Source organism: Amblyraja radiata, chromosome 13 (genome assembly GCF_010909765.2).
Source record: "Amblyraja radiata isolate CabotCenter1 chromosome 13, sAmbRad1.1.pri, whole genome shotgun sequence".
NCBI classification, from domain to species: domain Eukaryota; kingdom Metazoa; phylum Chordata; class Chondrichthyes; order Rajiformes; family Rajidae; genus Amblyraja; species Amblyraja radiata.
Window position 1 is genome coordinate 35,049,589 of NC_045968.1, and position 275,295 is coordinate 35,324,883.

Genomic DNA, 275,295 nt, shown 5'->3' on the forward strand with positions numbered 1-275,295 from the left:
GGCAGCAACTCTACAGCTGCGTCACCGTGCCGCACTGCTGCCTCCCGTATCCGTACTGCCCGCCTTCTTTACAAGTGCAGGTGGACTCTGGTTCTTCACAACACCCAGTGTGGGGCGCAGAGAGGAAGATGTCCCGATATATATCCCGGACAGAATGCGAAAGTGGCCAATTGGGGAAATCTCCGACATTGTAGACATAAGGAATTGCAGATGCTGGTTTACAAAAAAAAGCGAGCCAAAGTGCTGGAGTAACTCAGCGGCTCAGGCAGCATCCCCAGAGTACATAGACAGGTGATGTTTCGGGTCTGAAGAAGGCTCCTGACCCAAAACGTCATCTATCCATGTTCACCAGAGATGCTGCTGAGTTACTCCACCACTTTGTGTCCTTCAGTGATGACATTTTTATTATTTCTCTCCCTATTCCCCCCCCCCCTCTCTCTCTCTCTCTCTCTCTCTCTCGCCCTCTTACTCTTTCTCGCGATCATCTTTGTCTTTCTGTTTCCTGCTCTCTCACGCTCATTCTAAAGGCCCTGTCCCACTTACGTGTTTTTGGAACGCAAATTACGCGACCTCGTCGTCGCGTTGAGGGGCACGGGCATCGTGTGGCCGCTGGGGGCCGGTCCCACTGAGAAGCGCGGAGGGGTATGGAGTTGTGCGCTGTATCACGCGCCGCTCCGAAATTTTGTAGCGAACTAAACCTTTGCACGCCAAGGACACGTAAGTGGGACAGGGGCTTAAGCCATTTCCTGCTGCGTCCCTCCTGCTCTCCCATTTCCTGGTTGCATTGCTCCCCGCTGTGTTTGCTCACTGTGTTCCTGTCAACATCACACCATCCTCTGACGGTTGTCAAATGGTGAGGGGACTTTCCAAAACGATGCGGAGGTTCCAAGGCACAGGCGGTTTCCTTGTCAACCTCCCGCTTCATCCATCTCAATAACTCCACCGCCTGCTCATCCTCTCTCTTCCTCTGCAGCTCCCTTTGTCTGCCCCTCTCTATCCCTCCCTCCATCTCCACATCACAGTTTATCTGTCTCTCTCTATCTCTCTCTCGCTCACTCTCTCTCTATATACATACCTGCCGACCTCTCCTTTTCTATCCACACATCTCCACTTGCCAGACGGTCCTTCTCTTTCCTTCCCCACATATTCACCCATTTCTCTATCTTCAATTGTGAGACACACTCTCAGTAGATAGGGGGGGGAGACTATGCCCGGAGCGCGCCGAGAGCGCCGGCGCGCGCAGCGCGGCGCCGCGCGCGCGCGAGCCTCGCGGCTACGTCTCTAATCGCGAGCTCTACGTCTACTCTCTGCTCCGCCTCTCTATCACTCACACACTATATATATATATATATTTATATAAACCTTTGTCTCTTTATCACTTTCCCTCTCTAGAAATCTCTCTCTCCATCTCTCGCCCTCCCTCTCTTTCTTAATGTCTTTTTCTCTTTTTTTCTCTCTCACTCCCCCTCCCGCTCACTCACTCTATTTATATACCCCTCCCCTCCCTCCCTCAAAATCTTCCCTCTCTTTCTCTGTCTCTCTCTCTCTCTCTCTCTCTCTCTCTCTCTCTCTCTCTCTCTCTCTCTCTCTCTCTCTCTCTCTCTCTCTCTCTCCCTCTCTCTCCCTGTCTCTCTTATTTTTCTATTTCCATCAACCTGGTTATTTCCTCACCAGATAGGCACCAGGGGGGGGTGGGAGGGTGAGGGCAATGTATATTTTATATCCAGCCCCCGCCTCCATTCTCAATGTGAATCTCCCAAATCACGTCTCTCAGGTCAGGGCGGGGACATGGGAAACCCTCAGAGCCCAAAACGTACTATTTTGACAAGAAAAATCTGCTCATGGTGCTACAGGAATGTCACCGCTGTCCCCACTGGGATGTATTCCCAGGCCGAGAGAGAAGGGGAAAGGGGGAGGGTGAAGAGAGAGAGAAAGGAGATGGAAGGGGTGGGGAGAGAGAGGAAGGGGAAGGGGGGGTGGGGAGAGAGAGGAAGGGGAAGAGTGGGGAGAGAGAAACAGGAAGAGAGAGCGATAGATTGAGTGGATGAGAGAGAAAGAGAGAAAGAAAGAGCGGGGATGAGAGAGAGATGGAGAGAACAAGAGAGAGAGAAAGGGGAGAGAGGGTGAAACAAATAAAAAGAAAGGGATGGATAGAGAGACAGAGAGTGAAAGAGAGAGAGAAAGGGAGAGAGGGAGAGAATGAAACAGAGAGAGAAATGCAAGTGACAGAAACAGAGAAAGAACGAGATGTGTGGAGAGAGAGAGAGAAAGAGAGAGGAAGGGGTGTAAGAGAGAGAAGCAGAGAGAGAGAGAGCAGGGGGAAGGCAGGAAAGAGAGAGAGAGAGATAGAGAAAGTGAGAGGGAGAAAGATAGAGAGAGAGAGAAAATGCAAAATCAAAAGCTCTCTGAGTGTCAGAATCGGGTCTGTATGAGGCAGAGAGGGAATGGAGAGAGAAAGGGGACAAGCCAAAGAACAAAGTCCCAACAAAGGAACGAAGCAAGTGTCACAAGTCACACAATCACACTATGGAAACAGGCCATTCAGCCCACTAATTCTGTACTAGCCGTTAGCTGCCCACCAACTTTACTCTAATCCCAGTATTGTAGAAACTCCATATGCCCCGCCACCATTCTACCGCTTGCCTACGGACTCGGGCGATTGATGCACCCCCCCCCCCCCCACCCCACCCCCGCACATCCTCAGGATGTGGGAGGAAACTGGAGCACTCGGGAGAAACCTGACTTCCAAGTGGGATAACATCCAGTGGAAACCAGAAGTAGCAAGCGTGGAGGAGGGAGACTTGCGGAGGAGTGCAAGGGAAGGAATGAAATAGAGAGACAGAGCCAGAGAGGGAGAGGGATTAACAACGAGTTGGAAACTAGTCTCAGACCAGTAACACAGGCACAAGAATGATCAGAAAGATAGTCAGAGACAGGTGGAGACAGGTGGAGAAAGACTTATTTGCCAAACGCCAAACATAATGTAAACAACCCCGTGCATAGATCAGAGAGTAAGAAAAATAAAATACAATAATCAAGAAGGTAACAAAATAATTGTAAAAAGTAGTCATTGGTCAACAGCTAAACTTGTTAACAGTAATAATTAGACATTGACAATATCAGCTCAGTAATGAAGCAACAAATTCTCTGATGTTAGAACAGAGAGTATTCTCAGAGAACAAAATAAGTATTACCTTCCATCCAGGTGTTAACTGTGGCTTTGAGGTGGTTGGTCCAGTTTATAGGTTTTACTGAGAATGAACGTGATCCCATTCACATCCCAAACATAGTTGGCTCTTTGTGTGAGGTTGTCCCACGACTTGTGTCAGTGTGTGTGCGAGGGGCAGGCCCAGGGAAGTCAGTGCAGTCTGCACTGCGATCAGTCCCCTATGCTGTTGCACTGTGAGTGTCCACTGCTACTGTGTGTGTGGGAACAGAGCTCTCCCCCACTCGTACATGCTCTGCTTCAGTCTCACTGCGTCAGAGAGAGAGACAGAGAGGGGGGAGGGAGGGAGAGACAGAGAGAGAGACAGAGAGAGGGGGAGGGAGAGAGAGGGAGCGATGGAAAGAGAGGGGGGAGCAAGAGAGGGAAAGAAAGAAAGGGAGGGAGAGGGAAGGATAGAGGGGGAGGAAGAGAAGGAGGGTGAGAGATTGAGGGGAGGAATAGTGGAGTCAAGGAGGAAGAGACAGAGAGGGAGGGAGGGAGATGGAGGGCGGGAGAGAGGGAGGGCGGAAAGGATAGATGGATATGGGGCAGAGAGAGAAGAGAGGGAGGGAGAGAGACAAAAAGAGGAAAGCAGTGTGTGATGGAAGTGTACTGTAGGTACCTCCTGATGATAAACCTTGTGGTGACCAAGTCAGATGATGTGGAGGAAATTCCATTGTTAAATAGATAGAAATATCTCCAATGGAACAGGGGTGGGGGGTGATTTTATTCCCAGGACGCAGCTTTTATTTCAGATTTCCAGCAGGATATTTCAGACTTACAGTCACACATCTTAAAGACAGACTTCAGACTTTCCTTTGGACTTTAGAGATTCAGCGCAGAAACAGGCCCTTCGGCCCACCGTGTCCATGTTGACCAGCGATCACTCCGTACACTAGAACCATCCTACACACACTAGGGACAATTTACAATTTACCAAAACGAATCAACCTACAAACCTCTGCGTCTTTGGAGTGTGGGGAGGAAACCGGAGCACCCGGAGAAAACCCACACGGTCACAGGGAGAAGGTACACACTCTGTACGGACAGCACCCGTAGTCGGGATCAAACCCGGGTCTCTGGCGCTGTGAGGCAGCAACTCCACCGCTGTGCCAAGTGCCGCCCTTATCTTAGCCAAATACATGAGAAAAATATGTAGGGTGAATACAGAGTTTTTTTACCCAGTCTTTTAGCCAGGTTTGGGGTATCAGGAACCAGAAGACCTGGGTTTAAGGTGAGAGGGGAAAGATTGAATAAGAATCTGAGGGACAACTTTTTCACACAGTGGGTATCTCATGGAGCAAGCTGCCAGAGGAGGTAGTTGAAGCAGGTACTATAACAACATTGAAAATACATTTGGACAGGGTACATGGATAAGAAAGGTTTTGGAGGGATATGGGCCAAACGGGGCCAGGGAGGACAGTGTAGATGGGACATGTAGGTCAGTGTGGGCAAGTTGGGCAGAAGGGTTTCCACGCTCTATGTGACTCAGCAGTCACAGGCTCAGTCTCATACACATGGACAGCTACAGTTAGGGCAAGTAGCAGCAAATAGACCGAATGGCCTTCCTCTGTTCCGTGAACATCTATGATTCCATGACGTTGTGCGTGTGGCCACACACACACACAAATATGCACACACACATATGCACGTACATACCGCATACACATACATACACACAACACACACATGTGTACACACATGTACATACACACAATCATGCACACACACATACCGCACACACATACATATACACACAAACACAGACACACATGTGTACACACATGTACATACACACATACATGCACACACACATGCATACACACACAAACACAGACACACATGTGTACACACATGTACATACACACATACATGCATACACACATACCACACACACATACATACACATGCATCCACAGACACATATACAAACACACACACTGCACATCCATGTGCTGATCTATAAGGGTTTGCAACAACACAGAAACAATATCTCGTATTGTTTTAACAACCTCAGAACCTATTAAACCACTTGACAGGCAGCAGCGCTTTAGTAGTTATTGTGGTACCGGCCTCTCCGCTAACGGCAGAAGTTCTGAGGGAGACTGATTTGACTGGAGAGCATGCAAAACATGTGTTTCTCACTGTATCTCAGTCCGTGACAATAATAAACCGATACCGAGAACTGGCAAATGAACTAAACAAGAGTTCGAGGGCATGGGTGAGGGAGAATAAATGTCAAAGCTCCAGGCAGGGTTTCTACGGTCAGAATCTTTTTTCCCAGGATGGAGAAATCAAAGCTTTAAGATGAGAGGGGTAAAGTTTAAAGGAGATGTGTAGGACAAGTTTTTTGACACAGTGGGTAGTGTGTGCCTGGAACGTGCTGGTTCGTGGAGGCGGATGCAATCGTAGCGATCATGTCCAAGGGGTTTATCAGAATGGTACCTGGATTAGGCGGCATTAGCTACAGGGAGAGATGGGACAGACTTTAGAAAACCGACGTGTAAACAGGCTCGTTGGCCAAGAGTCCACACTGTTCAGCGATCCCCCGTACACTAGCACTATCCTACACACGAGGGACAAATTACAATTTTACCAAAGCCAATTAACCTACGAACCTGTACGTCTTTGGAATGTGAGAGGAAGCCCGTATGGTGACAGGGAGAACGGGGATCATGACGGAAGCCCCCTCGTGGCGATCCCCGGAAACAACGACACGATGCACTCTGTGATGCGACGGGCGACCAATCCTGTCAACATGTTGGACGATCACGGAAGCCAACAGCGAGCTGTGCGGCGTCTGACACACGAGCGAACAAACAGGGAGGACGTGCAAACTCTGCACAGACAGCACCCAAGGTCTGAAGAAGGGTTCCAACCCTGTGCTGACCATCAATCTTTCATTTACACTGATTCCACATTACTCCAAGTGTTTTATTCTCCCTTCATTCCCATGAACTCCCCCTTCCTGCCCCCTCCCCCCCCCCAATTCTACCCCACGTCCACAGGCGAGGAACAATTTACAGAAGCCAATTAACCTACAAACCCACTCGTCTTTGGATGTGGGAGGAAACCGAAGCACCCAAAACGCACGTGGTCACAGGGAGTACATGCAAACTCAACGCAGACAGCACCCGAGCTCTGAAGAAGGGTTCCAACCCAAAATGTCACCTATCGTTTTACTCCAGAGATATGCGGCCTGACCCTTTGACTTAGTCCTCGTAGGCAAAGCGGGGAAGCCACTCCTGGTTCAATATTACCCCTTGTCTTTCTGCACAGCCACCAGTGTCAACATCTCACCACCCAGGTTCACACACAGTCCACATACCTGACTCTCCAGGGACACTACTCCTCACGATAACCAGTTGCAGGGGGAGACGAGATGAGAAAATAAATCCAGGGAGACATTGGGCCCGCAGATGCCGGAGACTGGAGAAAATCCACGTCCTGGTGCAGGATCCCGACCCAAAACGCCCAACAAATCCTTTCCCTCCACAGAGTTCTTCCAGCAGTTTGTTTTTTGCTTTTAATCCAAAAAGAGGCTTGCTCACAGTAAAATCACAGCCCAGTATGTAACAACTTATAATGTTTACTCCGACCTTAAATCAATCTTCTTTAGGCGAGTATTTTTAGTCCCATTAAATTTCAGATGCAAATCTCAGATTCAAAACTGAACAGTGGTTCTCACTTCAAAACAGCTTTAGGGAATTTCACCAGTGGACTGAGGATTTGTGAGTTTGCACTGCCACTTGCTGGCTGCTGAGTAACACAACCTGTACGGTCACCAAAACACAAAGTGCTGGAGGAACTCGGTAGGTCTTCCATCCGTGAAGTGAAATGGACAGAAGGCGTTCAGGTCGAGAGCCTTCATCTGATCAGTCTGACCCGAAACATCATCTATCCATGTTCTCCAGAGATGTTGCCTGACTCACTGAGTTACTCCAGCACTTTGTGTCTTGTTTCTACTCATCTGAAGAAGGGTCCCGGCCGGAAATGTCACTTTTTCACCCAGAGAGTTGTGAATTTGTGGAATTCCCTGCCACGGAGGGCAGTGGAGGCCAAATCACTGGATGGATTTAAGAGAGAGTTCGATAGAGCTCTAGGGGCAAGTGGAATCAAGGGATATGGGGAGAAGGCAGGCACGGGTTATTGATTGGGGACGATCACAATGAATGGCGGTGCTGGCTCAAAGGGCCAAATGGCCTCCTCCTGCACCTATTTTCTATGTTTCAATGTCACCTATCCATCCCCTCCACAGATGCTGCCTGACCCGCTGAGTTCCTCCAGCACTTTGTGTTTTGCTCACAATTCCAGCATCTGCAGTTCCTTCTGTCTCCATTGTTGCTGCACAGTTTGAAACTTGCTGTGGTGAATATTCTACCCACTGTCTTTGAATAGTTCTTCATATTGTGACATCGAGGGAGGCTATTCAGCCCATCAAACATCTGCTAGCTCTCGGGGCAATCCCACCAGCCTTATATATTATTTATTGACATTTATTGACTCCCACCAAGCCTAAAACTCCAAGAAGGGTCCTGACCTGAAACATCGCCTGTTCATTCACTCCACAAATGCATTTCATTATCGTACTGATGTCCTTTTCCTCGCTGGTTTTTTTTAATGCCTTCTCAGCGGTTTGATAAATATATAAACTCATAGAGTAATATAGCATGAAAGCAGGCCCTTCAGCCCAACTTCCCCATGTCCACCAAGGTGCTAGTCCCACTACACCACACTAGTCCCACCTGCCTATGTTTGACACATATCCCTCCAAGCCTTTCCTATCCACGTACTTGTCCAACTGATTCTTAAATATGGTGATAGTACCTGCCTCAACTACCTCCTCTGGCAGCTCGTTCCATGTACACACCACCTTCTGTGTGAAAAAGTGGCTTCTCAGGTACCTATTAAATCTTTCCCCTCTCACCTTAAACCGATATCCTCTGGTTCTCGATTCCCCTACTTTGGGTAAAAGACTGTGCATTCATGCTATCAATTCCCCTCATGATTTTATACATCTCTATAAGATCACTCCTCATCCTCCTGCACTCCAATAATTTTTTTTTAAATTGATAAATTAAAACCATAGTATTAATCTATATGTTACTAATAACATAGTATAAACCACTATGTAGCCACAATAATGCACAGACCAAGGTCTGTGGTGCAACCAAGCACTTGGTCCATAGACGTTCACAGTTGCTGAGGTTGATGTTGTGCGGTGTACAAAACCCTGATGGTTTTTGGGAAGAAGCTGTTCCTGAACTTGGAGCTCATGGTTTTCAGGCTCCTGTACCTTCTTCCCAATGACAGGAGTAAGATAACTGCAGAGCCGGGGGGGGGGGTCTCTGATGATGCTGGCTGCCTTTTTGTGGCAACAACTCCTGTAGATCACTTAGACGGTGGGGAGATCAGTACCCAGGATGGACTGGGCAGTGTTCACCACTCTCTGTAATCTCCTTCCTTCCATTTCCCTCCACAGATGCTGCCTGACCCACTGAGTTCATTGAGTCATGCAGTACGGAAACAGGCCCTTCAGCCCAACTTGCCCACGCCGACCAAGATGCCCCATCTGCGCTAGTCTGACCTGCCCACGTTTAGCCCATATCTCTCTAAACATTTGCTATCCATGTACCTGTCCAGTTGTCTGTTAACCACATTCCTCCAGTAGTTTTGTGTTTTGATCCAGATCCCAACATCTGTAGTCACTTGTGGCCTCATGATGAAACAGCTGGTAATTCCCAGCAGACCACATCTGGAGTATTGTGTGCAGTTTTGGTCTCCAAATTTGAGAAAGGACATTCTTGCTATTGAGGGAGTGCAGCGTAAGTTCACGAGGTTAATTCCCGGGATGGCGTAACTGTCATATGTTGATAGAATGGAGCAGCTGGGCTTGTACACTCTGGAATTTAGAAGGATGAGAGGGTATCTTATTGAACCATATAAGATTATTAAGGGTTTGGACACGCTAGAGGCAGGAAACATGTTCCCAATGTTGGGGAGACCAGAACCAGGGGCCACAGTTCAAGAATTAAGGGTAAGCCATTTAGAACGGAGATGAGGAAAAACATTTTCACACAGAGGAATTCTCTGCCTCAGAATGCAGTGGAGACCAATATTCTGGATGCTTTCAAGAGAAAGTTAGATAGAGCTCTTAAAGATAGCAGAGTCAGGCGAGAAGGCAGGAACGGGGTACTGATTGTGGTTGATCAGCCATGATCACTGTGAATGGCGGTGCTGGCTCGAAGGGCCGAATGGCCTACTCCTGCACCTATTGTCTATAATATTGATTAATTAGTTCTAATATCTCTTGAATGTTTGATTGATTGAAAGATCTAGCATGGAGACAGGCCCTTCTGTCCATCGAGTCCATGCTGACCATCAATCACCCATTCACACTACCTCCACTGTATGTTATCCAACTTTCTCATCCACTCCGTAAACACTGGGGGCAATTGACAGAGACCAATTAACCTATAAACCTGCACATCTTTGGGACGTGGGAGGAAACTGGAGCACCCGGAGGAAACCCACGTGGTCACAGGGACAACGTACAAACTCCGCACAGACAGCACTCAATGTCAGGATTGAATCCGGGTCTAAGGCAGCAGCTTGGGCCCACTGAGTCCACGCAGCCCAACAATCACCCGTACACTAGCACTATCCTACACACGAGGACCAATTTATCATTTTACCAGAGCCAATTAACCTACCAACTCACTCGTCTGTGGGATGTGAGAGGAAAACCGGAGCACCTGGAGAAAAGTCACAGGGAGAATGTGCAAACTCCACACAGACAGCACCCGAGGTCAGGATCAAACCCGGGTCTCTGACAGTGAGGCAGCAGCTCTACCGCGGTGCCACTGTGCCGCGCAAATGCTCAGGAGAGATGTGCAATTATGATGGATAGGCAATGAAACATTGGGCACTGAGCTGAGGTGTTAATGAGGAGGAGGGAGAGGGATGGGTAGGGATGAGGAGGGGACGAGATTTAAGCACACTAGCGTAACAAATCTAATTCAAACACCAGTAATAATTCATAGAATCTTTTAATAACAAAAAGGCAATTATATCAATAATTATTAAAAAAACGTAATTTTGGTGACTCTGAACGGAAATGTCTTGTGGATGAAAAATTTGAGTGTTTATATATCTTTTGTCACTTTTGTTTCTTTGACGTCACCAGCGTTGCTGTCATGATCCATTACAATTAGCATGACCATGAGTTTTTCTTTCCTTGTTTGTTCGCACTTAATCAAGTATGTCATTGTTTAAATCAACAGAGGTTAACCAAATTTGTCTTTCAAATTTGCGACGGCTTTATGCAAATCCCCAGGATTACTGGTAATAATCATACAGCCGTTAAACCCCCTCTGTGGGAAATATACATGAAGCTGGGAAAAGCGCTGAGAAGATTTACCAGGATGTTGCCAGGACTTGAGGGCCTGAGCTACAGGGAGAGGTTGGACAGGCTAGGACTTTATTCCTTGGAGGCTGAGGGGTGATCTTTGAGGTGTATAAAATCATGAGGGGGAATAGATAGGATGAATGCACACAGTCTTTTACCCAGGATAGGGGAATCAAGAACCGGAACACATAGGTTTAAGTTGGGAGGGGAAAGATTTAATAGGAACTTGAGGGGAAACTTTTTCACACATGTCTGGAACGAGCTGCCAGAAGAGGCAGGTGCTATAGCAATATTTAAAAGACTTGGACAGGTACATTGGCAGCTGGCAAGATGGTGGAAGGTCACTAGCCCACCCCACCCCACCCTAAAGCAAGAAGTCAACATCTCCCCAATGTAGGGACTTCAAGATGGAACGACGTGGCTCGACGCAGGTCAATGGGCAAATGTTGCCTAATTCTTCAGCACCCTCCTCATCTCACCTCATTCTGTTTCAGAGGCTCTGAGACAAGCACAAGGATACGCAGGGATGTGGATCACATGCAGGCGGAGGAGATTCGTTTAACTTGGACAGACACAAAAAGCTGGAGTAACTCAGCGGGTCGGGCAGCATCTCTGGGGAAAAGGAATAGATGACATTTCGGGTCGAGACCTGCCTTCAGAATGGGGAAGTCTTGGCATCGTGGCATTAGTTAACATTGTGGGCCTGTTTCAGTGCTGTATTGTTTTACATTCTCAGCCAGGGATTACGGAATTCAAAGCAACAAACACGGAGAGAGGCCCTTCGGCCCACCGAGTCTGCGCTGATCATCGAGCACTCACACTATTGCCATTTTATTCGCCCCACATCCCTGCCAATTCCTGTCCCCGATTCTGCCACTTGCCCGCACACTAGAGGGGCAATTCACAGAGGGCGACAAGCCCGCAAGTATTTTATGATGTGGGAGAAAATCGGAGCACCCGCAGGAATCACCTACCTCTGCCAATTCAGAGGCTGCGGCAGAAGAAACATCTGCCCAGATGCAAATGCAAAGCATAGTCCATGCAATAAAAAAATATGTTATCCTATACGTATATATACAGAGTGCTACATCTGAAGGCTCAGTGCATGTGGCTATAGACAGGCAGGGGAAGAAGGGTATGGATCGCGTACAGGCAGAAGAGGATGGTTCAAGTTGGCAGCATGTTTGACACGGATAATGTAGGCCTGTTCTAACCCAGCACAGAGAGTCTATTTATCCCACTGTGTCTGTTCAACTCTTCATTTAGCCCCAATTCCTTGCTCTCCCATACGAGGCACCATATTCCTCTTGATTCCCCAAAAACAAATGGTGGGGAAACAATTAAAATTGAATTGACGAAAAGAAACACTTCAAGGGGCTGTGGGCCGAAGGGCCTGTCCCCGTGCTGTACTGTTCGATGTTATTCAGGGGCAATCATCGATGCACAGTGACAGGGTTTACCTCACTCCATATACCCACCCCCCACTGCCCTGGCGAGAGGACGCACACACCAACAATCAATATTGTCCATCTGGTAGAAACAACGTCCACCAGGGTAACCACCCTGTTGTGTGGAGAAGCCTGTGTGTGCCTTAGATCCTGGGCGCTAAAGCGTGGGGGGCTGGTCTCCTGTCAAGGGGTCATCTGTGGCGGGCAGGCTGGGGTGGGGTGGGGTGAGTGACGTGGTAAGCCCCTCACAAAGTGTGGCCAAGGAGAAGACCTCCATGGAAAGAGGGAGGCGGAGGTGGTGGTGGAGGGGGACAATTTACAATGGGGACAACTCGCATGAATTTGAACATGGGAAGAAACAGGAGCGCCCGGAGGTCTCGGGAGGACGTGCAGATTCCACACACACAGACAGATCCCCAGGTCGGGACGGAGCCCGGGTCTCTGGCGCCGTGAGGCAGCGGCTCTACCTGCTGCGTTGCCCTATGTTGGTGGGGTGGCTTTTGGTTGCGACTGATTTAGATTGAGGTAAACCAGCGGTTTCTCACTGTGTTTTGGTACACGTGACACTAATATACCGATATCAAACTGGTTCAGTCCCTCCGTTCCCAAGTGACCTTCCTCCACCAAGATCACGTGCAATTGGCACCGGGGCTCATGGAGCACCCTCATGTTCATCTCCAGCCGACTAGCTGACCAGAAAGGCCCCGAAGAAGCTGGAGCCGCCAGCCACGTCGATGAGGCTGACATTACTGACGGCCACAAATAGCCGGTCGCTGTATCTGAGGTGGAAAAGGCCGCCCTGGTAGATGGAGTGCAGGCCGTACTCAGCGTTCTTGGCCCAGCAGGTGGTGCGTGTGTGCTTCATGAGGAGGATGGGCTCGGGGTAGGCGCTGCTCTTGTAGATGTACTGGATCATCTGCTTGTTGTCGGTATCGGACGGCCCCTCCCCCCGACTGCGGCCCTCATTGGCCCCCAGGTCGCGGTGACGGAAGTAGGTCTGGCCGTAGACGTAGTAGAGGCCGGTTTGCGACACGATCAGCTCCCCGTTCTGGTACTCCACGTTGTGCAGGAACGCCTGGCCTTTGATGGGTTCCCAAGCTTGGATCTTCTGCCCTTGAAGCTTCTTGGCTGTGGACCCTGCACCAGAAACATGGAGATAATAATGCATTTCATTTATGGGCCCCTTTCAGGACACTCAAGGACACCTTACAGTTAAAACAAGTTTACAGACAAATTACAAGCTTACAACAAATGACAGAATTCGGAGAGAGAGCAGCGGCAGCTAGTCGATCCAGCGTTCACTCTCACTTCCGGCAGCCATTTTCTCATTTGCAGCCCACCAATAAAAATAAGACACAACACCAAAGAACAATTTAACGCCATGGTCAACAACGCAATGTAGTCCACCAAACCTAGAGCATCACGGATAGACACAAAGTGCTGGTGTAACTCAGCGAGTCAGGCAGCATCTCTGGAGAAAAAGGATGGGTCAGGACCCCTCTTCAGACCCGACCCAAAATGTCACCATCCTTTTTCTTTGAGCACTTTGTGCCTATTTCCGGTATAAACCAGCATCTGCAGTTACTTTCTCCACAATACATCATCATGGCACAGGAGAAAGGAGCTTAGAAACAAGGAACCGCAGATGCTGGTTAATACACCATGGATGCAAAGTGCTGGAGTAACTCCATGGGTCAGGCAGCATCTCTGGAGAATAAATGCAATAAAAGTGAACTGACGATGCTGTTTCGTACCATAGATAGAATGAATACCAAGGATAATCTAAAGAAGGATCCTGACCCAAAACGTCACCTATCCATGTTCTCCAGAGATGCTGCCTGACCCACTGAGTTACTCCAGCACTTTGTGTCTATCTTTGCCTCTTGGTCTGGTGGCCATATGGGTTCATGAGTGCGATGGAGAGTTCTACAAGGTAACGCACTGGTGCTGCGAGATTGGAGACGTCCTCACGGACATTAGTTCTACCATTGGACAACTCCCACTGGCGTTACTGTGGCTTATCAGCGTGAACCAACATATCAGTTGCAACTGGTCCATATTACAGTCGTACAAGACATTGGTGAGGCCACATTTAGGGTGTTGTGTTCAGTTTTGGTCACCCTGTTTTAGGAGAAATGTTGTCAAGCTGGAAAGGGTGCTGATAAGACTAAAACTAAACACAACATAAGGTGAGAGGGGAGAGATTTAAGAGTGACCTCAGGGGTAAGTTTTCCAGAAGATTTATGAGGGATTGACCTTATAGAGGCTTATAAAATCATGAGGGAAGTAGATTGGGTGAAGGCACAGAGTGTTTTACCCAGAGTAGGGGAATGGGAACCAGAGGACATAGGTTTAAGGCGAGAGGGGGAAGAGGAACCTGAGGGGTAACTTTTTCACATAAAGTGTGGTGGGTGTATGGGACAAGCTGCTAGAGGAGGTATTTGAGGCAGGTATTATCACAATTTTAAAATAACATTTAGACAGGTTCATGGATAGGACAGGTTTAGAAGGATATGGGCCAAATGCGGGCAGGTGGGACTAGTGTAGATGGGGCGGGTTGGTCTGTGCGGGCAAGTTGGGCCAAGGACCTGTTTCCATGCTGTATGACTCTATGACTGTGGAGGCCTGAGCTCACCTTTCAGAGAGGCTGCCTTTGTCCTTTGTGTCCCAACGAGATGTGCGGCGACTTTCTGCGCAGGCGGCTGCGACCCAAATCCCGACTGCCTCAGGTATGGGAGGAACCGAGAGAGCTCACCTGCACAGATCAGACACACGTCACATGTTAGCTCAGAGCCAAGACACACCATAAAGATCTCCTATTTTTCCTTCCCTTGACCCTTCCATAAGGCATAGGTGCAGAATTAGGCCATTCGGCCCATCAAGTCTGTTCCGCCATCCGATTGCAACTGGTCTATTTTTCTCTCTCAACCCCATTCTTCTGCCTTCATCCTGGCCTCTGCAAATGACCCCTAGTGTGTAGGAACATAGAAACATAGAAAATAGGTGCAGGAGTAGGCCATTCGGCCCTTCGAGCCTGCACCGCCATTCAATATGATCATGGCTGATCATCTAACTCAGTATCCTGTACCTGCCTTCTCTCCATACCCCCTGACCCCTTTAGCCACAAGGGCCACATCTAACTCCCTCTTAAATATAGCCAATGAACTGGCCTCAACTACCTTCTGTGGCAGAGAATTCCAGAGATTCACCACTCTCTGTGTGAAAAATGTTTTCCTCATCTCGGACCTAAAAGATTTCCCCCTTATCCTTAAACTGTGACCCCTTGTTCTGGACTTCCCCAACATCGGGAACAATAGATGAGAAAGTGGATGAGAAAGAGGGATAACATAGAACTAGCGTGTGAACGGGCGATCGATGGTTGGCAGGGAATCAGTGGGCCGAAGGGCCTTTTTCCATGCTGTATCTTTCAATTCAATTCATCTCAACCCTTGCACCAATAAGGAATAGCATGTCATTCGAGTAAACCATTCTTGAATCCATAACCAACAGCAACAGCAAAAACATTTTTTTTTAGCAAAATGTGCTTACCTTTCACAATGAGTGACATGTCCTCTTCATATTGTTTGGATATCGTCTGTAATTGATTTTGAAAACAAGGGTAAGCTTTAAAAATACATTCCTACACTTCGTCATCGCTGCAGAAACCTCACTTCCTCTCTCTCCTTTAAGAAACTCCTTACAACCCATCACAACATGGTTTGGGAACAGCTCCATCCAAGACCGCAGGAAATTGCAGAGTTGTGGACTCAGCCCAGACCATCACACAAACCAACCTCCATTCCATTGACTCCATCTACCCCACGCTGCTTCGGCAAGGCCACCAGCATAATCAAGGATGAGTCTCACACCGGTCACTCCCTCTTCTCCCCTCTCCCATCAGGCAAGAGGTACAGAAGTGTGAAAACACACACACCTCCAGATTTAGGGACAGTTTCTCCACAGCTGTTATCAGGCAACTGAACCATCCTCTCATCACTAGAGAGCGGTCCTGACCTCCCATCTACCTCATTGGTGACTTTCCAATCTATCTTTAATCTTTAAACGGACTTTACCTTGTACTAAACGTTTTTCCCTTTATCCTGTATCTGTATATTGTGGCTAGCTTGATTGTAATCATATTCTTTTCGCTGAATGGATAGACAATAGACAATAGACAATAGGTGCAGGAGGAGGCCATTCGGCCCTTCGAGCCAGCACTGCCATTCAATGTGATCATGGCTGATCTTCCCCAATCAGTACCCTGTTCCTGTCTTCTCCCCATATCCCCTGATTCCTCTATCTTCAAGAGCCCTATCTAGCTCACTCTTGAAAATATCCAGAGATCTGACCTCCAGCGCCCTCTGAGGCAGAGAATTTCACAGATTCACAACCCTCTGTGTGAAAAAGTTTTTCCTCATCTCCATTCGAAATGGCTTACCCCTTAGTCTTCAACTGTGGCCTCTGGTTCTGGACTCCCCCAACTCCGGGAACATGTTTCCTGCCTCTAGCGTGTCCAAACCCTTAATAATCTTATATGGTTTCAATAAGATCCTCTCTCATCCTTCTAAACTCCAGAGTATACAAGCCCAGCCGCTCCATTCTATCAACATATGACAGTCCCGTTGTTCCGGGAATTAACCTCGTGAACCTACGCTGCACTCCCTCAATAGCAAGAATGTCCTTACAATTACGACTTTCAAAAGACATTTGGGCCAATGTATGGATAGGAAGCATGCACCCTCATATCTCTCTGTTCACCAACACTCTCCAGGGCAACATCGTAGTCATAGGGTCATTAGGCACGGAAACAGGCTCTTCGGCCCAACTTGCCCACACTGACCAACATGTCCCATCTACACTAGTTCTACACTACACTGCCCATGCTTGGCCCATATCCCTCTAAACCAATCCTATCCATGCACCTGAACAAATGTTTCTTAAACATTGTGATAGCACCTGCCTCAAACACCTCCTCCAGCAGCTCGTTCCATACATCCACCACCCTCTGTGTAAAAAAGATATCCCTGGGGTTCCTATTGAATCTTTCCCCCTCACCTTAAACCTCTGGTTCTCGATTCCCCTACCCTGCGTAAAAGAATGTGTGCATTTACCCAATCTATTCCTCTCATGACTTTGTACACCTCCATAAGATCACCCCTCATCCTCCTGTGTGCCAAAGTCCTAGCCTGCCAAACCTCACTGTATTAGCGCAGGCCCTCCAGTCCTGGCAGCATCCCCGCAAATCTTCTCTACACCCTTCCTAGCTTGACAACATAGGGTTATCTGACAGGGCCATTTACTGTGTAAGGCCACCCCTGGTTTGACACACCACTTCAAGTGTGGTGGGGCTGATATCTATAATAATGAGCAGCACAGAGTCAGTGAGCGGGGCGAGGAGTGACTTACATCTTGCACCAGCTGTTGGATTTGCCCTCGGAATCTCCAGCATTCATCTTCACCCCTTCCCTCCAGCTCGCTACTCTGGCCGTCGTTCAGATCTTCATCCTCCGCGGAGCCGGCGAGAGGGTTGAGAATGTCTTCTGTCAGGCACCTCATACTGTTCTTGGTGAAGGTCTCCTCCATCTGGAAGCAAGAGTGGAAGGCGCAGGAATTCAGTGGCGTTTACAGGGGAGAACTCGTTGCATGTCGTGCACAAGCCACCACAGAGCAGGGGACCGCTCCTGTCACCCACAACACGGGCAGCATAGTTTGTGGCTACTCCGTGATGAACATGCAGAGGAGGTTGGAAAATGGAGAAACAAGGGACAGCAGCTGCTGGTGTACACTAAAGGACACAGTGTGCTGGGGGTCGGCACGGCAGTAAAGTTGCTGCCTTACAACGTCAGGGGCTTGGTTTCGATTGTGACTACAGGTGCTGGCTGGAGGTGCTTGCACGCTGTCCCTGTGACTGTGTGGGTTTCCTCCCACATCCCACTTTTTCACCCAGAGAGTTGTGAGTCCGTGGAATTCTCTGCCACAGGAGACAGTGGAGGCCAATTCACTGGATGTTTTCAAGACTAGTATATGGCTAATCGCTGGTCGGTGCAGACATAGTGGGCCGATGGGCCCGTTTCCACGCCGTAACTCGAAACTAAACTAAACTCAGTGAGTCAGGCAACATCTCTGGAGAACATGGATAGGTGATGTTTCAGGTGGGTGGGTGCCTGGAACATGTTGCCAGTGGTTTGTGGTGTAGGCAGATATGATAGTGGGGATTAATAGGGTTTTAGATGGCTGCATGGATATGCAGGGACTGGAGGGATATGGCTTGCCTGAAGGCAGAGAAGCTTAATATAACTGGGCATCAGTCTAAAGACCCATCAGAAGTAGGGCCTCAACCCGAAACATCACCTATCCGTGTCCTCCAGAGATGCTGCCTGACCCACTGAGTTACTCCAGCACTTTGCTTCTTTAAATATACAGCACAGAAGCAGGCCCTTCGGCCCACCATGTCCACCCAACCAGTGATCACCCCCATACACTACTACTATCCTGCATATTAGGGACAATTTGCGGAGACCAATTAACCTACAAACCTGTACGTCTTTGGGATGTGGGAGAAAACCGGAGCGCCCGGAGAAAACCCACGCGGTCACAGGGAGAAGGTACAGTACAAACTTCAGACAGCACCTTCAGTCAGGGTCGAACCTGCGTCTATGTCGCTGTGAGGCAGCAACTCTACTTCTGCGCCATTGTGCCGCCTGTTTCCTTTTGTGTCTACTGCTTTAATTAGAACTGTGACTCACACAGGCTTCACGCTTGTCCTGGTAAATAAGACTAACACAATGACCTCCCCTGTGTTTTGGGTCATTGTCGTGCTATTTAAACAAAGGCGTACACAACCAGGTTTCAGGCCTTTGACAATGGTGTTAACCTCACAGATATCCCCTGTGCCGATCATTGTTCATGTATTCCCAATTACAAAGCTTGCATGGGTGAGATCACTAATAGGCTGCTCACTGAAGCATCTTTATTGATATATAAACTGAACATTAGGGTTTCCCCTTCCTTTGATCGCCCCAGTTAAAATCACCAGTTCCTAATTTCTTTAACGAAGTGCAAATGATTGCATTAGGAAGTGAGATCAGGTTAAATTACTAAAGATTGTTTAAGAAAGAACTGCAGATGCTGGAAAAATCGAAGGTACACAAAAATGCTGGAGGAACTCAGCGGGTGAGGCAGCATCAATGGAGAGAAGGAATAGGCGACGTTTCGGGTCGAGACCCTTCTTCAGACTGATGCCAAATGAGACCCTTCTTCAGACTGAAGAATGGTCTTGACCCGAAACGTCGCCTATTCCTTCTCTCCATAGATGCTGCCTCACCTGCTGAGTTCCTCCCGCATTTTTGTGTCCCTCAGATAAAATTACAATTTACAACTTTTTCTGACATCAACGTTTTTTACAGACAGTGGAATTTGTTTTCAGTTTTTGATATGTAGATTGGGTAGACAGTCAGAACCTCTTGTGTGAATATACATAAGTATATCAGGTCAAGTACACCCCTGGACTGCACTATGCTAGTCTAAGGGTTTACACATCACTATTTCTTTCACTCTCTCTTTTTCGTTCTATTTTTCTCGTGTTAAATTAAAAATAGAAGATGTACATTAAATGTATTTTGTCATATGCCGCGGTCTATACTACTGTACAATGCTTCTAATAAAAATACAAATAAAAAAATAAATAAATGAAAGAATATACATAAGTATGTTCATGTGTCATTTGAGCAGAAATATGCCATTTGGTCCATTGAGTCTACTCCGCCATTGATTCATGGCTGATCTGTCTTTCTTTCTCAATCCCATTCTCCTGCCTTCTCCCCAATAGCCTTTGCCACCCTTAAGGGCCTGTCCCACTTGGGCGACATTTTCGGCGACAGCCTGAAAAGAGGTTGTCGCGGCGTGGTCGGGGCGTGACGCGGGGTGACGCATGTAGTGACGTGCGGTGTCACCCTGTTGTCCCTGGATTTTGGGATGTTCAAAATCTTCAAGCGACATCTGGGTGTCTTATCATGTGGTGCGCCCAGTCACACGCTGACGTACGCTGTCCTGCGGGTGACGGCCGGTGACGCGGGTATATAAAACGCCGACTTTCACAACTCTTTAGATTATTTGGCTGAAGATAGCCAGGGGCAAAGTGCCCATAAAGAATAAAAAGTACAAAAGTACATAAATGTAGAAATTACATTATTAAGAACATCTGAAATAATGTTCTTTCTAATGTGGTGAAAAAATAAACATCTTTTTGTCTTGTTGAAGTTCTTTGGAGTTTGTTGTAAATTGTAATGTTATTGTCAGATCTGACTATTATGTTAAATATAATTTGTGCTTAAGTATGACGTTCTTTGAAATATGCCGTTAAATATATACACTTACTTTTGTTGGTTAAACCTTTCTTGTTAAACAAATTATTGTTTTCAATATGATGTTATTTTTAAGCTGACGTTAAATAAACAATTAAAAAAGTTATTGGTCCTTAGATTCATTGTAGATAAGTTCATTTCCAATGTGATTATTATACTTCGGTGTAACCTTCTTGTGTTGTGAAGGCGGGTGACGCGGCTTGTCGTAGCTTGACGTGACGGGTGACGCGGAGTGTCGTACAACTTGACGGTTTTTAGGGCGACTACGGGCGTCAGTCACTGACGTTCGCAGTCGCCGAAAAAATTGCAAAGTGGGACAGCCCCTTTACTAATCAAGTATTTGTTAGTCTCCGCTTTACATGTCAAATGTGTTGCAATCTAAAAGACCTGAGGGCGTAGCTTTGAAGTGAGAGGGGGAAAGTTTAACAAAGATGTGCGTGGCAAGTTTTTTTGCACAGACGGTGGCGGGTACTTGGAAGACGTGTGGTGTAGGCAGGTACGATAGTGGTGCTTTTAGATAGGCACCTCGATATGGAGGGAATGGATGGATATGGATGTTCAAGAAGGAACTGCAGATGCTGGAAAATCGAAGGTTGACAAAAGTTCTGGAGAAACTCAGCGGGTAAGGCAGCATCTATGGAGCGAAGGAAATAGGCAACGTTTCGGGCCGAAACCCTTCTTCAGACTGATGCAAGATGGGGGGCGGGAAGAAGAAAGGAAGAGGAGGCGTAGAGTTGGAGGGAAGGGGGAATCACAGAGGGGGGGCAGTCAGAGAGAAGGTTGTAAAACTGTCTTCGGAGGGAGGAGGAGAACTTCTTCAAAGCAAGCATACCTTGAGGAGATATCGCAGTGGAGTAGATAGTCTGAAGAAGGGTTTCGGCCCGAAACGTCGCCTATTTCCTTCGCTCCATAGATGCTGCTGCACTCGCTGAGTTTCCCCAGCAATTTTGTGTACCTTCGATATTCCAGCATCTGCAGTTCCCTTTTGAACATTTTATCTACTCCACTGCGATATCTCCTCAAGGTATGCCTACTTTGAAGAAGTTCTCCTCCTCCGAAGACAGTTTCACAACCTTCTCTCTGACTGCCCCCCTCTGTGATTCCCCCTTCCCTCCAACTCTACGCCTCCTCCCCCCCCACCCCCCCCCCCCCCCCCTCCACCCTGCATCAGTCTGAATGAGGGGTTCGGACGGATATGGATCATGTGCTGGCAGAGGAGATTAGTTCAACTTGGCGTCATGTTCAGCATGGGCATTGTGGACCAATAGGTGTGTTATTGTACAATAATGCCTCCTGTGTTTTGGCAGATACAGGGATGTGAAAGGTTTGAAGGGATAAGGGCCAAATGTGGGCAAATGGGGCAATAATGTTTGAAGTGTGAACCACAATGAGGAGGCCAAGGTCAGACCAAGAGCAGCAGGGTTAAACCCAGCTGCACAGAGCTTTGTTGTGGTGGTTCAATCAACAACAAAGCATTGCCCAGATCTGGAAACCCACCAAAACGCTCTCAGGTGAGCTCAAAACCAGCCTCACTCACCAACAGCATTGGAACAGCAGAGGCCATTCGGCTATCGAGTCCATCCTGTCACTTCTATCCCACCCTGTAACAGAATATTTTTCCAAAAAGGACATAATTGAACCGGAAGGGGTTTGTACAGTAACCTGCTGGATTCACAATCACAATAACAGCTGCTAGTTCTTTAATCACGAGGTCATAAGTGATAGGAGCAGAATTAGGCCATTCGGCCCATCAAGTTTGGTCCGCTATTCAATCATGACTGATCTATCTTTCCCTCCTAACCCCATTCTCCTGCCTTCTCCCCCTGACACCAGATTTATTTACTTATCAAGCAGAATTGTACAGCGCACAAGGGTGTAGCTGGTCGAGCCGCTGCCCCACAGCACCAGAGACCCGGGTTCAATCCCAACCACAGGTGCTGTCTGTACAGAGTTTGCACGTTGTCCCTGTGACCACGTGGGTTTCCTATGGATGCTCCGGTTTCCTCCCACATCCCAAAGCCGTGCAGGTTTGAAGGTTAATTCGACCCTCTGTAAATTGTCCCTAGTGTGTAGGGAGTGGATGGGAAAGTGGGATAACATAGAACCAGTGTGAACGGGTGATTGATGGTCAGCATGGACTTGGTGGGTGGAAGGGCCTGTATCCATGTTATATCTTTCAAACAATCCATCAATCTACATGCCAATACCCGCAGCTCCACTCTTACTCCCCCTCCCCTATTCGTAACAAGGGCAGAGTCCCCCTTGTCCTCATCTTCCACCCCATCATCCGTCGCTTACAGCATATAATCCTCCAACATTTTCGCAAAGGGATCCCACTACTGGCCACATCTGTCCATCTCCACCCCTTTCTGCTTTCCGCAGAGACCGTTCCCTCCGCAACTCCCTGGTCACCTCGTCCATTCCCACCCAAACCACCCCCTCCCCAGGTACTTTGCCCTGCAACCGCAGGAGATGCAACACCTGTCCCTTTATGCCCCTGTCCCACTTAGGGAACCTGGACGGAAACCTCAGGAGACTTTGCGCCCCACCCAAGGTTTCCGTGCGGTTCCCGGAGGTTGCAGGTGTTTGCCGGAGGTTGCAGATAGTGGCAGCAGGTAGGGAGACTGACAAAAACCTCCGGGAACCTCACGGAAACCTTGGGTGGGGCACAAAGTCTTCAGAGGTTTCCGTTCAGGTTTCCTAAGTGGGACAGGGGTATTACCCCCCTCCCCTCGACTCAATCCAAGGACCCCGACAGTCTTTCCAGGTGAGGCAGAGGTTCACTTGCACCTCCTCCAACCTCATCTACTGTATCCGCTGTTCCAGGTGTCAACTCCTGTACATCGGCGAGAACAAGCACAGGCTGGGCGATCGTTTCGCTGAATACCTCTGCTCAGTCTGCCTTAACCAACCTGATCACCCGGTTGCTCAGCATTTTAACTCCCCTCCCATTCCCAATCTGACCTTTCTATCCTGGGCCTCCTCCATTGTCAGAGTGAGGCCTGGTGCAAATTGGAGGAACAGCACCTCATATTTTGCTTGGGTAGTTTACACCCCAGCGGCAGGAACATGACTTCTCTCACTTCAGATAGCCCTGGCTTTCCCTCTCTCTCCATCCCCTCCCCCTTTCCAGTTCTCCCACCAGTCTCACTGTCTCCGACAACATTCTACCTCTGTCCCACCCACACCCCTGACATCAGTCTGAAGAAGGGTCTCGACCAGAAACGTCACCCATTTCTTCTCTACAGAGATAATAATAATAATAATGGATGGGATTTATATAGCGCCTTTCTAATACTCAAGGCGCTTTACATTGCATTATTCATTCACTCCTCAGTCACACTCGGTGGTGGTAAGCTACTTCTGTAGCCACAGCTGCCCTGGGGCACACTGATGGAAGCGTGGCTGCCAATCTGCACCTACGGCCCCTCCGACCACCACCAATCACTCACACACATTCACACACAGGCAAAGGTGGGTGAAGTGTCTTGCCCAGGGACACAACGACAGTATGCACTCCAAGCGGGATTCGAACCGGCTACCTTCCGGTTGCCAGCCGAACACTTAGCCCATTGTGCCATCTGTCGTCCAGAGATGCTGCCTGTCCCGCTGAGTTACTCCAGCATTTTGTGTCTACCTTAAACTATTGAGCTCAGATCACAATCCAACCCTCCAGATACCAGCTTATTTTAAATTTATTCTTCTATCCTTATCTCAGACCTTTTGTCTTTTTATCCCTAGCCTCTGTCCACCCATCTGCCTGACAAACTGTAAACACCTCTCACTTGCTAGGCTTTGTCCCACCCTCACCTCCCTTTTCCAGTTTTCTTCCCTCCCCCCACCCACTATAATCAGTCTGAAGAAGGGTTCCGATTTGAAACATCACCTGTCCATGTTTAGACTCTAGACTTTGGAAACAGGCCCTTCGGCCCACTAGCACTATCCTACACACTAGGGACAATTTACCATTAACAGAAGCCAATTAACCTACAACCTGCTGGTCTTTGGAGTGTGGGAGGAAATCGGAGCACCTGGGGGAATCCCCACTCGGTCAAGGGGAGAACGTACAAACTCCATACAGACAGCACCCGTAGTCAGGATTGGACCCGGGTCTGTGATGCTGTAAAGCAGCAACTCTACTGCTGCGCCACTGTGCTGCCCCTCACACCTTTTGTCTTTTCATCTCTGGCCTTTGTCCAACCATTTGCCATTCAAACCCCCCCTCCCCCCCGCTCACCTGTATCCACCTATCACTTGTCAGGGTTTGTTCTCTCTCTATTCCAGCTTTCTCCCCCCCCCAATACAATCATTCCGAAGAAGGGTCTCGGACTGAAACGTCGCCTGTCCATGTTCTCCCCACAGACAGCTCTGGAGGTCAGCTTTGAACCCGGGGTCGGTGCAGCTGTGAAAAACATCTCCCTATTTCTCTCTCTATTTATCATTTCAACTTTGGAAACAACAGGATGTGCAGCAGCTTCCAGTAAGTGATCCGGGGTGATAGAATTCCCTGCTATGTGTCTGTCAATGAGCACAACAATAGACCCATTCAACAGCCCACTTATTGAATTCAATCCCCAGAATATTTCAAGTCTCCACGGAGATGCATCTCAGGTTTCATCCCACAACAGTTAAACCGACTCACCGAGGGAAATAGAATTGGCCGTGGCCACAGCTCCGAACACCCCTCGCGCAAATCAAATGGAAATGAAGAAACAAAGAACTGCGCTAACTGGTTAATGCACGGAAGGACACAAAGTGTTGCGGACTGATTTCTTGATTTCTTCAAGACTGAAGTAATGACCCTTGCAATTGGTGAGAAGAGGTCCGACTATGATTCTCAACTACGACCTTCAATGAGAAATAAGGAACTGCAGATGCGGGTTTATCACGGAAAGACACAAAGTGCGGAAGTAACTCAGCAGGATCAGGCAGCATCTCTGGAGAACATGGATAGATGACGTTTCTGGTCGGGACCTTTCTTCAGACTGCAAACTTCTATGAACCATCTTAGGTTGCATGAAGGAATTTTTTTGTGCTAGCGGTCATCAATTTATTGAATTTCTGTTTATTACATAAATGAACATACCATTTACAGGCCTACATGACAAAAACATATATCTTTGACTTCTTGCAGCACAGAAACAGGTCAATCCATTTGTGAGTCTATGCCAGATGACTCAATCCCACAGTTTTAATTAACTATGCACTCAGAACAAGCGGGACCGCATTGAAACTTACTGAATAGTGAAAGGCCTGGACAAGAGTGGACGTTGAGAGGATGTTTCCACTGGTGGGAGATTCTAGAACCAGAGGGCACAGCCTCAAAATATGAGGACGTAGAAAGGAGATGAGGAGGTATTTCTTTCACGTCAGGGGATGATGAATCTGTGGAATTCTTTAGCACAGATGGTATTGCAGGCCAAGTCATCGGATAATTTTAAGGAGGAGATTGAGTGAGGGGCTGCCGAGAACAAAGAGGGAGCCGACAGGGAGGCCGCAGGTGTGACGCAGGCCTGGTTCACCGCTGCGAGAAGATAAGACTGTTCTAAGAACTTTTGAAACTTTGTCAGCCTGAGAAACGTGGCGACTCTTTGTGTACTGCCTAGACGAGGTCTGCTGCAGGGTTTTACCGGAGATTGTGCAAAAACACTGACTTTCACTGTACCTAGGTACAAGTGACAATAAAGTATAATTGAATCATTGGCTTGACTTGACTTGATGAGCCCGAGGCATTGTTGGGGGAGAAGAAACCAGAACGTTGAGTGTGTCACAAGAGCCTCTGCCACCTCCACCCCTCAGGCAGTGTATTCCAGATTCCCACCACCCTCTATGTTAAACTAAAAGTCTTCCTGAGATCTCACCTTAAACCTGTATAAATGTTTCGTTCTTGCATTGACTCCATGCTCTCTGGTTTCAGATATTTTAGCCAAGGGGAAAGGTTTCCTACCTACTCTATCGGTATCTCTCATAATTCTGTATGCCTTTATATCAGACTAAAACGCAATCCCATGGCCTGGATAGAGTGGATGCGGAGAAGATATTTCCACTTGTGGAGAGTTTAGAAACAGCCACAGCCTCAGAATAAAAGGAGGAACCTAATGAATGGACATGAGGAGGAATTTATTTTGCCAGAGGGTGGTGAATCTGTGGAATTCATTGCCACAAACGGCAGAGGCCAAGTCATTGGATACTTTTAAAGCAGAGATTGATAGGTTCTTGATTAGCAAGGGCATCAAAGGGTACAGGGAGAAGGCAGGAGAATGGGGTTGAGAGGGAAAGATAGATCAGCCGTGATCGAATGGTGGAGTAGACTTGATGGGCCGAATGGCCTAACTATGTGCAGGCACTATCACAACATTTAGCAGGTACTATCATAACATTTCAGAAATATTTAGACAGGAACATGGATAGGATAGATTTAGAGGAATAGGGGAGAAACGCAGGCAGGTGGGACTAGTGTAGATGGGGCATGTTGGTTGGTGTGGGTAAGTTGGGCCGAAGGGCCTGTTTCCACATTGTATGACTCTATGTCTTATGATATGCTACTGTCAGCTATTCCAGAAAAGACCAACCATCGCGCTGTAAGGGGGCAACTGGCATGGACAATACACACGTGCCAGAGTTGCCAGCTATGAGGGATTAATGGGTCAGGCAGTCATGCAGCGCAGAATCAGGCCCTTCGGCCCACCATGTCTGTGCTAACCATCATTAATCCCATTTACCAGTACAAGGTCCACAGCCTACTATGCCTTGGTGATTCAACCACTCATCCAGATTGTTGTTAAATTTTGTGACAATCTCGGCCTCCACAATCTCTCAGGCACCCTGGTCCTTCGTTGGAGCAAACAAAATTCTTCCTCGGGTTCCCTCTAAATCCTTTATTCCTCACCTTAATCTGTGTACTCTGGATTTAGATACATCTGGCATTTAATTCGTTATTATTGAGTTCAGGAGGTCTGATGGCGTACATGCCCCAGTCAGCATCTATGGTGCCGAAGTGGAGATGGTTCAGAGCATGAAATTCTTAGATGTAAATAATACCAATAATTTGTCCTGGACCATTATCATTGATCATATGACCAAGAAAGCACACCAACGCCTCTACTCCTCAGCAGATTCGGGAAGTTTGGCATATCTTCAACAACTCTTTCTAGCTTCTACAAATGCACCAAGAATCAGAGGACATTGGTTTAAGGTGAGAGGGGAAAGACAGGTAGTGCAAAGAGAAAAATACCAGAGTGCAGAATATAGAATTAATGAATGAATTTCCTTTATTGTCATTCAGACCTTTCAGTCTGAACGAAATTTCGTGCCTGCAGTCATACATACAATAATAGACAACAGAACAGACAGTAAACACAAATTAACATCCACCACAGTGAGTCCACCAAGCACCTCCTCACTGTGATGGAGGCAAAAATCTTAGGGCTGCAGTCTCTTCCCTCCTCTTCTCCCTCTGCGCTGAGGCGATACCCCACCTGGCGATGGTAAATCAGTCCCGCGGCTCACCGAACCCCGCAAACGGGCCGGTTCAAACACCGCGGCCCGGGGCGGTCGAAGCTGCCGCCCTCCAGTCCAGCGGACGCAGCTGTTGACGACGTCGTCCACTGGCCCGCGGCCGAACCCGGGATTCAGGCCGCCGCCGCCAGAACGCCGTCTCAGCCACCGGAGCACCGTTCCAGCCCCGAGCCGGGTCGCCCTCACGTGAGTGTCTCAGCCCCGCACCAGGCCGCCCTCACGGGAGCGCCTTTACCCTCGAGCTGGGCCGCCCCAACGGGAGCGCCGTTCCACCCTCGAGCTGGGCCGCCCTCACGGGAGCACCGTTTCCCTCGGGCTGGGCCGCCCTGACGGGAGCGCCGCTCCACCCTCGAGCTGGGCCGCCCTCACGGGAGCACTGTTTCCCTCGGGCTGGGCCGCCCTCACGGGAGCGCCGTTCCACCCTCGGGGGGGGGGGGCACCCCGATGGGAGCGCCGTTACCCTCGAGCTGGGCCGCCCCCACGGGAGCGCCATTTCCCTCGGGCTGGGCCACCCCGACGGGAGCGCCGTTACCCTCGGGCTGGGCCGCCCACACGGGAGCGCCGTTACCCTCGGGCTGGGCCGCCCACACGGGAGCGTCACAGCCCCTCACGGGAGCGCCGTTCCAACCTCGGGGGGGCCACCCCGACGGGAGCGCCGTTACCCTCGGGCTGGGCCGCCCACACGGGAGCGTCACAGCCCCTCACGGGAGCGCCGTTCCAGCCCCGAGCTGGGCCGCCCTCACGGGAGCTGACAGGCTGCCTCCGAAGCCTCGAGACCGCCAGCTCCGCCATTAGGCCTCAGCGCAGACGGAGGCAGAGAAGGGGGATACGACAAAAAAGTCGCATTCCCCCAAAGGGAGAGACAGCAAGCCCTGTTTCAATCCCCCCCATAAACACAACCTAAACCAAAAACTTAGCTAGACAAAACGAAAAAAACAACATAAAAAAGTAAAAACAAACGGACTGCAGGCGAGCCGCAGCCGTTCACCAGCGCCGCCACTGGTGAACGGCTTATAGTGTTACAACATTATAGTGTTCCAGTTACAGCGAAAAGATACAAGGTCCACAATGAGGTAGGTCAGAAGATCAGGACATCTCAATTTATGGATGACCGTTCAGTAGGCTGAAAACAGAGGGGAAGAAGCTGTTCTAAGTCTGGTGGTGCGCGCTTTCAAGATGCTGTATCTTCTGCCGAATGGGAGAGGGGAGAAGAAGGAATGACCAGGGTGTGAGTGGTCCTTGATTATCTTAGCTGCTTTCCCGAGGCAGCGTGAAGTATAGATGGGGTCGACGGTGGGGAGTCTGGTCAGTGTGATGGACTGAGCCACATCCACAACTCTCTGCAATTTTTAGCAGATATGCGCACAGCTGATCCCAAACCAAACTATGATCCAATATGATGTGTTCTATGGTATCATCAAGTGATAGAGTCATACCGCGTGGAGACAGGCCCTTCGGCCCAACTTTCCCATGTCGACCAAAATGCCCCATCTACATTAGTCCCACCTGCCTGTGTTTTGCCCATGCCCTTCTAAACCTTTCGTCTCCATGGACCTGCCTCAACTACCACCTCCGGCAGCTCGTTCCATGTACCCACCACCCTCTGTGTACAAACGTTGCCCCTCAGGTAGGTGGTTGTAGTATCACACTCTTTAGACTTCAGATTTTAGAGATACAGCGTGGAAATAGGCTCTGCAGCCCACCACTGATCAGCGATATCCCATACACTAGCACTATCCTACACAATCGGGACAATTTACAATTTTACACAAGCCAAGTAACCTACAAACCTGCATGGTTTTGGAGCGTGGGAAGAAACCAGAGCACCCGGAGAAAAGCCACGTAGTCACAGGGAAAACGTACACACTCCACACAGACAGCACCCATAGTCAGGATCGAACCTGGGTCTCTGGCGCCGTAAGGCAGCAGTTCCACCACTGTGCCCACTCCATTGACAGAGTTCTACTCCTGCCACTCAAGAATTGAAGAGCCAGTCTCTCTGCCCCAACGAACACAGAAGTTCTGGGAAGTTTCCAGATTCCAACATCTGCAATCTCTGTCTCTTTGGAATGTTCCTGGAGTTTTGAGAGTTTTGAGCAATTACTGGACGGGCTGGATTGGTTTTAATTGCATTGGAGAAGGTTGATACAGGAGCTGTCAAAATTGTACTGGCATTGATAGGGTTAATAGTTAGAAAGTAGACAAACGTGCTGGAGAAACTCAGCGGGTGCGGCAGCATCTATGGAGCGAAGGAAATAGGCAACGTTTCGGGCCGAAACCGAAGGGTTTCGGCCCGAAACGTTGCCTATTTCCTTCGCTCCATAGATGCTGCCGTACCCGCTGAGTTTCTCCAGCACTTTTGTCTACCCCGATGGTATTGGTGTTGGTTCATTATTTTCACGTGCACCGAGATTATAGTGACCAAAATTGTTTGTATGCTATCCTGTCTGCCAATGCCATACATGCGTACAATCCAGCCACTCACAACACACAAGGTACACAAAAACTTGAAATCAAAAGTGAAAACAAAAAGAAAAAGACAAGCAACTGTTAGTTGGCTGCCGTGTGCCCAGCGCCTTCACCGGAACAAATGAACAAACAAACAAACAAACAAACACAGACTTATCCCCTGGGCAGAGGATTCTTAGGTAGAGTGCCCCCACACCGGGTCCCCCATTGTTCTCCCACCGTCCCTCACGGCAGTCCCCCCACGTCGGCACCCCGTTGTCTTCCCCTCCCCCCCTCACGCTCATCGACCGCGAGGCCCCACCACCACTGAGGTTCCCGCTGCGGTCGCCGAGGCTCCCACTGCCACCATCACCGCCACCGCTGAGGCTCCTTCAGCCCAGACATGGCCTCGCTGCCCGGCTTCACTGCAATCCCCTGGAAGGCCTGCCTGAGGGGCGAGCCGGTTTAATGAGGCTCGTTCCGGCCTTCGGTTGTCGTTCTGGTAATCGGCGCCGCGGTTGTTTGGCGGGTGGATCGGGCCCGCGCGGGTCCCCCCGGGACACGCTACCTCTGCACCACCATGGGGTCCACTGTTCACGCAGATTTGATGGCTGAAAATTGCTTTTGGGAGACGAAAAAAATCCTCTCAGAGACGTCTGTGGAAACGGCAGAAGAGTTTCCCTGCCCTGCCCCTCGTTTCCCCAAGGCTTCCTTTGGACAGGAGTCAAGTTTCACTTCTCAATTCCTGAAAGACTTCCTCAAAGTACAACAAGGGAATGAAAAGTGAACGGTACAACGTCCAACAACGGACTCTCCACTTCCCCACTCTTCACCCCGACTCCCTCTGGCATCTTCCTTCCTCCCTCCCTCCCTCCCATCCACAGAGGAACCACGACCTGTCAATGATAACCTACGCCTGGGGTGTTAATAACGCATAGGAGCAGAATTAGTTCAGTTCAATTCAGTTTAGATAAGTTGAATTGAGTTCAGTTCAGTTCAGGCACGGAAATCGCTTTCAAAACATGGGGGGGACCGAGGAGACACAATTTCTTGGCGGCCGCACACACACGCGCGAGGCTTCAGCCGTGGGCCCTGTGGACGGTAATTACGGGAACGATAGCCCAGGCTTACGGCCAGCGCGGAGAAGCAGCGCTAAACCCAGCTCAACTCGCCTGCCTGTCTCGCCGGTTAACCTACAGCCCTGCCTGGACTGACAGGATACCAGTCCGGCAGAGCCGTGGAGCTAGTGCTGCTTCTCCGTGCTGGCCGTAAGCCTGGGCCGTCGTTCCCGTAAGTCCAGGCAGGGCTGTAGGTTAGCCTGGCGGGACAGGCAGAGTTGAGCTGGATTTAGCGCTGCTTCTCTGCGCTGGCTGTGGGCTTGGGGGCACCGCGCCCGTCTGACTCCCGACGTCTCTGGCCACCCCCGGGCGTGGGGTGGGGGGCACTCAGGTGGGGACAGGGATGGTCCAGTGGCGGTTCAGCAGCTATTGCAGCGCCGGAGACCCGAGATCAATCCTGGCCGTTGATGAGACGCAGGTCTGTGTCCAGGGCTGCCGAGAGTGATATTCGCATGTGACCCTATTGCTCCATAATCTTTGCTCCATGGACGTCTCCCTCCTCCAATCACCGCGCTCTATCCTCAGTCCCACACCCCCCCCCCCCCCTACTTCCGCAGCGGGGCGCAGCGGTTAAATAGTTGAGCCTGCAGATGGAAAGTAGAGGAAAAGCAGTGTCGCTGAGGTTCTGTGGGAGTCGGGAGAAAGGGAAGGGCAAAGTCCCGCAGAGAGAGGGAAACAATGCAGAATATTTTGGAAACAGGCATCACCGAAGCAGATGTCAATGTGGGTCAGAGTGCTCAGCGGGAACTGGGGCACGAGTTGAAACATGTACAAAAACAGAGACTTAAGGTCTACAGACGCTGGAATCTTGAGTAAAACATAAAGGGCTGGAATAACTCAGCGGGTCAGGCAGTATCTGTGGAGGACATGGATAAGTGGGGACACTACTTCAGACAGATTTAGACTTTAGTCTTTAGAGATACGGTGTGAAAACAGGCTCTTCAGTCCATGCCCACCTGCGATCGCACCGTACACCAGCACTATTTTACTGATGCCAATTAACCCACAGACATGTACGTCTTTGGAATGTGGGAGGAAACCGGAGCACCCAGAGAAAACCCATGGTAACAGGGAGAAGGTACAAACACTGTATAGACAGCACCCGTAGTCAGGATTGAACCCGGGTCTCTAGTGCTGTGAGGCAGAAACTCCACTACTGTGCCACTGCAGATGTAGATGGGGTGAGGAAGCTGGAAAATAGAGGTGGGGGCTGGGCAACGCCTGGCAAGTGTGGAAGTGTGGAAACAAAGAACTGCAGATGCTGGTTTACACCAAAGACACAAATCTATGGAGAAAAGGGATGGGTAAAGTTTCAGGACAGGACGCTTTCTTCAGACCCCGATCGGCACCCACCCTTTTTCTCCAGAGAAGCTGCCTGGCCCAATTTGTTACTCCAGCACTTTGTGTCTATAAGTGATATACATGTGACGTTTGGGGTTTGATTGGCAGTTGGGAGGAGTCGGTGACAAAGGCAAGAGGGGAAAAGGGGACTTCAGATTTAAGGAAAGAAATACAAAGATCAGGTCATGTAGGTGAAAGGGGACGTGCCTGTTATTTATACCCGTGTCTATGCATTTTTTAATTGCACGCGATTTGGGATAGTGTTTATGTGTTTTGTTAGCAGCTTCATGGCACCAATGCAAGAGGCAGCCCAGAAACACACAGAGTGAGTGCAGCAATTAAAAACTGATTCCTTCCCTGCCCCGAATCGCACGGTCGGATTTTTTTTTTATCTGTGACGGTTTTGCAAATGGATGTTTAAAGTTGCATTGAAAAACAAGTCCTATTTTTCATGCATCAATCGCATATGTCATCGCTTTCTGCATTAAAAGTGCGAGACTCTGCAGTTGTCCCGAGCCGACCGGTATAGGCGATATTTCAGGAAACGAAGCAGTGGAAAGAAGGAGCTGCAGATGCTGGTTTATACAAGAAAAATCAAACGAGTTGAATTGTGCAATTTTCGGGAGATGCCAGCAGAGATATGGATCAAGCGAGGCAAGAGATACTGGAATCTTGAGCAATACACAAAGTGCTGGTCCAAACTCAGCTGGCCAGGCAGCATCTGCGGAGGGAATGGACGGTGGGGCGACCCTTCTTCAGACACACAGGGGACTGCAAATGCTTGTTTGCAAAGACCCTTCTTCATCCTTGAGTTGCTCCAGCTGTTTGCATTGGTTTATTTTTTATTTTTGCATAAGCAAAAAGTTTATGGAGTAGTTAGTTTATTTCCTACCTGTTTCAACTTGCTGTTAAAGTGCAGATAAGTGACGGTGAGACACACGCCCTGGACCATCAGAAGGGTACAGAGCAACCACCCGAGTCTTGGGCCAGTGATGGGGCTGTTGTTGATGTTGTTGCTTCCCATCCTGCGTTAGCTCCGTGCTCACTCTCGACTCCACCACCCCGGAGTGACTTGCGCTGAGGTGGGAGTGTTCCTTTGAGAAGCAAAAGCGGGAGGAGTCACCAAACAATCTGCCAACAATACTAAAAACAATCCCCAGCTACCTCCAAGCCAGCGTTGCTTCGGTTTCTATTTCAACTGCAATCAAAAACTCTTTCTGTTTCACACAATGTAGAAACAAAGAACTACAGATGCTGGTTTATACCGACGATAGACAAAAAGCTGGAGTAACTCTGGGGGTCATAGAATCATAGTCATAGAGAGATATGGAGTCATACAGGTCCTTCAGAGGGAATGGACTTCTTCAGACACAGGGAACAGGCCCATCGGCCCAACTTGCCCACACTGACCAGCATGCCTCATCTACACTAGCTGCACCTAACTGCATTTGGTCCATATCCCTCTAAATCTGTCCTATCCATTAACCTGTCTCAATGTTTTTTAAGTAGTGCGATAGTGCCTGCTACCTCCTATGGCAGCTCATTCCAAATCCCCACCGCACTTTGTGTGAAAAAGTTACCCCTCGTGTTACTATTACTATCACCTTAAACTTATGTCCTCTGGTTCTTGATCCCCCTGCTATGGGCAAGAGGCTCTGTGCATCTACCCAACCTATTCAGGGTCAGGCAGCATCCTCTGGAGAGAAAGGGCGGGTGATGTTTTGGATCAGGACCCTTTTTCATAAGAAGATGTACAGGTTTGTTGGCCACCCATTCTTCTTAAGAAAGGTTTTGACCCAAAAAATCCATACCATCCCTTTTCTCCAAAGATGCTGCCTGACCCGCTGAGTACACTTTGTGTCGATATTCTGTTTTACACACTTCTGAGCTTTATCCGGGTTAATTGTTTAATTTCTGTCACAGGGCGTCCCGGGGGCAAGGGTCAGCATCCATGAGTCAGATATCTGAGGAGGGTCATGGTTTAGAGAAGTGGAATGTTTTATTCCCCCAGCATGGAAATATCAAGGACTAAAGAGCTTTATGCCCCTGTCCCACTTAGGAAACCTGAACGGAAACCTCTGGAGACTTTGCGCCCCACCCAAGGTTTCCATGCGGTTCCCAGAAGTTCCTGGAGGTTTTTGTCAGTCTCCCTACCTGCTTCCATTACCTGCAACCTTCGGCAACCACCTGCAACCTCCGGGAACCACACGGAAACCTTGGGTGGGGCGCAAAGTCTCCAGAGGTTTCCGTTCAGGTTTCCTAAGTGGGACAGGGGCATAAAGCCTTTTAGTCCTTGATATTTCCATGCTGGGGGAATAAAACATTCCACTTCTCTAAACCATGACCCTCCTCAGATATCTGACTCATGGACGCAGTGGGACACAGTGGTAGAGTTGCTGCCTTACAGCGCCAGAGACCCGGATTCGATCCTGACTGTGGGTGCGTCAGGAACAGGCCCAGGCGGTCACGGGGAGAACGTACAAACTCCGTACAGACAGCACCCGTAGTCAGGATTGAACCCGGGTCTCTGCAGCTCTACCACTGCACCACCGTTTCTTATCTAGAAACAATGAACTGCAGATGCTGGATTACAAAAAAAAAAGACACAAAGTGTTGGAGTAACTCAGTGGGTCAGGCAGCATCTCTGGAGAATATGGTCGGGACCTTCTTCGGACTTCTCTCACTCTTTTTCTTACCTCTTCCTGCTGGGTTTTAGAGGCGCTGTGGACTTGCCAGTTTTAACCTGCCACAGGCATTCCACCGGCCCGCGAAACCCCTCCCGCTGTCGGGAATGAACCTGCTTTCTCACATTTCCAGTTCTGACTAAGAGCCGTTGACCTGAAACGTCGACCCATTTAACTCCTTCCCTGAAGCTGCTTGACTTGCAAATCCAGAATTATTTTGTTGTTGTTTTGCATTTCAAGCACGTGTAGTATGTTGTATGTTGTTGCCGAAGAATTAGTGAGAATAGGGGCAGCACAGTGGCACAGTGGGTAGAGTTGCTGCCTCACAGCGCCAGAAACCTGGGACAATCCTGACTACGGGAGTTTGTACGTTCGCCCCGTGACCGTGTGGGTTTTCTCCGGGTGCTCCTGTTTCCTCCCACATCCCAAAGACGTGCGGGTTTGTAGGTTAATTGGCCCTCTGCAAATCCCTAGCGTGAAGGGAGTGGATACTAAAGTGGGAAAATATAGAATGGGTGATCGATGGTCAGCGTGGACTTAGTGGGCAGAAGGGCCTGTTTCCATGCTGTATTGCTAAACAAATACAAAATGCACCACACGGACTTCCCCAGCAATACAACTGTGATTCCAGCAGTTTGTGCCTTTTTGCTCAATCTAGAAAATCGTTGCATTTGGTGGTATGAAGGCAGATAAGATAGTGGCATTTAAGAAGCTTTTGGATAGGAGCATAAATATGCAGAGAATGGAGGGATATGAATTATGTGCGGGCAGATAAGAATAGTTCTTGGCATCACGTTCTGCACAGATATTGGCTCACTGTCAGGTTCAGTGAACTAGTTCCCTGAAGATGGCGGATGTGCGGGAGTGGGCGCCGTCTGTGTATGGCAGCCTGCCCGCAGTCCGCCTCTACACCTTTCTTTATTTTATTTTATGTTAGTGGAGGTCTTCTATGTGGGGGGTGGGGGTGGGGAAGGGGGAAACTTTATTCTTAGTCCCTTACCTGGTCGGAGAGGCAGCATCCCTCCGTGCTGTTTCTTCGCCCCGTCCTCGCGGCCTACCACCGAAAGGGGAGCGGCGTTTTCCTGTCGGGACCGGCTGGGACTACAGCTTCGGCGGCGGTGGCGCAGCGCTGGGATACCAACAAGGAGCGGGCGATGCCTACCGGGTCGCCGTGCGGTAAGCTCCGGAGCGCTTTGGTCGCCGACTTCCAACATCGCGGAGCTGTGGCTGCGGGCGTTCGGCCGCGGGCGGCGCTGGATTTGGATTTGGAGCGCCGCAGAGCCAGAGATCGAGTTCGCCGGGGTCGGAGCTCCAGCCGGCGCGGCCGGAGGACTACGAGTGCCGCGGTCTCCGGTCTCCGGGGAGGGGACAGCCGCTCCAGACTTTTCCAAGCCGCTGAGGAATGTTTCACCCGACGCCGATGTTTCATCTTTACGGCAAGAGGGCCCTGAAAATCATCGGACTGGCTGCACGGCCACAGATGGGCCCTGACCTCGGGATGTTTCACAGAGGAAGAGGACTTAACTTTCTGGTGCCTTTCCCCCGCAGTGGAAATGTTTTGATTCTGCTGTGGGGGGATGTTTGTGTTGAACTCTTTAATATGTTGTGTCCATTTTTATTCATTTTTTTTAAAAACCTTTTTCTATGGAACTTATTATTATTTAAATTATGTGAAGCGCTTTGGGGTCAATGCAAATTGTCTTAAAATGCGCTATATAAATAAAGTTTACTTACTTACTTACTTACTTACATTCACATGTATACACAGGGAGATGCTGGCTGTTCACTAAATGACTGCTGGTGCAAGCAGCTCCATAGAAGTATGTAAAATTATGAGAGGCATAGATAGGGGCAGCAGTACTAGAGGGCATAGTATTAAGGTGAGAGTGGGAACGTTTAAGGATGTGTGAGGCAAGTTAGTTTTTTGTTACGCAGAGGGTGGTGGGTGCCTGGAATGTGCTGCTGGGGATGGTGGTCAGATACAAGAGTGGCGTTTAAGAGACTTTTGAATAGGCACGTGGATAGGCAGGAATGGAGGGCAATGGTTCATGTGCAGGTAGATAGGAACATAGAACAGTACAGCACCACAACAAGCTCTTTGGTGCAATATGTCTGTGCCAAGACCAACTCCTATCTACCTGCACCTATATTCCCCATGTATAGGAAGAAACCGCAGATGCTGGTTTATACTGAAGATAGACACAATGTGCTGGAGTAACTCAGTGAGTAACTGAATGTGCTGGAGTAACTCAGGCAGCATCTCTGGAGAATTGGAATATGTGATGAACCGGGCTGAAGGAATGTCCTGACCCGAATCATCACCTATTCTGTTTCTCCAAGGATGCTGTCGGACCCCGCTGAGTTACTCCAGAACTTCTCACAGATTCTGCAAGTTCCATTGTTCAAATTGCAGTGCCTGTTGTTTAAAGTTTGCTTCCTCTTCAAGAAGCTCTGATTTCCTTGTTTACATCCCAAGGCCTGAAGTCTGTGGACAGTAGCCAACAAAGATTTACATCTGTCACTGTTCCTTGACCCAATGAACCTCCTCCTCAACCTTTGGAATTTCCAAGCAGCTTTGGGCTTCTAAACGTTTGATTCTGTTCAGCTGCCTGAAAACTGTAACGTCCAGGTTCAGGAACAGCTGCTTCCCTTCAGCCATCCAGCTATTAAACACTACAACCTCAAATAAGCTCTGAACTACATCGACAATTATTACTATTATTGCACTATTGTTTGTTTTTTGTGTGTACATATGTGTGCGTAATATATATACTCACACACACGCACACATATATACACACACGCACACATATATATACACACACATGCACATATCTATTTGGGACATATGACAATAAAACACTCTTGGCTCTTGACATCCAGCTTGAAACCCTGATGAATTCCTGAGCAGGTCCATAATGAGTAGTTGCAATTAGATTACGTGTTACACCCTGAGCTTTGTACACAATGCCTGGCCTGACTGCATCCCCACCCTGCTTTGTTGACCTATTTCACTTTCAGATGCAATTGACAAACTAGCAGGGGAACATTGAGTTGCTCTTTATCGGTCATGGTTTCAAACTTCATGTTTACTTTACGATTACTTTCTGTTCCCGTAATGTTCGTCTTATCGATTTGGACCCTAACCTTTGTCTTTATGGTCAATTTTTCTTTCCTTTCAGTTATTTTTTCTTTCACTTTTTATTTCCTTGAATCCGTGCTGGGTTACATAACAGGAGGATGAGGGTAACAGGAGCTGAAGTAGGCCATTCGGCCCCTCAGGCCTGTTATGTCATTCAATTAGGTTATGGCTAGTCTTTCACCTCACCAACATTGCTATAACCTGTTCCCATTCCCTTTCGGTCTGAAGAAGGGTCTCGACCCAAAACGTCACCTATTCCTTTTCTCCGGAGATGCAGCCTGACCCGCTGACTTATTCCAGCACTTTGTGTCGATTTCCCATCCCCTTTGGGTTTGCTGTCCATGGACCTCTGATTTGGGAGCAAACACTGACCCGACCCAAAATGTCACATTCCTTTTCTCCACAGGGGGGATGGAAAGGAGGTGGGACAGTGGGAAATTGGGTGAGCACCAGTATCACCCAAAATGGCATGGCGGCATGGTGGCACAGTGGGAGAATTGCTGCCTCACAGCACCAGAGACTTGGGTTCGACCCTGACCTCGGGTGCTGTCTGTGTAGAATATGTACATTCATTCTGTGACCTCGTGGGTTTTCTCCGTGTGCTCCGGTTTCCTCCCACAACCCAGAGATGTGCAGGTTATAGGTTAATTGCCTTCTGTAAATTGTCCCTGGTGTGTAGGGTCGTGCTAGTGTATGGGTGATCGCTGGTCGGAGCAGACTCACTGGGCAGAAGGGCCCGTTTCCATGCAGCAACTCTAAACTAAACTAAACAAGAATCAGGGAAGAGGAGGTGGGGGGGGGGGGGGGGGGGGGGGGGGGGTGCAGCCCAAGCAAGTGCAGCCCTGTGCTGTAAAATCCTTCCTACCCCAACACCCACACCCCAAAGAGCTCCGATCCCACCATGACGTTGAGCTCCTCTTCTGTCGCCTCTGCCTTTGTGCATTTGTCTCTGGTAAACTGTCCCAACCACTTTGTCCAACCATTTGCCCCTCCTCATCTTATCAACCTTTAACCTGCCAGTGTTTGTCCTCACCCCCCCCCACCCCCCTTCAAGCTTTTCTTCCTCCCCACGACAATCAGTCTGAAGAAGGGTCCCGACCCGAAACATCCCCTATCCACGTTCTCCAGAGGTGATGCCTGACCCACTGAGTCACTCCAGCACTTTGTGCCTTTTTTGTAAACCAGCATCTGCTGTTACTTGTTTCTCTAATTTCAAAACATTGCTTAAATGTAGAAACAACGAACTGAAGATGCTGGCTTACAAAATTAGACATGAAGTGTTGGAGTAATTTCAGTCTGAAGAAGGGTCCCGACCCAAAAGGTCCCGTCCAGTTTCTCCAGAGATGTTGCCTGACTCGCTGAGTTACTCCAGCACTTTGTGTCTTTTTTTACGTAAACCAGCATACACAATTCCTTCTTTCTACATTCTTGCAATTTTTGAAGTTAGAGGCACAAGGAACTGCAGGTGCTGGTTTACGATAGACACAAAGTGCGGGAGTAACTTCAGTCTGAAGAAGGGTCCAACCCAAAAGGTCACCTCTCGATGATCTCCAGAGATGCTGTGTGACCCGCTGAGTTACTCCAGCACTTTGTGTCTTCCTTCCTAAAGTCTTTGATTGGTTTCTCTTGACCCGAGCTGTATCACACATGGTGCAACGTTACAGGTGTATAAGGTCATGAGGAAGATGGATAGGGTGAACGCACAGAATCTTTTGCCCGAGATGGGGGATTCGAGCACCAGAGGATATAGGTTTAAGGTGAAGGGGGAAAGATTTAATGAGAAATACTTTTTTACATAAAGGATGGTGGGTGTATGGAACGAGGTAGTTGAGGCGGGTATTATCACTAGTAAGTGTTTAAGAAACATTTAGACAGGTACATGGACAGATGGCTTTAGAGGGATATGGGGCAAACACAGGCAGGTGGGACTATAGATGGGGCATTTTGGTCAGTGTGGGCACGTTGGGCCGAAGGGCCTGTTTCCACGTTGAATGTCTCTATGACTCCATGACATTTCTCTCCATTCACAAGAGTGACAACCAAGAGCAGGGCCAGTCCACCTGCATTTCCCACCTGCCATGTGTCACATGATCTTACCTTCGCTTGACCGACTCTGGATTTCAAATCTCAATCGCTCAATATATTCCGAGATGGTCTCTGAGAGAGAGAACCCAAAAATGTACAAGCCTCAGTGACGAACTTTCTCCTCATCTCTTTCCAGGGTGGACAAGCCCATATCCAGTTTGAGATATTACAGCCACGGGAATCAGATTCTACACTGGCACGGTGGCGCAGCGGTAGAGTTGCTGCCTCACAGCACCAGAGACTCGGGTTCGATCCTGACTACGGGTGCTGTTTGTACAGAAGATGTACATTCTCCCCGTGACTTGTGTGGGTTTTCTCCGGGTGCTCTGGTTTCCTCCTGCACTTCAAAGACGTGTGGGTTTGTACTTTAATTGACTTTGATGAAGATTGAAAGGCATCCCCAGTGTGTAGGATAGAGTTAGTGTGCGGGAATCGTGGTCTCGGTGGGCTGAGACCACTAGAGGATTACATGTTGTCATAAGGATACCTCTTCAACTTTCTGGAGAGTTTTGGAGTCTAGAAGCATAGAGTCATACAGCATGAAAACAGGCTCTTCAGCCCAACTCATCCAACCTCACCAAGGTGACTAATTGGAAGTAAGCCAAACAAGTGGCACAGTGGTACAGTGAGAAGAACTGTGGCCTCACAGGGCCAGAGACCCGGGTTAAATCCCAACCTCTGGTGCTGTCTGTACAGAGTTTGCACGTTCTCCCTGCGACTTCCTCCAGGTGCTCCGGTTTCCTCCCACACTCCAAAGACGTATGGGTTTGTAGGTTTATTGGCCCTCTGTAAATTGCCCCTAGTGGGTAGGGAGTGGATGAGAGAGTGGGATAACTAGTGTAAACAGAACTGGTGTACCAAGGCACAGTGAAGTATCAAGAACACACAGAACTAGTTTGAACGGGTGATCGATGATCTGTGTGGGCTCGGTGGGTCCATGTGTCCAGTGTGTACTGGACTTTATCTTGCACTGAACATTATTCCCTTTATCCTGTATCTGTACACATACAGCGAAACTCGAAACTGAAAATTTGTACCAAACCGAGTCAAAATGTTCCTATGAACAGAAATCATGTTTGACCTTTATTCTATTGTGGTTGTACCAAACAGGATGGGTAAAGGGAAACATGTTGATGCAGCGCAGTTTTAAGTTCAGAAATCATTCAATAAAGAGGCCATGTGAAAAGTTACTGCCCAAGATAACAGTTTACATATTAACACAGATAGGGAACTGGCTAACCACCAGAAAATAGAGTTAATCTCATACTCAGATTGGTAATCATTTACTACAGGAGTCACTGCCTCAAAAAGGCAGCCACCACCATCAGGGACCCAGCCCACCCTGGCCACACTTTCATTTCGCTCCTGCCATAGTAAGAAAGGACAGGAGCCTGATAACCGTGACCTCCAGGTTCAGGGACAGCTACTTCCCGACAACCATCCGGCTTTTGAATACTGCACAACAGCAACTGATCTATGAACTATGAACTGTCTTAGTTGCAATTGGGACTTTGGGCTTTTTTGGTTTTGCACTAATATTGTTTTTTTTTAATTTATTGAACATTTTTGTTTGTTTGTTTGTTAAGTTATCTGTGAGGTACTTGTTTACAGACCTGTTATGCTGCAAGTAAGAATTTCATTGTTCCATTTTGGTACAAATGACAATGAAACACTCTTGGCTCTTAACACTCTGGAGTCACTTGAGTGGTGGAGTGCTGTAGGGTTTCATCCATTTACTATCTACAATAGTTGCAGGTGAAAGGATCTCCAAAGAAAATTCATCCAACCTCATCTGGAATGTTGTGTTCAATTTGGGTCACTATCTTGAGTGGAGGATATTCCACTGACTCCATCTACACTTTACGCTGCCTCGGCAAGGACCGGTCTCATCCCTGTCATTCCCTCTCCTCCCCTCTCCCATCAGGCAAGAGCTGTAGAAGTGTGAAAATGCACACCTCCAGATTCAGGGACAGCTTCTTGAGGAGGGGTCTCGACCCGAAATGTAGCCCGTTCCTTCTCTCCAGAGAAGCATCTGTCCCGTTGAGTTGCTCCAGCTTTATGTGTCTATCTTCGGTTTAAACCAGCATCTGCAGTTCCTTCCTACACAGTTTCTCTCCAGTTGTGATCAGACAACTGAACCGTCCTCTCACCAACTAGAGAGTGGTCCTGACATAGAAACATAGAAACATAGAAATTAGGTGCAGGAGTAGGCCATTCGGCCCTTCGAGCCTGCACCGCCATTCAATATGATCATGGCTGATCATCCAACTCAGTATCCCGTACCTGCCTTCTCTCCATACCCTCTGATCCCCTTAGCCACCAGGGCCACATCTAACTCCCTCTTAAATATAGCCAATGAACTGGCCTCGACTACCCTCTGTGGCAGGGAGTTCCAGAGATTCACCACTCTCTGTGTGAAAAAAGTTCTTCTCATCTCGGTTTTAAAGGATTTCCCCCTTATCCTTAAGCTGTGACCCCTTGTCCTGGACTTCCCCAACATCGGGAGCAATCTTCCTGCATCTAGCCTGTCCAACCCCTTAAGAATTTTGTAAGTTTCTATAAGATCCCCTCTCAATCTCCTAAATTCTAGAGAGTATAAACCAAGTCTATCCAGTCTTTCTTCATAAGACAGTCCTGACATCCCAGGAATCAGTCTGGTGAACCTTCTCTGCACTCCCTCTATGGCAATAATGTCCTTCCTCAGATTTGGAGACCAAAACTGTACGCAATACTCCAGGTGTGGTCTCACCAAGACCCTGTACAACTGCAGTAGAACCTCCCTGCTCCTATACTCAAATCCTTTTGCTATGAAAGCTAACATACCATTCGCTTTCTTCACTGCCTGCTGCACCTGCATGCCCACTTTCAATGACTGGTGTACCATGACACCCAGGTCTCGCTGCATCTCCCCTTTTCCTAGTCGGCCACCATTTAGATAATAGTCTGCTTTCCTGTTTTTTGCCACCAAAATGGATAACCTCACATTTATCCACATTATACTGCATCTGCCAAACATTTGCCCACTCACCCAGCCTATCCAAGTCACCTTGCAGTCTCCTAGCATCCTCCTCACAGCTAACACTGCCCCCCAGCTTAGTGTCATCCGCAAACTTGGAGATGTTGCCTTCAATTCCCTCATCCAGATCATTAATATATATTGTAAATAGCTGGGGTCCCAGCACTGAGCCTTGCGGTACCCCACTAGTCACTGCCTGCCATTGTGAAAAGGACCCGTTTACTCCTACTCTTTGCTTCCTGTTTGCCAGCCAGTTCTCTATCCACATCAATACTGAACCCTCAATGCCGTGTGCTTTAAGTTTGTAAACTAATCTCTTATGTGGGACCTTGTCGAAAGCCTTCTGGAAGTCCAGATACACCACATCCACTGGTTCTCCCCTATCCACGCTACTAGTTACATCCTCGAAAAATTCTATAAGATTCGTCAGACATGATTTACCTTTTGTAAATCCATGCTGACTTTGTCCAATGATTTCACCACTTTCCAAATGTGCTGCTATCCCATCTTTAATAACTGACTCTAGCAGTTTCCCCACTACCGATGTTAGACTAACTGGTCTGTAATTCCCCGTTTTCTCTCTCCCTCCCTTCTTAAAAAGTGGGGTTACGTTTGCTACCCGCCAATCCTCAGGAACTACTCCAGAATCTAAAGAGTTTTGAAAGATTATTACTAATGCATCCACTATTTCTGGAGCTACTTCCTTAAGTACTCTGGGATGCAGCCTATCTGGCCCTGGGGATTTATCGGCTTTTAATCCATTCAATTTACCCAACACCACTTCCCGGCTAACCTGGATTTCACTCAATTCCTCCAACTCCTTTGACCCGCGGTCCCCTGCTATTTCCGGCAGATTATTTATGTCTTCCTTAGTGAAGACGGAACCAAAGTAGTTATTCAATTGGTCCGCCATATCCTTGTTCCCCATGATCAACTCACCCGTTTCTGACTGCAAGGGACCTACATTTGTTTTAACTAATCTCTTTCTTTTCACATATCTATAAAAACTTTTGCAGTCAGTTTTTATGTTCCCTGCCAGTTTTCTTTCATAATCTATTTTTCCTTTCCTAATTAAGCCCTTTGTCCTCCTCTGCTGGTCTCTGAATTTCTCCCAGTCCTCCGGTATGCTGCTTTTTCTGGCTAATTTGTACGCATCATCCTTCGCTTTGATACTATCCCTGATTTCCCTTGTTATCCACGGATGCACCACCTTCCCTGATTTATTCTCATTGAAGACCCTCGGACTATCTTTAATCGGACTTTCCTGGACTTTATCTTGCACTAAACATTATTCCCGTTATCCTGTATCTGTACACTGTGGACAGCTCGATTCATTTATTTTAGTTTAGCTTAGAGATACAGCGCGGAAACAGGCCCTTCGGCCCACCGAGTCCGCGCTGACCAGCGATCACCACACTTTAACACTATCCTACATACACTAGGGACAATTTACACATAGACCAAGCCAATTAACCTACATACCTGTACTTCTTTGGAGTGTGGGAGGAAACCGAAGATCTCGGATAAATCCCACGCCGGTCACGGGGATAACGTACAAACTCCGTACAGACAGCACCCGTAGTCGGGATTGAACCCGGGTCTCTGGCTGCATTCGCTGTAAGGCAGGAACTCTACCGCTGCGCCAATGTGCCGTTGTATGGTTGTATAGCAAATCATGTATAGTCTTTCCACTGACTGGTTAGCACGCAACAAAAAAGCTGTTCACTGTTCCTTCTACACACGTGACAATAAACTAAACTAAACTAAACTAAACTAAACTAAACTAAATTAGCTAAGCTAAACTAAACTAAATGAATCTAAACTGAACTAAATGAAACTGAACTAAATGACATCTGATTTGCTTTACCCACTGCCTCAGGATAAGTTTCGATTCATGGTAATCCTTTCAATTTCCTTGTATTACTGTATCCTGGTTATGATGGAAGCCGCCAACATTAGCTCCACCTTTAGCTTGATTCAGACTGTTCAGGAAGCAGCACTTCTGGGATTCTGTCTGTTTGCTGGGATGTTGGCAACAGCTCTGCCCAAAACCGCAAGAAACTGCAGAGAGTTGTGGATGTAGCCCAGCAAATCACACAGACCAGACTCCCCACCCTCGACTCCATCTACACCTCACGCTGCCTCGAAAAAGCAGTCAGCTTAATCAAAGGCTTGTCCCAGCCTGGTCATTCCTTCATCTCCCTGTTCCCATCGGGCGTACGGTACAGACGTTTGAAAGTGCGCACCACCAGACTCAGAAGCAGCTTAGTTTAGTTTATTTTAGATTTACAGTGTTGAAACAGGCCGTTCGGCCCACTGAATCCATAGCGACCAGCAGACTACATGTGAACATTAATTCTATCCCACACACTAGGGACAATTTACAGAAGTCAATTAATCTACAAACCAGCACGCCTTTGAAATGTGGGAGGAAACCGGAGCACCCGGAGAAAATCCACGCAGTCACGGGGAGAAGGTACAAACTCTGTACAGAGACAGCACCCGTGGTCAGGATCGAACCAGGGTCTCTGGTGCTGTCTCTGTACTCTACCACTGAGCCGCCCTGTTTCCCCTCTGTGATCAGGTTTCTGAACAGTCCATAAGCTAGGGTACTGTCCGATTCACCTCTACCCCATTGCGGACATGGGACTTTGTCTCTGGAACTGATGCGCAATGATGCTGAGAAGTATATTCTGCACTCTGTATCTTCCCCTTTGCTCCAACTATTATACTTCAGTTTGACAACGGTATTCATGTACAGTATTATCTGATCTGATTGAATAGCATGCAAAACAAAGCCTTTCACTGTACCTCAGTACAAGTAACAGTAATAAACCTGAACCTAAACCTTTATACAGGGACAGTAAAGAGTCGGGGCATCATTGTGAAGTGAGCAGAGGAATAGATGAACATAAAGATTGTCTATTTTTGGTTGGATAGATGTCAAGTTGAGATTTGGCAGAAATCAGCCCTGACTCAATGGAATGCAGAATAGTTGTAATAGGAACTGCAGATGCTGGTTTAAAAAAGACACAAAGTGCTGGAGAAACTCAGCGGGGCCAAGCAGCATCTCTGTAGAACATACATAGGCAATGCAGCGGGTCGGGACACTTCCTCAGCCAGAGATGCAGCCTGAATAACCTGTGTTATTCCAACACTTTGCATGATAGTTTTAACAGGCCTCTCCCTGTTCCAAAGAGAAGTCACCGCTTGCCAAATTCAAATGCTCAAACAGTTCAACAGACTTCTGCAAACATACAGTATACTCTCTCTGAGAGAGGGCCCCAAACTGGAACGTCACCTATCCACGTCCTCCAGAGATGCTGTCTGACCCACTGAGTTACTCCAGTACTTTGAGTTTTTTGCCTACATCTGCAGTTCCTGCTGCCTGCTCTGAAAGACTTTGTTGTTGTTGTTCTGCAGAGCACAGAAGGGCTGGAGGGTGAAACTATTTAAAGTATTAAAAGCATCTAGACTAATTCTGACGACAGAAAAACTGGGTCAAATGTCACAGCGAAGTGAGAGTCTGTACCAGTAGGCCAACTTCAATGTTTTAGTTTAGTTCATCTGGCTCGAGTCCAGTTTACCTGGTGGCCACGCAACTTGCCCAGTAGCCCAAGCGTAGATGTCCGGCTCATTCCCAATGCCTCCCGTCCCACTCCCCCCAACCCCCAATTGCCACCACTTCCCCTCTGCCGTCTCTTTCTGGTCATCCCTTAACAGGAAGAATTTGGAGCCTTTGTAGAGGGTCCAGAATGCTGCACGAATTAGAGGATATTAACTACAAGGAGAGGTTAGACAAACTTGGATTATTTTCTCTTGAGCATCTCAAGTTGAGGGGAGACCAGATAGAATTATATAAAATGATGAGAAACATAGATAGGGTAGACAGTCAGAACTGTTTTCCCAGATTGAAAGTGTCAAAGACTAGAGCGGATAGCTTTAAGCCTATGCCTTGTGGTCTTATGGCAATGTGGTGAGAATTGGTGGAGGAAGGAGGGTCCCAACCCGAAGCGTCATCTGTCCATTCCCTCCACAGGTGTTGCCTGACCACTTTGTGCTTTGTGGGGGAATGGGATGTGTGAGCTGGCATGGACTTGAATGGGCCAAATGGCCTCCCCCTCTGTCTTCAGGAAGTATGCACATAACTAACAGCTGAGCATGGGGAGATCTGTGATCAGCATTGACATTAGCAGTTGCACACTTGCACCTCTTCCAAAATATACATACATCAGTCCCAGAGGGAGGATGTAACTTGAGCACGGCGCACTTACAATAAGTTCAGTTTAGAGACTACATGGTGGAAACAGTCCCTTCGGCCCACCAAGTCTGTGCCGTCCAGCGATCCTCCCTACAGTAGTTCAATCCTACACACTAGGGACAATTTACAGAAGCCAATTAACCTGCAAGCCTGCATGTCTTTGGACTGTAGGAGGAAACCAGAGCACCCGGAGAAAACCCACGCGGTCACAGGGATAACGTTCAAACACCGTACAGAGAGCATCCGTAGTGAGGATCGAAGCCGGGTCTCTGGCACTGTGAGGCAGCAAACTCTACTGCTGCCTGCGCCACTGTGCCACAAATAAATAAAGACACTGTTCAGACTGAATTCTTGTGGACAGGCAAGGCTGGGTTCGTTTATTATTGAAGCCATATGCACAGAGAAACAGTGAAAAAGTTGTGTTGCATGCTATCCCGATAGAACATCTAGATGTGAGCACAATCCAACCATGCAGGATACGGTGTTCCAGCTACAGAGAAAGTGCAGATGAAAGAAAAAGTGCAAGGGCCACAACAAGGTGGGTTGGAGGATCGAGAATTCACTCTTAGCTTGTGAGAAGACCATTCAAGAATACATACATTCTTGAATATATATACCAGTGTTGCCACTTTTGTGGAACTATGTACCTGCACTTATACCTGAGTATATATACTGTTGAAAAACAAACAAACAAACAATGATAGTGCAAAGACAAAACCAATGCCCCTAAGTCTATGTAGTTTGGAGCCTATTTGCAGGTTGTAACGTTCAATAGCCTGATGGTTGTAGGGAAGGAGCTGCTCCTGAACCTGGATCTTATGGTTTTCAGACTCCTGTACCTTCTTCCTAATGGCAGGAGTGAGATGAGTTTTGGTCTCCTAATCTCAGTTTTGGTCTCCTAATCTGAGGAAAGACATTCTTGCCATAGAGGGAGCACAGAGAAGGTTCACCAGACTGATTCCTGGGATGGCAGGACTTTCATATGAAGAAAGACTGGATAGACTCGGCTTGTACTCGCTAGAATTTAGAAGATTGAGGGGGGATCTTATAGAAACTTACAAAATTCTTAAGGGGTTGGAGAGGCTAGATGCAGGAAGATTATTCCCGATGTTGGGGAAGTCTAGAACTAGGGGTCACAGTTTAAGGATAAGAGGGAAGTCTTTTAGGACCGAGATGAGAAAATCTTTTTTTACACAGAGAGTGGTGAATCTGTGGAATTCTCTGCCACAGAAGGTAGTTGAGGCCAGTGCATTGGCTATATTTAAGAGGGAGTTAGATGTGGCCCTTGTGGCGAAAGAGATCAGGGGATATGGAGAGAAGGCAGGGATGGGATACTGAGTTGGATGATCAGCCATGATCATATCGAATGGCGGTGCAGGCTCGAAGGGCCGAATGGCCTACTCCTGCACCTATTTTCTATGTTTCTATGTTTCTATGAGAGCGTGGCCAGGGTGGTGTGGGTCTCTGATGATGCTGGCTGCAAAACAAATGGTGTCTTTCTGCAAGCAGCTCACCAGCAAAGAAACAGAGGGGCCAGAGGGAAAGGGAAATGCTGCTTTTTTTAAATCTGAAAACTGAAGTCTCTGTGGGAAGTGGAGTAGCCAATAGTCTAAAGGTTAACTATTCCTGGTAGTGAAGCTTGACAGAGGTCACATTCTGGAGTTCAGTGCTCACTAACTCTGACCTCGCGTCGGAAAGCTCCCTGCACAAATCCATTTACCCCGGACACTCACAGCGCTGGTCTTAACCGCGCCAGGGATCCCGAGACTGCCAAGAAGATGGATGTAGCTCACCCCGAGGAAGTGACCAGGTAACTGATTCCAGGACATCGAGACACCGTTTCACAGCTCTGAGCCTGTTCTCACTGGAGTTTAGAAGGATGAGGTGTCCCCTCATTGAAATTTACTGAATTGTGAAAGGTCTGGATAGAGTGCATGTGAGGAGAATGGTTCCACTAGTCTAGGACCAGAGGGCACAGCCTCAGAATAAAAGGACGTACCTTTAGAAAGAAGATAATGAGGAATTTCTTCAGCCCGAGGATGGTGAATCTGTGCCATTCATTGCGGAGACCAAGTCAATGGAAATGTTTAAGGCAGAGATTGACAGATTCTTGATTAGTAAGGGTACCAGGGGTTATGGGGAGAAGGCAGGAGAATGGGGTTTGAGCGAAAGATAGATCAGCCACGATTGAATGGCAGAGTAGACCTGATGGGCTTAATGGCCTAATTCTGCTGCTATGTCTTATGAATTTATGAAAACCACAAGATCATTGGCCGCTTGGAGTTGTGGAACTGGGATTGTTATCAATCTTTTTTTGTGTCTGCTGAAAAAACCCTCAAATGATTCAGTTCTAGAAATAAACTTACGGCCACGTGGGGCAATTTGCGTGCAGCAAGATCTCACACACAGCAATAGGAGAGCGAGCAGGTAATTGTTGACTGGGGAGTGGATGTGGTCAGTGGAGACACAAGGGGCCGCAGATGCTGGAATCTTCAGTGAAACACAAAGTTCTGGAGGAACTCGGTGGGTCAGATGTGGCCCTTGTGGCTAAAGGGATCAGGGGGTATGGAGAGAAGGCAGGTACAGGATATTGAGTTGGATGATCAGCCATGATCATATTGAATGGCGGTGCAGGCTTGAAGGGCCGAATGGCCTACTCCTGCACCTATTTTCTATGTTTCTATGTTTCTATGACAGCATCTGTGGAGGGATTGGACAAAGTGACTTTTTAGGTCAGACCCTTCTTCCAGACAGCCAACTGTGATGACCTGGTCTATCGACCGTCTCACTTCCTAGACAGAGGCATCACATTTGTTGATTTCCGATAATTGGAGACTGTCCCAGTTTGTAGATAACACTAAAATCAGTGGTTTGGTGGACTGCAGTAACTCTGTGGGTCAGGCAGCACCTCTGGAGAAAAAGGGTGGGTGGCGTTTCAGGGTCAGAACCCTTCTTCAGACTCCATCTGCAATGATGGTTGTCAATGATTACAATGAGGTCTTAATCAACTGGGCTGAGGAATGGCAGATGGAACAAGTCATCAGGACAGACAACGTCTCTGGAGAGGAGGAATGGCAATCGTTTCGGGTCGAGACCCTTCTTAAGACTGAGAGTCAGAGGAGAGAGAGTCTCGAACCGAAACGTCACCCATTCCTTTTCTCCAGAGCTGCTGCCCATCTAGCTGAGTTACTCCAGCATTTTGTGTCTATCTTCGGTGTAAACCAGCATCTGCAGTTCCTTCCTACACAATGGTAGATGGGGTTTAGTGCAGATAAATGAAAGATGTTACATTTTGTTAGGGGGAAGTAAAGGGAGAAATGATTACACTAAATGATCAGGCCCTGGGAAGTGATGCGGAGGAGAGACGGACCTAAGGTGAAATGATTCAATGATACTTCATTGCCTTGTTTTTGCATCCAACCCGGTAAAATCACACAGTAGACCTCACCTAGACAGTACACAAAGAGTCACCACGTTTCTGCCGCTGATAAAGTTACAACCAGTTCATTGACCAGTCTTATCTTCTCATTGCCGCTGTACGTGGTCACAGGGGCCCCCTCGCTGGGACCCCCTTCATTCTCATCGGGCCCCGTAGTAAATAGATACACATAAGGTACATAGTTCCATGAAATGGCAACACTGGCAGACAAGGATGGTGAAGAGCGAGCTTTCCTCATTAGTCAGATACATTATATTACACTTGTACAGGTTTAGTTTAATTTAGTTACTGTCATGTGTGCCGAGGTACAGTGAAAAGTTTTGTTTCCCTGCTATCCAGTCAAAGGAAAGACTATACGTGAACACAATCAAGCCGTCCACAGGTAAAGGAAAAATAGTACAACATTTAGTGCAAAGATATAACATTGAAATCTAATGAAGTGCGATTAAAGATGGTTCAAAGATCTTCAATGAGGTGTAGGAACAAACTGCAGATGCTGTTTACACCAAAAATAGATACAAAGTGTAACTCAGCGGGTCAGGCAGCATCTCTGGAGAAAAGAATTAGGTGACGTTTCAGGTTGACTTCAGACTCCAAAGTCCCGAATCGTCACCTATTTCTTTTCTCCAGAGATGCTGCCTGACCCGCTGAGTTACTCCAGCATTTTGTGTCTGTCTTCAATGAGGTGGATGGAAGGTCAGGCCTGCACTCTAGCTGTTGAGAGAACCGTTCAGTTGCCAATAACAACCGGGAAGAAACTGTCCCTGAATCTGGAGCTGTGTGTTTTCACATCTCTTGCCTGACGTGAGAGGGGAGAAGAGGGCGTGTGAGACTGGTCCTGCATTATGCTGGTGGGGATGGAGTCAATGGAAGGATGGTTGTTTTGTGTGTTGGTCTGGGCTGCTTCCACCACCCTCTGCAATGTTATGCAGCAAGGCTGCATTCGGTGCACTGTGCACAGTTCTGTTACCCTGCTAGAGAATGGCATTATACTGAAAAAAGTGCAAGAAAGGTTTACGAGGATATTAACGGGTCTGGAATGTTTGAGACTGGATAGGCCCTGTCTTTTATCTTTGTCTCTGATAGGCTATGTCTCTTATCCCTGGTGTGTAGGATCATAAGTGATTGGAGTAGAACACGGCTATTCGGCCCTTCAAGTCTACTCCGCCATCCAATCATGTCTGATCTATCTCTCCCTCCAAACCACATTCTCCTGCCTTCTCCCCATTACCTCTGACACCTGTACTAATCTAAGAGGCTGAGAAGTCATCTTACAGAGCTTTATTAAATCATGAGTGGCATAAATAAGGTTAGGAGTCACAGTTCTTGGCATAGATAAATTCAACATTAGAAAGCATTTGTTTAAGGTGAGAAGGGAAAGGTTTAAAGGAACCCGAGGGGCAACTTTTCCACACGGGACGCGATGGGTATATAGAACGAGCTGCCAGAGGAAGTGTAGTGGCAGGTATAATTACAATGCTTAAAATACATCCAGAGAGGTACATGGAAAGGAGTGGTTTGGAAGGATATGGGCCAGGTGTAGGCAAGTGTGAGGAGCTTGGTTATACAATTTGGTTGGCATGGACAACTTGGGCCGAAGGGCCTGTATCCATAGAGTCATACAACATGAAAACAGGCCCTTCGGCCCACACTGACCTACATGCCCCATCGACAGAAGATAGACACAAATGCTGGAGTAACTCAGCGGGAGAGGCAGCATCTCTGGAGAGAAGGAATGGGTGGCGATTTGCGTCGCGATCCTTCTTCAGTCTGAAGAAGGTCACCACTCTTCTCTTCTTTTCAACCCATGGGTGAAGGTCACGGGGATATGGTGAAATGTCTGCACTTGGTGTTTGACAATCGATATCGCTACAAGTTGGTGATTCCTATTTAAACTTACCCATCACCTTGCAACATTTGCTACACTGATGTAAAATGCTGATTTAAATGACCTCTATTTCCTTGTTCCTTGTTACGCTGACTCAACAGGAGGTCCTGACTTTGTAATTGCTATGTGTACCGATATACAGTGATAAGCTTTGTTTGAGTGCAGTCCAGTCAAATCATACCAAACATAACAAAGCCATACTCAAGTTCAACAGGTAGTGCAAAGAGAAAAATACCAGAGGGCAGCGTATAGAGTTACAGCTTTATAGTGTAACAGAGAAAGTGCAGTTTTTAAAAAAGGGCACAGTCTGCAATGGTTTGAAGATCGGGCCTGCACCCTGGCTTATGGGAGGTCCATTCTGTAGTCTAATAACAGTGGGGAAGAAGCTGTCCCTGAATCTGATGATACTTGCTTTTAAGCTTTTGTACCTTCTCATTGGGGTGAGGGGAGAGCAGGGAATGAGAAGAGAGAGGGTGTGTGTGGTCCTTGATTATGCTGGCTGCTTTCTCAAGGCAGTGGGTTGAAAGGGAAAGGTCGATCAGACTCGATGGGCCAAATAGCCAAATTCTGCCCCTGCTGCTTATGAACATATGTGAAGCGTAGATGGAGTCAATGGTGGGGAGGCTGGGCTGTGTGTCTTATCCCTGTCCTTGCATATCTGTACATTCTTGTTTATTTTTAAACTTACATTTTATCCTGATAATGCACTCTTCCCGCTTATTAACCCCCGGTTGCCTGAAAATTCCCAGTCTTGGGGTCGTACAGCACAGAAACAAACCTTTCAACCCAACTGATCCATGCTGTCCAAGATGTCCATCTAAGCTCGTCCCATTTGCTGGTGTTAGACCCATATCCCTCTGTTCCTCTCCTACCCAGTTCCCTGATCTACCACCAGCCCTTGCTACCGTGTGTGCTCCAGTCATGACTAACCCCACCATGGGGGCCTTGAGACTACCCCCACCCACGGGTGGTTCAAGACCATTCCCACCCACACTGTCCCCACCCATGTCCTCGTACCCCTGCCATCATCCACCCCTACCTGGTTGAGCACCCATCACCGTACTCCACTCTGACACCACACAGAATCTCCCTCCATTAACCACATACTCCATCTACTACTGGGGCAGCACGGTGGCTCAGCCTTAGAGTCGCTGCCTCACAGCGCCAGAGATTCACGTTCAATCCTGAACACGGGTGCTGCCTGCATGGAGCTTGTATATTCTCCATGTGACCACGTGAGCTTTGTCCGGGGTTCTCCCACGCTCCAAAGACGTGCAGGTTTGTAGGTCAATTGGCTTCTGTAAATTGATCCCCATGCATAGGTTAGAACTAATGAACGGGTGATCACTGGTCGGCATGGATGCGGTGGGCCGAAGGGCCTATTTCCTCATTGTATCTCTAAACTAAACTAAACTAAATTAATTAAACTAAACTACTCAACTTCTCTGCAAAATCATTAAATCAATTCATTTAGTTATCGTCATAAAAAAACTGCAGATACTGGTTTACAAAAACAAACAGCGGGTCAGGCAGCATCTGTGGAGGACATGGATAGGGGAGGTTTCGGGTCGGGACACCACCTTTGCTGTGAATACATGAATCTCATTCCAAAGACTTTGTGAGTTTTGTTAAAGATGTGCATATGTCTTCTCTCACGGGGGGGGGAGGAGCGGAGGGCAGTGAGGGAGGGGGGGTGGGGTGGGGGGGGGGGGGAGGGGGGGTGGTGGGGGGGGGGGGGTGCGCCCATATGGTCTCTCACTCATTCACCCACAACTCTCCCCACAGCCGAGGCATCACAGGGAACAGGTTCCCCAAGTCACGATGGTGAGGGAGAGATATATCAACAAGCTTCTCTCACCATAGCTTATACCAAAACAGAAGAGCTCACCCTTTTTCCACTGTCAAGGTCATGCCAGTTAATTTGTGTACGGTAGAGAGCATCCTGACTGGTTGCATCACGGCCTGGTTCGGCAACTCGAACGTCCAGGAACGAAGGAGATTACAGTTATCTGGGGTGGACTCTGCCCCGTCCGTCTGGAGCTATTCCTGCCCCAGCCTCACAGTGCCAGAGACCAGGGTTCAATGCCGACCTCGGGTGCTGTCGCTGGGTGATGGAGTTTGCATGCGACCGTGTGGGCTTCCTCCAGGTGCTCCGGTTTCCTCCCACATCCCAAAGACGTGCAGGTTTGTAGGTTCATTGCCTTCCTGTAAATTGCCGGGAGTGGATGAGAAAGCAGGATAATGTAGAACTAGTGTGAACGGGTGATCGCTGGTCGGCATAGACTCCGTGGGCCGAAGGGTCTGTTTCCATGGTGTGTCTCCAAACTAAACTAAACCATCAATGGGGATTGGAAGTTGGTAACCAACCCATGGAGGACCTTACCATGGATCCACATCATGATCTGATGAAGGGTCTCGACCTGAAACGTCACCCATTCCTTCTCTCCAGAGATGTTGCCTGTCCCGCTGAGTTACTCCAGCTGATTGTGTCCATCATGATCTGAAGTTTGTGTCTCTTCTTTCATTTGAAGGTTTTCTCCAGATATCTTGGAGTTGATGGAAAAGTTCAACGTTTCTGAGGCGTGCTTCCTGCCCCCTCCGATATCCATCCAACTCATACTGCGTAAGTCCAGGTTACGTCACGTTGATAGTACAAGTCATACAGCAGAGAAACAGGCCATGCCCATGCCCACCTTTCTTGCTATCTACACCAATCTCGCCTTCCCTAATTATGGCCTTATCCGTCTACACTTTGCATGTCTGAATTCCTCTTAAACTGGTCTGATTCCAAGTTTAAAGGTACACAAAATTGCTGGGGAAACTCAGCGGGTGCAGCAGCATCTATGGAGCGAAGGAAATAGGCGACGTTTCGGGCCGAAACCCTTCTTCAGACTGCTTAGTTTAGTTTTGATATACAGCTCGGAAACAGGCCCTTCGGCCCACTGAGTCCATGTCGACCTGTGATCCCCATACACTAGCACTACCTTACACACTAGGGACAATTTACAATCTTTACCAAAGCCTATTAACCTACAAACCTGAATGTCTTTGGTATGTGGGAGGAAACCAGAGCACCCAGAGAAAACCCACGTGGTCACATGGAGAACACACAAACTCTGTACCAACAATACCCATCATGAGGATTGAATCTGGGTCTCTGGCGCTGTGAGGCAGCAACTCTACCGCTGCCCCACTGTGCCGCCAAGCTCCTTGTCCATAATATCACCAATGATCTGTCATAGACCAGCCACATTAAAGTGACATCAGGAAGCCACACCAACGCCTCGACTTCCTCAGGAGACTGAGGACATTCAGCATGCCTCTCGTGACTCTTACAGGTTTCTATGGATGCACCAGAGAAGGCATTCTGTCCTGTTGCTTCACTGCTTGGTTTGGGTACAACTCTGCCCAAGGCCCAAGAGTTGTGGATGTAACCTAGTCCATTACACAGACCAGACTCCCCACCATCGACTCCACCTGCACCACACTGCGTCAGGACAGCAGCCAACATAATCAAAGACGTGCCACCCTGGTCATTCCTTCTTCTCCCTGCTCCTGTCTGGCAGGAAGTATGGAAGCTTGAAAGCGCGCACCACCAGACTCAGGAACAGCTTCTTCTCCTCTGTTATCAGGCTTCTGAACGGTCCTTCCATAATCTAGGGCACTGTCCTATTCACCTCTAATGCCCCTGTCCCACTTAGGAAACCTGAACGGAAACCTCTGGAGACTTAGCGCCCCACCCATGGTTTCCGTGCGGTTCCCGGAGGTTGCAGGTGGTTGCCGGAGGTTGCAGGTAGTGGAAGCAGGTAGGAAGACTGACAAAAACCTCCGGGAACCTCCGGGAACCGCACGGAAACCTTGGGTGGGGCGCAAAGTCTCCAGAGGCTTCCGTTCAGGTTTCCTAAGTGGGACAGTGGCATTAACCCATTGCGGACATTGGACTTTGTCGCTGGCACTGATGTGCCACAATGCTGAGAACTTAATTCTGCACTCTGCAACTTCCCCTTTGCTCTACCTATTGTACTTGAGTTTGACTTGATTTATTTATGTATAGTGTTAGCTGATATAATTGGATAGCATACAAAAGAAAGTCTTACGCTGTATAATGGTACACGTGACAATAATAAACCTGAACGTAAATCACCTCCTCTGGTAACGTGTGTGTCAGATATCTACCATTCTTTTTGTGCAAAAACCTATCTCTTGCGATCTCCTTTACAACTCCTTAGACATGCTGCTCCCTCTTGTCTTTGATACCCCTACCATGGCAGAGAGATATTGACCTTGCACCCTATCCATGCCTCTTGTAACCATGTGGCCATTCCTCAGCCTCCGACGCTCCATGGAAAACAAGGCAGCCTATCCAATCTCTCTCTGTAACCAAAGTTCTCCCATCCAGAATGGGGAAACAAACAACTGCAGATGCTGGTTTGTACCAAAGATAGACACAAAGTGCTGGGGTAACTCAGCAGGTCAGGCAGCATCTCTGGAGAAAAAGGATGGGCAATGTTTTGGGCTGGGACACTTCTTCAGACTGGATTTAGTGTCTTTCATCAAAATGCTAGAGTAACTCAATGGCTAAGGTAGCATCTCTGGAGAACATGGATAGATGACACTTCAGTCTGAAGACGGTTCTCGACCCGAAACGCCACCCATCCTTTTTCTCCAGAGATGCTGCCTGACCCGCTGAGTTACTCCAGCACTTTGTGTCTGTCCTCCAATCCAGAAGTCCTCATCCCCACCCCGTGGCCGGTCTCTGCTCTGTCCACCGGTTGGACCTCAGTTTGGGCAGATCTGCTCTGTACCTCTCCACCTCAGGCCTGGCCATGCCACGCCATGTTTCCACAGTGACTCTCTCTACCACCCCTGTCCTTGTGCAGAGCTGACGTGGTTGGACATTGGTGTCTTCGCCGCATTGACCGCGATGACTGTGCTCACCATCGCCATTTACCTGGAGATCACCTGCTACCTGATGGACAAGGTGAAGTGTCCCATCAAGAGAAAGACTTTGATGTGGAACAGTGCAGCTCCAACCGTGAGTTCCTCCGTCCTTCCCAATCCCACCCCCTCAACTCCATCCCCTTGATCCCACCAGGTCAACACCTTTCCCTCAATACAATCATGAGTTTCCTCCTTCCTCCCAATCCCACCGTGGGTCAACTCCTGCATCTCAATTGCACCTCAAAGTCATCTTCATCTCAAAGTCAATTCCATCTACCTCCATCCTCCCAATCCCACATGGCCAAATACACCCTCCCAATCCCACCGTGAGTTACTCCATCCTCTCCGTCCCACACGTGTCCACTCCTTCTCCTCAATCCAATCACCAGTTACCTCCTTCCTCCCAATCCAACCCCGAGTCAATTCCGTCCTCTTCGTATCACCGATTTGAAAGGGAATATTGGTGGCGTGGGGAGTAGATTTGCGGAAGACACTGAGATTGGCGGGGAGGTGAACGAGGGAAGAAAATCATCTATGATGACAATGGGATCTTGATCCGTTGGACCAATGGGCAAAGGAATGGCAGACAGAGTTTAATTCCAATCCATGGGAGATGTTGTGTTTGGCGACGCCAAGCCAGGACAGGATTAAGAGTAAATGGTAGGGCCCTGGAGAAGAGAGAGAACAAGGGGTGCAGGTAGATAGTCCCATGACAGTGGTGACACGGGTGGGCGTTTGGTGTTCTTGCCTTCATTGGTCAGGGTATTGAGTACAGGAGATGGACACAAAGTGCAGGAGCAACTCAGCGGGTCAGAAAAAAAGGTCTGCAGGGGTCATTCTCTGTTCACAGGGTCACGGCCCGGCCTCGCTGACCCTCTGCTTTCTCCCGCAGGTCATCGCCATCACTTCCTGCCTTGGTCTCTGGGTCCCACGAGCCATCATGTTCGTGGACATGGCGGCTGCCATGTGAGTGGGACCGTACAGTAGGACAAACTAACGCACACGCCTGGCCCTGTAACACACGCCTGACCCTATGACACAGGCCTGACCCCATAACACAGGTGCAACCCAAAACCACAGACCTGGCCCTAGAACACACCTTGACCCTAAAGCACAGGCCTGACCCTGTAACACAGGTAGGGTTGCCACCACTCTCACTCCCAAATAAGGGACAAAAAGTCAAAATAAGGGACAAATTCCTGACGGCAATTCGTCGCCCGACTCGGCCGTGGCTGGGTGAGCGATGAGTTGTCCCGGGTGCTGGACTGCACACAAAGCCCAGCCGACATTGTGCGGTCCGGGCCGAAACTCCTCAGCTGGCCCGCCGGCTGGGCTTTGTGTTCTGCTGCGCGCAAAGTCCGGCACCCCATCCAACTCATGAACCGATGATCGGCCATGAGAAGGAGGGGTGGTGGTGTCGGCGGTAAGCGAAGGTCCGAAGGTCGGACAGCTGGCCGGGCTGCCGAACGACAGAGCCACGGGCGAGGCGCTGCTGCTGCTGCTGCACTCCATGGGCTGCACTACGTCGGGACGGGTGAGGCGGGGCCGGACGTGGCGCTCCGACCCGATAATCCCCTCGACCCGAGTAATAGCAGTAAAATACGGGACAAGGGCTGTTTAGACCAATTTAGCCCAATATACGGGATGTCCCGGCTAAGACGGGACAGTTGGCAACCCTAAACCATAGGCCTGGCCCTACAATACAGCCTGGACCTGTAACCCAGGCCTGGCCCTGTATCCCGGGCCTGGCCCTGTATCCCGGGCCTGTCCTTGTAACCCAGGCCTGGCCCTGTATCCCAGGCCTGTCCTTGTAACCCAGGCCTGTCCTTGTAACCCAGGCCTGGCCCTGTAACCCAGGCCTGGCCCGGGACTACAGTCTGCCACTAAGATACTCCACTGACTGGTTCCCACAGACCCGACATTATGACATTCGACACCAGCCATTAACCCTGGCTCTGACCCTTGCCTGACCCATCGACTCTACCCTTTGACCTTGACCCCAGAGAGATGCATGACCCCAGGGTGGTAGTCTGAGTCTTGGGGCCGAGGGGCTGAAGCTGCGGGATCTGACTGTGCCTTCCCCACAGGTACTTTGGTGTTGGCTTCTACCTGATGCTGCTGATCATCGTACAGGGGTACGGTGGAGAGGAGGACATGCTCCAACACCTGGCCACACACACCATCCGTATCAGCACCGGGCCCTGCTGCTGCTGCTGCCCCTGTCTACCCCAAATACACCTCACACGGTGAGAGGCTGCAGCCAGCACGCACCGCACACGGGGAGAGAGGCTACGTGCAGGGCAACGGGAGAGAGGGAGAGAGAGAGAGAGAGAGGGGGGCCAAGAGGAGAGAGAGCGAGGGGGGGATAGAAAGAGATAGACAGAGAGAGAGTAGATAGAGGGAGATAATGAAATAGAGAGAGAGAGACAGAGGGGGAGACAGAGAGAGGGGGGGGGGAGGAGAGAGAGAGAGAGAGAAAGGGAAAAAGGGAAAGCTAGAGAGAGACAGGGAATGAGAGACAGAGAGAGAAAGAGAGAGAAAGAGAGAGAGAGAGAGAGAGAGAGAGAGAGAGAGAGAGAGAGAGACAGAGGGGGGGAGAGAGGGAGAGAGGGGGAGAGAGGGGGAGGGGGGGGGGGGGGGGGGGGAGAGAGAGAGGGAGAGGGGGGGGGGGAGAGGGGGAGAGAGAGGGAGAGAGGGGAGGAGAGAGGGGGAACAAAAGAGAGAAAGAGATTTAGGTTAAATTATTGTCACAAGTACTCAGATATTATTTTGCATACAGCTTTGTTTTGCATGCTATCCAAACAGGTCAGATAATAGCGTACACAAATACAATCAAATCACACTCAAGTACAATAGATAGAGCAAAGGGGAAGATACAGCACTTAGTGCCTTTTTTTTACATTAAAAAAAATCATTGCATTTATTGGTGGTTGAGGCAGAAACAATAGTTGCATTTAAGAGACTTTTGGATAGACCATAGGACATAGGAGTAGAATTAGGCCATTCGGCCCATCCTGTCTACTCTGCCATTCAATCAAGGCTGACCTATCTTTTCTTCTCAAAGTCATTCTCCTGGCTTCAGAAGTGTGAAAACGCACACCTCCAGATTCAGGGACAGTTTCTTCCCAGCTGTTATCAGGTAACTGAACCATCCTATTACTAACCAGAGAGCAGCCCTGACCTCCCATCTAACTTAATAGAGACCCTTGGACTGTCTTTAATCGGAATCTACTAGACTTTATCTTATACTAAACATTATTTCCATTATCCTGTATCTGTAACTATGGATGGCTCGATTCTAATCATATGTTGTCTTTCCGCTGACTGGATAGCAAGCATCTAAAGCTTTCCCCTGTACCTTGGTACACATGACAATAAACTAAACTCACCTTGACATCCTTAGCCATCACAAATCTATCAATCTCCGCTATAAAAATACCCAGTGACGTGGCCTCCTGTGTTATTTAATGATAGGTGTATAGATGTGCAAGGAATTGATAAGAGTTAGTTCAGCATAGACATGGTGGGCCGAAGAGCCTGTTCTTGTGCTGTACTCATCTATGTTTCATATTTCAAACTTCAGTGCCGCTTGATTAAAATCTATCTAAAGGCACATTAGAAATTAAATAGAGATTTCGGAGAGGTGAAGTGGGGAGGGAGCCAGATGGTCTTGTGCATGAAGCATTCGCATTTTGTGTTTGGTTTTGTGACCAGCATCTGCATTTCCTTGTGCTAAGTTCTTTGGCTTGGGGTTGGACTTGGCTGCCAGGGTGGGACAGCAGCACCACCGAGTGGGGAGCCGCAGTACTGCAGAGGCGCGCCGGAGAGTTTTGGCTCCTCTATAATCTTTGGTTTTGGCCCCGAACCTGTCCACGCTGGCAGGTCAGGACTGCGCTCGGTAGCACCGCCAACTGGGAGCAGCTGGGACTGCAGGTGGAATGCTCAGCGGAAATCTAATCCAATTCAAGGTCTGGTTTATTAACCTTTTAAAGGACAGAGTACAGTGGCAGATGTAGAAACAAGCAACTGCAGATGCTGGTCTACAAAAGGACACAAAGTGCTAGAGTAACTCAGCGTTTAAGAAGGAACTGCAGATGCTGGAAAATCAAAGGTAGACAAAAGGCATCTCCGGAGAACATGGATAGGGGATGTGTTGGGTCAGGACCTTTCTTCTGACTGACAGCACCCTTTTTCTGACTGAGTCTAAAGAAGGGTCCCAATCCAAAAAAGTGTCTGTGCACATTCACATTCTCGTGCGATGCTGCCCGACCCACCGAGCTACTCCAGCATTGGATGTTGTCAATCTGGACAGGGTGCAGAGAAGATTTACGAGGATGTTGTCAAGACCTGAGGGTCTGATCTATAGGGAGAGGTTTGGCAGTATAGGACTTCATTCCTTGGAGCGCAGGAGGATGTGGCGTGATCTTAAAGAGGTGTGACTCTACGACTCCAGGGAACAAATTACTGGAAATGCCGCCTTGGTTTGACTCCAAGAGTCATAGTCACACAGCACAAACACAGGCTCCCTGACCCAACACGTCCATGCCAACAGACCCTTCGGCCCACCGGGTACACGCCAACCAGCAATCACCCGTTCACACTAGTTCTCCATTATCCGACTTTCTCATACACTCACTACACACTGGGAGCCATATCCCTCCAAACCTATCCAGTCCATGTACCTGTTCAAGTGTTTTTTAAATGATCTTATATTACAACATAATGTAGGAACAGGCCCTTCGGCCCACTATGTCCGTGCCGAACACAAGGCCAAGACCAACTCTTTTCTGCCTGCACCTGATCCATATCCCTCCATTCCCCGCACATCCGTGCCTATCCAACCTTGGAATGTGTATTCCCCCAACCCCATCATAACACTCCTTCTTTAAGGCATTGCCTCTGACCTTTACTCACCCGCCCCAATGTCTCCTGGCGTGGTGCGGTGAGCCTTTCATTTTGCAACCCCCCTACTCCTATAGGTGCTACATAAATGGAAAACCAGCATGTCCTCTAGTCTTCTCCCCGCGACGTTCTGCTGACCTTTGAGGACTTTAATTCCTCTTTTGATCTCTGCAGGCAGAAGTACAAGATCTTTGTGCTGGGAGCTTTCCAAGTGGCTTTCCTCCGGCCTGCCCTCTTCTTGCTGGGCGTGGTCTTGTGGACAAACGGCCTCTATGACCCAGATGATGTGAGTTATCAAAACCCTCAATACCTCTGCCCATTGGTATCGGCATTGGTTTACTATCGTCACGTCTACCGCGATATTGGGCCGCCCGATGGCGCAGCTGGTAGTGCCACTGCCGCACTGCACCAGAGACCTGGGTTTGATCCTCACCTCCGGTGCTGTCTGTGTGGAGTTTGCACGTTCTCCCAGTGATCGCATGGGTTTCTACCTGTTCTTGAGTTTGAGATGCGTGTTGGATTTCATTTTGTGTTCAGTTCCCATCCCTGGTCTCCCAGACACACAACTCGCCATAACCACCATTATATCGTATCCATTTAGTTTTTGAGATGCAGCGCGGAAACAGGCCCTTCGGCCCACCGAGTCCGCGCTGACTAGTGATCCCCATTACACCACCACACACTACACAGTGGGGACAATTTACAATTTTTACCAAAGCCAATTAACCTACAAACCTGTACATCTTTGGAATGTGGGAGGAAACCGGAGCACCCGCGTGGTCACAGGGAAAATGTACAAACTCCATACAGACAGCACCCGTAGTCAAGACTGAACCAGGCATCTGGCTCATTGGGTGGTTAAAGTATCTCACCTGATCTTGACTACTCTGCAAGTTCATCATATGACCATCACATCAATCAATCAATCTATCAATCAATCAATCAATCAACCCATTTTATTCGTCACTTGTACATAAAGTGCAAGTGAAATGAATTTGCCAGCAGAAAAAATGAACACACAATGAAAAAAGAACACACAAAAACACAATAAAAATTTACATAAACATCCACCACAGCATTCATCAGTGTGTGGAAGGCACAACATTTGGCCAGTCTTCCTCCATTGGCCAGTCCTCCTCCACATAGAAACATAGAAACATAGAAAATAGGTGCAGGAGTAGGCCATTCGGCCCTTCGAGCCTGCACCGCCATTCGATATGATCATGGCTGATCATCCAACAGTATCCCATCCCTGCCTTCTCTCCATACCCCCTGATCCCTTTAGTCACAAGGGCCACATCTAACTCCCTCTTAAATATAGCCAATGAACTGGCCTCAACTACCTTCTGTGGCAGAGAATTCCACAGATTCACCACTCTCTGTGTAAAAAATGATTTTCTCATCTCGGTCCTAAAAGACTTCCCTCTTATCCTTAAACTGTGACCCCTAGTTCTGGACTTCCCCAACATCGGGAATAATCTTCCTGCATCTAGCCTGTCCAACCCCTTAAGGAGCAGAATTAGGCCATTCGGCCCATCAAGTCTACTCCACCATTCAATAATGGCTGATCTATCTTTCCCTCTCAACCCCATTCTCCTGCCTTCCCCCCATAACCCCTGACACCCGTACTAATCAAGAACCTATCAATCACTGCTTTAAAAATACCCAATGACTTGGCCTCCACCGCCATCTGTGGCAATGAATTCCACAGATTCACCACCCTCTGGCTAAAGAAATACGTCCTCATCTCCATTCTAAAGGTTCTGAGGCTGTGCCCTCTCCCACTAATGGAAACATAACTTGCAACGTACAACTGTGACACAATTTGCCTGGTAATGTTTAAGAGGCTTTTAGACAGGCTTGTGGGTATGCAGGGGTAAAGCTGATGAGATTAGATTATCGTGGCATTATGTCTGACACGGAAATTGCTTCAGTGTTCTATCTTCTGTGCTCTCCAGGATGCTGACTCTGGAGACTGAAGTACAATCAGTTCTCCATCCCAACATTTCCCCAACACCATTTCCCGACCAATACTGATCTCATTTCTCTCTCTCACTGGGACCCTGTGTCCCAACATTTCCGGCAGTTGATTTGTGACCTACTTTGTGAAGTGTCAGGGGAGTCGAGAGCGTTTAATTGTCTGATTCACAGTAACTCAGCGGGTCAGTGTGAAGAAGGGTTCTGACTTGAAACGTCATCTATCCATGTTCTCCAGAGGTGCTGCCCGACCCGTTGAGTCACTCCAGCATTTTGTGTCTATCTGCGGTGCAAACTAGCATCTGCAGTTCCTTCCTGCATGTTAATTGTCAGATGTACGGACACCAGAACAATGAAGTTCTTCCCTGCTGCAGTCTAACAGGCCGGTAAACACTAAGCACACAGATAATATATAACAAACTAAAATTCAATAAATTGATCGCCCAAAGTTTGATGCTTTGACCACATCAAAGTATATCCTCAATTTCTTTGCTTCCCATTCCACGTTCTACTCACACTGAACCCACATCAAGACTCTCAAATCTAACGGTCTCTTCCTCACCGTTTTATTGATTTCCTCTTTAACTGACAACACCATGACACCTCCTTCCTCTTCCTGAGTTTGACTTGAGCATCGGGTTCCCCTTTGACTTCACTTCCCATCCCTGGTCAGTCCACACCCATCTCTCCCGAACCTGTTTAGTTTGGTCTATTTTACCCCCAGGGTCAGACACGGAGGAAGCTCCCTCCGCACAGTCTCATCACATACTCCTGGGGTTAGACACAGAGGAAGCTCCCTCCACACTCCCAGGAAGGACACAGATTAGACACATGGTGAAGCTCTCGCTACACAATCCATCGTACGTGTGATATTTCCCCCATTCCCCCCCCCCCCCCCCCCCCCGCTCCTTCACTAGATGAACCGCCCCCTCCCTCGCACCAGTGCAGTTTAGTCTGCATGCAAGCTGGAGCAACTCAGCGGGTCAGGCAGCTTCTCTGGAGAGAAGGAATGGGTGACGTTTCGGGTCGAGACCCTTCTTCAGACTGATGTCAGGGGAGGGGGCGGGACAGAGATAGAATGTAGTCGGAGACAGTGAGACTAGTTGGAGAACTGGGAAGGGGGAGGGGATGGAGGGAGAAAGCAAGGGCTATCTGAAGTTAGAGAAGTCAATGGTCATACCGTTGGGTGTAAATTACCCAAGTGAAATATGAGGTGCTGTTCCTCTAATTTGTGCTGAGCCTCACTCAGGTAGGTTAAGACGGACTGAGTGGAGGTGTTCAGTGAAACGATCGCCGAGCCTGCGCTTGGTCTCGCCGATGTAGAGAAGTTGACACCTGGAACAGCGGATGCAGTAGATGAAGTTGCAAGTGAACCTCTGCCTCACCTGGAAAGACTGTTTGGGTTGGATGGAGTCGGGGGGGGGAGGTAAAGGGACAGGTGTTGCATCTCCTGTGGTTGCATGGGGAACGTTTCTGGGGAGGGGGTGGTTTGGGTGGGAAGGGACGAGTTGACCAGGGAGTTTCGGAGGGAACGGTCTCTGCAGAAAGCAGAAGGGGTGTTTACCTTATCTTTTACCTTGATCTGCATGCATTTGCGCTTGGCCCTGCACTCACTCTGACGCATCTCCTGCATTGCTCCCCGCTGCATGACTCAGTGGTCCTCCACCAGCATCTTCCTCTGGCTGAACCTGTTCCTGGGTGTTTCCACCATCCTGGGGCTGTGGCCGGTCAACGTCCTCTACCGACACTCCAAGGTGCTCATGGCCGACCAGAAGCTGACCTGCAAGTTTGCTCTGTTCCAGGTGAGTGAGCCACTGCTGCCTTTAAACTCTGGGATAGAGAGGGCCACGCCGCTGGCTGACAGCATCACAGAGAGAACAGGGGGAAGAAAAGACAATACGCAGTGGCGCAGCTAGTAGAGTCACCCCTTCACAGCACCAGAGACACACAGGTTCGATCCTAACCTTGGGTGCTGTCTGTGCGTGTGTGAGGTTTGCGTGTTCCCTGTGACCGCATGGGTTGCCTCCCACATCCCAACGATGTGCGGGTTTATAGGTTTGCTTAGTCTAGTTTAGTTCATGTGGTGCATGACAAGCTTTAGTTTAGGTTCATTGGCCCTCTGTAAATTGCCTCCTGTGTGTTGGGAGCGGTTGACAAAAGTGGGATAACATAGAACTAGTGTGAATGGGTGACCAACGGTTAGCATGGATGCGATTACACATTACATAATGAAATTCATTTTGCACATAAAGTGACAACAGACATCAACTCTGTAGGGGAGTGGGTAGAACAGATGATGCCCTGGTTGGTTTGCTCCTGGGCCTGGCCAAGCTGGCCATTCGTGGGTCACGGTGCCAGGCAGACGAGGGCTCTGCCCAAGCTGACTGCCTGGCCTATTATGTCCGTGCCAGGGTGTCCCTGGAAAAGGAACATGCGGTGTCCAAGGGCAGCGTGGAAGTTTTCAGAAATTCAGAGTTCATAAATTCTAGGAGCAGAATTACACCATTTGGTCCATCATGTCGACTCCGCTATTCAATCATGGCTGATCTATCTTTCTCTCTCAAACCCATATCCATTGACTTGGCTTCCACAGCTGTCTGTGGGAATGAATTTCACCGATTCACCACCCTCTCACTAAAGAAATTCCACCTCATCTCCTTTCTAATAGTATGCCCTTTTATTCTGAGGCCGTTGCCCTCTGGTCCTAGGCTCTCCCAGTGGTGGAAACATCCTCTCCACATCCACTCTATCCAGGCCTTTCACTGGTAAATTTCAATGAGGTTTCCACTCATCCTTCTAAACTCCAGCAAGTGCAGGCCCAGTGCCGTCCAGCTCTCATCATATGTTAACCCAATTATCCCCGGGATCATTCTCGTAAATAATCCCTGTCATCTACCCATGTAATCCCAGGGACCATTGGGCAACTGGATCCTGGTTCAGGGTTGCAAGAGTCATTTGATATTTAGTAATAAGAATATTTGTATTTTTTTGTATCATGGAGGTGGGTGCAATGTTATTGTTTATTTTATAAATATTATTATTGTAAATAAATGAATATATTTCGTTTTGATTAGAAAAAATACCAACTCTGTTCTCACATTCCAAAGGCTATCCTGATCCTGTCCTCGCTACAGAATTCCATCATTGGAACACTGGCGGGAGCGGGGCACATTGGCTGTGCTCCTCCCTATTCTGCAAGGACCAGAGGACAGCGTAAGTAAGCCCAACCTGAGAAAGACCCTCCCATTCAATCTCCCCCTCCGCCTCACCCATTTCTTCCCTCCCCCCCTCCTTTGGACATTAAGTCTTCAGACTTTAGAGAGACAGTGCAGAAACAGGTCCTTCGGCCCACCAAGTCCACACTGATCACCCATACACTAGTTCTATCCTACACACCAGGGATAATTTACAGAAGCCAATTAACCTACAAACCCGCGCATCTGGGGCTTGGGAGGAAACCGGAGCATCCGGAGAAAATCCACACGGTCTCAGAGAGAACGTACAAACATTGTACGGACAGCATCCGTAGTCAGAATCTAACCCAGGTATATGGCGCTGTAAGGCATTAACTCTACCGCTGCACCACTGTGTCCCCTTATACCTACAGTCCTTCCTCTAGCTTCACAATTCACAATTCTTCGATACTTTTCGTCTTACACTTTCTGTCTTTTCATCCCTGGCCTTTATACAACCATCTGCCTATACTATCAAAAAAAAAACTCACCTGTATCCACCTATCACTCGCCAGGCTTTGTCCTGCCTCACTTCTCTTCCAGCTATCGGTCCCCCCCCCCCACTTACAATCAGTCTGAAGAAGGGTCCAGACCCTAAATGTCACCATGTTCTCTAGAGATGCTACCTGACCTGCTGAGCTACTCCAGCACTTTGTGTCTTGTTTTGTCAACCAGTATCTGCAGTTCCTTGTTTCTACGCTCCGCAGAAATGAACAACCAGCTGTTGATTATCGAGATGTTCTTCGTTGGTATCCTGACGCGGATTTCCTACAGGAAGAGGGATGACCGACCGGGACACCGACATGCCGGTGAGGTCCAGCAGATCGACAGAGAATGTGAACAACCAGCCATCGCCGACCAACAGGCTGATCACTCCAGCGTCTCCCACATATAAACACAGATCAACAACATAACTACTTGGATTAAAATGTGAGATTTTGCATGGAGAGGCTTAAAAATGTGTCGACTTTGTCCCCAGTGGCAGCATTCTGATACAGTTGGAATATCACGGGGTCCAAAGCCATGTTAAACAGCCCCGAGGTTCGAGCATAAATTTTACTTACTCCAGATCAAAGATATTCCTAAGTGACCGGTTCTTTTGTCCCAGTGGTGTAGCGGTAGAGTTGGTGCCTTACAGCACCAGACACGCAGGTTCAATCCTGACTACGGTCGTTGTCTATACGGAGTTTGTTCTCCCTGTGACCACATAGGTTTCCACTGGTATCCTCCCACGTCCCAAAGACGTGCAGGTCTGCAGGTTAATTGGCCCTCTGTAAATTGCCTCCAGTGTGTAGGGAGGGGATTGTCACAATGTCGTGGTGGAGAAGCATGTGTGGTCCTGAGATCCTGAGAGCGATGCCGTCTGGAGCTATGCTCCTGGTAGGGCCACCCATGGCGGTAAGGTCGAGGGGGAGGTCTCTGACAAAGAGCAATCCAACCAAGACAAGCTGGAACAGGCGGAGGACGATGGCTGACCTTAGTGGAGCATCATGGCTGGGAAGGCGGATGAAGGCTGCAGCAGAAAAGGGTCTCCAGTCGTCTTGTACTCCATGCCACTGGATCCTGACCCAGGCCTGTCAAGGACCGTGGGGTGGCTGTCTGTGCACCAGTCTCCCCACGTTAAACAAAGTCACGCACAGGCGTCCTCCATGTAGGGAATAGCACCCTGGAGACACCCATGGTCAGCCATGACTGAAGGGGGCCTAAGAAGTAGGGAGTGGCTGAGAAAGTGGGATGACACAGAAGCAGTGTGAATGGATGGTCGGCATGGACTCTCTTCACCTCCCTTCACCACCTCCAGTTTAAATTCCATTTGGAATATTTTGGAGGACCAAGAAACCAAGAACCAAGACTCGGTGGGCCAAAAGCCCTGTTTCCACGCTGTATCTCTCAACTAAACTTAACGTCCTGTTTCTGTGCCTCTTTATCTCTAGCACAGTACTCCGCTGTATCTCTAAAACTAAATCTAAAACTAAAGATAGACAAAAAAAGCTGGAGTAACTCAGTGGGACAGACAGCATCTCTGGAGAGAAGGAATGGGTGAGGTTTTGGCTCGAGATCCTTCTTTAGACCCAAACCGTCTCCACCCAAAATGTCACCCATTCCTTCTCTCCAGAGCAGCTGCCTGTCCCGCTGAGCTACTCCAGCTTTTTGTATCTATCTTCGGTTCAAACCAGCATCTGCAGTTCCTTGCCACACATTAAATCTAAAACTACCCTGTTCAGCACACAGAAATCTGTTTCCACTTTCCTCCATTTTAGTCTCAATTAAACGGTGCCTATTTTCCTCAACAGCTCATTAGGAAAGCTAATGGTACATCAGCCTTAGTAAAGTCATACAGCACAGAAACAGGCCCTTCGGCCCACCACGTCTCTTGAATTAATTGCTGACTTTAGGAGACCATGTGCCACATTTTTAATTGGTGGGTCGATGGTGGAGAGTTAGGAGCTTCAAATTCCTGGGCGTTAACATTTCGGACATCATAAGTCAGGGAGATCAGGGACAGTTGCTTCCCAGCTGTTATCAGGCACCTGAACCATTCTAACACCAACTAGAGAGCAGTTCTGACCTAAATTCTACCTCATTTGAGACCCTTGGGCTATCTTTAATCAGGCTTTACCTTGCAGTGAGCGTTATTCCCTTTATCCTGTATCTGTACACGGCTTGACTGTAATTATGTATAGTCTTTCCGTTGATTGGATAAGACGCAACAAAAAAGCTGTTCACTGCACCTCAGTACACGTGACAATAATAAACTAAACTAAACGAGATCACCATTCTCCACGAATGACAAACTCATTGGAAGAGCAGGGGAGACAATTCACACACTGGCTTGATGCAAGAGAAAGCAGGCGAGAGGCAGAACATTATAACACTTGTGGTTTAATCAGACAATTTCCCACTGTTTAACAGCCGTGTTGATTAAAAGATCAGCATAGAATCCACTTATCGACAACATGCAACTTTTAAAAATACCTCAAACCCACAATCTTTGCATTTCAATCTTTTGTTGTTTTTTTTGAAGTTAAACTCTTCCCCTCGCTAAATTAGATAACAAACTTTGATGAGAAGTCTTAACAATAGTAAAAAGACGTACGTTTTTTTTTAATGTGGTTTCCCTTGAAGCGATCCACAAGGCTGGCCCTAGAAACAGAGGTTGGCCATTGCATAAACTAAACTTTACACTGCGGCACTGACTCTCCTCCCCCTCACTTGGTGCTGAGGAGGTGGATTGTAGTTTGGGACTGATTTCACTGTCTACAGTAAGACCACCAACTCCTTCTCCCCCCCCCCCCCCCCCCCCCCCCCCCATCGTACACCCCAACCTTCCTTACTTCCTTCCCCCTCCCCCTCCACCCCCCCCCCCCCCCCCCCCTCAGAGAGTCCATGAGGTGGGACAGATAGCACTGGGCTTCCCCATTGGTGAATAGGCTGCCCATTGGTTGTGATGAGACAGCTTCCCAGTTAGCAAGCATTCCACAGGGAAGTCCGAGTCCCATCAGCGATTCCAGCCTCCCTGCAGCCGGGGATTTGGTGCAATTACCAAGCAACTTGTCACTGGGACCAAACCAGCCCCAAGAGAGACTTGGACCGCTGGTGGCTGGGACCAACTCTTGGCAGCCTGCGCCAAGTTTGTTGACTAGCCCCGATGGGTAGGTAGGTGCGAGCGGGTAGCAGTGTAGGGGAATGTACCTGGGGACGGGATACACAGGGGACAGAGGAACTCGCCGCCTGCAACATGACTACACTCCGCTTGCCAAGAGCACAACAGCGACAGTGCTCCAAAAGTACACACAGTGCAGGAGTAACGCAGCGGGTCAGGCAGCATCTCTGGAGAACATGGATCAATGACGTTTCAGGTCGGGACCATTCTTCAGATGCTGCCTGACCCGCTGAGTTTCTCCAGCCCACTGTGCTCTTTATGTAGAAACAAGGAAACACAAGAGGCAATACTCCACAGGTTGCAAAACGTTTTGTAGTGTCCCCTGGCTGTGAGGGCACGACACTTGATTTGCAGCACCATTAGATGCCTCGGATGTGGGCAGGAATGAGCAACTGCAGACCACACATACACCATTGTTACTGGGCAAGACTGAATAACACCGTGATAATGCAGCTTTGCTTTCACCCACTTACAGTACAGATTTGTTTAAAAACTCTCGTTTACATTTTTTTAAAAAATGCAGTTTGGGACTTCGACAAAATCTTGAGCAGTCAAAAATAATCAGGAGTGCAGGGTAACAGCATCAGCTCGTGAGGGGACAGCCCAACATACAGCCCAGCGGTGACGTGTGGGGGCATGAGGAACTGCAGATGCTGGAATCGTCAACAAAACACAGAGTGCTGGAGGAACTCAGTGGGTCAGGCAGCATGTGTGGAGGGACATGGAGAGGCGACGTTTCGGGTCGGGACCCTTCTCCAGACTGATGGAATAGATGAGGGGGAGAAAGCTGGAAAAGAGATGTGGGGGTGGGGAAAAGCCTGGCAAGTGATAGGTGGATACAGGTGATTGGAAGATGAGTGGAGGAAGTGACAAAGGCAGGAGGTGAAATTGTTCACCTATCACTTGCCAGGCCTTGCCCCACCCCCACCTCTCTTTTCCTGCTTTCTCCCTCATACTCCATCAGTCTGAAGGGTCCCAACCCAAAACGTCATTAGTCCATTCCCTCCACAGATGCCGCCTGACCTGCTGAGTTCCTCCAGCACTTTATGTTTAGCTCAGTGTCTTCTTAGGACTGGCGATTTCTACACTGAGATGGTTAACTCTCAGACATTTGTCCATTTGAGGTTGATCACCCATTCCTCATTAAAACATTAGGGCAAAACTTGTTGGAGATTTAAAGATTTGCTCGCAAGAAGGAAACACAAGTTTGCAACTTGTTTGCAAGAGATTAGTTTCAGTTGCCACCTGTCAGTCACACTGAAACACCAGAGGCACAGAGGGAGCAGGTGTACACATACAAAATGTTCTGATTCTGTGTCTCCTTCCACTTTCTTTATAACGCTGCAAACTCACGTTGTGGGAGATGGAAGGGGTTTCTGTTAATTATCAGCCTGCCAACACCGGTCTCACCTGCAAACACAGGCAACAAAGGGAGGCGCAAGGAACCGCCGATGGTGGAATGTTGAGCGAAACACAAAGTGCTGGGTGAACTCAGCGGGTCAGGCAGCATCTCTGGAGGGAAATGAGTCTGTGAAGGGTCGCGGCCCGAAACATCGCTTATCCATTTTCCTCTACAGATGCTGCCTGAGCCGCCGGGTTCCCCCAGCGCTTTGTGTTTTGCTCAAATTTCCAGCATCTGCAGTTCCTTGATCCTCCATTTGTTGCTGGTGCCTTGCCCAGCTACAAACAAGGTGTATAACCTGTAAACAAAAGGTTACAAAGTGCTGGGGTAACTCTGCGGGTCACGCAGCACCTGGGAAAAAGGATGGATGACATTTCGGGTCCAGACATTCTTCAGACATTTCAGCCGTCGAGAAGGACCCAAAACTTCACATATCCATGTTCTCCTGAGAAGCTGCCTGACCTGCTGAGTTACTCCAGCACTTTGTGTCCTTTTGTGTATTAATCAGCATCTGCAGTTACTTGTTTCTATGACTTTTAAGCCAAAATACTCTCATCCTCTTTTAAGTATCTTCTGCATCAACTTGCAATGTCCGGGATAGTTAAACTGCAAGTTTCCAGGGGGCGTTTTGATGCAGCATTATTCACAGGATCACAGGTTTCCTTAAACATTCAAGAGGCACCCATTGAAAAAATGTTACCCAAATTACACCTGTGTTTTCCAAGTGTAAACCAGCTTGATTTTCACACTCATGTGCCAGAGTTTAATGCAGAGAGCATAAAGTAGCTGAATCACACAAACCGGTGGGCTGATATCACAGAGATGGACCCCGGCTCTTGTGCGCTGGACCCACAAAGCACTAACTCCGTGGGTCAGCTCTGGCCCTGTATACCATTGACGAGCCTGCCCTAGGGAACTGCCATTGAACGATGACTCGTCAGGGAAGGAGTCACGACTGGCATGCAGGTGAGTTTCGGGGAAAACCTCCCACAGTTCTTAACTCAGTCGTGCATATTGAGATTCCCCAGATCTCCCCCGCCCCCCGCTTCTGAGCCATCTCGCCCATCGCCGAAATGCTGCACCCCCCCGCTTACGTCTTGCCACTCCCACCCCCACCCCCCCCCCCCACCCTTAGTCTTTAGCCAGTAAGTTCCCCTTGCACCCCTCCTCTCTCAGCTTTAATCTTTTCCCAACCTTGTCAGCACAGGCTCCTGCATGGGACATGGTCATCTGAGGAGGCTCAGGAGGAGGGGATAATTTACTTTAGAGAAACAGGCCCTTCGGCCCACCGAGTCCATGCCATCCAGCGACCATCCCTTACACTAGCACTATCCTACACACTAGGGACAGTTTCACAATTTTATAGAAGCCAATTAACCTACAAACCTGCAGGGCATGTCTTTGGAGTGAAAGAGGAAGCCTATACAGTCACAGGGAGAATGACTCCGTACAGGCAGCACCCGTGGTCAGGATCGAACCTGGGTGTCTGGTGCTGGGGGGCAGCATCTCTACCCCTGCGCCACCTTTTTATGAAATAGCGGAATCTGAAATGTTTTGAAATCTGAGGAGCAGGCTATAGGCATGGATCAAGCCTTCCATTAGAGGGCAACAGGGCACACTGTCTAAACTTTGTCTAAACTTTCCACCTGCATTGGGTTGAAAGGAAGGGGTCCCACCCTCTCCTCGTAAGACACACACAAGCCCTGGTCTGCTGAGCTTTGTGGCACAAGGCTAAAGTATCAGAAAAAGCTGTTTTACCTGGCGATCATTTCGAGTTTTCTTTTTAATGGTTTGACATGCAAAAATGGAAAAAAAAAAGTTTGCATAGTTTGTTTTTTGGAGCAGTTTCCATGCGAGAAATGGTTGATTTTCTTTTTTAAACGTTCTAATTCCCGAGTGTAGCTTGTCCTCGTTTGTTCTGCCCTTCGCCCTGGGCGTGAGGCAACGCTTGCCCCACCTGTTGCCATCGACAGACGGAGCCGAGGGCAGGGGGGGGGGGCTCGGGGGAGGGTGGAGGTGGCCGCCAAGACTCTGGGGAGGAAGGAGGAGAGACAGAGACGGAGAGAGAGTGCAGCACCTTCACTCGGTGTCGTCATCGCTGGTGTCGAAGCCGGTCGCGTCCAAGTCCAGTTTGGGCGAGCTGGGCGGGGAGGTCTTGGAGAAGGGCCAGCGGAAGGAGGGCGAAGGAGAACGCTCCCGGGTCGGACTGCTGCTCGGGCTCTGCTTCGGAGTAATGGCCTGCAGCACGCGGCCTTTCCCCTCTTTCAGTATGTGCTTCTACAGGTTTGAGAGAAGAGGGGAACAGGGAATTACATTTTTAAAATAACCACACGGTGTGTGAATCATCCACGGCGGCACAAGATAAGTTGTCATAGAACTTAGAGCAGCGCAGACACACAGTGCTAGAGTAACTCAGCATCTCCAGAAAACATGGATAGGTGACGTTTCAGGTCAGGACCCTGCTTCAGACTGATTCCGAAGATTCTTATAGGGTTTGACATGGTAGATGTGGAGATGGTTTTCCTGTCTGTAGTATCAGGGGCAAGGGGTTGGTCATAAATTAGGAAGTTGACCATGTAGGATAGGAATTAGATGATGTTTTTTCCCCTTCCAGAATGGGTGAAATCAATGTGTTGGAATGTGAAAGGAATTCACTAACCAAGGGGGTTCCTTCGATGAGAACGCCCAAAGCAGCAACAGATAGAATTGAGGAATGAAAACCTCAAAACCTAGAGTGGATGTGGATGTTTCCACTCGTGCAAGAGTCATAGCCTCAGAACAAAAGGACGCTCCTTTAGAAAGGAGGTGAGGATTGTACTCGCTAGAATTTAGAAGATTGAGGGGGGATCCTATAGAAACGTACAAAATTCTTCAGGGGTTGGATAGGCTAGATGCAGAAAGATTGTTCCCGATGTTGGGGAAGTCCAGGACAAGGGGTCACAGTTTAAGGATAAAGGGGAAATCCTTTAGGACCGAGATGAGAAAAACATTTTTCACACAGAGAGTGGTAAATCTCTGGAACTCTCTGCCACAGAAGGTAGTTGAGGCCAGTTCATTGGCTATATTTAAGAGGGAGTTAGATGTGGCCCTTGTGGCTAAAGGGATCAGGGAGTATGGAGAGAAGGCAGGTACAGGATACTGAGTTGGATGATCAGCCATGAACATATTGAATGGAGGTGCAGGCTCGAAGGGCCGAATGGCCTACTCCTGCACCTATTTTCTATGTTTCTATGTTTCTAGGGTGAATTTCTTCAGCCGGAAGGAGGTGAATCTGTGGAATCCCTTGCCACAGACGCCCGTAGAGGCCGTCATTGGGTATTTTTAAAGCAGAGATTGACAGGTTCTTGATGACCAAACGCGACAAAGGTTACGGGGAGAAGGGGAAAAGTAGATCAACGTGATTGAATTGTGGAGCAAAGTCAATGGGCCAAGTGGGCAAATTCTGCTGCTGTTCTGCCTTTAATGAGGGGACTTGAGGGAGGTGGGGTTAGTGCAGGGACGTGGTGCTGAAGGAAAGCATCAATGTGATGGACGGCATGGCCCCCCCCTGCTTCCCTTTACATTCTCTCCTGTTGACCGCGGGCGTGCGTGCTCACCAAGGCTCCCTCGGGGCCAAACATCTCCAAGAAGTTGCCGATGAATTCCCTCGACTTCTCCTCCCATTTCTGAATCAGGTCGATGCTCTTCTCCTCAACTTTCTGCACAAACTCCTTTGATTTTTCCTCCACGTCCTTGACTTTCTGTTTGACCTTGTCGACCCGCTCCTGCAGGTTGTACTTTTTTTCCTGGGAGAGGGTGTAAACGGGGTGAACAGTGAGCGTGCAAATGGTAGCGAACAACGAGTGTGCAAAGTGTAGTGCACGGTGAGTGCACAAAAGATACTGTGCACCAAGTGAGCGTATGAAAGGCGGTGTACAGCAAGTGTGCAAAAGAAAGGAAACTGTGATAGTGCAAAAGGTAGTACACAATGGAAAGCAAAATCTAGCGAACAACTAGCGTGCAAAAGGTAGGCAACAGCGAGTGGGAAAATAGTAGTGAATGGGAAGTGTGCAAAACATAGTGTACTGTGGGTGTACAAAGGGAAATAGCAACTGAGCAAATGATTGTGAACAATGGCTGTTCAAAGGATAGTGGGCAGTGAGTGTGCAATAGGTAGGGAACAGCAAGTGTGTGAATGGTTATGATCAGTGAGTGTGCACAGCTTTGTCCAGCCAGCCTAGCTCTTCCCCTCATGATTTTATACACCGCTATAAGACCTCCTGTGGCAGTTTGTTGTGTGTACCCTCTACCCTCTGTGTGGAAAAGTGGCATCTACTGTATAAACTAAACAAATAGTGATTTCTAATCAATCCTTCGCATTATTATATGTAATTTGCGGTTTGTAAAGACACGTTGCAGCAGATCATTGCCGACACTTACGTTTATAAAGCTGACGTTCAGTTCTTTGGCGGTGTAGCCACGCTGCAGGTTCCGCCGCACATACAGGTCATAATCCCGCACAATCCTCGTAATGATGTCCGACGTCGAGATCCCTTCTGTTCTTTGTGTTGGAGCAAACATGCCTGTCGGTCACACACAGTGCAGATGCAGTTACACCATCACTGATCATACAGGTCACACACAGTGCAGATGCAGTTACACCTTCAATGATCTTACAGGTCACACACAGTGCAGGCAGTTACACCATCAATGATCTTACAGGTCACACACAGTGCAGGCAGTTACACCATCAATGATCTTACAGGTCACACACAGTGCAGATGCAGTTACACCTTCAATAATCATACAGGTCACACACAGTGCAGATGCAGTTACACCTTCAATGATCTTACAGGTCACACACAGTGCAGATGCAGTTACACCTTCAATGATCTTACAGGTCACACACAGTGCAGATGCAGTTACACCTTCACTGATTATACAGGTCACACACAGTGCAGGCAGTTGCATCATCACTGATCATACAGGTCACACACAGTGCAGGCAGTTACACCATCACTGAGCCTTAAAACAGTCCCTGTAATTATCAGAATGAAAAAGCTTCCATTTAAAGCTTCTAATAATAATAGTAATAAACCACTGATGTGGCACAGTGGTAGTTGTTGCCTTCCAGCACCCTGGGTTTGATCCTGACTATCCTGATCCGTCTGTACGGAGTTTGTACGTTCTCCCTGTGACCGCGTGGGTTTTCTCCGGGTGCTCCAGTTTCCTCCCACGCTGTAAAGAAGTTAGTGGGTTAATTGGCTTTGGTATAATTATAAATTGTCTCTAGTGTGTGTGATAGTTCTAGTGTAGGGGGTGATCGCTGGTCAGCGTTGACTCGGAGGGCCCATGGGCCTGTTTCTATGCTGTATCTCTAAAGACTAAATGAAAAAGCTTCCATTTAAAGCTTCTAATAATAATAATACCCCAACAAGCCAATTTTACCGTTAGCTACCAGCTAAACACTCAGGTGGTTGTCTGTGTGGTAAGGGGAGGGAGTGACTTGCCGTAATGGTCTGATTTTTTGACACAGCCTGATAGACTGAGAAAGGATGGAGTGGTGAAAGGCTGCCGATCCACCTACCAGCATCTTTGATGTGCTTGTAAACATCATCGCTCCCTGCAGAGGAATAGGGGATATCATCGTGAGCTACAAAGTCAATCTGAAACAGAAAGAAATCTAGATATTAAAACAACAATGATACGTTGACGCACTTCTTGGAGATCTGGACCATCTACACTCACACGGCTCTCAGGCCATGTGCCTCACAGCGTCAGAGATCCAGGTTCGATCCTGACTACGGGTGCCGTCTGTACGGAGTTTGTACATTTTCCCTGTGACCGCGTGGGTTCTCTCTGGGTGCTCTGGTTTAATCTCTCATTCCAAAGACGTGCAGGTTTGTAGGTTAGTTGGCTTCGCTAAGTATTGGAAATTGTCCCTAGTGTGTAGGATAGAACTAGTGTACGGGTGATCGCTGGTCGGCGCGGACTCGGTGGTCAGAAGGGCCTGTTTCTGTGCTGTACCTCAGATCCCAGCAACAATTTACGTTTGTGAAAGTACTCCCAATTGCTCTCACTTTCTTTTTTTTTTGTTTTTTTTTGTTTTTGTTTATTTTATTAGAAGTTAATACAATACAAAACAATACAGTGGCACCTAATTTTAGGTGCCAACTATGTCATACCGTAATCCATTCTATGTACAACCTCTAGTTTTATGTTATGAGTAAGCAAGACAAGAAAAAGAAAACAATAGAAAGGGGAAAGAGTGGAAAAATAGATGGTAGAAAGTAGAAAAATGTGAAGTGTGGATATAAAAAATAAAAATAAAAAATTAAAATAAAAAAGAAAAGGTGGAAAGTAGAAATAGAAGAAAAGGCCCCTTAAAAGAGAATTTTTCAAATCTATATTCGGAGATGTAGATCTATCCACGTCATGAACTGAAATCAGCAATCCTTATGGTACCGCTGCATCACATGATTCCAAAAAGTCGATGAAAGGAGACCAACTCCTTAAGAATTGGTCATATTTATCTATTAGTCGGAGTCTCATTTCTTCAAGGCGTGCTATGTCCATCATATTCCTAATCCACATTTTAACAGTTGGTATGGTTGTATTTTTCCAAAATTTAAGTATCAATTTCTTTCCAATTATTAACCCATAATTAAAAAAAACATTTTGGTCTTTATTTAAATTGGTATCTTCTCCTATTATTCCAAATATAATCCATTCCATTTTGGGTTCTATTCTTGACTTGAAGAGCTTTGTAAATGTATCAAATACATCACTCCAAAATTTATTCAACTTTGTACATCCTACAAATGAATGTGTTAAATTAGCATTTTGAAACAAACATTTATCGCATCTGGGAGAGACGTTTGGATAAAATTTATTCAACCTCGTCTTTGAATAATATAGTCTATGTAATAATTTGAATTGAATTAAATTATGTCTTGTATTAATAGAACAGTTATGTGTATTCATCAAATACTTTTCCCATCTATCCTTCGAGATCTTTATCATTAGCTCATGTTCCCAATCTTCCCTTAGTGCTTCTGTTGAGGGTGATTCTCTATATAATATATTATTATAAAAGTATGATATTAATTTTTGTGAATCAGCCTTAATATTCATTGCTTCTTCTAAAGGGTCTAAAAATATAGTTTGAAATCTATGTATATATTTCTTCATAAAGTCACATACCTGTATATATTTAAAATATTGATTATCCTTCAATTTAAATTTAAATTTTAATTGTTGAAATGATAACAGTTTACCCAATTCATACATATCCCCTACTTTCCTAATCCCCAGTCTATCCCATTGTTGATATGTGTTGTCGATGAGAGAAGGTTTGAATGCGGGGTTGTTCAATAGTGGGGTTAGTACTGATAAATTATTTAATTTCAAGGATACTTTTATTTGTTTCCAAATTCTTATTATATTGTGAATAATTGGGTTCTTCTTATATATTATACTATTCAATTTTATCGGTGAGAGCAGGATCGTTCCTATATCGTGCGGATAGCACTCCTCTTTCTCCATTCTTATCCACTCCAACTGCTGAGTGGAGCTATCCAGCCAGTACATTATGTTCTTAATATGCACTGCCCAGTAGTAATACATAAAGTTAGGTCATGATAAACCCCCAACTTCTTTAGATTTGCACAAATGCTTTTGTTGAATTCTATGTGTTCTGTAATCCCATATAAAATTAGTGATAGTGGAATCTAGTTTTTTGAAAAAATATTTTGGAATATATATTGGGATCGCTTGAAACAAATATATTAATTGTGGTAAGAAAGTCATTTTTATAGCGTTAATTCTACCTATCAATGAGAGCGGAAGTGTTTTCCAAAATTTAATCATATCATTCAGTTTATTTAATAGTGGTATAAAATTGGCACTAAATAATGATTTGTGTCTTCTCGTAATTTGAATACCCAGATACTTGAATTTTTCTGTTGCAATTTTGAAGGGGAATTTTAGTAAGTGTCTCGAATCCTGTGGTTTTAAAGACATAATTTCGCTTTTATTCCAATTTATTCTATATCCTGAAAAAGAGCCGAATTCCTCAATTAGTGTTAATAAGGTGGGTATACTCGTTTGTGTATTAGTAATATATAAAAGAATATCATCAGCATATAGTGAAATTTTATTCTTTGAATCCTTAGTGTTATATCCATGAATATTCGGGTGATTTCTAATCCTTTCGGCCAACGGTTCTATCATAAGGGCAAATAGCAATGGTGATAAGGCACACCCTTGCCTATTACCCCTTGATAAGTAAAATTTAGGAGATAGCGTATTGTTAGTTAATATTCTTGCCGTAGGCCTATCGTAAAATAGTTTAACCCATCTAATAAAATTCTCTCCCATATTGAATTTTTGGAGTACCTTGTATAAATACTGCCATTCTACTTGATCAAATGCCTTCTCTGCATCCAGCGTGACAACTGAAATATCTTCATTGTCCTCATTATGAGAGTACATTATATTGAATGTACACTTTCTGCATGCATTCAAACTTCAGTCCAATTTTTCCGACTCTGATCCCAGCCCAACCAGCAGAAAGGGTTTCTTTTGATCAGCACACTGCTGTGTGGTGTATGCTTCCTATAGTAGTCAGCAGATGCAGCAACTTACCCTGTGCATTTCTAGGAACTCGGGCGACAGTGACCAGGGTGCGTTTTGTACCAACTCGTCAACGTAGCGGCAATGCCTGACCGCGTCGTACCTCTCCGCCTCGTTCATCACAGTGAACCCTTTGAATTGGTGGGTCAGGTCATCATTACACACTGCAAGGACAAACAGACATCCCATTATTTGCCTCACTTCCATTTAAACTGACCCCCCCCCCCCCCGTCCATGAAGGTACAACATCTATTCAAATCATATTTGGAGAGCCATACACAAGAAATTGCAGAGAGCTGTGGATGCAGCCCAGTCCATCACACAGAACAAACTCCCCACCATCGACTCCTTCTGCACTTCATGCTGCCTTAGAAAAGCAGTCAACACAATCAAAAACTTGTCCCACCCCTGGTCATTCCTTCTTCTCATTGCTCCCGTCGGGGATAAGATACAGAAGCTTGAAAGAGCGCACCACCAGACTCAGGAACAGCTTCTTCCCCTCTGTCATCAAGCTTCTGAACGGTCTTCCCATAAGCTAGGGTGCTGTCCAATTCACCTCTGCCCCATTGCAGACATTGGACTTTGTCTGTGGCACTGATGCGCTACAACGCTGCACTCTGTATCTTCCCCATTGCTCTACCTATTGTACTCCAGTTTGACTTGAATGTATTGATGTGTAGTATTATCTGATTTAATTGGATGGCATGCAAACCACAGCCTTACACTGTACCTCAGTACACTTGAAAACAATAAATCTAAACCTAGTACTGAAACAAGCCCTTCAGCCCACTGTCCATACTGACCATCACCCACCCATTTATACTAATTCTACATTAAGCCCACTTTATTTATTCTCCCAGCTCACTCATCAGCCCGCCTCAGGTTCTACCACTCTGACGGTTGTCCTTGTGTATGACATGCTTGTACTCATGTATAGTGTGATTTGACTGGATGTCACGCAAAGATTTTCACTGTGTCTTGGTAAACATGACAATGATAACCCAATACTGGTACTTGTGTATCGCACGCATCTAGTATGATTTGACAAGATAACATGCAAATTAAGTTTTTCGCTGTATCTCGATACACGTGACGCTAATAAACCAATATCAATACCAATATGCCTTTCCTCCTCTCAAACTATTCCAAGGTGCTTTTTTGCCAATCACGATAATTCGGAAAATCAAATTTTTTCTTGGTTCCAAACTGCAGCGTCACGGAATCCAGACTCATTCCAAATTAAGTGCAATTTATGTAAAACAGGCGGTATGTAAATGGCAAAGAAGTTGCAGCTGAAGATACAGTCAATAAAATCCTGTTAGCTGGACACATTTCCTGTATGTTCTATCTACACCGTAACCACAAACTAATGATTAACATTAAAACCAAGTAAACAAAGATAAGGAAGTAAAGTAGAAACCCATAAAAACAGAGTTGGTTATACATAATCGCCCACTTTTCTATTATTGTACTTAGTTATTAATTGACACTATTTCATTCTGCATTACAGTTTGCTGTTTTGCACTTGTCATTATATTTATCACTACCGTATGTTTACAGTTTACTCTGTGAGCTTCATCCTAACAAGGAATGGCAACAGAGGGCGGCAGGGTGGAGCAGCGGCAGAGTTGCTGTCTTACAGCACTTGCAGCGCCGGAGACCCGAGTTCGATCCTGACTATCTGTCTGTACGGAGTTTGTATGTTCTCCCTGTGACTGTTTTTCTCCGAGATCTTCGGTTTCCTCCCACACTCCAAAGACGTACAGGTTTGTAGATTCATTGGCTTGGTGCATGTGTAAATTGTCCCTAGTGTACGTCGGATAGTGCCAGTGTGTGGGGATCGCTGGTCGGTGCGGACTCGGTGGGCCGAAGGGCCTGTTTCTGCGCTGTATCTCTAAACTGAAAAGGAATGTCATGACAATAAACCAATCTGAATCTGAATAAACAAACAGGGCAGACACAGGAGCTGCAGATGGCAGCAGGGACGAGGGGGGATGAGGGGTGGGACAAGTCTTTGATTATTCTTGGCTGCTTCTTTGAGGCAGCACGAGGTGCGGATTAATTTTAGCACCATCAGTGTAGACAGTTAGCGAGGCAACAAGATCATCATCTGCTTTTGTGAAGTTAGATAAAGATTAACACCAGTGATTGCTCCCTCCTCTTCAAAGCACGTGTTGTGCCATCTTTTACATCTAGATTAAGAGGCACACGAGTGCAGCACTATGGGAAGCACCGTTTTGTAAATCTTTAAAAATCATTACATTTCTCTTGCACACATGTAAGCAAACTAATTGAGGGTAGACATAAAATGCTGGAGTAACTCAGCTTACAAAACAGTGCTTCCCATAGTGCTGCACTCGTTACATGAAGATTAATAAGGCTGTAGACTCTACAGTGTGGAGGCTGTAAACCTGAAACTCAAATAGACAATGCTGGAAACACTCGGCTGGTCAGGCAGCATCTGTGGAAAGAGAATCAGTGTTAATGTTCCAATGGAATTCTCTGGCATGAAAGGTTAACACTGTTTCTCTTTCCTGTAGAAACAACTAACTGCAGATGCAGACGTCACAAATAGACACAAAGCCCTGGGATAACTCATCGGGTCAGGGAGCATCCCTGGAGAACAGGGATGGGTGACACTTTAATCTGAAGGAGAGTCCCGACCTGAAACATCGCCTACCCATGTTCTCAGAGATGCTGCCTGACCCGCTGAGTTACTCCAGCACTTTGCATCTTTTTTCACGTAAAATGTAGCACAAACTCCCAGGGAAACTGACGGCTCATTCCTTACCTCCCACTATCAGGTACGTGTTGGGGAAAAGGCTCTTGGCCTGCATCAGTGCCCGCGCATGCCCCGAGTGAAAGAGATCGAAGATACCGTCAGCGTAAACTCGAACCGGGCGATCTACTGAAAGAGGAAGAAACCTTTTCACATCACAACATCAAATGAGCTCTGCAAACTTATTCATTCATTCCTGAAACACCCACAAATGGATAAATAGTCGTCTTCAGTGCTATGCCGTTTATTCGATGGCATCATAGGGTGAAAGGATGAAAGGGAAAGGACAACGTATGAGGATGTTGTCGGGGCTTGAGGGCCTGAACTATGGCGAGAGATTGGGCAGGCAAGGACTTTATTCCTTGGATCTCAGGAGGAGAAGTGGTGATCATATAGATCACAAAATCATGAGAAGAAAAGATGTGGTAAATGCCCAGAGTCTTTTGCCCAGAGTAGGGGGGGATCAATGATAAGGAGACATAGGTTTAAGGTGAGGGGGGGGGCAAGATTTAGTAGGGACCTACGGGTTAACTTATTTACACAAATGTGGGTAGGTATATAGAACGAGCAGCTGGAGGAGGTAGTTGAGGCAGGTACATTTCGACAGGTACATGGATAGGAAAGGTTTAGGGGGATATGGGCCAAACGCAGGCAGGCGGGACTGGTGTAGATGGGGCATGTTGGTCAGCATGGACTAGTTGGGCCAAAGGACCTGTTTCCATGCTGCATGACTCTATGACAGGTCCTTCAGTCCAACTCGCCCATGTTGACCAAGATGCCCCATCTAAGCGAGTCCCATTTGCACGAGTTTAATGCATATCTCTCTAAACGTTTCCTATCCATGTACCTATCCAAATGTATTTTAAATGCTGTTGTACTACCTGCCTCAACTACCTCCTCTGGCAACTCTTTCCACCTATTCACCATCCTGAGAGAGAAAGCTGCCCCTCCGCTTCTTGTTAAATGTTGCCCTCTCACTTTAGTCGTCAGCAGAGGAGTCATCACATCGATGATCCCTCTGCCTCACAAGTGGGTATAAAATAATTCACAGTACACACAATCATAGGACCTAGCAGCAGCATCCCCTCTGCCTACATGTGATCCGTACCCCTCCATCGCCTGCATAATCTCGAGCCTATCTAAAAGCTTCTCAAACGCCATTTACGACTCCATCCTTCAAATCCTCTAATTCAACACCTCAATTGTTACTACTTAACTTCCAGGCTCCTGCTTAGACTCTGCAAAAAGCCCTTATATCTTTAACCTGTGCATCCCTGGTTAATCTACGCTTTATCTCTTCCAAGGTCAATACATCTTTCATTAAAGACGTAAAATGGTGCAGTAATTCAGCGGGTAAAGTAGCGTCTCCGGAGATCATGGATAGGTGACAGTTCAATCTGAAGACAGGTCCCGACCCTAAACGTCACCTATTCATGTTCCCCAGAGATGCTGCCTGATACTCCAGCATTTTGTGTCTTTTTTTGCACACCTTCCTTTTTTTTCTTTCTTTTTTTTTGTTTTTGTTTATTTTATTAGAAGTTAATACAATACAAAACAATACAGTGGCACCTAATTTTAGGTGCCAACTATGTCATACCGTAATCCATTCTATGTACAACCTCTAGTTTTATGTTATGAGTAGGCAAGACAAGAAAAAGAAAACAATAGAAAGGGGAAAGAGTGGAAAAATAGATGGTAGAGAGTAGAGAGCACACCTTCCTTTTGACTACATCTTTCATGAAAGGGCATAGCCCAGCACTGAATGCAGTTCTCCAGATGGGGACTGACCAGTGCTTTGTAATTAGACCCCTTAAACACCCTTAGACATGTTGGTCTTAACTTCATGATTGAAGGTCAACAGCCGCACACAACCTCAATTGTTTCTGTACTCACACGGAGTCCCGCTCTTCGCCTCTTCAAATGTCACACGTTCATATGGCTTGTCACCCGTCACTCCATTCTCATTTGCAAAGGGAGCCGGCATAGAAAGAGTCTGAAATGAAGAGGAACAATGGTCGAGAGTGAGCGAGAAAGGACTCAGGTTAGTGGGAGGCCTCTACTGCAGGCACCACAGAAGAATAACTGCTGCCCAGAGTCACTGCCATTAATGGTTTTCTTTGGAGCTGCAGAAAACCAGACTTTGCTGAAACTGACGCAGCTGGGCACAGAATCACCGAGAGGTGAGGTGCCATCAAACATTCTGCATCTTCCCCTTCACTCGAGCTATTGTACTTGAGTTTGACTTGATTGTATTTATGTATGGTATTATCTGATCTGGTTGGATGGCAGGCAAAATAAAGCTTTTCACTGTACCTCGGTACAGGTAACAATAATAAACTCACATGAAGGATTGGATGGGATTAAGGGGAAATTGCAAAACCCATAGGGAAGAAAGGAACAGAAGATGGTAATAGATCAAGATAGATCAGAAGATGTAATTAGGAAGGATAATTAGAAACCAGCAAGGAGCAGTTAGGCCAAGTGGCCTGTTTTGGGCTAGATAGCTTCTAAATGGTCCATTCATAAGCTGGGCTGCTGCCCAATTCACCTCTGCCCCATTGCAGACATTGGACTTTGTCTCTGGAACTGATGCGCTACAATACTGAGAAATATATTCTGCACTCTGTATCTTCCCCTTTGACTATCTATTGTTTTTGAGTGCCAACTGTATTTAGATTTAGGGATGCATCATGGAAACAGGGCCTTCTGCCCACCGATTCTATGCTGAACATTGATCACCCGTTCCATGTTCTCCCACCTTTTCATCCACCTCCTACACACTAGGGGGGATTTATAGAGGCCAATTACCCTACAAACTGGGGTCAAGGAAAGAGCGTTCACGTCGCGGCCCTGTTTCCACCAATCTTTCCACCACCACGCACAAGAAGCACAAGAAGCGACAAGACAGACACCATTGTGCAGATGCCGAGAGGTGTGTTCAGCTCTGGCTGAACAACTTCTAATCCTGTGTGTGGACTCGATAAGAAGAAGAAGACCCTACAAACTTGCATGTGTTTGGAATGTGGGAGGAAACCAGAGCACCCTGAGGAAACCCACGCAGTCACAGGAAGAACATGCAAACTCCACACAGACAAAACCCGAGGTTGGGATCGAACCCGGTTCTCTGGCGCTGTGAGGTAGCAGTTCTACCAGCTGCACCACTGTGCCGCCCTAGTTATGTATGGTATAAGAGATCTGTTTGGATGCCATACAAAACAAAGTATTTCACTGTACCCTGGTACATGTAACAATAATAACAATAAACAAATAAATGGAGTCATAGTCTTTTTGGACTTTAAACAACGACTCTCCCACTAGATTATAAATAGCCCGATCACTCTCACCATACTCACAGGTCGTAAGATTTTCACTGGGATGGCGTCATCGTCTGTGGTGCCATTGGAGCCTGTGTCTTCTTTCCTCCTCTTCCTGGAGTTTGATTTTACAGCAACCTGCATGTCCATCTCATCAGACGACTGCAGTGGGCAAAAGAAAAATGAAAACAAATGTACATCTGTGTCAAAAATATAAATTGTAAAGGCTGCAGATTTTAGAACAAGGTTTTAAAGAATCAGATGTTGCATTCCCTGAATTCATCAAAAAATCACAACATGGGCGGCACAGTGGCGCAGTATTCGAGTTGCTGCCTTACGGTGCTAGAGTTCGATCCTGACAACGGCTGCTGTCTGTGTGGAGTTTGTACGTTCACCCTATGACCGCGTGGGTTTCCTCCGGGTGCTCCAGTTTTCCCCCACATCCCAATGACGTGCGGGGTTTGCAGGTGAATTGACTTTTGTAAATTGTCCTTAGTGTGTGTAGGATAGAATTTGTGTACAGGGGATCGCTGGTCACAAATGTCAGAAAGGTACATTGAAAAAAGCTGCAGGTTTTCAAATAAGATTATAAAGATTAGATTGGATCTCTGCAGAAGCCAATGTTGCATTCAAGTATTTTAATCAGCCACACAGATGTACAGGTAAGAACGCACACAAGAATGCACTTGTCCACACACCGGCCTGGCTCACAACTGCAAGTGCAAATCTCTAAAGGTCACTGGACGGTAAACTATTCCAGTTACAACTTCAAAGCTTGGGCAACCTTTCTCTGAACATCTATGGGATTCGGCACGGACTTAGGATCAATCCCTGTGGTCCACACGCAAGTCATCGCCTTATCTATAAACTCCAAGCGAGTAATGTAACAGGAAGCATCGGCCAAAATGAAAGATCCTACTGAACCACACTTCCCACTCTCAGATCTGTAGTCATGCAGGTTTGGTTCACATAGCATAGAGAATTATCACATTTCAAATGCTTCTGCAGCACTGGTGTTTCGGAGGTTCAGCAATGAATTTGTTCACAGTGATGTCGTCCTCATGTCAGCAAGATAAGTACCAGTATCCTGTTTTTTGTGATAATTTCTGAGGTAGAAATTTTGGCACAGAACTGAGGTGGCACAGTGGCGCAGCGGTAGAGCTGCTGCCTTACAGCTCCAGAGACCCGGGTCGATCCTGACTACAGGTGCTGCCTGTAAGGAGTTTGTCTGTTTTCACTGTGACCGTGTGGGTTTTCTTCGAGTGCTCTGGTTTCCTCCCACACTCCAAAGACGTACAGGTTTGTAGGTTAATTGGCTTTGGTACAATTGTAATTTGGCCCTAACATGTGTAGGATAGTTAGTGTACGGAACGATCGCTGGTCAGCGCAGATTCAGTGGGCCGAAAGACATGTTTCTGTGCTATATCTCAAAAATCTAAAGAAAGATAGCAAGCCCTAAATATCCTCATCCTAAGGTCAGCAAGAGAGACGTATTCCTTCTGCACTGCAGTGTCAGCCTAGGTTACTAGACAGGTTCTTTGGAAGGCACCAAAGTCCCACAATAAAGTCAGAGGACCCTTCGGCTTACCAATGCAATGCTAACCATGCCAAGTGCCCATTAATCATATGCTAAAGGTAGACACAAAATGCTGGAGTGGGTCAGGCAGAATCAAGGGAGAAAAGGAATAGGTGACTCTTTGGGTCGGAACGCTTCTTTAGAGTGCAAGATAGTGGTGGGGGAGGCGAGGGGAGAAACTGGAGACGAGAAAGGCCAGAACAAATCACTGCCAGGTGACCTCAAGAAAGATGAGGTCCATAATGGCCCTTGTTGGCTGGGGAAGATGTGGTAACGAGAAGGAAAGAAGGGTCCAAACTGTAGCATTAGTAGGATGACTAGGGTGGGGGAGGTGGCGAGAGAGCAGTCGGTGAGCATTTCTCTTACCTGTGTGGCGTTCGAGGATGACTTCAACCCAGGTCCGACTGGAAACAAATCTTCAGCATAAAGACACAGCAAAGCAGAAACACACACAGCTCAAAGTCTCAGCTGCTGAAATGAGAAAGGTTACACAGTGAGACATAATCTCCTGAGCTTGATGGTCATTTTCAACCCCATCTCCGCCCCCTCTCATTCTCCATCATTTATAATCTAGTAACCTAGGCTGACACTGCAGTGCTGAAGGAATGCATCTCTGTTGCTGACTAGGATGAGGATATTTAGGGTTCGCTATCTCTCTTTAGATTTTAGAGATATAGCACAGAAACGCATCCATCGGCTATATTTTACACTCTGGTATTTATCTCTTTGTTCTACCTGTTGTACCTGCGTATGGCTTGATTGTACTCACGTATAATATAATTAGCTGGTGTGTGCTTAGATATTACTAATGCCAATTAACCTACAAACCTGTACGTCTTTGGAGTGTGGGTGGAAACCAGAGCACCCGGAGAAAACCCGCACGGTCACAGGGAGATTATACAAACTCTGTACAGACAGCACCTTTAGTCAGGATCAAACCCAGGTCTCTGGTGCTGTGAGGCAGCAACTTTATCACTGTACCACTGTGCCGCCCTGATACAGGTGACAATAAAAAAACAATAAGCAATAGAAATGTGTTCCTACACACCCTGATTTTACCAACTCCGCCCTTTTTCGGACGTTGAGATCCTGAGTTCTGGAATCCTCTCTCAAAGCAGCCCACATTTAAAACACTCTCTAGAACCTTTCTTACTATCCGAGTAACTGGTCGCAGTTACTCGGATAGATCTGCCCAAACCTCTCCCAAGTGTGAGTCCAAGGTAGGCGATTGCTGGAGGCCTGCAGCTGCAAGGGGCTTGCCTGGATCGGGCAACACTCATAACAGCTAGAACATAGACTGGACTTTGAAAATAACGCCAAAATGTGACGCCTCTTGCATGCGGGGTCAGTGAACTATGACTGTACACTTGCTAACCGAGGATGGGCTTGGGTATGGCAATACCATATTGGACTTTGTAAGAAAATAATTTAACTGTGTGTATGTACTTTATACATGTGTCAATAAAAACACCATTTAACATTGAACCAATCCTTTAGCCACCCGTAGGCTGTTATTGATGACTGTACTACAGTTCCTAACTACCCCCCCTCCCCTTGTTCCCTTGAACATAACATTCCTGCTGACACCGCAGTGTGGGAGCCATGCACTGCCCGAGGGGGTGTCTTTCAGATACATAGAAACTGCAGACGCATAAAGTGCTGGAATAGCTCAGCGGGTCAGGCAGCTTTGTGTCTTTCAGGTATCTCAGGTATTTCAGGTATCTCAACACACCAGTTCCAGAGAAAAAGTCCAATGAGATAGAGAATTGGGCCGTACCCTAGCTTATGAAAGCATGACGTGTAAGTTAGTACAATCACTCCCTCCTACTCCTTTTATAGCTGCCCGACTCATCTTACATGAATGTAGAGGGAAAGCGATACAGGACCTGGCCTTGAACAAAGCGATACAGGACCTGGCCTTGACGCATGCAAGAGGCGTCACATTTTGGCGTTATTTTCAAAGTCCAGTCTATGTTCTAGCTGTTATGAGTGTTGCCCGATCCAGACAAGCCCCTTGCAGCTGCAGGCCTCCAGCAATCGCCTTCCTTGGACTCACACTTGGGAGAGGTTTGGGCAGATCTATCCGAGTAACTGCGACCAGTTACTCGGATAGTAAGAAAGGTTCTAGAGAGTGTTTTAAATGTGGGCTGCTTTGAGAGAGGATTCCAGAACTCAGGATCTCAGCGTCCGAAAAAGGGCGGAGTTGGTAAAATCAGGGTGTGTAGGAACACATTTCTATTGCTTATTGGTTTTTTATTGTCACCTGTATCAGGGCGGCACAGTGGTACAGTGATAAAGTTGCTGCCTCACAGCACCAGAGACCTGGGTTTGATCCTGACTAAAGGTGCTGTCTGTACAGAGTTTGTATAATCTCCCTGTGACCGTGCGGGTTTTCTCCGGGTGCTCTGGTTTCCACCCACACTCCAAAGACGTACAGGTTTGTAGGTTAATTGGCATTAGTAATATCTAAGCACACACCAGCTAATTATACTATACGTGAGTACAATCAAGCCATACGCAGGTACAACAGGTAGAACAAAGAGATAAATACCAGAGTGTAAAATATAGCCGAAGGACGCGTTCTGTGCTATATCTCTAAAATCTAAAGAGAGATAGCGAACCCTAAATATCCTACACACATTATCTGTACACTGTGAACGCCTTGAGTATAGTCTTTCCACTGGCTGGAAAACATGCACCAAAAAGCTTTTCACTATACCTTGGTACACGTGACAATAATAAACTAAACTTAGTTTAGAGTTCAGTTCATTGTTACAGCATGGAAACAGGCTCAACGACCCACCGAGTCCGCACCGACCATTGATCACCTATTCATACTGGTCCCATGTTATCCCACTTCCTCATCCACTCCCTGCACATTAGGGGGAAAATTACAGAGGGCAATTAGCCTACAAACCTGCACGTCTTTGGGATGTGGGAGGAAATCAGAGCACCCGGAGGAAACCCGGGAATAGGGAGAAGGTGTAAACTCCGCGGACAGGAATCCCAAGGTCAGGATCGAGCCTGGGTCTCTGGTGCTGTGAAGCAGCAGCTTCACCAGCTGTGCCACCCTGCCATCCCAGATAGTATGCAGAAAGGATAGACAGTCTGAATCTTTTTCCCAGCATGGAAAAATCAAAGACTAGAGGGCATGGCTTTAAGGTGAGAGGGGCAGAGTTTAAGGGGCAAGTTGATTTACGTACAAGGTGGTGGAGGTCTGGAAGGAGCTGGTGGAGGCAGATACTATAGTGGTGTTTGAAACACTTTTGGATCGGCACATGGATATGCAGGGAATGGAGGGATATGGGCAGGTAGATAAGTAATGGTCTTGGAATGGTGTTCGGGACAGATATATTCTACAACAAAGCTTTTCACTGTGTCTCAGTACACATGACAATGATAAACCTAAACGTTCCAAATCACTCAACAGATTCCTCCATCAAGGTGACTGATGTGTGAAATGTTTCGGGAGAATATTAAAGACAATATTAAAGGACATGAATGCACCAACATTACACTCAAGACGCCAACCCTGTCCATGTGGAAACAGGTCCACAAAGCACAGGGTTGCCACTTTAAAGAGGGAAGGGCAGGAAACTCCTCAAACAATTCCATCTCCTGTCTGACCCATACCTGCTTTGCCGGCTGCGATGTTCCCTCGTCCGCTTTCACCCAAACCACTGCAACTGAACAAAAATGAAAGGCCACGAAACACAACACCCCACACACAAAAACATCCAATGTGTGTGTGTATTTGATACTTGCATTCCCCCAGGTCCTGCTGCAAATGATCATGTGCTCTGTGAAGTGTGGAATCTTTTACAAACACAACAGACCCCTGAGACTCAGCAAACAAACCTCTGCAAGGACACGGTGCACATAACCTACTGTTGTTGTTCACACCACGTAAAGGACCCACTGAACGGATTATTTCACAAGCACCAACCGCCCAGTGCATCCTTCAAATGTAAGCTCATCCAAGACGTTCTTGCGCAAACATTTCTTGCAACACAGTGACACAAATTAAAAAGTTCGGAAAAACAAAGAACTGCAGATGTGGGTTTAGAAAAAAACACACAAAACGCCGGAGTTGCTCAGCAGATCAGGCAGCATCTCCAAAGAAAGTGAATAGGCCACATTTTGGTTCGGGACCCTTAAGTAACTCAGCAGGTCAGGCAATGATCCCGACAAAACATCACCTATTCAGGTTGGAAGAAGGATACCAACCAGAAAGGTCAACCTATCCATATTGGGGGAAAAGTTCCGACCCGAAACGTCACCTATCCACATTGGAAGAAGAGTCCCAACACAACCTATTCATGTCGGAAGAAGGTCCCAAACTGAGACGTCACCCATCCATGTTCTCCAGAGATGATGCAATACAAAAGAACTGCAGATGCTTCTCCAGCGATGCTGCCTGACCCGCTGAGTTACTCCAGCACTTTGTGTCCATTTTTCAAAAAAAGTACGGAGTAAGTTTTCAACAGCACAGGGTATCAACAGAAATTCGGAAGGGGCTGGAAATGTTGGCCTTGCTTGCAACTTTCACATCTCAGGAACACAGAATGAATTACGTAACAACAGAAATATCAATTGAATACCCTGCAGAATACAGCTAACAGCCAATTAACTCACAACTTAGTCAAGGTGTCCAACACACGAAGAATGGGACCGCCACACTGAAGATCTGGTCTTACTCTCAACCTTTAAAAGAAACCTTTGCCATCCAACCTCGCTCCCCCTGTGAGCTCATGAATGGAGCCTGGCGATTGTGGGCAGAGACTTACATGATGTCACAGGGACAGGCGTTGCACACTCAGTAACTGTCCCTAGAAGGGCAACTGCAGAAAACAAGCTTTCTGTTGACCACAGATAAACACAAAGTGCTGGAGTAACTCAGCGGGTCGAGCAGCATCGCTGGAGAAAAAGGATACGTTTCGGGTCGGGGTCCTTCTTCAGACTTTTACTCCAGACATGCTGCCTGACCCGCTGAGTTACTCCAGCACTTTGATATAACCAGCATCTGCAGTTCTTAGTTTCCATGTTTCAGGTGGAATATACTGCCCAAACCTAGTTTAGTTTAGTTTATTGTTGTCATGTATGCCGAGGTAAGTCAAAAGCTTTTGTTTGCGTGCTATCCAGTCAAAGGAACGACTATACATGATTACAATCAAGATGTCCATCGTGTACAGGTAAAGGGTACACCATTTAGTGCAACAAAATAACTTAATTCACTACATTGCAATGAGAAGGGAGATTCAGGATTTAGACCCAGTGATGGTAAAAGGAAGTTGTCATAGATTTAGTTTAGAGATATAGCATGGAAACAGGCCCTTCGGACCACCGAGTCCGTACTGACCAGCGATCACCCCATACACTAGTTTTATCCTACACATTAGGGACAATGTTACATAAGCCAATTAACCTACAAACCCGCATGTCTTTGGAAAGTGGGAGGAAACCAGAGAACCCAGGGAAAAACTCACACGGTCATGGGGAGAACGCACAAACTCCGTACAGACATCACCCGTAGACAGGATCAAACCCAGGCCTCTAACACTGTAAGGCAGCAACCCTACTGCCGCGCCACCGTGCCGCCTTTCAAGTCCAAGTCGAGGTGATGTGGCACTTGAAGTGAAAGTGGTGTTCGCATCTCAGCGGTAGAGGTTACAGGTTTGGGAGATTTAGTGTGGAGATACAGCTGAGTGCTCGCCCACCATCGATCAACTGTTCACACTGGCTCTATGTTATTATGTGGGGTGCTGGATGAGTAACTACTGTTGGCGCCACATACTGCTGCCATGTGGTGGAGGTATTGAGTGGGGTGGATGGGATGATGATCAAACGGATTGCATTACCCTGAACAGTGTCGAGAGTCTTGAGAGTTGTTGGTGCTGCACTCACTTAGGCAGGTTCCATCCTGACTTGTAGGAGGTAGAGGAGGGGGGAGAGAGGGAGTGGGAAGGGGGGAGAGAGGGAGTGGGGAGTGGGGAGTAGGGAAGGGGGGAGAGGGAAGGGGGGAGAGGGAAGGGGGGAGAGGGAAGGGGGGAGAGGGAGATCAAGTTGTGACAATGGAAGGAAATTGGGGGGTGGTGAGGATGATCAAGGCAGGAAGGGGATGATTGACTGGATCAGTAATGGGTAGAATGGGGGAGGGCGAGAGGAGAAGACACAAGACATGGGAGGGGTTCAGTGAAGGCGAGGAGGGCCGATGAGGGCGACTTGGTTAGCAGGATCAAAGAGAAGAGGATAAAAGTAGGGGTGAGGGGCAGGACACGACGGGAGTTGAGGAGCGGAGGGTCGATGAGGGAAATGTGAGAAACAAAAGGGGCTGATGGAAGGGAGTGGGGTCAGAGGGAGATGGAAGTCAGTGAGAGACACTGAGGGGGACACGGGGGGCGGGGCATGAGGGGTTCGGCATGCGATGATAGTGTGAGGGAAGGTTGGTGTGGGGGTCCCTGTGAGGTCAATATGGGGGGTCACAGTATTGACCCGAGGAGGGGGTGAATGAATGGAAAGGGTGGCATGGGAAGGAGCGAGGGAGAGGAGGGTCAGAGGGTCACAGGTGGATCAGTGAGGGGATCACAGGGAGTCAGTGAGAAGGACAGGGGCGTTGGTGAGGGGCACAATCAGGGAGAGGAGAAAGGGTTGGTGAGGGGGTGAGGTTGTCACAAAGGGTTAGTGAGAGGGACACGGGCCAGAGAGGGTGACGGGGGGGTTGCAGCGGGGGAATGAGGGAAACAGTGAGGGAGAAAGGGGTGAGTGAGAGGAGTCACAGGGGGTACACAAAATTGCTGGAGGAACTCAGCGGGTGCAGCAGCATCTATGGAGCGAAGGAAATAGGCGACGTTTCGGGCCGAAACCCTTCAGTCACAGGGGGGTTCAGTCATAGGGTCAGTAATGGGTTACACGGTGGTCAGTGATGGAGTCACAGCGGGGGTCAATGTGGGGGTCAGGTGGTGAGGAGAGGATCAATGAGCAGAAGGGGAGACATAAGCGGGAGTGTGAGGGAGAGGGGGATCAGTGAAGGTGAGGGGTGACAGCGAGGAAGAGGAGAGGGACATCTGTGAGGGTGTGAGGAGGAGAGGGCCAATGATCAGAAGGGGAGACATGTGGGAAAGTGAGGGAGAGGATCAGTGAGGGGAGACAGTGAGAGAGGGAGAGGGGGGAGAGAGAGAGAGAGAGGGGGGGAGAGAGAAAGAGGGGGGAGATAGAGAGAGATGGCGGGGAGAGAGAGAGGGGGAGAGTGGAGAGAGAGAGAGAGTGAGAGAGAGAGAGAGGGGGATGGAGAGAGAGAGAGAGAGAGAGAGAGAGAGAGAGAGGGGGAGGGGAGGGAAGGGGGAGGGGGAGAGGGAGAGAGAGGATCAGTGAGGGGAGACAGTGTGGGAGGGGGAGAGAAAGAGGGTCAATGAGGGGAAGGAGAGACAGAAGAGTGACTGAGTGACATGGAAGGGGGTCAGTGAGGGTGGTCAGTGAAGAGGAGGAAAGGGCCGATGAGAGGAAGGGGAGACATGTGAGGGGCTGAGTGTGTCAGCGAGCGGTGACAGTGAGTGAGGGTGCCGCAGGGGAGATGAGTGGGGTGCGGCGGGGGGGTGTCAGTGGGATTGGGGGCCCGGGCCCGGCCACAGACGCTCACCTCTGTCTCTGTCTCTCTCTCCCTCTCACGGACCTGGACGGGATTGGTGACCGGACCGGAATTGTCCCGGGAACGCGGAACACCGGGGCGCCGCACGATAGTTCCGGGGCCGAACAATGGTTCCGGCCCCTCTGCCAGCCCCGCAGCCCGGCCTCCCCCGCCCCTCCAGCGGCCCAGCAACCCGGCCTCCCCCGCCCCTCCAGCCCCAGCAACCCGCCCTGGCTGCCTCACAGTCAGCTCTCAACCTGGATATTCAGGTTTACGTTTGTTATTTTCATAATGACACCTGTGCTATCCAAACAGACCAGATATTACTACACATCAATTCAATCGTCAAACCCAAATACCAACAGTTAGAGCAAAGGGGAAGATACATAGTTCTCAGCATTGTAGCGCATCAGTTCCAGAGACAAAGTCCAATGTCCGCAATGGGATAGAGGTGAACTGGACAGTACCCTGGCTTATGGAAGGGCCATTCAGAAGCCTAATAACGGAGGGGAAGATGCTGTTCTTGTGTCTGCATGTGTGTGTTTTCAAGCTTCTGGGCCTGCTGCCAAACGGGAGCAGGAGAAAAAGGAATGAGCAGGGTGGGACATGATTTTGTTTTAGAGTTCAATCACGGAATGATACAGCGATTCATGCCCTTGAAGCTCAGAGTACTATGTTGGTACTATCTGCAAATCATGCTGCTCGCATTCTGTTCCAAATCATAATTACACATAATGGCCAAGAAAGGGCCCAGCATCAACCCCTGCGGCACACTATTGGCTATAGCTCTCCAATCTGAAAACCAACTGTCGCTAACACCAAGTCAACTTTGTATCCAATTTGCTATCTCCCCCTGGGAGGAAGCAAATTGTGGGGTGAGGACAGGGGGATGAGACTGGCTGGATTGCTCTTATGCAGAGCTGACATAGCTATCTTTAGTCATTAGACTTAGCAACCGTTTCACGGAACACTTCCGCTCGGTCTGCCAAGGCCTTCTGGTTCTCCCGCTTGCTAACCATTTTAAACACTCCTTCCCATTCCCACAGACATTTTTGTCCTGGGCCACCTCCATTGCCAGAGTGAGGCCACACACATACTGGAGGAACAGCGACTCATAGTCCACTTGAGTAGCTTATCAACCAGTGGTATGAATGTTGAATTCTCTAATTTTAAATATCTAACCTACAAACTACAACCTCCCCACCCCCACCTCTTCTCTGTGTCCCACCTGGACTCTCACCCAATTTACCCCTTCACCCTGTATTCCTTCCTCTAGCTTCACAATTCACAACTCTTCTATCATTATCTCACACCTCTTTCTTTTCATCTCTGGCCTTTGTCCAACCATCTGCCAATCAAAACACCCCTCACCTGTATCCACCTGTCACTTGCCAGGCTTTGTCCTGCCCCCACCTCTCATCCAGCTTTCCCCCCCCCCCCTCACAATCAGTCTGAAGAAGGGTCCCGATCTGAAACGTCATCTATCCATGTTCTTCAGAGATGCTGCCTGACCCGCTGAGTTACTCCAGCGCTTTGTGTCTGTTTTGTAAACCAGCATTTGCAGTTCCTTGTGTCGCCATCTTCAGCGCTGGACCCACCCTGTGATTGTGTGGAGGAGCTCAGACAGTTTGGCTCGTGTTTATCTCTCTCATCTCTTCCACTTTTAAATTTATTCTGATTGCAGTCTCCATTCTACAAGAAGGCCCCTTCATAATACACAAAATGGCATGTCATTAATCATTATACCCTTTAAGACACAACAGAATTATTTGAGGTTCTGCCGAGAATAGAACGAGAAGCTGCATTCACTTTTGAAGTTCTGTGCCAAAGAGTTGATTAGGTCACCACAGAAATATGGTATTTGTGTTCAGGCATGCCTGGTATTTAGAATACTTCTCAAATGAGCTCCTGGTGTAACAAATTGCTTTAAGGATTAGTGATACTTAAGTCACAACTCACAAATTAAAAGTCGCCTCTTTTGATGTCCAAAAGCCTCACATCTATATTTTATTATTGGCAATTATTCCAGTTCTTTTAAGGTTAAAAGGATTTTTAAAAATTGCATTTTGAGATGACCTTTTCTGAACATTTAAATAGTCGTCTTTGTAAAATAAAAGACAGTAGTCTACAGACGGGTCTCCACCCGAATCGTCACTGATTCCTTCTCTCTAGTGATGCAGCCTGTCCCGCTGAGTTACTCTAGCTTTTTGTGTCCATCTGTAGTCAATTTATGTACACCAAGCTCCTACCAGCTATCATTAAATAAAGGAACAGATGGATCCGTTTAAAGTAAAAAACAAAATGCTGGTGGAATTCAGTGAGTGAAGCAGCATCTGTGGAGGGATGGACAGACAATGTTTCCGGTCAGGACCCTTCTTCAGACTGACTTTTGTTGGGGGGGATGGAGAAAGCTGGAAAAGAGAGGTGGGATGGGACAAATTCTGGGAAGTGAGAAGTGGATACAGGTTGGTTGGCAGAAAGGTAGAGTGAGTGACATGTGTTCCAAGTAAAAAGGAGACAAAGGGGTGTCAGATAAGGAGAGAAGAGGAGGAGTGAAATATAAAGCCCGAGTTATCAGTGAAACACAAGTTTTCAACAAGAGAACACTTACTCAGTTAAGAAAACGTTTCAGTCAAGAGCTCCCCTTACCCAGGATTTCTATAATCACTTTTTAGTCTTTTTTTAAGTTCCAAGTGCGAGAATGGATGTTATGCTGGTGACATTTATAGCCCAGAGCACTGCTGTTTAAAAAAATAAATGATGATTCTGTTGATATTTGAATGTTCTTTGAGTGATCGAATGGATGTTGTGATCTAGTAGGCATGTTATTGGTTCAATGGTACTTTATTCTCACGTACACTTAAGTACAGAGACATTCAGCGTTAAGCGTACAGTTCCACATTTGGGCACAGTCATGAAGAGTGTAAGATAGTAGACCGGTGTGACAGTCAGTACACAAGAGTCACCACATTTTAGGTGCCACCTTGAAGTCCAAAAGTCTGAAATTACTTTCCAATACACACCCACTGCAACACTGTAAGCTTAGGGCTTACTGAATGACAGTGCATTGGACTGCTGGACCCAGCAGCAGAGCCCAGTTTTGCTTATTTGCCAAATTATCCCCGCTCCTGTCCGGCAGAAGGTACAAAAGCTTGAAAGCGCACACCACCAGACTCAGGAACAGCTTCTTCCCCTCTGTGATCAGGCTTCTGAACGTTCCTTCAAAAAGCTAGGGTTCTGTCCGATTCATCTGTAGCCCATTGCGGACATTGTCATTTGTCTCTGGAACTGATGTGCTACAATGCTGGAAACTATATTCTGCACTCTGTAACTTCCCCTTTGCTCTACCCATTGTACTTGAGTTTGACTTGATCGTGTTTATACGATCTGGTTGGATAACATACAAAAACACAGTTTTTGACTCAACCTCGGTACACATGACAATTATAATCCTAAACCTAATGACCATTTGGATTCCATGCCAAATTGGCCCTGGTACAGAAGTGGAGGCACCATTTAATCAAACCATGCAAGTAAAGTGCAAAATAAGACATTAACTTTCAATTACTTTAATGGTTTCCTTTTAAGCTTTTTACATTTTTGTGATTTTTTTCTGCATTTATTTTCCTTTAGTGTTAAGACATTTAAAATTATTAAGATCCATTGCAGTCAGGATACCCATTGCCCCAAGTCTTGCCTTTGACCAAAAGGGGTGTGGACAGGACCTCTGCACAGCTGTTCGAGTCCCAGTCACACCGTCTGTATCTCGATGCCTGTGGAGGGTCAGCAAGACGTCTGCCCACCCTCACGTCAGCAGAGATTTTGATTGCTGGTCTGGGTCCAGCAGATTCCAGCACAATGCGACAGGAGCACTAATCTTAACAATGTCATTATTTGAGGTAAATGTTATTGAGCATCACTTTATTAAACAAATGTTTTTTTTTATAAAGAACATATTTACACAGAAAGGATTGCACCAACGCTGTTTGCATCTTGGTTTTCTAATAGTGGTAGCAGCCAAATGCAGCAGCAACACAAAACAGACTGTCCTGCAAGCAGAAACAATATAACACGAGTGATGCTGCACATTACACATTCATCATACAGTCACGAGATAAGTATAGAGGTGAATAAAATAAGAGGGGAAAAGATAAGGTGAATGCACAAAGTCTTGTTCCAAGAGGAGAGAAATCAAGTATCAAAGGACATAGATTTAAGGAGGTGGAGAAAGCTTTAATAGGAACCCGAGGGACAATTGTTTCACACAGACGGTGGCGGGTACGGGGAACATGCTGCCAGAGGAGGTAGTTGAAGCAGGTACTATAACAACATTTAAAAGACATTGTTCAGCACGGACGAGTTGGACTAAGGGCCTGTTTCCGTGCTGTATGACTCTATGAGTCAATGCCATTGTGCTTGGTGGAATTACTGAGACAAGACCCAAAAAAGAAGCCGACTGCCTGAACCTTTCTTTGAACTGGAAATGTTCCTTTAGCTTCCCGTCCTGTGGCAAGGCGCTAGAACGATTCACATTAGCCCAGGAGACAGAAAGACAGACTTGCAATTCTATGACTTCTGTATCTGTGCACTGTGGACGGCTTGATTATAATCATGTATAGTCTTTCCGATGACTGGATAGCATGTACAAAAGCTTTTCACTGTACCTCGGTACACACGACAATAAACGAAACTAAAAAAAAAACGATACTTGACTAAATTACCCATGTTCTAGGGCGGAATTATCTCCCTTTCTCTGGATCTGATATTATGCAATCTGAACATCAGTTGAACAAAGAACAGCACCTCATATTCCGCTTGGGTATCTTACAACCCAACTCTCTTCACCCATCAGGTAAGAGGAACAGAAGTGTGAAAACGCACTCTCCAGATTCGGGGACAGTTTTTTCCCTAGCGGTTGTTAGGTAACTGAATCATCCTATCGCCAACCAGAGAGCGGGCCTGACCTCCCCTCTGCCTTATTGGAGACTATCTCGAACTATCTTTAATCAGACTTTACTGGACTTTATCTGGCACTAAATGTTATTCCCTTTATCCTTTATCCTGTACACTGTAGATGGCTTGATTGCAATCATGTAGAGTCTTTCTGCTGACTGGATAGCACGCAACAAAGAAAGCCTTTCACTGTACATGTGACAATAAACTAAATCAAACTAAACCTCTGGAGGCGACGAAGAAAAATTAGAAAAACAACTTATGTTCATGAAGAGATCAGTTCCCTCACACAAACCATCAGTATGAAGCAACAATACATTAGCCACACTTACATTCATGTATACTGCCTGTGCAAAGTTATCTGTGTCAGCATCCCAGAAACATCGTGCGGCCATCCTAAAGGAACATGAAGATATTTTTATATCTATAAGACTTGTATTTATCTATTGTACTGGAGTTTGACTTGATTGTATCTATGTGTGGTATATCTGATCTGTTTGGACAGCATGCCAAACAAAGCTTTTCACTGTACCTCGTTACACGTGACAATAATAAACCTAAACTATTTATACAATGAGTAATGCCTTAAAAAATCGACAGAAAATACATAGGCATATTTGTACAAGACAGACATAAAGTGGTGGAGTAACTCAGCAGGTCAGGCAGCATCTCTGGAGAAAGTGGATAGGTGACATTTTGGGTCTGGACCCTTTAACAGGCTGAAGGTCCGGAACTAAAACATCACCTATCTGTTTTCTCCAGAGATGCTGCCTGACTGGTTGAGTTACTCCAGCATTTTGGGTCTATCTTTGGTATACTCCTGCATCTGCAGTTAATTTTTATTGCATTTTTGTACAGTTGCTTTCAGAGCATCCCACAATACATTACAGCCAATACATTAAAGTAGGCAGCAGAGTGGCTTAGCGGTAGAGCTGCTGCCTCACGACAGAGGCCCAGGTTCAATCCTGACCTTGGGGGCTGTCTGTTTAGAGATTGCATGTTCTCCCTGTGATAGCGTGGGTTTCCTCCGGGTGCTCCAGTTTCCTCCAACAGCACCAAAGACCCAGGATCGATCCTGACTATGAGCACTGTGTGTACATTTTGTACGTTTTCTATGTGACGCGTGGGTTTTCTCCATGTGTTCTGGTTTCCTCCCACACCCGAAAGATGTCCAGGTTTGTAGGTTAATTGGCTTCTGTAAATTGACCCTAGTGTGTAGGATATTGCTAGTGTACGGGTGACTGCCGGTTGGGGTGGACTCGGTGGGACAAAGGGCGGTTCCACTCTGTATCTCTAAACTAAACCTTCTCACACACACAGTATATCATGGTTCATTCCAGCCTAGCACAGCTGCAGTGGGCAGGAACCAGCAGCTGAGAAAAAAAAAAACCAAGGCTATAGTCCCGGATCGTCTAGCTATTAACTTAAGTGCTCACAAGACAAAAGGAACAAGAAATTAGGAGCTGGAGTAGGTTCAGGCCTGCCCTCCATTCAATATATTCAGAGCTGAACTGCTCCAGGCCTCAAGTCCTCCTCTGGGCTTCTTTGGCTTTCTTCTGAACAGCCTTCAATCCTCGTACACCTATACTTAATTATAGATTGGACAAGAAGGAGTAGTGAGCCTGTGATTCTTCAACCCTGCGACTGGTGATATCCCAAAGACGTGCGGGTTTGTAGGTTAATTGTCCTCTGTAAAAAATTTGCCTGATGTGTAGGGAGTGGAGATAACATACAATGATCGCTGCTCAGCATGGACTCAGAGGGCTGAAGGGACTGTTACCATGCTGTATCTTTCAATCGACAAATGAACCTTGTACTCAACCCTGCTTTCCTTGTTAAGATATTTGAATAAGTACATGGATAGGAAAGGCTTAGAGCGATTTGGGCCAAATGCGGGCAGGTGGGACTGGTGTAGATTGGGTATCTTGGTCGACATGGGCGTTGGGCTGAAGGGCTTGTTTCCATGCTGAATGACTATGATTACTCAACCCTGTTGTCATGTGTCCCCTGCATGATTTGTGGTAAAGCGTAAAACGTAGCTTGCTTATCGTGACAAAATTCCTACCACAGAAACGATGGTTGATGCCAGTGCTTATGTTCTACACAAGACATTTCCAATTCCCTGTACCAGCAAAACCCTCTATTGCATTCGTCGGTTGCCTAACTTCCCCTTAAATGCATTTGTATGTTTGCATAGGCTAATCTGCCTGCCAGTGGGTTGACAGTACAATGTCTGCTTTCAACAAATATTTGCCTTGTTGCTAATTCGGGGCAGGCTTTAAAGCAGATCTCCTGTCCTTGTTCATGTCACGCAACTGATAAACTGGCACCAAAACTAACTCTGTTCCTCAAAACAGCAACGCAGGACAGCTGAAGAATGTAAAGAATGCACTAAAATTCATTGAGGAGAAGGAATTGAGCGATGACCTTTCCCTGAAAGTATCCACAAGAAATTGTAAGAAGCAGCACAAATCGGTTACTTGAATGCAATTCAAGGTCGTGCGAGGCAGATTTTCAACAAAGTATTTTAATTCCGTCAGCTCAGGCTCAGTGGGAAGGTTGCGGGTTTAATTTCTATCCCGAAGGCTTGAGCATTGCCACTGTGGGAATCAGAGCTGCCGTCTTTCAGTTGAAAAGTTTCACTGGAAATTCAGCTGCTCCCTCAGAGAGGTGCTCAAAATATCATGGCGTGCTTTTTGAGAAAAGTAGAGAAGTTTTCCATTTTTTTCTGGCCCACATTCACCTCTCAACTAAAAGCACAAGATCACATGGATATGCATCATGTGCAGGCAGATGATATCATGGCGCAGCGGGTAAAGCTGCAGCCTCACAGCGCCAGAGACCCGGGTTCGATCCTGACCTTGGGTGCTCTCTGTGTGGAGTTTGCACGTTCTCCCTGGGACCATGTAGGTTTGCTCCAGGTGATCCGTTTCCTCCCACATCCCTATGTTTGTACATTAACTGACCTCTGTAAATTGCCCCTAGAGTGTAGAGAGTGGATGAGAAAGTGGGATAACCTAAAATCCGTGGGATCGGATAATCGATGGTTGGTGTGAACTCAGTGGTAACTCATACTTATAAAGTATCCTAATGTAATGTAATGACACATTTAAGGTGATCAACATGACCAAGGAGAATTTCGCACAGATTTACATTAGTGGATTTACATTAAGGCATACGACCACATCTTATTCTCAGAAGTTGAAGAGGCAAAGATGTAATGATTCCCACTGTCAACAAATGATGGAGGGAGGTGTAAAGAGAGACACAAATGCTGGAGTAACTCAGCAGATCTGGCAGCATATCTGGAGAAAAAGAATAGGTGACGTTTTGGGTCGGAACCCTTCTTCACACCTGAAACGTCACCTATTCTTTTTCTCCAGAGATGCTGCCAGACCCGCCAGACCCGAGTCAGGCACGGAAATCGCTATCAAAATATGGAGGGAACCGGGAGACAGGGGGGGACACAATTATTTGGCGGCCGCGCGCGCATGCGCACACTCACGCGCGAGGCATCGGAGGCTCAATCCAGCGCTAAATTCAGCTCAACTCTGCCTGTCTCGCCGGGTTAACCTACAGCCCTGCCTGGACTGACGGGACACCAGCCTGGAGTTGTGGAGCTAGCGCTGTTTCTACGCGCTGGCCATATTTTCCGCAAGCCCAGGCAGGGCTGTAGGTTAACCTGGCGGGTCAGGCAGAGTTGAGCTGGGTTTGCGCTGCTTCTCTGCGCTGGCTGTGGGCCTGGGGGTACAGCTCCCGTCTCACTCACGACCTCTCTGGCTACCTGTGGGAGGGGGGGAGGGGGCACTCGGGTGGGGACGGGACAGCGCCGGAGAGCCGAGATCGATACTGGCTGCGGATGAGGCGCAGGTCTGTGCCACATCTCCCTCCTCCAATCACCGCTCTCTATCCTCAGTCCCACCCACCCCCACTCCTCCCTCCACCAATGATCGCGCGGAATCATCATGTCCCGCCCCTATTTCCAGCTGACCGACGTCTCTCTCGTCCAAACGGCGCCCTCGATCAGCAGTCCCACGTGGACACACTGTCTCGCGGAAAGCGGAGATTTCACCGGGTTTTAAAATCCGGATTACAAAAACTTGGGGGGTTGACCCCCACCTCTCAAAGAGAGGGGGGGGGGGGCGTGCCCTGTCCTCCCCCCCGGGATTTCCGCCCCTGCTTTACTCCAGCATTTTATGTCTAACTTCCTTCGGAAATAGCATTTTGTGAGACCAGTTCCTCTTGGAAGCTCTCAGCCCATTGCTTTTTGGTCCATAGAACATCCACAGCTTTAAAAATCTGTGTCTATCTTTGGTATAAACCACCATCCGCAATTCCTACCTACACAGGGAGGAGGTAAAATTTATAGGTGTGTGTGTTTTGAAATGGAGGCAGGGATCAACCATAGAGGAGTGATTAAATAAGACAACAAACTGGTTCTTGCACAATACCAGGAATGTAAGAAAGGCCCTGAAGTAAATTTAAATTACAAATGAAACTGAACACAGGAGAGACTGCAGATGCTGGAATCCTGAGCACAAACTAAAGTGCTGGAGGAACTCAGCAAGTCAGGCGACATTCTTGGAGGGAAGAGACAGGTGACGTTTCAGGATGGGACCATTGTTCAGTCCAAAAGCAAGCTGACGGAGGAGTCTGAAGAAGGGACCCAACCCAAAACATTGTTTGCCCATTCCCTCCACAGATGCTTTCTGACCCACTGAGTTCCTCCAGCACTTCCCTTTGAAACTAGTTTCCACGCTCCTGTGTGTGTGGGGAAAGCGAGGGAAATGATCACGTGGTGAAATCGTGGAGATCACGTCTGATAGGTGACGGGAGCAGATTTTTAAAAACGTGGATGTCTATAGACCAAAACCAATGGGCTGAAAGGTTCCAAGAATCTCAAAAATGCAATTTATTTCTGTTTCCACAGACACAATGAACCAAATAACTTCTTTCACTGGTCTAAAATATCTACTGTCAGGAACATAAAGCACTGTTGGCGCATCCTGAATATTCATGATGCAGCTCCACAAGACTTTGGTGAGGCCTAATTTGGAGTATTGTGTGCAGTGATGGTCTTCCCATTGCGGATAGTATTTAGAGACTTTGGAAAATGTGCAGAGGAGGTTTACCAGAAGGCTGCTTAGATGCGGAGGAAATATTAGCCACAAGGAGAGGTTGAACAGATTGTTTTTTCCAGAATGCTGGAGTTTGGGAGACCTGATAGAAATTTATAAAATTATGAGAGGTATAGACAGGGTAGAGAGTCAGAACCCTTTTCCCAGAGTGTAAATGTCAAAGACTAGCAGGCATAGTAGCTTCATAAGTTCATAAGTGGTAGGAGCAGTATTAGCCTATTCGGCCCATCAAGTCTACTCCACCATTCAATCATGGCTGATCTATCTTTCCCTCTCAACCCCATTCTCCTGGATAGCAGATGTGCAGAGCAAGTTTTTTTTGGGTGCCTGGAATGCGCTGCCAAGTGTGATGCTGGAGGCAGATACAATAGTGGTGTTTAAGAGATGTTTAGCTGGGCATGTGGATATGCGTGGAATAGCGGGATATGGATCATATGCAGGTAGCGAAGATTGGTTTAACTTGACATTGTGGGCCAAAGGGCCTGTTCTAACACAGCACAGAGAATCACTGTTAACCACTGTGTCTGTTCATCTTACTGAGAGCTCTTCGTTTAGCCCCAGTCCCTTGTTCTTTCCCCATGGCATGTGTCTGCTTTTATTGCCATGTTAATTCTATGAAAACAAATGGTGAAAGAACAATTAAAATTGAATTAATGAAAAGCCTCAAGGGATGCGAATGATTGTAAGCTCGGACTGTGGGCTGGCTTGATGAGGATCTCATTGAGGGATGAAGGATCAGGCTAAAAAGATTCGGGAGGAGGGATCAGTCCCTGTGGCTGCTCCTGCTCGCCCTCTGCTGGCTCCCATTGGAAAGAGTAACATTTCGCAATAAAAGAAGCACAAAGTATTGGAGTAATGGGGCTGTCTCACTGTACGAGCTCATTCAAGAGGTCTCCAGAGTTTTTAAAAAAATCAAACTCGTGGAAGCACGTAGAATGTACGTAGCGGGTACGTCGGAGCTCGGGACGTCTCTTAGCGGCTCGTAACGCTAACGGCAGGTACTTGGGAAACGCGGTAAGTTCGGGAAGACTCGTGAAGATTTTTCAGCATGTTGAAAAATGTCCACGAGAGCCCCGAGTACCTACGAGCGGCCATTACCATAAATCTCCGAGTTCGAATCAGGGCAAACTTGGGAGAACTCTTGAATGAACTCGTACAGTGGGACAGGGCCATAACTTAGCAGGTCAGGCACCATCTCTGGAGAACGTGGATGGGCAATGTTTCAAGTCAAGACCCTTCTTCAGTTAATTTAGGAAGGGGAATAAAGTTGGAAGAGAGGTAGGGGTGGGACAAAGCCTGGCAAGTCTGGAGAAGGATCTCCACCCGATTCTTTTTCTCCAGAGATGCTGCCTGACCTGCTGAGTTATTCCACTTTTTGTCCATGTGATAGATGGATTCAGAAGAGGGAGGGTTAGATTGGCAGATGGGTGGACAAAGATCAGATGAAGAAATATTGATAAAGGATAGAAGAGGTTGAAATGTGAAGCCAGAGGAAGGCATATAGATGAAACAGGACGGGGAATAGGGAAATGGGTGTGTATCCAGGCAGGGCAGATGGTAGAGCGGGAGAAAAAGGGAGGGGAGAAAAGGGGGTGGTTCTTTACCTAAGTTAGGAGAATTTAATGTTCATACCCCAGGGTTGTAACCTGCCCAAGCATAATATGAGGTGCTGTTCCATTCTATTATATATTTCCCTCCTCCTCCACTTCAAATACACTTTGTTGAAATTGGGATTCTTTGTGAATCACACACAAGCAAGGCCACATGCAAAATGGAGGAACAGCACCATATCTTAGAATAGAATAGCCTTTTATTGTCATCCAGACCGAAGTCTGAACGAAATTTAATGCTTGGGATATGGTTACAAGCTTACACCCCTGCAGTATGAACATTGATTTATCTAACTTCAAATAACTCCTGCATTCATTCATTCATTCATTCATTCATTCATTCATTCATTCATTCATTCATTCATTCATTCCTTCCTTCCTTCCTCCTCCTCCCCACCTCACCGGTCATTCTACTAGTTCCACTGTTCGCCAAGAACCAAAGAGGAGGGTGCCTGAGACAGTCGTTAGCAGCAAGGCCGGTAGGAAAGAGAACCGGGGTCATACGTCCTGTGCCCTCGAGATCGGCTGCGGGAGGCACCCTCGGAGCACAAAGGTGGTCGGGCAAGCAGAGGAACGTTGGTACGCTGAACGATCCCAGAGCTCGCCTGGATTGGGTACCGCTCCATAACATCAAGTGGGCCCAATCAGGCAACAAATCTGATGACTCGAAAAGCATTTCACTGTGTTTTGCACTTGTGATAATAAAATACTGTATTGTATAAATAGCCAACATACTTCACTCCTTCCCCTCTCTGTTCACCAATGACAACCTGCACCACCAGCTTATATCGCTCGAACGCACACTCTGTGGAGAGAAAAAGGACAGAATCAGTGATTAGTCAGGGAATTGGCCACCTATAGATGATGTTTCAGATGGCAGGAATAAAGAGCCCCGTGTCAATGGCACCTAGAACAGTGTGTTAGTGAGATTAGGTTTACATTAGATTTAGGTTAATTATTGTCATGGGTACCAAAGTACAGTGAACAGCATTGTTTTGCACGTTATCCAATCATATCAGATAATACTATACAACATTACAATCACTTTAGACTTTAGAGATACAGCTCGGAAACGGGCTCTTTGGCCCACCGCGTCCGCATCCGCACTATCTTACACACTAGGGACAATTTACAATTTCACCAAAGCCAATTAACCCACAAACCTGTACGTCTTTGGAGTGTGGGAGGAAGCACCCGGAGAAAACTCACGTGGTCACGGGGAGAACGTGCAAACTCCATACAGACAGCAGCCGTAGTCAGGATCGAACTCGGGTCTCTGGAACTGTGAGGCAGCAATTCTACCGCTGCACCACTGAGCCGCCAAACTCACATCAAATTCAAATACAATAGGTAGAGCAAAGTGGAAGATACAGAGTGTGGAATATACTGTAGTTCTCAGCATTGTAGCGCATCATTTCCAGAGACAAAGATAAGTTCTGTAACGGCGTGTAACAGACATTTGTACAGGTAAATGGACAGGAAAGGTTTAAACTGATAAGCGTGGCCAGATGGGACCAAGGGTAGATGGGGCAGCTTGGTTGGCAAGGGCAAGTTGGGCCGAAGGGCCTGTTTCCATGCCGTATGATTCTACTGCAAAGTCCAATGTCTGGGGTGAATCGGACAATATCCCAGCTTATGGAAGGACCATTCAGTCGCCTAATAACAGAGGTGGGGAAAGCTGTTCCTGAGTCTGGGGTCGCCAGTGCCATGGAAGGTTGAACCTCAAGGAAGCATACACTGCCCCAGACAGGGTTCAATGTAGTCAGTCAACAGATTGAGTTTTAGGATGTGGGAATGAGTTATCCTGCAGTGAGTTGGACTGCACACCGCAGTGTTTTAAAAAATTCTCATTGAAACAGTAGGTGTAACAAGAGTGAGGCTGCTTTGTCAGACTAGAACAGAGGCTTAACTCTTGTGTTTGGAGAGCCAGATATGACAATGCAGATCACTTGCAAAGGCCACTCTCGCAAAACATTTAATTTTAACCATTGATAACCGGACTTCGCTGAATATGATTTGTATTTACACATAGTCTCTAGATCTAATGAAATATAATGGTTTGTTTCAAATTTTGGTGTTACAGGTCCACCACCACTTTTCCAGCATCAAAATGATGAGAGCGCACTTGAAATCTCCCCCCGGAAGCCCCCCTGAAAGTCTGGTGCCTAGGCCGGCTGAGGCGACCAGTCTTGACCTCATCGGGTCTACCGCGGCTGATCGTTAGTTCAAATTTGCTCCCTGTGGCCGGGACTCTGGAACACTCTCTGAAGACAGCAGATACGTTCCTGAAGCAGACTTCAGAGGCCGACTTTGCGGACCGGCCCCTCAGCAGCCTAGGCGAACTGTTCCAGTGCCGTTGAACTCCTTTCAGAGGACGTAACCTCTGGTTAGTCCGGCAAAACGGATAATCCAGAAAGGCTCTGAAACCAAGGATGCTGGAAAATCGGTGGTGGACCTGTAGGCGAACATGCAGTAACATTCTACAAGAAAATGCACGTAGTTTTAGCCCCCAAACCTACACACACCCACAGTACTTTTGGAAAGTGACAACCTCAGACCTGAGTAGGTCATCATGTGATTGTTACCCTTTCTCGGGTATTTCCGTGGCTTGTCCACAGTGATCTCATTCGGTGGTGCTTAAATGCCAGGGATCAAAGGACCCCACTGTCTAGTCCTTTGATCTTAAAAAGGAAAGAAAGATAGCTCCCGTATCATAGCGTGCGACCAAGACTTAAGCTGTGAAGCACGTGCCTCAAGCCGGGAACCCACCGCTCTGATCATAGATGGCCACTGCCAAGCCATCTATCAGTGTCATGCCTCAGGTGGAGACAAGGATTGGGGCAGCACTTTGCTCACAGTAGGCATGCTGCCGACGCCACTGTGGGGTCATTGGTACGCCCTTCCAGGAGGTTGAAGATTGCGTCTTGTTTAGTTTATTTTGCTCGGTCGGTCTTCCCAACAACCCTGCTTCTCGGCCAGCCACTTTGGCCATCGTCGCGCTCTATCGAAGACGTTTCCAGCAGGGACCTTGCGAGGAGGTGCGGCTCACTAGGTGCTAGAACCATCTGTCTACCACAAAGTCATCACTCATCTTCAGCAGTTTCCTCATTCAGGCACAAAACTTGCAGAGTTTATCTATCTGATATGTTGTTCACATTTTCTCCCCACAAATGTTGATACTGCCAACTTATGGTTAAGCTACTACATGCAGTCCATCGTATTTGCTAGCAGGCTAACAGTAGATTTTGGAGTCCACCAAATATGAACAAGACTGCAGGTGAAGTTTGTAAATCAAAGAGAAAAGCAGGTGCTGGCAACCTGAAATAGTTTTACTGAAACAGAAACTTTAGGGTGCGAATTTGTTTGTTGTGGGGCAACTTTATTTTCACTCAGAGGCAACACGCTGCCAGGGGGTGGTGGTTGAGGCAGATATGATAGTGGCATTTAAGAAGCTTTTGGATAGGCACATGGATATGCAGGATATGGATTAAGCGCAGGTGTACCGTATAAAAGATCGTCATGACATCATGTTCGGCACAGACGTTGTAGGTTGAAGGGCCTGTTCCTATGTGCAAGTTTGTAGGTTAATTAGTTTCTGTAAATTGCCCATACTGTGTAGGATGAAAACTGGGATAAAATAGAATCAGTGGACTGGTGATCATTGGTCAGCCGAAGGGCTTGATTCCATGCTGTATCTCTAAAACTAAAACTATCACTGCGTATAAAATGTACCTTTCACTTGAGTCTTAATGGTCTCTGCAATCTTGCGGGTCAGGACAGGGACTTCCTCTGGGTCATAAAACTTGTTTGTCAGCTCCTCCTTCAGCACAGTGTTGATCTTTGCTTTCACAATGGCTGGCTTGAACCTGTGGACAACAGTATTGTCCATTAGCACGTTCCATCCAAGATCTTTCGCCCTCTGGTCTGCCTTGCTTATAGCATGAAGGTCATTCCCTATCACTGTAAAATAATTCAGCATTTTCTAGAGCTATACCGACACACAGAGTTATACCACGCTTATGGTTTGCCCCTGCATTCCTCAACATCCGAGAGCAGTGGGTCCACTGGTAACAATCCATCATATGTGGATGGAAAACAAATAAGATGGATATGAAAACCTGTAGAAAGGTCCCAACTTGAAACTTCCTCTACCTGTGTTCTCCAGAGATGATGTCTGACCTGCTGAGTTACTCAAGAGTCAAGGGTATTTTATTGTCATATGTCCCAAATGGAATAATGAAATTCTTACCTGCAGCAGATTTGTAAACATAGTAAGCTGTAAACAAAGCTTATTGTCGTGACCTTGACTGCAGTGCAACCTCCCTATTGCTAATCACAATCCAGTGGTTCACCATTACTGAAATTATAGTTGGACATACAGCACGGAACAAGCCGACCGATCTACAGAGTTTGTGCCAACAATCAACCATTTATTCACACTAATCCTTTTTTTTTTTTTAATTCTCCCCACATCAATTCCCGCAGATTCCATCTAATTCATACAGTGTGGAAACTAAAGATACTAGAGGAGCTCCTCTAGTATCTTTGGTGGAAACAGATCCCAGGAACCTCCCTCTCCCTTGGAACTTCCCTCCCTCCATTCCCTCCCCCCCCTACCCATCTCCTATCATTCCTCCCTCCTCCACCTCCTCATCATTGCTTCCTCCACATTTCATTATCCCCCCCATCCGTATCATTGGGACATGGGATTGGGATCACTATCCCCCCCCCCCCCCCCCCCCCCATAAAGGATCATCCCCTCGCTCCCCCCCTCCCAGGATCCCCACCCTTCCCCCCCCTCCTCTACATCCCCTCTCCCCCACCACTCTCCCTCCCTCTCCCCGCTACCTGTGCTGGAACGCCGGCCTGATGCTGTAACTGTTCTCCCCCATCTCCAGCCGCCCCGTCGCCCTGGCAACGCGCCTCACACTCACTCACTCACTCACGGCCCGCCCGCCGCCCGGCGCTCCCCAACCCTTGTCCGGCCGGAACCCGCGGCGCGCACTCTGGTTCCGCCGCTCCCAACCGGCCCGTCCCTTGTGCCGCCGGGCGGGGAGAGGCGATAGATAGAGGGCCGTGTCAGCCGCTGGGTCTCACCACTGATCCTTGGAGATATTACCGGCAAGGAACTTGAAGCCCTCAACCAACCATCCCTCCAGCAGAGGCTCATCAGAAAACGATTTTATCTGACGGGAAGTCACTGCTACTGCCCTGAAAATCATGTCACCAACTCTCAGAACATAGTCATACAGCGCAGAAACAGGCCATTCAGCCCGACTCATGCTTGCTGACCAAAATGCCCCCATCTAAACTTGTCCCATTTATAGTCACACAGCATGGAAACAGGCCCTTGTCCAACATTTGCACTTCTCCCGTTTGTTGAGTCATGCAGCACAGAAACAGGCCCTTTGGCCCATCTCATTCATACTGCCCTTCTGCCCAACTTGCCCATGCCAACCAACATCCCTTGACCCACCTGCCTGCGTATGGCCCATATCCCTCTAGACCTTTCCTATCCATCTACTTGTCCAAATGTTCCTTAAACATGGTGATAGTACCTGCCTCAACTACCTCCTCTGGCAGCTCATTCCACAAACCTACCACCCTATGTGTAAAAAAGTTGCCACTCAGGTTCCTCGTAAATCTCTCCCCCCCCCCTCACCTTAAACCTATGTCCTCTGGTTCTCAAGTCTCCTACTCTTGGTAAAAGACTGGATTTACACTACCTATTTCTCTCTTGTTCTTATACACCACTATAACAACACCTCTCATGCTCCTGCGCTCAAAGGTATAAAGCCTTAGCCTGCTATAACCCAGGCCCTCCAAATCTCACATCATCCTTGTAATTCTTCTTTGCACCCTATCCAGCTTAACAACATCTTTCCTATAACAGGGTGATCAAAACTGAACACAATACTCTAAATCAGTAACTAGTCAATTTGTAACTTTTGGAATGAGTGTTGGCCAAGATCCCAAGTAGCAACCAAGACCACACTGGGATCCTCCCAACATAGACCTAAGGGTCGAGTAAATTGATGTAGTACCTCAACTGGATTGCATGCGGGAAAAGATGGCTAAAGTTGATTGGAAGGGGAACCTAGCAGGAATGACAGTGGAGCAGCAATGGCAGGAGTTCCTGGGAATAATTCGGAAGATGCAGGATCTTTTCATCCCAAAGAGGAAGAAAAGTACCAGAGGGAGAACAAGGCAACCGTGGATGACAAAGGAAGTCAAAGACAGCATAAAAGCAAAAGAGAAGGCATAAGGCAAAGATTAGCGGCAAGCTAGAGAATTGGGAAGCCTTTAAAAACCAACATAAGACACCCAAAAAAGCAATAAGAGAGAAAAGATGAAATATGAAGGTAAGCTAGCCATTAATATAAAAGAGGATACAAAAAGTTTTCTCAGATATATAAGGATTAAAAAAGAAGCAAGAGTGGACATTGGACTGCTGAAAACTGACATTGGAGAAGTAACGGGCAACGAAGAAAAGGCAGATGAATGGAATAAGTTGTTTTGCTTCGGTCTTCACAGCGGAAGCGACATGCCAGAAATTCAAGAGAGTCAGGGGGCAGAAGAGAGTGCAGTCACTATTACTGAGGAGAAGGCGCTTAAGAAATTATAAGGTCTAAAAGTGGTTGTCACCTGGAGCAGGTCAACTACACCCAGGTTTTATAGATGTAGAAATTATGAAGGCGTTAGTAGTGATCTATGAATAATCACTAGAGTTTGGAATGGTTCCAGAGGACTGGAACATCACGAATATAACTCCTCAGTTTAAGAAGGGAGTGACTCAAGAGAACGGAATTTTGACTTTAAAGGTTGAAAACATTTTGATTTAAATCTTTTTATTTGAATTTCACAGCAATTTGCATACATACAATGATAACAGACAGTGACAGTCAAGGCATAATTGTGCAACAGTATGTAAGCGACCCTCAAAGCCCTTACCCTTACCCACCTTCAACCCACCCGAATCAGGTCGGAACCAAACGGGGACAAACAACACTCACATACATACACATACACACAAATATGGTAAGATAAACGAAACAAAAAGTACTAAAAAAAAAAAAAAAAAAGGGGTCACTAATAACAGTAAATAAGTAAGTAATTAAATAAATAAGTGTGGGAGGGGGGTTAAGGGGAGAGCAGCTGCAGTAGAGCAGAACAATGGTGGAGAGCACTCAGTCCTCTTCCGAGTCCGGGGACCAGTTGAGAGAGTTAACAAGTTCCAAGAAAGGGTTCCATGTATCTAGGAATGTCTTGGTAGAACCTTTGAGAGAGAACCTAAGTTTTTCAAGCTTTAAATTGTAAAGCACCTCGTTAATCCAGCGGGTGTGTGTCAGGGGACAGGTGAGCCTCCAGTTAAGCAAGATCAGTCTCCGGGCTAACAAGGTTGTAAAAGCTAGGACCCGTTTCACCGCAACAGAGAGGTTGGTGTTGGGAGGGGTACCGAAAATGGCTGACAGTGGGTTTGGAGGAATAGTCTGGCCATAGGCTCTGCTTATCAAGTCGAAAGCACTCCTCCAAAAGGCTGCTAGCTTAGGGCAAGACCAAAACATATGGCTATGGTTGGCAGGAGATTGATTACATCTGTTGCAGGTGTCCCTAACAGCGGGGTAAATTCTAGATAATCTTGCATTTTCTAGTGCACTTTGTGAAGGACTTTGCATTGGATTAGGCCATGACGGCCACATATGGAGGAAGAATGGATCAAATCCAAGGCAGAGTCCCATTGCTGGTCTGTTAGTTTCGTATTCAGCTCACCCTCCCACGCAGCTTTTAATGAGGTATGAGGTTTCAATATAACCGACCCTAACAAGTTATACAAAACAGAGATGCATTTCTTCCGCTTGGGATCTAGAGCTAAGATGGTATCGGTCAGGGTTTCAGGGGGGCGATTTGGGAAATGGGGGAATGTCTTCTTCACAAAATCCCTAATCTGGAAAAAACGAAAAAGGTGGGAGTTTGGGAGGCTATAATTGGACGAGAGCTCCGCAAAGGACGAAAACATGGTTGAAAACATTTTAAAGTCAACTATTAAGGACGAGGTTTCAGGGTACTTGGAAGCACGATAACATAGGCTGTGGTCAGTATGGTTTTGTTAAGGGAACAAATCTGTTGACATTCTTTAAAGAAGTAACAAGCATGATAGACAAAGGAGAGTCATAAATGTACAATTTATTTTTGTAAATTCTTCCGAAGAATATTTTTCTCCCCAATCCTTTTATCTTTTATGAGATATCTGTTAGATGTGCATTATGATGGTCACAGGTTAACCAGGAAGTCATGAAGTATTTTTATGCAGATGGACATTTGACTGGTGATGAGTGTCCCAGCTTTTTAAAGGATTATTCCAATAAGTACCATTCCCTGCTTATTCTCCCCACTCTTTGCAAACTATAAAATCTTGATGAATAGTTGCAGAGTCTAGGACCAGAGGGCACAGCCTCAGAATAAAAGGATCTACCTTTAAAAATGAGACGAGGAATTTCTTTAGACTGAGGGTGGTGAATCTGTGGAATTCATTGCCATAGACTGCGGTGGAGGCCAAGTCAATGGGTGTTTTTAAAGTGGAGATTGACAGATTCTTGATTAGTAAGGGGTTGTGAGGGAAAATTAGATCAGCCATGATCGAATGGTGGAGCAGACCCAGTCGGCAGAATAGCCTAATAAGAGTCATAAAGTCATACAGCACGGAAACAGGCCCTTCAGCCCAAACTTGCCAATGCCAACCAACGTTCACCATTTTGATCTAGTCTCACCTGGCCCCTCACCCAAATCACTCTAAACCTTTCCTACCCATATACCTGTCCCAGTGTCTTTTAAATGTTGTGATACTACCTGCCTCAACTATCTCCTCTGGCAGCTCGTTCCATATACCAACCACCTTCTGTTTGAAAAAGTTGTTCCTCAGGTTCCTATTAAATCATTCCCCTCCACATTAAACCTACGTCCTCTGGTTCTTGAATTCCCTATTCTGGGGTACAATTCACCCTATTATGCTCCCATGGCTTATGGTTTTGAGGCCATTCATTTTCCCATCACTTGTACCTACATGCTTTTTGTACGTCTTCATAGTACATTGGCAAATCCTTTGCAGCTATCAAGTCCATGGTTGACTCGTATAATCAAGACGAGGAAGTAACTGATAAAAAATGATCAAAGGAGGGTTTGTGGAGGTGAAGTCGCTTCAATCTTAGACTGTGGCCTATTACGCAATATTGTAGAAAAAAGATGAAGCTAAGACATTGAACTATATGCCATTATTTAACTCTAGGCTGTGTTGCAATCTAGACCAGTCATTGATGACTGGGCTTAATTGAAGCACATTGTGCAAGAGTTATAAGATGTACCTCCCTGGGTGGGAAAGAACTGCTGATGCTGGTTTATACTGAAGATAGACTGGATAACTGGAGTCTTGAGTAAAACATAAAGTGCTGGGGAAACTCAGTGGGTCAGGCAGCATCTGTGGAGAAAAGGAATAGGTGATGTTTGTGTGAAACATCAACTATTTCTTTTTTCCAGCGGCGCTGCCCGACCCACTGTGTTACTCCAGCATTTTGTGTCTATCTTATTTACTTACTTATTCATTGTGCCTGCAAAAATTTGAATTTCATTTCCAGCATCATTTTGTAGAATAGTTAGAATCATTCTGTTAGAATAATTGGCAAGGATAGAATGGAATCAAGACATTTTTAGATGAGAAAAAGCTGGGGTGAGGGAATAGGATACTAACATTCTCCTCTGCATGGCAGAACTTGTCCACCTACTGCATCTGGTGTTCCTGATGTGGCCTCTTGTACATCGGTGAAACCAAGCGTAGACTCGGCCACCATTTCGCCGAACACTTGCGCTCAGTCCAACATTGTTTGCTGGATCTCCTGGTTGCCAACCATTTAATTCCCCTTCCCATTCCCACACTGACCTTTCTGTTCTGGCCCTCCTTCATTGCCAGAGTGAGGCTACACGTAAACTGGAGGAACAGTACCCCATATTGCACTTTTGTCGCTTACACACCAACAGTAAATTCTCCAATTTCAGGAAACTAATCAACAAGCATGCCCACACTTTATTTTCTGCCCTCTCTCTGCCCCACCTGCTCACACACCTATTCCTCTCCCCTTCCACCTACATTCCTTAGATTTCACATTTTGTAACTCTGTAACAGTGCCAGAGACCCAGGTTCGATCCTGACCTCGGGTGATGTCTGTGTGGAGTTTGCATGTTCTCCATTTGACTGTGTGGGTTTCCTCCGGGTGCTTCGGTTTCCTCCCACTTTCCACAAACGTGCGGGTTTGTAGTTTAATTGGCCTTCTATAAAATGTTCCTGGTCTGTAGGACACGAAACTGGGATAATATAAAACTACCGTGAACTTGGTGGGCCGCGGGACCTGTTTTCACGCTGTATCTCTAAACTGGACTAAACTAAACACGGGTGAGGCAGGAGGTTCCTGATGGGAGGTGGATCCATCTCTAAACTAAATTAAACTAAATTCACTGGGTCAGGCAGCATCTGGGGAGGGAATGGACAGATGACATTTGGGGTCGGGACCCTTCTTCTTACTCTAATGTAACAGCAAGATGCTGAGTAGTATAGCGCAATGGGTAAAATTTAACCCAAAGATTGCAACATTCTCTCTGACAACCACTAGCAGTCAGCACTTTGTTGGGTAGATTCACTGCCGGGAGCGTGATTGGTGACGGAGTGCACATCTCCTACTTTTTTTATTGCCTGATTATTGCCATTATATAATCGTCACCTTCGGCATGCAGTTACTTCCCTGTGCACTGCAGTCGGACTCAGCCATGAATCTTCTGGCATGAATCAGTGTAGAACAAGACTGAAAATGGGGAGCAACAGTCTCCAAATGCTTTTGTTAATTGGGGTGCAGTTATTGCAAACCGTTACGACAGGGAAAAGGTAAGTTCAATTTAATTTGTATCTTCATTCATTTTCACTGACAAATAAAGGTAATAACTCCTTGTTGTTGATAGTATGAAGTGATAAAGTGTGTACATAAAAGAGCTAATAGACTTACTGTTTACCGGCAGTGGAATTGAATCCAAAATATACATCGGAGCACATCTAAATTATTGGTTTATTATTGGCATGTGTACCGAGACACAGTGACAAACCTTGCAGGCTATCTTGTCAAATCATTCTAGACAAGAGTATAATCAAGTTGTACACGTACAGATCTAGACACAAGGAACTGTAGATGCTAGTTTACACAAAGGGATGCAGAGCTCTGGAGTAACTCAGCGGGTGCAAGCAGCATCTCAGGAAAACGTGGACAGGTGACATGTCGGGTCGGTACCCTTTTACACAAACACAGCAGGTACAAACTGCTCCAGAAACACTGTAGAAAGCATGAAGAAGGGTTTCGGCCCGAAACGTCACCTATTTCCTTCGCTCCATAGATGCTGCTGCACCCGCTGAGTTTCTCCAGCATTTTTGTGTACCTAGAAAGCATACTGTTGTTTTCAATCACATTTTGATTTAGGAACAGGTCTGCCCAAGACTGCTAAAAATTACAGAGAGTTGTAGATGTAGCCCAGGCACACTACGCACCATTGACTCCCTCTGCATTTCACGCTGCCTCGGGAAAAACAGCCATCGTGTCCCACCACTTGGCCCGCTGTAAATTGTCCCTAGTGTGTAGGATAGAACAGGTGATCGTTGGCTGGTGCGAATCCGGTGGGCGGAAGGGCATGTTTCTGTGCTGTATCTCTTTTTTTTTTGTTTTATTGTTTATTTTATTAGAAGTTAATACAATACAAAACAATACAGTGGCACCTAATTTTAGGTGCCAACTATGTCATACCGTAATCCATTCCATGTACAACCTCTAGTTTTATGTTATTAGAAGGAAATAAACAAGACAAGAAAAAGAAAACAATAGAAAGGGGAAAGAGTGGAAAAATAGATGGTAGAGAGTAGAAAAATGTGACGTGTGGATATAAAAAATAAAAATAAAAAAATAAAATAAAAAAGAAAAGGTGGAAAGTAGAAATAGAAGAGAAGGCCCCTTAAAAGAGAATTTTTCAAATCTATATATTCGGAGATGTAGATCTATCCACGTTATGAACTGAAATCAGCAATCCTTATGGTACCTTTTTTTTATTTCAAAATATACTTTATTCAATTGGTAAATATATACAATTTCTGAACCATTCAAAACAAATTTCATCCGACATTTTCGGAGACTATACAAACTTTTTCCAGTACAATTTTTTTTTACATTTGTCAAATTTCACCAAACAGTCCCCCACCAGTGCCACTCTGTGGCCCCTGTTCAAGTAATAAATATATACAATGTGTACAAAGTGCGAAAATTTCCATCTGACATTTCAAGTTCCACAAAAAATGTCCCCCACCCGTGCCACTCATGTGGCCCTCTGGTGTGGGATACCTTCCCTTAATTTAATTTAATTTGAGGGGCGTCTCCACCATACTGTGCCCCCCATGTCCAGCAGCGGAAGGACCCTAGACTGTGGCCTTCCCCCACCGAGCCTTGGCGTTGGCTGCACCAAGCTTCAGCGAGTCCCTTAGCACGTACTCCTGCAGTCTGCAGTGGGCCAGTTGGCAACATTCCCTGACGGACATCTCGCTCTGCTGGGTGGTGAGCAATGCTCGGGCAGACCAAAGAGCGTCTTTCACCGAGTTGATGACCCTCCAGCAGCACTCGATGTCAGTCTCTGAATGTGTCCCTGGGAACAGTCCGTAAATCACAGAGTCCTCTGTGACGGAGCTGTTCGGGATAAATCGTTCCAGGGACCCTTTCATACCTCTCCAGACTCGTTTTGCAAATCCACACTCTGCAAAGAGGTGGGCAACCGTCTCCTCTCCATAGCAACCGTCCCGGGGGCAGCGTGCGCTGGTAGTGAGGTTCCGACGGTGCAGGAAGGATCTAACTGAGAGGGCTCCCCTCACCGCCAGCCAAGCCAGGTCTTGGTGCTTGTTGGTCAGTTCTGGCGATGAGGCATTTTGCCAGACAAGCTGGGCAGTCTGCTCTGGGAACCACGCCACCGGATCCATCGAGTCCTTTCCCTGCAGTGCCTGCAGGACATTACGTGCTGACCACTGCCCGATGGACTTGTGGTCAAAGGTGTTGGTCCGGAAGAACCTGTCAACAGACGTCAGATGGGGCGGCAATGTCCAGCTGACTGGTACATTGCGTGGCATCTGCGCCAGGCCCATCCTTCGCAACACCGGGGACAGGTAGAACCTCAGCAGGTAGTGGCACTTAGTGCCCACGTGCCTTGGCTCTACACTCCGCCTGATGCAGCCACACACAAAGGTGGCCATCAGGATGAGGGCGACGTTGGGCACGCTTTTGCCCCCGTTGTCTGCCGACTTGTACATGGTGACCCGTCGTACCCGGTCCATCCTCGACCCCCAGATGAACTGGAAGACGGCCCGGGTGATCCCCGTGGCGTAGGAGGGAGGGACAGGCCACACCTGTGCCAAGTACAGCAGACCCGAGAGCACCTCACACCTGATGACCAAATTTTTCCCGGTTATGGAGAGGGAGCGTTGCTTCCACAGCTCCAGCTTCCTCCCCACCCTGGCTATCCGCTCCAGCCAATTCTTGTTACTCGACTCAGCCCCCCCGAACCAGATTCCCAGCACCTTCAAGAAGTCAGGCTTGATGGTGAAGGGGATGGAAGATCGGTCGGGCCAGTTGCCAAAGAGCATGGCCTCGCTCTTCCTGCGGTTCACCCTGGCTCCCGTGGCCGACTCAAACTGGTCACAGATGCTGATCAATCTGCGGACCGACCTTGGATCCGAGCAGAAGATGGCGACATCGTCCATGTACAGGGAGGTCTTGACCTGAATGCCCCCACTGCCTGGCAATGTCACTCCTCTTATGCTCGCATCCTTCCTGATGGACTCGGCAAAAGGTTCAATACAGCAGACAAACAAGACAGGAGAGAGAGGGCAACCCTGCCTGACTCCAGACCTTACAGGGAAACTGTCTGATTCCCACCCATTGATTTGGACTGCACTACGGATGTCGGTGTAGAGCAGTTTGATCCAATTTCGGATTCCCTCCCCAAAACCCATTTTGGAGAGCACGTCCCTCATGTACGTGTGCGATATCCTGTCGAAGGCCTTCTCCTGGTCCAAGCTGACTAGGCAGGCATCCACCCGTCTGTCCTGCACGTAGGCGATGGTATCTCTCAGCAGCGCTAGGCTGTCTGAGATTTTCCTGCCAGGTACAGCACAGGTTTGGTCCGGGTGGATCACCCGTCCCAGAGCAGACTTGACCCGGTTGGCGATGGCCTTAGACAGGATCTTGTAGTCTACATTCAACAATGTTATGGGTCTCCAATTCTTTATATCTTTCATCTCCCCCTTCTGCTTGTAGATTAGGGTGATGCTGCCCTTCCTCATGGAGTCTGACATGCTGCCGGCTAGAAGCATGTCGTTGTACACTTCCAGCAGGTCCGGGCCCACCCAGTCCCACAGAGCCGAATACAACTCGGCCGGTAAGCCATCGCTTCCGGGAGTTTTACTCGAGTCAAAGGATCGGATGGAGCCAGTCAATAGGGTCAGTGGTTGGTCCAGACTCTCCTGCTTGCTGTCCTCCAAGACCTCCGTGATAGAGGACAGGAAGTTCTGGGAGGCGGTGCTGTCTGTGGCCTTTTGGTCATACAATTCCGAGTAAAAGGATTTGCAGACCCTCATCATGTCTGTCTGCGAGGATGCTACCGAGCCGTCCTCCTCCCTAAGGCTGTTGATCACAGAGCTCCCCCTGTGAACCTTATGGAAGAAGAAACGTGAGCACGTCTCATCCTGCTCCACATGGCGGACCCTGGATCGGAAGATGATCTTGGAGGATTCAGAGGTAAAGAGCCGAGCTTGCCGGTCCTTCACCTCTCTAAGTTCCTCCCTCACATCCACCCCCCTCGACTGCAGAAGGAGCAGTTGTTGCAATTCTGTCTGGAGTTGGCACAATTCCCTCTGACTCTGTCTTGCTCTCTGAACCCCTTTGGCTATGAAGAACCTCTTAATGTTCTCCTTGGTTGCTTCCCACCAGAGTGTCGGGGAGTCAAAGAGGGGCCTCACCGTTCTCCAACGTGCGTAGTCCCTCTTTAGCTCCTCAACGTTCTCTGGGGTCAACAGCTTCACATTTAACTTCCACGTCCCTCTGCCTGCCTTCCGGTCCTCCTGTAGGTGACAGGAAGCCTGAAGGAGGCAGTGGTCAGAGAAGAACACCGGCGTGAGGTCGGTGTGTCTCACCGTGACGGCCTTCGTGGTGAAGACGAAGTCTATCCGGGATCGGGCCAAACCGTCCGATCTCGACCAGGTGAACCGCGGCTGGGGCCCGCCTGCAGGGTCGCTGAAGGCGTCGTGCAGCCTTGCGTCTTTTACCGTTTCCATCAGGAACTTGGACGTGCTGTCCAGTCTGTTGTCGGCACTGCCGGATCGTCCAGCCGCATCAATGATGCAGTTGAAGTCACCGGCCAGAACGAGCTGCCGGGACGTGGCCAACAGCACTGGGAGCTGCTGGAGAACGGCCTGCCGCTCGCTCCGCACGGGTGGGGCATACACATTAATCAGCCGGAGCGGAGAACCACGGTACATTACATCCACCACGAGGAGACGCCCCGCAACCACCTCCCTGACCTCAGTGATGGCGAAGTTCCCTCCCCGCAGCAAGATCCCCAGGCCAGAAGCACGACAATCATTGCCCCCCGACCACACAGACAGTCCGTGGGGCCACCATCGCGACCACCTCCGATAACAGCGGAGGTGTGGCAACCCGCACTCCTGTAGAAAAGTCACATCTGCCTTGACCTTGGCCAGGTACTGCAAGGCATTAACACATCGCGCAGTGCTCTTCACACTGCGCACGTTTAAGGATGCCAGTTTGAGCTCCATTGTCCTTTAGAGTCCGTTTTCCTGCTCCCTCATGCCCACCGCTTCGGTGAATTGCCTCACCTTTCCTGGGCTCAGATACCCGGCCTCCTCAACGGGTTGGGTTTTCCCTGTGGTAACCCGAGGTGTCGTTGGGGGGGGGCTGCTCGTTTTACCCCCTTCTGGGTGCGCCGCTTCCCCCGTCTCTCGTGGCTGGGGCTCAGTGACAGGCTTACTGCTCCCGGAAACTCGGAGCTGAGGCCCATTGGCCGCTGCACTGCTCCCGGTTGCCCGGAGCTGGGGCCCATCGGCCTCTACGATACTCCCGGTTGCCCGGAGCTGGGGCCCATCGGCCGCTACAAAGCTCCCGGTTGCCCGGAGCTGGGGCCCAATGGCCACTGCACTGCTCCCGATGCCCTGGGGCTGGAGCCCCTCGACCGCTGCACTGCTCCCGATGCCCTGGGGCTGGAGCCCCTCGACCGCTGCACTGCTCCCGATGCCCTGGGGCTGGAGCTCCTCGATCGCTGCACTGCTCCCGTTGTCCTGGGGCCGGAGCCCCTCGACCGCTGCACTGCTCCCGTTGTCCTGGGGCCGGAGCCCCTCGACCGCTGCACTGCTCCCGTTGTCCTGGGGCTGGAGCCCCTCGACCGCTGCACTGCTCTCGGTCTCCTGGTGCAGGTGTACAATCGTCCTGCACCTTCTCCTTTCCGCCCCGATTTTCTTCTTGTGGGGTTTCCCGTTCGCCTCATCCTCCGACGAGGAGAGGTTTCTCCCTTCTGTCAGGGAGAGAGACCGTTTTTTGGTGGTTTTTTTGGGCTTGCCATCCCTTTCTGGCCTCTGCTCCGTGTGCTGACCCTTCTGGTGTTTTTTGGATTTTACAGTAGTCCAAATTTGCTCTCCCCCCTCCTCCATCGACTCTCCCTCCTGGGCTTGGTGCTGGAGTTCTCCTGGCACTTGGGGGCTCGAGGTGGTTGAGGTGGCTGAGGTGGTTGGGCTGTCCTCATCCCTGTTTCCCCTTTCTGCTGGGGACTTGGCAGTGGTAGTGGGTGTCTCACCTACCCTGGGGGTGCTGGAAGCCGCCCCTCTTGTTGCCTGTGCATATGTGCATGCTCTTTTTGGGCAGGCCCTGTAAAGGTGGCCTCCCTCCCCACACAGGTTACAGTTCTTGCTGGCTTGACAGTCCTTTGTCTCGTGGCCCTCCATTTTGCAATTTTTGCAGACCACTGCATTGCATTGGGCCATCACATGTCCAGGCTTATTACACTTTCTGCAAACTCTGGGCTGCCCCACGTAAATTAAATATCCTCGGTTTCCTCCAATTGCGAACACCGATGGAGGGTGGAGGAGAGTTCCTTCCTTGTCCACCCTCAGTTTTACCTTGACCTGCCGCTTGCTCGTCCAAATCCCATGCAGATCCTTCACGTCCACGCTGTTCACTGCTCCGTCGACGTAGCGAGCAAGGAAGGTGAGGACATCCACTACGGGCACATGTGGGTTAAACATATGGACCGTGATCGTCCTTTCCTTTTGGTTTGGGAGGGTGAAGAGTGGCTGCACCTTCAGCAACGACAGCGGAGCTTCATTCCCCTTCTCCTTGAAATCCTTTAGCAGTTTTTGCCATCCTGTCGGAAGCACAAATGTAACATCGAAATAGCCGTTACCCGGGAAGTCCTGGAGGCAGTAGATATCCCTGGGCTCGAACTTGCAGGTTTCCAGCAATACCTTTTTTACAAAGGTGTCCCGACTGAAGGGCATCCCCTCACTGAGATCCTTGACACTAATCCTCAGGGTATTGCGGATACCCTGTCCTCTAGTTCCCATTGCAGCTGCCATTGCTACGATTTTTTAAATCGTAATCTGCAGCTCCTGTCCTTAAAGGACCGCCAGGACTGTTCTAATAAGAACAGATCTCTTTCCCTGTTCTAACAAGAACAGACGCTCTTTTTTTGCACTCTTTTACTGACTGATAAGAACAGATACTACACTTGATCTTAGCCAAAAGGCCGAGAAGCAATCCTTATGGTACCGCTGCATCACATGATTCCAAAAAGTCGATGAAAGGAGACCAACTCCTTAAGAATTGGTCATATTTATCTATTAGTCGGAGTCTCATTTCTTCAAGGCGTGCTATGTCCATCATATTCCTAATCCACATTTTAACAGTTGGTATGGTTGTATTTTTCCAAAATTTAAGTATCAATTTCTTTCCAATTATTAACCCATAATTAAAAAAAACATTTTGGTCTTTATTTAAATTGGTATCTTCTCCTATTATTCCAAATATAATCCATTCCATTTTGGGTTCTATTCTTGACTTGAAGAGCTTTGTAAATATATCAAATATATCACTCCAAAATTTATTCAACTTTGTACATCCTACAAATGAATGTGTTATATTAGCGTTTTGAAACAAACATTTATCGCATCTGGGAGAGACGTTTGGATAAAATTTATTCAACCTCGTTTTTGAATAATATAGTCTATGTAATAATTTGAATTGAATTAAATTATGCCTTGCTCCATAGTCTTGCTCCATATGTCCTTCGCTCCATAGATGCTGCTGCACCCGCTGAGTTTCTCCAGCATTTTTGTGTACCTAGAAAGCATACTGTTGTTTTCAATCACATTTTGATTTAGGAACAGGTCTGCCCAAGACTGCTAAAAATTACAGAGAGTTGTAGATGTAGCCCAGGCACACTACGCACCATTGACTCCCTCTGCATTTCACGCTGCCTCGGGAAAAACAGCCATCGTGTCCCACCACTTGGCCTGCTGTAAATTGTCCCTAGTGTGTAGGATAGAACTAGTGAACAGGTGATCGTTGGCTGGTGCGAATCCGGTGGGGGGAAGGGCATGTTTCTGTGCTGTATCTCTAAATTAAATTAAACTGAACTGAACAAAACAGGCAGGAGAGTGAAAGTGAACCCTACAACACATCAAATATTGCCTTTTTGAGTTAGAGGGGCCAAATGGCCCATCCCGGCTCCTGTAGTTTATATTCTCATGCAGACATACATAATGGGCAATGGTGCTGAATGGTTAAACTCTATATTGTGGTGTTTCACTGACCTGCAGGTCTGATGACCAAGAATAACGTGTCAAACTGTTTATAAAATATTAAGATCAAATCAGATTTTTATTCATTAAAAATGCTTCAACTGTTCAAAATGTTCAAGACTGCAAAATAATGAATTTTATTAAATGCACAGTGACGAGGACCTGTCGGGCAAACAGAACCAAAACATCTGGATTCCTGGTGCAGGTATGTTCAAAACAGCTGGACTGTCAGTGACGGGCGTTGATTCAGATGGTGCATAGAATCTTCAGAATCGAGATACAATGAGGAAACAGGCCCATGGCACTTCGAGACAACGCCTGACCCCATACACCAGCGGTATCCTACATACAAGGGACAATTTATAATTTACAGAAGCCGATTAACCTACAAACCCGCATGTCTTTGGAGTGTGGGAGGAAACTGGAGCACCTGTAGAAAACCCATGTGGTCACAGGGAGAAAGTACAAACTCCGTATCGACAGCACCCGTAGTCAGGATCGAACCCGGATCTCTGGCTCTGTGAGGCAGCAGCTCTACCGCTGTGCCACTGCGCCACTCTAATAGAGCTGTATAGCATGAAAACAGGGCCCTCCGGCCCATCTTGTCGATGTTGATCAGGTTGGATTTCTGGACTAGTCCCATTTGCCTACATTTTGCACCTATCCCTCTAAACCCTTCTGCCCCTGTCCCACTTAGGAAACCTGAACGGAAACCTCTGGAGACTTTGCGCCCCACCCAAGGTTTCCGTGCGGTTCCCGGAGGTTTTTGTCAGTCTCCCTACGTGCTTCCACTACCTGCAACCTCCGGCAACCACCTGCAACCTCCGGGAACCGCACGGAAACCTTGGGTGGGGCGCAAAATCTCCAGAAGTGGGACAGGGGCATAACTATCCATATATGTCTAAATGGTTTTAAAAGACGTAATCGTATCTGCTTCTCCAGCTTCTTCTGGCCCTCATTCCAGACTATTCTGTGAGTGAAAAAGTTGCCCCCTGCAGTCCTTCTTAAGTATCTCCCCTCTTACCCTAAGCCTATGCACTCTAGTTTTAGAATCCTCTGCCCTGTGTCCATTCACTTTATCCATGCCCCTCACGATCTTGCATACCTTCAGTAAGGTCACCCCTCAGCCTCCTACGCCCCAAAGAAAATAAATTCCAGCCGATCCATCCTCTCCGTATAACTCAAGCTCACAAGTCCAGGTAACATTCTGGTCAATCGTTTCTGCACCCTTTCCAACTTACTAACTTAGAAAGGGTGCAGGAGTGATTCTGAATCCATCAACAACTACACCCTTGCACCCCCTCGATTAATAGATGAATAGGGGGGAGAATATGGGGGAGAATGTGTAAATATTTTTTTTTAAATGGGATGAATGTAGGATTGGTTAGTGACTGGTTAGTCAGCATGGACTCGTTGGGCTGAAGATCCCGTCTCCATTCTCTCTCTCTTTTCTCTCCTGCCCTCTCTCTCTCTCTCTCTCTCTCTCTCTCTCTCTCTCTCTATCTCTCTCTCCCTCTCTCTCTCTCTCTCTCTCTCTCCCCCCTCTCTCTCTCTCTCTCTCTCTCTCTCTCTCTCTCTCTCTCTCTCTCTCCCTCTTTCCGCTCCCTGTGACCATATGGGCTATCTCTGGGTGCTCTGGATTCCTCCCCCATCCCAAAGACGTGCATGTTTGTAGGTTAATTGGCTTCTATAAATCGCCCCTAGTGTGTTGGACGTGGAACTAGTGTGAACAGGTAATCGATGGTCGGTGTGGTCTGACGGGCCTGTTTCCGTGCTGTATCTCTGGACTAAATCTCTAAAGAAGTTTATTGTGGGCGTTTCGGTGATTGAGGTTGTGAAGGTCATTTCCTTGTGCTTTCACCTCATTTATCCTGGCACAACATCATAATGACTCGGGGAGATAAATAGTAAGATTAAACGAGAACTTACCAGTTTGAAGTTTGATCGTTATTTTATGAGGATTAACGTTGAGGGATTACGTGAAGAACCCCGCCAGGACGCATGCGTGTCATTCTTCAAAGCAGCGGTGTGAAATCACAGATAACTGTAATGACTAAACATAGTAAGATTAGAGAAGAGATACCAGTTAAGTATATGATCAAGGGTGGGAGCGGAGGGCACGTAATCCCTCAACGTTACTCCTCATAAAATAACGATCAAACTTCAAACTGGTAAGTTGTCGTTTAATCTTACTATTTTACTTCGGAGTCACGTGAGTGACTACGTGAAGATTTTAAAGCTCTGTGATTTCATGCCGTGGAAACGAGCCCATGCATCACATCTGCCTTGATGACTGTAGGAGGAATTGTGTCAACATATTTTAGACATGTATCCGACATTGAAATCCATGAATTTATTAACACAAATTATAACCCCTATTTATGGGGTAATTAAATTACAGAACTTAAATTGTTTCTGCAAATGTTCCAGGTTTAATGACTGGTTTATGATAAAATAGTGGGAATGGTTTTTTTTTTGGTGTGTTTTTTCCCCCCTGACCATCCAGCTGCCTTGAGGGTTTGGTCCATTGGTACATCCAACTGCATAACTGCTGATGAGCTGCAGCCCTGGTGGAATGAGATTTAAAATATTAGTATCCACCCCAGCCTGTGTTAGAACCTGTTTCAGCCATCTTGAGATGGTCTGGACCGACACTTTTTTGTGTGGCTGCTTATTGCTGACTTAAAGTGCCTTCTCATTGCGTCTGATGATTTTCGTTTTCTCCATATATAACGACAAATGTTTTACTATACAGAGACGATCATCTGTTAGGTAAGACCTAAATTCGATATTGAGGCTCGCTGATCCCTGTCTGTTCTGTTTCACTAATTCATAAATATGAAACGTGACGTTTTTAGATGAAGAAGTCATGTTGTCCAGTCTTAATTTATGTAATGACTGTACCCTTTGTGCCGTGACTAATGCCATTAGCATGACTGTTTTTAATGTCAGTCTATGTAGGGACAGAGCTGTTGCTGGAGACCAATTCCTGAGCATCTTCAGGACAATACTCGCATCCCATATTTGGGAGTACCTGGTTCTTGGGGGATTGGTATTAAAAATTCCCCTCATAAGTTTTGTTACCAGTGGGTGAGTTCCATCAGTGTGACGCTCTGTTCCTTGCTATAGATAAGTCGATAAGGCACTTCTGGCGCAGTTGATGGCACTATAACTGAGCCCCTCATCATAATGGAGGCCTGCCAGGTATTCCAGAACAGACGGGATGTTCATATCTCTGTAGGTGATGCTGTTTTTGTGACAATACATCTCCCACTTCCTGATATAGACCAGATACTGTTTTTTGGTGGACATGTCTTTGGGCCGCCGAAATCATGTTCGGTCCGTCAGTCCCAGCTGTAGTAGAGGTATTTTTAAACTCTACAAATTAATAAATTCAAATAGTTATGGCATGGGTGGCTATCCCATGTTATGGGATGAACCAACAAGTCTGGTCTATTCGGGATGGTGATACATGGTTCTAATACCATGTTCATTATCACTGGGAACCATGGTTGAGTAGGCCAATCGGGTACTACCAAAATACCAGACGCAGAGTCCTGCTGTATTTTCCTTAATACCCGACTGATGAGGCAGAAAGGAGGGAATGCATAAATAAACAATTCCCCCCCCCCCCCTCCCCCAATGCAGCGAAAATGCATCTGTCGCCGCTGCCCCAGGGTCTGGTTCCCATGAAACATAATTTGATAACTCGTGATTAAGCCTGGATGCGAATAGATCGATATCTGGTGTTCCATATCATGCTGTAATATCAGCAAATACTTTTTATTCAACATCCATTCGGTGTTTTCATTAAATTTGCGTGACCTGGTGTCTGCCACTAAATTTAGTTTACCTGGTAGGTAAGTAACTGATATCCAAATCTCTCTGGATACACCACTGCCAAATTGTATTAGCCAGATTGTCACATGATGTCGATTTGTTTCCACCCATGTGGTTGATATATGCTACCACGGTGGTATTGTCAATCTGTAGTCTAACATGCTGGTGATATGACCCAGTACAATATGACTTTATGCCATAGAATGCACCCAACATTTCCAGGTAGTTTATGCCCAGTGTTAGTAATAATGATGCCTCCTGAGCAGTCCATCTACCTCCACAGCTGGAGATGGAATTGGTGGCACCCCAACCAAGTGCACTGGCATCAGTTTGTAGCACCATATAAGGGTTACTGACAATGATTGGATTGAAACAAAGCCAAATGTTATCTATCCACCATTTTGGTTCCATTATAGCTTTGATTGGTAGCTGCATTGGTCTGTCAAAATGACCAGCATTGATTTTGAGTGCTTGTATTTTTGCTCTCTGTAAATTTTGGTAATGTAAAGGTCCAAATTGTGTGGCTGGAAAAGCAGCCACCATTTTGTCAATTACTTTTGCTACCAATCTAATGGACGGTTACTGATGTCAATGAGGTTATTGCAAGCCTCTATTAAGTCTATAGCCTTTCCCTTTGGCAAAGTCACCGACATGTGAACTGAGTCAATTGTGACCCCCAAATAGTCCATAGTAGTGGAAGGCGTTAATTTAGATTTAATGGATGGATAATAAACCCCAGTTTCAAACAACTGTTTTGTGGCTGTTTGTTTGTTTGGCCAATTCCAAAGTTTTGCCCACAATAAGTATGTCATCTAGATATGCCATGACCATGTGTTTTTGTTTCCGTAGAAACGCTAGGGCTGGTTCCAAAATTTTTGTGAACAGCCTGGAGCTGATGATAAACCATGTGGTAGTGCTGTATACTGCCAGAGCTGTCCCATCCAGTTGAATTTTAAGTAACATCTGTGGTCACCTCGTATAGGCACTGAATAGTAAGCATCTTTTAAATCGATGCTGGCCATGAAGTAACCTTTGGAAATTAATTGTTTAGCAGTAACAAAGGTTTCCATTTTGAAATGAATATATTGTACAAATGTATTCAATTTGGTCAGATCTATGATGATGCGACAACCACCATCTTTTTGTTTTTGGTAAATATATTGGACACGAATTCTAGTGGTTCGTGTTGGGTTTTTTCAATTACACCTTTGCTCCATGCATTCAGAAAGGAGTGTATTCTTCCCCCCCCCCCCCCCCCCCCCAACTTCCATGCTCCCTGTATTTTGTAGGGAACCAGACCCACCTACCTTCATAGTTACCAGGCAGGTTTACTTCTTTTTGTAAGTTCTTCGCTGATGTTGATGCGCTGGTGTCTGGATTAGTGGTTTGGTTGACGTTGGAGGTCCGCGTATTTTCCAGGAAGGCCGGCCTGGGCCATGGCCTAAAAAAGACTCATGTTTTGTGTACCGGGCCTTCGAGCTTTCACCAGTCGGTCTTGCTCTACTGGTGGGTGCGTAGGGGTGTTGTCTATGGCTGTAGTGGGTTTTTGATGGAGTCCCTTTTATTAGTCCCAGGGTTTTTGCTTCCTCATCGAGCTCCTTGACTTGCTTCGATAGGTTGCCTCCAAATAGTAGTATCGGTGTCTTGATGTGGTGTCCAGTACAGCCTGTTCTTGTAGCTGGTTTAGAGACATATAGTCTATACTGGCAGCTAGCTTTTGCTCCAGGTTTTGGCCAGTCTGGTCTGGCTGTATGAAGTTGGACACCATGTCCAGTACGTGTTCTTGTTCCTGCACCCCCTGCACACTTGACTTTTCTTCTGCGAACCCCTCTTCCAGATCAGCCCAGAACTGACCCGCAGTGCTCCCCTGTGATGAGGTAGAAGCACTGTGCAGCCCTTCAAGAGGTACTGCTGTGGGTTTGCCATAGAGCCCACTGTGACCCAACTCCATCTCCCGGAGCCTGTCACGTTGGAGCAAATGCTCCACACTCCGCTCCATCCGGCTCCAGCGCTCACGGTCGCTGGCCGCCCGCGGCTGCTCAAAGTCGGACTCCTCTGAGTCCACGACTTTGATGGTTTTTTGTCTTGCCTTACCGCCCGGCCGCGGAGTGGATCTGGCCGGGGCGGAGGCGACATCGGGCACAGCTGATCCCATTATAGGTGATTCAAGTGCCGCTGGCTGCTGCTAGCCCACCAGCTTTGTCGCAGCCCGTTGGTTTCTCCACCTGTAACCAGCATGGGAAAACACAAAAAGACCGCAGCTCTTACCTGCAGGTCCTGGGTTTAAATTGTCGCTACGGGGGAACGTCGTTCCACCCCGCCTCCTGCCGTTTTCGACTTGTCAAAAGTCGACGGCCCCATCTGAATAGTCTCCCGCCCGGCCGTGGTGTTCTGGCCGGCGCGGGACCAAAAGTTGGCACAGCTGATCCCTTACGGGGCTTGTGCCTTCAGCTGCTGCTGGCTCCCGCAACTTCGCGGTCCTCCCTAGCCAGCTTTACTCGCAGCACTTGTGGACACTATTTTGTCCAGCTTCCACCCTTACCGCTGCGGGGGAACGCTCCACCCCGCCTGTCGTTTCGCAAGCGTGAAAGCGATATGTCATGCATGCGTCGTGGCGGGGTTCTTCACGTAGTCACTCACGTGACTCCAAAGTAAAATCAATAAGCTTTTATAGATGGATTTTGAAAGGTTAAATGTCTTATCGTTGTTTCTTTATACGCCTAGAGGAGGAACATGCGTTTACCTGTCTTAAATACCTTGTTCCATATACCCACCCATATACTGTGTGGATTCCCCGACCCTGGGAAAAAGACTCGACCCAATAAGGAAATCTGATACTCCAGTTTTCTCTTAGCTCGAGAAAAATACCTGCCTCTTCCCCCAAGGACAACAGTGTAGTTGCCTATCGTATCATATCTGCCTCCACCACCACCACCACTGGCAGCACCTTTCAGGCGCTCACCACCCTCTGTGTAAAAAGAACACACCCCACACATCTCCTTTAAATTTTACCCCTTTCGCCGTATAGCTGTGCACTCGAGTATATGAGAAAGGGCACCCGTAGTCTACCCCATTCTGCTGTCTACCCCATCTGTGCATCTCATATTTTTATATCCTAACATCAGGTCTCCCCTCAGCGTCCGACTCTCCAATGAAAAGAATCCAAGTTTGTCCAACCTCTCCTAGCTATACCCTCTAATTCAGGCAGCATTGTTGGAAACTTCCTCTGCACCCTCTCCAAAGCCTCCATATCCTTCCTTTAGACTATTGAGATACAGTGTGGAATCAGCCCACCGACTGTAATGGAGCAACCAAAACTGCATTCAAATGTGGCCTGACTCTTATTCTCAATGCCCCGACCAATGAAGGCAAGCAAACCATATGCCTTCTTTACCACTGTATATACTTGTGTTGCCACACAAAGTAACATGTTTCATTTGTTTTTCTCCAGACTACATCACAAGGTGTGATTTCAATAACAATACCAGGCCATTTTGTGATTGGATCCAGCCCTGTGGGAGTGACGGTGGACAGTGGATAAGGACCAAGCATGCAACGCCGACATTGGGAACTGGCCCAATGAATGATTATCCAGATGGAGGCGAGTTCCTTGATCCATGGTCCATAATCTCAAACTGTTCAGTTAATATCAAAGAGTCACCCCCTATATACACCCATTTCAATTGCTTTAAAGTTTGAGTTTAATTTATTGTCACGTGTACCGAGGTACAGTAAAAACCTTTTGCTACATGCTAATCAGTCAGCAGAAAGACAATACATGTTTACGTGTACAGATACATTATAAAGAAATAACATGAATAACATTTAGTGCAAGATAAAGCCAGTAAAGTCCGATGAAAGATAGTCCGAGGGTCTCCAATGATGTAAGTAGTACTGGACTGATCTTATGAAGACACAAAGTGCGTTTGAAACTCAGTGGGTCAGGCAACATACAGTAAGTTATAGGAGCAGAATTAAGCCATTCGGCCCATCAAGTCTACTCTGCCATTCAATCATGGCTGGTCTATCTTTCCCTCTCAACTGTCTTCTCAACATAACCCCTGACACCCATACTAATCAAGAATCTGTCAATCTCCACCTTGAAAATGTCTCCACACCCTTCTGTGGCAATGAATTCCATACATTCAACACCCTCTGACTGAAGAAATTCCACCTCATCTCATTTCCAAAGGTACATAGAAACATAGAAAATAGGTGCAGGAGTAGGCCATTCGGCCCTTCGAGCCTGCACCGCCATTCAATATGATCATGGCTGATCATCCAACTCAGTGTCCTGTACCTGCCTTCTCTCCATACCTCCTGATCCCTTTAGCCACAAGGGCCACATCTAACTCCCTCTTAAATATAGCCAATGAACTCAACTACCTTCTGTGGCAGAGAATTCCAGAGATTCACCACTTTCTGTGTGAAAAATGTTTCCCTCATCTCGGTCCTAAAAGATTTCCCCCTTATCCTTAAACTGTGACCCCCTTGTTCTGGACTTCCCCAACATCGGGAACAATCTTCCTGCATCTAGCCTGTCCAACCCCTTAAGAATTTTGTAAGTTTCTATAAGATCCCCCCCTTTTATACGTTCTTTTATTCTGAGGCAATGGCCTCTGATCATAGACTCTCCCACCTGGAAACATCCTCTCCATATCCACAGCATCTGTGGAGGGAATGGAAGTCAACATTTTGGGTCAGTGTCCTTCTTCAGACTGATTGCTGTAGGGGGAATAAAGCTGGAAACAATGGTGGGGGTGGAACAAAGCCTGGCAAATGACAAGTGGATACAGGTGAGGGGGAGATGGGGGGTTGATTGGGTGGAGGAGTGGCAAAGCTTTGAGATGAAATGGAGACAAAAACATGTGAGAAAAAGGGGGCGGCACAGTGACACAGCGGTAGAGTTGATGCCATACAGCACCAGAGACCCAGATTTGATCCTGACTGGGTGCTGTCTGTATGGAGTTTGTACATTGTCCCTGTGACCGCGTATGTTTTCTCTGAGTGCTCCGGTTTCCCCCACACTCCAAAGATGTACAGGTTTGTAGGTTAATTGGTTTTTGTAAATTGTAAATTTTCCCTAGTGTGCAGAATAGTGCTAGTGTACAGAGTGATCGCTGATTGGCGCAGACTCAGTGCGCCTAGTTTCCAGTCTGTATCTCCAAAGTCTAAAGTAAAGGAAATTCTAAGGAGAGAAGAGATGTGAAATGTGAAGCCAGAGGAAGGAAAAGGAGGTGGAAGGGGATGGGGGGGGGGGGGGAATAGGGTAAAATGGAATGATGTACCTCTGAATGAACTTTGATGTTTTATTGAACTGTTTTTCATTATATTTAAACACACAGGTGGTTTCTTCCTTTACCAAGAAGCCAGTAATTTGGTTCCTTTGGCACTGATTAAATTGGAGAGCGTGGAATTCATTGTATCTGGGCAAATATGCATCGACTTCTGGTACCACATGTGGGGATCTGAGATGCTAAATGAACTGAAGGTGATGGTTAAGAAAGATCTGACAGAAATAGATGCCTGGAGAAAGAATGGCAACCAGGGAAATTCCTGGCTGTACGGATCACGCACACTTCAATTCCCGACAAACTCCAGCATAAAGGTAATTTAATTACATAAACTTTAAATCAACACGCTTCTTATTACAGATGTGGTTCTCACAACTAAAGTCTGAAGAAGGGTCTCGACTCGAAATGTCACCCATTCCTTCCCTCCAGAGATGCTGCCTGGCCCGCTGAGTTACTCCAGCTTTTTGTGTCCATCTTCGATTTAAACCAAGAGTCAAGAGTGTTTTATTGTCATATGTCCCAGATAGAACAATGAAATTCTTACTTGCAGTAGCACAACAGAATATGTAAACATAGTACACTGTAACCAATATGATAAACGAGAGGAAAAAAAAGTTCAGTTCACACACACTCACAAGTACACACACATCTATATCTCTATATACTGTATATCTCTATATACTATATATATATATTTGTATACACACATACTCAAAAAACAAACAATAGTAATGCAATAATAATAATAATAGTCTGTTGTAGTTCAGAGCTTATTTGAGGTGGTAGTGCTTAATAGCCTGATGCCTGTAGGGAAGAAGCTGTTCCTGAACTTGGACGTTACAATTTTCAGGCTCCTGTACCTTCTTCCCGATGGCAGGGATGAAATGAGTGTGTGGCCAGGATGGTATGGGTCTCTGATGATGCTAGCTGCGATAAATCCCTTCGATGGTGGGGAGGTCAGAGCCGGTGATGGACTGGGCAGTGTTCACAACTTTTTGCTGTCTTTTCCGCTCCTGGACTTTCAAGTTGCCGAACCAGGCCACGATGCAATCAGTCAATATGCTCTCTACTGTGCATCTGTAGAAGTTCAATAGAATCCTCTTTGATATCCCAAATCTCCTTAATCTTCTCAGGAAGTAGAGGCGTTGATGTGCTTTATTTATAATTGTATCAGTGTGCTGGGTCCAGGAAAGATCTTCAGAAATATGCACGCCCAGGAATTTTTGACTCTTTCCACCAACGTCCCGTTGATATAAACATGATTGTGGGTTTGCATCCTTCTGCAGTTCCTTCTTACACACTCTTGATGATGACGATGATGATAATGGTGATAAAAACATAGAAAATAGGTGCAGGAGTAGGCCATTCGGCCTTTCAAGCCAGCACCTCTATTCAATATGATCATGGCTGATCATCCAAAGTCAATACCCTGTTCTGGCTTATTCCACATATCCCTTGATTCCCTTAGCCCTAAGAGCTAAATCTAACACTCTCTTGCTCTCTCTTGAAAACGTCCTTATTTACTTTATTGTGACCTGTATCTGTGTACCCAGCTACAGTGAAATTCTTTGTTTTGAATACAATCCAGTAAAATCATACTATAGATACACACAGTCATAGATATGTGCAAAAGTACAATGATTGTAGTGTAACAGCAGACTTCACTGAGACAGTACACAAATAGTTGCCACGTTTCTGGTATCCACAAAGTCTCAAAGTTCTTGAGTACAGTCTTATCTTGGCCTTAAAGGCCTTGTCCTGGCGGCACCAATTCTCTTCTCCCTGGTCTCAAAGTCAATTTTATTCGTCACATACACCCGAAGGTGCAGTGAAATGAATTTGCCAGCAGCGGTACAATTAAAAAAGAACGTACAATACATAATAAGATTCAACACAAACATCCACCACAGAATTCTTCACTGTGGTGGAAGGCAACAAAGTTCAGCCAGTCCTCCTCCCTTGTTCACCCGTGGTCAGGGCCATGAACGGTCGAACACACTCCGCGGCTTGGAGGTCCCGAATCGGCACTTGATAAAGGTGCAGAAAAAATGAGGAGCAAAGATAGGGTAAATCTTGCTTTTGCCCTGAGGGTCAGGTAAACCAAAGGGCATAGTGCTGGCGTAACTGGGAGTCTTTTACCCAGTGTATCAAGAACCAGAGGACATAGGTTTAAGGTGAGAGGGGAAAGATTTAATAGGAACCTGAGGGTAGTGGGATATGGAAGAAGCTGCCAGAGGAGATAGTTGAGGCAGGTACTGTACTAAAAACACATTTAAAAGCCAGACATGGATTGGAAAGGTTTAGAGGTAGATGAGCCAAATGCGACCAGGTGGGATTAGTGTAGGTGGGGCACGTTGGTCGGCATGGGAAAATTGGGCCAAAGGGCCTGTTTCCCTGCTGTATGACCCTATCATTCAATCATAGGGACTGCAGATGCTGGTATATTGAGTAATACACTAAGTGACCGGAGTAACTCTGGGTCAGGCAGCATATCTGGACGATATGGATAGAGAATGTTTGGGGTCGGAACCATTTGAGTCTGAAGATGGGTCCCGACCCGAAATGTCTTCTGTCCAGCCGGAGTTCCAGAGCCACGGCCACAGAGGGCCAATTCGACCCGCTGAACGGCCGCAGAAGTCCTGTTGAGGTTGAGATCAGCCGCCTCACCCAGCTTAGGAGCCGGCCACATTTTCAGCGGGAATTCCGGGGGGTGGGGGTTTCAAGTGTGCTCTTGTAACTTTGTCCGGATTAAAGGAGGTGCCAGACCACCAGTTGTCAGATATTCGTGGTGGGCCTATACATATAGCAATGACACAATGTTGACTCTCAACTTATAACATTGATTCACACGTTGAACAGATCCTTTGTTAAAATTCCAGGTGACTTTCGAGGCTGTTCGTGGGAAGACTGAGAATGGAGACACAGCGATCGATAACATTGCGATCCGAAGGGGAAGGTGCAACAAAGGTAAGTGAATATAAAAGCTCCAACTCTCTATTTTTAGTCAGCTTTAGATTCCTTGTTCCATTAGCAGAACAAAATCCGCTGATCTCTCTATTGCAAAGCTGCTCAGGGTAATCGCCAGATCTTATGTAGAATATAGAGCAGTGAAATAGTAAGATTAAACGAGAACTTACCAGTTTGAAGTTTGATCTGTATTTTATGAGGAGTTACGATGAGGGATTACGTGAAGAACCCGCTCAGTTTGCAGGCGCGGCATACTTCCAAGCAGCGGTGTGGAATCACAGATAGACACAGTTATTTTGAAGTAAACATAGTAAAGATAAGGAGACATCAATTTATTTGTTTGATCCATATAATGAGGGTGGGAGCGGAGGGCACGTAATCCCTCATCGTAACTCCTCATAAAATACAGATCAAACTTCAAACTGGTAAGTTCTCGTTTAATCTTACTATTTTACTTCGGAGTCACGTGAGTGACTACGTGAAGATTTCAAAGCTCTGTGATTTCAAACCGTGTAACAGTTTCATTTCACTCACTGCCGAAGTTCTTGAGGGAGGAAGTGTTATCGTAATGAACCAATGAGTCTATTTGTAGAAAAACACAATGGTATTTTTTAAACAATAACAACAAAGAATTAAGTTGCTCCCCTGGGCTTAAATTAAATATTTGCAGTTCGTAAATCTTTACTGCAAATAAACCAGGTTTTGCCAACGGCTTATTATAAAATTTCTGAACGGTCTTTTCCCTTCCCACCATCCTGCTGTAGCCAGGATGTGGTCTATAGGCATGTCCATTCTTTAGCCGTCGACATGGATGCTGCCCTGGTGGAATAAAATTTGTACATGTTAGTGTTTATCCCAGCAGTTTCTAGCACCTGCTTGAGCCATCTCGCAATGGTTTGGCTCGTACCCCACCATAAGGTTTTTGTGACTGACCCACAAGGCTTTTCATCTCCCTCGAATATTCTGGTTGTGTCTATGTAGGATAGTAGGTGGGTCATGGCACATAACCGTGGTTCTGGTGGGTAAGCCACGACTGGATTAGGTGTTCCTGGTCTGCTCTGTTTGACCAGTCGCTGGATAACGACAGATCTGGTCTGGAGCTGTGATCATGTTTTCCAGTCGCAATAGGTGTAGTGACTTGACCCTCTGAGCGGATACAAGTGCCATCAACATGAGCGTCTTTAGTGTAGCTTGCTCGAGGCCGGGGGATCTGGCTGGTGGCCATTCCCTGAGATATGTCAGGACCACACTGATATCCCAAATATGGGTATACCTGGGCTTAGGGCTTGATATTGTAAATGCCCTTCATCAGTTTTACCACCAGTGGATGGGATCCCATCGCCTGTTGTCCTGGCGCTGGTTTGAGATAAGCAGAAAGAGCACTCTGCGCTGTGTTGATGGCACTGTAGCTGATCCCTACATCGTGGTGTAGATGGCCAGGAACTCCAGTATGTTGGTGGCTGTAGCTGTTGCGTATGTTGTCCATGTTTCCTGGCAGTACTTCTCCCTTTTTTGATGCTGGTTAAGTACTGCCTCTTGGTGGATGTTCGAAGGGATGCCGACATGGTGGTGATGGTTTGTTTGGACAATCCCAGTTCCAGGTAAGGTCTGTTCAAATTTGCAACCCAGGCGTTTAATTTTCTCATGGCATGGGTGTTTAGCTTACCTGGTAGGTAAGTAGCTGATAGCCAAATATGTCTTTCAACATACCATTGCCAAATCATGTTGACCAATTTGTCGCATGATAATGATTTTATGCCACCCATATGGTTAATATAAGCCATCACCGTAGTATTTATCAATTTGTAACCAAACATGCAAGTGCTGCATATTAGATACATATGCTTTTAAACCATAAAAGGCGCCCAACATCTCTAGATAGTTAATGCCCAGTGTAAGTAGTAATGATGACTCTAGTTTAGTCCATCTACCACTTGTGCTGGATATGGAGTTAGTCGCTCCCCAGCCTTGAGCACTGGGATCTGTTTGAATAACTAAAGTAGGGTTAGTGATAAAGATAGGGCTGAAACTATGCCAAACGTTTTCTGCCCACCACTGTAGCTCTGATATTGCTTCAGTGGGTAAGTTCATGACACGATCATAGTGACCTGTATGTCGTTTTATTGCCCGTACCTTTGCTCTCTGTAAATTTTTTGATAGTGCAAAGGTCCGAATTGTGTAGCCGGAAATGCTGCTACCATTTCCCCAATTACTCTTGCTACTTGTCGAATAGTTGGTCGCTCGTTGACCATTAATTTGTTGCATGATTGTGCTAATTCAACCATTTTTGTCTTTGGCAAGGTAACAGTCATATGGACTGAGTTAATTGTGAAGCCCAGGTAGTCCATGATAGTGGATGGCTTCAACTTAGATTTATCTGGATGTAGGACGAACCCCAGAGTTTCGAGGAGCTGTTTTGTAGCTGATACTGCTGCCACAGCCAATTCCATCGTTTTCCCTACTATCAGAATATCCTCCAGATATGCCATGACAATATGTTTTTGTTTTCTTAAATTGCCATGGCTGGGTTCAATATTTTGGTGAATAATCTTGGGCTGAAGTTCGCCCATAGGGCAATACTTTGTACCATCCAGATAAATTTTAGGTATCTGCGATGATCCTTGTATATGGGTACTAGATAGTAAGCATATTTAAGATAAATGCTTGCCATGAAGTGTCCTTTGGAATTCAGTTGTTTGGCAGTAACATATGTCTCCATTTTGAAATGTATATACTTAACAAATTTGTTTAGTGATGTTAAGTCAATGATGATGCGACAGACACCATCTTTTTTGGTTTTAGTGAATATATTCTATACAAATTCCAAAGGTTCATGTTTGGTCTTTTCGATGACCCCCTTTGTGATAAGTCTCGCCAGTTCAGCTTGTCCCTCACGTTTCTCTTTGACGGAGGGAGAAATACCCTTTGGGGCCATTGTTGAACTGGCGGCGTTTTTTCTGACATGAATTGTATTTTATATCCTGTAATGTTGTTGAGTATATACTTGTCACTCGTGACCATACCCCATGTTTCTTTAAACAAGTGTAATCTCCCCCCTGTTAATAAAGCACCCTTATTCTCTATATGCTGGTAGGGACCAGACCCACCTACCTCCATGGTTATTGGCGATTCTGTTTCTTCATTTTCCTGAAGATTTTGTTCTGACGTGCTGGCGATGTTGGGGGGAGGCGCATTTTCCAGAGGGTCCGCTGCGGGCCCTGATCTAAAAGATCTTTGGGGATAATGTGCGGACCCCAAGCGTTCACCAGTCCCATATTGCGGATGTCGACTGGTGGATGCCGTGGGGTGCTGCCGCTTGGGTATCGGAGGTCTTGGTTTGCTCGTCCCGGGGCCTGCCCTCATTAGGCCGAAGGTTTTTGATGCTTCCTGCATCTCCTTCAGTTTTTTATTGAAATCTTTCCCAAATAGCAGCGCGTCCGTCTCCGCAGCTGGGGCTTTACACAAGCCAGCAAATTTGGGATTGAGGGCAGGTCTTATGTTTCCCTCCGGAGATTGTTGATCTCAAATTGTGTGGTACACATTAATGCCAGCACATCCTGCTGGCAGGTATCCATCTCCGTGGTCTCCACGGAACGAGCAAAGGCTGTGATGGCTGACGTCAGGAGCCTTAGGATCCGCTGTAGCTTGAGTTCTTGGGTCTGGATGTGTGACCCACATGCCCCCAGATTTGGCTGTTGACACTTTTTACTTTGAGGGCCTCACCGTTTTCTGGTGCTGTGTTGTTTCAGCACCTCAGCGAGCACCTTTTCCAGTAATGGTTGATGCTGGCCGCCATTCTTGGTTCCAGCGGTGCTCCAGCCCGTGGGGTTGCTACAAGCGGTCCATCACACCCAACAGCTCTTCATGTTCCTGCACCCCTGGCATACTCCCGAATTCGTCTGCCTGCCCCTGTTCCAGACCAGCCCAGCCCTGGTCACCAATGCTAGCCTCCAGTAATGAGGGAGCAGAGGGCAGTGCATGAAGCACTGTGGAGGGGGTGCCTGACCTCCCTCCGCGAGAGCGCTCTTTCTGCGCATCTCGCTGGAGCTGCTCCAATTGCTGTTGGATGCAGCTCAGGCGGCTGTCTCTCCTCCATTTAGGTGGAGACATGTCCCCGTCCGACGAATCGGACGCCACCGGCCGGATGCCTGTTCGGATGGCTAGACATCCAGCCCGCAGTTCAGGCACTAGCGGGACTGGGCTCGGCGCGGTGATGGGGATAGCGGAGCGACCGGTAATTGTTCCTACCGCCTGTTGCTGCCCCCCCTGCAATGGAACGCTCCTCCGCTGGAGTCGAGCGGGGGACAGGTTCTTCTGGAGCTTTTGTGCCTTGTAGTAGCGAGAGCGCCCCTCAAGCAGCGCGTCTCGCAGGCACCTGCTCCGTGAGCCGCTCCAGCGGCTCAGGCGGCTCTCTCTCCCCCCGTGCGGGTGGAGAGACGTCCCGTCCGACATCGGGAACACCTGCCAGATGCCTCTCGAGTGGCTATGCGTCCAGCCCGCTGCTTCAGGTACTAGCGGGCTGGCCTCGGCACGGTGTCGGGGAATTACGGAACACCGGGTAACGCTCCTACCGCCTGTTGCTGCCCCCCTCCCCAACGGGAAAACGGGGGACAGTTTTGTTCCAGAGCCTTTTTCTCTGCCTGTAAAAAACACAAGCAGAAAAACGCTCACCTGTAAAAGAAAACCCGACCTCAGGGTACTCACCTGACGGTCCGGTTCATCCTGTAACGGGAGTGCCTAACTCCCGTGGCAGCCGCTGTTGCACTGCTGGCGTAATGCCGCGCCTGCGCACTGAGCGGGTTCTTCACGTAGTCACTCACGTGACTCCGAAGTAAAATTACAGACACAAAGTGCTGGAGAAACTCGCTCAGGAGCACTCTCTAGTTGTTGATTGAATAGTTTAGTGATATTTCAGGTCGGGACCCTTCTTCAAAGGTCCCAACCCAACCCAAGACGTCACCTATCCTTGTTCTCCAGGGCTGCTGTCGCACCCGCTGAGTTACTCCAGCACTTTGTAGCGGGTGAATTTAACTTCCCCAATATTGACTGGTACTTGCTCAGTGCAAGAGGATCAGACAGGGCAGAATTTGTTAGGTGTATCCAAGAAGGTTTGCCGAAACAGTATGTGGGTAGTCCGGCTCGAGGAGGGTCCATACTGGACCTCATCTTGGGAAATGGTCCTGAACAGGTGGTTGGTGTTATGGTGGAAGAGATAGTGACCACAACCGCATAAGCTTTCAAATTCTTTTGAATAGGGATATCTGGATGTTGGGGAAAAGTACTTATGGGAACCGGGGGGGCTGCAGTCCCCCCACTTTTTTGGCTAGACATGTTTCAACGTCTCCAGCTTTGGACGAGGCACTGCTGTGCTCTGAGCAATCTGGTCGTGGGTGTTGGAGAGCCGGGGCGGAGGGTGAGATGGAAGCAGAAGCAGTGGTGGACGGGGAGCCGGAGCTGGTGAGTGTTTGCAGGGCTGGCGAGCTCCGGCCATGGAGCAGCCACAGTGCAAGAGTCCCGGGCCGTCGGAGGCGTCGGAAGCGTTGCGCCGCTGCCGTGAGAGTCTGGGCCGAATTCACCCTGGTGACCGCAAAGGACCAGGCTGCAGCTCGGTGCATCCTGGAGGACAACCAGTGGCTGCTGGAAGTAGGTACCAAGCACTGGGTAGAAGCGGTGGAAGATAGTGGCCTTCAAATGGGGGTGGTTAGAGAAAGCATCCTGCTTGCCTGCTAGATTTTCACTTACTGTAACTGCAGGAAAAATGTTCCCGATGTTGGGGGAGTTTAGAACCAGGGGTCACAGTTTAAGAATAAGGTTAGGCCATTTGGGACTGAGATGAGAACAAACTTTCTTCAACCTAAGAGTTGTGAATCTGTGGAATTCTCTGCCGCAGAAGTCAGTGGAGGCCAATTCACTGGATGTTTTCAAGAGAGAGTTACATTTAGCTCTTGGGGCTAACGACATCAAGGGACATGGGGGGGAATCAGGAAAGCAGTACTGATTTTAGATGAACAGCCATGATCATATTGAATGGCAGTGCTGGCTCAAAGGGCCGAATGGCCTATTCCTGCACCTATTTTCTATGTTTCTATGCTTGAGTATATGGCAATAAAATTCGACCACTTGATTTTGAAGCATTCATGCCTGGTGGAGGTAAAATGTAGTCATAGAGTGATACAGTGTGAAAATAGGCCCTTCGGCCCAACTTGCCCACACCCGCCAACATGTCCCAGCTACACTACCTGCTTTTGGTCCATATCCCTCCAAACCTGCCCGATCCATGTATCAGTCTAACTGTTTCTTAAATGTTGGGATAGTTCCTGCCTCAACTACCTCCTCTGGCAGCTTGTTCCATACACCCACCACCCTTTATGTGGAAAAAGTTAGGTGAATCGAGGACCAGAGGACAGATTTAACGTGAATCTGTCCTCTGGTCCTCGATTCACCTACTCTGGGCAAGAGACTCAGTGCATTGAAATGTGGTATTTCTAATGAATTTTAGATTTCTCGAAAGCCTTACTTTTAAAAAAGAAACGTTTCCACAATTATTAATGTCATAGTTTGATGATTCTAAATTCAAATCAAATGAAATGGGGGGTGGGATGGGGGATATATTCCCACTTTTTGAAGCGGGGGATGGCCTGTATTATTATCCCCCAGTTTTTGGAGGTCAAACAATAGCAAAAATAATAATCACCTGCTCCTATCTCTCACGTAGGCCCTACATTATCTTAAAAATACTTCAAACAAAAAACATTGAAATCATACTTTTACATTGCAGTAAAACATGATTTTAATACATTCAATTAAAAAAATTCCCCCCTTCCACACCCTCGCTGGGTACCCCGAAGGCCAGTGATCAGTGATCGCTCAGCCCCCCCACTTTTTTTTTTCACTTACATTTTTATTGATTTTTAAGAGATATTTTCAAAACAGTGCAACACCACCACCATAAATAAAACAAAATAAAAAAATAAGTAGATGGGGGAAAAAAAAAAAAAGAAGTAAATAAAAAAAATAAATTGGAATAAGACCGTGTGGTTTAACTTACCCAAATTACAAAAAGACAAACCATTACATTGATTAGTTATCTGGAGATAATTCAACATTGATACAAACATACCATCTAGTTCTATATAACGCAATCTTCCCATATCTAGATCGGCATTTATCTAATGGGTGTCATGGCTCAAATAAACAATCCATTTTTCACAGATCTTCTCAAATGAATTCTCCTTGACTCTCAAGGAATATGTCAATTTCTCCATATTAAAGATGGTCTCGCACAATTTCTAACCACTGTTCCTGTTTTGTACTTTTTTCATTAAGCCACTGCCTGGTAATGGCCTTCTTACTTGCTGCAAGCAAAACTTTAATCAAATATGTATCTTCTATGTTTACACTATCTTTAATACGCCCCAGATACATCACAGGGCAGGTGTTTGGGATTTTATAACCCAATATAATATTTACAGCTGCATTAACATTTTCCTAGTATGGCCTTATCTTTACACAGTTCCAGAAAATATGCGAGTGGTCTGCCTCCGTACTCCCACACAGCCTCCAACAGTGTTGTTGGACAGCAAGTTGTCTGCTTTTTATTTTGGGTGTTATAAAAAAGCGAGATAACCATATAATAACCATATAACAATTACAGCATGGAAACAGGCCATCTCGACCCTTCTAGTCCGTACCGAACACATAATCTCCCCTAGTCCCATATACCTGCGCTCAGAAGCACCGCCATTCGATGTGATCATGGCTGATCATCCACATTCAGTACCCCGTTCCTGTCTTCTCACCATATCCCTTGACTCCGCTATCTTTAAGAGCTCTATCTAACTCTCTCTTGAAAGCATCCAGAGAATGGGCCTCCACTGCTTTCTGATAGATAGATTCTACCAGCAAAATTCTCTCCATACTAGTGAGTTTGTGGATGAACATTGTGTTTCACACATTTGATACCATTCTTCTTCTGTTATTTGAATATTTAATTCTGCTTCCCATTTTGTTTTTATGTAGAGCGTTGATTCTCCCCCGCTTTCCACCAGAGCTTGGTAGAAAGCAGAGATGACCCGAGACCCCTTCTGTTTGTATGCATCCACAATCACCTTGATCACATTATTTGAAGTTTCATCTAGTTCTGGCCTTATCTCTTTTATAAAGTAGTCTCTTAATTGCAAGTATCTAAAAAAATCTTTGTTTTCAAGACCATACTTTGACTTTAAATCTTGGAAGCTCATAAACTCGCCATTTTCTGAAACTGTATACATTGCCGTTATGCCTTTTTGTGCCCATTCTTTGAATTTTGAATCATACACCCCTGGCTTAAACTTTGAGTCATATGCGAACCACTTCAATGCGTGAACCCCTCTTTTTAATTTGTATTTTTCCACTATAACATTCCATATTTCTAACGTAAATGCTACTATTGGATCCATAGCATGTCTCAAAGACCCTCTCAGATATTTGTCTCCCACCAAAATCTGGGTCTGGTAACCCTGTATCTCCCTTTCCATTTCTTTCCATCGAGATTCATAATCAGGTCTAATAATAATAATAATGGATGGGATTTATATAGCGCCTTTCTAATACTCAAGGCGCTTTACATCGCATTATTCATTCACTCCTCAATTACACTCGGTGGTGGTAAGCTACTTCTGTAGCCACAGCTGCCCTGGGGCAGACTGATGGAAGCGTGGCTGCCAATCTGCGCCTACGGCCCCTCCGACCACCACCAATCACTCACACACATTCACACACATTCACACACAGGCAAAGGTGGGTGAAGTGTCTTGCTCAAGGACACAACGACAGTATGCTATTCCAAATGAATCTAGAGATCATTTTATCCCAGGCTATGAATTTATCTCGGGGAACATTAATTGGGAGAGATTGGAATAAATATAGTAGTTTAGGTAGGATATTCATTTTTACCGTTTGTATTCTGGCACTGAAGTCTAGAGGAAGGGTCGACCACCTCTCAACATCCTTTTTGATGTTTTCTTCAATTTTGTTATAATTAGTTTCAAACAAGTTGGAAAGTGTTTTGGTTATAGTTACACCAAGATACTGCATCGTTTTAGAGTTCCATTTCAGATTATATGCATCTCTGATTTGTTGGGATGGAGAATAATTGAATGAAAGAATTTGTGTTTTTGTTATATTCAATTTATACCCTGAGTAGTATCCATATGTTTCAAATAGGTTCATTAGATTTGGGAGACATATCTGGTCGTTCAAGAAAAATAATGATATCATCAGCGAAAAGACCAATTATATGTTCTTTCCCCCCTATTTTGACCCCCTGCAGGTCTTCTCTCTGCCTCATTGCTTGTGCTAAGGGTTCGATATACAAAACGAAGAAAGACAGCATCCTTGCCTTGTGCCCCTCTCTAACTGGATCCTTTTTGATATGTTTCCATTTACCTTAATCCTAGCTGTAGGCTCCTGATATATTGTTTTAATACACTGAATTGCATCTTCATTGAAACCAAATCTCCTCAGTACTTCATATAAGAATACCCAACTAACACTATCAAAGGCTTTTTCTGCATCTAAACTGACCAGGACCATATTTGTATCCTTTTTTTGAGCATTATCTACAATGTGGAGGGTTCTTCTAATATTCTAATATTCTAATATCTAATATGAGTCTGAAGAAGGGTTTCGGCCCGAAACGTCGCCTATTTCCTTCGCTCCATAGATGCTGCTGCACCCGCTGAGTTCCCCCAGCAATTTTGTGTACCTTCTTCTAATATTATCCTGTGTTTGACGCCCCCGAATAAATCCAGTTTGGTCTTCATTAATCAGATCTGGTACAAAAGTCTCGAGTCTTTTGCAAATGATTGAGGTAAATAGTTTGTAGTCTACATTTAAAATTGAGATTGGCCTGAAATTTTTACATTGCTCTTTGTCTTTGCCTTCCTTGGGTAAAACGGTAATAATTGCTTCCTTCCATGATGGGGGAGCCCTGCCCTCTTTAAGGGTCCAGTTAAAGCAAGACAGGAGCAGAGGTGTTAGCTCTTTCTTAAAGACCTTGTACCATTCTGGTGGAAACCCATCGCTGCCTGGTGATTTATTAGCCTTGAGTCTACTGATTGCAGCTTCCAGCTCCTTAACCGTAAATTGTGATGGCAGATCAAGTGAGTTAAGAAAACTTCTCATTGTCCTTTCGTCAGCTGATGGTGGTTTAGAATAGAGTTTCTTATAGTATTCTTCAAATATTCTTTCTACCTCATCTGGCTCATGTGATAATTGATTGGTTTTAGGATCTCTTATTTTATGAATTGTATTAGAGGCCTGTTGTTTACGCAGGCGTCTGGCCAGGAGTCTAGTTGCTTTTGGACCTGCTTCATAATAGGTCTGCTTTACGAATCTTGCCCTTTTTTCCATATCTCCCCTGAGGATCTCATCTATCTCCCCCCTTTTTTCCTTCATCTGTTTTAGTACCAACTGATCCTGTATGTTTTTATGTTTTTTCTCCAATTCTTTCAGTTTTTCTACTTTATGTTCATACGTAGCTAGCCGGGCCTTTTTTTGTGATGATGTCAGGGCGATCTGCTTTCCACATATAACTGCCTTCATAGCATCCCACAGAATTACAGGATCCACATCCCCGTTATCATTCCCTTCTATGTACCTTTTCATCTCTTCCCTTATTTGTTTCACATTTACCTTATTATTCAAAATACCCACATTGAGCCTCCAAACAGTATTTCTTTTGCTACTATTCAGGTGTACTGTCAAGCTGATCGCACTGTGATCAGATACATCTGCCACCCCGATTTTACACTCTGTGATCCTGTGACTTTCACCCGTATTCATTAAAAAGTAGTCAATCCTGGAGTAGACTGAGTGAGGTACTGAATAGTGTGTGTAGTCCCTTTCTAAAGGGTGAAGTTCTCTCCAAACATCAATTAGGCCCATTTCCTGTACTGATGTGTTAATAAACTTGGTCAGATGCATCTTGGGTTTTTTTAGGCTTGTTGTATCCAAATTATGATTCATGACCACATTGAAGTCCCCTCCTCATATCAAAATACCTTCAGTCTCTAAAGCAATAATGTCAAACAGAGTTTTGAAAAAACATTTGGTACTCTCTGGGGAGCCCCCCCACTTTCAAAAACGCTCCGCAGCCCCTGCTTAATTGGGGCAAATCAAATTGAAATGTCATCAGGCAGAAGCTAGGGAGGGTAGATTGAAAGCAGTTGTTACTGGGTAAATCCACAGTTGACCTGTGGGAGTCGTTTAAAGGCCAGCTGATCAAGGTGCAGGATCAGTATGTTCCAGTAAGGAGGAGGGATAAGGACGGTAAGGTAAGGTAACCGTGGATGACCAAGGAGGTTGTAAACTTGGTCAGGAAGAAAAAGGAAGCACATGTTAGGTATAAGATGGTGGCGTCAGACAGGCTTATGAGGAATATAAAGCAAGGAGGAAAGAACTCAGGCGGGCGATTAGAAGGGCTAAAAGGAGTCATGAAATGTAATTGGCGAGTTGGGTTGAGGAAAATCCCAAGGCTTTTTATATGGATGTTCAAAACAGAGGGTGACCAGAGAGAAGGTAAGACTTTTAAAGGATAAAGAAGGGTATCTATGCTTGCAGTCCAAGAATGTAGATGAGATACTAAATTAATACTTTGCACCTGTATTTACTGAAGAGAAGGACTTGGAGGACATTCGAGAACTATTAGGGGCTGCACAGTGGCGCAGCAGTAGAGCTACTGCCTTACAGCGCCAGAGACCCGGGTTCGATCCTGATTATGGCTGCTGTCTATATGGAGTTTGTATGTTCTCCCTGTGACCATGTGTGTTTTTTTCGGGTACTTCGGTTTCTTTCCAGATTCCAAACATGTACAGGTTGGTAGGTTATTTGGCTTTGGTAAAAATGTAAATTGTCCCTAGTGTGTAGGATAGTGTTGTGTACAGGGTGATCGCTGGTCGGTGTAGACTCGGTGGGCCAAAGGGCCAGTTTCCACGCTGTATCTCTAAAATAAAGTTTCAAATCTGATGGTTCATATGCCATCTACCTAGGGAGATGTTAATCCAATAATTATTTCATGCACGAGAATTAATTCTTCTTTGAACTTTATCTGTAAAGCAAAACAAGTCTTTAGACGTAAGGCAATCTTGCCAACATCCTAGTAAATGGCCTGTCTGCCCCTGTACGCCATTCCATCAATTGATCTTTGTTTTGCTGCTTTCAGAATCATCCTGCATTTTGCAAGGGGACCCTCACTACCTGACCTTTGATCAGCAAACCCACAACTTTATGGGAACGTGCACGTATACTTTATCCAAACTGTGCGATGCCAACAGCAGTCTGCCTTACTTCAATGTTGAAGCTGCCAACGAGCGGAGATCCGGAAATCCCCACGTGTCCTATGTCAGACATGTCAATGTTGATGTTTACAGTCACAGAATCGTGCTGGGAAAGGAGCGCGTGGTAAAGGTAAGGGTTCCATGTGCGAGTGTCTTCAATCGATGTACTCTGATGCAATCCTGCCTCCCCGTTCTCTGCCCCTACCTCACTAATCTCTTCAACTCCTCATTGTCCCAAGGAATTGTCCCCTCCGCTTTCAAAACTGCTGCTGTCACACCAATCTTAAAGAAACCTGGTCTTGATCCCTCCTCTCTCATTAACTATCGCCCAATCTCAAACCTCCCCTTTCTTTCAAAAACCCTGGAGCGTATCGTTGCGTCGCAACTTCATTCCCACCTCCTTGCGTATAACCTACTTGAACCCCTCCAATCTGGCTTTTGCCCCCTCTATAGCACAGAAACTGCTCTCCGCAAAGTCCTCAATGACCTCCTCACCTCTGCTGACACTGGTTCCCTCAACATCCTCATCCTCCTCGACCTGAGCGCAACCTTCGATACAGTGAACCACAACACCCTGCTCACCAGACTCAAAGACCTTGGCATTGAAGGCTCTGCACTCAGCTGGCTCCGTGTCTACCTTTCCAACAGATCCCACTTCATCTCTCTCCACAACCACACCTCTGCTACAGCCACAGTCACTCAAGGCGTTCCCCAAGGCTCCGTACTCGGCCCCCTCCTCTTCATCTACATCCTCCCCTTGGTCAGATACTCCGCCACTTCAACCTGGACTTCCACTGTTACGCCGATGACACCCAGATCTACTTCGGCACCAAATCGCCCCACAACCCCCCCCCCTCTCCCATATCAACTCCTGTTTGTCAGCTATAAAAACGTGGATGCAACATAACTTCCTCAAACTCAACAGCGATAAGACAGAATTCCTCCTCATAGGCTCCAAAGCCACACTCAGCAAAATCAATAACCCCACTCTCACCATCGACGGCACCACTGTCTCCCCATCTCCCCAGGCCCGCAACCTTGGCGTGATCTTTGATTCCACCCTCTCGCTTGAGCCTCACATCCGCCATGTCATTAAAACCTCCTTCTTTCACCTCCGCAACATAGCCAAACTCAGACCCTCTCTCACACCTCCCGCTGCTGAAAGACTCATCCATGCCTTCATCTCCTCCCGACTGGACTACTGCAACTCACTTCTCCTTGGCATCAGCTCCACCTACATCAACCGACTCCAACTGGTCCAGAACGCAGCCGCCCGACTCATCACCCATACCAAATCCTGGCATCACATCACTCCAGTCCTCAAACAACTTCACTGGCTTCCCATCTCCCACCGGATCACCTACAAAATCCTGGTCCTCACCTACAAAGCCCTCCACCATCTGGCCCCCCCCATATCTCACTGACCTCCTCTCCCCCTACCAACCCTCACGGTCCCTCAGATCCACACCAGCCGGTCTCCTCTCCATCCACAAGTCCAACCTCTGCAGTTTTGGGGACAGAGCCTTCTCCAGGGCAGCTCCCAGGCTCTGGAACTCCCTCCCCCAACTGATCCGCAATTCCGTGTCCCTCACCATCTTCCAGTCCCGCCTCAAGACCCATCTCTTCACCTCTGCCTATCCTTAGCCCCACGTCCCCCTCCCTTTTCATCTGTGCATTAATTGCCTCATATTGTGTTTTGAATTGTATTCTGTCTTTACTTTGTGTACTAGTCACGTCTCTACTATTTATTTCATTCCCCTTACATGTTTTTCCTCTACCTGCTAAATTTTTGTAAGGTGTCCTTGAAAGGCGCCCATAAATAAAATGTATTATTATTATTAATCATAACGACAGCCCATCAACTCAACGACTTCCTCAGAAGATTGATGAGATTTTGTAAGTCGGTGAATATTCTCTTGAACGTCTACAGGTGTAGGGCAAAGAGCAGAGGGCATGTTGACCGGTTGCATCACGGCCTGTTTCGGCAACTGGTTCGAACACCCAGGAACGAAGGAGATTACCAGATGTGGTGGAATCCGCCCGGTCCATCACTGGTACTGACCTGCCTTCCCATCGTGGAACTGATTTCTAGGTGTTGCTGTCGTCGCCGATCAACCGGACTTGCATTCCTTTTCCAGACGCACTTTATTTACTTGTGCACCAGGAGAGCAGTACAGTCCCAGTTACTGTAATACTCTGAAATTCCACGTGGAATCGTCAGTTTTTATACAGATTTTGACCGTGGAAATTGTGCACACTCTCTAATTTCTTATCATTGATCACATTACATTTTCAGAAATACTAATACAAATGCAATAATACTAATACAAATAAAACTACATGCTATTCAGTCGTTTATTGGTATTCAATTTTGGTGAGGATGACTATCAAGAACCTTGTGCTCTAGGTTATAGCTAGTTGTACCTCAAAGGACGCCTATCAAGAACCTTGTGCTGTACCTCAAAGGGTGACTATCAAAAACCTTGTGATGTACGGCTGGCTATCTTAACCCTTGCCATACTGGAGCTTCTGCACTGCTTCATTGACCTTCCCACTGTGGAAATGGTCTACAGGAGGTGCTGCTTCAAAAAGGCAGCCAGCATCATCAAGGACCCACACCACCCTGGCCTGCTCCCATTTCACTCCTCTCATCAGGTAAAGGGTATAGTAGTCTGAAAACAGTGTCCTCCAAGTTCAGGAACAGATTCTCCCCAACATCCATCCGTCCATTAAACACTGCAACCTCCAATTAAACTTCAAAATATGCCCTGTCTTGGTTGTGCTAGGGATTTCAGGCTTTTGTTTAGGTTTGCGCTAATAGTGGACTTTTTATTTATTAACCTTTTCAGTGTATGTTTATTTTATCTATGTATGTTTTTTTACATATCGATGCATAAGGTCATGTGATAGGAGTAGAATTAGGCTATTCGGCCCTTCAAGTCTCCTCCGCCATTCAATCATGGCTGATCTATCTCTCCTCCTAATCCCATTCTCCTGCCTTCTCCCCATAAAGCTCTGACACCTGCACTAATCAAAAATCTATCTATCTCTGCCTTAAAAATATCATGTTGTGGTCGCTACCTCCTAACGATTCCTTTACCTTGAGTTCCCTTATCAAATCCGGTTCATTACACAACACTAAATCCAGAATTGCCTTTTCCCTGGTAGACTCCACTACAAGCTGTTCTAAGAATCCATCTCAGAGGCACTCTACAAACTTCCTTTTCTTGGGGTCCAGTACCAACCTGATTTTCCAGGTCTACCTGCATATTGAAATCTGCCATGACCACCATAGCATTGCCTTTTTTACATGCCAATTTAATCTCCTGATGTAACTTGTACCCTATATCCTGGTTACTGTCTGGGGACCTGTAAATAACTCCCATTAGAGTATTTTTACCCTTATAATTTCTCAGCTCTATCCACAATGACAACATTTTCTGATCCTATGTCACCCCTCGCTAAGGACTGAATTTCATTCCTAACCAACAGAGCTTCCCCATCCCCTCTGCCCATCTTTCTGTCTTTCTGAAAGGACGTATAGCCCTGAATGCAAACATGTCTCTATGTTTATTATACATTAATACATATTATACATCCCTACTGGATGTATCTTTTTTAATCTATCTATTATGATATCCATTGAGTACTGGTTTTACAAGCCTATTGTTGTGTTGCAAGTATGAATTTCATTGTTCCATTTCAGTACATATGAAAATTAGACTTTAGAATTTAGAGATACAGCATGGAAACAGGCTCTTCAGCCCATCAAGTCTGCGCCGACCAACGATCACCCCGTATACTAGCACTATCCTACACCCTAGGGACAAGTTACAATTATACTGAAGCCTACAAACTAGTACGTCTTTGGAGCGTGGGGGGAAACCGGAGCACCCGGTGAAAACCCAAGCGTCACAGGCAGAACCTACAAACTTTATACAGACAGTACCTGTAGTCAGGATCGAACCTGGATCAAGAATCAAGAGTGTTTTATTGTCACATAATGTTTATGTTTTATTGCCAGACATAACAATGAAATTTGTACTTGCAGCAGCAGATATAAATATGTTAGCATAGTACTCTGTAAACAATACAATAAATTGTGAGGCAGCAACTCTACTGCTGCGCCACGATGCTGCCTACAATGAAATGCTTTTGACTCTTGAGATGTATGGAAATGCCAGTGTGCAGAAGAATCAATTGATCAGTGATGTTGCTGTTGGCAGGTGGATGGGGAAGTGACAGTGTTGCCTGTGTGGGTCACCCCAGATGTTCTCGTCGCTCGGACTGGGCAGTACGTGGTCCTCACCACCAGCTTTGGATTGCGGGTGAAGTTCAATGGCAAACATCGGGCTGAGGTCACTCTCCCCAATCTCTTCATGGCCAAGGTGTGTGGAATGTGTGGCAACTACAATGAAGACAGAAAGGATGATTTTCTGAATCCAGATGGAATAATGGAGCCTGATTCAGTCAGCTTGGGCAATAGCTGGCAGACACAAAATGACTCCAGGTACGATATAACCAAACTTTTAGGAACCTTTCCATTCCTTTCAACACCGTCATAGAGGTCCGTCACCGATTTTCCGGCAACTGGCCGTCCGGCACCTCCTTTAATGTAAATATGAGAGTGCACTTGAAATCCTCTCTGGAAGTCCCCCTGAAAATGTGGTGAGGTGGCCGATCTCGACCTCATCTACATTTTCCTCCTGTGGCTGGGGCTCTGGATCTCTGGATCTCTGGCCTGGCTGGAGGAGGTGGCAAATACGTTCCCATAGGCGACGTCCGCTGCCAATGGGCGGTTGGAATTCGCCCTCTCCGGCTGGGGCTCTGGAACTCCGGCACAACTGTTCCTATAGCTGACCTCCGAGGCCACCTTTATGGGTCGATATCTTGGCTGCCTGTTGGCCTAGGAGGAGCGTACTGATACCGTTGGACTCCTCTCATAGGCCGGGACCTCTGTTGGTCTGGCAAAATGGATAACAGTGCTCAGCTCTGGAACCAAGAGTGCAAGAGAATCACTGGTGTATCTGTCTTTCTAATTTCCATCATTGTGCCATTTGATGCACCATTGATACACCATAGAAAACGTACTGTTGGGTTGCATCACAGCTTGGTTTGAGAACAACTCTGCCCAAGCCCGCAAGAAATCGTAGAAAGTTGCGGAGGTGGTACAGTGTTTATCACAGTCTAGTCTTCCCACCGTAAATTCCGTCTACACTTCATGATGCATCAGGAATATAGCCAACATAATCAAAAACGTTATTCCCTCTTTTCCCCGCTGGCCTTGGGGGGGGGGGGGGGGGGGGGCCAAGATACAGAAGCTTGAAAGCGCGCACCGCTCTTCTCAGGCTTGTGAACGGTCTTTCTAAAAGCTTGGGTACTGTCCAATTCACCTCTACCCCATTGTGGACATTGGACTATTCTGCTCTACCTACTTTACTTGAGTTTGACGATTGTATTTATGCAGAGTATCAACTGATCTGATTAGTTAGCATGATTTTCACCGTACCTTGGTACACATGACAATAATAAACCTAAGTCTAAGCTTAATTTGCTTGCAGAAGTTTGAGCTCTGGTTTCCTCCCACATTCCAAAGACCTGCAGGTTTGTAGGTTAATTGGCTTCTGTAAATTATCCCTATTGTGCAGGATAGAACCAGTGAATGGGTGTAATCACTGGTCATGTGGACTCAGTGGGCCAAAGGGTCTGTTTTCATGCTATACCTGTAAACTAAATTAAATGAACTCATAGTGTCCTACAATACAGAAACAGGATCTTTAGCCCAACTCTTCCGTGCTGACCAAGATGCCCCATCTACACCAGCCCTAACTGCCTGCGTTTGGCCCACATCCCTCGAACCTTTCCTAGCTAGGTTTAAGTATTTCTCATTTGTGCTGCTGCTGTTTTTCCAGATGTGCTCCTGACATCGGCATCAGACCGAATTGCTCCATCGATGAAAAGCGCGACATAGAGAGTAAGGACTACTGTGGCATAATCCTGGATGTGCACGGTCCTTTCAAAGGGTGCCATTACATAATGAACCCAGAGGTTTACTTTGCTGACTGTGTGTACGACCTCTGTGCGTTAGGCATGGATCAGGAGTCTCTGTGCAGCAGTCTGGAGTCCTATGGAGATGCGTGCCAGTCAGAGGGGGCGATAGTGGAATCCTGGAGGAACGAGACCTTTTGCCGTAAGTGCTTTGCAGCAGACTGCCTGATCTTTCAATGTCACTCAGAGGAGATAAAGTTCATAGGTTATAGGAGCAGAATTAGGCCATTCGGCCCATCAACTCTACTCCGCCATTCAATCATGGCTGATCTATCTTTCCCTCTCAACTCCATTGTCCTGCCTTCTCCCCATAACCCCCGACACCAGTACTAATCAACTTTACAGTTACTGCGCAGAAATGGGCTCTTCGGCCCACCGAGACCGTGCCGACCAGCGATCACGCCCTACACTAGCACTGTCCTACGCACTAGGGACAATTTACAATATTTACCAAAACCAATTAACCTACTAACCCGCACGTCATTCATGTGTGAGAAAAAACCGGTGCACTTGGAGAAATCCCACATGGTCACAGGGAAAATATACAAACTCCATACAGACAGCATCCATTGTCAGGATCAGGCAAGGCAGCAGCTCTACCGCTGGGCCACTGTGTTGATCCGCAAGCAGTTAGAAACAGAGTTGGCACAGTGGGTACAGTGATAGTGTTGTTGCTTCACAGCACCATAGACCCGGGTTCAATCCTGATCAGGGGTGCTGTCTGTTTGGAGTTTAAACGTTTACCCTATGATCGCGTAGGTTTTTTCTGGGTGTCCCGGTTTCGTCTCACATTTCAAAAACGTGCAGGTTTTTAGATTAATTGGCTTCTATAAATTGTCCCTAGTGTGTTGAATAGAACTAGTGTACAGGGATCGCTAGTCAGTGTGGATTCAGTGGGACGAAGGGCCTGTTTCCATGCTGTATCTCTAAACTAAACTAAACTACATCGAGTTCTGCAGCACGAAACAGGTTCCTCAGCCCAACTTGTGCATGCTGACCACACTGCCCCATCTACCATAACCCCATCTGCCAATATTTGGCCCACATCCCTCTTAACCTTCTCTATGCATGTATCTGTCCAAATGTATTTTGAAATGTTGCTATGGTACCTGCATCAATTACCTACTGTTCATTCCATAGACCAACCACTCTCTGTGTGCAAACGTTGCCTTTCAGCCTTCTAATACATTTTTCCCCTCAACCTAAACCTATGTCCTCTGGTTCTTGTTACCCCTACCTGGATAAAAGACTGTATTCACTCCATCAATTCCCCTTCCGGTTTTACACCACCTCTATAAGATCCTGCGCTCCAAAGAATAAAGTCCTAGCCTGCCCAGTCTCTCCCTATAGCTCAGGCCCTTGAACCCTGGTAACATCATCGTAAATCTTCACTGCACTCCGTCCAATTTAATGACATAGTTATAAACTGTTTGACCAGTTATCTGTGAGGTGAGCGCTGATCGAAGGAATTCCAGGTTAAAGTAACGTGTGATTGTACGGATTGTCTTCACAGCGCTGGAGTGTGGAGCCAACAGTCACTATGAGCAGTGGGGCACGGCCTGTCCAGCAACTTGTGACGACCCACATGCTCCATCCAACTGCTTGGAGTCCAACGTGGAAGGATGCCTGTGCGACAGTGGTTACGTTCTCTCCAATGACAGTTGTGTGCCCGAACATCTGTGTGGCTGCTGGCATGATGGCAAGCACTACCCTGTGGGCAATGAGTTCTGGACCGATGATACCTGCTCAACTCAATGCCGCTGCCCTTCTGCGGGCAGTGAGCTGGTGTGCTGGAGCTCGACCTGCCCTGACGATTCACACTGCGGGATTGCGGATGGAGTGCCCGGTTGCTACCCACACACCTACGGTGTCTGTAGGGTCCACAATGATCCGCATTATAACACATTTGACAAGGAGACCCTTCACTTCATGGGTAGCTGTACCTACCTGCTGGCCAAGCTGTGTGTAAACTCCTCCTCACTTCCCTATTTCAACATCGAAGCGAAGAATGAACATCGCGGTAACGCTAAAGTGTCTTATGTTCAGAAAGTTCTGGTAGCAGCTCATGGTCACGAGGTGTGGATTGTCAAGAGTGAACGCCATCGCGTGCTGGTAAGCTTCTCACTGCAAGACTAAGTCTGCTAAACTACTTCACAATTTACCCATCTTTTATATGCTATCATCGTTTCCATAAAACTTTTAATTTGAACATAAGCTCAAGTTCTAGGAGCAGAATTAGGCCATTCGACCCATCAAGTATACTCCACCATTCAACCATGGCTGATCTATCTTTCCCTCTCAACCCCATTCTTCTGCCTTTGCCTCATTATCCCTGACACCCATACTAATCAAGAATCTGAAACAAAGATGTCAGTGACTGGGGATATATTGTGCAGTGTAACGGCAGTGAGTTCAATTAAGGTATCATTTTGTAGCGAGACTTGTCCCTCCCCGGTCGTTACTTCTTCTACCCGCTTGAAAGTGCACACCACCAGACTCGGGAGACGTGCTGCATGGAAACAGGCCCCTCGGCCTAACATCCTAGCTGATCCCCCGTCTACACTGGTTCAACCCACCCGAGTTTAGCTTATATCTCTCTAAACCTTTCCTATCCATGTACCTGTCCAAATATCTTTTAAATGTTGTTATAGTACCTGCCTCAACTAACTCATCTGGCAGCTTGTTCCATACACCCACCACCCTATCTGAGAAAAAGATTCCCCTCAGGTTCCTATTAAATCACCCCTCACCTTAAATCACTTAAATCAATAAATTGTCCTCTGGTTCTTGATTCCCCTACTCTGGGTAAAAGATCTTATACACCTCTGTAAGATCACCACTCAGCCTCCTGTACTCCAAGGAATAACTCCAAGAGCTTCTGAACAAATTAGAACCGGTATCGATGACCAAGCAAAGGTGGAGCCCACAATGGTCCATTGCTGGCTGTGGAAGAGGTGAAAACGAAGGGATGTAGGGATGACTAGAGCGGGGGATGAGTGGCGAGAGAGAGGGAATGCAAGAGTTTCTTTAAATTGGAGAAATCACATTCATAATACCACTGGGTTGAAGCTGGCCAAGCGCAATATGAGTGCTGTTCCTCCAATTTGCATGTGGCCTCACTCTGCCAGTGGAGGGGAGTCTAGTTGTTGAAGTGTGTTGTATGATGCAGGGTTTCATCTTGTGCTCAGGTCGATGAAGTGTGGACGACCCTCCCTGTCCGGCTGGCTGACGGTGCGGTGAGCGTGAGCAGGAGCGGCAGGTACGTGGTCCTGTCTACTGACTTTGGCCTGGACGTCTCCTACGACACTGACCACTCGGTGGAAGTGAAACTGCCCAGTACCTACTTTAACCAGACTTGCGGCATGTGCGGTAACTACAACGGACTGAGGAAGGACGACCGCGCGAAACGTGACGGGGAGCAAGCCAGAGATGACAACGAGCTGGGGAACAGCTGGAAGGTGTGGGCTGATGAACCAGGTTGTGACCCGGGCGAGGCAGAGGGGTGCCCACCCGCTGACGAGGAGCGGTACAGCGGCGACGCTTTCTGCGGCCTGATGACCAGTCAGCAGGGCCCGTTTGTGGACTGCCATTCTGTCATCAACCCCCATGGCCTGTTCGAAAGCTGCGTGGTTGAAATGTGCTTGTTGGAAGGACACCAAGAGGCGCTGTGCAATTCCCTGCAAACCTACACCGATGCCTGCAAGACTGTGGGAGTGAGCGTTCAACCCTGGAGGAACTCGACATTCTGCCGTAGGTGTTGTCTCATTGCCACCCTCGTTGGTCTAATGTTTGCCAGTTAGTGGCTTGGTGTGATGTTGCCTCAGAGAATTGCCCTCTGTTAGAACATAGGACCTAGAGCAGTGCAGCACAAGAACAGGACCTGCGGCCCGCAATATCTGTGCTGAACATGATGTCAAGACCAACTCTTATCTGATTGCATATGATCCATTTCCCTCCATTCCCTGCATATAGTCATAGTCATACAGCATGGAAACAGGCCCTTGGACCCAATTTGCTCATACCAACCACTATACCCCATCTACATTAGTCCCACCTGCCTGCGTTTGGCCCATATCCCACTAAACCCATCCTATCCATCTACTTGCCTAAACGTTTCCTAAACGTTGCGATAGTACTTGCCTCCACTACCACCTCTGGCTGTGTGTCCCATACACCCACCACCCTTTGTGTAAAAAAGGTACCCCTCAGATTCCCAGTATATGCTTCACCCCTCACTGTGAACCTTGCATCTTTCAAAAGAGGGTGGACCACTTAAAGGTTGTAATCTCCCACCCCTCTTTTATACTTTGAGGCACCTACCACCCTCTGTGTAAAAAAAAACCCCTGCCCCGCACCTCCTTTAAACTGCCCTTCTCACCTTCAAGTTACGCACTCCAGTCTTTGACATTCCCATCCTGGGAAGAAGATTCTGACTGCCTGCCCTATCTACAGCGTGTCTCATATTTTTATACACATTTATCAGGTCTCCCCACATTCTCCAGTGCTCAAGAGAAAACAATCCAAGTCTGCCCAATCTCTCCTTGCAGTTAATACCCCCAAACCAGGCAACTTTCTTATAAATCATCACTGCACCCTCAAAGCCTCCACATCCTTCTTGTATTGGGGTGACCAGAACTGCACGCAATACTCTAAATGCTGCATAACCAAAGTCCAGTAAAGTTGCATCGTGATGATCTGACTCTTGCCCTCAATGCCCCAACCGATGAAGGCAAGAACACCATAAGCTTTCTTTACCATTCTATCTACTTGCGTTGCAAATTTCAAGGCGTCTGGACTTGGACCCCAAGGTCCTTCGGCCCACTGACTCCATACTGGACCAGCAATCACCCATACATTAGTTCTATCCTACACACTAGGGACAATTTACAGAAGCCAATTAACCTACAAACCTGTGCGACTTTGGGATGTGGGAGGTCAGCTCTCTCTGGAGCTGTAAAGCTGCAAATGTGCCTCCCTGAGTTGTGTGAATCCAAGTGTGAAAAGTTTTGTTCCTTCTCTGCTTCCAGCTATCAAGTGTGAACCCAACAGCCATTACAACACGTGTGCCAGTGCATGCCCGGCCACTTGCTCTGACCGTTTTGCTTCAGAAAACTGCAGCAAACCTTGCGTGGAGGACTGTGAGTGTAACCACGGCTTTGTCGTCAGTGGGAGCGTATGTGTACCCGTCACCAACTGTGGCTGCACGCACAAGGGCAAGTACTACCAGGTAAGTCGGGCACGAGCGGGGAGCGCGTTGGTTTCTGTCGATACAAGGATCTGCATTCAATGCTGCGGCGCTGAAAGTAACCCTCGCTCTTTGTCAATCAGAAAGGGGAAATGTTCTGGGAAGAAGGATGTCGGGAGAGGTGCCACTGTGCTGGCAACGATCGAGTGGAGTGCGAGCCTGGATTTTGTGGAGCGGGAGAGGTTTGCAAAGTTCAAGGCGGCAATTTGGGATGTCAAAAAGTGGACACCGCCATCTGCCACGTGTACGGTGACCCACACTACACGACCTACGATGGGAAGCTTTACCATTACCAGGGTGCCTGCAATTATACCGTGACGGAGACCTGTGGGAATACATCTGTTCAATTCTCTGTGACCAGTAGAAATGAACACAGAGGTAGTCAAACGTGGTCGATCCTTAACTCTGTCGCCTTGCATCTGGAGAACCTCCACATCGCAGTGCGGAAGCATAAGCATGTTTATGTGAGTATTACATTCTGCTGTTGACACTTTTCAGCATTGATGTGGTGTTGGGGAAAGATCGCTGAGATTTTTTTAGTCTAGTTTCGAGATGCAACACAGAAACAGACCCTTTGACCGACCGAGTCCGCGCCGGCCAGTGATACCCATACACTAACACTGGGAGGAAACAAGAGCACCCGGAGAAAATCCACACGGTCACAGGGAGAACGTACAAACTCTGCACAGACAACCCCAAATGGTCAGGATCAAACCTGGATCTGTGGCATTGTGCGGCAGCAACTATACCACTGCGCCACTATGCCACCTGATGTTGGTAGTTTAGTTATTGGATAATTCAGTAATGCAACACAAGGTACAGGAGTAATTCAACGGGTCAGGCAGCATTAGTTTTAGTTTTAGGTTTTAGACACACAGCTTGGAAACAGGCTCTTTGGCCAACTGAGTCCATGTCAACCGACGATCACCCAGCCAGGCAGCTTCTCTGGGGACATGGACAGGCAACATTTTAGATTTGGGATCCTTCTTTGGACTGATTGTAGTAATGGGGAGAAAAGAGGTGGGGAGAATAGAGGTCCCTCTATTCCCTGCACTTCCAAATGGCTATCTAAAACCCTCTGAAACACCACTATTGTATATGCCTCCACCACCACCCCTGGCAGCACAATCCAGGGCCCCACCGCCCTTGTAAAAAATAATTCCTGGACTCGACCCATATCTCACCTGATGATCTCACAAACCATCTCAACGCCACCTTGTCTACCTCCCTTAACATTCTGGCCCCCCTCAAAACTAGAACCGTAACTTTTAACACATCTTCACCCTGGTACACACTTGCACTTCGTAAGCTGAAACAGACTGGTCGCCGACTTGAACGACTCACAAAGAAATCATCTCTCACAGTCCACCATGAAGCTTACAAACTCCACCTCACTGCCTACAAAGATGCCCTCATTGTTGCAAAATCTGCCTACCTCTCCTCCATATTCACTGATCCCTGCCTAAACCACAGAACCCTCTTCTCCACAGTGGGCAACCTCCTCAAGCCTCGAGCTAACACTCTCCCTACCTCTACCCCGGGTCTCTGCAACTCATTCCTCCACTTTTTCGCTGATAAAATCAGCACCATCTATCAATCTTTATCCCCTGTACCCGACTCCCCAGCATCTACTCCACCACCTATCAAGGCCCCTCCTTTCAACATCTCCACTGACCTCCTTACCCCTCCTCCACACTGCTTCCTCTCCCAGTTTGACCTGGTCACCCCTACTGAAATCTCCAAACTCATCAGCTCTTCCAAACCCACTACCTGCTCCCTCGACCCTCTCCCCTGCTCCCCTGCTGAAGTCCTGCCTCCCCGTTCTCTGCCCCTACCTCACTAATCTCTTCAACTCCTCATTGTCCCAAGGAATTGTCCCCTCCGCTTTCAAAACTGCTGCTGTCACACCAATCTTAAAGAAACCTGGTCTTGATCCCTCCTCTCTCATTAACTACCGCCCAATCTTAAACCTCCCCTTTCTTTCAAAAACCCTGGAGCGTATCGTTGCGTCACAACTTCATTCCCACCTCCTTGCGTATAACCTATTCGAACCCCTCCAATCTGGCTTTCGCCCCCTCCATAGCACAGAAACTGCTCTCCTCAAAGTCCTTAACGACCTCCTCACCTCTGCTGACACTGGTTCCCTCAACATCCTCATCCTCCTCGACCTGAGTGCAGCCTTCGATACAGTGAACCATAACATCCTGCTTACCAGACTTGGGGACCTTGGCATTGAAGGATCTGCACTCAGCTGGCTCTGTTCCTACCTTTCCAACAGATCCCACTTCATCTCTCTCCATAACCACACCTCTGCTACAGCCACAGTCACTCAAGGCGTTCCCCAAGGCTCCGTACTCGGCCCCCTCCTCTTCATCATCTACATCCTCCCCCTTGGTCAGATACTCCGCCACTTCAACCTGGACTTCCACTGTTACGCCGATGACACCCAGATCTACCTCGGCACCAAATCCCCCCACAACCCCCCCTCTCCCATATCAACTCCTGTTTGTCAGCTATAAAAACCTGGATGCAACATAACTTCCTCAAACTCACAGCGATAAAACAGAATTCCTCGTCATAGGCTCCAAATCCACACTCAGCAAAATCAATAACCCCACTCTCACCATTGACGGCACCACTGTCTCCCCATCTCCCCAGGCCCGCAACCTTGGCGTGATCTTTGATTCCACCCTCTCCCTTGAGCCTCACATCCGCCATGTCATTAAAACCTCCTTCTTTCACCTCCGCAACATCGCCAAAATCAGACCCTCTCTCACACCCGCTGCTGAAAGACTCATCCATGCCTTCATCTCCTCCTGACTGGACTACTGCAACTCACTTCTCCTTGGCATCAGCTCCACCTACATCAACTGACTCCAACTGGTCCAGAACGCAGCCGCCCGACTCATCACCCACACCAAATCCTGGCATCACATCACTCCAGTCCTCAAACAACTTCACTGGCTTCCCATCTCCCACCGGATCGCCTACAAAATCCTGGTCCTCACCTACAAAGCCCTCCACCATCTGGCCTCCCCATATCTCACTGACCTCCTCTCCCCCTACCAACCCTCACGGTCCCTCAGCTCAGATCCACATCAGCCGGTCTCCTCTCCATCCACAAGTCCAACCTCTGCAGTTTTGGGGACAGAGCCTTCTCCAGGGCAGCTCCCAGGCTCTGGAACTCCCTCCCCCAGCTGATCCGCAATTCCGTGTCCCTCACCATCTTCCAGTCTCGCCTCAAGACCCATCTCTTCACCTCTGCCTATCCTTAGCCCCACGTCCCCCTCCCTTTTCATCTGTGCTTGAATTGCCTCATATTGTGTTTTGAATTGAATTCTGTCTTTAATTTGTGTACTAGTCATGTCTCTACTATTTATTTCATTCCGCTTACATGTTTTTCCTCTACTTGCTAAATTTTTGTAAGGTGTCCTTGAGACTCTTGAAAGGCACCCATAAATAAAATTTATTATTATTATTATTCCTCCATTAAACATTTGCTCTCTCACTTTAGAACTATGTTCTCTAGTGTTGGACATTTCAACACTGGGGAAAAGGTCCTGACTGTCTACCCTATCTACGCCTCTCATAATTTTATAAACAAAGCTGAGAAGAGGTTTGAAAGTGACTGTAAAGCCAGAGGGAGTGATGGAGGTGGTAGGGCACTGGGGTGGGGGGGGGAGTGGAGATGGGACAATGGGAGAAATGGGTGCGCACTGGGGGAGGGAGGGTTGGGAAAGAAGAAATATAATGTGTCGGGGTGTTGCCTGAAATTGGAGAGTTCCGAGCTCATTAACTTCACTAACTGGTGATGTTTTGTGCAGGTTGATGGGGTGAAGATTGATCTCCCTGCGATGCTGTGCCTCCACTGTGAGGTGGCACGAGGTCCGTGCTGAGCCTTTGTGCAGGTGGTTTCTTCCTGACCGACAAAGCTTCTGTGTGTGCGCGAGGTGGTCACTACATTTACTTGGAAGGCAACGATGCAAACCAGGGACCGAGCCCATTGGTCGCCCTCCATGTGCAAACGGAGGGGCTTACTGCATGCGATTCTGGTACCACATGTACGGAGCGGCCCGAACTATGATGTTGAACGTTTACCAGGTTGACCATGGAATCGCGTACCTGGAGTGGTCGATGACTGGAAATCGGGCAACAGGTGGAATAGTGAGAACTATACTTCTACCTCTCTCCAAATTCACAGGTAATCTGCAGAATCAGTCATGAGGTCCCTCTGGATGGGGAAATCAGGGAATAAATGATCAAGCAGAGGCCATGTACACATTGTGACTGTGATCTAGTTTAGTTTGGGACAAACAACAGAAACATACAGTACCCTTCGACCACCGAGACCAACGCTGATCCGCAATCATTCTGTACACTAGTCCTTCCTACACACTAGGGGCAATTTACAATTTACAGACGCTTATTAATCAGTACATATGACAATTAGACTTTACACTGTAGAGATACAGCGTGGACACAGGCTCTTTGACCCACCAAGCTGACCAACGATCATCCAGTACACTAGTCTATACCTACACACTATAGTCAATTTACAGAGGCCAATTATCTGCAAACCTGCACAGCTTTAGAGTGTGGGAGGAGACCAGAAGCCCCCGGAGAAAATCCACGTGGTCACAGGGAGAATGTACAGACTTCCATGAGGCAGCACCCCTAGTCAGGATTGAACCCTGGTCTCTGGTGCTATAGGCAAGCAACTCTACCTCTGTGCCTGACTAGACTGCGCTGTGATACTGTGATCCTTTCTCTGACAGATCCTCCTTGAAGCAGTTCGTGGCATGACTACCGGAGTGATGTTGCTGTGGATGACATTTCCTTCCATGCCGGATGTTGTGGAGGTTGGTTTGACGTATATAGGAGTTCCTTTGGTTCTATCTCTTAAAAACCGGACGGTACTTATTCAAGCATTGGTGTCAGCGATGACGATCAATGTTACACTGATTCTCCCTCCTAATGCACAGTTGTCAGCACCCAGAAAGACCGTAAGACACAGTTACAGAATGAGGCCATTTAGCCCAGTAGGTCTATTCTATCATTCAACGGAGAAGGTACTGAGGGTTTGCCCACTTGTCCTAAACTCTTCCACTACTGGAAACATCTTCTCCACATCCACTCCATCTAGTCCTTTCATTATCTGATAGGCTTCAATGAGATCCCCTCCCTTCTAAACTCCAGGGAATATAGCCTTCAACACTACAAAATCTTCTAAGTAAATGGTGCCATAAATGTGCTTTACTAGAGTGTTGTCAAACAAATGTGTGACACTGAGGCATAAATGATATTCGAGCAAATGATCAAGAAATTACTCAAAAAGATACAAACTGCAGCAAATTGTTCAGGCAACATCTGTGGAGATGTGGAGAGAGAAGATGAACCAAGTTATTGGAATACTGTAAACAGCAGGAGAGTTGTTTAACTCTCAGGAAGACAACAAAAGTGATGTAAAAGTGATTTAAGGTGAGAGGGAAAGATTTAATAGGAAACTTTTTCACAGAGAGGTTTGGTGGGTATATGGAAGGAGCTGCCAAGGAAGGAAGCTGAGGCAGGTAAGATAACAACATGTAAAGGACCTTTGGACAGGTACATGGATAGGAATGGTTTAGAGGGATATCGACCAAATCTGGGTAGGTGGGACGTCTTGGAGTGTGGATGTGTATGCTGTATGAGTCTATGACTGTGGACACACTTTCTGTTCTCCCATCAGTGGGCTGGGAATGGGATCAAATGTGTTACTGTATGAAAGTTTAAGGTAGTGATACACTTCTAAGTCTGTTGCCATCTTTTGCCAACAGAGGGATGTGGCACAACAGCTGCCACCACCACCACCTCCTCAATGACAACCACCACTGCGAAGTCTGATACCATAGGTAAAAGGAAGCAATGTGCATGTGAATTGGACATTCATTGTGCTGCTTTTATTGGAGTGAAACAGAATGGTTCACCGCTGAGCGTCCTGCGCTTCAAGGAATAAAGTCCTATAGGTTGAGGTTCAGATTTATCATTGTCACATATACTGAGGATCAGGCAAATGCTTGCGATCCAATCAAATCATATCCATTGTTACAATCAAGTCAAACTCAACTGCAATAGGTAGAGCAAAGGGGAAGATATATAGAGTGCAGAATATACCTCTCAGCATTGTAATGCATCAGGTCCATAGACAATGTTCAATGTCTGCAGTGGGATAGAAGTGAATCAGGTAGAACCCTGGCTTATGGAAGGACCGTTCAGAAGCCTGAAAACAGCAGTAGAGATTACTCCGCACTTGCAGGTGGTGCGCCCTTTAAATCTTTGGTATTGTCTGTCAGACGGGAGCAGGTAGAAGAAGGAATGACTGGGTGGGTCAAGTCTTGGGATTATGTTGAGCATGGAGAGGGTAGAGAAAAGGTTTAGCAGAATGTTGCCTGGATTAAGGGATTATACCAATGAGGAGTGGTTAGGAAAATTTGGACTGTTTTCTCGATGACGCCCGAGGTTGAGGGGAGACTTGAGAAGTGTGTAAAATTATGAAAGCCATAGATGGGGTAGACAGTCAGAATCTTTTTCCGAGGGAATCTTTTTCCTATGCCCTCTAGTATTTGATATTTCCTGGAATATTAAACACTAGAGGGCATAGCTTTAAGGTGAGAGGAGCAAAGTTTAAAGGAGAAGTGGGTTCTTTTAGTTTAGAGTTTAGAGATACAGCGCGGAAACAGGCCCTTCGGCCCACCGGGTCCGCGCTGACCAGCTATTCCTCGCATATTAACACTATCCTGCACACACTAGGGGCAATTTTTACATTTAGCAAGACAATTAACCTACATACCTGTACATCTTTGGAGTGTGGGAAACCGAAGATCTCAGAGAAACCCACGTAGTCTCAGAGATAATAAGTGGCAGGAATGCGCTGCTGGGGTGGTGGTGGAGGCAGATGCAATGTGGCATTTAAGAGGCTTTTAGGTCAACGCATGGATGTAAGGAAATGGAGGGATATGGATCATGTGGAGACAGAGGCAATTAGTTTAACTTGGCATCGTTCAGCATGGACATTGGGGGCTGAGGGGCCGTTCCTGTGCTGCACTGGTTTATGCTTTAAGTTCAGATAGATGCTCGATGGTGGATGACTGAGATACATTGGTAGATGACCATACTTCACTTTCCTTACAGTTCGTGCCACTTGCAGTGCCTCAGGAGATCCTCACTACAACACGTTTGACACGCGTGTTCATCACTTCATGGGAACGTGCACATACGTGCTCTCTAAGCTGTGCAACAGATATTCAGGCCTCCCTTACTTTGAGGTGTCAGCCACAAATGAGCATAGAGGGGCCAACACCAAAGTGTCCTACATTAAATCCGTGCACGTGGCTGTACACAACAACACAGTTTCAATCATGAAAAATCGTAAAGTCCTGGTGAGTAGTTTTATTCAGCTTTTTATTGTTCAAAACTAATACAGTACTTACCTTAGCATTCTGCTTTTCCACTGATGATCAGTCTGGAGATGTTGGTGATTGGGTAAAACAGAGGCACAAAGTGCTGGAGGAACTCAAGTGGGTCAGGCAGCATCTGTGCAGGAAATGGACAGGCAATGTTTTGATTCGAGACCCTTCTTCACTCTTTGTCTAGTCCATGCCCTGGGCACATGATGGGACAATGAATGAATAGTTTATTATCACGTGACACGTCACAGGGAAATTCTTTGTTTTGCACGCACTTAACTGAACTAATACAAGGAACCTAACTAATCTAAGAGAGAGAAATAAGGAACTGCAGATGCTGGTTCACAAAAAAAACACAAAGTGTTGGCGTAATCTAGTGGGTCAGGCAGCATCAGTGGAGGGAATGGGCATGTGACGTTTCAGGTTGGGACTTCGATATAGAAAGGGGGGGGGAGAAAGCTGGAAGGAGGCGGGGGCAAGACAAAACCTAGTAAGTAATAGGTGGATATGTGAGGATAGGGAGCTTTGATTGGCAGATGGGTCGATAAAGGCAAGAGATGGGAAGAAGACAAAAGGATGTGAGATAAGGAGAGAAGTGGTGTGAAATGTGAAGCCAGAGGAAAGGATACAGGTGGAAGGGGGTGGGGAGAAGTGTAAAGAGGGAGCGATGTAGTGGGAGAAATGGGTGTAAATTACCACCAGTGTGTAGGGAATGGATGATAAGGTGGGGATAAGGTACAATTAGTGTGAACGTGTGATCAATGTCCGCGTGAACTCGGTGGATCTGTTTGCACGCTGTATCTCTAAACTACACAAAACTAAACTGTCAGCCAACAGCAGATTTTCTTTCTTGAAAACCATTACCAAAGTAGGTAGATTCTTACGGAGATCTGTTGGTTCCATAATCACATACTTAAAAATAACTTATTATATAATTAATGGAAATTAAATTTCCAGGTTGACGTTGGGGATTTGAATTTGTGTGTCTATAAAATCAGTTAAGGTCTTTGAAGGTTCATGAACATTACCATTGTATAACATATGTATGTTAGACTTTACTTCAGACTTTAGAGATACAGCGCCGAAACAGGCCCTTTGGGCCACCAGAGCACCCGGAGAAAAACCACACGGTCACGGGGTGAATGTACAAACTCCGTACCGTCTGAACCCGTAGTCAGGATTGAACCCGTGTCTCTGACCCTGTAAGACAGCAACTCTACTGCTGAGTCGCTGTGCCGTCTTGCGCTCCATTTGTTAAGGTCACGTGAAAATTGTTGATGTCGAGTGGGATTATTTAATTGCGATCCCTTGCTCTTAAATAAATTGTGGCTTTTTTGTTCTGTTCCACAGCTGAATGGAGAAAGGGTAAACCTGCCCGTGTCGATCAAGGACCTTCTGGTGGTACGGATAAGCGGTGGCTACGTTTTACTGGAGACTAACTTTGGCTTGTTGGTGAGGTTTGATGGTCACCACCATGTAGACGTGTCCGTGTCCGTCCACATATTCTGGACTGCTTTGTGGTCTGTGTGGTAAGCCGATACTTGTAATCATTCAAAAACCTCCCTCACGTGTATCCACCTATCATTCACCAGTCCTGCCCCTCCTCTCTTCCAGCTTTCTTCCCACCTCCAGGCTCAATCAGTCTGAAGAAGGGTCCTGACCCGAAATGTCACCTATGTATGTTCTCCAAAAATGTGCTTGACCCACTGGGTTACTCCAGCAGTTTGAGTCTTTTCTTATAATGATTTGATGGCCGCAGAGTGTATGCAAACCTTTTTATGTCTTTAAATTTAGGAGTGGTATTAGTTTTTAACTGCCAAACAACTGTTTGGAGTAAAGAATCCAAGCCTGTCCAACCTCTCCCTGTAACTAATACTTCTAAATTCAGGTATCATTCTGGTAAACTTTGTCTGCACCCTTTCTAAAGCCTCCACATCCTTCCTGTAATGGGGGCGACCAGAACTTCACACAATACTCCAGATTCAGCCAGACTAAAGTCCTATAAAACTGCAACATGATTTCCTGACTCTTATACTCAATGCCCGACCAATAAACACATGTAGGCCATATGCCTTTTTTTAGCACTAAGCAATAAATTTCATATGCTACCAATCCGCCTATCACCCTGTGTGTATTTCTTTAACAAATCATGTTTACCAGACTCTTGTACTCTTAACATGTTACTGGTGACATTCGTTGTATATTTATTACTCAATAATTATCAAAAACTGTGGTGCAATGGCACAACAGATAGAGCCACTGCCTTATAGCGCCAGGGTCCAGGGTTTGATCCTGACCTCGGGTGCTGTCCATGTGGAGTTTGCAGCTTCTCCTTGTGACTGTGTGGGTATCCCCTGGCTGCTCAGGTTTCTTCACACATCTGAAAGGCTTGTAGGTTAATTGGCCATGCTAAATTATTCCTAGTGCATAGGTGAGTGGTAGAGTCACAAAGTTATTGAAGGGATTGTGGCAGAAATAAAATGGGATTAGTGTAGGATTAGTGTAAATGATGCATAACAGTTGTCATGGTGGGCTAAAGGGTGTGTTTCAGAGCTGTATTATTCCATGGCTCAAAGACTTACTTTGTACCAGATGTCGTTATATTTCAACCAGTGCTGAGAAATCTATTTTGACACAATCGGTTGATAATTTATGGATTAAAGCATTTTCAACTGTATTATTACAAACATTAGAAATGGAAAAGACATTTCACGGAGGAACCCTTCATTGTCACAGTATACTTAGTTTTAGTTTTAGGGACACAGCTTGGAAGCAGTCCCTTCGGCACACTGAGTCCACGTCGACCAGCGATCACCCCATTCGCACTTGTTCTATCCCACACACTAGGGACAATTTACAGAAGCCAATTAACCTGCAAATTTACTCGTCTTTGGGATGTGGGAGGAAACTGGAGCACCCGGAGGAAACCCACGCGGTCACAGGGAGAACGTACAAACTCCGTACAGACAACACCCGAGATCAGGATCGTACCTGGGTCTCAGGTGCTGTGAGGCAGCAGCTCTACCGTTGCTCCACTGTGCAGCACATTTCCAACAGCATTATTGCAAACATTAGAAATGGAAAAGACATTGTCAGAGCATACTGTCATCAAGAATTGAGCAAATTTCAAAGGATCAATGGAAACTTTTTTTTGTATGATTTAGGTAACTACAACGGTGACCCTAATGATGACATTATTATGCCCAATGGCAGTCTTGCAGCAGACTCTAATATGCTTGGAGAGAGTTGGCAAGTCGATAACGGAGAAACTGAGTAAGTGTGCGCAGCTTTACCACCAATTGATTAATTGATTGCATTGTTTAATTAAAAGAAACGGCAAGGAAACAGGCCCTTTGGCCCACAGAGCCCATGCTGACCATCGATCACCCGTTTACTCTAGTTCTATGTTATCCCACTTTTTAATCCACTCCCTACACACTAGGGGGCAATTTACAGAGGGCCAATTAACCTTCAAACCAGCACGTCTTTGGGATGTGAGAGGAAACCGGAGCACCCGTAGGTAACCCACATGGCCACAGGGGGAACGTGCAAACTCCACACAGACATCATCCGGGGTCAGGATGGAATCCGTGTCTCTGGTGCTGTGAGGCAGTACTGTGCCTCTGTGTTGCCCCAATGGTTCTTTATTGTCCATACCTAGGTACAGTGAAATTCCTTTTTTGCAAACAGTTCAGTAAAAATCTTACTGTACACAGGATAGACACAAAAAGCTGGAGTATCTCAGCGGGACAGGCAGCATCTCCGGAGAGAAGGAAAGGGTGATGTTTTGGGTTGAGATCCTTCTTCAGACATAGGCAAAATCATATTTAAGTACAAGAGTGTAAGATAGTCGATTACACTGAGGCAATACACAAGAATCACCACGTTTTTGACACCATTTTGTACCATTCATGTTTCAAAGTTAAAAATGTAGAGTCTTGAATTGGCCATAAAGGCCCACTGTCCTGGCGGCGGCACTGAATCAGAGTTGTAGGGGTCGGACAGTCCAGGCGATGTTGTCGATGTTCTCCACCACTGCTCCGATGCTCCGTGCCGCTGAATGCTGTGTCTGGTCCGCGTGCTTGGCATCTTGGAGCGGCACCCAATCTAATAGAATCCCAGGCTTTTGCAGGGCCTCCAACGGCCCACCACTGACACCTCGACCTGGACATATTTCTCATTGCAATTGTTTCTTTTATTTGCTCATTTAGATGTAATCATGGCGGGAGCGGCTTTCAATGTGATCCAGCTGATAAGGAGAATGCAGAAAAAGATACTGCTTGTGGGATGATTACAGATCCAACAGGTAGGCATAAAAAAATGAAGCAACCAGTTCCAACAGATAATGTAAATAAAAGCTGTAACCAAACAATTCCCAGAATGATCTCAAGCTGATAATAGTGGGATGTAATTCAATTTTTGCAATTCAATGAAGCAATTTCTTCATTCCACAAGTACATTTTCGTGGTCTGTGTGGTTCAGTACATTTTTCACCCCTGAGAATATGATAAATATTCCCACTATGACAAGACACGCTCCTTATTTATGGAAAGCACTAGAGATTTAGTGGACAAATGGAAAATAAGCCATAGGTTGAAGAATTCTAATTCAGCAGAATAATGAATGTGTGTAAGTATGTTGTAGGTGGAATCTAACAGAGATTTGGGAAATTTAAGATTTATATCCCAGTTATTAAGATTCATAAACTAACCTAAATTTTGTAGTGGTATATAAAATTATGAAGGAGATTGATGGGGTGAATACCCAGGGTAGGGGATATCGAGAACCCAGAGGACATGGGTTTAAGGTGAGAGGGTAAACATTTAATCGGAACCAGAGAGGGTGGTGGGAATATGGAATGAGCTCCCAGAGGAGGTAGTTGAGGCAGGTACAATACCTACATTTAAAAGACACTTGGACAGGTACATTGATAGGAAAGGTTAAACTAAATATGACGATAAACTAAACTAAACTCTTTGTGTCTTTTTTTTCTAAATTTGGTTGTCTGGAATAACGTTCTGAATTGGAAATTTCCAATTTAAATTTAAATATTTTTCTCTCAGGAATATTTAAAGAATGCCACGAGAAAGTTCCTCCCAAGAATTACTTTGACAACTGTGTCTATGATGTGTGCGCTGAAGGAGGGCTGTCGACGTCACTTTGTTTAGCCCTGCAAACCTATGCTGCCTTGTGCACACAAGCTGGAGTGTGTGTAGAATGGAGAAACAACACGTTATGCTGTAAGTTATACTCTGCTGTACATCGCCAATGTCTATCCTGTCCAAAAGGCCAAAACAAATCTTCAGTCACTTCATATTCCCTCAAACTATTTTGGAACATCAGAAAAGTAATGAAAAAATGAGTGAAATTATTGGTGTTATCAAGTGATATATTCACCAACAGCATGCTCACCTATGCTAAGTTTGTGTTTGGCCACAAAGTTCCAAATCTTGAAAGTGACTTCCCTTGCTATCGATGGAAGAACATTACCAAGGAGTAACATAGAGTTCTACTACGTACATACACACATACATACATATATAGATATATAACATATATATAATATATGGGTGGAATTCAGCTATATATAGCAAAGAGTTGTCTTATATTTGTGTTTCTGAGTGAGCAAATATATATACTCACACACATACATACACAGATAGATAGACAGACAGACAGACAGACAAACAGACAGACAGACATACAGACAGGAAGTGGATGAGAAAGTAGGATAACATAGAATTAGTGTAAATGGATTATCGATCGTCAGAGTAGACTCGATGGGCCAAAGGGCCTGTTTCCAAGGAAGAACAGATGCTGCTAATTGAAAAGGACACAAAGTGCTGGAGTAACTCAGCAAGCCAGGCTGCATCTCTGGAGAACATGGATCGCTGACATTTTGGGTCGGAACCTTTCTTCAAACTGATAATGTATTACAGCCAGTCAGGCAGCATCTCTGGAGAAAAGGAATAGGCGATGTTTGTGGTCAAGACCCTTCTTGAGTCTGAGAGTCTCAGTCTGAAGAAAGGTCCCGAAATGTCGCCTATTCCTTTTCTCCGGAGATGCTGCCTGACCCTCACAGTTACTCCAGCATTTGTGTCTATCTTTGGTGTAAACCAGCATCTGCAGTTCCTTCCTACACTGAAAGAATAATGTATTACATTTTGTGCATTACATAATATGTTGGATGGCTCCACAAATATTTTGAATAAGCTACACTAAGTGAAGTGATTGTTTTTTCCTGTTATGCTTTCTTTAGCACCAACCTGTCCTAGTGGTAGCCACTATGAGACTTGTGGTACAGGTTGTCCCACTACCTGCATGGAGACATCTGCACCTGACAGCTGTCCTCTACCATCTGTTGAAGGATGTTTCTGTGACCCTGGATACACTCTTAGTGGAGACATCTGTATTCTGAACAGTCAGTGTGGCTGTGTGCACCACAACAAATATTATCAGGTAAATCCGCTCGTAATAATCACACATGTTGCTTGAATATAAATAAATAATGGTCAAAATCTGCATACAAAAGAAAGATATACAAAGGGCTGGAGACTCTCATCAAGTCAGGTAGCATCTCTGGAGAAACTGAACATATTAGCGCTTCTGTCAGCATCAAAGACAGAGGGCAGTTATACCGGATTTGGTTAAAAAGCAAAACGTAGATACGATTCCCGTTGCTCCCCGTTCTGGTACTCCACATTGTGCAGGAACGCCTGGCCTTTGTTGGGTTCCCAAGCTTGGATCTTCTGCCCATGAAGCTTCTTGTCTGTGGACTCTGCGCCAGAAACATGGAGACGGTCAACAACGCAATGTAGCCCAATGTTGTCCAACAAACCTAGAGCATCACAGATAGACACAAAGTGCTGGGTGTTGGGTGGACAAAGACCAGAGATGGGAATAGTCATTGAGGTCCCTCGTATCCACATCACTCCTAGTCTACAAATGAAGATAAATTATTTTTGTTTTAAATTACTCTTTTAGAACTTTTCTTTGTTATGACTAAAAACGTGCTTCCACCAACCTGCACAGCAAAACTCAACACAACAGATCTGCCTCAGTGTCCATCGCTGCTCCCCCCATTTTGATTTGATTCCTGAGATTGTCCTGTGGGATAAACTCACATCTGATTTCCCTCTGGCCAGCCTTTCGGTTAGAACATCCAATAAAATGGCAAGGAGAAATACTTTTCAGACAGACTTATTATGAAATGTTATTTAAATAATAAATTATTTGGGTGTGGAGTAGCATGTATCCTTTTGTAGCGCTTGGTTGATCTGTGAGTAAACATGGATCAACCATCATATCATATTCTGTGCCAATGAAATGATATCCATGTTTCCATGCTGTACGGCTCTTTGACTTTTTAACTGTCAGTCTGCTTCGGCAAGGCCACCAGCATAACCAAGGACCAGTCTCACCACGGTCACTCCATCTTCTCCCCTCTCTCATCAGGCTATAGGTACAGAAGTGTGAAAACGCACACCTCCAGATTCAAGGACAGTTTCTTCCCAGCTAATATCAGGCACCTGAACCATCCTATCACCAACTAGAGAGTGGTCCTGACCTCCCATCTACCTTCTTGGAGACCCTCAGACCAGTGGCGGACTGGCCAGGGTGTCAGCTTGCCCGATGGCAAGTGGGCCCCTGATGAAGTGATAGCAAGTGATGGCAAGACGGCCCCTGTTAAATGATAGCATTGTAGTTGTGGGTGGGCCCCCTTTGTCTCCTGGCAACCAATATTTTTAGATCCAGTCCGCCACTGCCTCAGACTATCTTTAAATGGACTTTACTGGACTTTATCTTACACTAAATATTGTTCCCTTAATTCTGTGTCTGTACACTGTGGATGGTTTGATTGTTATCATGTACAGTCTTTCCACTGACTGGATAGCACGCAAAAAAAAAAACTTTTCACTGTACCTCTGTACACGTGACAATGAACTAAACTGCAACCTTCAAATGTATAACCATTCAGCTATTTCTCACTTGAACCATTTGCTTTAACACTGTTATCTTGGTGGATTTGTTTCAGAGTTCTGAAAGCTGGTTCACAAATGAGAACTGCACGGAGCACTGTACGTGCATGGGCAACAACGTCACTCTCTGTAAAACCTCGGCGTGTGAACTGCATGAAATATGTGAGAGATGGGATGGAGTTCTGGGCTGCCAGATGGCAGGTGAGTGATTGTACGAAAAGAATAGAATACAGACCCTCGACTGAGTAAATTATTTTGTTAGTGGGACCCACTGACATTGCATTTGTGAAATATCAAGATATATCAGACATTGAATCCTTAAACCTGCTTTGAGTTCATTTTTTCTATATTTCTGGTAAAAATATACTAGCTAATCTGCTTTATTTTTAATGACTATTTTTGGTTTTCAAGTTATAAACACAAATTTACACAGAACACCAACAAACAGTACAAAACAGTACAAGACGTATATACCCCCCTCCTCATCCCCAAGGCTCCAAAAAGAGAAAGAGGAAAAAATAATAATAGTAATAAAATAATTTAAACAAAATAACAAAGGCAGAGTCTTTGTGTTCAAATGTTACATGTTAACACCAGCAACATACAAATATAAATAAATAATTATGACTGTGTAGACAATATTTTCAGTTAAAAAATCTTTAATAAAAGCTATAAAAGGGTCCCAGGTCAGATTGAAGTTTCTGCGGGCCTTGCACCGTTTACACCTGATCTTTTCCAAGGGTAAAAAGGAGAGCATCTCCTTTAACCACTGCAAAAAAGATGGAGCTTTTTTTGACTTCCAGTTTAAAAGAATAAGCCTGCGAGCAAGCAATGATGCAAATGCTATTTGACTCTTGTGCATATACTCTGGTGAAATTGTGTGACACCAGCAATGTACCTCCTCTCAGCATCAAAGCATCAATCCAATATAGTTATTTCTAACTGTTGTAGAAACAAAGAACTGCAGATGCTGGTCTGAGGAAGGAACCCAACCTGAAACATCACAGATTATTTTTCTCCAGACTGTGAAAAGGGGTCCCGACCTGAAGCGTCACCCATCATTTTTGTCCAGAGTCGGAAGAAGGGTCATGTCCCAAAATGTGACACATCCGTTTTTTCCCAGAGATGCTGACTGACCTCTGAGTTACTCCAGCATTTTATGTCTATCTATACTTCTACCTGTTGCCGAGCACATTCAATCAACTGATCTGTCTGTATGAAACCCACAGGTTGTTTCTGGGATTGTAACTTTGATAGTAACCTGTGCCAATGGTCGCAATCCAAGAACGACATGTTGGACTGGAGACGCATCAGTGGGCCGACACCCTCGCTTACCACAGGACCCGACTTTGACCACACCACTGCAGGTAGGTTTAGTTTATTTTGTTTAATTTATAGATACAGCACGGAAACAGGCCGTTCGGCCCACCCAGTCCGCGCGGACCAGCAATCACCCTGTACACTAGCATTATCCCACACACTAGGGACAATTTACAATTTTCACCGAAGCAAATTAACTGACAAACCTGTACATCTTTGGAGTGTGGAAGGAAACCGGAGCATCCGGATAAAATGGTAATGGGAGAACGTATGATACGATATGATAAACTTTTATTCATCCCCGGAGGGAAATTGGTAGAAACTCCGTGCAGACAGCACCCGTAGTCAGGATCGAACCCGGGTCCGTGACACAGAGACAGCAACTCTACCGCTGCGATGCTGTGCCGCCACTGTGAGGTGGCACGAGGTCCGTGCTGAGCCTTTGTGCAGGTGGTTTCTTCCTGACCGACAAAGCTTCTTGTGTGCGCAGGTGGTCACTACATTTACTTGGAAGGCAACGATGGCAAACCAGGGGACCGAGCCCAATTGGTCAGCCCTCCATGTGCAAACGGAGGGGCTTACTGCATGCGATTCTGGTACCACATGTACGGAGCGGCCCGAACTATGATGTTGAACGTTTACCAGGTTGAACATGGAATCGCGTACCTGGAGTGGTCGATGACTGGAAATAAGGGCAACAGGTGGATAGAGGGAGAACTAGACTTCTACCTCTCTCCAAATTCACAGGTAATCTGCAAGAATCAGTCATGAGGTCCCTCTGGATGGGGGAAATCAGGGGAAATAAATGATCAAGCAGAGGCCATGTAGCACATTGTGACTGTGATCTAGTTTAGTTTTGGGACACACAACAGAAACATACAGTACCCTTCGACCCACCGAGACCACGCTGATCCGCAATCATTCTGTACACTAGTCCTTCCTACACACTAGGGGCAATTTACAATTTACAGACGCTTATTAATCAGTACATATGACAATTAGACTTTACACTGTAGAGATACAGCGTGGACACAGGCTCTTTGACCCACCAAGCTGACCAACGATCATCCAGTACACTAGTTCTATCCTACACACTATAGTCAATTTACAGAGGCCAATTAATCTGCAAACCTGCACAGCTTTAGAGTGTGGGAGGAGACCAGAACCCCCGGAGAAAATCCACGTGGTCACAGGGAGAATGTACAGACTCCATGAGGCAGCACCCCTAGTCAGGATTGAACCCTGGTCTCTGGTGCTATAAGGCAGCAACTCTACCTCTGTGCCTGACTAGACTGCACTGTGATACTGTGATCCTTTCTCTGACAGATCCTCCTTGAAGCAGTTCGTGGCAATGACTACCGGAGTGATGTTGCTGTGGATGACATTTCCTTCCATGCCGGATGTTGTGGAGGTTGGTTTGACGTATATAGGAGTTCCTTTGGTTTCTATCTCTTAAAAACGGACGGTACTTATTCAAGCATTGGTGTCAGCGATGACGATCAATGTTACACTGATTCTCCCTCCTAATGCACAGTTGTCAGCAACCAGAAGACCGTAAGACACAGTTACAGAATGAGGCCATTCAGCCCAGTAGGTCTACTCTATCATTCAACGGAGAAGGTACTGAGGGTTTGCCCACTTGTCCTAAACTCTTCCACTACTGGAAACATCTTCTCCACATCCACTCCATCTAGTCCTTTCATTATCTGATAGGCTTCAATGAGATCCCCTCCCTTCTAAACTCCAGGGAATATAGCCTTCAAACACTACAAAATCTTCTAAGTAAATGGTGCCATAAATGTGCTTTACTAGAGTGTTGTCAAACAAATGTGTGACACTGAGGCATAAATGATATTCGAGCAAATGATCAAGAAATTACTCAAAAAGATACAAACTGCAGCAAATTGTTCAGGCAACATCTGTGGAGATGTGGAGAGAGAAGATGAACCAAGTTATTGGAATACTGTAAACAGCAGGAGAGTTGTTTAACTCTCAGGAAGACAACAAAAGTGATGTAAAAGTGATTTAAGGTGAGAGGGGAAAGATTTAATAGGAAACTTTTTCACAGAGAGGTTTGGTGGGTATATGGAAGGAGCTGCCAAGGAAGGAAGCTGAGGCAGGTAAGATAACAACATGTAAAGGACCTTTGGACAGGTACATGGATAGGAATGGTTTAGAGGGATATGGACCAAATCTGGGTAGGTGGGACGTCTTGGAGTGTGGATGTGTATGCTGTATGAGTCTATGACTGTGGACACACTTTCTGTTCTCCCATCAGTGGGCTGGGAATGGGATCAAATGTGTTACTGTATGAAAGTTAAGGTAGTGATACACTTCTAAGTCTGTGCCATCTTTTGCCAACAGAGGGATGTGGCACAACAGCTGCCACCACCACCACCTCCTCAATGACAACCACCACTGCGAAGTCTGATACCATAGGTAAAAGGAAGCAATGTGCATGTGAATTGGGACATTCATTGTGCTGCTTTTATTGGAGTGAAACAGAATGGTTCACCGCTGAGCGTCCTGCGCTTCAAGGAATAAAGTCCTATAGGTTGAGGTTCAGATTTATCATTGTCACATATACTGAGGATCAGGCAAATGCTTGCGATCCAATCAAATCATATCCATTGTTACAATCAAGTCAAACTCAACTGCAATAGGTAGAGCAAAGGGGAAGATATATAGAGTGCAGAATATACCTCTCAGCATTGTAATGCATCAGGTCCATAGACAATGTTCAATGTCTGCAGTGGGATAGAAGTGAATCAGGTAGAACCCTGGCTTATGGAAGGACCGTTCAGAAGCCTGAAAACAGCAGTAGAGATTACTCCGCACTTGCAGGTGGTGCGCCCTTTAAATCTTTGGTATTGTCTGTCAGACGGGAGCAGGTAGAAGAAGGAATGACTGGGTGGGTCAAGTCTTGGGATTATGTTGAGCATGGAGAGGGTAGAGAAAAGGTTTAGCAGAATGTTGCCTGGATTAAGGGATTATACCAATGAGGAGTGGTTAGGAAAATTTGGACTGTTTTCTCGATGACGCCCGAGGTTGAGGGGAGACTTGAGAAGTGTGTAAAATTATGAAAGCCATAGATGGGGTAGACAGTCAGAATCTTTTTCCGAGGGAATCTTTTTCCTATGCCCTCTAGTATTTGATATTTCCTGGAAATATTAAACACTAGAGGGCATAGCTTTAAGGTGAGAGGAGCAAAGTTTAAAGGAGAAGTGGTTTCTTTTAGTTTAGAGTTTAGAGATACAGCGCGGAAACAGGCCCTTCGGCCCACCGGGTCCGCGCTGACCAGCGATCCTCGCATATTAACACTATCCTGCACACACTAGGGGCAATTTTTACATTTACCAAGACAATTAACCTACATACCTGTACATCTTTGGAGTGTGGGAGGAAACCGAAGATCTCAGAGATAATAAGTGGCAGGAATGCGCTGCTGGGGTGGTGGTGGAGGCAGATGCAATTGTGGCATTTAAGAGGCTTTTAGGTCAACGCATGGATGTAAGGAAATGGAGGGATATGGATCATGTGGAGACAGAGGCAATTAGTTTAACTTGGCATCGTTCAGCATGGACATTGGGGGCTGAGGGGCCCGTTCCTGTGCTGCACTGGTTTATGCTTTAAGTTCAGATAGATGCTCGATGGTGGATGACTGAGATACATTGGTAGATGACCATACTTCACTTTCCTTACAGTTCGTGCCACTTGCAGTGCCTCAGGAGATCCTCACTACAACACGTTTGACACGCGTGTTCATCACTTCATGGGAACGTGCACATACGTGCTCTCTAAGCTGTGCAACAGATATTCAGGCCTCCCTTACTTTGAGGTGTCAGCCACAAATGAGCATAGAGGGGCCAACACCAAAGTGTCCTACATTAAATCCGTGCACGTGGCTGTACACAACAACACAGTTTCAATCATGAAAAATCGTAAAGTCCTGGTGAGTAGTTTTATTCAGCTTTTTATTGTTCAAAACTAATACAGTACTTACCTTAGCATTCTGCTTTTCCACTGATGATCAGTCTGGAGATGTTGGTGATTGGGTAAAACAGAGGCACAAAGTGCTGGAAGAACTCAAGTGGGTCAGGCAGCATCTGTGCAGGAAATGGACAGGCAATGTTTTGATTCGAGACCCTTCTTCACTCTTTGTCTAGTCCATGCCCTGGGCACATGATGGGACAATGAATGAATAGTTTATTATCACGTGACACGTCACAGGGAAATTCTTTGTTTTGCACGCACTTAACTGAACTAATACAAGGAACCTAACTAATCTAAGAGAGAGAAATAAGGAACTGCAGATGCTGGTTCACAAAAAAAAACACAAAGTCTTGGCGTAATCTAGTGGGTCAGGCAGCATCAGTGGAGGGAATGGGCATGTGACGTTTCAGGTTGGGACTTCGATATAGAAAGGGGGGGGGAGAAAGCTGGAAGAGAGGCGGGGGCAAGACAAAACCTAGTAAGTAATAGGTGGATATGTGAGGATAGGGAGCTTTGATTGGCAGATGGGTCGATAAAGGCAAGAGATGGGAAGAAGACAAAAGGATGTGAGATAAGGAGAGAAGTGGTGTGAAATGTGAAGCCAGAGGAAAGGATACAGGTGGAAGGGGGTGGGGAGAAGTGTAAAGAGGGAGCGATGTAGTGGGAGAAATGGGTGTAAATTACCACCAGTGTGTAGGGAATGGATGATAAGGTGGGGATAAGGTACAATTAGTGTGAACGTGTGATCGATGCCCGCGTGAACTCGGTGGATCTGTTTGCATGCTGTATCTCTAAACTACACAAAACTAAACTGTCAGCCAACAGCAGATTTTCTTTCTTGAAAACCATTACCAAAGTAGGTAGATTCTTACGGAGATCTGTTGGTTCCATAATCACATACTTAAAAATAACTTATTATATAATTAATGGAAATTAAATTTCCAGGTTGATGTTGGGGATTTGAATTTGTGTGTCTATAAAATCAGTTAAGGTCTTTGAAGGTTCATGAACATTACCATTGTATAACATATGTATGTTAGACTTTACTTCAGACTTTAGAGATACAGCGCCGAAACAGGCCCTTTGGGCCACCAGAGCACCCGGAGAAAAACCACACGGTCACGGGGTGAATGTACAAACTCCGTACCGTCTGAACCCGTAGTCAGGATTGAACCCGTGTCTCTGACCCTGTAAGACAGCAACTCTACTGCTGAGTCGCTGTGCCGTCTTGCGCTCCATTTGTTAAGGTCACGTGAAAATTGTTGATGTCGAGTGGGATTATTTAATTGCGATCCCTTGCTCTTAAATAAATTGTGGCTTTTTTGTTCTGTTCCACAGCTGAATGGAGAAAGGGTAAACCTGCCCGTGTCGATCAAGGACCTTCTGGTGGTACGGATAAGCGGTGGCTACGTTTTACTGGAGACTAACTTTGGCTTGTTGGTGAGGTTTGATGGTCACCACCATGTAGACGTGTCCGTGTCGTCCACATATTCTGGACTGCTTTGTGGTCTGTGTGGTAAGCCGATACTTGTAATCATTCAAAAACCTCCCTCACGTGTATCCACCTATCATTCACCAGTCCTGCCCCTCCTCTCTTCCAGCTTTCTTCCCACCTCCAGGCTCAATCAGTCTGAAGAAGGGTCCTGACCCGAAATGTCACCTATGTATGTTCTCCAAAAATGTGCTTGACCCACTGGGTTACTCCAGCAGTTTGAGTCTTTTCTTATAATGATTTGATGGCCGCAGAGTGTATGCAAACCTTTTTATGTCTTTAAATTTAGGAGTGGTATTAGTTTTTAACTGCCAAACAACTGTTTGGAGTAAAGAATCCAAGCCTGTCCAACCTCTCCCTGTAACTAATACTTCTAAATTCAGGTATCATTCTGGTAAACTTTGTCTGCACCCTTTCTAAAGCCTCCACATCCTTCCTGTAATGGGGGCGACCAGAACTTCACACAATACTCCAGATTCAGCCAGACTAAAGTCCTATAAAACTGCAACATGATTTCCTGACTCTTATACTCAATGCCCGACCAATAAACACATGTAGGCCATATGCCTTTTTTAGCACTAAGCAATAAATTTCATATGCTACCAATCCGCCTATCACCCTGTGTGTATTTCTTTAACAAATCATGTTTACCAGACTCTTGTACTCTTAACATGTTACTGGTGACATTCGTTGTATATTTATTACTCAATAATTATCAAAAACTGTGGTGCAATGGCACAACGGATAGAGCCACTGCCTTAAGTGCCAGGGTCCAGGGTTTGATCCTGACCTCGGGTGCTGTCCATGTGGAGTTTGCAGCTTCTCCTTGTGACTGTGTGGGTATCCCCTGGGTGCTCAGGTTTCTTCACACATCTGAAAGGCTTGTAGGTTAATTGGCCATGCTAAATTATTCCTAGTGCATAGGTGAGTGGTAGAGTCACAAAGTTATTGAAGGGATTGTGGCAGAAATAAAATGGGATTAGTGTAGGATTAGTGTAAATGATGCATAACAGTTGTCGTGGTGGGCTAAAGGGTGTGTTTCAGAGCTGTATTATTCCATGGCTCAAAGACTTACTTTGTACCAGATGTCGTTATATTTCAACCAGTGCTGAGAAATCTATTTTGACACAATCGGTTGATAATTTATGGATTAAAGCATTTTCAACTGTATTATTACAAACATTAGAAATGGAAAAGACATTTCACGGAGGAACCCTTCATTGTCACAGTATACTTAGTTTTAGTTTTAGGGACACAGCTTGGAAGCAGTCCCTTCGGCACACTGAGTCCACGTCGACCAGCGATCACCCCATTCGCACTTGTTCTATCCCACACACTAGGGACAATTTACAGAAGCCAATTAACCTGCAAATTTACTCGTCTTTGGGATGTGGGAGGAAACTGGAGCACCCGGAGGAAACCCACGCGGTCACAGGGAGAATGTACAAACTCCGTACAGACAACACCCGAGATCAGGATCGTACCTGGGTCTCAGGTGCTGTGAGGCAGCAGCTCTACCGTTGCTCCACTGTGCAGCACATTTCCAACAGCATTATTGCAAACATTAGAAATGGAAAAGACATTGTCAGAGCATACTGTCATCAAGAATTGAGCAAATTTCAAAGGATCAATGGAAACTTTTTTTTGTATGATTTAGGTAACTACAACGGTGACCCTAATGATGACATTATTATGCCCAATGGCAGTCTTGCAGCAGACTCTAATATGCTTGGAGAGAGTTGGCAAGTCGATAACGGAGAAACTGAGTAAGTGTGCGCAGCTTTACCACCAATTGATTAATTGATTGCATTGTTTAATTAAAAGAAACGGCAAGGAAACAGGCCCTTTGGCCCACAGAGCCCATGCTGACCATCGATCACCCGTTTACTCTAGTTCTATGTTATCCCACTTTTTAATCCACTCCCTACACACTAGGGGGCAATTTACAGAGGGCCAATTAACCTTCAAACCAGCACGTCTTTGGGATGTGAGAGGAAACCGGAGCACCCGTAGGTAACCCACATGGCCACAGGGGGAACGTGCAAACTCCACACAGACATCATCCGGGGTCAGGATGGAATCCGTGTCTCTGGTGCTGTGAGGCAGTACTGTGCCTCTGTGTTGCCCCAATGGTTCTTTATTGTCCATACCTAGGTACAGTGAAATTCCTTTTTTGCAAACAGTTCAGTAAAAATCTTACTGTACACAGGATAGACACAAAAAGCTGGAGTATCTCAGCGGGACAGGCAGCATCTCCGGAGAGAAGGAAAGGGTGATGTTTTGGGTTGAGATCCTTCTTCAGACATAGGCAAAATCATATTTAAGTACAAGAGTGTAAGATAGTCGATTACACTGAGGCAATACACAAGAATCACCACGTTTTTGACACCATTTTGTACCATTCATGTTTCAAAGTTAAAAATGTAGAGTCTTGAATTGGCCATAAAGGCCCACTGTGCTGGCGGCGGCACTGAATCAGAGTTGTAGGGGTCGGACAGTCCAGGCGATGTTGTCGATGTTCTCCACCACTGCTCCGATGCTCCGTGCCGCTGAATGCTGTGTCTGGTCCGCGTGCTTGGCATCTTGGAGCGGCACCCAATCTAATAGAATCCCAGGCTTTTGCAGGGCCTCCAACGGCCCACCACTGACACCTCGACCTGGACATATTTCTCATTGCAATTGTTTCTTTTATTTGCTCATTTAGATGTAATCATGGCGGGAGCGGCTTTCAATGTGATCCAGCTGATAAGGAGAATGCAGAAAAAGATACTGCTTGTGGGATGATTACAGATCCAACAGGTAGGCATAAAAAAATGAAGCAACCAGTTCCAACAGATAATGTAAATAAAAGCTGTAACCAAACAATTCCCAGAATGATCTCAAGCTGATAATAGTGGGATGTAATTCAATTTTTGCAATTCAATGAAGCAATTTCTTCATTCCACAAGTACATTTTCGTGGTCTGTGTGGTTCAGTACATTTTTCACCCCTGAGAATATGATAAATATTCCCACTATGACAAGTCATGCTCCTTATTTATGGAAAGCACTAGAGATTTAGTGGACAAATGGAAAATAAGCCATAGGTTGAAGAATTCTAATTCAGCAGAATAATGAATGTGTGTAAGTATGTTGTAGGTGGAATCTAACAGAGATTTGGGAAATTTAAGATTTATATCCCAGTTATTAAGATTCATAAACTAACCTAAATTTTGTAGTGGTATATAAAATTATGAAGGAGATTGATGGGGTGAATACCCAGGGTAGGGGATATCGAGAACCCAGAGGACATGGGTTTAAGGTGAGAGGGTAAACATTTAATCGGAACCAGAGAGGGTGGTGGGAATATGGAATGAGCTCCCAGAGGAGGTAGTTGAGGCAGGTACAATACCTACATTTAAAAGACACTTGGACAGGTACATTGATAGGAAAGGTTAAACTAAATATGACGACAAACTAAACTAAACTCTTTGTGTCTTTTTTTTCTAAATTTGGTTGTCTGGAATAACGTTCTGAATTGGAAATTTCCAATTTAAATTTAAATATTTTTCTCTCAGGAATATTTAAAGAATGCCACGAGAAAGTTCCTCCCAAGAATTACTTTGACAACTGTGTCTATGATGTGTGCGCTGAAGGAGGGCTGTCGACGTCACTTTGTTTAGCCCTGCAAACCTATGCTGCCTTGTGCACACAAGCTGGAGTGTGTGTAGAATGGAGAAACAACACGTTATGCTGTAAGTTATACTCTGCTGTACATCGCCAATGTCTATCCTGTCCAAAAGGCCAAAACAAATCTTCAGTCACTTCATATTCCCTCAAACTATTTTGGAACATCAGAAAAGTAATGAAAAAATGAGTGAAATTATTGGTGTTATCAAGTGATATATTCACCAACAGCATGCTCACCTATGCTAAGTTTGTGTTTGGCCACAAAGTTCCAAATCTTGAAAGTGACTTCCCTTGCTATCGATGGAAGAACATTACCAAGGAGTAACATAGAGTTCTACTACGTACATACACACATACATACATATATAGATATATAACATATATATATAATATATGGGTGGAATTCAGCTATATATAGCAAAGAGTTGTCTTATATTTGTGTTTCTGAGTGAGCAAATATATATACTCACACACATACATACACAGATAGATAGACAGACAGACAGACAGACAAACAGACAGACAGACATACAGACAGGAAGTGGATGAGAAAGTAGGATAACATAGAATTAGTGTAAATGGATTATCGATCGTCAGAGTAGACTCGATGGGCCAAAGGGCCTGTTTCCAAGGAAGAACAGATGCTGCTAATTGAAAAGGACACAAAGTGCTGGAGTAACTCAGCAAGCCAGGCTGCATCTCTGGAGAACATGGATCGCTGACATTTTGGGTCGGAACCTTTCTTCAAACTGATAATGTATTACAGCCAGTCAGGCAGCATCTCTGGAGAAAAGGAATAGGCGATGTTTGTGGTCAAGACCCTTCTTGAGTCTGAGAGTCTCAGTCTGAAGAAAGGTCCCGAAATGTCGCCTATTCCTTTTCTCCGGAGATGCTGCCTGACCCTCACAGTTACTCCAGCATTTGTGTCTATCTTTGGTGTAAACCAGCATCTGCAGTTCCTTCCTACACTGAAAGAATAATGTATTACATTTTGTGCATTACATAATATGTTGGATGGCTCCACAAATATTTTGAATAAGCTACACTAAGTGAAGTGATTGTTTTTTCCTGTTATGCTTTCTTTAGCACCAACCTGTCCTAGTGGTAGCCACTATGAGACTTGTGGTACAGGTTGTCCCACTACCTGCATGGAGACATCTGCACCTGACAGCTGTCCTCTACCATCTGTTGAAGGATGTTTCTGTGACCCTGGATACACTCTTAGTGGAGACATCTGTATTCTGAACAGTCAGTGTGGCTGTGTGCACCACAACAAATATTATCAGGTAAATCCGCTCGTAATAATCACACATGTTGCTTGAATATAAATAAATAATGGTCAAAATCTGCATACAAAAGAAAGATATACAAAGGGCTGGAGACTCTCATCAAGTCAGGTAGCATCTCTGGAGAAACTGAACATATTAGCGCTTCTGTCAGCATCAAAGACAGAGGGCAGTTATACCGGATTTGGTTAAAAAGCAAAACGTAGATACGATTCCCGTTGCTCCCCGTTCTGGTACTCCACATTGTGCAGGAACGCCTGGCCTTTGTTGGGTTCCCAAGCTTGGATCTTCTGCCCATGAAGCTTCTTGTCTGTGGACTCTGCGCCAGAAACATGGAGACGGTCAACAACGCAATGTAGCCCAATGTTGTCCAACAAACCTAGAGCATCACAGATAGACACAAAGTGCTGGGTGTTGGGTGGACAAAGACCAGAGATGGGAATAGTCATTGAGGTCCCTCGTATCCACATCACTCCTAGTCTACAAATGAAGATAAATTATTTTTGTTTTAAATTACTCTTTTAGAACTTTTCTTTGTTATGACTAAAAACGTGCTTCCACCAACCTGCACAGCAAAACTCAACACAACAGATCTGCCTCAGTGTCCATCGCTGCTCCCCCCATTTTGATTTGATTCCTGAGATTGTCCTGTGGGATAAACTCACATCTGATTTCCCTCTGGCCAGCCTTTCGGTTAGAACATCCAATAAAATGGCAAGGAGAAATACTTTTCAGACAGACTTATTATGAAATGTTATTTAAATAATAAATTATTTGGGTGTGGAGTAGCATGTATCCTTTTGTAGCGCTTGGTTGATCTGTGAGTAAACATGGATCAACCATCATATCATATTCTGTGCCAATGAAATGATATCCATGTTTCCATGCTGTACGGCTCTTTGACTTTTTAACTGTCAGTCTGCTTCGGCAAGGCCACCAGCATAACCAAGGACCAGTCTCACCACGGTCACTCCATCTTCTCCCCTCTCTCATCAGGCTATAGGTACAGAAGTGTGAAAACGCACACCTCCAGATTCAAGGACAGTTTCTTCCCAGCTAATATCAGGCACCTGAACCATCCTATCACCAACTAGAGAGTGGTCCTGACCTCCCATCTACCTTCTTGGAGACCCTCAGACCAGTGGCGGACTGGCCAGGGTGTCAGCTTGCCCGATGGCAAGTGGGCCCCTGATGAAGTGATAGCAAGTGATGGCATTGTAGTTGTGGGTGGGCCCCCTTTGTCTCCTGGCAACCAATATTTTTAGATCCAGTCCGCCACTGCCTCAGACTATCTTTAAATGGACTTTACTGGACTTTATCTTACACTAAACATTGTTCCCTTAATTCTGTGTCTGTACACTGTGGATGGTTTGATTGTTATCATGTACAGTCTTTCCACTGACTGGTTAGCACGCAAAAAAAAAAACTTTTCACTGTACCTCTGTACACGTGACAATGAACTAAACTGCAATCTTCAAATGTATAACCATTCAGCTATTTCTCACTTGAACCATTTGCTTTAACACTGTTATCTTGGTGGATTTGTTTCAGAGTTCTGAAAGCTGGTTCACAAATGAGAACTGCACGGAGCGCTGTACGTGCATGGGCAACAACGTCACTCTCTGTAAAACCTCGGCGTGTGAACTGCATGAAATATGTGAGAGATGGGATGGAGTTCTGGGCTGCCAGATGGCAGGTGAGTGATTGTACGAAAAGAATAGAATACAGACCCTCGACTGAGTAAATTATTTTGTTAGTGGGACCCACTGACATTGCATTTGTGAAATATCAAGATATATCAGACATTGAATCCTCAAACCTGCTTTGAGTTCATTTTTTCTATATTTCTGGTAAAAATATACTAGCTAATCTGCTTTATTTTTAATGACTTTATTTTTGGTTTTCAAGTTATAAACACAAATTTACACAGAACACCAACAAACAGTACAAAACAGTACAAGACGTATATACCCCCCTCCTCATCCCCAAGGCTCCAAAAAGAGAAAGAGGAAAAAATAATAATAGTAATAAAATAATTTAAACAAAATAACAAAGGCAGAGTCTTTGTGTTCAAATGTTACATGTTAACACCAGCAACATACAAATATAAATAAATAATTATGACTGTGTAGACAATATTTTCAGTTAAAAAATCTTTAATAAAAGCTATAAAAGGGTCCCAGGTCAGATTGAAGTTTCTGCGGGCCTTGCACCGTTTACACCTGATCTTTTCCAAGGGTAAAAAGGAGAGCATCTCCTTTAACCACTGCAAAAAAGATGGAGCTTTTTTTGACTTCCAGTTTAAAAGAATAAGCCTGCGAGCAAGCAATGATGCAAATGCTATTTGACTCTTGTGCATATACTCTGGTGAAATTGTGTGACACCAGCAATGTACCTCGTCTCAGCATCAAAGCATCAATCCAATATAGAGTTAGTTCAACCTGTTGTAGAAACAAAGAACTGCAGATGCTGGTCTGAAGAAGGGACCCAACCTGATACATCACAGATTATTTTTCTCCAGACTGTGAAAAGGGGTCCCGACCTGAAGCGTCACCCAGCATTTTTGTCCAGAGTCGGAAGAAGGGTCATGTCCCAAAATGTGACACATCCGTTTTTTTCCAGAGATGCTGACTGACCTCTGAGTTACTCCAGCATTTTATGTCTATCTATACTTCTACCTGTTGCTGAGCACATTCAATCGACTGATCTGTCTGTATGAAACCCACAGGTTGTTTCTGGGATTGTAACTTTGATAGTAACCTGTGCCAATGGTCGCAATCCAAGAACGACATGTTGGACTGGAGACGCATCAGTGGGCCGACACCCACGCCTATCACAGGACCCGACTTTGACCACACCACTGCAGGTAGGTTTAGTTTATTTTGTTTAATTTATAGATACAGCACGGAAACAGGCCGTTCGGCCCACCCAGTCCGCGCGGACCAGCAATCACCCCGTACACTAGCATTATTCTACACACTAGGGACAATTTACAATTTTCACCGAAGCAAATTAACTGACAAACCTGTACATCTTTGGAGTGTGGAAGGAAACCGGAGCATCCGGATAAAATGGTAATGGGAGAACGTATGATACGATATGATAAACTTTTATTCATCCCCGGAGGGAAATTGGTACAAACTCCGTGCAGACAGCACCCGTAGTCAGGATCGAACCCGGGCCCGTGACACAGAGACAGCAACTCTACCGCTGCGCTGCTGTGTCGCCACTGTGAGGTGGCACGAGGTCCGTGCTGAGCCTTTGTGCAGGTGGTTTCTTCCTGACCGACAAAGCTTCTTGTGTGCGCAGGTGGTCACTACATTTACTTGGAAGGCAACGATGGCAAACCAGGGGACCGAGCCCAATTGGTCAGCCCTCCATGTGCAAACGGAGGGGCTTACTGCATGCGATTCTGGTACCACATGTACGGAGTGGCCCGAACTATGATGTTGAACGTTTACCAGGTTGAACATGGAATCGCGTACCTGGAGTGGTCGATGACTGGAAATAAGGGCAACAGGTGGATAGAGGGAGAACTATACTTCTACCTCTCTCCAAATTCACAGGTAATCTGCAAGAATCAGTCATGAGGTCCCTCTGGATGGGGGAAATCAGGGGAAATAAATGATCAAGCAGAGGCCATGTAGCACATTGTGACTGTGATCTAGTTTAGTTTTGGGACAAACAACAGAAACATACAGTACCCTTCGACCAACCGAGACCACGCTGATCCGCAATCATTCTGTACACTAGTCCTTCCTACACACTAGGGGCAATTTACAATTTACAGACGCTTATTAATCAGTACATATGACAATTAGACTTTACACTGTAGAGATACAGCGTGGACACAGGCTCTTTGACCCACCAAGCTGACCAACGATCATCCAGTACACTAGTTCTATCCTACACACTATAGTCAATTTACAGAGGCCAATTAATCTGCAAACCTGCACAGCTTTAGAGTGTGGGAGGAGACCAGAACCCCCGGAGAAAATCCACGTGGTCACAGGGAGAATGTACAGACTCCATGAGGCAGCACCCCTAGTCAGGATTGAACCCTGGTCTCTGGTGCTATGGCAGCAACTCTACCTCTGTGCCTGACTAGACTGCGCTGTGATACTGTGATCCTTTCTCTGACAGATCCTCCTTGAAGCAGTTCGTGGCAATGACTACCGGAGTGATGTTGCTGTGGATGACATTTCCTTCCATGCCGGATGTTGTGGAGGTTGGTTTGACGTATATAGGAGTTCCTTTGGTTTCTATCTCTTAAAAACGGACGGTACTTATTCAAGCATTGGTGTCAGCGATGACGATCAATGTTACACTGATTCTCCCTCCTAATGCACAGTTGTCAGCAACCAGAAGACCGTAAGACACAGTTACAGAATGAGGCCATTCAGCCCAGTAGGTCTACTCTATCATTCAACGGAGAAGGTACTGAGGGTTTGCCCACTTGTCCTAAACTCTTCCACTACTGGAAACATCTTCTCCACATCCACTCCATCTAGTCCTTTCATTATCTGATAGGCTTCAATGAGATCCCCTCCCTTCTAAACTCCAGGGAATATAGCCTTCAAACACTACAAAATCTTCTAAGTAAATGGTGCCATAAATGTGCTTTACTAGAGTGTTGTCAAACAAATGTGTGACACTGAGGCATAAATGATATTCGAGCAAATGATCAAGAAATTACTCAAAAAGATACAAACTGCAGCAAATTGTTCAGGCAACATCTGTGGAGATGTGGAGAGAGAAGATGAACCAAGTTATTGGAATACTGTAAACAGCAGGAGAGTTGTTTAACTCTCAGGAAGACAACAAAAGTGATGTAAAAGTGATTTAAGGTGAGAGGGGAAAGATTTAATAGGAAACTTTTTCACAGAGAGGTTTGGTGGGTATATGGAAGGAGCTGCCAAGGAAGGAAGCTGAGGCAGGTAAGATAACAACATGTAAAGGACCTTTGGACAGGTACATGGATAGGAATGGTTTAGAGGGATATCGACCAAATCTGGGTAGGTGGGACGTCTTGGAGTGTGGATGTGTATGCTGTATGAGTCTATGACTGTGGACACACTTTCTGTTCTCCCATCAGTGGGCTGGGAATGGGATCAAATGTGTTACTGTATGAAAGTTAAGGTAGTGATACACTTCTAAGTCTGTGCCATCTTTTGCCAACAGAGGGATGTGGCACAACAGCTGCCACCACCACCACCTCCTCAATGACAACCACCACTGCGAAGTCTGATACCATAGGTAAAAGGAAGCAATGTGCATGTGAATTGGGACATTCATTGTGCTGCTTTTATTGGAGTGAAACAGAATGGTTCACCGCTGAGCGTCCTGCGCTTCAAGGAATAAAGTCCTATAGGTTGAGGTTCAGATTTATCATTGTCACATATACTGAGGATCAGGCAAATGCTTGCGATCCAATCAAATCATATCCATTGTTACAATCAAGTCAAACTCAACTGCAATAGGTAGAGCAAAGGGGAAGATATATAGAGTGCAGAATATACCTCTCAGCATTGTAATGCATCAGGTCCATAGACAATGTTCAATGTCTGCAGTGGGATAGAAGTGAATCAGGTAGAACCCTGGCTTATGGAAGGACCGTTCAGAAGCCTGAAAACAGCAGTAGAGATTACTCCGCACTTGCAGGTGGTGCGCCCTTTAAATCTTTGGTATTGTCTGTCAGACGGGAGCAGGTAGAAGAAGGAATGACTGGGTGGGTCAAGTCTTGGGATTATGTTGAGCATGGAGAGGGTAGAGAAAAGGTTTAGCAGAATGTTGCCTGGATTAAGGGATTATACCAATGAGGAGTGGTTAGGAAAATTTGGACTGTTTTCTCGATGACGCCCGAGGTTGAGGGGAGACTTGAGAAGTGTGTAAAATTATGAAAGCCATAGATGGGGTAGACAGTCAGAATCTTTTTCCGAGGGAATCTTTTTCCTATGCCCTCTAGTATTTGATATTTCCTGGAAATATTAAACACTAGAGGGCATAGCTTTAAGGTGAGAGGAGCAAAGTTTAAAGGAGAAGAGGTTCCTTTTAGTTTAGAGTTTAGAGATACAGCGCGGAAACAGGCCCTTCGGCCCACCGGGTCCGCGCTGACCAGCGATCCTCGCATATTAACACTATCCTGCACACACTAGGGGCAATTTTTACATTTACCAAGACAATTAACCTACATACCTATCACAATGGCACAATGGGCTAAGTGTTCGGCTGGCAACCGGAAGGTAGCTGGTTCGAATCCTGCTTGGAGTGCATACTGTCGTTGTGTCCTTGGGCAAGACACTTCACCCACCTTTGCCTGTGTGTGTCCTTGGGCAAGACACTTCACCCACCTTTGCCTGTCTGTATGGAAGTAATTGTGTGAAGCACTTTGGGGTCAATGCAAGTTGACTAAAAATGTGCTATATAAATAAAGACATTATTATTATTATTATCTTTGGAGTGTGGGAGGAAACCGAAGATCTCAGAGATAATAAGTGGCAGGAATGCGCTGCTGGGGTGGTGGTGGAGGCAGATGCAATTGTGGCATTTAAGAGGCTTTTAGGTCAACGCATGGATGTAAGGAAATGGAGGGATATGGATCATGTGGAGACCGAGGCAATTAGTTTAACTTGGCATCGTTCAGCATGGACATTGGGGGCTGAGGGGCCCGTTCCTGTGCTGCACTGGTTTATGCTTTAAGTTCAGATAGATGCTCGATGGTGGATGACTGAGATACATTGGTAGATGACCATACTTCACTTTCCTTACAGTTCGTGCCACTTGCAGTGCCTCAGGAGATCCTCACTACAACACGTTTGACACGCGTGTTCATCACTTCATGGGAACGTGCACATACGTGCTCTCTAAGCTGTGCAACAGATATTCAGGCCTCCCTTACTTTGAGGTGTCAGCCACAAATGAGCATAGAGGGGCCAACACCAAAGTGTCCTACATTAAATCCGTGCACGTGGCTGTACACAACAACACAGTTTCAATCATGAAAAATCGTAAAGTCCTGGTGAGTAGTTTTATTCAGCTTTTTATTGTTCAAAACTAATACAGTACTTACCTTAGCATTCTGCTTTTCCACTGATGATCAGTCTGGAGATGTTGGTGATTGGGTAAAACAGAGGCACAAAGTGCTGGAGGAACTCAAGTGGGTCAGGCAGCATCTGTGCAGGAAATGGACAGGCAATGTTTTGATTCGAGACCCTTCTTCACTCTTTGTCTAGTCCATGCCCTGGGCACATGATGGGACAATGAATGAATAGTTTATTATCACGTGACACGTCACAGGGAAATTCTTTGTTTTGCACGCACTTAACTGAACTAATACAAGGAACCTAACTAATCTAAGAGAGAGAAATAAGGAACTGCAGATGCTGGTTCACAAAAAAAAACACAAAGTGTTGGCGTAATCTAGTGGGTCAGGCAGCATCAGTGGAGGGAATGGGCATGTGACGTTTCAGGTTGGGACTTCGATATAGAAAGGGGGGGGGAGAAAGCTGGAAGGGAGGCGGGGGCAAGACAAAACCTAGTAAGTAATAGGTGGATATGTGAGGATAGGGAGCTTTGATTGGCAGATGGGTCGATAAAGGCAAGAGATGGGAAGAAGACAAAAGGATGTGAGATAAGGAGAGAAGTGGTGTGAAATGTGAAGCCAGAGGAAAGGATACAGGTGGAAGGGGGTGGGGAGAAGTGTAAAGAGGGAGCGATGTAGTGGGAGAAATGGGTGTAAATTACCACCAGTGTGTAGGGAATGGATGATAAGGTGGGGATAAGGTACAATTAGTGTGAACGTGTGATCAATGTCCGCGTGAACTCGGTGGATCTGTTTGCACGCTGTATCTCTAAACTACACAAAACTAAACTGTCAGCCAACAGCAGATTTTCTTTCTTGAAAACCATTACCAAAGTAGGTAGATTCTTACGGAGATCTGTTGGTTCCATAATCACATACTTAAAAATAACTTATTATATAATTAATGGAAATTAAATTTCCAGGTTGACGTTGGGGATTTGAATTTGTGTGTCTATAAAATCAGTTAAGGTCTTTGAAGGTTCATGAACATTACCATTGTGTAACGGTATGTTAGACTTTACTTCAGACTTTAGAGATACAGCGCCGAAACAGAGCACCCGGAGAAAAACCACACGGTCACGGGGTGAATGTACAAACTCCGTACCGTCTGAACCCGTAGTCAGGATTGAACCCGTGTCTCTGACCCTGTAAGACAGCAACTCTACTGCTGAGTCGCTGTGCCGTCTTGCGCTCCATTTGTTAAGGTCACGTGAAAATTGTTGATGTCGAGTGGGATTATTTAATTGCGATCCCTTGCTCTTAAATAAATTGTGGCTTTTTTGTTCTGTTCCACAGCTGAATGGAGAAAGGGTAAACCTGCCCGTGTCGATCAAGGACCTTCTGGTGGTACGGATAAGCGGTGGCTACGTTTTACTGGAGACTAACTTTGGCTTGTTGGTGAGGTTTGATGGTCACCACCATGTAGACGTGTCCGTGCCGTCCACATATTCTGGACTGCTTTGTGGTCTGTGTGGTAAGCCGATACTTGTAATCATTCAAAAACCTCCCTCACGTGTATCCACCTATCATTCACCAGTCCTGCCCCTCCTCTCTTCCAGCTTTCTTCCCACCTCCAGGCTCAATCAGTCTGAAGAAGGGTCCTGACCCGAAATGTCACCTATGTATGTTCTCCAAAAATGTGCTTGACCCACTGGGTTACTCCAGCAGTTTGAGTCTTTTCTTATAATGATTTGATGGCCGCAGAGTGTATGCAAACCTTTTTATGTCTTTAAATTTAGGAGTGGTATTAGTTTTTAACTGCCAAACAACTGTTTGGAGTAAAGAATCCAAGCCTGTCCAACCTCTCCCTGTAACTAATACTTCTAAATTCAGGTATCATTCTGGTAAACTTTGTCTGCACCCTTTCTAAAGCCTCCACATCCTTCCTGTAATGGGGGCGACCAGAACTTCACACAATACTCCAGATTCAGCCAGACTAAAGTCCTATAAAACTGCAACATGATTTCCTGACTCTTATACTCAATGCCCGACCAATAAACACATGTAGGCCATATGCCTTTTTTAGCACTAAGCAATAAATTTCATATGCTACCAATCCGCCTATCACCCTGTGTGTATTTCTTTAACAAATCATGTTTACCAGACTCTTGTACTCTTAACATGTTACTGGTGACATTCGTTGTATATTTATTACTCAATAATTATCAAAAACTGTGGTGCAATGGCACAACGGATAGAGCCACTGCCTTAAAGTGCCAGGGTCCAGGGTTTGATCCTGACCTCGGGTGCTGTCCATGTGGAGTTTGCAGCTTCTCCTTGTGACTGTGTGGGTGTCCCCTGGGTGCTCAGGTTTCTTCACACATCTGAAAGGCTTGTAGGTTAATTGGCCATGCTAAATTATTCCTAGTGCATAGGTGAGTGGTAGAGTCACAAAGTTATTGAAGGGATTGTGGCAGAAATAAAATGGGATTAGTGTAGGATTAGTGTAAATGATGCATAACAGTTGTCATGGTGGGCTAAAAGGTGTGTTTCAGAGCTGTATTATTCCATGGCTCAAAGACTTACTTTGTACCAGATGTCGTTATATTTCAACCAGTGCTGAGAAATCTATTTTGACACAATCGGTTGATAATTTATGGATTAAAGCATTTTCAACTGTATTATTACAAACATTAGAAATGGAAAAGACATTTCACGGAGGAACCCTTCATTGTCACAGTATACTTAGTTTTAGTTTTAGGGACACAGCTTGGAAGCAGTCCCTTCGGCACACTGAGTCCACGTCGACCAGCGATCACCCCATTCGCACTTGTTCTATCCCACACACTAGGGACAATTTACAGAAGCCAATTAACCTGCGAATTTACACGTCTTTGGGATGTGGGAGGAAACTGGAGCACCCGGAGGAAACCCACGCGGTCACAGGGAGAACGTACAAACTCCGTACAGACAACACCCGAGATCAGGATCGTACCTGGGTCTCAGGTGCTGTGAGGCAGCAGCTCTACCGTTGCTCCACTGTGCAGCACATTTCCAACAGCATTATTGCAAACATTAGAAATGGAAAAGACATTGTCAGAGCATATCGTCATCAAGAATTGAGCAAATTTCAAAGGATCAATGGAAACTTTTTTTTGTATGATTTAGGTAACTACAACGGTGACCCTAATGATGACATTATTATGCCCAATGGCAGTCTTGCAGCAGACTCTAATATGCTTGGAGAGAGTTGGCAAGTCGATAACGGAGAAACTGAGTAAGTGTGCGCAGCTTTACCACCAATTGATTAATTGATTGCATTGTTTAATTAAAAGAAACGGCAAGGAAACAGGCCCTTTGGCCCACAGAGCCCATGCTGACCATCGATCACCCGTTTACTCTAGTTCTATGTTATCCCACTTTTTAATCCACTCCCTACACACTAGGGGGCAATTTACAGAGGGCCAATTAACCTTCAAACCAGCACGTCTTTGGGATGTGAGAGGAAACCGGAGCACCCGTAGGTAACCCACATGGCCACAGGGGGAACGTGCAAACTCCACACAGACATCATCCGGGGTCAGGATGGAATCCGTGTCTCTGGTGCTGTGAGGCAGTACTGTGCCTCTGTGTTGCCCCAATGGTTCTTTATTGTCCATACCTAGGTACAGTGAAATTCCTTTTTTGCAAACAGTTCAGTAAAAATCTTACTGTACACAGGATAGACACAAAAAGCTGGAGTATCTCAGCGGGACAGGCAGCATCTCTGGAGAGAAGGAAAGGGTGATGTTTTGGGTTGAGATCCTTCTTCAGACATAGGCAAAATCATATTTAAGTACAAGAGTGTAAGATAGTCGATTACACTGAGGCAATACACAAGAATCACCACGTTTTTGACACCATTTTGTACCATTCATGTTTCAAAGTTAAAAATGTAGAGTCTTGAATTGGCCATAAAGGCCCACTGTCCTGGCAGCGGCACTGAATCAGAGTTGTAGGGGTCGGACAGTCCAGGCGATGTTGTCGATGTTCTCCACCACTGCTCCGATGCTCCGTGCCGCTGAATGCTGTGTCTGGTCCGCGTGCTTGGCATCTTGGAGCGGCACCCAATCTAATAGAATCCCAGGCTTTTGCAGGGCCTCCAACGGCCCACCACTGACACCTCGACCTGGACATATTTCTCATTGCAATTGTTTCTTTTATTTGCTCATTTAGATGTAATCATGGCGGGAGCAGCTTTCAATGTGATCCAGCTGATAAGGAGAATGCAGAAAAAGATACTGCTTGTGGGATGATTACAGATCCAACAGGTAGGCATAAAAAAATGAAGCAACCAGTTCCAACAGATAATGTAAATAAAAGCTGTAACCAAACAATCCCCAGAATGATCTCAAGCTGATAATAGTGGGATGTAATTCAATTTTTGCAATTCAATGAAGCAATTTCTTCATTCCACAAGTACATTTTCGTGGTCTGTGTGGTTCAGTACATTTTTCACCCCTGAGAATATGATAAATATTCCCACTATGACAAGACACGCTCCTTATTTATGGAAAGCACTAGAGATTTAGTGGACAAATGGAAAATAAGCCATAGGTTGAAGAATTCTAATTCAGCAGAATAATGAATGTGTGTAAGTATGTTGTAGGTGGAATCTAACAGAGATTTGGGAAATTTAAGATTTATATCCCAGTTATTAAGATTCATAAACTAACCTAAATTTTGTAGTGGTATATAAAATTATGAAGGAGATTGATGGGGTGAATACCCAGGGTAGGGGATATCGAGAACCCAGAGGACATGGGTTTAAGGTGAGAGGGTAAACATTTAATCGGAACCAGAGAGGGTGGTGGGAATATGGAATGAGCTCCCAGAAGAGGTAGTTGAGGCAGGTACAATACCTACATTTAAAAGACACTTGGACAGGTACATTGATAGGAAAGGTTAAACTAAATATGACGATAAACTAAACTAAACTCTTTGTGTCTTTTTTTTCTAAATTTGGTTGTCTGGAATAACGTTCTGAATTGGAAATTTCCAATTTAAATTTAAATATTTTTCTCTCAGGAATATTTAAAGAATGCCACGAGAAAGTTCCTCCCAAGAATTACTTTGACAACTGTGTCTATGATGTGTGCGCTGAAGGAGGGCTGTCGACGTCACTTTGTTTAGCCCTGCAAACCTATGCTGCCTTGTGCACACAAGCTGGAGTGTGTGTAGAATGGAGAAACAACACGTTATGCTGTAAGTTATACTCTGCTGTACATCGCCAATGTCTATCCTGTCCAAAAGGCCAAAACAAATCTTCAGTCACTTCATATTCCCTCAAACTATTTTGGAACATCAGAAAAGTAATGAAAAAATGAGTGAAATTATTGGTGTTATCAAGTGATATATTCACCAACAGCATGCTCACCTATGCTAAGTTTGTGTTTGGCCACAAAGTTCCAAATCTTGAAAGTGACTTCCCTTGCTATCGATGGAAGAACATTACCAAGGAGTAACATAGAGTTCTACTACGTACATACACACATACATACATATATAGATATATAACATATATATATAATATATGGGTGGAATTCAGCTATATATAGCAAAGAGTTGTCTTATATTTGTGTTTCTGAGTGAGCAAATATATATACTCACACACATACATACACAGATAGATAGACAGACAGACAGACAGACAAACAGACAGACAGACATACAGACAGGAAGTGGATGAGAAAGTAGGATAACATAGAATTAGTGTAAATGGATTATCGATCGTCAGAGTAGACTCGATGGGCCAAAGGGCCTGTTTCCAAGGAAGAACAGATGCTGCTAATTGAAAAGGACACAAAGTGCTGGAGTAACTCAGCAAGCCAGGCTGCATCTCTGGAGAACATGGATCGCTGACATTTTGGGTCGGAACCTTTCTTCAAACTGATAATGTATTACAGCCAGTCAGGCAGCATCTCTGGAGAAAAGGAATAGGCGATGTTTGTGGTCAAGACCCTTCTTGAGTCTGAGAGTCTCAGTCTGAAGAAAGGTCCCGAAATGTCGCCTATTCCTTTTCTCCGGAGACGCTGCCTGACCCTCACAGTTACTCCAGCATTTGTGTATATCTTTGGTGTAAACCAGCATCTGCAGTTCCTTCCTACACTGAAAGAATAATGTATTACATTTTGTGCATTACATAATATGTTGGATGGCTCCACAAATATTTTGAATAAGCTACACTAAGTGAAGTGATTGTTTTTTCCTGTTATGCTTTCTTTAGCACCAACCTGTCCTAGTGGTAGCCACTATGAGACTTGTGGTACAGGTTGTCCCACTACCTGCATGGAGACATCTGCACCTGACAGCTGTCCTCTACCATCTGTTGAAGGATGTTTCTGTGACCCTGGATACACTCTTAGTGGAGACATCTGTATTCTGAACAGTCAGTGTGGCTGTGTGCACCACAACAAATATTATCAGGTAAATCCATTTGCTCATAATAATCACACATGTTGCTTGAATATAAATAAATAATGGTCAAAATCTGCATACAAAAGAAAGACATACAAAGGGCTGGAGACTCTCATCAAGTCAGGTAGCATCTCTGGAGAAACTGAACATATTAGCGCTTCTGTCAGCATCAAAGACAGAGGGCAGTTCCACCGGATTTGGTTAAAAAGCAAAACGTAGATACGATTCCCGTTGCTCCCCGTTCTGGTACTCCACATTGTGCAGGAACGCCTGGCCTTTGTTGGGTTCCCAAGCTTGGATCTTCTGCCCATGAAGCTTCTTGTCTGTGGACTCTGCGCCAGAAACATGGAGATGGTCAACAACGCAATGTAGCCCAATGTTGTCCAACAAACCTAGAGCATCACAGATAGACACAAAGTGCTGGGTGTTGGGTGGACAAAGACCAGAGATGGGAATAGTCATTGAGGTCCCTCGTATCCACATCACTCCTAGTCTACAAATGAAGATAAATTATTTTTGTTTTAAATTACTCTTTTAGAACTTTTCTTTGTTATGACTAAAAACGTGCTTCCACCAACCTGCACAGCAAAACTCAACACAACACTGCCTCAGTGTCCATCGCTGCTCCCCCCACTTTGATTTGATTCCTGAGATTGTCCTGTCGGATAAACTCACATCTGATTTCCCTCTGGCCAGCCTTTCGGTTAGAACATCCAATAAAATGGCAAGGAGAAATACTTTTCAGACAGACTTATTATGAAATGTTATTTAAATAATAAATTATTTGGGTTTGAAGTAGCATGTATCCTTTTGTAGCGCTTGGTTGATCTGTGAGTAAACATGGATCAACCATCATATCATATTCTGTGCCAATGAAATGATATCCATGCTTCCATGCTGTACGGCTCTTTGACTTTTTAACTATCAGTCTGCTTCGGCAAGGCCACCAGCATAATCAAGGACCAGTCTCACCACGGTCACTCCATCTTCTCCCCTCTCCCATCAGGCTATAGGTACAGAAGTGTGAAAACGCACACCTCCAGATTCAAGGACAGTTTCTTCCCAGCTAATATCAGGCACCTGAACCATCCTATCACCAACTAGAGAGTGGTCCTGACCTCCCATCTACCTTCTTGGAGACCCTCAGACCAGTGGCGGACTGGCCAGGGTGACAGATGGCAGGTGGGCCCCTGATGCAGTGATAGCAAGTGATGGCAAGTGGGCCCCTGTTAAATGATAGCATTGTAGTTGTGGGTGGGCCCCCTTTGTCTCCTGGCAACCAATATTTTTAGACCCAGTCCGCCACTGCCACTGCCACAGACTATCTTTAAATGGACTTTACTGGACTTTATCTTGCACTAAACATCGTTCCCTTAATTCTGTGTCTGTACACTGTGGATGGCTTGATTGTTATCATGTACAGTCTTTCCACTGACTGGTTAGCACGCAAAAAAAAAACTTTTCACTGTACCTCTGTACACGTGACAATGAACTAAACTTCAACCTTCAAATGTATAACCATTCAGCTATTTCTCACTTGAACCATTTGCTTTAACACTGTTATCTTGGTGGATTTGTTTCAGAGTTCTGAAAGCTGGTTCACAAATGAGAACTGCACGGAGCACTGTACGTGCATGGGCAACAACGTCACTCTCTGTAATACCTCGGCGTGTGAACTGCATGAGATATGTGAGAGATGGGATGGAGTTCTGGGCTGCCAGATGGCAGGTGAGTGATTGTACGAAAAGAATAGAATACAGACCCTCGACTGAGTAAATTATTTTGTTAGTGGGACCCACTGACATTGCATTTGTGAAATATCAAGATATATCAGACATTGAATCCTCAAACCTGCTGTGAGTTCATTTTGAGTCTTTGTGTTCACATGTTACGTTAACAACAGCAACATACAAATATAAATAAATAATTATGACTGTGTAGACAATATTTTCAGTTAAAAAATCTTTAATAAAATCTATAAAAGGGTTCCAGGTCAGATTGAAGTTTCTGCGGGCCTTGCACCGTTTTACCTGATCTTTTCCAAGGGTAAAAAGGAGAGCATCTCCTTTAACCACTGCAATAAAGGATGGAGCTTTTTTTTTACTTCCAGTTGAAAAGAATAAGCCTGCGAGCAAGCAATGATGCAAATGCTATTTGACTCTTGTGCATATACTCTGGTGAAATTGTGTGACACCAGCAATGTACCTCCTCTCAGCATCAAAGCATCAATCCAATATAGAGTTATTTCTACCTGTTGTAGAAACAAACAACTGCAGATGCTGGTCTGAAGAAGGGACCCAACCTGAAACATCACAGATTATTTTTCTCCAGACTGTGAAAAGGGGTCCCGACCTGAAGCGTCACCCAGCATTTTTGTCCAGAGTCGGAAGAAGGGTCATGTCCCAAAATGTGACACATCCGTTTTTTTCCAGAGATGCTGACTGACCTCTGAGTTACTCCAGCATTTTATGTCTATCTATACTTCTACCTGTTGCCGAGCACATTCAATCAACTGATCTGTCTGTATGAAACCCACAGGTTGTTTCTGGGATTGTAACTTTGATAGTAACCTGTGCCAATGGTCGCAATCCAAGAACGACATGTTGGACTGGAGACGCATCAGTGGGCCGACACCCTCGCTTACCACAGGACCCGACTTTGACCACACCACTGCAGGTAGGTTTAGTTTATTTTGTTTAATTTATAGATACAGCACGGAAACAGGCCGTTCGGCCCACCCAGTCCGCGCGGACCAGCAATCACCCCTGTACACTAGCATTATCCCACACACTAGGGACAATTTACAATTTTCACCGAAGCAAATTAACTGACAAACCTGTACATCTTTGGAGTGTGGAAGGAAACCGGAGCATCCGGATAAAATGGTAATGGGAGAACGTATGATACGATATGATAAACTTTTATTCATCCCCGGAGGGAAATTGGTACAAACTCCGTGCAGACAGCACCCGTAGTCAGGATCGAACCCGGGTCCGTGACACAGAGACAGCAACTCTACCGCTGCGCTGCTGTGCCGCCACTGTGAGGTGGCACGAGGTCCGTGCTGAGCCTTTGTGCAGGTGGTTTCTTCCTGACCGACAAAGCTTCTTGTGTGCGCAGGTGGTCACTACATTTACTTGGAAGGCAACGATGGCAAACCAGGGGACCGAGCCCAATTGGTCAGCCCTCCATGTGCAAACGGAGGGGCTTACTGCATGCGATTCTGGTACCACATGTACGGAGCGGCCCGAACTATGATGTTGAACGTTTACCAGGTTGAACATGGAATCCCGTACCTGGAGTGGTCGATGACTGGAAATAAGGGCAACAGGTGGATAGAGGGAGAACTAGCCTTCTACCTCTCTCCAAATTCACAGGTAATCTGCAAGAATCAGTCATGAGGTCCCTCTGGATGGGGGAAATCAGGGGAAATAAATGATCAAGCAGAGGCCATGTAGCACATTGTGACTGTGATCTAGTTTAGTTTTGGGACACACAACAGAAACATACAGTACCCTTCGACCCACCGAGACCACGCTGATCCGCAATCATTCTGTACACTAGTCCTTCCTACACACTAGGGGCAATTTACAATTTACAGACGCTTATTAATCAGTACATATGACAATTAGACTTTACACTGTAGAGATACAGCGTGGACACAGGCTCTTTGACCCACCAAGCTGACCAACGATCATCCAGTACACTAGTTCTATCCTACACACTATAGTCAATTTACAGAGGCCAATTAATCTGCAAACCTGCACAGCTTTAGAGTGTGGGAGGAGACCAGAACCCCCGGAGAAAATCCACGTGGTCACAGGGAGAATGTACAGACTCCATGAGGCAGCACCCCTAGTCAGGATTGAACCCTGGTCTCTGGTGCTATAAGGCAGCAACTCTACCTCTGTGCCTGACTAGACTGCACTGTGATACTGTGATCCTTTCTCTGACAGATCCTCCTTGAAGCAGTTCGTGGCAATGACTACCGGAGTGATGTTGCTGTGGATGACATTTCCTTCCATGCCGGATGTTGTGGAGGTTGGTTTGACGTATATAGGAGTTCCTTTGGTTTCTATCTCTTAAAAACGGACGGTACTTATTCAAGCATTGGTGTCCGCGATGACGATCAATGTTACACTGATTCTCCCTCCTAATGCACAGTTGTCAGCAACCAGAAGACCGTAAGACACAGTTACAGAATGAGGCCATTCAGCCCAGTAGGTCTACTCTATCATTCAACGGAGAAGGTACTGAGGGTTTGCCCACTTGTCCTAAACTCTTCCACTACTGGAAACATCTTCTCCACATCCACTCCATCTAGTCCTTTCATTATCTGATAGGCTTCAATGAGATCCCCTCCCTTCTAAACTCCAGGGAATATAGCCTTCAAACACTACAAAATCTTCTAAGTAAATGGTGCCATAAATGTGCTTTACTAGAGTGTTGTCAAACAAATGTGTGACACTGAGGCATAAATGATATTCGAGCAAATGATCAAGAAATTACTCAAAAAGATACAAACTGCAGCAAATTGTTCAGGCAACATCTGTGGAGATGTGGAGAGAGAAGATGAACCAAGTTATTGGAATACTGTAAACAGCAGGAGAGTTGTTTAACTCTCAGGAAGACAACAAAAGTGATGTAAAAGTGATTTAAGGTGAGAGGGGAAAGATTTAATAGGAAACTTTTTCACAGAGAGGTTTGGTGGGTATATGGAAGGAGCTGCCAAGGAAGGAAGCTGAGGCAGGTAAGATAACAACATGTAAAGGACCTTTGGACAGGTACATGGATAGGAATGGTTTAGAGGGATATCGACCAAATCTGGGTAGGTGGGACGTCTTGGAGTGTGGATGTGTATGCTGTATGAGTCTATGACTGTGGACACACTTTCTGTTCTCCCATCAGTGGGCTGGGAATGGGATCAAATGTGTTACTGTATGAAAGTTAAGGTAGTGATACACTTCTAAGTCTGTGCCATCTTTTGCCAACAGAGGGATGTGGCACAACAGCTGCCACCACCACCACCTCCTCAATGACAACCACCACTGCGAAGTCTGATACCATAGGTAAAAGGAAGCAATGTGCATGTGAATTGGGACATTCATTGTGCTGCTTTTATTGGAGTGAAACAGAATGGTTCACCGCTGAGCGTCCTGCGCTTCAAGGAATAAAGTCCTATAGGTTGAGGTTCAGATTTATCATTGTCACATATACTGAGGATCAGGCAAATGCTTGCGATCCAATCAAATCATATCCATTGTTACAATCAAGTCAAACTCAACTGCAATAGGTAGAGCAAAGGGGAAGATATATAGAGTGCAGAATATACCTCTCAGCATTGTAATGCATCAGGTCCATAGACAATGTTCAATGTCTGCAGTGGGATAGAAGTGAATCAGGTAGAACCCTGGCTTATGGAAGGACCGTTCAGAAGCCTGAAAACAGCAGTAGAGATTACTCCGCACTTGCAGGTGGTGCGCCCTTTAAATCTTTGGTATTGTCTGTCAGACGGGAGCAGGTAGAAGAAGGAATGACTGGGTGGGTCAAGTCTTGGGATTATGTTGAGCATGGAGAGGGTAGAGAAAAGGTTTAGCAGAATGTTGCCTGGATTAAGGGATTATACCAATGAGGAGTGGTTAGGAAAATTTGGACTGTTTTCTCGATGACGCCCGAGGTTGAGGGGAGACTTGAGAAGTGTGTAAAATTATGAAAGCCATAGATGGGGTAGACAGTCAGAATCTTTTTCCGAGGGAATCTTTTTCCTATGCCCTCTAGTATTTGATATTTCCTGGAAATATTAAACACTAGAGGGCATAGCTTTAAGGTGAGAGGAGCAAAGTTTAAAGGAGAAGAGGTTCCTTTTAGTTTAGAGTTTAGAGATACAGCGCGGAAACAGGCCCTTCGGCCCACCGGGTCCGCGCTGACCAGCGATCCTCGCATATTAACACTATCCTGCACACACTAGGGGCAATTTTTACATTTACCAAGACAATTAACCTACATACCTATCACAATGGCACAATGGGCTAAGTGTTCGGCTGGCAACCGGAAGGTAGCTGGTTCGAATCCTGCTTGGAGTGCATACTGTCGTTGTGTCCTTGGGCAAGACACTTCACCCACCTTTGCCTGTGTGTGTCCTTGGGCAAGACACTTCACCCACCTTTGCCTGTCTGTATGGAAGTAATTGTGTGAAGCACTTTGGGGTCAATGCAAGTTGACTAAAAATGTGCTATATAAATAAAGACATTATTATTATTATTATTATCTTTGGAGTGTGGGAGGAAACCGAAGATCTCAGAGATAATAAGTGGCAGGAATGCGCTGCTGGGGTGGTGGTGGAGGCAGATGCAATTGTGGCATTTAAGAGTCTTTTAGGTCAACGCATGGATGTAAGGAAATGGAGGGATATGGATCATGTGGAGACCGAGGCAATTAGTTTAACTTGGCATCGTTCAGCATGGACATTGGGGGCTGAGGGGCCCGTTCCTGTGCTGCACTGGTTTATGCTTTAAGTTCAGATAGATGCTCGATGGTGGATGACTGAGATACATTGGTAGATGACCATACTTCACTTTCCTTACAGTTCGTGCCACTTGCAGTGCCTCAGGAGATCCTCACTACAACACGTTTGACACGCGTGTTCATCACTTCATGGGAACGTGCACATACGTGCTCTCTAAGCTGTGCAACAGATATTCAGGCCTCCCTTACTTTGAGGTGTCAGCCACAAATGAGCATAGAGGGGCCAACACCAAAGTGTCCTACATTAAATCCGTGCACGTGGCTGTACACAACAACACAGTTTCAATCATGAAAAATCGTAAAGTCCTGGTGAGTAGTTTTATTCAGCTTTTTATTGTTCAAAACTAATACAGTACTTACCTTAGCATTCTGCTTTTCCACTGATGATCAGTCTGGAGATGTTGGTAATTGGGTAAAACAGAGACACAAAGTGCTGGAGGAACTCAAGTGGGTCAGGCAGCATCTGTGCAGGGAATGGACAGGCAATGTTTTGATTCAAGACCCTTCTTCACTCTTTGTCTAGTCCATGCCCTGGGTACATGATGGGACAACGAATGAATAGTTTATTATCACGTGACATGTCACAGGAAAATATCTTTGTTTTGCACGCACTTAACTGAACTAATACAAGGAACCTAACTAATCTAAGAGAGAGAAATAAGGAACTGCAGATGCTGGTTCAAAAAAAAAGACAAAGTGTTGGAGTAACCCAGTGGGTCAGGCAGCATCAGTGGAGGGAATGGGCATGTGACGTTTCAGGTTGGGACTTCGATGTAGAGGGGGGGGGGGGGGGGGGGAGAAAGCTGGAAGAGAGGCGGGGGCAAGACAAAACCAAGTAAGTGATAGGTGGATATGTGAGGATAGGGAGCTTTCATTGGCAGGTGGGTCGATAAAGGCAAGAGATGGGAAGAAGACAAAAGGATGTGAGATAAGGAGAGAAGTGGCGCGAAATGTGAAGCCAGAGGAAAGGATACAGGTGGAAGGGGGTGGGGAGAAGTATAAAGAGGGAGCGATGTAGTGGGAGAAATGGGTGTAAATTACCACCAGTGTGTAGGGAATGGATGATAAGGTGGGGATAAGGTACAATTAGTGTGAACGTGTGATCAATGTCCGTGTGAACTCGGTGGATCTGTTTGCACGCTGTATCTCTAAACTACACAAAACTAAACTGTCAGCCAACAGCAGATTTTCTTTCTTGAAAACCATTACCAAAGTAGGTAGATTCTTACGGAGATCTGTTGGTTCCATAATCCATTCTTAAAAATAACTTATATAATTAATGGAAATTATATTCCTATGTTGACGTTGGGGATTTGAATTTGTGTGTCTATAAAATCAGTTAAGGTCTTTGAAGGTTCATGAACATTACCCTTGTGTAGCGATATGTTAGACTTTACTTTAGACTTTAGAGATACAGCGCTGAAACAGGCCCTTTGGCCCACTGCGTCTGCACCGACCATCCGTCACCCTGTATTCTAGCTCTAACCTATACAATAGAGACAATTCACTGAAGCCATTTAGCCTACAAACCTGCACTTCTTTGGAGTGTGGGAGGAAACCAGAGCACCCGGAGAAAAACCACGCGTTCACAGGGTGAACGTACAATCTCCGTACAGACAGAACCCGTGTCTCTGACCCTGTAAGGGAGCAACTCTACTGCTGAGTCGCTGTGCCGTCCTGTGTTCCATTTGTTAAGGTCAGGTGAAAATTGTTGATGTCGAGTGGGATTATTTAATTGCGATCCCTTGCTCTTAAATAAATTGTGGCATTTTTGTTCTGTTCCATAGCTGAATGGAGAAAGGGTAAACCTGCCCGTGTCGATCAATGACCTTCTGGTGGTACGGATAAGCGGTGGCTACGTTTTACTGGAGACTAACTTTGGCTTGTTGGTGAGGTTTGATGGTCACCAGCATGTAGACGTGTCCGTGTCGTCCACATATTCTGGACTGCTTTGTGGTCTGTGTGGTAAGCCCATACTTGTCTTCATTCAAAAACCTCCCTCACCTGTATCCACCTATCACTCACCAGTCCTGCCCCTCCTCTCTTCCAGCATTCTTCCCTCCTCCAGGCACAATCAGTCTGAAGAAGGGTCCTGACCCGAAATGTCACCTATGTATGTTCTCCAGAAATGCTGCCTGACCCACTGGGTTACTCCAGCACTTTGTGTCTTTTCTTATAATGATTTGATGGCCGCAGAGTGTATGCAAACCTTTTTATGTCTTTAAATTTAGGAGTGGTATTAGTTTTTAACTGCCAAACAATTGTTTGGAGAAAAGTATCCAAGTCTGTCCAACCTCTCACTGTAACTAATACTTCTAAATTCAGGTATAATTCTGGTAAACTTTGTTTGCACCCTTTCTAAAGCCTGACTAAAGTCCTATACAGCTACAACATGATTTCCTGACTCTTATACTCCACAATCTGAAAGGTTTGTAAGTTAAGTGTCCATGCTAAATCATTCCTAGTGTATAGGTGAGTGGTAGAGTCAGGAAGTTATTGATGAGAATGTGGCAGAAATAAAATGGGATTCATGTAAGACTAGTATAAACTAGTCTCTGCCCATCCCTCTGCAATAGGATCCTCGACCTCCTCATCCACATATTGGTGGAAATGTGTCAGCCTCGAAAACAATCAGCACGGGAGCACCTCAAGGCTGCGTGCTCAGCCCCCTGCTGTACTCACTCTCTACTCATGACTGCATAGCCGGTCATAGTGCTGATGACACCACTGTTGTGGGACATATCACTGATGGGGATGAGTCAGAGTATAGAAGAGATATCGACCGACTGACCAAATGGTGCCAGCACAATAACAAGGCCCTCAACACCAGCAAAACCAAGGAACTGATTGCGGACTTTGGAAGGGGTAGAATGGGGTCCCACAGTCCCGTTTATATCAATGGGTCGATGGTGGAAAGGGTCAAGAGCTTCAAATTCTTGGGCGTGCATATCTCAGAAGATCTTTCCTGGTCCGAGAACACTGATGCAATTATAAAGAAAGCACATCAGCGCCTCTACTTCCAGAGAAGATTATGGAGAGTCGATCTGTCAAGGAGGACTCTAACTTCTACAGGTGCACAGTAGCGAGCATGCTGACCGGTTGCATCGTGGCTTGGTTCGGCAACTTGAGTGCTCTGGAGCGGAAAAGACTACAAAGTGTAAAAAACACTGCTCAGTCCATCATTGGCTCTGTCCTCCCTTCCATCGAAGGAATCTATCGCAGTCGCTGCCTCAAAAAGGCTGGCAGCATCATCAAGGACCCACACCATTCTAGCCACACACTCATCTGCCCGCTACCTTCAGGTAGAAGGTACAGGAGCCTGAAGACTGCAATGACCAGGTTCAGGAACAGCTTCTTCCCCACAGCCATCAGGCTATTAAACTCGGCTCGGACATATATATATATATATTATAGGACATTGGGAGTCCTGTCATTTGTAATATTGTAAAGGGCAGGGGCAGGGCAAGTGGACTTGGATTTTTTACAGTGAAAATTTAATTTTTTAATGTTTAAAATGTGAAGAACATAAAATATTTACGTCATAGTGGGCTAAAGGGTGTTTCACAGCTGTATTATTTCAATGTAACTGAACCCACGCGGTCACGGGGAGAACGTACAAACTCCGTACAGACAACACCCGAGATCAGGATCGTACCTGGGTCTCAGGTGCTGTGAGGCAGCAGCTCTACCGTTGCTCCACTGTGCAGCACATTTCCAACAGCATTATTGCAAACATTAGAAATGGAAAAGACATTGTCAGAGCATACAGTCATCAAGAATTGAGCAAATTTCAAAGGATCAATGGAAATTTTTTTTTTGTATGATTTAGGTAACTACAACAGTGACCCTAATGATGACATTATTATGCCCAATGGCAGTCTTGCAGCAGACTCTAATATGCTTGGAGAGAGTTGGCAAGTCGATAACGGAGAAACTGAGTAAGTGTGCGCAGCTTTACCACCAATTGATTCATTGATTGCATTTATAATTAAAAGAAACGGCAAGGAAACAGGCCCTTTGGCCCACAGAGCCCATGCTGACCATCGATCACCCGTTCACTCTAGTTCTATGTTATCACACGTACTCATCCACTCCCGACACACTAGAGGAAATTTACAGAGGGCCAATTAACCTTCAAGCGAGTCTTTGGGATGTGAGAGGAAACCGGAGCACCCGTAGGTAACCCATGTGTTCACAGGGGGAACGTGCAAACTCCACACAGATATCATCCGGGGTCAGGATGGAATCCTTGTCTCTGGTGCTGTGAGGCAGCAGCTCTCCCACTGTGTTGCCCCAATGGTACTTTATTGTCCATACCTAGGTACAGTGAAATTCCTTTTTTGCATACAGTTCAGTAAAAATCTTACTATTCGGCGGGACAGGCAGCATCTCCGGAGAGAAGGAAAGGGTGGTGTTTTGGGTCGAGACCCTTCTTCAGACATAGGCAAAATCATATTTAAGTACAAGAGTGTAAGATAGTCGATTACACTGAGGCAATACACAAGAATCACCACGTTTTTGATGCCATTTTGTACCCTTCAAGTTTCAAAGTTGTTAAAAATGTAGTTTTGTATTGGCCATAAAGGCCCACTGTCCTGGCGGCGGCACTGAATCAGAGTTGTAGGGGTCGGACAGTCCAGGCGATGTTGTCGATGTTCTCCACCACTGCTCTGATGCTCCGTGCCGCTGAATGCCGTGTCTGGTCCGCGTGCTTGGCATCTTGGAGCGGCACCCAATCTAATAGAATCCCAGGCTGTTGCAGGGCCTCCAGCGGCCCACCACTGACACCTCGACCTGGACATATTTCTCATTGCAATTGTTTCTTTTATTTGCTCATTTAGGTGTAATCATGGCGGGAGCGGCTTTCAATGTGATCCAGCTGATAAGGAGAATGCAGAAAAAGATACTGCTTGTGGGATGATTACAGATCCAACAGGTAGGCATAAAAAGATGAAGCAACCAGTTCCAACAGATAATGTAAATAAAAGCTGTAACCAAACAATCCCCAGAATGATCTCAAGCTGATAATAGTGGATTTTTGCAATTCAATGAAGCAATTTCTTCATTCCACAACCTGCCATTCAGTACATTTTTCACCCCTGAGAAAATGATAGATATTCCCACTATGACAAGACACGCTCCTTATTTATGGAAAGCACTAGAGATTTAGTGGACAAATGGAAAATAAGCCATAGGTTGAAGAATTCAAATTCAGCAGAATAATTAATGTGTGTAAATATGTTGTAGGTGGAATCTAACAGAGATTTGGGTAATTTAAGATTTATATCCCAGTTTATTAAGATTCATAAACTAAACTAAATGTTGTAGAAGTATATAAAATCATGAAGGAGATTGATGGGGTAAATGCAGCGTCTTTTACCCAGGGTAGGGGATATCGAGAACCAGAGGACATGGGTTTAAGGTGAGAGGGTAAACATTTAATCGGAACCTGAGAGGGTGCTGGGTATATGGAACGAGCTCCCAAAGGAGGTAGTTGAGGCAGGTACAATAACTACATTTAAAAGACACTTGGACAGGTACATTGATAGGAAAGGTTTTGAGGGATATGTCCCAAATACAGGCAAAAGGGATTTCCTTAGATGGGTCAGCATGGAAGTGTTAGGCCAAAGGGCCTGTTTCTGTGCTCCGTGACTCTTTGACTGCCCCTCCTTGAAATAAGTTAGCAGGGGAGAGCAAGAAGATTTGTTATAAAATGCCACATGTTTCTGGGTATGAATTTGGCTATTGCTCATATTGAAATATTGCTTCTATCTTACATTATAAGATTGAGAACATTTTGTAATCGTTGAATCCTCTACCTCCTGATGAAATCTGGCAAAACAAATTAACCCCAGTTTAATCACTGCGTTATGAAACGTGGAAGTGCCAAATAACAGTGCGTGTATGGAACGATGACCAAATTTTGTGCAGTCAAAGCAATTAAACTTTCTGCTTGGTACAATAGTTTCTTTATTCAAAATGTAAATAAACCACAGGATCATTCTGCAAAATAATCCCAAAGCTTCCCACTGGTTTTACACATGTAACTTCAATAATTGACACAGTACTGGAGTGGGTGAGATACTATCTCTGGAGAACATAGATATGCAAAGTTTTGGGTTGGGACTTTTTTAGACAAAAGTCATTCCGGCACCTTGTGCCTATTTTTGTAAACCAGCATCTGCAGTTCCTTGTGGCTCTAACTTCAGAAATTGCTTGAATGTTGAAACGAAGAACTGCAGAAGCAGGTTTACAAAAAAAGACTTATAGTGCTGGAGGAACTCAGTGTGTCATGCAACACCTCTGGAGGATTGGTGACATTTCAGGTCAAGACCATTCTTCAGACTCTGTAAAAAGGTCCCGATTGAAACATCACCTATCCATGTTCTCCAGAGTTGCTGCCTCACCCGCAGAATTACTCCAACAAAAAAGCTTTTCACTGTACCTCAGAACGTATGACGATAAACTAAACTCTTTGTGGTTTTTTTTTCTAAATTTGGTTGTCTGGAATAACGTTCTGAATTGGAAATTTCCGATTTAAATTTAAATATTTTCCTTTCAGGAATATTTAAAGAATGCCACGAGAAAGTTCCTCCCAAGAATTACTTTGACAACTGTGTCTATGATGTGTGCGCTGAGGGAGGGCTGTCGACGACACTTTGTTTAGCCCTGCAAACCTATGCTGCCTTGTGCACACAAGCTGGAGTGTGTGTAGAATGGAGAAACAACACGTTATGCTGTAAGTTATACTCTGCTGTACATCGCCATTGTCTATCCTGTCCAAACGGCCAAAAAAATCTTCAGTCACTTCATATTCTCTCAAACTATTTTGGAACATCAGAAAAGTAATGAAGAAATGGGTGAAATCATTGATGTTATCAAGTGATATATTCACCAACAGCATGCTCACCTATGCTAAGTTTGTGTTACTCCAGCATTTGTGTCTATCCGTGGTGTAAACCAGCATCTGCAGTTCCTACACTGTGGGAATGATGTATTACATTCTGTGCATTACATAATATGTTGGATGACTCCACAAATAATTTGAGTAGGCTACACGAAGTGAAGAGAAGTGATTGTTTTTTCCTGTTATGCTTTCTTTAGCACCAACCTGTCCTAGTGGTAGCCACTATGAGACTTGTGGTACAGGTTGTCCCACTACCTGCATGGAGACATCTGCACCTGACAGCTGTCCTCTACCATCTGTTGAAGGATGTTTCTGTGACCCTGGATACACTCTTAGTGGAGACATCTGTATTATGAACAGTCAGTGTGGCTGTGTGCACCACAACAAATATTATCAGGTAAATCCATTTGCTCGTAATAATCACACATGTTGCTTGAATATAAATAAATAATGGTCAAAATGCATACAAAAGAAAGACACACAAAGGGCTGGAGACTCTCATCAAGTCAGGTAGCATCTCTGGAGAATGAAGATAAATTGTTTTTGTTTCAAATTACTCTTTTAGATCTTTTCTTTGTTCCTTGTTACGACAAAAAACGTACTTCCACCAACCTGCACAGCTAAACTCAACACAACAGATCTGCCTCAGTGTCCATCGCTGCTCCCCCCACTTTGATTTGATTCCTGAGATTGTCCTGTGGGATAAACTCACATCTGATTTCCCTCTGGCCAGCATTTCAATTAGAACATCCAATAAAATGGCAAGGAGAAATACTTTTCAGATGTATTTCTTTTTAATGTTATTTAAATTATTTGGGCTTGAAGTAGCACTTGGTTGATCTGTGAGTAAACAAGGACCATCATATTCTGTGCCAATGAAATGATATCCATGTTTCCATGCTGTACGACTCTTTGACTTTTTAACTGTCAGGCTGTTTCGGCAAGGCCACCAGCATAATCAAGGACCAATCTCACCCTGGTCACTCCCTCTTCTCCCATCAGGCAAGAGGTACAGAAGTGTGAAAACGCACACCTCCAGATTCAAGGACAGTTTCTTCCCGGCTAATATCAGGCATATGAACCATCCTATCACCAACTAGAGGGCAGTCCTGACCTCCCATCTACCTTCTTGGAGACCCTCAGACTATCTTTAATTGGACTTTACTGGATTTATCTTGCACTACACATCATTCCCTTTATTTTGTGTATGGCTTGCGTGTAATCACGTCTTTCCAATGACTACCTGATTTCTGTACGTGATGTTTTTCACTACCTTGGTACACGTGAGAATAAACTAAACTTCAACCTTCAAATGTATAACCATTCAGCTATTTCTCATGCTGAACCATTTGACAATAGACAATAGGTGCAGGAGTAGGCCAATCGGCCCTTTGAGCCAGCACCGCCATTCAATATGATCATGGCTGATCATCCACAATCAGTACCCCGTTCCTGCCTTCTCGCCATATCCCCTGACTCCGCTATCTTTAAGAACTCTATTTAATTCACTCTTGAAAGCATCCAGATAATTGGCCTCCACTGCCTTTGGAGGCAGAGAATTCCACAGATTCACAACCATCTGTGTGAAAAAGTTTTTCCTCATCTCCGTTCTAAATTGCTTACCCCTTATTCTTCAACTGTGGCCCCTGGTTCTGGACTCCGCCAACATCGGGAACATATTTCCTGCCTCTGGTATGTCCAAACCCTTAATTATCTTATATGTTTCAATAAGATCCCCTCTTATCCTTCTAAATTCCAGAGTATACAAGCCCAGCCGTTCCATTCTATCAACATATGATAGTCCAGTCATCCCGGGAATTAACCTTGTGAACCTACGCTGCACTCCCTCAATAGCAAAAATGTCCTTCCACAAATTTGGAGACCAAAACTGCACACAATTCTCCTGGTGTGGTTTCACTAGGGCCCTATACAACTGCAGATGGACCTCTTTGCTCCTATACTCAACTCCTCTTGTTATGAAGGCCAACATGCCATTAGCTTTCCTCACTGCCTGCTGTACCTGCATGCTTACTTTCAGTGACTGATGAACAAGGACCCCTAGATCTCGTTGTACTTCCCCTTTTCCCAATTTGACACCATTCTGATATTAATCTGCCCTCCTGTTTTTGCCACCAAAGTGGATAACCTCACATTTATCCACATTAAACTGCATCTGCCATGCATCTACCTACTCACCCAACCTGTCCAAGTCACCCTGCATACTCGTAGCATCCTCCTCACAGTTCACACTACCACCCAGCTTTGTGCCACCTGCAAATTTGCTAATGTTACTTTTAATCCCTTCATCTAAATCATTAATGTATATTGTATATTAACAATGTCATCTTGGTGGATTTGTTTCAGAGTTCTGAAAGCTGGTTCACAAATGAGAACTGCACGGAGCGCTGTACGTGCATGGGCAACAACGTCACTCTCTGTAATACCTCGGCATGTGAACTGCATGAGATATGTGAGAGATGGGATGGAGTTCTGGGCTGCCAGATGGCAGGTGAGTGATTGTACGAAAATAATAAAATACAGACCCACAGACCCAACTTTTAAACTAATTTCCTCTGCCTGCCTGTTATACAGTACATATCCCTCCATTCCCTGCATAGCCATGTACCCATGTGCCTATGTAAAAGCCTCCTAAATGCTACTATTGTATCTGCCTCCACCAGCACCCTTGGCCGCTTGTTCCAGGCATTCACCATCTTCTGTGAGAAAAAAAAACTTGCCCTGCACATCTCCTTTAAACTTTAGAAGCAGAAGAAACAGTCTGTCTGAAGGAGGGTCCCGAACTGAAACATCACCCATCCTTTTTCTCCAGAGCTGCTGCCTGATCCGCTGAGTCAATCCAGCACTTTGTGTCTATCCTTTAAACTATGCCCTCTAGTATTTGACATTTCCATGCGGGGAAAAAGGTTCTGACTGTCTACCCTATAATTTTAATGTCTGTCATAATTTTATATTGTTCTATTAACCATACCCAGTACTATGTACATTGTAACACTAAGTTATTTTGGCATAATAAACATTGTTTGGAATTTCATTGGATTATTGTTGTTGTTTAGGAAGTGCATCCTGCCACATTGCTGGAGACACTCACTATTATACCTTTGATAAGGTCATGTACTCATTCTCCAGCTCTTGTGTATATACTCTGGTGAATTTGTGTGACACCAGCAATGTACCTCCTCTCAGCATCAACGTACTAAGTGAAGGACAACAACTTTCTTCATCTTATTTGAAAGAGATCTACATAGATGTGTATGGTATTCGCATTACACTCCAAAAAAACAGGAAGACCTTGGTAAGGCAAAAATCTTTTACTTGTACCAATGCTTCACTTTTGATATTTGTATTTGTGTAAACTTTTTGGCTGATTAAGTGAAATATTCTCTTGTTAGTGAGTGAAACATTCCCATCTACCTTATTGACATTCCCATCTACCCAATTGGAGACCTTTGAACTATCTTTAACAGGACTTTATCGGACATCAATGTTATATCTTGCACTCAATGTAATACTCTATATCATTTTTCTGTACTGTGGACGGCTTTATTATATTCATGTATAGTCTTCGCTTTCACTGGATAGCACGCAAACAAAAGCTTTTCACTGTACCTCAGTACGCATGATAATAAGAAACTAAACTAAATAGACACTAGACAATAGTTGCAGGAGTAGGCCATTTGGCCCTATGAGCCAGCACCTCCATTCAATGTGATCATGGCTGATCATCCCCAATCAGTACCCCTATCCTGCCTTCTCCCCATACCCCCTAACTCTGCTATCTTTAAGATCCCAAATCTAGCTCTCTTGAAAATATCCAGAGAACCTGCCTCTACCGCCCTCTGCGGCAGAGAATTCCACAGACTCACAACTCTCTGTGAGTAAAAGTGTTTCCTCGGCTCCGTTCTAAATGGCTTACCCCTTATTCTTAAACTGTGGCCCATCCCGGGAATTAACCTTGTAAACCTACGCTGCATTCCCTCAATAGCAAGAATGTCCTTCCTCAAATTAGGGGACCAAAACTGCACACAATATTCCAGGTGCAGTCTCACTAGGGCCCTGTACAACTGCAGAAAGACCTCTTTGCTCCTATACTCAACTTCTCGTGTTATAAAGGCCAACATGCGATTCGCTTTCTTCACTGTCTGCTGTACCTGCATGCTTATAAACTAAACTATAATGTAATAAAAAAAGGAACTACAGATGCTGGTTTATCCCAAAGATAGACACAAAGTGCTGGAGTGACTCAGCAGGTCAGGCAGCATCTCTGTAGAAAATGGATAAGTGATGTTTCGGGTTTGGAGAAGGGTCCTGATTCAAAACGTCACCTATCCATTTTCTCCAGATATGCTGCCTGCCCCACTGAGTTACTCCAACACTTTTGGTCTATCTTGAATCTAAACTATATTGGTCTACTGATATTGGTATTGTGATTCAAAGGAGGTATAAAACTCAGATAAGTACCACTGAAGGATCATTCTTCTCATTCTCCGTCTCCCAATTATTGCTTGTCTAAAAGCCTCTCAAGTATGGAAGGGTAGTGGGATATATCTCCACTTCTTTTACACCTTCGTTAGTTCTGGGGGTTTTCTTTTTTCTTTTTCTTGTTTTTCTTGAAATTTTTTCTTTTCTTTTTCTTTTCTTCTTTCGTTCCCTTTTTTCCATTTTTTCCCCCAATATAGTTATTAGTTCATACGAAAATTGTATAACTGTTATGTCGATCATTTTCTTTTTATACAATTGCTTCTAAAATTAAAAATGAAATAAATAAAGAAAAAAGAAAAGCCTCTCAAACACCACTAATTTATCTGCCTCCACCATCATCCCCGCCAATGTTTCCAGGCACCTTCTGCAATTGGCCCATATGCTTCTCAACCTTTCCTAGCCATGTACCTGTCCAATTACCTATTAAATGTAGTTGTAGCACCTGCCTCAACTACCTCCTCTGACAGTACGTTCCATATACCCTCCACTTATGAATTAGGTTTTCAACTTATGATTGCAAATAAGCAGGCCATTTTAAAAAACATTTTCATTTCCATTAAAGTATGAAGATGTCAAACCCAAGTGGTTTCTTTAAATTCTCTTAGAATAAAGGGAAGGTCATTTAAGACTGAGGCGAGAAAAAAACTTTTTCACCCAGAGAGTTGAGAAATTTATGGAATTCCCTGCGACAGAGGGCAGTGGAGGCCAAGTCACTGGATGGATTTAAGAGAGAGTTAGATAGAGCTTTAGGGGCTAGTGGAGTCAAGGGATATGGGGAGAAGGCAGGCACGAGTTATTGATAGGGGATGATCAGCCATGATCACAATGAATGGCGGTGCTGGCTCGAAGGGCCGAATGGCCTCCTCCTGTACCTATTTTCTATGTTTCTATGGAAGGCTAATGCACAATACTGACTTAATATTGGAGGCGATTTCATAATCTATTTTTTACAAACTAATGGAAAGTTGCAAACAGAAAAAATTAGCACCTTGGGCTCTCAGTTGACCTTAGTTGACATCAAGTTAATTTTCAGTTTTTGATGCTGCAAAATGATTCTGTTTTTTCAGTTAACAGTGTCTATATCATACAATGTATTTTGTATTCTAGCTGGACGGAGTAAGGGCTCGTTCACCAATCCAGAGTCATATGAAAGGTATAAATATTAAAACAAATGGTATCTACACTATGGTTGAGACAGACTTTGGCATGTCAGTGAAATTTGATGGCAATCGCAATTTGGAGATCAGTTTGCCGAAAGCATATTATGCAAAGGTATGTGAAGCATGTATTTTATGCAACATATTTTACACATATTAATGATTTGTAAGTGAATGGGTCAATGGTTCAATGTTTTAATGGCACTTGATTGTCACATGTACCTAGGTACAGTGATATTCTTTATTATAACTTTTAGTTTTGGAGATACAGTGTGGAACGAGGCCTTTTGGTCCAAAGAGTTTGCGCTGATTCCCTTTATCATGCGTCTGTACACTGTGGATGTCTCGATTGTAATTATGTATTGTCTTTCCGCTGACTGGTTAGGACGCAACAAAAGCTTTTCACTGTACTTCGGTACACGTGACAATAAACTAAACTCAACTCAACTTTTCCAGAGTTACTCCAGCGTTTTGTGCCTCTTTTATCCCTGCATCTCATCTTATTATGGCCTCAATAATGTCATTCATTTTGAAGGTCTGTAGAGATCATGAAACCCAGTTGTGGGAACACATATTAGAGGCAATGAGACTCAGTAGACAACCTCCCCACATCAGGAAGTAGTCCACTTCTCAACACATCAAATTGAAAAGCTGACTTATGGCCAATAGCAGGTTATTCCTGCCCTGTTAGGTGATATTTCTTACAGTTTAATCTTGATCACATCACCTCTTCATAATGACCTTGGGCACTTCATTCCCTTGTTAATGTAGGTGTGTGGCTTGTGTGGGGACTACAATGGCCAGCAAAGTGACGAGTTCCGGATGCCCAATGGAATAATTGCAGAAAATGCAGATCAATTTGGAAACAGTTGGAAATCGGGGGAATTTGGCACTCAGAGGTAAGCATTTAATATTAATAGAGCATGAAAACAGGGCCTTTGGCCCAACTTGCCCATGCCGACAAAGAGGCCCCATCTACACTAGTCCCACCTGCCCGCGTTTGGCCCATAATCCCACTCAACCTTTCCTATCTATTGACTTGTCCTTTAAATGTTGTTATAGTGCCTACCTCCTCTGGCAGCTCGTTCCATATACCCACCTATGTGGAAAAGGTTTCCCTTCAGGTTCCTATTAAATCTTTCCCCCCCTCATCTTATACCTATGTCCTCTTGTTCTTGATTCCCCCACTCTGGGCACAAGACTGTGCATTTACCCGATCTATTCCTCTCATGATTTTACACACCTCTATGAGGTCACCCGTCATCCTCTTGCACTCCAAGGAATAAAGTTCTAGCCTGCTCAACATTTTCCTGTAGCTCAGGCGCTCGAATCCTGGCGACATCTTCGTAAATCTTCTCGGCACCCTTTTCAACACCTTTCCTATTACATGGTGACCAAAACAATGTATTATGTATGCATTCTAATAGCATACTACACCAAGCCATGTAGTTAAAGGAAAAAATGAAAAGACAAAGAGTAATGTAACTACTGCTCTTTCCCTTCACTAGCTGCCTGCCTAGAACCCAACGACAATTGGACTTCCTTTGCTCTCCAAGCGAGAAGGTGATGATTGAGGCCCAGTGCCAGGAGATGCTGTCCAATAAATACAAGTCTTGCCATTCCATGGTGAACCCAGATCTCTTCATCGGGAACTGTGTGCAAGATATGTGCAAATACAATGGTCTACTGCCTGCGCTGTGTGATAACATTCAACATTACGCTGATGCTTGCAAGAAACAGGGAGCAGAACTTGTATGGAGGAACAATACTTTCTGTCGTGAGTGATTATGCTAATAAGTTTGGTTTAGTTTACTTTAATTTAGTTTAGTTTAATTTAGAGATACAGTGCGGAAACAGGCTCTTCGGCCCACCAAATCCGCGCCGACCAGCAATCATCTGTACACTAGTACACTAAGAATAAGGGGTAGGCCATTTAGAATGGAGATGAGGAAAAACATTTTCACCCAGAGAGTTGTGAATCTGTGGAATTCTCTGCTTCTGAACGCAGTGGAGGCCAATTCTCTGGATGCTTTCAAGAGAGAGTTAGATAGAGCTCTTAAAGACAGCAGAGTCAAGGGATATGGGGAGAAGGCAGGAACAGGGTACTGATTGTGGATGACCAGCCATGATCACTGTGAATGGCGGTGCTGGCTTGAAGGGCCGAATAGCCTACTCCTGCACCTATTGTCTATTGTCTACACACTAGGGAGCAAATTACAGAAGTCAAATTAACCTAAAAACCAAGCACAACAACAATTCAAAAAACCTGCCCACATGTCCGCACAAGCTTTATTTGCTCTGTCTGCTTTACCTGTCATAACATTATTCTCGAGGTCGCAAAATTGTCTGTCTTCCTGCTCATTGAATAAAACAAAAGATTCAATAATTGATTTGAAAGATACAGTATAGACACAGGCCCTTCGGCCCACCAAATCCAAACCAACCATCACCCGCACACACTGATTCAATTTTATTCTACCTTCGCAACTAATCCCTCCACAATTTACAGAGGACAATTAATCTACAAACCCACACATCTTTGTGATGTGGAAGGAAACTAGACCACCCAGAGGACACCCACGTGGTCACGGGGAGAACGTACTAACTCCACACACAGACAGCACCTGAGCTCAGGATTGAAACGGGATCTCTGACGCTGTGAGGCAGCGGCACTACCAGCTGCACCACTGTGCCGTTCCATTGTAATACCCTTCCAACCAGGCTGGGAAAATGGTGATGGACACAAAGTGTTGGGGTAACTCAGCGGGTCAAGCAGCATCTCTTTAGAAAAAGGATGGGACTCCTCTTCAGACTGAAAGTAAGGGGGGGTGGGGGATTGCAGAAGGAAAAGGCCAGAGCGTATCAGGGCCAGCAACAGATGGCCAAGGAATGGTGGACCCCATAATGGCCCATTGTTGTTTGAGGAAAAGGTGATAACGAGAGGGATACAGGGATGCAAACAGTGGACCTGGTAGGACGAGAGGGGTGGGGGGAGAGGGATTGCAGGGGTTACTTGAAAATTGAGGAATCAACATTCATACCGCTGGGCTGTAAGCTGTCCAAGCAAAATTTGAAGTGCTGTGAGTTGCGTGTGGCCCTAAGTTGCGTGTGGCCCCACTCTGTCGGTGGAGGGCACTGGTACGATGGTAATGTTTAATATTTCTCTTCGCAGCTCACTATTGCCCACCAAAGAGCACCTATGTGACCTGTGCTCCCGCCTGCCCTGCTACATGCGACAGTATACACGCAGCATCCAACTGCCAAACGTCTGCGTGTGTGGAAGGATGTGCGTGTGACGACGGCTTTGTGCAGAGCGATGAGCGTTGTGTTCCAATTAGTGAATGCGGCTGCAAAGACACAAACAATCATTACCACCCTGTAAGTATATCCAAAAGAAGCACATGAAAGCTAGATTACAAATCCTCTTCTGCCCCATGGTGATGCAGTGCATAGAATTATGAGAGGCATAGATGGACTAAAAGTCAGAGCCTTTTTTCTTAGAGTGGAAATGTCAAGGACTAGAGGGCATATAGTTAAGGTGAGGGGCAAAGCTTACAGGAGATGTGCAGGGCAAGTATTTTTTACACAGAGAGTGGTGCGTGCCTGGAACGTGTTGCCAAGGGTGGTGGTGGTGGAGGTTGATACGATAGTGGCATTCGTGAAGCTTTTGGGTATGCACATGGATATGCAGAGATTGTAATAAATGTAATTCAATAAAGTACCGTTGAACCATAAGAGGGATAGGGATCACATGCAGGCAAAGGCGATTAGTTTAACCTGACATTATGTTGGGCACAGACATTGTGGCTCAAAAGGCCTGGTCCTGTGCTGTACTGTTTTATGTTCTATGCTCTATGTTCTAAATGTGTGGACTTTGCCATATTGTATTGAATATGAAAATACTTTTAGTTCGGGCAATAGTGCAGGTACGTGCATGTAATCTAAGCGGTTTCTCTGGAATATCCTAAAGCTCTCCTGTGGCATAGTGTTTTTGAGAGAGAGACAGTATGGAAACAGGCCTGTTGATCCAAGAATCAAGTGTGTTACATCTTCATATGTACGGCAAACAGTTTCCTCCCACATTTCAAAGATGTGCAGGTTGTAGGTTAATTGGCTTCTGTAAATTGCCCCCAGTGTGTAGGATGTGAAACCAGGATAGCATAGAACTAGTGCATGGGTGATCATTGGTCAGTGTGGACTCGGTGGGCCGATGGGCGTGTGTGCATGCTGTATATCTAAACTAAACTAAACTAAACGTAAACTGCCTAGCAATTCAGTGCAGGGCTGAAGGAAATGCATGAACAAAGTTGCTTGGTTGTGGAAGAGGTGACAAATTATGGCAACATATAGACTCTCAAATGGGCACAAAAGATTCTCGGAGCAGAGTAGCTATCGCCAGTGACTTAGCTATTATTTATCTCTCAATTAACATTTATAATAGAGAGTCTGGAGATCACCTCATTAAAAGTCTGTCCCACTTTCACGACCTAATTCACAACCTCTGCCGAGTTTGTCCTTGACTCATACTCGCAGCGAGTTGTCACGAGGTCGTAGGAGGTCGTATGTAGGTCGTAGGAGGTTGTGATGCTAGTCGTAGGTACTCGTGGCATCAAGGAGTTCGGAGCGTTTTTTCTAGCATGATGATAAACGTCCACGAGTAAAAAAGGTCATGAATTAGGTCGTGAAAGTGGGACAGGCCCTTTACTAATTGTGGAAGCTTGCTGTGCACAAATTGATTCCAATACAATAGTTATTATATTATATATTATATATTGCATAATTATACAATATATAATAGAAATAATTATATTACAATTATATATAATATATTACACAATTATACAATGGTAATCACATTGTAATTTAAAATACAACAATGTATTTTAAATTGTACAAATAATACAGTTTGTATTATCAATATATGAATTCAAATTGATTCCAGTTCATCAGTAGCGATGTATTGGAATCAATTTGTGCATCGTAGTTCTGATAATGATGTACGACTCATGAAGTACATCGTTGACTATAAAGTATTTTGAAACATCCTGAGCTTTGGCAAGGTGCTTGAAAATATTAAAGGTGTTGCAACGATTCATGGAGAGACATTGCTGCAGATTAAGGTCCCTCATGTAGCACCTTGACTAACATTTGTACACATCTTCTGCAGGTCGGGGAGAAGTGGCTGACAGAACACTGCACCCAAATGTGTGTCTGCAAGAAAGGTGGTGAAGTAACCTGCATGGACTCTGGCTGTGGATTGAACGAGGTCTGCAGTTTGAGGAGGAATGGACAATACACCTGCAATCCCACCGGTATCTAACAATGGCTTATCCACTGCATTTTCTGATTTGTATTCATATTTAATTCATTGTTTTAATAACGCCAGCTTGCAAAATCTTTTCCCAAAATAACCAAAAGATGAAAATATTAGTGAGTAAATCCAGTGAAGCATTTCTACACCTCCCCTTTCTGTTACGCAGTTTCACCAGCTATGGGATGTCCACATTATTCTACACCCATCCTTATGGTGTGGGAGCTTTTCCTTACCTCCTTTTTTTAAAAACACTAACACTTTCTTTTATGTTGAAGCAAAGAACTGTGGATGCTGATTTATATCAAAGATAGACACAAAGTGCAGGGAGATGCTGCCTGACCCACTGAGTTATACGATATACAATTTTTATATGATATTGTAGCGGATAGATGTTGTATACTCCGATATGTAGGCCAATTGCCGCTGCTGTCGTGCGGACCAGGAGCCGCTCACTTTCGCCCTGGCAAAGGTTTCCGACCCCTGGTCCGCACGACAGCAGCGGCAATTGGCCTACATATCGGAGTATACAACATCTATCCGCTACTACAATATACTGTTACTTATATGATTGAGCAGTCAGCCTCTGGTACTTTGCTTTAAGTCCTTCCATAAGCTAGGGTATTCACCTCTACCCCATTGCAGTCATTGGACTTTGTCTATGGAACTGATGCACTACAATGCTGAGAACTATATTCTCCATTTTGTAACTTGACATTTGCTCTACTTACTATACTTGAGTTTTACTTGATTGTATTTATGTAGAAAAAAAAACCTGCAGATGCTGGTTAATACACAAAAGGACACCAAGTGCTGGAATTAGTCAGCTCTGGAGAACATGGATAGATGACGTGTCAGTTCAAAATCCTTCTTCAGACTGAAGAATGGACCTTGGCCTGGAGAGCCTTCTTCATACTTCAGCCTCAACCCAAACATCACCTTTCCATGTTCTGCAGCAATGCTGCTTGACCCGCAGTTACTTTGTGTACTTTTGATTATATTTATGTATAATATTATCTGATCTCTTTGAATAGCATACAAAACCACTGTACCTCGATACTTGTGATGATGATAAACTAAACCTATTTAACTGTGGGTTGGATAACAATTGAGTCATATACTACCCACCTATGATGTTTCTTTGCATTACAGACCATTGCAATGTCTTCACATCAGTGTCATCTGCTCCCAACATTTTCTTCTCTCTCTATGTGATGACAATATTTTACTCACAGTATCCATAGAAGCCATCATATACAAACTGGTCAAGGTAGCACTCATTAAGGACCCTATTACTAAAACACCAAGTGCTGGAGGAACTCAATGGGTCAGGCAGCGTCTGTGTGTGGAATGGACAGACAACTTTTCGGGTTGGGACCCTTCTTCAGACACACACCCTTCAGAGTCCTGACACAAAATGTTGCCTGTCCATTTCACTCCTTAGATGTGGCCTGACCCGCTGAGTTCCTCCAACACTTTATGTTTTGCTCAAGATTCCTGCATCTGCAGTTCCTTGTGTCTCCCTATCATTACTTCAGAATTTCAGAGCTTAATGGGCTGCGTTGAGAATTCAAGGTATGCTTGAAGCTTTAGTTTGGTGACATCTTCCATCACAAGTAGATACAGTATATTTGTGTCGGTCAGGAATAAAGCCATTGTAAGAGTTTAAATGTACTTGTTTGTCTTAGGGTTCAGCAAGTGCACTGTTGGGGGAAGTCCGTACTATTTGGCTTTTGATGGTTGGTTCCATCACTTTGCTGGCGAGAATGAATACACTCTGGCAGAAACAACTGGCATTCCTGACAGGCTGCAGGAGTTCAGGATTCTTGGCAAAAATGCACCTCGGAATGAGAAGCAAATCATTATTGAAGTCTACGGCCACACTGTTCAGTTGCAAGAAAAGCGAAGACTTGTGGTAAGTTGCAATGTGCCATATAGAATATAAAACACAGAACACTACTGCACAGGAACGGGCCCTTCGGCCTACAATGTCTGTGCCGAACGTGATGCCAGGTTTAACTGATTTATGGAAACAGTAAAAACTGGTAACAGTTAGCAGTGTGAGGACAGAGAAACAGGCAAGGTTTCTGATTGAGCAACTTTCATTGGAACTGAGAAAGTGAGAAAGTAGGTGGTGAGGGAAGAAGAAGGCGGGGCAAGGTTTGGGTTGAATAGTCTGTTCTTTAAATTATTATACTTTAGAGATACGGCGCGGAAACAGGCCCTTCGGCCCGCCGAGTCCACGCCAACCGGCGATCACCCCATGCACTAACACACTAGGAATAATTTACAATTTTATCAAAGTCAATTAACCTTTAAACCTGCACGTCTTTGGAGTGTGGGGGGAAACCGGTGCACCCTGAGAAAACCGCATGGTCACAGGGAGAATATACAAACTCGGTACAGGTACCCAGAGAAAGACACATGGTTACAGGGAGAATGGGCAAACTCCACGCAAACAGTGCCCAAAGTCAAGATCGAACCCGGGTCTCTGGCACTGTAAGGCTACAGCTCTACCCGCTGTGCCACCGTGCCAGTTAATTTTACATCATACCCAGTTTGGTATGTTTTAAATAGAACATATTTAAAGTGAAAGAGTCTTTTACCCTGAATAGGGGAATCAAGAAACAGGGGGCATAAGTTTAAGGTGAAAGGGGAATGATTTAATAGGAACCTGAGAGATAACTTTTTCACACATCGGGGGGTGAGTAAATGAAACGAGCTGCTAGAGGAGGTAGTTGTGGCAGGTCCTATAACAACATTTAAAAGACATTTGGACAGGTACATGGATAGGAAAGATTTAGAGAGATATAGACCAAACGTGGGCTGGTGGGAGTAGTGTAGATTGGGCATCACGGTCGGCATGGGCAAGTTGGGCCGAAGGGCCTGTTTTTGTCATGTATGACTATGACTCTGACTCTACATGAATTGAATCTTTAAGACTTGCTACATTTTCATCTGAGGATCAAATGGATTTCTTGTAGGTGGATGGTGAAATGGTGAAGCCTCCGATTCAGCTTGACGATGGTCTGCAGATTTACCAACGATCCTACAGGCTTCACCTGGAGACAGACTTTGGGCTCGCTGTCAGTTTTGATAAGAAAGCTCACGCAGGTACCATGTTATTTTCAGATGAGTGCGGTGCAAATTCAACAATGCAAAAGCTGTAAATTACAATACGATACGATACAACTTTATTTATCCCAGGAGGGAAATTGGTCTGCCAACAGTCATAAAACATGAAATTAAAGTGACGAGTAGAAAGGATTGGGGATGTGCAAAGGGAGGGGAGTCAATCTACCCCACGACCGAAGGGGGAGGAGTGGTACTGTTTGATAGCCGCAGGGAAAAAGGATCTCCTGTGGCGTTCTGTACTGCATCCTGGTGGAACCAGTCTGTTACTGAGGGCACTCCTCAGGTTGACCAGTGTCATGGAGGGGGTGAGATGTATTGTCCAAGATCCTGCGCAGTTTGAGGAGCATCCTCCCCTCCAACACCACCTCCCATTAATCCAACTCCGTCCCCAGGATGGAGGCAGCCTTCACGATGAGCTTGTTAGTCCTGTTGGCATCCGCGGTCTTCGCCGCAGTTAATTAGTTCTGAACATTCACAAACAAGTAAGCAGAATCTTAGAGAGGGTGGCACAGTGGCGCAGCGGTAGAGTTGCTGCCTTAGAGCGCCAGAGACCTGGGTGCGAAGGTTTAGAGGGATGTGGGCCAAATGTGGACAAATGGGACTAGCTCAGATGAGGCATAGACAAGTTGGGCTGAAGGGCCTGTTTCCATGTTGTTTGACTATGACTCAGTGGCGCAGCGGTAGAGTTGCTGCCTTACAGCGCCAGAGACCTGGGTTCAATCCTGGCTACAGGTGCTGTTTGTACGGAGTTTGTACGTTTTCTCCGGGTGTTCCGGGTTCCTCCCACACTAAAGACATACAGGTTTGGAGGTTATTTGGCTTTGGTAAATTTTGTAAATTGTTCTAGTGTGCACGTGTACGGGGATTGCTGGCTGGCGCAGACTCGGTGGGTCGAAGGACCTGTTCTGTGTTGTATCTCTAAACTAAACTAAAGGTGTATAAAATCATGAGGGGAATAGATACTTGAGGACCTGAGCGATAGGGAGAGGTTGGGAAAGCTATGATTTAATTCCTTGGAGGGAAGATCGTATAGAGATGCATAAAATCATGAAAGGAATAAATAGGGTGAATGCACAGCCTTTTACCCAGAGTAGGGTAATCAAGGACCAGAGGACATGGGTTGAAGGTGAGAAAAGAAAGATTTAATAGGAACCTGAGGGACAACCTTTTCACACAGAGGGTGTTGGGTATGTGGAAGGAGCTGCCAGAGGAGATAGTTGAGGCAAGTACTACAAAAGTATTTAAAAGACATTTGGACAGGTACATGGATAGGAAAGGTTTAGGATATGGGTCAAACGCAGGTAGATGGGGACAATCCCTGCTGAACATGATGCCAAGATCACACGTCTTTGGAATGTGGGAGAAAACTGGTTCATTGGAAGAAATCCATGCGGTCACAAGAAAATGTGCAAACTCCACGCAGACTGCACCTGTGATTAGGATTGAATCCGGCTCTCTGGCGCTGAGAGGCAGCAGATCTACTGCTGCGCCACTGTGCCGGCCTTCTCTAACTGCCTTTCATTTTTACTATTACATTGAATTTACAAATATTTATTTTCATTTTCCATAGATATCACTCTGCCCAATAACTACATTAAATGGGTTCGAGGATTGTGCAGTAATTTTGATGGAACGATTACAAATAATCTCATGCAGTCAGATGGAACAAGAAATACGGATGCAAATTCTTCTGGTAAAAGTTCAGGAGTTGTCAAAAGTAGACCTGGATCTGGAAGACCAGCAGCGGCAGATGGACAGAGGTCCTCATGGTGAGCGCTACTATGTGGGTTGAGTGTAGAATGGGATAAAAGGTTGGGAACAGCCCATAAAGTTCTAAAAACTTACACAATACATTATAAGGTAATGTATTTAGAGATGTAGTGTGGAAACAGGCCCTCAGCCCATTGAGTCCATGCCAACCATTGATCATCCATTCACACAAGTTCTATGTTTAGTTTAATTTAGAGATACCACAGGGAAACAAGTTCTTCAGCCCATTAATTCCATGCAGACCATCGATCACCCATTCACAGTAGTACTATGTTCCAGCATGGAAACCGGCCCCTCTGCCCACTGGGTCCATGCCAGCCATCGATCACTTGTTCACACTAGTGCCATGACCTCCCACTTTCGCATCCACTCCCTACACACTAAGAGGCAATTTTTAGAGGGACAATTAACCTACGAACCCGCATGCCTGGGGCCGAAGGATACGTTTCCCCGCTGCATAAAACAAAAAGCAAACTAATAGTACAAACTTGAATCCAGTCCAGAGCATTGGAGTTTTATTGTTTGTGACTTATTTTTCATTATTTGAATGCAGGAAACATCCCACCAGCGATGAAAATGTGGAAACAGGCGTTGGATTTGACTTGCATTGTAGCGAAAGGGAACTGAGGCTCATAGACAGCAATAGTTATTGTGGAATAATTTCTGACACTGATGGACCATTCAGCAACTGCCACAGAATCATCTCTCCAGAACAGTACCGACTGTGAGAATAATTGATATTGTGTACAGAGCATGTAATCATTCTTTGGTCCTTCTATCCATGTTCTCCAGAGATGCTGCCACTGAGTTACTCCAGCACTTTGCACCCTTCATTGCAAACCACATTCACCCACCATGCTCCATTATCTACATTGGTTTCCAGTCTAATCAAGGACCACTCATACCCTGGTCATTCGCTCTTCTCTCCTTTCCCTTCAGGCAGAAGACACAAGAGCTTGATAGCAGGTTCTTCCCCACTGTTATCAGATTCTGGAACAGACCTCACATCTGCTGGGGATGAATTTCTGATCTCACAATCTACTTGATCGTGACCTTGCACTTTCTTTTTATCTACATTTTCTCTGTAGCTGTAACACTACATAGAAACACAGAAACTTTGAAAATAGGTGCAGGAGCAGGCCATTCGGCCCTTCGAGCCAGCACCGCCATCCAATATGATCTTGGCTGATCATCCAAAATCAGTACCCATTTCCTACTTTTTCCCCATTTCCCTTGATTCCTTTAGCCCAAAGAGCTAAATCTATCTCTCTCTTGAAAACATCCAGTGAATTGGCAGAGAAGTCCACAGATTTACAACTCTGGGTGAAAAAAGTATTTTCACATCTCAGTCCTAAATGGCCTACCCCTTATTCTTAAACCGTGACCCCTGGTTCTGGACTCCCCCAACATGGAGAATATTTTTCCTGCATCTAGCCTGTCCAATCCCTACATTCACGCCTCTTCTATCCCTATCTCCTCATCTCACACTTTTTGTCTTTTCATCTCTGACCTCTGTCCACTAGTCTGCCTATCAACCTCTCCGCCTCACCTGTATCCATCTTTCACTGAGATACAAGGAACTGCAGATATTGGTTTACAAAAAAGACTAAAGAAGGGTTTCGACCGGATCGTCACCTATCCATGTTCTCCAGCGTGTTGCCCGACCCGCTAAGTTGCTCCAGCACTTTGTGTCTTATTTTGTAAACCTGCATCTGCAGTTACTTGTGTCTGCCTTTTTAGATATTCCTCAAACCCTACCTGGAGAACCAAACTTTCAATCACCTTTTGTAGATTCAGCCAGATTTTGATTTGTATTTGCTCAAGTGAAAATGTTAGGGATAATTTTAAATGTTAAATGGGCTTTAAAAATGCAAATTGTTGTCATTACATAATTTATCAGTCTGATAATAAGCTCACCACATTAGTTGCTTCACTTAGTCATAGTCATGCTGTGTTAAACAGGCTCATTGGCCGAACCAGCCCACATCGAGCAACACGTCCCATAGACACTCATCCCAGCTGCCTGTGTTTGGCCTATTTCTCTCTAAACCTTTCCTATCCATTCACCTGTCCAAATGTTTCTTAAACATTGTGATAGTAACTGCCTCAGCTACTTCCTCCAGCAGCTCGTTCCCTACACATAGAGTAGTAGATAGACTCATCGAGTCATACAGCGTATAAACAGGCTTTCGGCCCAACTTGTCCATGCTGACCAACATGTCCCATCTACACTAGTTCCACTTGCCCGCATTTGGACAAATCCCTGTAAACCTATCCTATAGATGTACCTATCTAAATGCTTCCTAATAGTTGTGATAGTACCTGCCTCAACTACCTTCAACGGCAGCTCATTCCATACATCTACCACCCACTGTGTGAAAACATTACCCCTCAGGTTCCAATTAAATCTTTCTCCTCTCACCTTAAACCTATGCCGTAAACCCCTCGCAATAACCAAAAAAAGCTTTTCACTGTATTTCAGTCCACGTGGCAGCAACAAACTAAACCACTGTTTTTCATTGTAGGAACTGCATCTTCAGTTTATGTTCAGTACGGAATTTCACTGAGGTGCTCTGTTTTAACCTGGAACAATATGCCTTGCACTGCCAAGAACAAGGAGTCGCTCTGGGAGAATGGAGGAAAGACAGTCGCTGTGGTATGGACTGCATTGCTATTCTTGTTTTTAGTTTAGTTTGGATACAGGCCCTTCGGCCCACAGAGTCCGCACCGACCAGCGATCCCCGCACACTAACACTATCCTACACACTAGGGGCAAATTACAATTTTACCGAAGCCAATTTACCTACAAACCTGTACGTCTTTGGAGTGCGGGAAGAAACCAGAGATCCCAGAGAAAACCCAAGTAGGTCACGGGGAGAACGTACATACTCCTTACAGACAGGACCCATAGAACTTTTATTCATGAATGATATTGTTTACTGAGCACTATGTTTACATATTCTGTTATGTTGCTGCAGATGAGAATTTCATTTTTCTGTCTGGGACATATGACAATAAAACACTCTTGACTCTTGGTTTATTTAACTAATGTGCAATGATTATTCCCCCACAGAGATGGTGTGTCCAGACAATAGCCAATACAACATGCAGATGTCGTCCTGTCCTGCTTCCTGTGCTAACCTTGGTGCCCCCTCAGAGTGTGAATCACCCACCGTAGAGGGCTGTGACTGTCTGCCAGGCTTTGTACTCAGTGATTTCCACTGTGTCCCCTACAAATCATGTGGATGCACTTATCGAACCAAGTATTATGAGGTAAATGTATTATTTAGTATTTGTTGGTGTACACTGTATGATCCCATTTACTGCAATCGTTTACGTTACTGAGAAGCTCGCAATTAATTGAAAAATACAGCATGGAAACAGGCCCTTCGGCCCACTTAGTCCACGCCGACCATCGATCACCCGTTCACAGTAGTTCTATGTTATCCCATTTTTGCATACACTCCCTACAAATTAGGGGCGATTTACAGAGGCAAATTAACCTACAAACCTGCACGTCTTTAGGGTGTGGGAGGAAGCCAGAGCACCCAGAGGAAACCCACGCAGTCACAGTGAGAACGTGCTAACTCCACACAGACAGCACGCAAAGGTCAGGAGGGACCTCGGATCTCTGGTGCTGTGAGGCAGCAGCTCTACCCACTACGCCACTGTGCCATACTATTATTTAAATTAGTTGATTTGTTATTCTTTTGATTATTGTATCACACCATTTTCTGTATGTGTGTGTGAGTGTGAAGCTCAAATATGTTATCACATTCAACTGTTCCAAGGAGTTGAGAAAGCTTTCAGAAATCAGTTTTAAGTCTAAAAATTTAAAGATCCATTATGCACATAGAGTCATGGTCATCGAGTGATACAGCATGGAAACAGATCCTTTGGCCCATCTCATTCATGCCGACCACAATGCCTCATCTACACTAATCCCATTGTGAAAATCACCCCCATTCACCATAAACCTATGGCCTCTGGTTCTTGATTCCCCTTGCATGGGAAAAGGACTCCGTGCATTCAACCTATCTATTCCCCTCATGATTCTATACACTTCTATAAGTTCGCCCCTCAGCCTCCTGCACTTCAAGGAATAAGCCCTGGCCTGCCCAACTTCTCCTTATGGACTTTACTTTAGACTTTAGAGATACGATGCAGAAACAGGCGCATCGACCCATCGATCCACACTGCCCATACACTAGCACTATCCTGCACACTAGGGATAATTTACTATTTTTACCGAAGCCAATTGACCCAAAAACCTGCACGCCTTTGGAGTGTGGGAGGAAATCAGAGCACCCGGAAAACCCCACATGGTCACAGGGTGAATGTGCAAACTCCGTACAGACCGGATCGAACCCGGGTCACTGGCGCTGTAAGGCAGCACCTCTACTGCCACGCCACTGTGCTGCCCTCGAGCTCAGGCCGTCGAGTTCTGGCAATCTGCTCTCCACTCTCTCCAGCTTAATGGTATATTTCCTACAGGAGGATGACCAAAACAAGCACACAGCAGAGAATAACTGCCTTATATCTGCAGCCAATACAACATGATTTTATCAGTAAAATTGAAGCACATTTCACAGTTGTCCAGACAGTTAGATAAATTGGAAACAGAAACTGCCCAAAACAAGTGTGCAGTATTTGTCTGGTTTTCCAGAGCCTTTGGGAGAAATAACAGCACTTTTTTCATTTCACTTTCATAAACTAAAGCTTTGCTTTCGTGCCTGCCAACTTTAGCACTGCCTCAATCTGAATGTACAATTGAATCAAAGATTTTCAGAACAAGAAAACTAGTGGGAGATTTATTGGTTATTTAAAAACACACCACTCTATGTTGTATTGATAGCAGCTTTTAAGAAGATGGCATGTTCATCAAATTTGGAGTCAATTAGGTATTCGTGTCAGTTACACTTCCACTTGGTTCTCAATGGTTCAATGGTACTTTACTTATAACATGTACCGAAGTACAGTGAAATTCATTTTTTGTATACAGTTCAGTACAAATATCACTATACATAAGCACTTAGATGCATCTTAGATAAGTGTATCAGATACAGTACAAGTGTAGAGCATTAGTACGCTGAGACAGTATACAGAGTTGTCAGTTTTGGCACCATTTCACAGGGCCCAGTGGTTGTAAGTACAGGGTTCTTGACCAGACCATGAAGGCCTGTTGCCCTGGTGGCTTTGCAAGGTCAGCCTGATGTCTCCACCGCAGCTCCGCTGCTACAGGCCACGTCCGGTCCACGGGCTAGGCCTCGTGGTGCGGCGCCCAGTCCAGCCGAACCCCAGTCTGTTACAGGGCCTCCAGTTGTTCACTCGCCCATCGAGGTACTGCACTCCCTTCTGCAGTTGATCTGCCTACCAGCCATCCGTCTGGCTCCTTCCATTCTAGATTGGCGAGCCGGGCCTTCCGGGCTATTCCCGCCACACGGCTTGTGTTCTTGGGCACTTCCTAACATCAGGCAACAACTGGACAATGGAGTGGGATATGATTTGGCTCATATTCTGGAAAAATAAGACATGAATTTTCTCTGGGAAGAAGAATGAATATTCTGATCCATACAACCACCATCAATCAGCAGCTTTTTCTCCCACCAGCCCTTCTATCAAAAGACAAAGTAGAGCTGCTGCCTCACATTGCCAGAGACCCAGGTTCGATCCTGTCCTCGGGTGCTCACTGTCTGTGTGGTGTTTGCATGTGTTCTTGTTGTGACTGCATGTTTTTGTTTTGGGTGCTCCAGTTTCCACACACGTCCCAAAGACGTGCAGGTTTGTAGGGCCCTCTATAAATTGCCCCGAGTATGTAGGGAGTGGATGTGAAAGTGGAAAACATAAAACTAGTGTGAACGGGTGATCGATGGTTGGCGTGGACTCGGTGGGCTAAAGGGCATGCTTTCATGCTGTGGCTTGTTATCAATCAAAACAAATTGAATTCAGTCCAGTCAGAATTCAATTGAATACAGTCTGAAGAAGGGTTCCGACCCGAAACATCACCTATTCCTTTTCTCCAGAGATGCTGCCTGTCACGCTGAGCTACTCTAGCATTTTGTGTCTGAATTGAATTCAGCATTAGCAGATTTAGAAAAGTTACAAAAAGATCTGGACTAAATAATTTTACATGTGGTAATTGTAACCACGAGGCAAATGTCATTCTTTGTGTTTTTCTTGTGAATAGGTCGGGGAAAAGTTTATCACTGAAGATTGTTCCGAAACTTGTGAGTGTGTCAATACTGGAACAGTGAACTGCACGGGAATGCGTTGTGCTCCTGGCACCACTTGTACCATCGCTAATCATGCCAGAGGATGCTTCTGATGAAAGGACGTATGTTGTTCATTTAAAGCAAGGTAACGTGATCTAGACTTCTCTACCCTAGGAAAAGACTGATTTTATATAAACCTCCGTAGGTTCACCTTTAAGCCTATGATCCATGGAAGAAATGCCCAGCTATCCAGCATTTGTCTGTTTCTTCTACTTATACAATGATAAAATCTTACACGGTTATAGAAGACAATCCGCAACAATGGACACCATCTCCCCCGCCCCCCCCCCCCCCCCCCCCCCCCCCCCCTTGTCCATTTTAACAAGGGTTTACTGTGGTGATAAAATCCTTGTGCTTCCAAAACAACAAACCTGTTTTAGAAGCTCAGCAGCTGCTTTGAACATTTTAATCCATAAACAAAGTGACATTGAATGTCCTGTTAAACAATCCCCACACTCTGGGATATCTACAGAGACCATGGAGTCATACGGTTGGAAATAGGCCCTTTGGTCCAACTTGTCCACACTAACCAACATGCCCCATCTACACTAGTCTCACCTGCCTGCGTTTGGCCTACATCCCTCCAAACCTGTCTTACCCATGTACTTATCTAATTGTTCCTTAAATGTTGCGTCCTTGCCTCAACTACCTTCTTTGGCAGCTTGTTCCATATCCCTCAGATTCCTCTTAAATCTTTTGCCCTTCACCTTAAAACTATGTCCTCTGGTTCTTGATTCCCCTAGAGACTCTGTACGTCTACCTGATCTATTTCTCTCATGATTTTATACACCTGTATAAGATCATCCTCCAGCGCTTCAATGAATTGAGTCCCAACCTGCTCAACCTCCTCCTGCAGCTCAGACCCTCAAGTCCTGGCAACATCCACGTAAATTTTTTCTGTACCCCTTCCAATCAACCTATAATGCAATAAACAGCAACGGCAGATACAGGTTTATACCAAAGATAGACACAAAATGCTGGAGTAACCCAACAGGTCTGAAAAGAGTCCAGAAGGGTCACGACACCAAACATCACCTCTCCATTTTCTCCAGAGATGCTGCCTGACCCTTGAAAATACTCCAGCATTCTGCATCTCCAATTAACCTACAAACCCGCACATCTGTGGGGTGTGGGAGGGAACTGGAGCACCTGAGGGAAACCCACGCGGTCACAGGGAGAATGTGCAAACTCCACACAGTCAGCACCCGAAGTCAAGATCGAACCCGGGTCTCTGGCGCTCTGAGGCATCAACTCTGCCACCTGCACCACATTCATGCCCTGAAATGTTGAGGGAGGGGTGGCTGAATAGGACAGGAGGCTATTTCATGACCCACTTCGAGACGGGCATGTCTACAGCCATGATTTGGAGAAAGAGTGGGGGTGAAAGAGAAGTAGTTCCCAGCAAAATTTAGCTAAAAACAGACAGGTTTACCACATCTACTAACCTTAACTGGACCTTATGTTCCATTCATTCACTGTCCATTATTAATTCAGTACTGAGTTCATTGCAATGGGTGCTTTATTTGTCACATATGTAACTAAAGGGTGAAATTCTTTTTGCATATTTTACCGCCATTTTGGGTGCCATTATGCAAAGTCCCAAGTCCAAGTCCTGTTCGATGTACTGGAGCAGTTCCCGCGAACCAACGTCCCTCTCTTCTCACCCAGTCAGCCATCTTTGTGTCCCCGGGGGTTGCCGCCGGCAGCTGACCATGAAGGCGCTGGATGCATTACCCCAGTTCACTCTCCTACCGGCCCTTGCTGCTCGCGTCTGACGCCTCCAGCCCCTTCCTGGTTACACCATCCACCAAACATTCAAGCGGGTTCCCAGTCCCACCAACTGACGAGCCTTCGATCCTTCCAGACGGGCACCCTGGCCATGGCACATAGAAACATAGAAAATAGGTGCAGGAGGAGGCCATTCGGCCCTTCAAGCCAGCACCGCCATTCATTGTGATCATGGCTGATCGTCCTGTATCAATAACCCGTGCCTGCCTTCTCCCCATATCCCTTGACTCCACTAGCCCCTAGAGCTCTATCTTAAATCCATCCAGTGATTTGGCATCCACTGCCCTCTGTGGCAGGGAATTCCATAAATTCACAACTCTCTGGGTGAAAAAGTTTATTTGTCACATATGTAACTGAATGGGAATTTATCATTTCTTTCCTCCATCAGGAAATACAGATCTACTGGATGAGAGGAGTTTACAAGATTTCAGCAAGCTATTGTATTTTTTATGATTGTCAATGGTAGTGATAAAATAATCTGAAATTTTTAATAAAAAGAACCTATTTGCCATTCCTACATTTGTTGAGATATCTGCATGTTTAAATATTAATCTACAAATTGTTTGTAATCTTTTACAACAATTGCTTATGAATCCAAATTGGTCAATTATTTTGAATACAAAGCAAAGACAACACTTTATGCAAAAACACTGACATACGATTTTCATTTCATTGAAAATTATTTTATAAAATAAACGTTTTTCAATATTTCTTTAATGTTCATCCTTTGTGAAACTTTATTTTAATTTAATTTAATCGTGCCCAGACTAACTGGTTCTTTCAATAATGTGTCATTAAGTTGGAAAGACTGGAAAGACTGCAGAGAAGATTTACGAGGATGTTGCCAGAGCAGCCTAGGACTTTATTACTTGGAGTTCAGGAGGCCGAAGAGTGCTCTCATGGATGTGTATAAAATCATAAGGGGAATAGATAGGATGAATGCACAGTCTTTTATCCAGGGTAGGTGTATTTTTAAAGCAGTGATTGACAGATTGTTGATTAGTCAAAGGTTATGGGGAGAAGGTGTCAAAGGTTTTGGGGAGAAGGCAGGAGAATGGGGTTGAGAGGGAAAGATAGATCAGCCATGATTGAATGGCGGAGTAGACTTGATTGGGCAAATGGCCTAATACTGCTCCTATGACTTATGACTAAGAACCAGAATTCATACCTTAATGGTGCGAGAGGAAAGATTTAATAGAAACTTGAGGGGCAACTTTTTCACTCAAAGGGTGGTGGATAATATGGAACAAGCTGCCAGAGGAGGTAGTTGAGGCAAGTACAATAACATTTAAAAGATTTGGACCGGGACATGGATAGGATAGGTTTAGAGGATTATGGACCAAATATGAGCAAATGGGACTAACATAGATGGGACATCTTGGTCGGCATAGACAGGTTGGGCTGTAGGGCCTGTTATCGTGCTCTATGACTCTATGAGGGACTAGCTTAGATGGGGCAAGCCAAAAATGTAGAAACAAAGAACTGCCGATGCTGGTTTATATGAAAGATAGACACAAAGTGCTGGAGAAACTCAACAGGTCAGGCAGCAACTCTGGAGAAAAAGAATAGGTGGAGCAGTTCCCGCGAACCAATCTTCGATGGCGGGTGGCGCCACCAGCAGTGGCTGCCTCGCCAACAGTCTGTCTTGACTTTCTTCTTTTTGTTAATTTTAGTATGTGTTAAAAAGTATGTTTTAGTGTTCCTTGGTTTGTTTTATGTGGGGGGTTGGGGAAAACTTTATTTCAATCTCTTACCTCGACGGAGATGCGATTTTATTCCCTATCGTATCTCCGGCCGCACTGTGGCCTAACATCGTGGCGTTGGCAGCCTTTGCTGGAGACCGATCCGGTGCTCCAAGCTACGGTAGTCTGCGGGACTTTAACATCGCGTAGCTTGCGATCCCTTTGCCAGGGATCGAAGCTCCAACACACGGGGCCTGTGGACATTGACATTGTGAAACCCACGGTCTCTGGTAAGAAGAGGCCGACTCGGGATCTCCATGCCGCTGAGAGCGTTTGAACCGCCCCGACGCGGAAGTTTCGATCACCGCGAGGGGGGCTTCAATCGTTGGCTGCGGGGGCTTTGATCGTCCCGACTGAGGATGGTTTGACTGCCCCGACCGCAGGAGAACGAGGAAGAAGTTTGAATTTTATTGCCTTCCATCACAGTGAGGAATGTGGAATCCACTGTGATGGATGTTTATGTTAACTTTTATGTGGTTGTGTGTCTTGTTGCTTTTTCACTTAGTATGGCTGTATGGTAACTCAAATTTCACTGTACCTTAATTGGTACATGTGACAATAAACTGACATTGAAACCTTGAAAGGACATAGATGGGACACCTTAGTCAGAAGGGACGAGTTGGGGCGAAGGGCCTGATTCCATCAGTATGATACTATGACCACGACAGTTAAAATCGGGACTAGTGTAGATGGGACGTCACGATCGGCATGAACAAAATGGCTGAAGGGCCTGTTTCCGTATGACTCCACAAATGGGACAAGCTTAGATGGGGCATCTTGGTCGGCAAGGACAAGTTCAGCTGAAGGCCTGTTCCCATGCTATATGACTCTATGACTGCTAATGGACCATGTTTAGATGGGCATCTTGGTTGGCACAAACAAGTAGGCTGAAAGGCCTATTTCCATGCTGTATGTCCACAAATGGGACAAGCTTAGATTGGCATCTAGGTCAGCGTGGACAAGTTGAGCTGAGGCTTGTTTCCGTGCTGTATGGTCGGCACAGAATTTGATCAGAAGGGCCTTTCTCCGTGTTCTACGGCTCTATGACTCTGCAAATGGGACAAGTTTAGAAAGAGCATCTTGGTCGGCATGGACGAGTCGGGCTGAAGGGCCTGTTTCCGTGCTGTATGATCGGCACGGGCAAGTTGAGCTGAAGGGCCTCTTTCCAATTTGTGCGACTCTATGCGTAGGACGGATACCAGCATGACTCGGTGCCCCGGTTGCTGAATTGTCCCGGGTGCCTCGATGTCACAATGGCCCGTGTTTGGGGTACAATGATGGCTGCGAGGTGCCCATGTCACAAAGCCCAGCCGAGGGCATCAACAATGCCTCAGTCTCTGGTTCACCCGACAGGGGGGGGTGATCTCTCCGGGACACATCTTCTTCATTTCCTCATCAGCTACACCCGCCCTCCCTCTTGAAAGACGGATTTGATTAAGAGGGTGAAGAGGTACTGGGATCCGCCCCCTCCACCTCCACTGCACAATGGATTTTGCCGCCAAGTTTGCCTCTTTCTGCTCGGCTACTTTGGGTGCGTTTTCCTGGCAGTCCTGACCTTCTATGTTTTTCCTAAGGTACGCAACATGTCGGGGACGCAGTGTGTATAATTACAAGAGGCATAGATAGGGTAGGCAGACTGAAGCTTTCTTCCCAGCATGGGAATGTCATAAACCAGATGGCATAGCTTCAAAGTGCGAGAGGACAAACTTTAAAGGAGATGCGTCCATCCAAATGCATAAATATCTTATCCATCAGAATCTTCTCCAGTAACCTATCTATCACAGGTTCAGAGGGATATGGGCCCCAATGCAGGCAAGTGAGACTGGTGATATTGGGGCATCTTGGTCAGTACGGGCAAGTTGGGTCGAAGGGCCATCCAAATGCATTTATATCTTATCCCTCAGAATCCTCTCCAGTAACTTGTCTACCGCAGGTTTAGGGGGACATGGGCCAAACGCAGGCAAGTGTGGCTAGTGTAGATGGGGAATTTTGGTCGGCATGGGCTAATTGAGCCGAAAGGCCTGCTTCCATGCTGTATGACTATGACTCGAGATTATATGCCCACTAGTCTATAGCTCTCAGGCTTTTCCTTGCAGCCCTTCGTAAATGGAGGCATAACATTAGCCACCCTCCAGTCTTCCAGCACCTCACCCGTATCTAAGGATGATTCATAAACTGCATCAGGGCTCCTGCAATTTCTTCTCTTGCTTCCCATCTCCTCTAGCTAGAGAGGGGGAAAGTTTAAAGGAGATGCGCGGGACAAGTCTTTTTACACAGAGGGTGGTGAGTGCATGGAATGAACTACCAGGTGTGGTGGAGGCAGAAACAATAGTGGTGACATATGGATAGTCACATGGATATGTAGGGCATTGAGGGTGTAGGTAGATGAGAGTTGGTCTTGGCATCAAATTTGGCACAGACATTGTGACAAAAGGTGCTGCTCCTGTGCTGTAATGCTCTATATTCTATGTAACACTTGCCTTTTGGCCCAGCGTGTCTATCCTGGTCTGAGAGGATGCTATTTTATTTTCCCCCACTTCCCACCTTTCACACCACAGCCCTGAAGTTCAGAAACATCCCTTCCTCAACCATCAGGTACTTGAACCGGCCTGCACAACACTAAACCTACCTTGGCAAGAGAGCACTATGAACCACATCTTGCACTACCATGGACTTGATACCCAATTGTGTTTTGCACGAACGTCTTGTTTGCTGCAGTGTTTGCTTTTTATTGTCTTGCTTAATTTTATGTGCAACTAACAGGTAATTTGCATATAATTCATGTATAATTTAAGTTTCTGTGTGTTGTCTGAGTTTGTGCCTGTGATGCCTTTTTTGCAGTTTCTTTTTCATTGTCTTGCGTGTAATTTTATATGTAATTTACATGAAATTAATATGTAATGTACATGTAATTTATGTGTAATTTACATATAATTTGTGTGTAGGAAGGAACTGCAGATGCTGGTTAAAACCAAAGATAGACATTAAAAGCTGGAGTAACTCAGCAGGGCAGGCAGCATCTCTTGAGAGAAGGAATGGGTGGCTATAATTAATTCCTGATACATATCATTTATGTATCATTCATGTTTTTGTTTGTTTTCTGGGTCTATGTTGCTGTGCTGCTGCTGCTGCTGCAAGCAAGTTCTACATTGTACCTCACCATGCTAGTGTGTATGACAATAAACTCAACTCGACTAACTACCTTGCTCACGTGACATGCATGTCTGACTCCCCATCTTCCCAGGCCATGAGTTCAAGATCCACCTCCACTGCCCCTTGTGTGACTGTGAACAAAATCCTCCCCACCAGTGCGGGCGGCACAGTGGTGCAGCGGTGGAGTTGCTGCCTCACAGTGCCAGAGACGCGTGTTTGATCCTGACTATGGGTGCTGTCTGGGTGGAGTTTGCACGTTCTCCCTGTGACCACGTGGGTTTCCTCCGGGTGCTTTGGTTTCCTACCACACTTATGTTTAATTGGGTTATGGTTTAATTGGCCCTCTGTAAATTGCTCATAATGTGTAGGAAGTGAATGAGAAAGTGGAATAACTAGTGTGAAGGGTGTGATCGCTGGTAGGTGTAGACTCGGGGTGGGAGATTGCAACCTTCACGTGGTCCACCCTGTTTCGACAAATGCAATCAACCTGGCGTGCACAAACAGAAGATCGAACAACTTTAGGCTATGCATGCCATACGCAAGAAGAGGAAGGTGCAGACTCGGTAGGCCGAAGGCCCTTTTTCAGTGCTGTATGTCTAAAGTCACCAGGCTATGTTCTTGGCATCTACATACATCAGGCTATAGTTTAGTTTGGTGAAACAGCATGGAAATAGGCCTTTCTGCCCACTGAGTCCACACTGACCATGGATCACCCATTCACACTAGTTCTACTTTATCCCACTTTCTCATCCGCTCCCTACACACTAGGGCAATTTCACAGAGTCCATTTAACCTACAAACCCGCACGTCTTTTGGATGTGGGAGGAAACCAGAACGCCTAGAGAGAACCTGCGCATTCACAGGGAGAACATGCAAATCCCACACATAGACAGCACCAACGGTCAGGATTGAAGACGGGTCTCCCTTTGCTCTGAGGCAGCGGCTCCACTGTGCCACCCTGCTAGTGTAGATGGGTCTCTGATGATCATATGGTAAGGGTGGGCTGAAGGGTCTATTTCTAGACTGTAACACTCTCTGGCTCACAGATGTTGCAAGGACAGATAAAACAACTTGCACATTTTCAGGACATGCGGCACGGTGGCACAGCAGTAGAGGTGCTGACTTACAGCGCTTGCAGTGCCCGAGACCCGGGTTCGATCCTGACTACGGGTGCTGTCTTGTACGTTCTCCCCGTGCCCGTGTGAGTTTACTCCGAGATCTCCAGTTTCCTCCAACACTCCAAAGATGTACAGGTTTGTAGGTTAATTGGCTTGGTATAAATGTAAATTGTCCCTAGTGTGTGTATTTATGTGGGGATCGCTGGTCGGTGCGGACTCGATGGGCCGAAGGGCCTGTTTCTGTGCTGTATCACTAAAACGTTAGAACACGGAGCTTCATACCAGACTTTAGTTTTCTTTGCCAACTCACTTCCTGTGTTTCAAGTACCTCCACAACATTGGTTGGAGTATTCATTGGGAATTGCAGTGTAGATACTTTAGACTTTAGAGATACAGTACGGAAACAGGCCCTGTGGCCCACAAAGTCCGTGCCGACGAGCAATCACCCTGTACACGAGCACTATCCTACACACGAGGGACAATTTACAAAAGCCAATTAACCTACAAACTTGAATGTCTTTGGAGTGTGAAACCAGAGCACCCGGAAGAAGCACTTTCTCTCTTTTTCATATACAAGGAGATACAAGGAATGGCAGATGCTGATTAATACAAAAAAAAAGACACAGTGCTGGTGTCTTGGATTAGAGAAGAACCAGAGAACCTTGAGACCTTCCTAGTGGGGGATGAAGGTGTAAAAGGACTGGACGTCTTTGTTAAAGGGCTTAGAAATCAGAATCAGATTCTATTCGCCAAGTATGTTTTGCAACATACGAGGAATTTCACTGGCCAGGTCAGTCATACAATTAAAAGCAACAGATCACTCAAAAACACATTTTAACATGAACATCCACCACAGTGACTCCTACACATTCCTCACTGTGATGGAAGGCGAAATAAAGTTCAAGTCCTTCCCTTTTGTTCTTCCTCGGTCGTGGGCCTCGAGCCCTCCGTTGACGGGATGATCTTGGCTCCCGTAGCCGGTGGCGTTCGGACCCCCCGCTTCGAGGCGTTCAGCTCCCGCGTCGTGGGGGGATGTCAGCTCCCCCCGCGCCGGGCGATCAAACCTCGCGTCGGGGCTGGTGGAACCTTCTGCGGCGTTGGAGCTCCCGACTTGTCTCTCCCGAGACTGCAAGGCCTTGATAGTAAGTCCGCAGGCCGCAGTGGGAGCGATCCCAGGCAAGGGATCCGCTCCAATGTTAACTCCGCGCCCCACGGTGGGGCTCACAACAGTCCGAGGCGGCTTCCAGCTCCAGCGATGATAGGCCGCAGAGCCTGAAAAAAAGTTTCCCCCGACCCCCCACCCCCCCCCCCCCCCCACCCCCCCACACACACACACACACATTAAAAAAACCGAAGTACGTTAAATCAAACTTTTAACAAACACTAAAAATAACAAAAAGATGAAAAAACAAACAGACTGCCGGCAGGGCTGCCATGCGCCCCTGGTGGTATATGGGAGTGGAAGGTTATTAAAGAGTTGAAGGGTGTGTGAAGTGTCTCGGATATAGGTCAGACGGGGGGATAGGATGGAGTCAAAGTATTTGAGGATGAGCTCTGTTCATGGGTGATGGGGATCTCTGTTCAAGGATCAAACGGTGGACCTTATCAGGTTGATAACTTTCAACAGTAGACATAGGAGCAGAATTAGGCCATTCCGCCCATTGAGTCTGCTTTCATCAAGGTATGCAACATGAATGGGCATCCCAGGTGGGTGAATAGTAAGAACTCGTTTTCCTTGTCAGAATTGGCCAAGCTGGCCAACTTCAATCTCCGCGTCTCTCTCCCCAGACACTTCCTGACCCACTGAACACTTCCAGCATTTTGTTTCAGATTTCCAGCATCTGCAGCCCTTTGCTTTAATTTAGTTAGGGCCATTTTATCTTCTGCTTATGATTTAATAAGGGCAGCCTTGAATCCACATGGGATAGGAAATTGATGAGGTGCACAGTTTTGGTCACCCTGCTATAGGAAGGATGCCATTAAGCTTGAAAGAGAAATTTTACAAGGATGTTACCGAGTATTAGATTCATAAGAGTCATACATCGTGGAAACAAGCCCTTCGGCCCAACTTGCCCACAGCCAATACTAGTCCTATCTGTCTATATTTGCCCCATAAACCCATCCTGTCCATGTACCTGGCCAAATGTCTCTTAAGTTATAACAGGACCGGCCTCAACAACCTTCACTGGCAGCTCATTCCATATACTCATGTGGCCTCACCAGTCTCGTACAACTGTAAGATGTCCTCCCAACTTCTATACTCAATACTCGGACTGATGAACTCCAGGAATCGAGAGCCTGAACTAAAGGGAGAGGTTGCGCAGACTAGAACTTTATTCCTTGGAGTGCAGTAGGCTGAGGGGTGATCTAATAGGGGTGTGTAAAATTATGATGGGGATAGAGTGAATGCACAGTCTTTTACCCAAGGCGAGGGTATCAAGAACCAGGGGACATAGGTTTAACACAGAAGGAGGTGGGGATATGGAACAAGCTGACGGAGGCGGTAGGTGAGGCAGGTACTGTAACTAAATGAGAAGACTCCTGGATAGGTAAATGGATAGGAACGGTTTAGAGGGATATGGACTAAACACAGGCAAATGGGACGAGTTTCGATGGCGCATCTTGATTGGCATGGACGAGTTGGGCTGAAGGGTTTGTTTCCGTACTGTAGAACTCTGTGGCTCGATCACACTTTGACTTTCATCTGAAGGTCCTCAGTATTGATGCGTGATCCGTGCCGACACCATAACTCCATTTCATGTGACCATTCAATGCAGGCCAGTTTACCAAATCACCCGCAATTAAAAATGACACATTTTCTCTTGCTGTTTAAAACTGACCCTGATCTGTTCCTGTTTGCATAGATTTTCAAGAAATTGCTGAATATTGCTTACTACAGCTACCAAAGGTGTTGCATGTGTAAGTACCCCAACATTAAGCCCTGGTGGACAAGGCACCAACTCATGGTGGACGTGTTAGGTGGGGGTGGGTTGTTTTTAATATTGTCACGTGTACCGAGGTACAGTGAAAAGCTTTTGTTTTGGTGTTATCGTCAAAGAAAAAACTATACATTAATAAAATCAGGCAGCACAGTGGCACAGCGAGAGAGTTGCTGCCTCACAGCGCCAGAAACACAGGTTTGATCCTGACTATGGGTGCTGTCTGTTTGGATTTTTTACATTCTCCCTGTGACCATGTGGGTTTCCTCCAGGTGCTCATGTTTCCTCCCACATCCAAAAGACGTACAGGTTTATAGGTTAATTTGGCTTTGGTAAAAATTGTAAATTGTCCCTAGTGCGTACTATAGTGTTAGTGTATGTGAATCGTTGGTCGGCGTGGACTCGGTGGGTGGGCCGAAAGTCCTGTTTCCATGCTGTATCTCTAAATTAAACTACAGGGAGATACAGGTACTGCAAACCTAGCTTGCAAATAGCATCATAGGCATGTAGACTCAGGCAGTACATACAAAACACAATATATATAATGTGAGGCGTTACACCTTGGCAGGACAAATCAAAATAGGACGTACATGATAAATGGTAGGGAATTGAAGAATACAGTTGAACAGAGGGATCTGGGAATAACCGTGCATAGTTCCTTGAAGGTGGAATCTCATATAGATAGGGTGGTAAAGAAAGCTTTTGGTATGCTAGCCTTTATAAATCAGAGCATTGAGTATGGAAGCTGGGATGTAATGTTAAAATTGTACAAGGCATTGGTGAGACCAAATCTGGAGTATGGTGTACAATTTTGGTCGCCCAATTATAGGAAGGATGTCAACAAAATAGAGAGAGTACAGAGGAGATTTACTAGAATGTTGCCTGGATTTCAACAACTAAGTTACAGAGATAGGTTGAATAAGTTAGGTCTTTATTCTCTGGAGTGCAGAAGGTTAAGGGGGGACTTGATAGAGGTCTTTAAAATGATGAGAGGGATAGACAGAGTTGATGTGATCAAGCTTTTCCCTTTGAGAATAGGGAAGATTCAAACAAGAGGACACGACTTCAGAATTAAGGGACAGAAGTTTAGGGGTAACATGAGGGGGAACTTCTTTATTCAGAGAGTGGTAGCGGTGTGGAATGAGCTTCCAGTGGAAGTGGTGGCGGCAGGTTCGTTGGTATCATTTAAAAATAAATTGGATAGGCATATGGATGAGAAGGGAATGGAGGGTTATGGTATGAGTGCAGGCAGGTGGGACTAAGGGAAAAAAGTTGTTCGGCACGGACTTGTAGGGCCGAGATGGCCTGTTTCCGTGCTGTAATTGTTACATGGTTATATGGTTATATAAGATTAGCTTAGAGATACAGCATGGAAACAGGCCCCTAGGTCCACGCCGACTATCGATCACCCATTCACACTAGTTCCATGTTATCTCACTTTCTCATCCATTCCCTACGTGCTAGAGGAAATTTTACCGTGGGCCAATTGACCAACAAACTAGCACGTCTTTGAGAAGTGATAGTGAATGGGAGCACCCGGAGGAGAACAGGAAGAACATGCAAACTCCACGCAGACAGCACCTGAGGTCAGGATCGAACCCGGGTCTCTGGCTCAGTGGGGCAGCAGCTCTGCCAGTTGTACACCACTGTGCCGCCCTTAAAAGAAAGAGACTGTGCTAATAATTAGACATTAGTGCAAAACACAATTTGAAAACAACTCCACAGTAGTGCAAGAGGTGGTCCCTAGTGTTCCGTTGTTGAGGTTTGGATTAGGGTCGTGCGGGTCGGTTCAAGAACCTGATGGTTGCAGGAAAGTATCTGTTCCTGAACCTGGCGGTGTGGGACTTCAGGCTTCTGTAGCAGTACCAGTGAAAAGAGGGCACGGCCCTGATGGTGGGAATCCTTGATGATAGACGCCATCGTCTTGAGGCAGCGCCTGGTGTCGATGGTTTTGATGGTGGGGAGGGCTGTGCCGGGTGTATATTTGGATCAGCTGCTCCAGTGGTTAGCAAGGGTGATGTTTGGGGTGAATGGTACATATTTGGATATGGACAACAGAGACTGGATAACGTTTAAAAGATGGAAGGTCAAGAGAACAAAGTTCTGGATGAATTGGGGGATAAAAAGAGCATGGAACTCCTGTCTGTAGGATTGTACATTTCCAGAGATGTCCTTCTTTCAGCTCCTTTCAGTTCATGGTTTCCAGGTTGCAGTTTTCCAAAGACAATCCTCTCAGTCATCATGCAGCTTTATAGGACTTTTGCCAGGCTGCATTTGGAGTATTGCATGCAGGTAATTCGAGTTTCACTGTACCTTAATTGGTACATGTGGCAATAACCTGACCTTTGAATCCTTGAGTTCTGGTCGCCCCATTGCGGGAAGGATGGGGAGGCTTTGGAAAGAGTGCAGAGGAGGTTTACCAGAATGTTACCAGGAGTAAGGGGCATCAGCTACAGGGGAGAGGTTGGTCAGACTTGGATTGTTTTCTCTGGAGGTTGCGGGGTGACCTGTTATATAAAATTATGGGAGGCATAGATGAGGTAGGCAGATTCTCAGACTGGAAATATCAAAGGGCTGGATACAGCACTTGAGGTGAGAAGGACAAAGTTTAAAGGAGATGTGCGGGGCACGTTTTTTACACAGAGGGTGGTGGGTACCTGGAACATATTGCCAAGAGTGATGGTGGAGACAGAGCGATAGTGACATTTAAGAGACTTTTAGATAGGCACATGGATATGTAGGGAATGGAAGGATATGAATTATGTACAGGCAGATTTGGTCTTGACATCATGCTTGGCACAGACATTGTGGGCCGAAGGGCTGTGCTGTACTGATCTATGCTCTATTTCTCATTTGGATATGCAGGGAATGGAGGGATATGGATCACGTGCAAGCAGATAAGAGTTGGTCTTGGCACAGACATTCTGGACTGAAGGGCCTGTTCCTGTGCCCTACTGTTCTATGGTCTAAGAAAAGACTTGATATGGCAATGAGAAAAGCAGATCGATGGTTAATGACCAATGTTTCTTTTCTCTACCTTTCTTCAGACCAAAACTACAACAACGTCTTTGAGCAGTTCCTAGCTGAGACCAGGTGTTGGTTGAACTACGTATGTGGCCTGTTGCCTTTCAAGCGGAGACCTGCCATCTGCGAAGAGATACGGCCCTCCTGCTCCCACGAGCCCCCCCTGCCTTGCAACCCCATGGGCCACAGGAGGCATAAGAAGTCTTATACCCACTGCAAGCGGAAGCGTGTGCGCTACCTGGAGCCCGACGAGCAGGAGATCCTGAGCCGCCTCTGCTGCAACTACGACCCGCAGAAGTTCACCAGGGCAGATTGGACCATAAACCTGCAGGGATATGCGCCGGGAGAACGCAGACCGGCGAACCATCCCCCGGGCTGCAAACATGCACGTGGATCTTGGGACACGTAGACCAGCGGCTCGCTCCCTCCTCCAGCCCCGTCGCTGGTGAATCCAGCAGCCCCCTCACCAATGAGAAGCCCCTCGCCATCTTCAGGTGACCTTACTGCTTGCAGAACTCGCATTAGCTTATTCGTTATGCCTCGTCTCAAAAATTGTATATCCGCTGCATTCTGGCAATAATAAAAACCTAGACCTGAAACAAGACACGTCTTCCTGAAATTCTTCATCAAACCCGTCGTTGACTATTTCCAAATTTTCTGTTGGATCTTCTCTCGGGATTGTTCAGCTATTTCTAAGCTTCTGAACTAAACTTTAGATAATATTTATCCCAGTGCAATTGGTCGGTAATGACTTATGATTAGTCATTATTAGTACGGGTGTCAAGGGTCAGTGGGAGCAGACAGGACAATGGGGGGGTGGGTGGGGAAAATAGATCAGCCATGATTGTATGGTGGAGTAGACCTGATGGGGCCGAATGCCATATTTCTGACCCCATAACTTATGAACTGAGGAGCAATAAAGACTCTACATCGGTGAGCCCAAGCGTAGAATCGGTTCCATATCGCCGAACACTTGCGCTCCGTCTGCCAAGGCCTGCTGGATCTCCCGGTTGCCAACTTTTTTAACCCATCTTCCCATTCCCACACTGACCTTTCTGTCCTGGGCCTCGCCCATTGCCAGGGTGAGGCCACACGCAAACTGGAGAAACAGCACCTTGTGTATGGATAGGAAAGGTTTAGAGGGAAATGGGCCAAATGGGGCTTAGAGTGGGGCATCTGGGTCTGCATGGACGAGTTGGGCTGTACGGTCTGCTTCCATTCTGTATGACATTGTGACTTTATTCCACTTGAGCAGCTTACAACTCAGTGGTATGAACATTAAAAACTCCAATCTCAAGAAACCCCCCATCCCCTACCCAGTAGGCACACATTGCTTCCATCACGCACCTCCCTGTTCCTTTCCCCTCCTCCTCAGGCTCTTTTTCCACCCGCTTATTCTTCCGAGACCCCGTCTCCCTTCTCTTTCCCATCCCCTCGTCCCCTGTCCCCTTCCACCCATCCCCCTCCCTCCGGCCCTACATTTCACTCCTCTTCTCCTTATCTGACACCCTCTTGTCTCCTTTACACTTGTCACTTACTCCACACCCATCTGCCAATCACCCCACTCACCTGTATCCACCTATCATATGTCAGGATGGACACGGAATGGTGGCATAACTCAGTGGGTCAGGCAGCACCCCTCACCTCTCCCCCATCCCAGTCGTCCTACCAGTTTCACTCTTCGCATCCTTGTATCCCACTTGTTATTACACCTTCTCCAACCAACAATGGGCCATTGTGGGCTCCACCCTTCCTGAGGTCATCTGCTGCCGGCCCTGACTTGTTCTGGCCTTTTCTCGCCTCCAGTTTATTTCCCCTCCCTCCCAACTCTATACTTTGTCTGAAGAAGGGTTCCGACCCGAAACGTCTCAGTTTTCTCCTCTCGAGATGCTGCCCAACCCACTTAGTTAGTCCAGCATTTTGTGTTTATCTTTGGTATAAACCAGCATCTGCAGTTCCATCCTACTCTTTGTTTGTAGCATACTGGTACACCTCTGCTGCGACCTCTGAAAAGTCTTCACATCCTTCCTGTAATGGTGCGACCTGAACTGCACACAACACTGCAAATGTAGCCAAACAAAAATTCTATAAAGCTGCAACTTGACGTCCTGACTCTTATGCTCATATCTCCATAACTTGTCCCAGCCCAATCAAAATGATATCTACTTGACACAATCTATTCCCAACCCCCCCCCCCCCCACCCCGTTTCCCAATCCCAATTGTCCCTTCCCAATCCCAATTAGCCCGCCTTTCACCACTTTTACCTGCTATTCTCAAATCCCCCTTTTCCAGTCCTAATGGTCCCTGGAATTCCCCACCTCCCTGCCTCTTCCCCCATTTGGTCCAATCCAATTGCCAATTACCCATTCTTCCCTTCTCAAGTCCCTGCCAATTTCCCTTCCCAATTTCCAATGAGTCCTCCCTCCGCCATTGGTACCCGCTATTCCCAAATTCCCCCTTTTCCAGTCACAATTGCCCCTTCACAATTCCTAACCATCTCATCTCATTCCCAATCGCTCACATCACCCGATCATGCCCCACGTCAACATTTGTCAACCAGATGTTACCCTAAGGGGGGGGGGGGGGGTGTAAGGGGGGGGGGACCTGTTGCCCTCCCGTGTCATCAGCCAAGGTCTGTGAAGCAACAAGCGGCATCAGTCATCCCATGGCCCCACTCAGTGGCGGCGGGACGGGACAGGAGTGGACGGCAGTGAATCATCGGACCTAGGTTGGTTTGACCCAGGAACGTGGTAGAACCAATGCATATCTTTCAGAGCTTGAGTGAGGAGGGCGAGGAGCCAGACCCGGAGTCCTCGCCTCCATCCGACTGGGAAGGGGGTTACTTCTGTCAACATGTGGCAATGTTTGTGCTTTCCTACTTCAGCTGCATGCTGGCGATCTTGGCTTCTTACAATCTCTTCATACAGGTATGGATGTCCAGACCTGGGGGGGTCAAGAATCAAGAGTAAAGGATGTTTCAGAGCAATCAAATTCTTCCTTGCAGCAGCAGAGCAGGCCTGTAAACAGAATGCACATAATGTAAATTTTTTTTTAAAATTAATTCATAATTAAATAAATTAATTAATTTGATCGGGTTGCCTCGGCAAGGCCACCAGCATAATCAAGGACCACTCACCCTGATTACTTCCTCTTATCCCCTCTCTCATCAGGCAAAGAAGTGCAGTAGTGTGAAAACGCATACTTTAGATTCAGGGAGTCTTCCCAGCAGTTGTCAGGCAACTAAGCCGTCCTATCACCAACCAGAGAGCGGTCCTGACCTTCCATCTACCCCTTTGGGGACCCTTGGATTATCTTTAATCGGACTTTACTGGACTTTATCTAGCACTAAATGCTATTCACTTTATCCTGCATCTGTACACTGTGGACGGCTTGATTGTAATTGTCTATAGTCGTTTAACTGACTGGATAGCACGCAACAAAAACCCTTTACACTGTACCCCAGTACACGTGACAATAAACTAAACTAAACTAATAACCCTAATACTAGTGCCAAAAATAAAACCATCATTCTCAGTGCAGTCAAAGACAGTCCATTGATGGTAATCCAGTAGCACAGCTGATAGAACCACTGCCTCACAGCGTCAGAGACCCAGATTTAATCGCAACCTCGGGTGCTGTCTGTGTGTGGAGTTTGCACGTTCTCCCAGTTTCCTCCCACATCCCAAAGACGTGCAGGTTTGTAGGTTAATTAGGGAGGGAGCCGTTCCTGAACCTGGAGGTCATGGTTTTCAGGCTCCAGCACCTTAGGAGTGAATGAGAGTGTGGCCAGGGTGGTGTGGGTCTCTGATGATGCCGGCTGCCTTTTTGAGGCAGCGACTCCTGTAGATCCCTTCGATAGTGGGGAGGTCAGTACACGTGATGGACCAGGCAGTGTCCACCACTCTCTGTGATCTCATTTGTTCCTGGGCATTTGAGTTGCCAACAAAATCAATATTCTCTGTAACTTACACCTGTAGAAGTTCAGGAGTGTATTCATCGATGTACCAAGTCCCTCTCGTCTTCTAATCACCTGTAGGCTTTGGACGTGAGTGACTGTCAGAGACATTGTGACTTATAAAAGATCAGGGAGTGGATGGGACATGGTTCAAGGGGAAACTATGTGTCCAGGGACCTGTGCAATTTCCACAACTGGAACAAGGAAGTTCTGCATTGTCACTCAAGTCTAGTCAAGTCTGAAGATGGGTCTCGACCTGAAACCTCATCTTTTCCTTTTCTCCAGAGATGCCGCCTGACCCGCTGAGTTCCTCCAGCACTTTGTGTCTGTCTTCCAAGTCAAGTGGAGTTTATTGTCATGTACACAAGGGCGGTGAGGTGCAGGTACAATGAAAATCTTGCTTGCAGCAGCATCACAGGCGCAGGAACCCAGCCAAACACACAGTAATGTACATTATACATAAATGACACATAGATTCTGCAAAAGAAAAAGGGCTGGTGTGATATGCTAAACAACAAAGTGCTGGAGGAACTCAGCCGGTCTGGCAGCATCCATGGAAGGAATGGGCAGATGATATTCCAGGTTGGGACCCTTCTTCATGCTGAAGAAGTTTATCAAAGTTCAGACTGAAGAATTGGTTCCGATCTGAACTGTTATTCCTTTTGTCGTGTATCTGTACACTGTGGACGGCTCGATTCTAATCATGTGTAGCCTTTCCACTGACTAGTTAGCACGCAATATAAGCTTTTCACTGTACCTCAGGATACTGAGTTGGATGATCAGCCATTATCATATTGAATGGCAGTGCAGGCTCGAAGGGCCGAATGGCCTACTCCTGCACCTATTTTCTATGTTTCTATGTGATAATAAAGTTCATGTTCATAACTGGTAGGAGCAGAATGAAGCCATTCGGCCCATCAAGTCTACTCCCCCACAATCATGGCTGATCAATCTATCCCTCTCAACCCCATTCTCCTGCCTTCTCCCCTGATACCCGTACCAATCAAGAATCCATCAATATCTGCCTAAAAAATACCCAATGATGGCCTCCACAGCCATCTGTGACAATAGATTCCACAGATTCACCAACCTCTGATTAGAGAAATGTATTTCTTCGCTCCGTAGATGCTGCCTCACCCGCTGAGTTTCTCCATCTTTTTTGTCCACCTTAGAGAAATTGATCATCATCTAGACTCTCCCACTAGTGGAAACATCCACTCTAACGAGGCGTAAACTAAACTGAAGTAAAACTCAGATGCTGTCTGACCTGCTGAGTTCCTCCAGCAGTTTGCTCAAGATGCCAGCAGCTGCAGTTCCGTGTGTTGGCGGTGGTATGATATGCAGTGGGTGGAATGAGCTGGTTAGAGGATTCAACTTGTGCCTTTAAATGTGAGACTCCTTCTTTCCCACTCCATGTAGATTTATAGCAGTGCCCGTGCTCTGATGGAGAGTCGCAGAACGCAATCTTCGGGTGAGTGTTTCCTTGCCCTGTGTGTGGTGAGGGTCGGCCTAGACAGATCACGTACCCGCTACCGCTAGTCAGGTGTGCATTTTTTATAAAAGGTGTGTGTTTACCGCACCCTCCCACAGCTGACCAATTCATGCCCCTGTGCACACTCCTGTGATTTATTTATTTATTTGGATTTTTAGATTTGGAGACACACAGCATATAAACGGCTTCTTCAGCCCACTGAGTCCACGCCGACCATCCATCACCCATTCACACTAGTTCTATGTTATCCCACTTTCTCATTCACTCCCTACACATTCGGGACAATTTACAGAGGGCAATTAACCGACAAACCTGCACGTCTTTAAAGTGTAAGAAGAAACCATTGAACCCGGAGAAAACCCATGCCATGACAGGTAGTACGTGCAAACTCCGTACAGACAGCACCCATGGTCAGGATCGAACCCAGGCCTCTGGCGCTGTAAGGCTGCAACATTACAGCTGGGCCTCTGTGGGACAAAAGCAGCTGATTACAGCTACAGCTAGGCTCATACATTGGGTTCAGCACTTGGTAAAGGGTTGGTAAAGAGTTACAGCCTATCCAGTCTCAACTCCAACCCACCTGTCCTGACATCTTGCTTGTGAATCTTTTCTGCACCCTCCCCAGCCCATTCGCCTTCAAGTGCAGGGCTGTACTGAGAGGAAATTGTCAGCGATTCCTAATTGGAGATTGAACAAGCACAGTGGTGCACCGTGTAGAGCTGCGGCCTTACAGCGCCAGAGACCCAAGTTTGATCCTGACTGCGGGATGCTGCCTGTATGGAGTTTGTACATTATCCCTGTGACCACGTGGGTTTTCTCCGGGTGCTCCGGCTTCCTCCCACATTCCAAAGACGAGCAGGCCTGTAGGTTAATTGGCTTCTGTAAATTGTAAATTGCCCCTAGTGTGTAGGATAGCACTAGTGTACGGGGTAATCGCTGGTCAGTGCGGACTCGGTTAGCCGTAGGGCCTGTTTTCGTGCAGTATCTATAAAGCCTAACAGATATAGTTTAGTTGAGATACACAACACAAAAACGTTAGAGGGCCAATTAGCCTACAATCCTGTGTGTCTGTGGAGTGTGGGAGGAAACCGGAGCACCCGGAGAAAACCCACGTGGTCACGTGGAGAACGTACAAACTCCACACAGAAAGCAGCCAAGGTCAGGATCAAACCCAGGTCGCTGGCGGTGTGAAGCTGCAGCTCAACAGCAGCGCCAGTGTGAAGCTTTGTAGGTGAAGGCACTGCCAGAGTGTGGTTGCAATCTGAATTGATTCTTCTCCCCCTTTCTCTGCTCCCTCCCACCCTCCACCCCACCTTGCTCCCAGAATGTTGTTCCATCCCTGCAGAGGGTTCCTCACCACCCGGCGTGCTGGGGGTGTTGAGGAGGTGGATGGTGTGCATGCTGAGAGGTGTCTTCAGCCAGGCGGACGATGGCAAGATGAGCAAGAGGGCGCGGCTCCCGTTGGACACGGCCGTGTCCGAGGGCAAACTGCGGCTGAAGAGGCTGCAGGAGGTGGGCTGGTGCAAGAAGCCCCGCATCCAGTACCTGCACCTGGGCAATGGCGAGGTGCTGTGCTACCTGCCGCGGGATGTCCTGGAGCACCCCAAGGCAGGAGATACACAGACGGAGGACATCCACAGCGATGGCCAACCCAACCTTGCCGACCTCTGCAAGGCAAGGTACAAGGCCGGCCACAGGCACGTTCGGTCGGCCAGAGAGAGGTCCGTGAGCAAGAGGTCGCACAGTTCGGCCACCTTTGAGAATGGACCCGAGTTCAAACCGAAAGTGCAATCCCCCCATCAGCATGATCAAGCAAGCCAACTTCACCTAAACTGAACCCCCCTGTCCCCTCTGTACCCCCACCTCAAAATAAGACCCAGAGCCTGGGACGATGGGGAAGCAAACGTTTCTAAGAGGTTGTAGAAGATATGAAAATCTGTAGTCTTTTATTTCAACGCAATAAACAGATTTGAAATGCTCTTGGGTTTCCGGAAGTGGCGGCGTTGTTAACAGCTGCGGCTCGCCTGCAGTCCGTCTGTCTTTACTTTTTGTTGTTGTTTTTTTGTCTTGTTTTGGCTAAGTTTTAGTTTATTAGGTTGTGTTATGGGGGGGGGGGGGTGAAACATGTTTTTTTTCTCTCCCTTCGGGGGAATGCGACTTTCTTGTCGTATCCCCCTTCTCTGCCTCCGTCTGCGCTGAGGCCTAATGGCAGAGCTGTAAGTCTCCAACCTGCGACCGACCTCGAGGCTCCGGAGGCAGAGCCAGCCAGGACTTACCGACGCGAGGCTGGCCGTCTTCGGGGCTGTAGCGGCGGTGGCCCGACTCGCTGATGCGGCGTTCCAGCTTTCGGCAGCGGCCCGGAGCTGAGACTGCGGGACTCGGAGCTGAGGCTGTGGCGGGCCGACTCGGAGCGGAGACGGCGTTTCCGGCTTTCGGCAGCGGCGACATCACCACGGAGGTCCGCTGGACTGGAGGGCGGCATCTTCGGCCTGGATCGATCGCCTCAGCGCAGAGGGAGAACAAGGAGGGAAGAGACAGTGAGGAGGTGCTTGGTGAACTCACTGTGGTGGATGTTAATTTGTGTTTATTGTATGTTTTGTTATTTATTGTTACTGTGTATGACTGCAGGCAACGTAATTTCGTTCAGACCGAAAGGTCTGAATGACAATAAAGGAATCAAATTCAAATTCAAATTCTCATTGTTTCGCTTATAGAGGTATAGTCATCGAGTCCTGCAGCAGGAAATAGGCCCTTCCGACCGTGATTCCCCATTTGAGGAAAGACACTCTTGCTATTGAGGGAGTGCAGCGTAGGTTTACAAGGTTAATTCCCGGGATGGCGGGACTGTCATATGCTGAGAGAATGGAGCGGCTGGGCTTTACACTCTGGAGTTTAGAAGCATGAGAGGGCATCTTATTGAAACATATAAGATTGTTAAGGGTTTGGACACGCTAGGCAGGAAACATGTTCCTGGTGTTGGGGGAGTCCAGAACCAGGGGCCACAGTTTAAGAATAAGGGGTAAGCCATTTAGAACGGAGACGAGGTAACATTTTTTCTCACAGAGAGTTAGGAGTCTGGAATTCTCTGTTCAGAGGGCGGAGGCCGGTTCTCTGGATACTTTCAAGAGAGAGCTAGATAGGGCTCTTAATGATAGCGAAGTCAGGGGATATGGGGAGAAGGCAGGAACGGGGTATGGATTGGGGATAATCAGCCATGATCATGATCAGCCAATGGCAGTGCCTGCTCGAGGGGCTGAATGGCCTACTGTCTATTGTCTACTGGCACCTATTGTCTATTGTCTATCTACTCGTCCCACCTGTCCACATTTGGACCTTATCATGGGCATGATTGGGTATTTTTAAGATGGAGATTGATAGATTCTTGATTAGTATGTGTGCCAATTGTATGGGGAGAAGGCAGGAGAATGGGGTTGAGAGGGAAAGATTGGTCCGCCATGATTGAATGGCAGAGTAGACTCAATGAGCCAAATGGCCCAATTCTGCTCCTATGATTTAAGAACATATCGCTCTAAAACTATAGTCATGGAGTCATACAGCCATTTCTGAATGAACGCAGCCCCTCAGTATCGCAGTGGATGTGTTCCTGTTCCAGACACGATTAGGTCACTTGCGTTTAGGTCTCTCCCCCCTCCCCTATGTTGCTGTATCCCACCTGGATTTGCACCTATTATTCCCCTCTCCCTCTCCCTCTCCTTCACCTTCTCCGACGTTCCTTCCTCTGGTTTCACGACTTGCTACTCTTCGATCCTTCTCTCTCATCCCTTCTGTTTTAATCTCTCGCCATTGTTCCAACTGTCTGCCTCTCAACCCCTCACCTGTGTCCATCTCTTACCTGCCTCACCTTATCCTGCCTCTCTCCGCTTTCTAGCCTTCCTCTCCCCTCCAATAACCTCACAATCACTGAAGAAGGGTCCCAAAATGAAACATCACCTATCAATATTCCAGAGGTGTTGGCTGACCCGCTGAGTTACTCACCTTTTAAGTTAGTGGGTCTTTCTTCAGAGTCAAAAACTCACCCACTCCAGAGATCAATGCTAGTAATACAGGCAGAGGAGGCTGCAGATGCTAGAATCTAGAGGAAGAAATCAACAGTGCTGGAGGAATAACGGGTCAGGCAGCGTCTGTGGAGGGAAACGGCAGACAATGTTTTTTTTTTAAATCGTGTGTTTATAAACATTTTATTCTTTAACAAGAATTAACAGAATTATGAACTAACAGAATTATGAATCTAACCCTATATCACACACAAAAACTTCCCCCGCAATGTCAATCACCCTGCGAGTCGGGTCGGTTCCGGTTACTACAAAATTAACTCAAACACTGCTTGTGAACCATTTAAAAAGAAATGATTTAAAAAACATTAAAAAAGACAATTACCAGAATCAAATGTTATTGTTGACAAGAAGTATGAACTGACAGATTTATGAATCTAACCCACACAAACTGTTGCCCCACAACATTGATTACACTGCGAGTCGGGTCGGGTCAGGTAGGCTCAGATTACTAAAATGGGCGTGGAAAAATGCCCATGATCCCCTCCATAGCGTACTACACGTCAGTCCATTGCATTTCGCAGGAGTAGCCTATCTTGCTCCGCTATAGGATCTTTGCTCTCCTCTCCCTCCCCTCCCCTCCTCCCCTGACCGGCTCAGTTACTCCAGCACTTTGTGTCTTTCTCTTTTAAACGGGACCCTTCTTTGGCTAATCCTTCCTTTTCAATTGAGAAACAAGGAACTGCGATGCTAGTTTACAAAAATAAGACACATAGACTAGAGCTGGGTGGTTAACATGGAAACATATTATACCGCATCCACTCGATCCATTCTTCGTCATTCAGCCGATCCATATCCATCTAGGCATCCTATCCATCCACCCAAGAGGAAAGTAAATGTTTTATAAGAAAGCACAGACAATATTGTCACATAGCCTTGTGCATTTTTAAAGATTCAGATCGCCCATATCGTTCTACATCTGTCCTATCCATGTACCAGTCAAAGAGGGAAAAAATACGTTTTCAACAAATTAACTACAAAAAAAAAACCCCCATTTAAACCTGGCCTTTTATATATTAAAATTATCTTGCAAACTGTAAGGCAGGCTGCAGCTTGCGAACCCACTTGTTGCAATTTTGCCCTGTAAAGATATATACGTTTCGGAAACATTTATAGATCAGATACAATAGGTTGTTTGTAGCAAGCGTGAGCTCCAATGGGGGTGGGGAGGGGGGGGGGGGCATTGGTTGAGCGGTGTCTTTAAGAAGAGCGAATGGTGAGTGCTAGATTGTTGCACGCTTGTTGATCCCAGGTTGGTTTCAATTGTTAATCGCCGTGCGGATTTCATTCATTCATTTATTACCTCCCTCTCCATTGTATCAATGGGACCTGTGGAAGCGGATTTACTGAATTTGTGAAGCGCAACTTGCGAGATTGGAGGATCGAAGAACGTGAGAGGTGGAGGGGGGGAAAAAGCCCTGTCTTTATTTTTTAATTCCCATCCTGTGCATCCTCTTCCCACGCCTTCTCCCACTACAATGTGATAGAAGATGGCGGCTACAAACGGTGCAGGCAATAAAACCAACCCCAGTCCGTCCAAAACGCCGGTGGAGCTGGATTTTAGGTCCGGAGCTAAGCTCGAAGACTTGAACAAATTGATCCAGGAATTCAGCCGGCAAGACCAGCGGGAATACGATGACCACAAGGCCCTTGAAATTCACACTGCCAAAGACTTCATCTTCTCCATGCTGGGTAAGTCCCCGCACACTGCTCCCTGTGTAACAGGGCACCGACTGCCGCCGAGGGCAGGACTCTGAATGTTCAACCATCATCTTGTTGCCCTCAAACCCACCTGTGTCTGTGTGTATGTCTGGCTCTCTGTCTGTGTGTATGTCTGGCTCTCTGTCTGTGTGTATGTCTGGCTCTCTGTCTGTGTGTATGTCTGGCTCTCTGTCTGTGTGTATGTCTGGCTCTCTGCCTGTGTGTATGTCTGGCTCTCTGTCTGTGTGTATGTCTGGCTCTCTGTCTGTGTGTATGCCTGGCTCTCTGTGTGTATGTCTGGCTCTGTGTGGGCGTCTCTGTCTGTGTGTATGTCTGGCTCTCTGTGGGCGTCTCTGTCTGTGTGTATGTCTGGCTCTCTGTGTGGGCGTCTGGCTCTCTGTCTGTGTGGGCGTCTCTGTCTGCCTGGCTGCGCGTCTCTGTGTGTCTGCGCGTGGGCGTCTCTGTGTCTGCGTGTGTGAGCATCTGTCTCTCTGTCTGTGTGTCTCTGTGTGATAATTTTCCCGGCATCTTTTCATATTATCAAATGAGGTTCATGCGATAGGGCAGCCTGCGACTTGTGTTTTTTAAAATTCTGCAAAGTTTGAAAATGTTAAAGATGTTGGATAATTTGCATCTCCTTTTCCCCCTGCTGTTTCCAAAGTTTACTTTCATCTTTGGGTCCTTTTTAAAATGTTTAAAAACCGTTCACTGATTTGGGATGATGGTTACACTCGGCGCATGTGGGGCAAAATATAGATGGGCTGGTGCCTATTGAAGTAAACCAGGGCGGGAAAGTGAGCGATGGGGTTAGGGGTTTTAGAAGGAAGAGGAACAGATGTTTTGGCCGCTATGAAATCCCAAAACGCGCCCCGGATCGGGCATCGTCTGGGAGAGAGTTGACAATAAATTAATATTATAATAGCCAAAATAGTACAAAATCCAAAGTCTGTAGTGCAGCCAAGGACATAGTCCATAGATGATCATAATTACTGAGGTTAGTTTGTGCAGTGTTCAAGAGCCTGATGGATACACAGGAGATGAAAGGAGCTGCAGATGCTGGAATCTTAAACAAAACACAAAGTGCTGGAGGAGCTCAGTGGGTCAGGCAGCATCGGTGGAGGGAATGGACAGGTGACATTTCGGGCCAGGAGTTGCCTTCGAATGATTCGGGAAGAAGCTGGTCTTGAACCTGGAGGTCATGGTTTTCAGGCACCTGGACCTTCTTCCTGATGAGTGAGATGAGATGGTGGCCAGGGTAATGCTGGCTGCCTTTTGATGAAGCACCTCCTGTAGATCCCTTCTCATCATCGGCAGTCACTCAAAATGAGTATGACTGTCCTCTCCTCTCCATAGTGTCGTCTACTTGCGGGTCTGCAGACGTCTGTAGAGGCCGATCTGTAATCCACACACCTTGGTGCAACATTGGCAGTGGAGACAGTGGCGGTGGTTGGTCATTGTTGAGCCCCCTTCCCTCTCTCTCTCCTTATGGTGCTGTCGCTGAGAACGCCTGTGCGTGGCTTTGTTTAACGTGGGGAGACTGGTGCACAGACAGCCACCACACAGTTCTTGACACATCTGGGTCAGGATCCAGTGGCATGGAGTTCAAGACGACCGGAAACCCTTTCCTGCTGCAGCCTTCATCCGCTTTCCCAGCCATTATGACGGTCCACTAAGGTCAGCCATCGTCCTCCGCCTGTTCCACCATTGAGGTCTTGGTTGGATTACTCTTTGTCAGAGACCTCCCCCTCGACCGTACCGCCATGGGTTGCCCTACCAGGAGCATAGCTCCAGACGGCATCGCTCTCAGGATCTCAGGACCACGCAAGCTTCTCCACCACGACAAGGTGACAATCCACGGAGAAGAGATCCCTTCTATGGTGGGGAGGTCAGTACCCATGATGTACCGGGTAGTGTTCACCACTCTCTGTCGTTTCCTTTGCACCTGGGTGTTCGAGTTGCTGAACCAGGCTGTGATGCAACCAGTCAGTGTGCTCTCTACCGTACACCTGTAGAAGTTCAATAGTCTATTCATCAACACACTGTCGCTACCTGTTCCATATTACTTTTTTTCTGGACAATTATTCCTTCAACCTTGGGTTATTGTTAAACCAGCCGCAGTTTTTTGGGGTGGTGCAGTGGTAGAGTTGCTCTTGCAGTGCCAGAGACAGGGTTTGATCCTGGCTATGGATGCTGTCTGCATGGAGCTGTGCATTCTCCCTGTGACCATGTAGGTTTTCTCTTGAAGGTTTTCTCTGCTTTCCGCCCACATCCCAAAGATGTACAGATTTACAAGTTAAATGGCTTTGGTAATAATTATAAATTATTCCTCTTGTAGGGTATTGCTAGTATAAGGGGTGATCGCTGGTCGGTGTGGACACGGTGGGCTGAAGGATCTGTTGCCACGCTATATCTCTAAAGTCTAAAGGTTCTGCTTTGCAACTACATTGTCCTGACCTATGTATCTATTTCAAAATGTAATTTTGTCAGGACTTTGCTGCCATGGAATCTGCAATTCCCTGTTCTTCAATCTTCACCCTCCCATGGTTTTTCTTTTAGGTTTTCTATTAATTAAGCATGTGCTAATTTAGTTTCTGAAGTTCATAACAGTACATTTGCAGACAAGGGAATAGGTTGACATCATTGTCAGTGGTAAATGATGAGTTGATTGACTATAACTCTAAGCTGTTAGCTAAGTTCATCTGTGGGTTGGTAGGAGCACAGAAGTCTAAGATGACTTCCAATGCCCTACTGATGGTATGTGACATTGTTCAGAAGATTAAAAAATGTGCATGAAGGTTAGCATGTTGACGAGAACGTGGAACCTGTAAAGGGATATAGATAGGTTAAGTAAAGAGCCTGTCCCACTGACGCAACCTTTCAGCGACTGTCTTTGACCTTCAAGCAATGGGCACTCGCCTGAAAAACCGCGAGCTGGATCGACCATCAGCAATGAAACCTTAAGCTGGATCGACCGACCACGCACGCTCGCACGCACACATGCACATGCACAACGCATAGGCGGGGGCCAGGGAAAGCGGGGGAGCGCTGTCTGAAATTCACACCCGCGATGAACACAAAGGTAAAAGCAGCTGCACCATGTACGGTAAGTGCTTTTGGGGGGGAGGGGGGGGGGGGAGAAGAAGGAGTGGAGACACTTTTAAGAAGCCAGACAACTTATAATAAAGTTTAGAAACAAAAGGGCAGCATAGTGACATAGTGGTAGAGTAGCTGCACCAGAGACCCAGGTTCAATCCTGACTGTGGGTTCTGTCTGTACGGTCCCCTTGTGACCGTGTGTGTTTTCTCTGGGTGCTCCGGCTTCCTCCCACATTCCAAAGACGTACAGGTTTGTAAGTTAATTGGCTTTTGTAAATTGTCCCTAGTGTGTCGGATAGTGCTAGTGTATGGGGTGATCACTGGTCAGTGTGGACTCGGTGGGCCAAAGGGTCTGTTTCCATGCTGTATGTTCTAAAGTAAAATCTAAAGAGGAAAATTGTAAGGTCCACTTTAGAAGGAAAATTGAAAAAGCAAACTTGTTTAAAAAGCATGAGCCTTCCAAGGTATACGGAAGTCCATCAAAGGTGTGACTTGCTGGCAAGATAGTTAGGAAGGCTGCAAAGTTGGTCTGTATCGTGAATGTTGTGTTTAGTTTATTAATAGAAACATAGAAAATAGGTGCAGGAGTAGGCCATTCGGCCCGTCGAGCCTGCACCGCCATTCAATATGATCATGGCTGATCATCCAACTCAGTATCCTGTACCTGCCTTCTCTCCATACCCCCTGATCCCTTTAGCCACAAGGGCCACATCTAACTCCCTCTTAAATATAGCCAATGAATTGGCCTCAACTACCTTCTGTGGCAGAGAATTCCAGAGATTCACCACTCTCTGTGTGAAAAATGTTTTCCTCATCTCGGTCCTAAAAGATTTCCCCCTTATCCTAATGCCGCATGTACCAAGGTACCGTGAAAAGCTTTTGATTGTGTGCTATTTATAAAAGAAAAGATTAAACATGGATATATTGAAGCCGTCCACAGTACACAGATAAAGGGTATATCATTTAGTGCAATGTTAAGGCTGATAAAGTCCAACTAAAGATGGTTGAAAGGTCTCCATTGAGGTGGATGGGAGGTCTGGACAATTCTCTAGCTGATGAGAGGGTGGTTCAGTTGCCAGATCACAGCTGGGGTGTAGAGAATAAAATTATCTTTGGCCAAAGAGCACTTAGGCAGCGGATGCATCATAGTCTTAAGGATGGGAAGTGGGTATAATATTTGGGGGAGGTAAAATAATGGTGTAATATCCTCATTGACTGGAGGTTTGAAGGAAGACAGGTTTGATTGAGGATTAAGTTCTCAACATCAAACAGCTTTGGGAACGATCCCAGCTCGAGTTTGTTATTACTTACTCAGCTGATATGGCTACTTAAATTTTGGTACGGTTGACAAGACTTAATTTCATTTTTTTTCAAACTCGCTGCCTAAAAAATAAAAAAAACACATTGCCTGTGTTCACCTATGACCTGTGATTCTTTGTCCTTTGCTCTGTCCCTCCACTCTTCCAGCTTTCTTCCCCCTCCCCACCCCTGCAATCAGTGTGAAGAAGGGTCCCGAACCGAAATCTCACCTATCCATGACCTCCAGAGATGCTGCTTGACTCGCTGAGTTACTCAAGCACTTTGAGTCTTTCGTTGGTAAACCAGCATCTGCAGTTCCTTGTTTCTACCCTGCAGAAGTTGCATATCGAGACAGCACTCATCCATGTCCTAACACTAGACTGCCTTACAAAATGTCTGACAGAATTGGGCATCAGTCCAATGTGACATCAGGCAGTTTAAGGCATCGCTGAGCAAAGGGGATTGAGCTAGCACTGCAGAGCACAGATGTAGAAACTCCTCAACCTTGGACATCATGGGGTATAAATCCCTAAACTACCTTTCAATTGGAGCAGGCTCTGAATGCACGGGGAGTTGATGACTTGCTTTGGAATTGTGAATCTGGATTGGAACAATGACTTTCTTGCTGAGCTTTAAAGGTACATTACTGCAGCAATACAAATGTACAAACTGGAATGCAATACATTAAAAGTTATATTTGGTAACTAGACCATAATAATCCGAGCAAAAGCACTTAGTGCAACCCTGGTGTTCAGTTGATGCATCAGCAATCAATCCTACTTGTTAAACTCCAGGAGTGTTCTTTGGCCCAAGGTGATTTTATACTCCATGCCACTTGCAATATATTCGGATGCAGTTTTGTCGTGCTTGTGCTAGTGAGACTGTGCCTGAAGAACTATTTTGAGTTTGTTTTTAGGTTTAAGGATATACTTGCATTGGAGGCCTGGGGGGGGAGTAGAAACTAGGAGCTTTATCCTGTCCCTCCACTCTTCCTGCTTACTTTACACTCCCCTCCCCCCCCCCCCCCCGCCCCCAATCCCCCTCAATCTGTCTGAATAAGGGTTCCAACCTGAAACATCACCTATCCATGTTTTCCAGGGATGTTGCCTGACCTGCAAAGTTACTCCAGCACTTTGTGTCTTTTTTCTCGCACAGCAGCATCTGCAGTTTGTTTCTGCATTTATTAAACATACAACATTTTTTAAATTAATCAATTCTGTGGACTTATCCTTGTTGCTACAGCAGTACAATGTAGTCTGATTCTTGTTTCTTGATCACTTCCTGAACAGAGTTACTGTTCAGTTTAGAAACACAGAACTGTGGATGTTGGTTTATATCAGAATGTGACAGGAAGGGCTGGAGTAACTCAGTGGGCCGGGCAGCATCTCTGGAGAAAAAGGATGGGTGACGTTTCGGGTTGAAGAAGGGTCCCATCCAGAAACTTCACCCATCCTTTTTCTCCACATGTGCTGCCTGACCTGCTGAGTAACTCCAGCACTTTTTGTCTGTCTACAGTTTAGTTTATTGTCATGTGTATAGAGGTTCATTGAAAAACTCTTTTGCTTTCAGCAATCAAAGTTCTTCGCTTCTGGTTAAAGCTCGTGTGCCTCTTGTTAATGTTTCCTGTGCACTACAACTTGGAATTTTGCCCCATTAAGGCCTCTGCACCTTTCTCGTTCCTGGGTGAATGCAAAGTAATCCTTTGTTGCTAAGATGCATGTCGGGTGTAATACATTACAGTGGAGAGGCAATGTGGGGAAAGCTCAATGTTGTGCAGAATCTGGTTACTGATGCGTTTAGTTTAGAGATACAGTGCGGAAACAGGCACCTTGGTCCAACAAGTCCATGCTGGCTAGCGATCCCCATACACTGTACGCTAATGCTATTCTACACACTAGGGACAATTTAGAATTTTTATCGAAGCCAATTAACCTCCAAACCTATACATCATTTGGAGTGTGGGAGGAAACTGGAGCACCCGGAGAACCCACACAGTCACAGGGAGAACGTACAAACTCCGTACAGACAGCACCCATAGTCGGGATCGAACCTGGGTCTCTCGATCTGTAAGGCAGCAACTCTACCGCAGCACCACCATGCTGTCAGATGTCCTGAAGATAGACACAAAATGCCGGAGTAACTTGGTGGATCAGGCAGCATCTGTGGAGAAAAGGAATGGATGAAGTTTTGGGTCGCAACCCTTCTTCAGATGGAAAGATGGGGGTGGGGGGGGGGGGAAACTGGAGGGGGGAAATGACCAGAACATATCAGGGCCGGCAACAGATGACCTTGGGAAGGCTGGAGTCCATAATGGCTCATTGTTGGCTGGGAAATGTGTGATAACGAGAGAGATACAAGGATGCGAACAGTGGAACTTCGGAGAGAGGGAATGCAGGGGTTACATTACATTTTAAAAATCGATATTCATACCGCTGGGCTGTCAGCTGCCCAAGGAAAATATGAGGTGCTGTTCCTCCAGTTTGCGTGTGGCCTCACTCTGACAGTGGAGGAGGGGATTGAGTGGTGAACCAGTCTGGGTGGGTCTGTGAGAAGATTAAAGAGGATTGCAGTCACATTGTTGGCTTTACACAATGGGAACAAAGCTGGCCATTGAGTTATTGCAGAGTGGTTATTATGAGTACAGGGGAAGGATCTGATCCATTTAATACCCCCCTCTACTTGCTTTGCCATTGTCCCAGCAGGAGTAGGTAAAGTGAGTGACTGTTGCCTTTGAAGATGTTGTAGAGGGTTTGCTGTGATCTGATGCTTTAGTACACCTGACGCGACCTGCTGACATTCGTTTGGGCTGCTTTGTTGTTAACACTGAACAAAGTTGGTCTCATCCCTGCCCTCCACACCCTGCCCCCTTGTGCCCCAGCTGAACTTGCAACTATTTACCTTCTCCCTCTCCCTCATCCCTTTCTCTGGCTTCATAATTTGCAACTCTTCAATCTGTCTCTGTCTCGCACCTTCTGCCTTTATCTCTGGCCTTTATTCCAATCATCTGCCTATTTATCTCCCCCCCCCCCCCCCCCCCCCATCGCCTGCTTCCACCTAATACCTAATACCCACCACACTTTGAATGCCCTTCCTCTCTCCCAGCCTTTTACTCCCAACCCCCACCCCACGATCAGCCTGAAGAAGAGTCCCAAGCTGAAATGTCAGCTATCCATCTTCTACTGAGGCATTGCCTGACCTGCTGAATTACTCCAGCACCTTGTCATTTTTTTCTTTGGTTAAACCGGCATCTTTCATTGTTCCCAGTAAAGAACATTTGAGAGGTTTTAGAGTAGTAACCCATGCATTCCCCCTCTCTCCGTCGCTCCCCCACCCTAGTCATCTTACTCGTTTCACTGTTTGTATCCCTTCGTTATCACCTCTTCCACAGCCAACAATGGACCATTGTTGGCTCCACCTTTCCTTGATCATTGGTGCTGACTCTGATTTGCTCTGAACTTTTTCATACCTCTATTTTCCCTCTCGCCTAATGCCTCTCAAACCAAAAAGGGGTCTCGACCCAAAACCTCACCTATTCCTTTTCTCCAGAGATGTTGTCTGATCCGCTGAGTTACTCCAGCATTTTGTGTCTATCTTGGGTATAAACCAGCATTTACAGTTCCTTCCTACACATTCTAGGTTTGTCGCTTACAGCAGAATTACAAATAATATTTATTATCTGATTTCCAGTTTCTTTGGACTGCACGAGTTTTGCTTTCAGCTGCAGAATTCTGCTTCTAAGACTTCAGGGGCTATACAAGATGTTAGTGAAGCCTAACAGGACTATACTTTCAAAGTAACTGGAGTAGATTAAGAGCTTGCATGGATTTTTAATGGATTTTTAAGGTCACATCTGATGAAATTTACTGAACGTCTAAAGTAACTGAAGTCTGAGGGGAAATGTCCATTGATTGACGGGCAAAGCACTAGTGGCAAGGTGATATTCCACCTCGATGGCCTTTGATCAGAAAGCATTTCCGCCCAGATCCTATCTGTTTGTGGATCTATATATGGATTTTTGGAGGTAATTAAGCCCAGATCAAATTTTACTAATGTAAAAGTTCATGATACCGAAGACAAATTTATCTTCACTGGTTCAGCTGATATGCCAATGGTGAAGTTGAAAGATAGAGCAAGGAAACAGGCCCTTCGGCCCACCAACTATCAGTCACCTGTTTACTCTGGTTTTTTGTTATGCCACTTCCTCATCCACTCCAGCACATGGCCTCCAACCCACAGAGTGCTCAACTTGATGCCAAGACCAACTCTTATCTGCTTGCACATAATCCATATCCCTCCATGCCCTGCGTATCTATGTGCCTATCCAAAAGCCCCCTGATTGCCGCTGTCATATCTGCCTCCACTGCTTCCCCGGCAGTGCGTTCCAGGCACTCACCACCCTCTGCATTTAAAAACAACTTGTCCCGCACATCTCCTTTAAATATTGTCCCTCTCACCTTGAAGCTATGGTTTCTAGCTTTTGATATTTCCATTCTGGGATAAAGATTCTAACTATATCTTATCTCTGCCTCTCATAATTATTATATTTTAGCAGGTCTCCCCTTGAACTCCGGCATTCCAAATCTGTCCAACCTCCCCCCGTAGCTAATACACCCTGATCCAGTCATCATACTCGTTTTTTTAACAAAAGCCAAGTGGGGATCACTTAGAAGCCAGTTAAACCCACATACCTACATGTCTTTGGGATGTGGGAGGAATCCGAAATAAACCAGGGAGAACATGAAAACTCCACCCAGACAGCAGCCGAGATCGGGATCGAACTTGGGTTTCCAGCGCTGTGAGGCAGCGGCTCTAGTAGCTGGTTTCAGCAGGGTGGCACAGTGAGAGAGTTGCTGCCTCACAGAGCCAGACACCTGGGTTTGATCCTGACCTCAGGTGTCGTCTGTGTGGAGTTTGTACGTTCTCCCTTAGACCACATGAGTTTTCTCTGGGTGCTCTTTGTCGGTTAATTGGCTTCTGTAAATTTGTCCCAAGCGTGTAGGATATCACTAGTGTACGGGTGAACGCTGGTCGACGCAGACTCGGTGGGCCGAAGGGCCTGCTTGCATGCTGTATCTCTCAACTAAACAGCTGTTCCATCTTGGTGCAGCTGAATTGGAATCGCATGCCCCACTCACTGTACTTGTACCTTGCTGTTTTGTTTGCTGAGCATTGAATTTAGGTTTGGTGCTGTAACTGCAGACAATCCGGGTTTGTAGAAGGGTAGAACTAGGGCAGCTGGTGTTTAAGTGTGATGCTGTATAATTTGGACAAGGCCCAATACGTGCTTGTGCCAATACATACTTGGCACTGACCACAAAGATCCAGCTTGCAGGATGAAAGCAGCTTTCTCCTGCAGTACTATCCAGCTTTGCACGTACCCTTTGTAAATCCCGTGACTGGCTGGGACCAGAATTGCAAACGTTGAATTATTGGTGAAACCAAGGCCAGATTTAGCAAGCTGCCAAGGGACTGACATTTAAAGGTTCAAGCTTTTTAAACATCTTTATCGATTTAAAGCAAGACAGAAACATGGACTTCACTTGTAGCTAAAACTCTTGGAGATTCGCATGCAAACTTTTTTTTGAATACGATATATTAAAAAATTACAATAAGGGCAAAACAGTGACGCAGCAGGTAGAGCAGATGCCAGGGGCCTGGGCTCGATCCTGATCTCAGGTGCTGTCTGTGTGGAGTTTGCACGTTCTCCCTATGATCGTGTGGGTTTCCTAACCTACCCAGGTTTCCTCTTGCACCCTTTTCCTACCACTCCTCTTGGCCCATGTCATCCATTTCATGAGTGATAGGAGCCGAATTAGGCCATTCGGCCCATCAAGTCTACTCCACCATTCAGTCGTGGCTGATCTATCTTTCCCTCTCAACCCCATTCTCCTGTCTTCGCCCCATAATCCCGGACACCCATCATGAATCCATCTATATATGCCTAAATAATAA

The 275,295-nt window shown here is 46.2% G+C and overlaps 5 protein-coding genes and 1 non-coding gene across 12 annotated transcripts; 2 read left to right on the forward strand and 4 right to left on the reverse strand.

The window, feature by feature from the left end:
- Window positions 1-10,237: 10,237 nt before the first annotated feature.
- tnfsf10 (TNF superfamily member 10) lies at window positions 10,238-33,932 on the reverse strand. Its single transcript, XM_033031745.1, has 5 exons — window positions 33,742-33,932; window positions 17,468-17,644; window positions 15,611-15,656; window positions 14,697-14,816; window positions 10,238-13,198 (listed from the first exon to the last, which is right to left on the reverse strand). The coding sequence occupies exons 1-5, from the start codon at window positions 33,871-33,873 to the stop codon at window positions 12,747-12,749; spliced, it is 927 nt and encodes a 308-aa protein (XP_032887636.1). The 5' UTR covers window positions 33,874-33,932; the 3' UTR covers window positions 10,238-12,746.
- A 15,767-nt stretch (window positions 33,933-49,699) lies between these two features.
- On the forward strand, window positions 49,700-69,364 carry LOC116979853 (organic solute transporter subunit alpha). Of its 2 annotated transcripts, XM_033031746.1 has the most exons (9): window positions 49,700-49,847; window positions 55,896-55,987; window positions 58,245-58,399; window positions 59,198-59,271; window positions 60,393-60,551; window positions 63,382-63,493; window positions 66,840-66,986; window positions 68,292-68,397; window positions 69,125-69,364. In XM_033031746.1, exons 1-9 carry the CDS (start codon window positions 49,816-49,818, stop codon window positions 69,310-69,312), a joined length of 1,065 nt encoding a protein of 354 aa, XP_032887637.1. In that variant the 5' UTR covers window positions 49,700-49,815; the 3' UTR covers window positions 69,313-69,364. The 2 variants fall into 2 exon arrangements, with proteins under 2 accessions (XP_032887637.1, XP_032887638.1); XM_033031747.1 differs by lacking the exon at window positions 55,896-55,987 and having other exon boundaries at window positions 49,748-49,847.
- Window positions 69,365-75,235: 5,871 nt separating this feature from the next.
- On the reverse strand, window positions 75,236-97,518 carry pcyt1a (phosphate cytidylyltransferase 1A, choline). 6 transcript variants are annotated; one of them, XM_033031751.1, is made up of 11 exons: window positions 97,402-97,518; window positions 95,624-95,685; window positions 90,132-90,233; window positions 88,220-88,351; window positions 86,769-86,868; window positions 84,888-85,001; window positions 82,109-82,260; window positions 79,050-79,128; window positions 77,903-78,045; window positions 77,080-77,268; window positions 75,236-75,760 (listed from the first exon to the last, which is right to left on the reverse strand). In XM_033031751.1, the coding sequence occupies exons 4-11, from the start codon at window positions 88,337-88,339 to the stop codon at window positions 75,563-75,565; spliced, it is 1,095 nt and encodes a 364-aa protein (XP_032887642.1). In that variant the 5' UTR covers window positions 88,340-88,351; window positions 90,132-90,233; window positions 95,624-95,685; window positions 97,402-97,518; the 3' UTR covers window positions 75,236-75,562. The 6 variants fall into 6 exon arrangements, with proteins under 6 accessions (XP_032887642.1, XP_032887639.1, XP_032887644.1 ...); XM_033031748.1 differs by having other exon boundaries at window positions 84,888-85,004; window positions 97,402-97,516; XM_033031753.1 differs by having other exon boundaries at window positions 88,229-88,351; window positions 97,402-97,515.
- A 3,424-nt stretch (window positions 97,519-100,942) lies between these two features.
- dynlt2b (dynein light chain Tctex-type 2B) lies at window positions 100,943-114,076 on the reverse strand. Its single transcript, XM_033031754.1, has 5 exons — window positions 113,939-114,076; window positions 112,823-112,956; window positions 109,826-109,895; window positions 102,675-102,738; window positions 100,943-101,438 (listed from the first exon to the last, which is right to left on the reverse strand). The coding sequence occupies exons 1-5, from the start codon at window positions 113,980-113,982 to the stop codon at window positions 101,391-101,393; spliced, it is 360 nt and encodes a 119-aa protein (XP_032887645.1). The 5' UTR covers window positions 113,983-114,076; the 3' UTR covers window positions 100,943-101,390.
- A 12,704-nt stretch (window positions 114,077-126,780) lies between these two features.
- Window positions 126,781-126,976, reverse strand: LOC116980216. Its single transcript, XR_004413901.1, has one exon. It is a non-coding gene; the product is annotated as a U2 spliceosomal RNA (small nuclear RNA).
- A 1,186-nt stretch (window positions 126,977-128,162) lies between these two features.
- On the forward strand, window positions 128,163-242,372 carry LOC116979482. Its single transcript, XM_033030996.1, is given in 68 exon segments — window positions 128,163-128,223; window positions 137,204-137,466; window positions 140,032-140,119; window positions 152,322-152,566; window positions 156,663-156,946; window positions 158,349-158,626; window positions 159,998-160,596; window positions 161,673-162,234; window positions 163,512-163,711; window positions 163,813-164,193; window positions 167,554-167,618; window positions 168,521-168,588; window positions 169,543-169,617; window positions 170,897-171,144; window positions 172,522-172,662; window positions 172,664-172,700; window positions 174,336-174,444; window positions 175,383-175,477; window positions 176,235-176,411; window positions 177,431-177,630; window positions 179,207-179,351; window positions 180,380-180,517; window positions 180,961-181,217; window positions 181,797-181,881; window positions 182,835-182,909; window positions 184,175-184,422; window positions 185,802-185,979; window positions 187,613-187,721; window positions 188,660-188,754; window positions 189,512-189,688; window positions 190,710-190,909; window positions 192,461-192,605; window positions 193,638-193,775; window positions 194,219-194,475; window positions 195,053-195,137; window positions 196,091-196,165; window positions 197,680-197,927; window positions 199,287-199,464; window positions 201,099-201,207; window positions 202,146-202,240; window positions 202,998-203,174; window positions 204,196-204,395; window positions 205,970-206,114; window positions 206,925-207,062; window positions 207,507-207,763; window positions 208,343-208,427; window positions 209,381-209,455; window positions 210,973-211,220; window positions 212,699-212,876; window positions 214,741-214,849; window positions 215,753-215,847; window positions 217,474-217,650; window positions 218,016-218,215; window positions 220,183-220,327; window positions 220,893-221,131; window positions 223,426-223,590; window positions 224,247-224,374; window positions 224,984-225,252; window positions 226,648-226,853; window positions 228,643-228,787; window positions 230,475-230,701; window positions 231,771-231,900; window positions 233,492-233,690; window positions 234,245-234,415; window positions 236,217-236,347; window positions 236,765-236,964; window positions 239,879-240,048; window positions 242,140-242,372. Coding segments are annotated over 67 exon segments (11,790 nt in total). The 3' UTR covers window positions 240,017-240,048; window positions 242,140-242,372.
- Window positions 242,373-275,295: the final 32,923 nt, after the last annotated feature.

What these genes read in the sequence shown, in the direction of transcription:
- tnfsf10 (XM_033031745.1), bottom strand. Translation starts at nt 33,873, where the DNA reads ATGGGAAGCAACAACATCAACAACAGCCCCATCACTGGCCCAAGACTC. An exon ending in TTAACAGCAAGTTGAAACAG is followed by an intron (nt 17,645 to 33,741) that starts GTAGGAAATAAA and finishes TCTTGCTTCCAG; the next exon opens with ATGGAGGAGACCTTCACCAA. An exon ending in TCCAACAGCTGGTGCAAGAT is followed by an intron (nt 15,657 to 17,467) that starts GTAAGTCACTCC and finishes AATCAATTACAG; the next exon opens with ACGATATCCAAACAATATGA.
- dynlt2b (XM_033031754.1), bottom strand. Translation starts at nt 113,982, where the DNA reads ATGGGGGAGAACAGTTACAGCATCAGGCCGGCGTTCCAGCACAG. An exon ending in AGGCCGGCGTTCCAGCACAG is followed by an intron (nt 112,957 to 113,938) that starts GTAGCGGGGAGA and finishes TGTTGTCCACAG; the next exon opens with GTTCAAGCCAGCCATTGTGA. An exon ending in CATTAAGACTCAAGTGAAAG is followed by an intron (nt 109,896 to 112,822) that starts GTACATTTTATA and finishes TTCTCTCCACAG; the next exon opens with AGTGTGCGTTCGAGCGATAT.
- LOC116979853 (XM_033031746.1), top strand. Translation starts at nt 49,816, where the DNA reads ATGGATGTAGCTCACCCCGAGGAAGTGACCAG. An exon ending in GGAACAGTGCAGCTCCAACC is followed by an intron (nt 58,400 to 59,197) that starts GTGAGTTCCTCC and finishes TTTCTCCCGCAG; the next exon opens with GTCATCGCCATCACTTCCTG. An exon ending in TGCAAGGACCAGAGGACAGC is followed by an intron (nt 68,398 to 69,124) that starts GTAAGTAAGCCC and finishes TACGCTCCGCAG; the next exon opens with AAATGAACAACCAGCTGTTG.
- pcyt1a (XM_033031748.1), bottom strand. Translation starts at nt 88,339, where the DNA reads ATGGACATGCAGGTTGCTGTAAAATCAAACTCCAGGAAGAGGAGGAAA. An exon ending in TGAACGTCAGCTTTATAAAC is followed by an intron (nt 77,269 to 77,902) that starts GTAAGTGTCGGC and finishes ACCCTCTCCCAG; the next exon opens with GAAAAAAAGTACAACCTGCA. An exon ending in TTGGCCCCGAGGGAGCCTTG is followed by an intron (nt 75,761 to 77,079) that starts GTGAGCACGCAC and finishes TCAAACCTGTAG; the next exon opens with AAGCACATACTGAAAGAGGG.